At 35.4% G+C, this 288,358-nt stretch overlaps 8 protein-coding genes across 11 annotated transcripts in view; 1 reads left to right on the top strand and 7 right to left on the bottom strand.

Annotated features, from left to right (window-relative positions):
* The window catches only part of LOC136029991 (protein neuralized-like), a gene marked incomplete at its 3' end in the record, with an annotated part of 86,664 nt that extends 34,840 nt beyond the window's left edge, over positions 1-51,824 (bottom strand). Inside the window, 2 exon segments of one of the 4 annotated variants that reach the window (XM_065708578.1) lie at positions 44,845-44,983; positions 51,790-51,824. In XM_065708578.1, coding sequence (XP_065564650.1) covers positions 44,845-44,893 — 49 coding nt within the window. 4 annotated transcript variants of the gene reach the window in all.
* A 24,441-nt stretch (positions 51,825-76,265) lies between these two features.
* On the bottom strand, positions 76,266-125,278 carry LOC136029990 (ATP-dependent RNA helicase DDX19A-like). Its single transcript, XM_065708576.1, has 9 exons — positions 125,136-125,278; positions 115,818-116,023; positions 108,383-108,475; positions 104,078-104,295; positions 98,045-98,222; positions 91,821-92,058; positions 86,748-86,910; positions 81,093-81,284; positions 76,266-76,586 (listed from the first exon to the last, which is right to left on the bottom strand). Exons 1-9 carry the CDS (start codon positions 125,187-125,189, stop codon positions 76,522-76,524), a joined length of 1,407 nt encoding a protein of 468 aa, XP_065564648.1. The 5' UTR covers positions 125,190-125,278; the 3' UTR covers positions 76,266-76,521.
* Positions 125,279-131,109: 5,831 nt separating this feature from the next.
* On the top strand, positions 131,110-219,918 carry LOC136029988 (serine/threonine-protein phosphatase 2A 55 kDa regulatory subunit B delta isoform-like). Its single transcript, XM_065708574.1, has 9 exons — positions 131,110-131,282; positions 142,485-142,553; positions 146,014-146,111; positions 157,316-157,481; positions 162,894-163,009; positions 195,026-195,368; positions 198,506-198,675; positions 202,153-202,368; positions 213,917-219,918. The coding sequence occupies exons 1-9, from the start codon at positions 131,276-131,278 to the stop codon at positions 214,067-214,069; spliced, it is 1,338 nt and encodes a 445-aa protein (XP_065564646.1). The 5' UTR covers positions 131,110-131,275; the 3' UTR covers positions 214,070-219,918.
* Positions 219,919-222,430: 2,512 nt separating this feature from the next.
* Positions 222,431-240,768, bottom strand: LOC136029989 (protein tipE-like). The gene is made up of 2 exons (XM_065708575.1): positions 240,653-240,768; positions 222,431-224,450 (listed from the first exon to the last, which is right to left on the bottom strand). The coding sequence occupies exon 2, from the start codon at positions 224,290-224,292 to the stop codon at positions 223,270-223,272; it is 1,023 nt and encodes a 340-aa protein (XP_065564647.1). The 5' UTR covers positions 224,293-224,450; positions 240,653-240,768; the 3' UTR covers positions 222,431-223,269.
* Positions 240,769-245,458: 4,690 nt separating this feature from the next.
* On the bottom strand, positions 245,459-245,989 carry LOC136030615 (ankyrin repeat, PH and SEC7 domain containing protein secG-like). The gene has a single exon (XM_065709683.1). It carries the CDS (start codon positions 245,987-245,989, stop codon positions 245,459-245,461), a length of 531 nt encoding a protein of 176 aa, XP_065565755.1.
* Positions 245,990-246,171: 182 nt separating this feature from the next.
* LOC136030614 (ankyrin-2-like) lies at positions 246,172-250,792 on the bottom strand. Its single transcript, XM_065709682.1, has 3 exons — positions 250,469-250,792; positions 247,810-248,686; positions 246,172-247,496 (listed from the first exon to the last, which is right to left on the bottom strand). The coding sequence occupies exons 1-3, from the start codon at positions 250,790-250,792 to the stop codon at positions 246,172-246,174; spliced, it is 2,526 nt and encodes an 841-aa protein (XP_065565754.1).
* Positions 250,793-250,852: 60 nt separating this feature from the next.
* Positions 250,853-251,425, bottom strand: LOC136030613 (ankyrin repeat, PH and SEC7 domain containing protein secG-like). Its single transcript, XM_065709680.1, has one exon. The coding sequence runs from the start codon at positions 251,423-251,425 to the stop codon at positions 250,853-250,855; it is 573 nt and encodes a 190-aa protein (XP_065565752.1).
* Positions 251,426-251,528: 103 nt separating this feature from the next.
* Positions 251,529-253,472, bottom strand: LOC136030612 (serine/threonine-protein phosphatase 6 regulatory ankyrin repeat subunit B-like). Its single transcript, XM_065709679.1, has one exon. It carries the CDS (start codon positions 253,470-253,472, stop codon positions 251,529-251,531), a length of 1,944 nt encoding a protein of 647 aa, XP_065565751.1.
* Between the last annotated feature and the right edge of the window lie 34,886 nt (positions 253,473-288,358).

Genomic DNA, 288,358 nt, shown 5'->3' with positions numbered 1-288,358 from the left:
CACCGATCTTGGGTCCACCTAAATTTGACACAACATTAGAAAATAACAAGAAAAAAAACGAACATTATAAAACACTGACACTCGCTGTTATCGCAAGCATATTTAACTTGTTTATTCTAGCTATATCTGAGCTTTGTCTTTTCTATAATTCATCTGTTTGCTTCGATGTGATTTTAAACTGTATGAGTTTTTTCGCTAAAAGCTGTAAAACTTTCTACGATGTAGGTATATTTCAATTAAGTATTTAATATTTAGAGGTGGTTAGGGGTTAGGTTAAGTAGGGTATTTAATATAATGCGTTCTGCGCGGGCTGTTTTCCATAATTCTTTGTCGTAGTTTCCATAGCTTTGTTTCTAATGTTTTATATTATCATCATGTTTTGGTATATTTCATTCGGATTAACCTAACTTCACTTATTGAACGTGTTCCGTTTAACAGAAAAGTACCCATAGTTTTAGCATACTAAGACTACTACTAAATAATACATTATATCACCCTTCAACTTAAATGAGCACCATCCTATTTTGAATCGCTCGTTAAGCCAGCGAAAAACTCTAACAATTCCCTTGAAAAGAGGGTCGAATCCCCTTCATTTCCCTTCTGCTGAGCATCGTTTTGGGAACAATTCATGAGTGCTTTTATTAGAAATGAGTTCCAATGATTTAGAACCATAAAAATGCAAATGACGGCCTTTGTTGAACCATCGACCCATTAGCTGCAATTCAATCTCAAGACGTCCTTTTTCGCTGAGAACTGAATCGTTTCCCCCTAAATACTGATGCAGAGCAAATGAAGTATTAGAAAAAAGACCACCTAAACTCAATTAGCCTAAAAATGTTAAATATTTTAGACGCAACAAAAAAAATACATTCACTAGTCCTAAGATATAAATAAAATAAAATGATGCTAAAAGTACAACTTTACGCTACTAAAAACATACGACATTTAAGGGGGAAAATGAAATGGGGAAAAGTGCAGGGACTCTTACTCCCTCCCCACAAGATAATTTTAGATGAGATTTTTCGATTATACTTGATAGTGAAAGGCTTGTACTCAACTTTGACGACAAAAAAAAAATAAAATCGCAGTCCTTCTAGCAGACGAAATCCCTCGCCAAAAACGGGAATTTGTGTCCTAAATCAAGCTGATGGAGCATAAAGAATTATTTAAGCACCCACAACAATCCACAATGCTGATATCTTATCCTAACTAAAATTTTCGTCGAATAAAAAGCGGAAGAGGGATGTTTTAGGTCTAAATTCCCTCCCCCGTCAAAAAAAATTCCACCGACACCTTTGACTACGATAGGCTTACAGGCCAATGTGGAAGGAGAATTTTGCAAGTTCCAGTCCCTTTCCAGAAATTTTAGCAGATATACCCCCTCCCCCCTGAGCAAGAAGATATATCTCAAATCAAGCAAGAGCACACAATAATTTGAACACCGAAGTTAACTCACACGGGTAATAGCCTATTTACGCTGATAACAAAAACTTTGCCGTAGTAAGGAAAAGGGGAAAAACAGTGTATGAAATAAATGGGATAACAAAATAATCAAACCTAATCCTATTCTTCGTTTAAACTTCTTAAGAACCTTCATAGTTTTACTCGTTTTCTTAACTTCTTTTGGTTGCTCATAAATCTCATTTCCATTTACAAGAAATCCGTCTTTGCATGTTGCCGACCAAGCCCGGCCCGCGTTTACAGGGAGCTGTGAAGTACCATAACTGCACTGATTTCTATTCTGCACCATTGTGCCACTTTCCACAATCATGATATTACTACACAGTCACCTTACCCGATGAATGTCGGATATGAACTGAAAGGCAGATGTTTATTCCAACTGGAAACCTCTTCACCTGCCGCGGTCCACGCGCCTACGTCCGGAAAGACGCCTGTGATTGGCTGATATCCACGCGACAGCTGCATAACTTTATGCCAAAGTCATTGATATTATGAGGGTATGGTTAATAGTTATAAAATGCCAAAAAGTAGCAGCGTGTTTTACGCAAAATTTGACCACTGGATTTTACACCTGAATTACGCTGAGGTGACAGGACCGTCATTTAATTTTCGTTTCTTTTTTCTTGAAAGAACAATGAATAAAATCTTAAAGCTGTTTTCCATTAGCACGTGGGTATACACATCAGAATCCTTTAGGGAGGAAGAGGGGAGTGACGTTTGTTTACTTAATAAATATGTTTTAAGACCAAAACAGTTTAATTTTTGTCTCTTTTAATATGACTTCACCAACCTTGGCGGATTTTTTTTAACTCACTTCGTCTATGAAATGACGTGATGATGCGAAGATCGGTCGAACTCTACCCTACTATGAACCCACAGGAACCCTTTCAATTCTTTAATTGGGGTGAGAAGCATTTCAGAGTTATTCAGACCCCAAAACACTGATTGTCCCTATCTCACCCATGTGCTACCATGCAATAATCCAATCCAGGGGGTTATTCACTTTCCATCATATGGTGTACATCACGGAGCGCCGAGTGTACCATAAAGTTTCACCTTTCATGGCACAGTCCCCGAGATGCTTGGCACAGGTTCATTACAATTGGTATCACTTTCGTAGAGCTCGGTAAGCACCACATTGTGTTCATGATTCTAAAAGTAGACAAACCCTCGCGAAAAACGCTCTTTATGAAAAACCTTGTGAGGAAAAAAATAGACATGTAGGTGAAATTCAGTTTTCAGCTTTGAGAAATACAGTTTTCGTCTTATCCAAGGTTAAACTCCCTATGTCCTTTCGCTCCATTTTATTATGTCGAAGTGAATAATAACGTATCTAACAAAAATTAAGCTTTTTATATGGGGCTCATGAACGTGCCCATCCACGTTCAGGTGTGACTGAAATGCCAGGAAGAATCTGCCCATCCGCGTTCTGCCATTTAAAAGTCAATCTTTCTGAAAAAATGTGGCAAGAAAATGAGCTTTGGTCCAATGCTTTCACATACGCAAAACTTTCATCCTTTAGTATGGGGCTGGTGACCCTTTACGCAGGGTTAAAACTGCTTCTAGTCTATACCAAACAGAATAATTATGGATTCTAAAGAAAAATTTAAGCTTTTTACGTAAGGACTCAAGAGCTTTCGATGTAACTTAGACCTCTGAGTCCGTATCTTCTGCCACCCAATTTACGATTGTGCTTTACCAAGGTTTCAATTTACGTCGAAGTTTCACTTCATTTTTCTAAGTTTCTCCCCAAATGTGACCAATAATACAGACAGGATAAATATTTGTTTTGGGCTTACAGAAATGGAGAAAAAAAGTAAGGTCGTTGACGAGTGATGCTTTTCCCTCTCATGAAAGATGCCGAACGTTGCATAACGACAAAGTCTTTTTTATTGGGCTTTCTATTACTCCTTTTTGTATTCAGGGTTTATTTTTGATAAGTATTCCATTTGAACTGTCATCGTTCAGCTCTGAGTCAAAGTTGAGTTGCCCAACTTCCTCAATTTGGCCATTTGTCAAAAATAATATGACGCAATGATCAAATGAAAAATGGGTGCATTAAATTAAAGATGGTCAGACTAAGTCTTAAAACAATAAATTTAATCGCCAAAATCATAAGCTGAAAAATAGGATTAGACAAGGATCAACAAAGTCTATACGTAGAATTGTAGAGGGGGGATTTTGCCATAAATAGCAAATCGTGCGACTGTTATACAAAATATTGATGAAAATGATTAAGTTTTTGGGCTTGGGAGGAGGATTACAAAAGTCCGTAGTAATTTATTTCGAAGGGTCTACATTTCCAGAGGTGGAAGGGGGAGAAGGGGGGGGGGTATGTATGAAAAAAAAATTGGCAAATTATATGTAAATATATATACACACAAAAAATCAGATAATCTCAAACATCTTAATAGTTCGGGGAGGGGCAGGCTCATATACATTCGCTATACATTCGTACCTACTGATCTTCAATTCCTATCACCTGGGTATATTCCTCAAAGAGACCGTGCACGGGTGAGAATGAATATTGAAATATTTCGACTACTTACTCCGAAAACGTTTTAACTGTGTTTAAAATAGAAGTAAAATAGGTTTCGAATATTTTTTTTTTATATAACAAGTTTCCAAATCCAAATACTTTGCAGTTAAACTAGTGGATTTATTTTGTTTATAGAGGTTACTTTATAAAAAAAAAAAAAAAAAAAAACAACAAGAACACAGTAATAAAATAAATGTGAATACTGCTAAATAACTTAAACCGTTTAAGCCCATTAAAATTAGGAGGTTATTCTTCCAAAATTTTTACCCGGGTCTAATAGTGGCGTCAATTTACGAAAATTAGGGAGTGAAGGCAAATGTAGCTGAACATTCCAATGGGTAGGGGGAAATGGTTTTCTTTGAAAATACCAAAACAAAGACACCTTTCAATGAAAACACCAGAATAAGACCTTTTTTAAATCTATGATGTAGTTGACACCTAACCCTTTTCTAATTGACGCCACTGGTGTCTATAAGGATCCTCGGGAAAATTTCATTAAAAAAAAATTCTTTTGTACACAAAGAGTTCCAATTTGTCGACCAGATTCAAAAACAGATTATAGACTTTACAGACTCATAGGCACTATCTGCCAACGTTGTGAACAATTAAATAAATATATATATATATATATATATATATATATATATATATATATATATATATATATATATATATATATATATATATATATATATATATATATATATATATATACATATATATATATATATATTAAAAGTTAGGGGAAAATTGGGCAAAAACCCTACTCACATGAATGGACTCAAACACATAAGTCGCTTCTTATGCAGCGAAGGTAGGGCCGGAACAGGCAAACACATGGGCTTTTTTTTCTGAGGGTAAAATTGACAGTTTAAATTTCGAGAGAAGAGGATACAGAATGGGACGAATGGGACGAAGAATTGGAGGAAGAAGGGCAGTAATGGAAGCATTAAGCTGTGTAGAACAGCACGCGGTAATAATTTCAAGCTCTGTCCCCAGAGGAAATTCCCCTTAATAACTTAATCTTGTACATATGTCTGATTTATTACTCCAATATTCGACAACAAAGATAGGATGTTTCTTTTTTTAAACTTTCTTTTGGAATTATTTTTAATGCGTCTCAACAAAAACAAAATAATAATAAAAAGAGGTCATATCTTTACCACAACAGGGAAGAAAACTTAAGCCACCTATATATAGTAAACTTGCGAAAAAACAGTAGTAGGGTGACTCATGAGCATGCATATGGGGCCTCATGTACATACCAGGCAAAATGACAGTTTCAAAAATACGAGGGCTTCCCCGAGGAAGAGGAAGGGATAATAATGTAAATTTACGCGTCTAGAACAGTGATATGAAGCTTGCCAATCATCGGATTAACTATCAAAAATACAGGAAGCAGTAATTATTCTCAAGTAGAGAAATGACCTCTTATCCTCCTATACAATTTTTAATGTTTATTGTTTAATTTTTGTCTGCTCAATTTTTAATCGGTATATAAAAGTCTTTTCATTATTTTCATCACAGAGCACCAAAGGATTTACTTGTAAAATATGCTGTAACTTCAAAATTTGTTGTCCTTTTCATTGGCTTAAAATTTCACATGAGAAAAACAATGGTACTGGGTTTGATAAATGTACGGATATTTGTGTTTACAGAAGTAAAAAGAAAAAAAACAACATCATTAGCATACACATTTTTTAATGTGTATTGTTAAATTATTGTATGTTTAATTTTTAATTGCTATATAAAACTCTTCTCTTTATTTCCATCACAGAGCAACAAAGGATTTACTTATAAAATACGCCGTAACTCTATTTTTTGTCGTTTTCATTGGCTTAAAATTTCATATAAAAGAACCAATTAAGTGGAATTACATAAGTTCACTGTTTTAAAACAAATTCATATGATTCAAGTTCCAAGTTTATTATGGATTAAAATCAATCGGGTTTTTATAAAAGTAGGGGTATTTGTGTCTCCAGACGTAAAAAACAACGTTATTGGCACAGAAAAATACATAAAAAAACCAATGGAACCAAATTACACTCCTTAATACAGAAGTATAAGGCAGCAATCTCTCTTGTCTCAAACATTTGTTTTCGAGTAATACATGACAAAACAGAACAATAAAATATGCTATTATACAAACACAAGGTCTGCATTCAAAAAAAGTTGAAAATATTTTGAAGAAGCAGAAGATCCAGAAATGACAAGCAAAGAAGGAAGCAACAGGTTCTTTGAAACTTTACTGTCAAGTCAAAGAGACTTGGGGAGAATCTAGGGAGATTCGTTACCTTAGAAATCATTTTATGACTTTCAGTGTCGACTGACCGTCTCAAAGACAAAGGGCCTATTACCGAATTTCCCCAGCACCACGAAGAACTCTCTAAGCAATTTTGGTGGAAACTGATAGAGGATCTTAAACGTGTCAGCAATTCGAGAAGCTATATAAAGGCTATTTAGAATAAAGAAAAGTTCCAATATTTTACTAACTGTTCGGCAAAGTGCGTTGCGTATATTCAATGTACATAGATCTAGAGCATAAATAGGACGTCCTCGTGTCAGCAAGGTTTTCAATCAAAGCGGGTAACACCACAAAACTCCCAAAGTTGCCAAATTTATTTAAAAGATACTTCCTTTGAGCTGATTTTCAACGTTTTCCAAGCAGGTATACTAGAATATTTTTAGGGACTACCCTTTCCTGAACTTTAGAAAGAAAATTCCGCTCCGTTTAATCGAAAAAACAAAAATCCCACTTTCTAATTTTGTAAGCTTCATTAAATCAGAATATCGCTATCTCCGGCAAAAAAACGGGAGAAGTTAAATGGTTTTTCTGATTTCCGGAAGGTAGGTGCCGGCTTTTAGTTTCCCGTCGTTTATTCAGATATCTTATCCGAACTTTACAAATTATTGCAAGACCGCCAAATCAATTCGAAGTAGTTTGGTCACACAAACTGAAAAACAATATAATGAATGAGACAGGGCGACCCTTTAAGGTTTAAGAAGAGAATTCTTAAGGTGGGCTATTGAATCAAGGGCTGGATGTTTGTCTCTTGGTGAAAAAATAACGTATTTTAGCAGCGTTAGGGAAAAAAGAAGGTCCATATTCATGCGGAATCTGTGGATGTGTTGATTAAATTATGTTCCACTTGATATTGATATTGATGTATTTATTTAACTTTAACAACAATTTAGATATGAAAATCAATATGATTCACCCAAAACCAAACGGTTGACGGGGAGTGAATTAGGTAAAAACTTATACATATAATATCTTTTAAATTCACTATAATAAGAAAAAAAGAGAGAAAAGAACAGAAACAAAAAAATAAATAATAATAATAATAATGCTACAGGGGCAGCAACTACACACCATATCCATGCTGAGGGGTCACATTCACCAACCAACAAAGAATTACAACGTAATTTAAATCAAATCTCCTCCAAAACAAACAAAACTAAAATTCATATTTGCTTGGTAATTTTTCTTTCAAGTTTCCTTTAAAATCACTAAAATTTTCTTTCTTTTTCATAACATTATCCAAATTATTCCATAAATTTATACCCTTTATAATAAAAGAATAAAAACCCCGTGGAACGCCACACGCAATACAATTTTCATCTGAATCCATATTACCAATTTGAACATATCGTTTTCTACAAGACAAAAGAGAACGTAAAAACGAAAGAACTGGGCCCCTAATCCCATAAGTTTCACATTTCATTAGCAGAATATCATGACCGACTGTATCAAAAACCTTTCAGTATCTAAAAATACAGTTGCCACCTTATATCCATTATCTTGCTCAGTAGTGCGATGTTGCCGGAATCCAAATTGCGTAGTAGTATTTTCTGGTGTTCCGGGTACTGATAAATTCTGACCGAAAAGTATTTTTCTAGTATCCTAGACATAATGGGTAAAATCAAAATTAGTCTATAATTTTCAACATCGCTAGTATTCCCTCCTTTATGTATTGGTATAACTTTCGCTGATTTAAAATAACTCGAAAACACTCCCTCTTCTAGACACTGATTAATTAATGAAACAAAAGTTGGAGCGATCACTTCCCAAATTTTTTTATTGCTCTAATTGAAACAATATCAGACCCAGCAACCGAACCTTTCATACCATAAACAATCTTTCGAACCTCAGATTCCTGAAGTGGGAGTAGATTTAAAGAGATTTCCAACTCCTTATGAAGGTAATTTTGAAGCCTGGTCGCCTGATTTGCTTTATAATCAACTCTTTCACTCTCCACCCAACTGTCGAAAAATGGTTAGCAAATTCTTCACAAACTTCTTCTGGATACGTAAGACTGATTCCATCTTAACGGAATATTTCCTGAAGGATTCCACCAGGTGATTGTCCTAAAGCGCTTCTTATCACACTCCATGTTTTCGACGGACTTCCAGATAATTTTTCAAATTCTATTTTAGAATAATCAAAATTGATGTACAAGCAGGAATCATTGAAAGATTTAAGGGATAATATCTTTGGTTGTAGGTATTGTGATGGGGAGTGTAGAGCATTCTAGACCAGGCATTATTTGTATACATTATGGATAAGTTCATTTGTGTGTAATGAATCGTGCTTATTCTTTTTTTGCCTTTGGTACTGTCTTTCTGGTGCTTTTTTTGTTATAAATATTTATTTGTCTAATATCTATCTATATATTGCCCAAGTAAGGAAGGCAGCTTAGCAAGGAAGTATAGCCTTGTGTTTTGGAAATCATAATAGCCTAACACTGTAAAAATGACAATTTGCTCTGTTTTTCTTCCTTTGCCACATCCTTTTTGTTTTGTTACGCTCTGTATAGCTTTTACTTGTTTTTTATTATTTTTCTTTCTTCGATTGTGGATTATTTTACGTTTTAAATCATAACCCCCATCTTTTGTTTGTTAAAAATTGCGTGTTTATTTATCCCCTTATCTTATAAGCTGCTTTCTCAAAATCTGGTATTATTTTCTATATAAAAAATGCACTTTCTAAACGACGCAAGAACTGTTACAATCTATTTTGGTCATTCTTCAAAATACGCAATAAAGAATCAAGAGTGTATTTGAATACCCACATGGTTCCAACCTATAAAGTTTAGAAGAACTTGCTTGTTCATTTACTATCTTGGTCCACCAACCCCAAAGTGAATTTTGAATACGCTCTTGCTAGAAATATTAACAACAACAAAAATGTAGTGTATTTTGTGCGCCCCCCCCCCCCTCCTACTCACCCCGAACTCTGAAAAATTATTTGCAAGTATACATTGGTTTGAGAGATAGTTGCAATAAAAGCTACGGTTGAACTTACTTAAATCCCCCGCACAAATCAGTTAAATTTCCTTCGAAATAAATCTTGGCTCGAAGCCTTGATTAATAGCTTATGATAAAGTCACAGCGCTGAAGGATGGAGGAAAAGTTTGTTTCTAAGTCCTCTTTTCCAAGCAAAAAGGGTAATTCAAGAATAATTATCAGCTAATTTTGCGGTCACTCCCACAGGTGTAGCAATATTCAAAAAACACAAATTTCCAAGTTGTTTTTCACCGGTCTAGTGACTCTAGCACCTACGATCTGTTGTTTCAAGAACATCTGCCGACGTCATGTGCCACGCGACTTGCGTCTAGCCCACCAACAGATAAAGCACCTGGCTCCTTCTACCATATGGAACAATGGAAATTATCCACCCTCACAGGGGGAAAATGAATGAAGTAAGGAAATAAAATCTGCAAAATTTAATTGTTGGGAGTGCTTTCATGTAATTTTAGGTCAAGTAGAAAAATGAGATAGGATTCATTTTGTTACATTTTTACGAATAGGACAAACATTTCAGGGGGGGGGGGGTTCGGACCCTCAACCCTCTCCCCCTAGATACGGCCTTTCTCTTATTATTCCAGTTTATGTGCAACTATTGACTGGTGCATCTATGACTAATTTCCAGTCAAACTTGTAAGATATCAAAAAATTAAAAAATTAAAAATTCAGCCAAATGAACATACATTTAATTTTCACTTGAAGAATACAGTTTAAGAAGTATAATTGAATGTGTCGCAAAAAAACGGTTGTTAATTTTTTCAATGCATCGAAGCTCACCAAAGGACAAAGAATAAATTTGTTAATTAACGTTTCTATGCTTAAATGTTTACAAAATTGAGTAGGCTAACATAAAACTATAACGACTGAAAATAACTACAACAAGTTTCCAGTGACAGGAACCGAGTTACAGGCTTTATAACATAAAAAAAAATCGATTTAATTTACTTAAATATCAACCTTCGCAGTATTATTAGCAACTCAACTTGAATTAAATGTATAAGAGACCTATGGAATTTATTTCATTTAACAAATTGGGATTTTAATATGCGACATTATTATCAGAACTACTTTTTTTTAATCTTTACCCTTTTCAATACTTCTAGTTTGTTTTTATCGCCATATTAAATTATTTTTTGATTAAATGGCATTTAGTTAAAACAAACAGTGTCGGAAAAGATATAAATGTTCCAGGAAAATACAAACAATTACATTTTTTCAAGGCATTAAATCCAATGATCATTGCTCAAAAACACGATTTTCTTTCCTAGAACGTACTCAAGAGAGAGATCTATTTCAACGTCAATCCCATTTCTAAGAAACTAGTTTCAGCTTCGCAAAACCAGCAAGAATTGGGCAGCTATGATTTTCCAGAGATTTTTTACTTTATTTTATTAATTTATTTCGCAAAACCTCACATTCAAGTATCAGGCAAATTCGCAGTTATTCAGTTTTTTCGAGATAAGGGCCTTATGTTTATAAAACCCATGAAAATAAGCGAGTTAAACCACATATGAGGAAAGTAATAACAGATCATACAAATCCGAACATTTGGGGACAGGGCTCAGGACCAACGGCCGCCAACCTGTATGGTACTACTTATATAACAGCGCATTGTGGTACGAAGACGCCTGAGGCCAACACGGGACAAAAATGTGCTAATGTTTTGGCTATAGCACTTCAAGCGTCGTCACTGCTTGGACAAGAAAGTCTTATAACATCTTTACTGCGTTGTAGGCAAGCAGAAATGTTAATCAAGTAATCAAAGCAATCAATGCTCTTTTTTTAATTCTGCGACTAATTTTGCGAATTTGTTCGCAAATATTGTTTAATTTTAACAAAGAATTGTTTACTGTTGACTAAAAATCTGTGACTAATATTGCTACAAAATCTAAATCCAAAAAGCTTGTGCTACCACCACTTAAATCCTCCTAAAGAGTGAAGCGTGATTTGACTTGACTGGAAACTATAAAGAAACGCCAATGACACTAACATTTCTTGGAGTTTGAGGGGGGAGTCACACCACTCATTCAGGGCAGTTTCTATTCGTCTCAAACTTGAGTTCATTGTTCATTGAAATTTCAATTCATTTCAGGTTCCAATTCCTCATCTATAGTAACTTCTATTCTTCTTAAGCTTGATGTTTCAGTGAAAATTTAGTCAAAGTGATCAAAGACTTGAAAGCCCAATTAGAGTAAAGCCAAGACAGAAAGTCTCTATGAGAGACAAAGCTGGCATAGCTTTTTCTGAGTTGTATGAAAATGATTATTTTCACTCTTCATGATAGTCTATTACCTTAGGGCAGGACTAAGGAAGATAGGCATGCAGTAAGGGTAATTCAGATAGCCTATCAGTTCTCTGAGCCATTTAAAGGTAATTGACGACCAAAAAATGATTCAGGCAAATTTTCTCAGGCTCGTAACCTTTAATGGGTAAGACTAAACTTAATGAAATTTATATATTTGAAATCAGCATAATAAGCCGATTCTTTTGATATATCTATTGGAATCAAAATTCTGAATCAAAAGGAGCAACATTAAAAATTAAAAAGAATAGAAATTATTATGTATATGAAGGGGGTCGCTCCCTCCTCCATACCTCGGTCTTTACGTTAAGTTTGAATTTTGTCCCAATTCTTTAAGAATAACTCCTAAAACACAAGGCCCATTTAATTAAAACAATATGAAGCCTTTATAAACGTACTAAATAACTTTAGCGTAAAGAGCGAGGTGTTGAGGAAGGGGCAGCCCCTTTCATATAAGTAATAATTTCTATTCGTTTTAAGTTTCAATGTTGCTCCTTACTTTTAGTTGAAAAAACCTCTTTTTTTTACTTAATTAATGTAATAGCACAAAAGTAGCTAATTTGTTGCAATTACTTTTTAGGATTTGGAAAAATTTAGACGTGAACTGACAGCCCGTTGTAATCAAAGTTGCTATCGAAACATCAATACACTAAACATTTTGGAGGTTATGAACATTTTTAAACTGATAGAAATGATGTTGGATGTTAAAATAAACACGGAACTTAAATAGATGTTGGAAATTTGCTTTTCTTGTCAAATATCTCATGTACAACAATGATACCTAGCTCCGCCATCGACTTGTACCTACTTACCCTTCCTATGTTTTCCGGCAAGTTAACACAATGAAAATACGGGCACGTCTCTGATATGTCTCCACCACAGTTGTGAAATGGCAGAAACTGCTCCGCCGTCAGCATTGGAGATAACAATAACGACTATTTAAAAGTGTATTAATTTTTGAAAGACTCGGATGTAATGTTGGATGTTTCGAATAAAATAGATGTTGTAAACTTGCTTTTCTTATAATACATCTCATGTACAACAATAATATCTAGCTCCGCCATCGACTTGTACCTACTTACCCATCATATGTTTTTCGGTGGGAGTTGAGTTTACTTTGAATTGTTTTAAACTGTTCGTTTCATTGCTAGACGAAAGTGTTGCTTTTTGAGATCACTCTGAATTCGAAAACTGTTGAACTAGTCAGGATTGGCTGTCAATGCCAAAACGATGTTTTTTTAGTTCCTTTATTTATTTATTGTTTGTCTATTAATTTATTTTATAATTAGGTTTTACAGCAATAATAATACAGTCTTCCTTTTCTCCTTCTGCCTTTTTTTTTTTTTTTTTTTGCTGGTCTATATTAATCACTAATTTAGGAAAACAGTCTTCCTTTTCTCCTTCTGTCCTTTTTTTTATGTGTTTGTGCTGTTGCATTGGTGATTTCTCTTTTCATGATATATATATATATATATATATATATATATATATATATATATATATATATATATATATATATATATATATATATATATATATATATATAATGGAGCGTTTTCGTAACCATATTTGCAATCAATACGTAGAAGGTTGAAAAAACGGTTGATACTTTGATAAGAAATTAATGACAAGCAATATTTCCTTCAACGTAACTGGAATCAAAGGCAGGTGACTGATAAATAAGACGGGGTATAATATGCCAATATAAGCTTGCAAAATCAAGCAGGTCATTTAAAAAAGCAGATGCGGGTTTCAGCTGGCATCCAAGTGGCATGTATAACCCCATCAATTTCAAGATTTTATATATCTGATTGTCATCAAAGAGTTTATGGGCAAAAGAAAGTAAACTTGTCAAAATACTTTTCCTGTACTTTGTACATGAGACAAAGTACAGGCTGTTCAGCACAACTCAGCATCGATGTTTTAGTTAAGCCTGCTGGGTCTTTTTTTTCACAGAGACAGGTTAGCAAGCCTGTTACCCAGCCTGGTAAAACTGGGATTAAAATCCGGGCCCCATATTCAAGTGTCTATCCAGAATTTTCATTCAAAAGGAGAAGGGGGATTTTTTCGGCGGGGTAGCAAAAAATAACTTTAAAAAAGCATCCAAATTTGTTTAGTTGCATTTTTGTTACGTTTTTATCAGTCGGATAAGAATTTCGTGGGAGGGTTTAAAACCGGTTAACCCTCCCTGTATAAGGTCTTGCCCGTATTGTCAAGCAGAGATCAATCTACTACGCTGCAACATTTTTGTTACGTTTTTATCAGTCGGATAAGAATTTCGTGGGAGGGTTTAAAACCGGTTAACCCTCCCTGTATAAGGTCTTGCCCGTATTGCCAAGCAGAGATCAATCTACTACGCTGCAACAGCAATAATTTTTTAAGAAAAAAGATTGTAAATAGAGTAACTAAGTTCGGAATTTCCTCCTTTAGATTTGCTCTTCCGCTAAATAACACTAATTGGCTCATTGGCATTGCATGGGCATTGCTTTAAAAATAACTAGGGAACAGGAAAGCCGCATTTGGTAGGATTAGTGGAGCGAGGGGCAAAAGGGGAAATTGCCGCCAAAGATAGGATAAAAATAAATAGTCCTTGAGTAACGTGTATCCAGCAAATTGTCGACAAGCCTAAAAGTTTTATCTGAAATTTTTTGACTTCTAAGACAATAGCCAAAATCGTTTACAAAGCTGTCCTCAAGGAGAAGTACATCAGAGTATTGTAGATTAGGAGGGTAAAAGTGCGGTGGAACATAGGCTGTCCTTCTGATCCAGCTTAGCAAATTGTTTTTGACAATTATCTCAGAAGTATGAAGATGTAAGAAACGACCTGCTAAGCATAATACCAACGAAATGCCATATGCCAGTTACTAGGCTACAAAAAAGCACCTTTTATGTTTTGAAATCGACCAATCGAAAGAAAAATTTAGAGAGTTCTTAAACGTGACCAATGCGACACGACAGAAAACTATGTACAATTAGCCGTACTGAAGTTCATGAAAATATACAAAAGCCCTTGTTAGTAAAAAAAAAATGTATTTTTAACAGCTAAAAGTATTTAAAGATCCTGCAAATAAAGTATGCAGCATTTTGACAACTGAACTACGGGCATAAATTGTCCAATTCTTTATGTAATCATCTCTTTTCAGAAGTTTATTTACCGCTTCTCAAAACTTGGGAGGCGGGTAATGCAATGCTCAAATGACATCTCAATTGCTAAATAAGCATTTGCCTATCGGGATCCCCTTCTTTTTGGCGTTTGTTGAAATTGTGCTGTCCCCTAATAAACCAGTGAGTACATGCCTGTTTCAGCGTAGTATTTACAATGCATAGCGGAGGGAATTCTAAAAAATGGAAATTTCCCCCCTCGTTTTTGGTAAATAGAGATTTACACCCTCCCTCTCTCATGGGCGCGGTAAGGAGGCAAGGGTTGAGACTAACCCCTAGGAAAAATCACCAAAGTTAAGTGTAAGACTAAGCTCTGAAGAAAAAAGGGAAATCCCCCTTGTTAATCGTTTCTCTCTTCCTTAGGAAATATCTCTAGCTATGTCCATGTCTTTCCACCTAACTCAGCGAGCTGGAATAATGGATCAAATTAATTTATCTCGCTAATGTTCTCAAGATACTTAAGAGCTTCAGTTTCCCTCCAAACGATCGGTTTCGTCTACACAGGAATCAATAGAAAATACATCAATTAAATAATCCCTTTGTTTTGTCCTAACGACACCAGCTCAAGGCTGGAGCCCTTGTAAACTGGCAAGACACCGCCGATTATATCTATCGAAATAAGCTACTCTTATACCTATGAGTGAGTGATCTTTAAGCTCATACCTCCTCCAGAACCATGACATTTGTGCAATTCTCCCAGAATTTCGTATACTTTCTACGCTGTACCCTACTTTTCGACGTTTTCGGGGGTTGTGCCTTCCCCCAATAAAAAAATTTTATGTTTTCCAACTTAAACCCCTCTGAATTACCCTTTCTAAAGTGGCTCGAGCCGCTTCAAATGGCGAGACACTACTCCTTACATGTAAGGAAATAAGCTACTCTTCTATGCACGAATGAACAAATGCCATATGGACAACCAATTATTCTCTATCGGGTCATTGTGGTTTGGTCATTACTGCACAAGGTTGAGATAAACAAGTTTACATTGTAATTGGTCAGCTGCCCATCTCTTCAACCCCAAAAGCAGATGGACATAGCCTAGTTTCTCATATATCAACATATCACACAACACTCTTGTCATGCACTCTAGAATGTGCACATCCTCTTACACAATGCCGGGCTTTCCCTATTTCCAACGCGGCCTAAACAACGTGGAATTAAAAGTTTCCATATCGAAAGCAAAACAAATTCTGGGAAACGGTAGGACAAGCACGTAGGTTCGGCTATAAAGAGAAACAGAACTAAAAAAAGAAAAGAAGAAAGATTGACATTACACACAAGGCAATATCCAGGATTTCTTTTAAGAGGGGGGAGGGGGTATAAAATTTTTACAGAACGCGTCAAAAATTTATTTATCTGCATTTTATTAATTTTATAAGGGTCGGGCGAAAATTTCGAAGGGGGGGAGGGGGTCAAACCGGGTACCCACCCCCTGGATACGACTCTGATTACAGGTATCATTGCAGTTACACAGTAAAGGCAACAAGCTGATCACTAGCGCTTTACTGAGAACACACAACGGGATTAGAAGCAGAAAAATCCTTAAGTGGCCTGTATAAACTAGAAGATTAATTCATAAAGCTCTCAATAGTCTTTTGCTGGCCATCGAATCAATAATTATACAATATAATTTAAATTAAACAGTCGATGGGGTATATTATCCTTAGCATCTTTGAGGAGTTGTAGATAAGAGTTAAATATTTATGAAATATCCAACATGAAGTATATAAAGATTTTAGAAACCTGAAGGACGTTGGAAAAATTTAAGATGTGCAGTCAAAACAATTTACTATTATTAATGCAGTTTCACTATCGCTATGCTGCTAAGAATTTTGAATTTTCATAAGAAAATTTATTTTCATTATTTTTATTTCTTGGAATTATTACATTCTAGGAGAACCGGTCACAAGAAAATAAAATCGCACGATTAGTATCACCATAGTCAAAAACCCTAAAAAGGAGAATCACAACCCCCAGCTTGAAGAACAAGGAAAATCACTTTTTTTGGCATGAAAGCACTGACTAGTCTCGGTTTTTTTTCTTTTTTTATTGCCGCTATTGGGGCGCTGGAAACAGATTACCCATCTACAAAAAAATTTCTTTTCCAAGACTCGAACCTGGATTACCAGAATCTCAACGAAGTGTCCTAATCCCTAAACTACCATGTCCGGTTTGACTGTGTTTGTTTTATAGTTTTTGCTGTTCTTGATCACTTGCTTATTATACGCTAGAAATAATATAACCTAAAATTCGAAGTTCAATCACCACTTGACGTACCTTTCAATTATAAATACACAAAACCATGTCGGTATGATCAAGAGCTTTGAGCTGAGCCTTTAAACATCCCTCTACGATGCTGCTGTTGCCAGCTAGCTCCAGTGGTGTAAATTGGAGGGGACGGCCGAGGGCCTGTCCCCCTAGATTTTATTTTTACTCCATCTAGATTCCGGATAAGTATTTTTATTGGAAAATATCCTTTTTTGGTATTTTCATTAAAAAAAAGGTTGTAAAAAAAAAAATAATAAATTTGCCTCCCTATACGATACATGGAGCTTATTAAGGGGACTGGGAGAGGAAGCATACAAGTTTAAACCTCAATTTCAGAGTTTTCGACCATGATTAATATGATGCTACCCTTTTCGCGTTTTCCTCTTCACTCCACAAATGACACCCAAAGGCCAAAGTGCCATTTTTGTGTGCCTTACGGCACTTTTTGATGGCGTTACTGGTCCAATATACGAAAACAAATAGAAACAAAAAACAGCTCTCAAATGAGCCCCTATAAGGCTCTATCTGATGTTCCAGTGCTCCACTAGCGAAGGAAAAAGAAAAGACAAGAGGGACATAAGTGCTTTCCATGCAAAAAGTGGCTTTCCCTGAGGCCCAAGTGAGGTTTGTAATTTTTCTTTGGGGGTTTCTCTGTAATGACAATTATAACAGATTGTTTTTCCTTCAATCTAAAACCACTTTCGAGGGATTTCATCAAGGTCGCATACAGGATTTTTGTTCGGGGAGGGAAGGGGGATCTGCAATAAAAAAAAACGCACCAAAATTTTGTTTATATGCATTTTAGTTATGTTTTTATTATTTGTTCAAAATTTCTGTGGGGCGGGGTTCAAGTTTCAGCCCCCGCCCCCTGGATACGACCTTGGATTCCAGGCTATTTTTCGAAATTCATATAAACTTGTGTTCACAATAACGTTTTAATATTAAGATTAATCGAAATAATAATTACCATTCCTGAATCAGCCACAAAAGGCAATTTTTCTGACTAATGCAGTTTTTTAAACGCGTTTTTAAACTTTTGGTTACTATGTGCCGTGGTTCGCTCTTTAATAGGTTGCAGTCCTCGTTGCCAAACTTCTCTACATTGGTTAAATTTTCTAGGTACTACTGTGTATCAATTTAGGGTAATTTTTATGGTTCCAGAAAATTTTGGATTTGAAGCATCCTTTTCCTTGAAAAGCACCCAAATTCCAATCCGTCTAATTTACAAGCAGAATTTTTACCAATTTTGCACCATTAGCCTATAACGCAATAAAGAGATTCGATTATAATAGTTAAACTTGAGGAACATTCTCTGAAAAGTTCCTAATTTGGAGTCAATTTTAATGCAGATTGCCTCGTACAGACAGGACTATGCCAACAGGTCCTAATTTCTTCATTAAAACTTCCTCTAACGAATTAAAAACCAACTTCGTTAAACGAAACGTGGGCTCTAATTCAAGTTCAAAACAAAGGATATCACATATCCTAAGCACAAAACGATTTCAGTACATTGGAAGTTATGATGTAACAATTTGACTGCGGTAATGCAAATATATTGTGCCCAAATACAACACAATACTCTTCTGGGCTGCACAAGAACCTGGCAATTAGACGACTCAGTTTGATATTAGTCATATTAAGCCGCTAAATTGAAGGGTCTCTATGGCTCCCATGTTCTTTGTGCTACCTCCTTTTAACTTTAAAATAAACTCAAACCTGATCGGAAATTTATGCAAAAACAGTGTCGTTTTTGAACCAAAACAAATAGCACTGAACAGATGAACAAAAACATATAGCAACTTTGTCCTCTTTGGGGCAAAGTCGTAGTTTGGTTCGATTAAATGGCAAAAAAATACCACTTTCCCGTGGCAAAGTCGATTTGGTCACACAAAGAAAACACTAAGCTTTTAATTTCTATTTGAATGACCCCTTTCCTGATTTTCTTGCACTATTCAATAAAATCAACCCTCGGGAAAAACAAATAAATAAATTGGACATGCACCCGTGATCTTTCTTAAGGAAAAACAAGCAAAAATTCCACGTTCTTTGTAGATAGGTGATTAAAACCTCTACTGTAGGATTTAGGGTTCTCTGATATGGGAATCTAATGGTGTGATTTTGACTAAAAACTCTTCACTTTTGGGGGACCCTCTCGTTTTTGAAAATCAGCCAAATTTTCTCAGGCTCCTAGGTACTGATGGGTAATATTAAACTTAATGAATTTTATATATTTGGAATTAGAAACCGATTTTTGCGATGTACTAATTCTTATCAACTTTTTTTCTAGAATTTTGGCTACTATTGCCCGAGTCGCTCCTTACTTATAGTTAATTACTACGAAGTGTTTGAAAACGAAAATGAAAGTAGTCAAAAGGACTAATAACTATGCTTCTGTTGATGCCACGCCAACCCACGGCTTCGGGAAAAGGGATTGTAAACTACGCATTTTACACATTGTTTACAAGCAGGCTTTGTCATCAAACAGTTCGTGGGAAAGAACTGGAGTGACGCAGCTCAATAGTAACCGAAATTCTAAAAAACGGAATTTTGATACCAGTAGATAATATCAAAAGAAATGGCTTATTATGCTGATTCCAAATATATAGGTTTTATTAAGTTGTGTATCACTCACAAAAGGGTACGAGCCAGAAAACATTTGCCTGATTTTTGAAAAAGGGGAGAAACACCTCCTTACAAGTCAAAAAATCTTAATCAAAATCACAGCTCCAATCTTCGAAAATATGGAAGTTTATGGTTTTTTTTGCCAGATAAAGACCACAAATGCGAGTTTGTTTGTTTTCCCCACGGGTGATCGTATGAACCCAGAGGTCCTAGAATATTGAGAAAGGGCTCATTCGAACGGAAATTAGAAATAAAAACGGCCTTTTTTAAGTGACCAAAAAGACCGGAGGGCAACTAAGCCCCCTCCCATGCCTTTTTTCCCAAAGGTGTCCAATGGAAACTTTGAAATAGCCATTTTGTTCAGCATAGTTGAAAGACCCAATAACTATGCCTTTGGAGATAGCATGACCCACCACTACCCCTGGGGAAAAGTCTTTAAGTTATGAAATTTGCCCATTGTTTACGTATAGTATTTGTTATTGGGAAGTATGCATACATTTTTCGGGTGGGAGAGACAAATTTTCGGCTGGGAGGATTTTCTACGGGAGAAATTTTCTATGGGGAGTGAAGTTTCCATGAAGTGAACTTTTCCGGGCAAATTTTTTACTGGGGGAATTTGCCAGAATTCCTATAGGAAATTCTTTTTATATATCTTGCTTTCTCTTTGCCTACTCAATTTTACAGCAGATGTTAAGGGTAATTGTCCAGAGTAAATTTTAAAGGATATTTCCATGGGAGGGGGATTTTTTCGTGGATCTGGAGCCAGATTTCCTGGCATTATTTAAAAAAAGATCAGAAATTAAATTAAGAAAAGTAATAAAGTAACATAAAAACTTAAATTGAACAGAAATTAGAACGTATATGGGGTGTTGAATTTTGTCCCAACTCTTTAAGAACGACTCTTGAAATTCAAGTGTTGTTTAATTTGAACAATGAGGATCTTTTTTAAAAGTACTAAAATACTTTGGTGTGAAGAGCTAGGTGTTGAGGAGGGGAAACACCCCTCATACACGTAATAATTTCTGTTAGTTTTAAGTTTTTATGTTGTTCCTAACTTTCAGTTGAAAAACTTGTTCTTTTTTATTTAATTAGGAAAAAGAAGAATGCTAGATTCTGGGTGTGTCTGAAAAGACTAAGGGTACTAAGGTGAGACTGCGGACGATGTTGAAGAGTATGTTAAACTAAATCAAAAGGCACTATATTCATCCAGTTTATTAAAAAAGGCATAGCTGCAACATCTTAAGAGCGAAAGAGTGTAATATATTGAAAACTTTAGGGCATTCTGAGGAAGATGTCGAGAAGTGTTGAAGGGGGCAACCAGTCCCCCTCTCATGCCCTTTTTAGCAGCCCTACCCCCAAAGACATCCAATTAAAATATTGAAATAATCATCACGTACCAATGGTCTATATGTCAAATATCTATGCCTTCGTGGATGTCATTGGCCTCCACAGCCCCTAGGACAAGGGTTTTAAGTTATGCAAGTTGACCGTTGTTCATATATAACATTAGTTGTTGAGAAAAAGGGGCATATTCGATCCTGAGTCTTTAAAAAAGCTTAGTGTACTAAAATAAAACTTTCAAAAATTTTGAGGTGGATGTAAAACAAAATCAAAACACACTATATGCACAATGGTTGTCAAAAGGGCAAAACAGCAATATCGAAGGAACGGCTGAGGATACAAAGTGGAAACTTCAAGGCACGTTGAGGCAGACATTGAAGAGTGATCGGAAGGCAACCCCCCGCCCTTATCCTTTATATGACTCCCTCTTATAGAAATTTCAAAAATCCTATTTTGTTTAAAATATTTAAAACGTCTAACAATTGTGTCTTAGGGAATGCCATGTATTCAGAGCCTCTGGGGCAAGGAATGCAAATGATGCAATTTGTCCATTTTTACATGCAGGATTTATCACTGGCAAAGGACGGAATGTTTGATCCCGAGTGTGTCCGAGAACGTTAAGGGTATTAAGGTGAAATTTCGGAGAATACTGAACTAAATCAAAGGACAGTATGTGCATCCAAGTTATCAAAAAGGCGCAGAACGAGTAGGGGTATTAATTTGACACTTGCAGGGTCACTACTACTGCGGCTGTAACTGTGACTACAATTGCGATTACTTGGAACTGCTATATCTACATCGACTATTTGTAACTGCAACTAAGACGACTTGCAACAGTGACTACTTGCAACTGTGACTAATTGCGACGTCGACTGCAACTACTTGCGACTGTGACTACGACTGCTACTAGACTATTTGTGGGTGCGACTGCGACTACTTGTGACTCAGACTACAACCGTTCGAGACGGTGAATACTTTTATTTACGACTACTTTCAGGAAAATTTGAGGGGAATATTGAATAAAATCAAAATACCATATGTGCATGCTGGTTGTCAAAAGAACCTATCAGCAATAGCTCAGGGACGACTGAGGTTATTGAGCTAAAATTTTCAGGGCATGTTCAGGAAGAAGTTAGATAGTGACTTGAGGGCAGGCAGCCCCTCCCAACTAGCCCTATATATATTTTCCCTCCCAAACACTGACCACAATTTTGCAAGAATATTCTAATAGCCTAATAACCTAAAATATCTAATAGCCATGCCTCCGAGGATGTCAGCCCCCGGGGAAAAGGGCTGTGAGTTACGCTACTCTCCCATTAATTTACATACAGAATTTATCAGTAGGCAACGCTATAGTGTTGCTCATACCAAAGGGCCATAAGGCTTCAAAGTATTTTTTTTCCAAAGCATTTCATACGAAAGGGGTGGTCGTATAAACTTTGGAGGAAACGCACTCAATTGGAAATCGAATGTTCTAGTGTTCTTTTTAAGAGCTACGAGTGATCAGAGGGCAATAAGCCCCCATACCCCACGCCTTTTTTTCCTCAATTGCCTCCGATCAAAATTTTGAGAGGACAATTGTGTTCAAAATAGTCAAAAGGTCACATGACTATGCCTCCGGGATTAATTATATAAGTTACCCATTATTAACGGATGCCAAACACAATCAAAACACACTATAAGCTACCTGGTTGTCAAAAATAAACATCAGCAATATCTGCGAAATAGCTGATGGTATTAAGTCACAACTTTCAAGATATGTTTAGGTGATGTTGAAGATGGATTGGAGAGCAGCCAGCCTCATCCCTCTTCTTAGGGGATGTCGAACACAAATAAAGCATACTACATGTTTACTGGTTGTCAAAAGGAGAATATCAGCAATATCCAAGGAACGACTGAATAATATTGTTACAGCTTTCAAAGTACGTCGATGGGATGTTGAAGAGAGACTGAAGAGCAACCAGCCCCCTCCTTGTCCTTTTTAGGCGCCGCCTCTGCTCAAAACTGATCTAAATTTAAAAATTGTTACTTTGTTCAAACTTCAAAAGATCTATAGCTATGCCTCGATGGATGCCATACCCCCATACCGATGTCACTACCGATGGAACCCTGGGGCAGGATTGTAAATTATGCAGTTTACCCATTGTTTACATGCAGCATTTCTGATTTTGAGATAGCCCTTAGATAATTTTGATTATTGTACAAAATAGTCATAAGCTCAAATAACTATGCCTCTGGGTCGACAACACCCCCCCCCCCAGCCCCTGAGGCAAGGACTATAAGTTATGCAAGTAGCTCATTGGTAAAATACAAGAGTAGGGAATGTTTGATCCTGGGTGTCCAAAAAGGCTTAGGGTATCAAGGTGAAACCTCTTGCTGGTTGTCAAAAGAGAATATCAGCAACATCTAAGGAACGACTGAGGATATTAAGTTGAAACCTTCAAGGTCTATTGAGGGGATATTGAATAAAATATTGGAGGCCAACCAGTCCCCCCCCCCCTTCTTGCCCTTTTTAAGTGCCCCATCTTCTTAACACTGGTCAAAATTTTGAAATTGTCACATTGTTAAAACTAGTCAAAAGGTGTAATAGCTATGCCTCAAGGGATGCTATGTCCCCCACAGCCTCGGGACAAAGATTATAAATTATACGATTCGCCCATTGTTTACCTGCAGGTTCTATCATTAGGATAAAAGGAAATTATTAGTCCTGGGTGTATCTGAAAAGGCTAAGAATATTAAGGTGAAACTTTTGAGAATGTTGAGGAGTATGTCAAACTGAGTCAAAAGGCACTATGCGCATCCAGTTTGTCAAAAAGTAGAATCTGCAATGTCTTAAGAACGGCTGGGGGTATTAACTTGAAACGTTCAGGACATATTCAGGAGATGTTGAAAAGTGGTTCGAGGGCTGCCAGCCTCCTTCCCAATATCTTTTTGCCACCTTCCCTCGAAAAACATCTGATCAAAATTTTGAAATAGCCATCTTGCCCAAAATAATCAAAAGGTCAAATAACTATGCCTCTGCGGGTGACATAACCCCCACAGCTCCTGGGGAAAGTATTATATGCTATATGATTGGTCCATAGTTTATACATATTGGTTATTGGGAAAAGGGGGGATAGTGGACCGTAAGTCTTCAAAAATGCTAAGGGTATTACGGTAAAACTTTGAGAAAATGATGAGGGGAACGTCAAGCGAAATCAAAACACATCATACGGTTAAGGATATTGTTGAAACTTTAAAGACATGTCCAGAGGGTTCGAAGGCGTTTACCCCATCTCTCGGAAAATATCCCCAGTGGAAAATACCCCCCCCTGAAAATACTCCTGCGGAAAATACCCCCTAGAAAATTGGCTTTTCCGAATTTGATAATTTTATTTGATTTTGTTTTACTATGAGTGAGTTTATGTGTTTGTTTTTTTTTTTGTTTTTTTTTTTTGCTGAGAAGTGAGAAAATTTTACATACCAAAAGTATGTTAAATACTTGGAAAAAAAAACAGCATATCCATTTTTGTTGAAAAGAATTCCATATGAATTTATGCAAATTTTTGACAGTAGCGGTCGTCAAATTAAACACAAAAAAAAGAAAAAAAGATATGGGGGAAAAATTACCAAAATTAAGCTAAAGGCACATGGCCACAAATGTTTAAGAAGCTTTAATCTCCTTGAAAACCAACAAGTTCTTATTGTTTAAGTTTATACTGACAAAAGAGTTGTCAAATTTTACGAGTTAGTTTTTCTTATTTTCCAAGTGTAAAACTATCACAAATCACGTAAATGAACCCTATATATAAATAATAAATAACCCCATATAATAAATTAATGAACCCCAAACGAAACGATCAAAAATTAGAATGAGTAGGGCTGACAACCCCCATGTCTTCTAAAGACCAGAATTTAATTTGCATTTTACTAAGAAAAAGAATAACCGTAGATTGTCAGTTTAATATACATATGCTGGTATTTATTCCTTAAAATCTTAATAATATTTGATTTATTAAAGTTATAAAAGTGAAAAAGCTTAAATTTTTTTCAGTAAAGTACGAATTATGTTCTGGCCTTGGCAAGGCATAGGGGCTTTGAGCCCTACTCTTGTTAATTTCTCCTCTTTTTGAGTTTTACTCAGTTATTTATTGTAATTTCTGTTCGTTTTGGGTTTCATTTATTTACTGATTCCAATTTGCGGTAATTTTACTTTTGGTAGATTGTTTGATTCTACTTTTGCTCATTTTTAGTTTAATGGAGTTCTTTAGTTTTCTTTGAAAAACTTATTTTGTGGAAAGAATATACCCTGAAGGTGTAACGTAATAATGTAAGCCGTTATTGTGATATTTAGGTTTGGTGAAGAGGGGTAGTTGACTTCCATCACTTTTGACTCTTAAAAGGGATCTAGAACTTCCAATTTCAACGAAATAAGTCACCTCTAAAGTTTATACAGCCATACCTTTCATAAGAACCTTAAATGCCCCTGGGGCATAACTTACAACAATCACCCCCAGGCTCTGGTGGTTTATATCAACCCCAAAAGCTTTGTTCTATGATCTTGGCACTATTAAAAAAAGAATTTGGGGAAATGATGGGGGTGGGGAGGTTGCTCTCAAATCACTTTTGATTCTTAAAAAGGGTACTTTAACTTCGAATTTCAAGTCGAATCAGCCCTATTTGAAGTTTATACGATCACCCATTGCATAAAAACATTATATGCCCCAGGGCAAAACAACCCTATCTCCAGTGCACTGGGGAGTTATCTCAGCCCTAGAGGCATTGCTATATATTTGGAACAAAATTGCTATCTCACAATTTCAATCAGATGCGTTTGGTGAAAAGAGGGGTAAGACTCCGCCCTTAACACTGATAGAAATCTTAAAAGCCATTTTATTCAGAATAGTCAAAAAGTCTTATAGCTATGCCACTTTGAGCATTTGTGACTTTAAACTAACTGTGATAGCGAATACTAGCGAATGCGACTGCTTGTGACTCTGACTAAGGCTACTTCCTATTGGGACTATGACTAAGACTGCATGCACCTGCGACTATTTGCAGCTGTTACAACTTGCGACCGTGATAACTTCTGACTATGACTGTTTGCAACTGCAAGTACTTAAGCCTACGAATACTTGCGATTTAGACTATTTGCGATCCTGACAACTTACGACTGCGACTGCGGCGACTTTCGACTGCAAATACGAACGCAACTCGACTGCTTCTACGGCTACTAAAGACGGTGACTACTTGCAACAGCGACTACGATTACTTGCAACTGCAAGTGCGATAACTTAAAGGATATTATGCCGTGTCTACAATATCCCAAGAATGTTTAAATTTTCAGGAAATGCTGAGGGGGAAGTTGAAATAGACCAAAAGACACTCATTAGAATTAATAAATTCGAATCATATATTTTAAAGCATAAGCAAGAAAAATATTCATTTTATCAATCAATAACAATAATTTGGCAACTAAAAACGAGCAAAAATTAATTGAAAAAAAAAATCCGAAAAAGTAGTTTTTACAACACTGAAAAAAAAAATTACAGTGCAATAAAATCTAGAACTGCTGAATTTCTATAAATTAGTGCCATTACACATTAAATATTTAGTTTATGTTCATTAATTATTTCCAGTCATCTTGATAATTATAGTGATTTATTTTTTATTTGTCGTTATTGTTTTGAAAAAATCAAGCACAGTGTTCAAAATACATATAGTTTTTAATAAAACGCAAATGATACAATAGGCTTAGAACTTTTAGGGCCAGGGGAGCAGAAAGAGGGCAGTAGCCAAACTCCTGTTTCTTGCAATTTCTATTCGTTTTATGTTTAACTTGGATATTCAATTTAATTTTTACTCGTTTTAAGATTTATTTATTCATCTATATCAGATCTTGTTATCGTTATGTTTGATATGATAATTTAGTTTAGTTTCTATTTGTTTTTAGCTTCATTTATTCTTTGATAGTATTTTCTGGTCGTTTTGATTCTGAAATATCACAGGACTTTATTTTTGCTGGTTTAGAGTAAGCATCGGCACTGTTTCTGTTTTTGAGAAAAACAGAAACAGAAAAAAACAGTTAGAAAAAAAACAGAACAGAAACAGAAACAGGTCAAACAAAAACAGGTGACCTGTTTCTGTAATCTATTCTGTTTTTTGAAAAAACAGAAAACAGCTGTTTTTTAAAAAAAAACAGCTGTTTTAACAGCTGTTTTTCCTGTTTTTTCCTTACTTCTTCTATTTCTAATAGGAAAGAAAACATCTTCTTGTTAAATCCTTGTAGTCACATACAAAAGATGAGCAACTTCGTGTAATTCAACACACTAGCGTATTTTTAGGGGGGGGGGGGCGAAATTTGTCATAAAATGTGTCCAATCGGGTGATACCAACGCTATATTCCTTTCAAGCTTAAATGTCATTTATAATTGGCAATTTACCCTAGTTGCTCTTAGACCGTTGCTTTAGCGGTAAACCATTGCTCAAAGCATATACCAACACTATATTCACCGCTTAAAGCACGGATGCTTTCAAGCCGAGGCTACTTAGACCGCTGCTTGCTAATATATACCAGACAGACACAGAGTCATCCCATCTAGCTTATGTCCACCGCTTAAGTTAGAGGCTATTTAAACCGTCGCTATAGCGGTAACCCATTGCTCTAAGCAAATACCAACGCTCTATAACGCTCTATGGTTAGACCATTGCTCAAGTGGTAATAACCCTCCGCTACACACATACCAAGGTGTCTAGGTTCACCGCTTAAAGTACGGATGCCTTCAAGCCGTGGCTTGTTGGACCGCTGTTCTAGCGGTAACCCATTGCTCTAAGTAAATACCAACGCTATATTCCTCTTTTATATAGGGTTTCATTGAGCCCATGTTTGCCGCTTAAAGCACGAATCCTTAAAGCCGTCAATGGTTAGACCGTTGCTCAAGCGGTAATAGCCATCCGCTACACATATCAAACAGTTCGTGGTAACGAACTGTAGTAAGGAGCGATCCGGCTCAATAGTAACCAAAACTCTAAAAAATTGAGTTTTGATATCAATAGCTACATCAAAAGAATCGCATTTTAATGCTGATTTTAAATATATAAGTTTCATCAAGTTTAGTCTTATCCATTAAAAGTTACGAGCCTGAGAAAATTTGCCTTATTTAGGAAAATAGGGGGAAACACCCCCTAAAAGTCGTAGGATCTTAACGAAAATGACACCATCAGATTCAGCGTATCAGAGAACCCTATTGTAGAAGTTTCAAGCTCCTATCTAAGAAAATGTGGAATTTTGCATTTTTTGCCAGAAGACAAATCACGGGTGCGTGTTTATTTGTTTGTTTTTTTGTTTTTTTTTTTTCCCAGGGGTCATCGTATCGACCAAGTGGTCCTAGAACGTCACAAGAGGGCTCATTCTAACGGAAATGAAAAGTTCTAGTGCCCTTTTTAAGTGACCAAAAAAATTGGAGGGCATCTAGGCCCCCTCCCACGCCCATTTTTTTCCCAAAGTCAACGGATCAAAATTTTGAGATAGCCATTTTGTTTAGCATAGTCGAAAATCATAATAACTATGTTTTTGGGGAAGACTTACTCCCCCACAGTCCCTGGGGGAGGGGTTGCAAGTTACAAACTTCAACCAGTGTTTACATATAATAATGGTTATTGGGAAGTGTACAGACGTTTTCAGGGGTATTTTTTTGGTTTTGGGGGTAGGGTTGAGGGAGGGGGCTATGTGGGAGGATCTTTCCTTGGAGAAATATGCCATGGGGGAAAAAATTCAATGAAAAGGGCGCAGGACGAATCTGGTCACGTTAGAAAAAAACGTCAAATTAAGAGCTTAATATACAATGCTGGGTGTTCGGATCCTCTCTATTATGGAGTATAATTTGAAAATAACACAACTATACGAGTGATAAAACATATATACCACAACCATAACTCAACTAGCGAAAGAACTGCTAAGAGATAACACAACTATAAAGCGAAAACAGGTGAAAACTAACGGGAAAATAAACGAACTAATAGGTGGAAGGGGCCCAGAGAAAAAATATAATCCTTTTTCAATTTTGAGCCTAACTTCTGCAAAGGATTAATAATGTCAGAAGCCCCGAAATACCGAATTATTTTCTTTTCAAACAGTTCGTGGTAAGGAACTGTAGAAAGGGGCGACCCGGCTCAATAGTAAACGAAACTCTAAAAATCGGAATTTTGATGCTAAAAGATACATCAAAAGAATCGAATTTTTACGCTGATTCTAAATATATAAGTTTCAATTAATTTTGTCTTTGTCATCAAAAGTTATTTGCCCTGAGAAAATTTGCCCTATTTTGGAAAAAAGGGGGAAACATCCCCTAACAGTCATAGAATCTTAACGAAAATCACACTATCGCATTCGGTATATCAGAGAACTCTCTAGCAAAAATTTCAAGCTCCTATCTAAAAAATGTGGAATTTTGTATTTTTTGCCAGAAGGACAAATCACGGGTGCGTGTTTATTTGTTTTTTTTTTTCCCAGGGGTCATCTTATCGACCAAGTGGTCCTAGAATGTCGTGAGAGGGCTCATTGTAACGGAAATGAAAAGTTCCAGTGCCCTTTTTAAGTGACCAAAAAAATTGGAGGGCAAATAGGCCCCCTCCCATGCTCATTTTTTCCAAAAGTCAACAGATTAAAATTTTAAGATAGCCATTTTGTTCAGCATAGTCGAAAACCATAATAACTATGTCTTTGGGAATGACTTACTCCCCCACAATCCCTGAGGGAGGGGCTGCAAGTTACAAACTTTGACCAGTGTTTACATATAGTAATGGTTATTGGGAAGTGTTCAGACGTTTTCATGTTTTTTTTTTGGTTTGAGGGGGTGGGGTTGATGGGAGAGGGCCTTGTGGGAGGATCTTTCCTTTGAGGAATATGTCACGGGGGAAGAAAAATTCAATGAAAAGGGCGCAGGATTTTCTAGCACTACTATAAAAAAAAAACAATGAAAAATAAACATGAAAACGTTTTTTCAAATGAAAGTAAGGAATAGCATTGAAATTTAAAACAAACAGAGATTATTACGCATATGAGGGGTTCTAAAATTACTTTAGCATAAAGAGCGAGGTATTTAGGAGGAGATAAATACCTCGCTCTTTATGCTAAAATATTTTTAGTGATTTCAACTATTTATTCTTCGGCCTATTTGATTCAGGGGTCATTCTTAAAGAATTGGGACAAAACTTACGATTTAGTGTAAAGAGCAAGGTATTAACGAGGGTACAAACCCCCTCGTACACATAATAAAAATATAAGAATATAAAAGTTTGTTACGTAAGTTAATTCTTAAGTTACGTATATTTTTACTAATAAAAGCGTTCGTTGAATATTAAAAGTTCTAGTAGCCTTTTTAAGTAACCGAAAAATTGGAGGGCAGCTAGGCCTCCTTCCCCACCCCTTATTTCTCAAAATGGTCTGATCAAAACTAAGAGAAAGCCATTTAGCCAAAAAAAATTAAGATACTAATTTCATTTCAATAATTTATGTGCGGAGAGCCAAAATCAAACATGCATTAACTCAAAAACGTTCAGAAATTAAATAAAAAAAACTAGTTTTTTTAACTGAAAGTAAGGAGCGACATTAAAACTTAAAACGAACAGAAATTACTCCGTATATGAAATGGGTTGTCCCCTCCGCAGTCCCACGCTCTTTACGCTAAAGTTTTTAATTGTTTTAAAAAGTAGAATTGTGGCAAAGAGTCAAACTTTAGCGTAAAGAGCGAGGGACTGCGGAGGGGACAACCCATTTCATATACGGAGTAATTTCTGTTCGTTTTAAGTTTTAATGTCGCTCCTTACTTTCAGTTAAAAAAACTAGTTTTTTTTATTTAATACCAACAGTAGAGACATTGTCATATGGGGTTCCCATCTAGCCCATGTCCACTGTATAGCGTTCAAGCTTCTCTCTCTTTCTCTATCTCTCTCTTTCGCTCAGATTTACCCCGCCGTGAATTAGCATGAGAGGTTGACTCTAGTTGAGCATTGTGGAGTGACATGCATGAGAGGAAAATTTTCAAGTAGTCAACCCGTAGTCAACGGGTTGACTCTATTTCGGCATTGTCAAGGGACATGCATGCACGGAGAGGTGTAGCATAAAAGGGGGACAGTCACAACGGCAATCAAAGGGGTAAAATTAACCTTGACTGGGTTGCCCACTTAATTGGACAATCGGTCTTAGCTTTTTTCTACAATTGGCCATGACTTTGACTTTTCCCACAACTATTCCCTTTTTGTTGAAATTCAAAAATCAACGGTATCATGGTATCATGCCCGCTAGATGTGCGTTTCGGTACGGTAGGTACGAGTAGGTATCATGCGTTTCGGTATCATGTCCGCTAGATAGCGCGGTATTTGAAAAAAAAAAACAGAAAAAAAACAGAAAACAGATAAAAAAAAAACAGAAACGGAAAAAAACAGATGAAAAAAAAACAGAACAGAAACAGAAACAGGTAAAACAAAAACAGGTAGCCTGTTTCTGTTTTCTGTTCTGTTTTTTGTAAAAACAGAAACAGAAACAGGCAAGAAAAAACAGAAACAGAAACAGAAAACAGAAACAGTGCCGATGCATAGTTTAGAGTTTAATATGGCACTATAGTTTGGGTTTTTCAAACAAAGGCGTTTGGAGGCAACAATGTCTCCGAAGGATTCCATTTGAAAATGGATACCGTAGCTAGAGTTTTTAAACGGAAGAGGTCCAGAGACGACTCTGATTCTAATGCCTTCCTCGAAAAACGGAAATTAAGTGAACTTTGGTTTTTCATACAGATGATAAAAAGACAACTTTGACTCCAATACATTCCGTTTGAAAAATAGGAACCGAAGAAATTGGAGTTTTGAAACAGAATTCTTCCGAGTTGCAAGCAAAAATGCAATTTGTTGGAAAGTAACCCCCCCCCCAAACATACGTCTGAGGGGGGGGGGGATAACGAAGGGAATATCCCTCCCAATTGACACCTCGTGAAGGATGTGCTAGCACCCTTTCCATGTTTTCATTTTATTTCCTTATAAACGGAATTCGTCTGAAAACTCATGTTTTGAATTCTACTAGACCTCTAACTTATAGATTCTAATTTGACTTCACAATACGCTTCCTTTTTGCTTAGAAACAGCTCAAAGAGAACCGCCAACATTAGAAAAGAATATAAGTTACCAATAAAAAGCTGATCAAGGAAACCGAACTGGATCAAATAAATTGTATGAAGCCCCACCAGCGAACTTCTAACGGCGTGTGGCAAATTCACCACTTATATATTTAATCGAATTAGACTCAAAAACAAAAAAGGACATTGTTTTTGTACCGGTTTCTAATTAGGTTAGAGTTTATTTTGAAGTTGAAAGGAAGTAGCACAAAGAACATGGGTCAGCCTGCGATTTAGCGACTTAATATGACTAATGTCGTATTAAGTCGTCTTATTGTCAGGCTCTTGGGCAGCCCAGAAGCTCTGATTCCAGGAACTACAGCATTTTGATTCTGTAGCAATTAGAGAGTTATTACATTAATAATAACAATTGGATACCTAAAATAAGAAAATAAAACGTGATTTTTTTTTCTTCTATTTGCTGTTAAATTTATGACTTGAAACACAATGCATTTGGATTACCGCAGCCAAAATATTACATTATAACTTCCACTTTACTGAAAACGTCATATGCTTAGAACGTAAGACATCCTTTGTTTCGAACTACACGGAGATCCCAAGCTTCATTTTGATTAGTGAAGTTGGTTTTTATTTTGTAATAGGAAGTTTTAACTAGAATATTAGGACCTACTGGCATAGTCCTGTCTGTGCGAAGAAATCGTCATTAATTCTGATCAGGTCCAGGCTAGGAACTTTTCATATGAAGACTGCTGAAAATTGGCTGTTATAATTAATTCTTCAATTGCGGTTATAATGAGCAAAATAAGCAAACATGTCTGCTTGTAAAGTAATTGGATCAGAACACTGGAAAATTTGAAGAAGCTTCTAATTCAAAAGCTTCTGAAACAATAATGATTACCCCAAGCCGATACTTAGTGGTAACAACCAAACTCAACCAATGCAGAGCAGTTCGCCAACAAAGGCTGCAACCTATTAAAGAGCGAACCACGGCCCATTGTAACAAAAGTTTAAAACACGTTTTGAACAAAAAACTTGATGTAATGAGAAAAAATTACTGTTTGCAGTAATTATTATTTCGATTAATCTTAATATTAAAATGTAATGGGGGAAAATAATTTATAAAGATTCCGAAAAGAGCCTAAAACCCCTAAAAATGGCGAGTGATACCCCTTTTTTCATAAAGCTTCAAATTCAAAAGCTTCCGAAACAATAATGATTACCCCAAGCCGATACTCAGTGGTAACAACCAAACTCAACCAATGCAGAGCAGTTCGCCAACAAAGGCTGCAACCTATTAAAGAGCGAACCACAGCCCATTGTAACAAAAGTTTAAAAACACGTTTTGAACAAAAAACTTGATGTAATGAGAAAAAATTACTGTTTGTAGTAATTATTATTTCGATTAATCTTAATATTAAAATGTAATGGGGGAAAATAATTTATAAAGATTCCGAAAAGAGCCTAAAACCCCTAAAAATGGCGAGTGATACCCCTTTTTTCATAAAGCTTCAAATTCAAAAGCTTCCGAAACAATAATGATTACCCCAAGCCGATACTTAGTGGTAACAACCAAACTCAACCAATGCAGAGCAGTTCGCCAACAAAGGCTGCAACCAATTAAAGAACGAACCGCAGCCCATAGTAACCAAAAGTTTAAAAACGTGCTTTGAGAAAAAACTGATGTGGTGATAAAAAAAAATACCATTTGTAGCTGATTCAGGAATGGTAAACATTATTTCGATTAATCAAAATATTAAAATATTATTGGGAAACAATTTTGAGGGAATTTTGAAAAGAGTCTGAAAACAGTCAAAAAATGGGGTCTGATTGAAATGGGAAGTAAAAAAAAAGATTAATAATACGGTATTGGACTATACAGTCCCTACTGACGGTGCTGATCTCCGTTTCTTGGCCCTTCAGTCAGGAAGCGCAATGGGGGGTTGGTGGCCAACCATCCTATGCTTTCGCACACCCTTCCTATTTACCTTCCCCAAATTTCTCCATGTACCCATTTAGCACTGGGTCAACTCTGGCTTACCCTAATGGCACTGACCCCTGTCCCAAGCTAAATAATTGGATACACGAGGATTCGAACCTAGTATACCAAATTATTTGGCTTAGGATGGGGGTCAGTGGCGTGACTCTGTAAGCTCAGCCAGAGTCAACCCAGCTCTATATGGGTACCTGGGGAATTCTGGGGAAGGTATTACGTTGGAATCGCCATTGCCGAGAAACCTAAACGGAAAACCTACAGTCCCCACTTTGAACAACTGGGAAAGCCTCTTTTTTGCATGGAAAACACTGATGTCCCTCTTTTCTTTTCTTTTTTTTCACCAAAAGTGGAGCACTGGAACATTAGATGGTCTCAGAGGGTCTCATTGGATGTGCCATTTGTCTCGCATTAGCCACGTGAATTTTCAGGAACGAATGCACTACCGTGCAGCATTACTTTCTCTGCACATGAAGGGGTGTTGATTGGGAGGGGCACTTGAACCCCCCCCCCTGTCTCGATTAGTTTGCCCAAGCAAATTTAAGATTCTCGGTCAACGATTACGACATTTTCTACAGAGATTAATACGCCAATGGTTGTTTCAACCCTGTCGACGTTTTCTGCGCTTCATAGGGGGATTAGGAGTTGAAACACATCTTTATCAGAATATCATAAATATAAGTGATATTCCTTTGCTTAAGAGAGCAATTTAAAAAATCCTTTATAGTGAGCAAATTTTTTTTTTTTTTTTTTTAAGGGAAGGTGGGGGACGTAAACGATTAGATAAATAATTATAGCCACTCGGGTTATGGGTACAATAGCAAAGTTGAAACCGATTAGTTCTAAAGTTTGTGGTGCAGATTAGGATGTGCAATTTGTATTAATCGTTTTTTGTACTTATTTTGTCTTGAATTATCCTATTGTCTTTTTGTCACCCCCTTGGACAAATTTTTTACTTCTCGGAGTGGCTGTTAATACTGATGCTGTTGTTTGGTATAATATATACATTTCTCTCTAGAAAAAGGCATCAGAATAAGAGTTGTCTCCGAAACCCTTCCGTTTGGAAACATCTGCTATGACACTTTAATTTCCATTTTTCAAACGCAACACTTCGGAGACTTGCTTCGTAAAGCTTGAACTTTTTAGTTTCGATAGTTCAAAAGAAATGCTTAGGAGACTTTGTTGCCTTCAAACGCCTTTTGTTTGAAAAGCTCAAATTTGTAGTTTTGACAGCTCAAAGGAAATGCTTCGGAGACTTAGCTGCCTTCAAACACCTTTGTTTGAAAAGCTCAAACTTTTTTTATTTCCATTTTGAAAAAAAAGGCTATGGACTCTAAGTTGTCTCTCAATACTATCCGTTTGAAAAACTTAAATTTTTACAGTTTTCGATTTTAAACAAAATATTTCAGAGCTGCCTTCAAACGCTTTTTGTTTAAAAGCTGCAGCTTCTATGGTTTTCGCTTTCAAGCAGTTCGTAATAATAAACTGTACGTAAGGAGCTACTAGGGCTAATATTATTCGAAATTCTAAAAAAGGAACTTTGATAAAACAAATTTAATACACCACAAAAATCGGCTTTCTCTTCTAAATCTAAATATATAAAATGTATTAAGTTTAATTTTATCCATAAAAGCAAAGGGCCTGAGAAAATTTCCCTGATTTTCAAAAAACGGGAAACGCCCCCAACGGTAAAGCGTTCTTAATTTAAATCACTTCATTAGATTTGTGGTATCAGAGAACCATACTGCAGAGGTTATTAGCACCTATCTATAAGAATGTGGCGTTTTGCACTTTTTGCAGACGTGTGGCACCAACTATTTGAATGTGTAGCATTAGACTCCGTAAATTTCATATATTTGGACTCAGCATAAAAAGCCAATTCTTTTGGTGTATCTATTGTCAGCAAAATTTCGTTTTCTAAGGTTCTGGTTACTATTGGGCCGAGCCGCTCGTTGCTTACAGTTCGTTACCACGAACCATTTAAAAAAATAGAATTCAGTGTCTATTTTGTTAAGGTTTCAGGAATGACAAGGAGTCAGGAATTTCTAAAACTGAGAAGTGTGATGGGAGTTTTTCACAGCTTGGGTCGATTAAAGCTGCATTCCTTTCTCCTTTTTTTCCAAATTTTTAATTAAAAAAATGAATAGTCTGATGCTCAAATAAAATTTAATTTTGGAAAATAGCAGTAATATTAATTTCTTCTTCACGATCGAAGAGACCAAAGAATATGGGTAATTTATAAATGGAAACCGATCCCAGTGCTCAACAAAAAATCACAAAAAAATCACAAGCGCCATTCACCGTTCGCTGTTTCTTGGCACATTTTGTCGAGGTGACCAATTGTTTTTTTTTCAAAAACTGAGATCAGACGCTGATTAAAACACCAATTTTCCCAATTATACTAACTAAACAAATTTGGCCTTAGTATTACAATAAAAAAACACTAAGAAACACCAATGATAGATGGCGTTGGTGATTTTTCTTGGACAGTAGAGTCACTTTCCACTCTTATAAGTTCAGATAGGAGCGGGGGGGGCTAACTTGCTTGCATATGGTCCTCACGTATGGGTATGTGAGCAGACTCAGCAAGAGGGACTTAATCAGCCCGAGATGCCCGATAAACCCAACTAGATGAGAACCCCTGGACGTGTATATCCTCCAGTTTCTGGTTTACTGCAACTTCTCCTCTGTCATTTCTAGCTCTGATTTATGAATAAACTTATAAGAATCCTGGTTTACATCCCATCGTCCTCCTTGCCATTTCTAACTTCAGATGTAGTGTTCACCAAGAGCTTCAACACCGTTCACCACAGAGGCTACGGAACCCAACACCAAACTCCCACGTCTACATGCATTCCAAAACCAAATTATTCTCCTCCCGCTACAGCCACTATGAACCCAATACACTCAGGGACAACACACAAAGATGAGCTTTTCTCGGTGTTTTCTTGGTCACTGAAGCGATGAGTGAGGAACACAGCTGAGGGTGGAATAACTACTGCGGATGTAAGCCATGAAGAAACCTTTGTCCGAAAATAAGATTAATTTGTCCAAAGCCGCCATAAATAGACGGGCCGAAACCTTAGCTCGCCACTCAGGAGGCTGCTACGTGAGATGGTGAGCAATCCAATCTCGTGTATTCTCAACAAGAACTGGATGGCAAAGTCCAAATATGGAAGCAACTTTGTTTTGTGTGAAGCACTGAACAATCTATCAGCCAAATGACTCTAAATTACTCCGATGTTGGTACCAGGCCATTCCACGATCAAGGGTAATGACATGGCAGATGAAGCAGCCAAGGCCGAGAGATCACTCACAGAGCCCATTGACCAGAACCCATCGTCTTCCTTTTTCATGGCTTCTGGAAAGCGACAGTGAAGAAATGGAGCAGAAGAAGATTGGAACAAAACTGGCATACGAAGGTGGGATGCAATGAGACTAAGCTTGTACTCCCAAAGTTTTATATCGCACTAACTAAAAATATACTACGAATAAGAAGGTCAGAGAGAATAACAGTAACTGAAGCTACAACAGAACGTGTATATTTTTACGCCATTGTAGATCAGTGATCTTTTCCTGTATATATACATAGAGTATCCTATATCTTCTGAGTCTAGTTTCATATCTGTTCTGAGTTGTGTCTAGTATACTTCTGGACTTTGTAAACAAAACCATTTTTGTACTATAGATTTTACGTACTTAGCCTTCCAATGGTTGTTATAGTATGAGCACTATTTGATAAAATAATCCATACCAAGAAAAACAACAATTAAAACGAGGAGTCATTTGACTGAACATTGTCCAACTAGTAGAAGAAACCGGCAGGAATTTTTCCTTGTTTTGAATGTCAAGTTTGAGGATGTTGTGGGGAAAGGAAGAGTTCGACAGTTTGCACAGAATATCGTAAGGGGAGAGGAATCAAATTCATTTAGGGTTCCTCAGCCATAATTAATTTTTTTTAAATAAACGGAGGCAACAGGCCTCTGAGGCCTGAGCCTTGATCCGGAAGATTTTTTAGGTCTAACCCGCAATAAATTACAAATTAATCTGATAAATTATATATACTCTTTGGTAGAAACCATAAACCTTATGCTTACTTACCACCGTATTGCTTAACACCATAACACCGTAACTAACTTACTTAACTTACCCTAACACCATATTGCTAAAACTGATTCAAATCTCGCAATTTTTCTTAACAGTATCGAAAATTGTCCATATTATACATTCAATAGATGACTTCACACATTATTCCATGTATTTAAGGCCTGGTTCCACCGTCCTTATCTTATAAAAAAAAAAGTTTGTTTATATTGGCTCATAAAAAAAAATTACGAACTAAAATTTGTTACTAACAATTCATTGAAACACATTAATTTGGCAGGGATTATAAAAAAAAGGACTTTCGAACGTCACCGAACATTTAAAGGAGCATTTCATTCTTTAAAATAAGCTTTAAAATCGAATTCAAAATTATAAATTTAAAATGCTGTCTGTGGTTATTTATCAAACGAAATGATAGGAGTGTTGAACGTGCGAAGGCTCCTTCGCCCCCCCCCCCCCACCCGAAATCACCATTTTTTAGTTTACTCAATATGTGCATAATATGTGTAAACTACCTCATTTCTACTTATGATAAATTCACATTCCCGAATGAATTCTATTGTGCGTGCTTGGTTTTTCATTTTACGACTGAGTAAAGATTTAAATTTTTTCACTTAGATGGCGTTGTAATATATACAATAAACAGGAAAACGTCCTGGGGATATTATCCCTAAAAGTTTCTCTGTTGACTCCTTCAAAAGAAGGTTCAATGGTCATCTAAAACCTCGTGATGGAGCGATGTAAAAGAATAGCGGCAAATCCATTATTAAAATGTACCTGGCACCGCAAAGTTAGGAATTAAGAAAATAATAAAATATAAATTATATGATTACTCTTCACTGTAATTAATATTTCGCTTAAACTGCTAAGAAACAACGTCAGCATCTCCCGACAGACAAAAGGATGTTAAGACTATTTCTCTTCTAAGTGACTAAACTTAATGCTATATAGTGACTTCAGTTGTCATTGAAGGTATTATACCCCTGATATAATAAAATCTTCTGCTATAAAAAACCCTGATATAATAAAAAGGTGCTTGGGTGAAATGTGGACTATGTTACTGAAATGAGATGATGAGCTAATTATTTAAGAGCCATGGCAAATCAAACAAAATATTCCAAAGTGATTTCTTGTTCTAAAGCCTACTTATGGATGAGTGAAAATCGTTGTGCCATGCCCTCAGAATCATAATAGTGAATGGCCTGGATGTCACAGTCCACAACAACTTCTCTTTTTTGTACCAATCACATCAAAATCAATTGGGTGATATTGAGCCAACTCATTGGATGACTCGATATCGCATTGTTTTAACCAACTCTATAGGGTCTTCAGTAATTTTCTTTTTTTATTTTGTCATGGATGTGGTATTTCTTTTCCCAAAAGCGAACGTAAAAGCGTACAGCTTGCTCCACGATTTGACCCTTCTTCAGAATATAGTTGTTCTGCAATTTTTGATTAGACTACCCCTATCCAAAAGAGGAAACAAGGATGGCGTCAGAGATCCATTCATTGAGATTGATATACAGAAAGAGCATACAGCCTACCACAATTTAAAAAAAAAGGACTGCCACTAATAAAAGATAAAAAGTTGTCAACAATTACTGAAGATACTTTTTTAATTAAATCCAAATCTAAATCTTTAAAAAATAAACTTAAATTGTGATCCTGAATAGAAAATTGTTCCAACAAAAAGCTATAAAAAATCTCATTACCCCCCCCCCCCACTCTTTAAAAACAAACGACCCAAACAATCAAAGGCCCTAGGACACATCAGCTTTTTTCGTTTGTTTTTCTTTTAGTGCGTATTTTTCACTGTATTTTCTCTTTTTTTTCCCTTTTCTTACTCTTTTATAGCACACATACTGTATGAGAGAGGTTACAAAAATATTATATCAAACAGCTCGTGATAACGAACTGTAAGTAGGGAGCAACTCGGCCAATTGTAACCAAAGCTACAAAAAAATAATAAAAATTAAAAAAACAAAGGAATCCGCTTTCTATGCTGATTCCAGATATATAAAATTCATTCAATTTAATGTTATCCATCAAACGCTAAGAGTCTGATAAAATTCGTCTGATTTTTGCAAAAAGGGGTAACCACCCCCAAATTTAAGGAATCTTCATAAAAATTGCACCATAAGATTCAGCATATCAAAGAACCATAGTATAGATGTTTCAAGCTCCCTATCTACAAGAATATGGAATTTTACATTTTTATTTTCCAGGAGAAGGATCATGGATGTATGTTTATTTGTTTTAGTAGTTTTTTCAGGGCTGATCGTATCGAACCAATAGTTCTAGGAGGTCATTAGAGGGCTTGTTTGAAAGAAAATTAAAATTCTAGTATCCTTTAATAGTAACGAAAAAGACTGTGGCACGGGAAAGTAGCGTTTTGTTGCCATTTTGAGGCGCCAAACTGGGATTTTGCTCAAAAGAGGAGCTAGTTGCTATTGATTGAAAACTCTGAGATAAACAGCAAATTTAAAAGTATCAAGAAACTATATGCTAAGCTCCTCAGTTGCAGATGACATAATGCCACACGGTGGCCTATTCGTTCCTGAAAATTGTGTTATCTTGTCAGTACAAGATAAATATGTTCGAATGCGGTGACGCATTCGAACTTAAAAGCTTCCTCCATGATTTTACCTTTCTTCAAAATATACATGTTTTGAATTCCACGATTAGGCTATCCCTCCCTCCTCCCTTTGATGAAACCTTGGACCCAAAAAATACAAAAAGTAGAAATTTGTGTCTCTTTTTGTCACAAAAAAAGAACCCGTATATGTGTTTGTTTTACTTTTTATTTTATTTTTGAGGGGTGAACGTATGGAAGCAGAGGTCCAAAAAGATAAAAAACAGCTCATTCAAAGAAAAATTGAAAGTTCTAGTGTCCCTTTTAAGCAGCCAAAACAATTGTGTCATCGCATAGTTGCTTTTTCTGCCATTTTTTGGCTTCACATTACGATTTTACCTCGAACAAATCTCTCATTTCCCTTCCTTGAGACTAGGCCTTAATAATGGTACTGCGGAGTGACATGCGGGTAGTGATATCTATTCTCTCTTCATTTCCAAGGACATTTTTCGTCTACATATTTATCATTGGTCGTAGGGGCCAGGGCCGGAAGCTAACACTGTTCACTAAAAAGCGACTCAAAATGGTAATATTTCTCTTTTACTACATATATACAATATTCTACTGTATTTAAACGTATGTTTACAATGTTTATATATCAGAGAGCCCTAATGTGGAGGTCGCAACGGCTTCAGCCACGCAGAAGATCGAAAGTTACGCAGAACTTTAATCCGTATAAACAATAACGCCCTTTTTTGTCCACTTGAAATTATATGGTAAAATATTATCAACAACTCATTCAACAAAACTTTTGCTCATCAAAAATATTGACTAATTATTCTATTTTGTCCAAATTATAATTTCAATCTAAAATTGTAATTCTTAAGCAGCAAAAGTGAAGAAGGAAGATCGTGGCTTATGGGGCCAGAACCCCATGTCATATCTTGGTTAGCCCTGGCCAAGATTTGAAAATCGATGAAAATTTAAATTAAAAACCAGGATTTTTCAACTAAAAGTAAGGAGCAACATTAAAACTAACAAGAAATAAGAGCTCATATGGCACTTGTGACGAGGCAAGAAGAGGTAAGAGCCAAGAGCTCATATGGTATGAGCTCTAACAAAATTCTAAGAATGAACAGATTGATTTAAAAGGAAAATCAGAGGCTTAATCGGGATTTAAAATAAGAGCTCTGAGTCACGATGTCAAAATTCATTAAGATCCGATCAAAGCTCGTAAGTTATAAATACCTCATTTTTTATAATTTTTCCTCTTCCATCAGCCGCCCAGACGGTCGAATCTGGGAAAACGACTTTATCAAGTCAATTTGTGCAGCTCCCTGACACGCCTACCAATTTTCATCGTCCTAGCACGTCCAGAAGCACCAAACTCGCCAAATCACTGAACCACTCCCCCCAACTCCCCAAAGAGAGCGAATCCAGTACGGTTACGTCAATCACGTATCTAGAAATACGTATCACGTATTTCTTATTTTATCCACCAAGCTTCATTCCGATTCCTCCACTCTAAGCTTTTTCCAAGATTTCCGATTTCCCCTTCCAACTCCCCCCAATGTCAACAGATCTGGTCGGGATTTGAAATAAGAGCTCTGAGACATGAATTCTTTCTAAATATCAAATTTCATTAAGATCCGGTTACCTATTCTTAAGTTAAAAATACCTCAATTTTTCCAAATTAACACCCCTCAGCTCCTCCAAAGAGAATGGATCCGTTCCGATTATGTCTATCACCTATCTAGAACTTGTGCTTATTCTTCCCATCAAGTTTCATCCCGATCTCTCCACTCTAAGCGTTTTGCAAGATTTCTGTTTCCCTCCACCAGCCCCCTATGTCCCCAGATCCAATTCGAGTCGAAAGTGGAGCATTTGAGACATAAGCTCCTTCTATATATCAAGCTTCATTAAGATCCGATCACCTATTAGTAAGATAAAAATACCCCAATTTTCACGTTTTCCAAGAATTCCGGTTTCCCCCTCCAACTCCTCCCAATATCACAGGATATGCCCCCCCCGCCAACTCCACCAAAGAGAGCGGATCCGATCCGGCTATGTCAGTCACGTATCCTAGACTTTTTTTTATTCTTCCCATCCAGTTTCATCCTGATCTCTCCGCTTTAAGTATTTTCTAAGATTTCTGGTCCCCCCCCACCGACTGCCCCTTCCACCCCCAATGACGCTAGATCCGGTTGAGATTTAAAATAAAGGATCTTAGTTACGACGTCCTTCTAAATACGAAGTTTCATGAAGATCCGATCACTCCTTCGTAAGTTAAAAATACATCATTCCGTTCCAATTATACGGCGGATATATAAATACGGCGCATCCGTTCCAATTATGTCAATCACGTATCTAAGACTTCTTCTAATTTTTCCCACCAAGTTCCGTCCCGGTCCCTCAAACCTAAGCGTTTTCCATGATTTTAGGTTCCCCCCAACTCTCCCCAATGTCACCAGATCCGGTCAAATCCGGTCAATGTCACCAGGTCCGATCAAGAGCTTTGAGACACGATATCCTTCTAAATATCAAATTTCATTGAGATCCGATCACCCATTCGTAAGTTAAAAATACCTCATTTTTTCTAATTTTCCAGAATCAACCCCCCCCCAACTACCCCAAAGAGAGCGGATCCGTTCCAGTTATGTCAATCATGTATCTAGGACTTGTGCTTATTTTTCCCACCAAGTTTCATCCCGATCTCTCCACTCTAAGCTTTTTCCAAGATTTTAGGTTTCCCCCTCCCACCCCCCCCCCCAATATCACCAGATTCAGCCAGGATTTAAAATAAGAGCTATGAGACACGATATCCTTCCAAACATCAAATTTCATTAAGATCTGATCAACCGTTCGTAAGTTAAAAGTACTTCATTTTTTCTATTTTTTCCGAATTAACTGGCCCTCGCTTCACCCCCCCCCCCCCCCCAGATGGTCAAATCGGAAAAAAAGACTATTTCTAATTTAATCTGGTTCGGTCCCTCATACGCCTGCCAAATTTCATCGTCCTAGCTTACCTGAAAGTGCCTAAAGTAGCAAAACCGGGACCGACAGACAGACCAACAGTATTTACGATTGCTATATGTCACTTGGTTGATACCAACGCCATAAAAACGAACAGAAAGTAATCAAAACATGACAGGAGCTCCCCCTCTCTCAACCCCTCGCTTTCTGATCTAAAGTTTGACTACTTGTTCCAAGTATTTAAGAAGGACTGCTGAAACAAAAGAGCCATTGAATTGGAATAAAAAGCTTTTTTAAAGCACTAAAATACTTTAGCATAATGAGCAAAGAGTTGATGAGGACAGGATACTGGTGTACCCTGGGATACTATACTAGTACGCCTGCGTGATACTATTTTCCCTCATGTATGGAAAAGTTTCTGTCTCTTTTACGTTTTAATGTTGCTCCATACTTTCAGCTGAAAAATGTGCATTTTTAATCAGATTATCAGAAGAAAATTTCCATGACGCTGGATTAAACAGATGGTGGCTTAAATTACTAGCTGTCTAGTAATAAAAAGCTGTGACACATGACTGGGCATCATTTCACATAGGGGGAGGGGGAGGAAAAACGTATTTTTTTTAATCAAGGCGGCAATTTTGTTATTCTTCGATTTTTTTCCATAAAAATAACAAAAAAAAATGGATAATAATTCCAAAGAAGGTACTTTCCAGAAAATAGAGGATCAACTGCCCCCTCCCCATCAATTAGCGCTTTGGCGTGACTAATTTTGGCTCTGCTTTTATAAGTTCTAAAATTAAGAGGCAAGTTAAACCTGATGACGATATCATAGTTAAGCAATATTACCATCTGGAACATTGATTTTAAAAAGTAAAAATATCTTACCTTGAACCCCTCCTCTTACAATGAAAAATTAATAGCACCTATACTTCAGTAATTCTGATCTATCCATGATAGCAAATTTATACATTCGTTGCTTAGAAAAATTAGGCTCCCAAAACTGAAGATCTGTCGAGTCAACTAGGCTATTAAAAAATTCTTGATCAAGAACTAAAAGCTATAATTTAGTATAATTAAAATAAAATTTAAACATACCATTATTTAGAAGGAAAGGACTGTCAAGAATAGAAGATCCTTGTCCCATGACTGGTAATACAGACAGCCACTATTCTCTCTACTTCTTGGAACAGAGTGGCAATTAAATGGGATTAAAATTTGAACAGACTTATTGGAGCTGAAATAAAGGCTAGTTAGTGCTTCAGAAAATGAATATAACAGACTGATAAAAGAGTTCTTAAGTTTGTCTCTGAGACAAATACAACATTTAGTGCATTACCTAGTAAAATCAAAAAGCAAATTATAAAAGGCCTAACAAAGGATTGCTGTTGCATTTACTTTATATTTTATTAATACCAAAATACGGTAAGCTTTTTCAAGCTTGTCACACTCAACATTATAAAACAAAAAATTTAGGACAATGCTGACAACATAATACACACATACAAATCTATAAAAAAAATTACACAATATGAAAACATACAGGTCACAAAACAACTAATAAAAAAAAAATTCAAAACGGATTGTGATAAGACCTAGTATGGAAATCTATAGAGGCTAAACTACTTTTGAAAGACTGGTTCATGATAGCCACAACTGTTAGCCCAACGGAAGTCCATTCGAAGTCTTCCACACTCGGCTAGATAAAGAGTTTTGTCCTAATCTTTTCTGTGAACATGGTGGGTATATTTTGTGTTGGTGTTGACGGGTACTACTGCATTCTGTAAAAGTGAAGAAGTGAGTTGGAGTGGTATTATCAATGTTCCTAACAATACCGAATGTATTTATTAGGTTGGCTCTATCAAGTCGGAATTGAAGACTAGGCAACTGTAGTCTCTGCATTCTGTGGTGGCCCTATATGTCTCTGACCTTATTTTTAATTTATGCAAAAGGAAAAAAGTTATCCAGTTCTGAGATACTGAATCCAAATATGAAATCAGTTCGTCTGTATTTGCTATAGGCGTGTTTTTAGAAATATTGCCTTACCATCCACAATTAGGTTTACTGTTAAATCACTATGTAACTTACATAACATATAAAATTACATAACAGCTAGTTCCTGTAATTTTATCTATTTGTAGTATTTTCTTGGAATACTCAGTCAAAACATGAAATCAGTTTTTAAATCAGCTATACTTTCCCAACAATAGGATCATTCCCTATCCCAATCATTAGAAAAAGCTGGACCGCAATGCTGCTCCTTTGGACAACATATAAACAAAGATAAACATAGGCAACATTAGATTTCTCATGGGTAGGCACATGTTTGGCATCAGTATTCACAACCTGGAGAACAGGAAAAGAAATAAGAGGAATTGAACATCTAGGGTATAAGGAAGAATGCAATATTGTTGAAGAAATAAAAAAGAAAAGGGAAAATAATTGGTATGGCTGTAATAATGCAAAAAGAAAAGATAACATTAGTTTCAGAATGGAAAGAAAAACAAAGATAGCATTTATAAGGAGAATCAAGGTAAAGATAAGTTTTATTTGAACAACGCCATAATGTGATGACATTTGATTAGGAAATTTGGCGCTTTGCATTAATATTTCAGTTCCATAGTTTTTTCAATTTTTTCTAATGGGGAAACTATGTGGTCAGCATGAATACAGACTTGCAGCTAAATTAAACTTAGTCTCTTCCTTGTTTTACATATGTTTATTGATTTTTATTTTCTGTAGTATTGAGGAGCTAATTAAGGAGATAATTAAATAATTGCATGCTAGTTTGTGAAAATTTTCCTCTTTTCAGAAAAAAGGAGATAATAAAACATCTAAACTACTACAACTAAAATAATTACTTGCTAGTTTATTTTTCTTGGTTGGTATTGCAACACCAAATAACAGTGCTAGCTTTACATGCAGATAAGGCAAAGATATTCAAAAGCAGAAAGGGGCATTATAAAATTCTGTTAGTTACCTCTCAAAGTCTCAGCAAGGACAATTTTCTCAGAAAGCAAAGTTAATTATGACAAGACAGCTAGAACAAGAACTGAATGTAAAGAATTAAAAGAAATCTTAGAATCTTAGAATGCACATGACTAAAATCATTTGTTTTGGCATCTGCGAAAGTCTTTTGCTGTGTCATATTAAAGCTTAATAATGAAGCTACAGCAAATTATGCAAGCAAGGTCATTGGTAAACCTAATGAGGGATGATACCCCCTTCCTCTGGCTCCAAACATACCCTGGACAAAACAAAGTTTGATTTGCAACTGACAATAAACTTGGTAACTAATATGATTAAATAGCATTAAATAATTAAAAAAAAATCTGGTTGGCATGAATGCAGAGTTGCAGCTAAATTAAATTTAGTTGCTTCCTTTTTCTTGGGACAAATTTCCAAGGAAGTGAAACTAATTATGCCAAGATAGCTAAAACGAGAACTGAATATCAAGAGTAAAAAAAAATCAGCCCCCTCCCTTTCTCCAAGAAGAAAATCCTAGAAATGTTCATGACTAAAATCATTTGATTTGGTATCTGCAGAAGTCTTTTGCTATGTCATATTAAAGTTTAATAATAAAGCTATAGTAAACTATGAAAGCAAGGAGATTAATGAATCTAGTGACGGGTCATACCCCCTCTATCTGGCTCCAAACATGCCATGGACAAAAAAAGTTTGATTAGCAGCTGACAGTAAACTTGGCAACTAGAATGATTAAATAATTTTGAATATTCTTAACACAATTCTGAAACATTCCATGTTTTATACCAAACTTACATGTAACCTGAAACTGGAAAGATAATGAAAGGAACTGTAAGGGCTAACTAAATGAATCATAAACAACAAATGCTTTCTGATGAGAATTTTTAGATAATCCTCAAGTTTGTGACAGAATATTTACAACAATAATAACAACAGGCATTACTTTACATTCTTCTTATAATACAAACACAATTCTTTTGATTTCCATCAATTTTCTGAAAACTCCCTAAGAATTTCATGAAGAACAGCTTAACAGACGTTTGATATTTTCTTGGATATGGCTATTCCACCAGTTGTTAGAAGAAAAACAAAGGTCCTACATCAAATTTCAATCAATATCTTTATGGCCCAAATAAAGAATATAAAAGAGGGAATATTTTTCCTTACCAAGAAGAAAAGAGACCCCCCCCCCCTTTTAAAAATCCTGGATATTTTTTTTTATTATTATTAATACCAAATACGGTAAGCTTTCAAGCTTGTCGCAATAAATATAATAAATAGAAGTTATGACAACATAATACACAACATAATACATAATACAACTGACAACATAGTGCACACATATAAATCGATGAAAATAACGACTACAACAAACACTGACAAATAATACTATAAATTATTTAAAAATGATTTACTTTGAAAATTTGTTTCTGCTAGTCTTGTTTTGAATTTATTTATGTCATCTGTCAGAAATGTTTTAGGTGGAAGGTCATTCCATGGCTTCCACACCCTGCTGTAAAATGAATGTTGGCCTATTTTACTTTTTGAAAGTGAGGGGTACAATTTATGTGGGTGATAACGGGTCCTGTTAGTGTCATTAAATGTGAAGAACTGTGATGTACTTATATTATCAATGCCTTTTATTATACGGAATGTGTTAATAATGTCTGCCCTATCCCTTCAGAATTGAAGACTTGACAATCCTAGCCTGTGCAGTCTATTTTCATATGGCAAATGTTTCAAATAAGGTACAAGCTTAGTTGCTCTTTGCTGTATTTTTTCAACCCTTGCTCTGTCATTTTTATTCAATGGATACCATACTGACGAATTGTATTCAAGTATAGGTCGAACTGTTGATTTATAAATGGCAATGAGTGAATGGAGATTAAACTTACGGAAATTCTGTCTAAGACATAATAGCTGATAGTTTGCCTTACGAGTTACTTCAGAGACATGCTTGTCAAACCTAAGACTAGAATCAAAATGAACACCAAGGTCACGGACATTTTCAACAGGAAAGATTGAATGTCCAGCAAGATGGTATTGGTAACTTTGTTCTACGTTGCCAAAGTAATGGACAACCCTACACTTATTTTCGTTGACAAACATGGAGTTAGCATTACACCGATTGTGCACTGCATCCAAGTCTTTTTGAAGCAACAAAGCTTCATCTGAATTTGTCAAGGAGCGGTAGAGCTTTACATCATCTGCGAACATTTTAATTGTGGAATGGTGGACAACAAGAGGCAAGTCATTGATGAAAAGGCAGAAAAGTACTGGACCAAGGCAACTACCTTGTGGAACGCCATTTAAAACTATCTCAGCAGAGGACAAAGCATCACCTACAATCACTTTCTGCGTCCTGCCTGTTAGATAATCACCAATCCAATTCAACGTTCTGGCACCAAGGTGATATACCTCACACTTTTGAAGTAAAAGCAGAATGGAAATTTTATCAAACGCCTTAGAAAAATCTATATAGATGCAATCAAACCTGAGACCTTCATCTGCCATCCTATGGAAGTCAGTAATTACTTCCATAAGCTGTGTATTACATGAACGTTTTTTATGGAATCTGTGTTGAGATGGATGCCAAAGAAGATTCGATTCGAAATAATTTTGTATTCTCTTGACAATTAGTTTTTCCATAACTCTGGAAAAAATTGAAGTGTTTGATATTGGTCTATAGTTTTTAAATTGCGTTTTGTGTCACTTTTATACAGGGGTTTAATTATTGCTTTTTTCCATGCCAAAGGGCAAGTACCAGACGCCAGACACAGATTATACAAATGTGTCAGTGGTTCAGTGAGTACTGCTGCAAGCTCTTGGATCATATGGTTTGAAAATTCATGAATATCTGGTGATTTATTTGTGTCAAGATGCTTCAAGACCTCAAAAACTTGTTGATCATCAAAGTCAGAATCATCAAAACCTATTGTAAAATTGGTAGAAAAATTAGGATCAATAGGAGTTTCATTGTGAGGTTGTGTAAAAACAGATGAAAAAAGTTTATTAAAATGTTCAGCTTTTTCATTATCATCGTCTATATTTGTCTGTGTTTCAGGGTCAGTGAATGAAGTTGAGGATGGGGACTGTGATGTCTGGTTTTTTCTTAGATATTTCCAAAGCCTTTTTGGGCAACTTTGAGCTGATGCAATGACAGAAGATTCTAGTGCCTCATGATTTGACCGAAGATATGCCACTCATTCAAATCATATCTGTGAGATGGGACAGCAGCAAACCACTTCACTGGATCATCCCCTCTGTTTCAGCCTTTGCAATCATAAATAATACAAGTTCACACCATTGTCCAAAGTTGGTCTAAAAATTACTAGGAATTCAATGGGTAGCTTAAATAAAAGAAAATAGGAGGATTTTATATGCACCAAGAGTGTAGTAGACAAATATGTTTCAGGATGAGCCTACTGTATAAATTCCTACACAGTGATCCTAGATAAGAATTATAAGAATGAATGCCCAAAACTGTTCCAACAAACAAACCAAAATCTAAACTCCCTGTAGGAAAAACAGCAAGAAAAACTAAAAAAGTAAAATCATGCATGTACTCTCTGACTCTTAGCAAAAAACTGCAGACCAAAGTTATATATGAATCAGTTTGATCAATCTCAGTTTGACCAACATTTTCATGAACACAGCCAAAGGTGTGATTAAAATAAATTTTAGAGTCTACTTAATGTGCTACTAGTGCTAGTGTCTTGGTTCTACTACTATCTATTTATGTTTTGGTTAATAAATGAAGGAACATCAAGATAGGTAGAGTTCACACTTTTAGCTAACATTGTCATTTGAAATTACAGTTAATTATTTAAATTAATTGAAATCAAATAGACCTTTCTAACTGATATGATCTATGAGATAGCATCTCCTTCATAGATGTCTAATGGAGCAGAGGCATTAAAAACCATAAAATATAGCTAAATTCAAAGCTGTAACTGCTTTAAAATTCAGTGCTACATTTACATTTCATAGTCATCTATTTCAAATGGATGGATTTATGTTGAATAAGTTTGAAAAACTTAATAATTTTTAAAGATTTGAGTTTTTCTATTTTTCAATGTTGTTTTGTCAACAGTTTATTGATGGACCAAACTTAATTATTACTTCCATCATAATTGCACCCCTTCTAAAATGGGAGCAAATGTGATGGCAGTTTATTTGCCCAGGGCTACATACATTTTTTTTCTTGCTTTTCTTCAAATTAGTTTTATTTATAATTATTGATTAAATATGGATGACAAATAAGCAAAAAAACAAACTGCAAAGGTAATTAAAAACAGTATAATTGCCACAAGACATTCTAGAAAAGTGGAGATGGTTTTTAGATGGTCCTAATTTTACAACAGCATGACACAATGTAAGTGTAAACCCAATTGTCTCTCACTAGAGCCAGCCTAGTGGGAGTAATTTATCATTATAAATACAAAATGTGCTGAATTTATAAAATGTGAGGGTTTGGGTGTTACATAATTTTGCTCAATTGGATGCTGTTTTTTTTTACCCTGCATACTAGTATACAATACTGCATATTTACACTAGCCTAGTAGTAGACTGTTCACTTATATACAGCCTAGCAGTATTAACACTAGATTATACACTAGAAGACTATATTTGTTATTTAACTAGTAGGATATAAGATTTTGTCTTGTTATTGTTTCCTATATATAATATATGCTATTTTCTAATAGTTGTCTTGTGGTACCCCATTGATAAATTGGCTGTAGAGCCTAAGCATAACATGCTATAGCCTACAAAGAGGACTAATTGTTTATCAATAAGGCAAAAAAGATGAAGGTTAAAGTTGTAGAAATGCACATTTATGGATTGTATAATTTAGTATTTATGACTCTTTTGAAGTAGCCTAGGCCTAGTTTTAAGAATTTCTTATTTTCCTTCACATGGTCCTCAGGTCTTAAGAAATACCACAACAAAAATTACAGACCACTACAGGTATTTTATAGTTAATTCTTGGACATGAAATAAATAATTACACAAACTACTCGATATTTTGTCATGTTATTTGATTTCCAGAGAACTTACAAATCATACACACATGCATTTAATTCAAATCCGATAGCTTGCTTTAAACGTAGATAGCAGTGATAGAACGGCGGAAGCCGGGCTGTAGGCCAGAGATCAGGAATCTTGATTCATTTTTGATATTCAAATGCTAAATGTTGAAATATAATTGATTATTGTTGAGGAACTATTTGTATCTCTTGTTTCATATGTGTGAAGCAAAATATTTAGTGATTTTTTAACAAAAGTCGAGCTACACAATGCTCCATTTTCACCGTAATGATGGGCCTCATAATTGATTATTTACGATGTCACTTTAATTAGCTGTCAATTTTAATATGCACCCAAAGGTCAAATAAAGGTTTTTAGCACAAGTTCAGTACGAGTCAACCCATTTCCAAATGGGTACCTGGAGAAATCTGGGGAAGTAAAAAGGAAGTAGTTGCAAAAACAAATGAAGACAGACCCCAAGCACCTTTTGCACTTGCTTGTTGAAGGACCATGAAACAGAGTTCGGCTTCAGTACCATCGGATTGGAAGACGAGGCTAATTATTAAAAAAAAAATTCTGTATAAGGAGTTTTTAAGGAAAAATAAAGAGCTAAGTTAAACTAAGCATGTGTAGGAACAAAATCGCACAGTGTTCAACAGTTCGTGATAAAAAAAAATGCAAACAAGGAGTAACTTGGCCCAATAGTAGCCATAATTCTAAAAACAGAATTTTGACAACAATAGGTAACATCGAGGGAATTCAATTTTTTATTTTGGTTACTAATGTATAATATTTATTATGTTTAATACTACTTATCAAAACCTAATACTGTTGTTTTGTTTTCTTCTCAAGTCCGTATTCTTTTTTGCCCTTTATTCTTTTTTCTTACTTTTTTAAAATGCACTTTCAGCATTAGAAAAGCTCCAAATTTATTACATCAAACAATTCTTGGTAGCAAAGTGTAAGTAAGGAGAGATTCAGCCCAATATTAACCGAAACTTAAAAAACAGAATCTTGATAAAAATCAACACATCTAAAGAATTGGCTTTCTATACTGATTCCAAATATATAAAATTCAATATATTTCATGTTACCCATCAAAAGCTGAAAGGCTGAAAATACTTCCTTATTTTCAATAAAAGGGGGAAATACACCCAAAAAGTAGAGCGATCTTAATGAGAATCAAACGATTCAATTGAGTATATCAGAGAACTCCAAAAAGAAGGTTCCAGATTCCTATCTATAAAAATGTGAAATTTTGCAATTTTTCTTTCGGAGAATTAAAAGTCCCTTTGAATTAAAAGTCCCTTTTTAGAAGACCATAAAGATTGTGCCAGGAGAAAACTCTTGTCTTCTGGTTCAGAGCATTTATTCAGGGTTAAAAGTGAACGGACCCATTTTGAATTAGATACGTTATCAACATTGCCAAACCACATTTGATCATGGCTGCCAACCACTGACGTCCAAAAAGAGTGCAATTCCAGTAAAAAAAAACTTATATTTGCTCAAAAAGAGTGCAAGTCAAAAAATGTGCATGCCCAGGGCTACAAAAGCTTGCGCATTACCTCTGAGGTATAAAAGAGTGTATTTCAAAAGAAAATTGTGCAAGATGTTTATCCGGTTCCTTGCGTTAATTACATTTCCTACGAAGTTACCAACTACTGACGTTCAAAGTGAATGAAAACTAACAACTAAAAAGAGTGATTTTTACTCTTCCGCTTCTCCTCTTTGGTAAAAAAAAGAGTGCATTTCACACGAAAAGTGTGGAAGTTGGCAACCCAGCATCTAATTTGTGCACAGTCTACTGGACCTAAGCTGTTTTAACAAGTGAAATAATTGTGACCAGATAAACGAACATCAGCATTCCATATAATCAATAAATTGAAGAAATCAGGTTTCATAAATAAATAACGGATTACAATTTATGAACTATACTACTAAACAGAAAGATAAGTGATCTTTTCATTATCATCCGGATTAATTACGACTTCTGTTAATTTATCCGAAACCCTACGAGAAATTAATCGAAAATTGAACAGAATAGAAATAGTTTTGTCACAGGTTCAAGATCTTAAAAACGACCTATCTGCTATTTCGTTGTGAATTAAACGACAGAAAAAAAGTTTCTCGGAGGATGCGTCACAATTGAAGAAGGATTACCTAAGTTTGCAAGCTGAAATATCGACTAATAATGTAAAATTGCAAAGACTAGAAAATGAGTAAAAAAATTGTAATTTGGTACTCTATAATTTCGATCCTGCAAAGAGGTTGTTCGTTATGAGAAGACTTAATGAAAGTACTGAACTGACATGTGACAAATTAATGGCTGACAATGATAGATATTAAAGAAATTTTTCGGTTAAAGGCCAAACAAGGCACGTGACCAGTGTTGATAAGTTTACAACCAGTTACATTCGCGACATAATGTTTCGGTTAAGCACAAATCTGAAAAAGGGGGAGGGGTTATTAGTGTTAGTCCTGATTATACATAGCATTAACTGTCTATCCGTAACCGCCTAGAGCCGTTTCTTGAACGTGTTAGAGGAGAAAATAGATAAGCAAGACTAAGAGAGACAGAGTCGGCTGTGATAGTTGAAAGTGCGGCATTGGCCATTTTGGTCGAAAATGAGCTATGTATGTGTCGTGGGTAAATTTAGCTTGAGAAATTCAACAGTACACTCAGAATTTTTTTATCTTGTACCGCTACGAAGATAAAAAATAGGCATACACCATTTTCGGACGTGGACTGTTTAACCAAAAAGAAGACACGCGTAGAGCATACGTCTCTTTTTTGACCCTAGTCCTTTGGACTTTAAGCCCAGAGCTGGGGAATTCATGATAATGTAATGGAACCGTTTGAAAACACCCCTTTGTCAGTCACTGGCCTGGTCATCAAGATATGGCCACGGAAATGAACAACAATGATGATGCAGGAATACAGAAAAATCTGTCCCTAAATTTAAGTGAACTTGAGTTTTTGCCTAATGGAGATATACTTGATTTGGACATGGTTCGCAGCTTGTGTTGTGACGGAAATCCTAAGATACAACACTCAAACAATGGAAAAGACGAGAAAATTGACGTGTTTGAAAATGTATACAGTGATAGTAATGCCAGTATTCAAAATCCAAACTCCTCCAAAGATGAGAAACCGAATGGTTTGCCACCTGTGCCTGCTAAAATGAAATATTTAACGGCTAATTCAGACACTGACGAAGCTTCTAGTTTTAGTTCAGATGAGCAGCCAGTTGAGGAAAGTTGAAGTGAGAGTAGGAAAAGTGAGAAACGATGCAACAGAAAAGGCAAGAGAAAGAAAATAAGTTCAGAACAAAAACAACAGAAAAACATCTGTAGACAAGGAAAATTCCGAGGAGTTGGAACAAAGCCTTAGAGCAAGAAAAATATTCTATAGCAGTTCTTGTGTTCAGAAGTGCAAAAGAGGAAAAGGAAGCAAGAAGGAAAGCAAATATAGACAAAGCCAAATCGAAGAGTCCTTTTCCAGGTAAGAAATACTCGTCTAACTGCAAAAAGAAATATTTCGTCTTATCTATGGAAATGAGGATAGATATCCACCGCGAACACTGGGCTCTGGCCTAAGGCCTAATGCATACATAACCGCTCCTAGAGCCTCTGAATATATCTTGGGGAAAGGTGAAATTGGGGGGTTGTATAACGCCCAAGAAATAGCTCGGTTATAACTATTTCTTACCTCTAAAATCAACTGATAGTTCTAGAACAGAATCATTACATGGAAGGGTCTGCCCAAACATATTTATGTGGATACTGGGATTTAAGAGAACGAAGTGGATTTAGATAATCTGTGAGAAGATTGTCAATGAGTCTTTGACTTTCCCGTTCTACAAGAGACGTGGTAGACAAAGCAACAGCAAAGAGACAGTAAATAAAGAGCTTATAATTATGAACATTAAGTCCTTCAAACAAAGCTAGCCAAATTATCGTCAAAAAAACAGTCCAAGTGTTAGATACTTACCAAGAGAAGTCACTGTTCAGTTCTTGCTCCATGATAAGAAAATTTATCCAAATAAGAAATGCTATCGTGCTTCTTATGCCGGTGTGATGCACAGCTTACAAGTATCATTGAAAATGCCAAAGAGTGATCCGTACGAACTTTGCAACACCATGAAATGAAGAATGAAGAAGGAAATGAACAGCTAAGTGAAAATCACCCTCATGGGGTGGAAAAAAGGGTGTACAGTTTAGATATGCAAAAAGTACTTTTGTTACCCTTTATGCCAAAAATTCAAGGAGTCACACTTCAATTGCCGTCTAGTAGTATTCAACGAGATTTTTTCTACTTTAAAATCAAGAAGAAGTGTGCCCGAGATCGCATATTGCATTGTGTGGCATTAAGTCATCTACGGTGGAATTGGTGATAGTGTGGTCTCAGCCATATACAGTCTAATCCGTGGGCTACGTGAAGTGAAAGAATTTGTTTTGTTGTGTGACAGTTATTACTCGTCCGAAAAAATTGGATTCTTTTTAGTGCACTTGTTTGCATCGTTAATCACATTTGGAGACCCAACACCATCAGCTTAAAATACCTTAACAAGGGCCACACAAATATGACGGCGGACACTATCCATGGCTGCATTGAAAAGAAGATAAGAAGTCAGACCGCTGCTGAGGATTTGAAGGTTCCAGTAACCTGATGCAAAATTGCACGAGAAACACTCGTGTAAAGGTTCTGGACACAACAGGGCTGCGAAAAAGGATTCGGTCGTGCTGAAGAGAATTTTATGGGCTACTTTTCAAAAGAGTCAGAAAGACCTACTCTACAAGTATGATTTTGACGACACTTTACGACGTTTTGATTTCCAGAAACAGAAATCGAAGCACATGAAAGATTAGCCAAAGAACACCAAGGGTCCACGAGAGATTTCAAAAGAAAAAAGAGTTCTGAGAATATTCTCACACTTTTCTGATGAGCAAAAAAAGCAATTTGGCAACTTGCTAGTGAATGAAAGGTTACCTGATCCAACCACATGTTTTGAAGGATGCCAAAATGATAATATTTAAACGATCAAATAAGCTACTTTATTATTTTATTTCTTCTTGTAGATTTAAGTCAAAGTAGCCTAAATACAATTTTACACTAATCTTTCAGTGTTCCAAAGAGATTTTATAATTTATTTTGTTCATTACATTTTATTTTTGTATTATTCGAAGTTCTTTCAAGAAGTTGTGCCAATGATTGAGTTGCTTATCTTTTTTTCCATTGTATTATTTGAATTAAAAAAATTATATTATCTGAAATCCTGGAGTACAAAAAGAGAAAGAAGAAACCACGAATAGCAGTCTCTAGATCTGTAGAAAATCAGTAGTGGTTGAATTTCAAAGTACTTTGATAAAACGATGGTCCTTGGAAAATTGGACCTAGGAAGTAGAATTGGACTTAGGAAGTAGGACTATCTCAAGTCTCTTGCACTTCAAAGGAACAGGAGTCGAAGGCAAATTGTATATCAAAATGAATTTTTGGAGGGAGTTCTACTGACAACGCGAACAAAATAGCCATATTCTTTTAGGTCTTGTGGCACTTCAAAATGAAAGGATGAGGATTATCTTATGGAGCTATAGGGGGCATTATATCTATATTGAATTCACTCGAAATACTTGAATTTAAGTTATACCACTGAAAAGAGCATGAAAAAGTTGGTTTAGAAGATGTTCTATTTATCTTCATTAGTCCCATCCTTCAGAAGACCACAAACAGCAAATTTTTTCTGTTTGTTGGCTCTCTTGAAAAGTTACAACAATGGCACATACCACACACATTCAATTATCACAACCGAACTGGCCCTCTCCCACGTCCATTTATTTCCCAAAAGTTATCTGATCATAATTTTGAGGTAGCCATTTTGTTCAGTATAGTTAAAATATTAAATAACTATGTCCTTAGAGGTAAAACTATCTCCCATAGTCCGTGGGGAGAGGCTCGTAAGTTATGAAATTTGCCCATTGCTTAAGCATAGTATTGTTACTGGGAAGTATGCAGACATTTTTCTGGGGGGGGGGATTTTGTGCTTGGGGTCTATTTCTATCCAAGGAAAATTTTACAATGGGTCGGTTTGACAGATTTCCTACACATAATTCTTTTTAATTGTCTTACATTCTCTTTGTCAACTCAATTTTGCATGTGGAGATGTTCAAAAGGAAATATCTAGGGGCTATTTTCCAAGTGTTTTGATTTACGAAAAAAAAAAATCCATGGAAGGGGGCATTTTCGGAATGATCGAGAAACCGATTAGAGATTAAAGTCTTTCAAATAAAGTATGCTAAGGATAATTTTTCAGTGTGAATTGTCCGCAAAAAATTTTATGGGGAGGGGGATTTTTAACGAGGATGGAACTGTCTGGAGGGAACTTGACGGGGGGAGGGGAGTGTACTTAACATTGGATGACTCTTTCACGGGGGAGTTTCTTGTAAAGGTAGGGGAGTATATTGCATGGTGATTGATCCAGATTTACCTGCACTATTAGAAAAACCAACAGAAATTAAATAAAAAAAAAACAAGTTTTTTTAGCTGAAAGTCAGAAAGAACATTAAAACCCAAAACGAACAGAAATTATTCCGTATATGAAGGGTTCCTCTCCTCAAAACTTTGCTCTTTACGCTAAAGCTGGACTGTTTTTCCAAATTATTCAAGATCGGCTACTGAAACATAGATGTTAATTAGAACAGGAAGCTTTTTTAACAAGTGCTAACAGCATTAGTGTAAAGAGCAAGGCACTGAGGAGGGGGAAACCCTTCATATACGGAATAATTTCTGTTCACTTAGAATTTGAAGGTTGCTCCTTACTTTGACTTAAAGAACAACTTCGTTTTTAATTTATTTTTTTATCAATAAAGACTAAACCTTACATATATTGAGTTTTGGCCTTCTTATTGTGAATGAAAAATGCGCCCACTTTGCACCGATTTTTTCTGACATGTGCCAAATAGGCGAAATGCACCGATTTAAAAAATCAAATAAGCAACCATCTAAATATCCCGCCCAAATGGTGCAGATGCACCCCATCTGGCCACGCTAGTTTATATGAGTTTCGTAGTTTCACATTAAGTCATTTTGTATAAATGTTTTATTTGGATTTTTTTCATTTTCATTATATTTGATGTTAACTGGCCACTTCGAAAATGGCCAGCTAACTGATAAAAAGAAAATAGCCTCTAGTTTTGATCTTTCAAAACGGACACATCTTAGCTAAAAATGACACATTTTTGGATACTCATGGGACTTATTCATTGACCAAAAAGTTGGTAATCCTGATAGACGTACTCAGTATACTAAAGTTTTTACAGCTTATTTGTCTTTTGGTGACTTCAATCTAAGTGGCAGCCCCGCTTGGAGTGCGAAAAAAAAACTATCAAATAGAGGTTAATCCTTCAAAATCTAATCATTCTTTATCAGAGCTCCAATTTAGGGAAGTCAGAATTAGGCAGAATTCACTTTCAAAGCTCTTAAGAAAGTATTAAGGAATCAAACAGTTCGTGGTAGCAAACTGTAAGTAAGGAACGACCCGGCTCATTAGTAACCGAAAATCTAAAAAACGGAATTTGGATATCAATGGATATATCAAAAGGGTTGGCTTTTTAAGCTGATTTCAAATATATAAATTTTATTAGGTTTAGCCCTACCTGTCAATGGTTACGACCCTGAGAAAATGCTCATGATTTTTGAAAAAGGGGGATACACCCCCTAGAATTCAAGTTATCTTAATGAAAATCACGCCATCAAGTTTGGCGTATCAGAGAACCCTACTGTATATGTTTTCAAGCTCCTATCTGCAGAAATATGGAATTTGCATTTTTGAGAAGAAAGATCACGGATGCGTATTCTTTTTTTCCCAGGGGTGATTGTATCGACCCAGTGGTCCTAGAATGTCACAAGGGGACTCACTCGAATGAAAATTGAAACTTCTAGTGCCCTTTTTAAATGAACCAATAAAATTGGAGGGCAACTAGGTTCCCTCCCCCGTCCCCTTTTTCCCAAAATCGTCCGATCAAAATATTGAGATAGCCATTTTGTTCACCACAGTTGAAAGGCCCAATAACTATGCCTTCCCCCTCACCCGCAGCCCCAGGGGAAAGGTCTGAGTTATAAAATTTACCCTTTTTTACGCATAGTATTTGTTATTGGAATTCTTGCTTATATTTTTGTGTTGGGGAGGGGGACAAATTTTCTGCTGGGGGTTTTTCCACGTGGGAATTTTCCATGAGGGGAAAGTTTTCAGGGAGTGAAATTGTCAAAGCAAATTATACACTGCGGGAATTTGCCAGAATTCTTATACAAAATTCTTTTTATATGTCTTGCTTTCTCTTTTCCGTCTCAATTTTACGCGCGGAGCGGTTAAGAGTAATTGTCTAGGGTAAATTTTCACCGGGATTGAATTGTCTAGAGGATGTTCCCGTGGAGACGGGTCTTTCCGTGGAGGCTGGGCCAGATTTCCTGGTATTATTTAAAAAAACAATCAGAAATTAAACTAAAGAAAAACAAGTTTTTTCAACTGAAAGTAAGGAGCAACATTAAAACTTAAAACGAAGTTACGTATATGAATGGGTTGCCCCCTCCTAAGCACCTCGCCCTTTACACTAAAGTTTGAATTTTGTCCCAACTCTTTGAGAATAACTCCTGAAACGCAAGGACCATTCAATTAGAACAATAAGACGCTTTTTCAAAAGCGCTAGAAAACTTTAGCGGAAAGAGAGAGGTGTTGAGGAGGGGGCAAATCCCTTCATATGTTTAATAGTTTTCCTTCGTTCTAAGTTATAATGTTGCTCCTTATTTTTAGTCGTAAAAACCTTCTTTTTACTTAGTTACTGTGGCAACAAACTGTAAGTAAGGAGCGATTTGCCTCAATAGTACCCAAAACTCTAAAAACAGAATTTTGATATCTGCAGGTGGTGAAGGGCTCAATAGTCACTCTTATTGAAAATGAAAGACATTAAAAATGTTTATTGGAAAGGGAATATACAATTATTCCTATTTATGAAATTTAGAATATTTTTAATTTAAGTTTCTGTAAAACACAAAGCTCCTTGTAGAATCTACCCATCGCCCTCTTCTTGGAAATTTTTTCCCAGGAAGAGGTTCGAAGAATGAACTTTCAGTTAGTTCTGGAATTTTACTTTTTTGTTATTATTGTTCCGTTAGATCCTATTTCATTCAAATTCGCATAAAAAAGTTAACTTATAATATTTTAACATTTTTAAGTGTCATTTTCTAAAAAAAAGCTTGTGATTATATAACTTTAACAAAATAGAACTTATCACGAAACAGTAAGTTTGAAACCTCTGTTTCAACCATTTTTTACACACAAAAAAAAACATAGAAAGAAATTATCATTTTCAACGGTCTAAAATGGGCATAAAATTGAATTTGCGGGGAAAGCGGTTATTATGTTCAGGAAGAACATAAAAAAGTACATCGAGCAGTATGTTCACTTTATTCGTAAGTAGATAATATGAACTAATCTATATTTACTCGAATGCATATACAAAATGAATAAGAGAGAAAACGAACAAAAAACAAACTATTAGGAATCAAACCTTGACAAAGTTATATGCGATAGTTTTCCCTGCTACGATAGTGTAATGCTACTACTACTACTAATAACTCACTGCAGCACCAAGCCGGCTGAGACCAACACAGCTACGCACGCTCTTCCTCCAACCTAATCTATTTAAAGCCTCCCTCTTTTACACCCTTCCAGGAAGTTCCCATTTCCTTTAAATCTTTATTTATGACATCCTCCCAACCCAGACAAGGACGACCTGCTTTCCGTGTAGCCCCAGACGGTTGACCAAAAAGGACAATCTTCGGTAATCTGTCATCCTTCATCCGTAGAACATGGCCAAAGCTAGTAATTGTGTTGTTTGTCTAATGGATGAAATATCACAAAGCGGAAAGAAGCCAAGTAATTAACAAAAAGACCATAGTTGATTGTTTAAACTACAGAAACCTGGCAAAGAACAATTATTCAACATAGGTGATGATGATGTTACTGTATACGATAAAGAGTATTAATCTTTCATTTGCTAGTCTAGCAGAAACACGTCGCCACGGAGAAGCGAGTCTTTTTTACATATTAAATGTCAGTGTTTAGTTTCAAACACATGTAAAATACCAAAATTAATATCATATTTTTAAAAGACAACTTTACTTTATGGTTGAAAGGAACAGATATTATCATTTTTAAGATAGAAATTAAAATTAAAATTTAGCTGCTCGAAATTAAAACAGCTAGTATTTCCTGGAGTTTTTCTTTGTAAATCATTTCATGTTAATCAGTAAATTTATATTAGTGTCTCCTATAAGCAAAAAAAAATCCAAATTTTGGTAATTTTTTATACATTTTAGATGCATTAGCCTACCTACCGTTTTATACAAGTGTAATTAGTCATGTATGGTATTTTTTTTTCCGGCTTTTTTTCGTGGCCGTAGATTGTGTTATTTAGTTGAGTCTATGTATAATTTCTATGAAAGCTGATTCAAAAAATAGCGAATCTTGAATTGTATTGAATCCACTACGGAGCAAAACGAAAAACGAAAAGACTTATTAAAACGAAAATTAAAAGTTTTTGTGCCCTGCTTAATTAGGCGTTAGCATCGATTTACGAGTATTTAATGGGGTGAAGTGGGAAAAAATGCAATATTCAATATCTTGGGAGGAAGAATGATTTTAAAAATTCCAAAAAAGCACATTTGACTAATTAAACCGAAAGAAGTACTTTTCAAAGTCAAGGAGAGGGACAACAAAACACAAAGGGAACATATTTTCGCCTCTCAGTGCCTCAGGTAAATACAGAAGAATATTTAGGAGAAAAAGATGTGTTCACCTCTTTTCTTCTTTACTTTCTGGGATTTTTTTCTAAATCAGATTCCCTGTTGTGGCAGAGACAGTTTTGTCTGTTGAATAGAATGTTATATTCATATGCTTACCGACACAGAAGGGGAGATATTTGGAAGGGCCATGAATTCCATGGAAAAATTTGCAAGGGAAGGGGGGGTGACAACAGGTATTTGTTTTTATCAGGTTTTAAATGAGAAGATTTCAAAAAAAAATTATACACGTTTTTAATATATTCTTGTTATCTCGATGGAAGGGGAATCCTCTCAATGTAATTTAGAAGGTTATGCACTTACTGGAAAGTAGAAGATTTAAAATTAAATTTAGAAGTAGGTGTTGGAAGAGGAAATAGTAGTGCTCACTACATTTAAGGGATTCGTGGAGAAACCACTCTTAGCGATTTACTGTGCGCTCATATAATAAGACTTATATATAAGCATAAAACAGTAAATACTGCAGCGATATAGTCATTGACTAGTAATAATATCAATAATTGTTAAAATAAGATTTAAGTCTGAAAAAAAACTCAAGCAAATACGGGATTCAGTAGCATGATAGATTGTCAGGATTCCCCAGATGCTGGAATTATGACAAGCTGGTTTATTTGAGTTAGTTTTGTACTATAAATCTTGCATAAACTACGTTACAACAATTTTCAAAATAAAATAAAAACAAAATGACGTCCTTTTCTTAAGTATGATTATCCACCCCAACCCCTTCTGTCCCTCTCGTTTCGCCAAGTTGATATGCATAATGTAACACGTGTAATAACAAATAACAGTTGTTGCGACGGAAGCTATCAAGTAGGCAGCAAGCCTCAAACCAGACAAACATCTCAATCAGCAGTTATATTTTTGATAATTTGATTTATTTACTACATAATTTCTTACTAAAATTTTTAAAATATGTTGCGTCTTATAATAAATATTTTATGAATTAATATAAAGTGAAATAAAGCATGTTTAAGTACCTACAATTGAATTTGCTTTTGCATAAATCGTTTCTCTGTTCAACAAAACAATTATGAACAAAAAAGAATAAATTCATGAAAATTCGGCTTCAATTTTGAAGAAAACGATAAAAAACACAATTTTGTTGTAATTTTTGGAGAGCTCTGAAATTGAAGGCAAGATAAATCTTGCCTCTATAAATTGGAGCTCTAACAATTTACACATGTTCTAATGTCGAATGTTGTAATATCCCATGGAACCGACTAATATAATGTTGTCACCATCACAGGATCTTGAAGTTCAAGGTTTTCATGCTAGAACCTATAGGGCTGCCTAAATGAAATTTTTGTACTTTGGACAATTTTGATATTTTAATCCCATATCGTTTTTAAACAAAAAGTTGCTATTGGTCTTACAGAACCTTGAATTAAAAGGAAAAAAAATCATTAGCAATTTATTGGCACATTACTATTTGCAATGCTTATTTTCGTGTAGTATTTTTATTTTCGTGTGGGCATACATTATTAAACTAAAATTGAGGAAGAAACAATAATTGCGTAGACATATATAACAGATCAATCACACTGTACAAATCCTTTTTAGAAGTTGTCTTTTAAATACGAGATAATAAGATGAACAAAACATTGATATTTGGGTGACAGAAAGTTTGTGTCCTTTCAAAGTTTGTGTCCGTGAAAGTTTGTTGCCTTTGCCGTGAGAAAGCTATCCTTTTTGCCCCCCCTATTCCCCTGCTACGCTACTGGCTGTTAATTACAAACAGGCTAATTAAAAGAAACACATGGAAACTGTCAAATGAGTCAATTTTCATTTCAAAAAAATCGCTTCATCCTGGCATCGATAACATAAAACGGTAAGGAAACTATGTTTTGTTCTTTATAGTATACTAATTTTTCTCATTATTCAGTCTTTTCACTACAATTTAAGAATTTTGTTTGAAAATGATGCTCTGTTAGTTGTACTAATAGCATGATAATAGCTAAAAGCCTAACGCTTTAAACAAATGTTTAGGACACTAATCGGTAATTTTTGAAGCAAATCATTTAGTAATCGGTAATTTTTTTCCGTTTTAGTATTTAGGTTTTAGGTCGGATAGGTGATATGAGAATCCAGTAAAGAGTTTTCCAGACAAATTTAGCTTCTAGTCTACATTGGGGCTCTGAGCTTTGGGGTTTTGGTAAAACACCTAAGTTGGAAGTAGTTCAGCAAAGATATTTTAAGAGAATTTTAGGCTTGAAGGATTCATTTAGTTTAGTGGTACTGAAAGGAGATTTGGGGTTTTTCGCTTTAAGCGGTGTTAGTTAGAATGGTGAATTTTTGTGAGAAAATAACTAGGCTACCTATTTAGTATACCATAAAGAACAAAACAGAGTTTCCTTCCCGTTTTATGTTATCGATGCCAGGATGAAGCATTTTTTTAGCAACGAAAATTGACTCATTTGACAGTTTCCATGTGTTTCTTTTAATTAGCTTGTTTGTAATTAACAGCCAGTAGCGTAGCAGGGGAATAGGGGGGCAAAAAGGATAGCTTTCTCAGGGCAAAGCCTGTGAAGAGTGCCAAATTGAAGTTTTTTTCAGCATTACAATGATGTTACCTGTGTTTTGTTAATGATAGTGAGGGAGAGGGAAGTATTGTTGCAGGTGGCAGTAAATAGTTAAAACATAGAAGAATCAAGAGAATCTAATAAAAAAACAAACGTCAAAAAATTATTTTCTGAATATAATGCAATAATGATTTTATTAGTACAGTTTTTGCGGCTGAGAGGACACAAACATTCTGTCACCCAAATAGCAATGTTTTGTTCATCTTATTATTTCGTATTTAAAAGACAACTTCTAAAAATGATTTGTACAGTGTTATTTATCTGTTATATATGTCTACGCAATTATTGTCTCTTCCTCAATTTTAGTTTAATAATGTATGCCCACACGAAAATAAAATACTGCACGAAAATAAGCATTGCAAATAATAATGTGCCAATAAATTTCTAATGATTTTTTTTTATTTTTTTTTTAATTCAAGGTTCTGTAAGATCAATCATGGCTGCCAAATTAACACATTTTGTGTCAAAATGACACAATTTGATGTTGCGTGACACAATGACACATTCAGACGAAATGATGACACAATCGACGAAAATGACACATTTTTCAATAAAAAATGACACAATCGACAAAATGACACGTTTTAAAAAAAAATGACACATTTTTTCAAAAAAAATGACTCATTTTTGTCATCTTAGTCTTGATTTTTAAATGGTAATAAAAGAAAAGTAAAATTTCAATTTTCTACCTCCAGAAAAGCTACAAATTAATGGAAGGGAATAGCGCTGCCTAAAGGTGGCAGTGGTATACAAACAGTGCAGAATACAGAACAGATGCCATAACCGTATTTAAAATTTAAACCACGCGAAAAAAACAGCCATAGGCGGAAATTTCAAATCAAAATGCACGCTGAATATATAAACTTAATTAAGTCCTGTGGTGGCACAGTGGATTTGACCTTAGCTTGTTAATACGGGACCCAGAGATCGAATCACGCTGCAGGAATGCACTGCAGGGCCGACGCAAGGACCTTAGTAGTCAAGAAGCGTCGTTAATTCTTAAATAATAAAATATGAACTTAATTGGCTTCTTGATTGAGTATTTGATGTAGCCAACTGGTACGTACTTAATAGTAAAAATTAAACAGCATGCAGTTTACCAAAGCTGTGTGCATAAGCAGCAACTCCCATTTTTAGGAGTACAGGAGGGGTATCCAACCTCGAACAAGATTACAAATTTCCAGAGATGTCTTTCCTTCAGAATAATCCATCTGGCCTAAAAAGGCACCAAAAAATATGACAAAAATACTAGATTGAAGCTGGTTGAATGGCTTACATATTGAGTTAATAAAAAGCTTAGCCGATAAAGCCGATTACGTATAGAGCCGATTACGATTACGACGTCATGCGAAAAGTCTATTTTCAATTTGCTGTCGGAATTGATTGTCCCTAAAACTTTTATAAATGTAAAATTGCCTCGTTGGCCGCCCAGACACAAATTCATAGTGTGTAACATTAATTTAATCGAATGTTTCTATTTCTTTCATGACGTCACAAAAGGTCATAATCCCAAGATAATAGGATAAGGTTAAGTTTACTCCTTTTTGAACTGATTTGGAAAAGATTACATATTCAAAACTCTAAACAAAGATTTTACAATTAAATATGATACCACCTGTAGCAAAGAAATATGACACATTATGGAATCTGAGATGACACAAAAAGCACATTTTCGGAAAAAATATGAAACAGTCCTTAAAAAAAATTGGCAGCCCTGAGATCAATAGCAACTTTTTGTTTAAAAAACTATATGAGATTAAAATATCAAAATTGTCAAAAGTACAAAAATTTCATTTAAGCAGCCCTATAGGTTCTAGCATGAAAACCTTGAACTTTAAGATCCTGTGACGGTGGCAACATTATATGAGTCGGTTCCATGGGATAATACAATATTCGATATTTAAACGTGTGTGATTTGTTAGAGCTCCAATTTAGAGAGGCAGGATTTATCTTTCCTTCAATTTCAGAACTCTCCAAAAATTACAACAGCTGATTTGTTTTGACTATTTTCTTCAAAATTGAAGTTGAATTTTCATGGATTTAATCTTTTTTGTTTATAATTATTTTGTTGAACAGAGAAACAATTTATGCAAAAGCAAATTCGATTGTAGGTACTTAAACATGCTTTATTTCACTTTATATTAATTCATAAAATCTTTATTATAAGACGCAACATATTTTAAAAGTTTTTGTAAGAAATTATGTAGTAAATAAATCATATTGTCAAAAATATAACTGCTGATTGAGATGTTTGTCTGGTTTGAGGCTTGCTGCCTACTTGATAGCTTCCGGCGCAACAACTGTTACTTGTTATTACAGGTGTTACGTTATGCATATCAACTTGGCGAGACAAAAGGGGTTGGGGTGGATAATCATACTTAAGAAAAGGGTGTCGTTTTGTTTTTATTTTATTTTGAAAATTGTTGTAACGCAGTTTATGCAAGATTTATAGGACAAAACTAACTCCAATAGACCAGCTTGTCATAATTCTAGCATCTGGGGAATCCTGACAATCTATCATGCTACTGAATTCCGTGTTTGCTTGAGTTTTTTTTCAGACTTAAATCTTATGTTAACAATTATTGATATTATTACTAGTCAATGACTATATCGTTGCAGTATTTACTGTTTTATGCTTATAGATAAGTCTTATAATATGAGCCCACAGTTAATCGCCAAGAGTGGTTTCTCCACGAATATCTTAAATGTGGCGAGCACTACTATTTCTTCATCCAACACCTATTCCTAAATTTAATTTTCCTCTTCTACTTTCCAGTAAGTACATAAACATAATCTTCTACGGTGTACACAAAAACAAATCTGCAATAAGAAAAGAGCGTCACCACAAGATCATAGACCTATTCCAAAAATGGTCACGTTAATGAATATAAATTGATAATCAATTCCTTTCAAGCCCTCTCCCTCTCTCCCTCTCTTTTAAACCTTCTAAATTACATTGAAGGGATTCCCTCCCCATCGGGATAACAAGAATATATTAAAAACGTGTATACATTTTTTGAAATTTCCTCACTCAAAACCTGATCAAAAAAAAATATCTGTTGTCACGCTCCCCCCCCCTTCCCTTGTAAATTTGTCTGTGGTATTCATGGCCCTTCCAAATTTCTTCCCTTCTGTGTCGGTAAGAATATGAATATAACATTCTATTTAACAGATAAAAATGTCTCTGCCACAACAGGGAATCTGTTCCCCCGTAGCAGCCATATTACAGGTTTAGAAAAAAAATCCCAGAAAGTAAGGAAGAAAAGAAGGGAACACATCTTTTTTCTCCTAAATATTCTTCTGTATTTACCTGAGGCACTGAGAGGCGAAAATTATGTTCCCTTTGTGTTTTGTTGTCCCTCTCCTAGACTTTGAAAAGTACTTCTTTCGTTTTAATTAGTCGAATGTGCTTTTTTGGAATTTTTAAAATCATTCTTCTTCCCAAGATCTTGAAAATTCCATTTCCCCCCCTTCACCCCATTAAATACTCGTAAATCGATGCTAACGTTTAATTAAGCAGGGCACTAAAACTTTTAATTTCCGTTTTAATAAGTCTTTTCGTTTTGCTCCGTAGTGGATTCGATACAATTCAAGATTCACTGTTTTTTGAAAACCGCTTTGATAGAAGTTAGCTGGAGCCTCAACTAAAAAACACTATCTACTGCCACGAAAAAAAAGCCGGAAAAAATACTATACATGACTAATTACACTTGTATAAAACGGTAGGTAGGCTAATGTATGTAAAAGGTAGAAAGAATTATCGAAATTTTGATTTTTGTTTTTGCTTATAGGACACACTACTCTAAATTTACTGATTAAGATGAAATGATTTACAAAGAAAAACTCCAGGAAATACTAGCTGTTTTAATTTAGAGCAGCTTAATTTTGATTTTAATTTCTATCTAAAAAATTATAGCAACTGTTTCTTTCAACCTTTAAAGTAAAGTTGTCTTTTTAAAATCTGACATGAATTTTGGTATTTGACATGTTTTTGAAACTAAACACTGGAATTTAATACGTAAAAAACTCGTTTCTCTGTGGCAACGTGTTTCTGCTAGACTAACAAATGAACATGAATGTTCTTTATCATATACAATAACATCATCACTACCTATGTTGAATAGTTATTCTTTGCTAGGTTTCTGTCGTTGAAACAATCAACTATGGTCTTTTGTTAATTATTTGGCTTCTTTTCACTTTGTGGCAATTCATCCATTAGAAAAACAACACAATTACCAGCTTTATAATTTAGCTACACTATCACAGCAGGGAAAACTATCGCATATAACTTTGTCAAGGTTTGATTCCTTATAGTTTGTTTTTGTTCCTTTTCTCTCTTATTCATTTTGTATATGCATTCGAGTAAATATAGATTAGTTCATATTATCTACCTACGAATAAAGTGAATATACTGCTCGACGTATTTTTTTATGTTCTTCCTGAATGTTATGACCACTTTCCCCGCAAATTCAATTTTATGCCCTTTTTAGACCGTTGAAAATGATAATTTCTTCCTATGGTTTTTGGGTACGAAAAAGGGTTGAAACAGACGTTTCAAACTTACTGTTTCATGATAAGTTTTATTTTGTTAAATTTGTATAATCACAAGCTTTGATTTGTCACAATTATGTGGGATAAAAAATTAAAAATTATTTCTCCGGTTTTCCATCCGCCATGCTTCTTGTGTCGGCTTTGATATTTTTCGACATTTAGCTAAAACGGCAGTTTTTAAGCATCCTATCAGAATAAGAAGAAAAAGTTGCGAAATTGTTTTGACTTTTTTATTCAACTTATTCATAACAAATCAATATTTGTGAATTGTATAACTTTACGACATGGGTCTATAGTGAAATAGTAAGTTTGACATTTAACTATTATATTTATTTTCGATATTAGCTATATATTTTCGAAAAACTACCGTTTTAGCTAAATGTCGAAAAATATCAAAGCCGATTTGATATTTAGAGGCTGTTAACTAGGATGCAAGCCTCAGTAATTAATAAGTAATCAGTAATTAATCAATTTAAAACCTAGCTACGTGTGGGGTTGCTTGGTAGGTATACCTTTCAAACAGATGTGATTGATGGACTTAATATTGACAATAATTGTTTATTGTTTTTTTGTTGTTTTTTTTTGCTTAATTTTGCTTAATTTTTTATGTAAGTTTTTTTTCTCGGTACACGGTTTCATCCTTTTTCTTATTATAGGTTAGCTTGTTATTTTGTTTTTGTTCTTTGCTTTTATTATTTTTTTCTCTTCTATTTTTCGTTAGTAGCACACCCTCGCAAGCGACGCTTTAGGTGTGCTATCGATTGATTTGTCTCTGTTATTTCTTTTGGATAATACATTAATACTACTAATACTACTAAAATTGGAGGTTTTTGTTGTCTGGTTTTAGGCTTACATCCTAACGAACAGCCTCTAAATACAAACTTCGAGAAGCAGGGATTTCGGGGTCAAATATACCCCATGAAGAATTTAGTATGTCATTTCGTTTTCCTTTTGTCTCCTCTACGCTACTATCAATTTTATTTTGTTTTTCAAATAAAAACACATAAAAGGGAGTGTTTTCATTGAAAAAGACTATTTTTGAGTCCTAGGGGGGTCATTAGCCACCACCCCCTTTCTAAATTTGTTTCATTGGGAGAAACAGTTATTTGATTAATCCCAGCTAATACTGATTAAAAAAAAAATATAAACAAAGAGCGACGTTGAAATTTTGAAAGAATGAAAATTGCTACTTCGCAGTTTCTGCGAGATATTTTAAAAATTAGCTTAAATAAGCCGACTCGTGATAATTCTAGCATTTGGGGAATTCTTTCAAACTTGTACATTACTGAAAACTACAATTGCTTGAGTTTTTAAGATTTGAGTTAAACTTAATTCATATAATTACCAGTAAAAGACTACTGTTACAGTATTTATTACAAGTCTCATATATGAGCTTTATTATGTAAGCTTACCCAATTTATTGCTAAGAATCGTTTTATCCAAGGCTCCCTTAAATATCAGGGACACCATTATTTCCTCTCCCAACCTCTAGGCCCACTAGTCATAAACTTAATCCAAAAAGAGTCACAAGAATGAACTAAAATGGGAATTTATTCCTTCATCCTTAGCCCCAACTCCTCTAAGGTAAAGAATACAGCATTAGACTTTACAGTCCCTACCGGTGGTGCTGATCTCCGTTTCTTGGCCCTTCAGCCCGGAAGTGCAATGGGGGGTTGGGGGCCAACCATCCTGCGCTTTCGCACATCCTTCCTGTTTACTTTCCACAGATTTCTCCAGGTACACATTTAGAGCTGGGTCGACTCTGGCTAAGCTTACAGAGCCCCGTCCCAAACTAAACAATTGGGTACACTAGGATTCGAACCCTTGCCCTCTCAGACAAAGGATCCTGAATCCAGCGCACCAGTCCACTCGACCAGTACGGCTTTTTCTAGGCCTCCTGTTATATTAACCTGAATATATTCTATTCCATCCAAGAGAGCAAGAAAATATTTTAAATGCATAAAAATGAAAAATTTTAAATAATCCCATTTAAATCCTGGCAAAAATAATTCTGTGTTTCCAAGTGCCACCCTTCCCTTGTAAATTCCTAAGTGATGATTTATGGCCCTTTTCCATGTTTCCGTTTTTATGTCGGTAAGCATATGAATATTATACTTTTTATAACAGAGAAAAAATATATCAGCCGAAACAGGGTAGCTATCACTCCACAGCAGCAATATTACAGACTTAAAACAACTCCCAGGAAGTAAGAAAAACTAGAGGTAAACTACTTGCGCTTGTCCTCTAAGTATTTTTCTATATTTAACAGAAGAGACAGGATGGGGGAGGCCAGATTCGCTTCTACAGGGGATGAGAGGGTGGGTTGGCTCAGGCGCCGTGTTCTGGGGGTGCCACGGCTGGGGAGTTGCCCACTTGCATCCAAATTTTCACTTTGATTTGGCTTTTGTTACTTACATTTGAGTCAGGAAGGGAGTACTGAGATTAGTTTTTTCCTGGGCATCATCAAACCCGGGAACGGCTCTGGGGGAGGCAAAAGCATACTCACCGTATATTTAGTTGCCTCTCCCTTATATTTGAAAAGTGGCTCTTTGGGGTTAGTTCATCGAAAGGATTTTTTCTTGGTATCTTAATTAAAGGTGTAAAACACATCAAATCTCTCCTTCCCCTTAGATTTTCAGGTCATTTGCCCATCCATCAATTTTTGTGAATCGATGCGACCGATTAATTAAATAGAGCGCCAAAACCTTTAATTTCCGTTTGAATGAGTCAATACTCTTCGCTCTAGGACTATGAATTCGATACAATCTGAGCATACAATCAGAACATTAAAATGAACGGATTATTCATGACTATTTTTCTAAAAATAGTCATTTTATTATTTAAATGTAGCTTGCTGTCTATTAAAAAGACCCTCAACGTCAGTGGTCACCTTCATCGTCAGTGGTCAACCTCATCGTCAGTGGTCACCCTCATCGTCAGTGGTCATCCTCATCGTCAGTGGTCACCCTCATCGTCAGTGGAAGGTACCTTAGGAATTGGCTAAAATCTCACATGTTTATATCGTACCAAACAGGTATAGGATTACGGTATCCTTTATCGCTTAAACAATATCATTTTTATCGGAGGTTCCTACAACTAAAGTTTGAATTCCCAGTTTTTCCTCCTAACCAATTTAAGCAATCAAGTTTCATGTTCCAATCCATGGTGCTTCATGTTTCCTCTACAGGTTTTGTATGTTTTCATACAATATGTTAGTATGCATTAATAAAAAAAAAAAAATGTGAACTGGAAGTAAAAAGCAACATTAAAACTTAAAACGAACAGAAACTATTCCGCATAAGAGGGGCCTGCCCTCCTCAATACCTTGCTCTTCGCTCTAAATTGTTTTAGCACTTTAAGAAAAAATTCTTAATCTAGTTAAACGGACCTTGTGTTTCAGAGCTTGTTCTTAAAGAACTGAGACAAAAACTCCAAACTTAGCGTAAAGGAAGCAGCCCCCCTCACATACGGAACGATTTCTGTTCGTTTAAGCTTAAATGTGCTCTTTACTTTCAGAAGAAAAACTTTAAGTTTTTTTATTTAATTTCTGATCATTTTCCGAATAACGCAGGGAAATAAACCTTCCCTCCATAGACCCCTCCCTCCCTCCCATTCTCGCCGAAAATTCCCTCTCATCCAGAAAAGGTCTTGCAGACAATTACGCCTGAAAAATTCTCCTTAGCATATTTTAATTTTAAAAAAGACTTGTTTTTATTTATTTTTAAATCAATGTTATAACCATGCCTGAAATAACCCCCTTCTTGGATAATTTTTCTTCAAAATCCCTCCCATTGTTTCTCCCGCGGAAAATTCGCTCGTAGGAATTTCTCCCGCGAAAAATTCCCCCTCCCCCCTCCAGGCAAAAAATTCCCCAGACAATTACAGCCCCACTGAAAACTTCTCCAGAACATCTCAATATTTTCAGAAAAATATTCCACGTTTAATTTCATATTGGAACTCTGGAGAATCTTCCCGTGGAAAATATCCCTTGGAAATTTCACCTCCCTACAAAAAAACTTACCTCTTGGAACGTAACCTCAGTCACCCCATAGATAAATCTTTCCTGAAACATGTCAGCATACTTCCAATAACAACTACTAAATGTGAAAAACGGGCAAATTTCAAAGCTTACTGCCCTTTCCCCGTGACTGTAAGGGGGGGGGGATCATGTTATCCCAAGACGTATGGATATTGCATGTTTGAACAACGCTGAAAAAAACAAATTTTTGATTGGACGACTTATGGGAAAAGGGGAGTTGGAGGTAGCTAGTTGCCCTCCATTATTTTTGGTCCCTTAAAGAGACTATTTCCCTTCGAATGGGCCCTCTTCCAACCATCTAAGACCACTGGTTCGATACAACCATCTCTGGGAAAAAAACAACAACAAACAAACAAATAAACACGGATCAATGATCTTTCTTCTAGCAAAAAGTAGAAAAAAAACACACTTTTGAATATGGAAGCTTAAAAAATCCACAGTAGGGTCGCCTGATATGCTAAATCTAATGGTTTGATATTCATTGAGATTCCTTGACTTTTTAAGGCGTCTTTACCCCCTTTTTCAAAAATCGGATAAATATTTTCGGCCTCGTAGCTTTCAATAGGTACCTTCAAACTTAATAACTTATATATATTTGAAATCAGCACAAATAGCCAGTTTTTTTTATGTATCTATTGTTATCGAAATTATGTTTGTTTTTTTCAGTTTCGGTTGCTAATGGGCTGAGTCCTCCTTACTAACAGTTAGTGAATGACTGATGATCATTGGTCTAAACTTTAAAGAAGACAGGGCTAAAAGTGAACTCTAGAAGGAGGTTTCGAATATAGTCTAAAAGTGGTCCCAGGTTTTGACGAATCTCACAGATTTTTTAGTAATTTTCTCACAGGTTTTCAAAACTAGTGGTTGCAATGGAACATAAGAATGAACACAATGAAAAATTGTTTGATAACCCAACTATTTTCGAAAAGTTGATAAATCCTGAAAGAAGATAACTCTGGGGCCAGGTGTCAGCTAAAACACCAACGTCCTTTTAGAAATCAGAAACAAGATAAAGAAATAATACTCATTGTGACACTTTATTTTCCGTAACATTTATCAGTTTCCTACTGAAAAACATTGAATTTTATACCAAGAAGGTATCTCTCCATTCAATTTATTACACCTTTTATCGGTTATCAATTTCTGCGTGTTTATTTGCGATCGCTATTAATATAGATATTATATAAATTAGTAGTTAACCATCAAATATTTGAATTGATTTCACAGAAATCGACCATTGCTGGAAACATGTACAATGATTGCTTAGCTGGAAATGGTAGAAATTGTTCCAATAAATGCTGACTTTAAAAAGAGAAGAAACTCATTCTCCCATTGATATTCCCAATAAAGTTCAAATTGTCTTAGGAGCCAGTTTCCCAGATAAAAACGAACAGGAATTCAAATGAACAATAACGCACAGCTTAAAACCAAAAGAGATTATTACGAACTCATAGTTAGACTTGATTAAGGAAGATATATCTAGATTTTACAACTGAAGCAAACTTAGAAGGATGAGACAGAGTAAAAAAAAGAGTGGAATAACCGTTCCTTTAACCCCCCCCCCCCTCCGAGGTCTAGAGCGTCATTAGCTTTGAGCATACGCTAATGTAGCAATATTTTCCTTAAAAGAACAGATATTTTAGTCGCTTTGACAATCTAGTAAATAAAATCCTTGCAAATACCGACTAAATATTTGTCAGACTCTAAAATAGTCCCAAGAAAACTATTTTATTCAGGAAAATTTAATATTTTACTTTGATTTAAGATTTTCTATCGATTGGGATACCAGATTGTGAAAAATAAACTTACAGTTATTCAATCTATATACAAATAAGAAACAATTTAGAGGCTTATCGCCCTCAACATAATTATTAGCTTCAGAAAATCAGTATATTTTTGCTTCAGTTTCTGAATATGTAAGAATAGGAGATAATTTTTGAAGAAATACGACTCTAGTTATCCCCAAAATATTGTTCTTGCAATATTATGTAAATGTACACTTTGGTGTATTTGAGTGAAGCTCACACTTAGCCACAGCTTCCCTTGAGCCTATAGGCTCTAGAAGACTGCCCGCGCTTAAAACAAAAAAAAAATCAATATTCAATATTATGAATATTATGTAATATACACTTTGGTCTATCTCAGTGGAGCTCAAAGTTATGCATGGCTTTCCTAGAGCCTGTGCGCTCTAGAAGAGAGTCTGTACTGTTTCATAAAGTCTTTTCTAGAGCCTGCAGCTACTCAGAATTCATTTTCTTGAAAGACCAATTCTTAATCCGATGAAACTGTTCAAAACTTCGTTGAGAAAAAGTTTGTGGAACTGACTTATAAATTTGTGGCACTTAAATTAAATTATCCACGGCTTTAACGTAATTACATTAACGTAATAACGTATTACGTTTAACATAATAACGGTTTTAATAACGTAATTGAATTATCTACAGTTCACATCCCTATATTAAAGATGGAAAGTCTATAGTAAACGGCTAAATATATTGATTTTATTAAAAACAGGATTTTTATCTTTCAGTCAGTTTGTAAATACAAAAAAAACTAACAAATTTATTTAAGTGCTAGCGTAGACTCCTCTTCAATTAAGTAAATTAAAGTGAATAACAGAAGAAAAAAACATAGGAAATCGCCATATGCCTAACACTTGTTAAGACAGTAGAACAACAAGAAGTGAGTCCTGGTATTCTACAAAACCAAATTCGTTCAATTAAATATTTGCTGGGTTACTCTTCGGTAAGCCTTTCAACTTCTTCCAAATTATCTGTGTCCAGCTTTGAGATCTTCCGGCCTGAAAAAATGATTAAAATTTATATTAAATGTTTGAAATAAAATTGAATAAAATAAAATAAAATATATAATAAATAAGATAATATAATAAATAAGATAAATAAGTATAATAAAATAAGATAAAATAAAATAAATTAATCTAAAATAAAATTTTTGAATATCTTAAAATTTATATTAAATTAAAATTATATCAAATTTTATTAAATTTGTATTAAATTTATATTAAATTTAATATAATTTTAATTTATATTAAAACTATATTAATTTATATTAAATTTATATTATATGGAATTTTATATTAAATTAAATGTTAAATTTTAATAATATTAAAATTTAGGAAATCTACATTCAATCAACATTATCAAGTTTATTTTAAAAATTCAATATTTGGCTAGGTATATATCAAATAAAGCTACTCATTTTTTGGATTAGTATATGGTTTAATATAAATAGATAATATTTGAACAGAAGCCCATAATCGCTTATTATGGCCTTTAAGCCTCATTCGCCTTTTTCTGTGAGTACATTTGTCCGGTCAAGACTAAAATCAAATTTGAACATTCAAATATTATACAAGATATTATGCGAACGGTGCGTGTATTTCTAACCAGATAAGACTCAACAAATTTTGTCTCAGTAAAGACTTTAGTAGCAACAGGTCAATATCGTAGACTAAGCCATCACAAGATTTTATACTTTTATTCTGCCACTGGTGGAAAAAACTTTGAGGCATCTCTAGAAAGCGCCAAGAGAAGAAACTCATTAGAGAGGAATCACCATTTTTTGAAAAAAAAAGAAAAGAAGAAAAACATAGCAACCAACGCAATCTAACATTACCTGATACATTCCTTAGGTTAATTATAAAATTAAATAGGCATTCTGACTGTAAGCACGAACAATTTTATCTGGAGGTGCATAAAATCTTAAATTTTGGTCATACACTCTTTTACAAATGTGCTAAGAACAACCTTTAGACCCTCAAAAGCCATGAACAGGAAAAAGGATGTCTATAAAGTCCCGCCAGACACCTCAGAGCTCAGTTGCAGTCGTAACACCCTCCTACTGTCGCTAAAGAGATGGCTCCCGATTTTACAAGTCAAAGTCGTATTGCCGTCAAAGGGCATGTCTTGGTCGACCTCTTTTTACAACATCTCCCCCCACTGATATAATCTGTTGAAAGTTGATTTTCTGGCACACAAAGGAAGTGACAAAGGGGCTTTCATCTCTTAAGCTTCAGAAGGCCAGTAGCAAATGGCTACGTTATATCCTGGGCATCCGCCTCTCAGATAGAGTCTCAAACGACGAAGTCAGGAGAAGATGTCAGGATGGCCCACTTGTCTCTGATATTGTTAAGCAGAGGACATCGAGATGGCTTGGCCACACAATGCGCAGACTCAACAGCCAAACAAGCAAAAGATACCTTAAATATCTACCACTACCGGCATGGAAGAAGAGAACAGGAGGCAAAAAAAACGTGGCTCGCGACAGCAAACTAATCTGGAGCCAATTGGAGGGTTCGGAAAATACGGCCACGTTGGAATCGTCAGTGGCTGGAGATTTTAGAGCCTGCCACCCTCGAGCGAAACCTCAAGAAGTAGACATATCGTCATCTTCTGGGAGCCACAATACGGCTTGAACGTGCGACAAGTTGCAATTGTACGGAATTTGTACCAGTTTGACAAAATTGTACCGAATTTTCGACCTAAAGAAAAAGTTTTAAAGATGTACAAGTCGGGAGAAAACGTGCTGAATTTGGTACAATTTTACCACCCATACCATCACTGAATCCACACCCAGAAACTCGTGGAGCGATTCTTAAGGGAAAATACCAGCAACTGAAAATTTTACAACAAACTCGGATATATGCCAAGCAAAAGAAGTAATCTAAAATCGCAAAAATTAGACAAATACTCACTTCAAAGAAGCTAGCATGAAGTATTTCTTTACTTAAGAAAAAAATAGCTTAACTTTTAAAGTTAGCAAAATTCCTAGTTTTTCATGGCTTTTTAGTACACTACATTGTAACACAGTTCCCCTGAGGATGCAATACAGAGAAGGGGGTTGAGTCATCTAAGCACCTAACATGCATGTGGAGCTGAATTTATGCTACCAACCTCAAAAAAAAATATATATATTTTAAGGCCATATTTCCATATATTTCAATTTCTCAGTTATAATACTGAAGAGCGAAACAATTCGCAAAGTAACATCTAACCTTATTTCTAATTTTATTAATTTAACTTTTTCTTAATAGCCATACGTATTGATGCTGTTGGCAAAAAACAAACGAAAGGAACGTCAAAAACTATCCACTATTTGAGTTTATTATGTAGTTTTATAGTATCAGTATTTTTTGGTACACAGTTTCACCCTCCAAGCATTTTTTGCTACACGGTTTCACCCTCCATGGTTTCTTCCTCTAGCATATATTTGCTGTTATTTTTCTTTTTTTTTAGTAGCACACCTTTCGCAAGTGGCGATTTTGGTGTGCTATCGATTGATTTTATTTTTCGTTTCCGATAATAAATTATCATTACTCTCTTGCCTAATCACAATAATTTAATTACGACAATTTCCCACCGTCAAAACTGACAATATTTGTTGTCTTTGAACCAAAGATCGGCCCTAAGGATCCCCATTCCTAGAGACATTAAATAATAGCAGTGAAAAAATATGCTTGGCAAATCTGAGTAATCCTTTCGATAAAATGGTCGTACTCATGGTGAAAGAATGAAATGACGGTGAATATCCATGAGGGAAAAGTACTAAAGCTTCCTTCTCTTAATTTAGTCCATATGAGGTAAGCAGGTACGTAGGAAAGAGATATTTCAGGGAAGAGGGAAGAAGGCTACCTTCCACAAATGTATTTGCCTGATATACGATAAGATACGAATAAATCTATTTTTAAAAATCAAAACTACTTGTCCTAAATTAGATTTTGCCCAGGTATTGCAAAATTTCCTTTTTTTTTCTAGCACCAAGGAACCTAAAAGACTAATAGAAATTGACTAAAACCCAAGATCAATTCTTGACTAAGAGACTGATTCTTGAATCCATGAGGCATATACATACGCAGGAAGGTAATATTTCGGAGAAGAGGAAGAAAACTACCTTCCCACATATGCTTACCTGATACAGGGCATGATGCGGATAAGTCCTAACTACTTTTAACAATCCTGAGTACACGTCATTAATTTTAGTGTTCCCCTCACATAATTTTTTCCCTTGCAAGGATTTCTAGTGATTTTGTACGTTTTTGTCTGCCTAGTTAGAATCTTCCATGAGTTTCTACTTTATGGGATAGAATTGCAAAATTACCTCATTTTCTAAAAAAAAAGGTTGCCGACTTGCGCACTTTTCGTGTGAAATGCACTCTTTTTCTTCATTGTAATTTTCCACTCCAGGGACCGGATTTGCATTCTTTTTGCTCATTATTTGCTCTTTGTAAATAATGTTTAAACTCACCTCTATAGTCAGGATTAAAGTTCAAACTCACTTCTATAGTCAGGATTACATCCTGAATCCAAATTTATCATTCATTTGCACGAGAATAGCCTTCATACAACTCAACAGAACGAATTTATTCCCTGATGTTTCTAGTGTAGAAAATAATCTTTTTTTTTTACATAGGAAGACAGCGAAAACAAATATGTTATTGTTTTAGACTTGCATACGGTCCATTGTGTGTCAGTTGTATTTTAACCTTCATTGTTAATAAGGTGTTACTGAACTTATGATTCCGCAATTTATAATTTAAACACTATGCTTAAAAGAGACTAAGATATTCCATTTCTTACACAAATTGTAACTCGTTTGATTGCTAGTTTTATTATTGATTTATCGAATTAGAATTTACACAGAATTTTGTGTGTTGTTTTGAAGGAAGATAAATCCGTTTTGCTTCTACTTCCTTGAAAAAACTTTACTGTTGATAGTTATAAGCAATCATACACAGAGTGTGGGAGAGTATATTAATACCGTATTGTGGAAGGGTATATTAATACCCGTATATTAATAACGGGTATATTAATACCCGTCCTTCTTCAAAAATCCCACAATTTTCGTGATTTTTTCCGTGGTTCCCAAGGTTATTTGAAATTTTGGCCGCTTCAAAGTCAGTTTCTGAGTACGTTTCTTATTATAGCGGTAATACCTTTGTTGTGCAGTTTCTTTCTTTTCTTTTCTAACGTATATGGCGGTCTCTAGAATTCGTTGCATTCTATTCCTCTTATGAAAAAATTCCGTATATACCGTACTCATACTTCAGCCGTAATTATATTTTTTTCCAGATTTACCAAAGTAGTTTTTAGCCTATTCATACAGCAGTAATTATATTTCTTTTCGGATTTATCAAAATAGTTTTTAAATTATTTAATAACGTTCGACGCGCTAACAGTAACGTAAACAATAATACGTTGAATGGCTAAAAAATAACGTAAACGTTTATATACGTAAACGTTTATAACGTAAGCGGTTATACAAACAGTGACAATGCTTCTAAACTTACCAAAGTGGTTTTCTATTTGTTTAAGAACATTCAATGCCCTAGGTCCATCGACCATATTGATTGCTAGCCCACTTTTCCCAAATCTTCCGGTTCGACCAATTCTATGCAGGTATGTTTCACAATCAGCATTCCCCTCCATGTCAACAGGTAGGTCATAATTGACGACGAGTGTGACTTGCTCAATATCAATTCCTAAAAGAGGTTAGTAGTATATGAACAAGACATACACTGACAGAAAGAAATAAACCCACTTAACCTGCCTTAGGAGAACCATAGTTTCATTTTGAAATATGTAAAGCCTGTTTATATTTTAAATACAATTTTTTTTGTTCCCTTAGGTCCAATTCACAAATATGTTTAGTTTAGACTGCGCAGAGGACACTGGGATTCTTATGATGAAGATGACCCGGGAGGTAGGTGTGCTTGCCATCTTTGTGGTGAGTGTGGGGATGACCTGGAACATTTTCTAAGTAATTTGCTTGTTTAAGTTTTAAATACATTTTTTTTTCAAGTCCAATCCAGATAAAATTTAGGATTTTTTGTCCGAGAGGGCGAGAGGTCGAATCCTAGTGTACCCAATTATTTAGTTTGGGACGGGGGTCAGTGGCAGAAATCTGGAAGCTTAGCCAGAGTCGACTCAGCTCTAAATGGGTACCTGGAGAAATCTGCGGAAGGTAAACAGGGAGGGTGTATGAAAGCACAGGATGGTTGGCCCACAGCCCCGCATTGCAATTCCTGGCCGAAGGGCTAAGAAACTGAGATTAGCACCGCCGGTAGGGACTGTAAAGTCCAATGCCGCAACATTTATCTTTTTTTTTAATCCACATAAATGTTTAGCTAAACATAAATTTCTAGACGTAATCATTATTTTCCAATCATAATTTTCTATCTGTTTTATAAACGGCCTTGATGGTCCAAAGCAATGATGGCTAGAAGAAATATTGAACAGTTAGAACGCAAAATTTCAGTAAAAACAGTGGAAACTACACGCCAAGATTTGGAGATGAAAGTAAGCAGATGGAAAAAAGATAAAAGAATTGCAGTGAGGAGATGAAAAAAGGAAAAAACAAATTCCAGTAAAAACAGTGAAAACTACATGCCGAATAGATTACGAATAATTGAGAATTCCAGCCTGAAACTTTTTTTAATGAAAAAAGAAAGAAATTTTAAAAACAGGAATACACTGAAAACAAATCTAAGAAAATGAATTTTTGTATATAGAAATGCAACGAGTAGAAACGAAATGTTTTAGAATTCACATCCTGAACGCTATTTGCCGAATAAAACCACAAAAGGAAAACCCCTAGAAAAAAACAAAAAACAAGCAAATTTATGTAGCTATAAATGCCAAAAACCGAATTTGAATATTTGAGGACTTGAATCCGAAACTATTTTTAAAAAAAATCTAAGCCTAAACTAAAAAAAAATTCAACTAGGCGGCAAAAAAATGTGAAAAATAACTGGAAATCTCTACTGGGAAAAACATATACAGGGGAAACCCTAAACTTAATGATGAATACTTTCGATAGTCTAACGAATATTTGGGATAGTTCATCGCGCTAGAGATCTTTTTCGTTTTTTTTTTTGTCATTTTCTTCTACCAAAATATTTTTTCGTTAAAAACATTTAAAAACCGAGGATTTTCGAGTAATCGATATGCTGTTAAATACGGCAAAAATAAAATCTTTTCCAAGCGAATATTTGAGAATTTACATCAGAAATTGTTTCAAATGGTAAAAACAAAGGTAAAAACAAATTTGAAAAAAAAAGAATAGAAAAAAAATGTATACTCGAAAAGCTAGACGTACTAGAATAGGAGAATGTTTCCAACGGAAAAACATCCGAGACTATTTTTAGCGGAAAACCATTTTAACAGAATAAAAACGACAAAAAATAAGAAACGAAAGAAAAAAAAACTCTTTACCAGGATGAACAATCCTAAGCGTTCGTCAAGCAATTCTAACTATTCGCCATCAGTCTTTGTGTCGACTAGATACGCTACCAAATACGGCAGAAACCAACTGTCTTCCGTTATGAATACAACCAAAAAAAAACTTCTATATCTAAGCATGGCTGAAAGCAGGATCAAATTACACTATAGTTAGGAGACTCCAAAATATTTGTATAGTATATTATGTAAAATATGTCGTACAATGTTATCTGTATATTTTTCGTACAATCTATACTATAAACCTGTTTAATTGACACAATATAAGAATAAAATGACGAAGAAGGATTGTAGTGAAACTCTAAAGGAGGAATTCTGTGACCAATATTGAACCACTGTTTTCAAATTCACCAAGTAGCGAGTTTGTTAAATAGCTACTTTTCTTCACTACCGCTTGAATAGCACCTATTTCAATGGCACTTCCTTTTGGCCATCCTTGGCCATCAAAATGGTTAGATGAGTTTTACCTGATAACACGTATTATATCCCGACAAAAGATAGATAAAGAAGACATCTAGATATATTGCAGGAGCCACGAAATGAAAGGAAGGTCAAATTGACGATTAAATCCGCAACTAGGAAAACTCAAACATTAGATAAAACTCCCAATATTGCAAACTTTAAGTACTTTTTTAAGAACAGAATCTATGTAAGCAAGCAAGGGTTTATAATTTTTTTTTTTATTTATTGAACTCTTTATCTAATGCTGTCCGAGGCACTAATATCGGTAAGTTTTATTTGTTATTTTAACACCCTTTTTCAGCTGGTTTATGATTACTGCGTTAACGCACTTACTTCCTTGATATGAAGTACTGACGGCTTTTTTTCAGCTTTTTTTTTACGTTTTGTCAGAGCTCTTCTTGGTTTCTATACAAATATACTAATATTATTAGAATAGCCAAACGTATAGCTTTATTATACAATTATATAACGTATTAAATTGTGTACAGAATTTTGTATGTATTACGTATTAAATTTCTCATTTATAATTTACTTTGGGCAAACAAAAGAAAATACGATTTTATTAAAAATTGACGGACAAAAGCCCGAATAGGCCGTTTCCACATATTTGATATAAAAAAAAAACAGCAAAAACAAGAGCTAAGAGCTCATATGGCACTTGTGACGAGGTCGGAAGAGCCGAGAGCTCATATGGTACGAGGTCGGAAGAGCCAAGAGCTCATTTGGACGAGGTCGGAAGAGCCAAGAGCCAAGAGCTCATTTGGCACTTGTGAGAAGGTCAGAACCTAAAGTTAAACTTTATAGCACAAGATCCTTCTAAATATCAAATTTCATTAAGATCTGGTCACCCTTTCGTAAGTTACAAATACCTCAATTTTCAAAATTACCTCCCCCCTCCCAATTCCACCAAAGAGAGCAGATCCGGTCCAGTTATGTCAGTCACGTATCTTAGACAGGTTTCTATTCTTCCCATCCAGTTTCATCCTGATCTCACCGCTTTAAGTATTTTCTAAGATTTCCGGTCCCCCCAACTGCCCCCCCCCAATTACGTTTGATCCGGTTGAGATTTAAAATAAGATATCAGAGTTACGAGGTCCTTCTAAATATGAAGTTTCATGAAGATCCGATCACTCCTTCGTAAGTTAAAAATACGTTATTTTTCTTATTTTTCAGAATTACCCCCCCCCCCCCCCGCAATTGAGCGGATCCGTTCCAATTATGTAAATTACGTATGCAAGACTTTTGCTTATTTTTCCAACCAAGTTTCATCCCAATCCTTCCAATCTAAGGGTTTCCCATCATTTTAGGTCTCCCCACCCCAAACTTCCCCCAATGTCACCAGATCCGGTCAGGATTTAAAATAAGAGCTTTGAGCCACGATATCCTTCTAAAAATCAAATTTCATGGAGATCCAATCACCCATTCGTAAGTTAAAAATACCCCATTTTTTCTAATTTTTCAGAATTAACCCCCCCCCCCCAACTACCCAAAAGAGAGCGGATCCGTTCCGTTTATGTCAATCATCTATCTAGGACTTGTGTTTATTTTTCCCACCATGTTTCATCCCGATCCCTCCACTCTAAGTGTTTTCCAAGTTTTAGGTTTCCCCCTCCCAACTCCCCGCCCCCATCACCAGATCCGGTCGGGATTTAAAATAAGAGCTCTAAGACACGATATCCTTCTAAACATCAAATTTCATTGAGATCCGATCACCCGTTCGTAAGTTGAAAATACCTCATTTTTCTAATTTTTAAGACTTACTCCCCCCCCTCCCAACTACCCCAAAGAGAGCAAATAAGTTCCGATTATGTCAATCATGTATCTGGGACTTGCGCTTATTTTTCCCATCAAGTTTCATCCCGATCCCTCTACTCTAAGTGTTTTCCAAGATTTTAGGTTTCCCCCCTCCAACTCCCCCCAATGTCATCAGACCCAGTCGGGATTTAAAATAAGAGCTCTGAGACACAATATCATTCCAAACATCAAATTTCATTAAGATCCAATCACCCGCTCATAAGTTAAAAATACTTCATTTTTTCTATTTTTCCGAATTAACCGGCCCCTTTCCCCCCCCCCAGATGGTCAAATCGGGAAAAAGACTATTTCTAATTTAATCTGGTCCGGCCCCTGATACGCTTGCCAAATTTCATCGTCCTAGCTTACCTGGAAGTGCCTAAAGTAGCAAAACCGGGACTTTAGGTTTTCCCCCTCCAACTCCCCCCAATGTCATCAGATCCGGTCGGGATTAAAAATAAGAGCTCTAAGACACAATATCATTCCAAACATCAAATTTCATTAAGATCCAAATACCCGCTGATAAGTTAAAAATACTTCATTTTTTCTATTTTTTGCGAATTAACCGGGCCCCCACTCCCCCCCAGATGGTCAAATCGGGAAAACGACTATTTCTAATTTAATCTGGTCCGGTCCCTGATACGCTTGCCAAATTTCATCGTCCTAGCTTACCTGGAAGTGCCTAAAGTAGCAAAACCGGGACCGACAGACAGACCGACAGACAGACCGACAGAATTGGCGACTGCTATATGTCACTTGGTTAATACCAAGTGCCATAAAAAAACAAGCTAATAAAGTGAGAAGGTAAAAACAATAACCCAATAAATGTTAGAAGGCCTAAAACAAAATCCATACAAGATTTGCTAAAGAGGACACTATCACATAATAACGCAGAGTGAATAAGACTACTACTACTAACAACTAACTGCAGCACCAAGCCGTCTAAAACTAACACAGCTGTGTACGCCCTCGTGCACCCCGTTTATTCAAAGCGAAACTGAAAAGTTCCAATGGTACTTGTAAGACATACCCACTTCCTTATATTCTTCTAATATGTTTTTCTGACGCTCAATCGTAATGAAATATACGGAAGCATAAAAATATAATACTTTAGAAACAAATCTGGGCTATATATTTGCACATTAGGGGGAGGTGGGGGTAAAGTATAGCGGGTCTTCAAGCCTAATGTTTTAGGTACAATTATTCTGCATACTATGTGGTAAGAATTGCTTTTTAACTTCACACTGTCCAAACACTTTACCCCCACCCCACCCCCTAATGTGCAAATATATAGCCCAAATTATATATTACGACCTCCTCTAATCCCGTTCAAGGACGAACTACCTTTCGCTATCGCCCTACTTTTCAATAACCATTCATTAAACATTATTTAAACTGTCGTTTGAAAAAATTAATAATAGAAAACAAATAATTAAACAAATCACAAATACCTCTTGCCACGACATTAGTGGTGATCAAAACTTTCTCTTTCTCTTTCCTGAATCTTTCCAATACAGCAATTCTTTGATCGACCTCCAGTTCACCAGTCAACAGCCCAACTGAGTGACCATCACGAGTCAACTTCTCGGCGAGCCACGAGGCTGTTTTCCTTGTCTGAAAAAGAGAGACTGATTAACCTAAGCTTAACTTAAATGAAAAGCCAGAGAAGTAGCTTGGATGACCCCTGCCACTGGTGGGATGTAAAAACAAATGCTGTTTGACAACAACTCTGAGAAAGAAACTAATCCTAATCTTACTTGAAATGACCGACCAGAAAAAACCCCTAGGCCCCAATCGAAAAAAAAAAACTGATTAACCAAACCTTAATTTAAATGGCAATCCACAGAAGAAGCTCGGACAACCAATGCAACTGGTGATATGTAATAAAAAAAATGGTTTTGACAATCAGTCTGAAAACAAGTCTGAGTCTCAAAAACAAGTCAATAAGTCTGAAAACAAGTTTGACAACAAGTCTGAAAAAGACAATAATCCTACACTTATTTGAAATGGCCGACCACAGAAGAAACTCCTAGGCCCCAATCGAAAAAAGAGACTGATTACCCAAAGCTTAACTTAAATGACAGGTCACAGAAGAAGCTTGGCAACCTGATGCCACTGGTAGGATGTAATAGCAAATGATTTTTTACAATAAGTCTGAAAAAGGCGCTAATGCTAAGCTTAATTGAAATGACCGAACAGAAAAGAAACTCCAAAGCCCCAATCGAAAAAAACTGATTAACGAAAGTTTAATTTAAATGACAGGCCATAGAAGAAGCTTGGACAACCAATGCCACTGGTCGGAGGTAATAACAAAAAGTTTTGACAATCAGTCTGAAAAGAAGCCTGAGTCTCAAAAACAAGTCAATAAGTCTGAAAAAAAGTTTGACAACAAGTCTGAAAAAGACACTATTCCTACACTTATTTGAAATGACAGACCACAGAAGAAACTCCTAGGCCCAATCGAAAAAAGAGACTGATAAACCAATGCTTGATTCAAATGACAGACCCCAGAAGAAGCTTGGAGGACTCATCCCGCTGTTCGGCTAAAATAACAAATGGTGTTTGACAATAAGTTTGAAAACAGTGACATTAATACAAGTTTGATTTGAATGACAGGCCACAGATACAGCTGTTAGGACTCGATGCCATTAATGCTGTATTAATATATTATATTGGAAAAAGAGACTGATTAACCTAAGCTTATTTTAAATGATTTGAACTCAGAGCGGAATTCGTCATAGAAGCAGCTGCATTTAACACTGCAAGAAAGACGTTGCATCTGAGGGTTATTACAATATCCCCTTCAATATATTTCTTATTTTTCTTTACCAAGAAAAACCAAATTCTTGGACACTAATCTATTAAATCTACAAAACAAAAGAAGAAAAGAAAATAGAAGAAAAATAAAATGAATATTTCACTTGTGTTCAACATGGCTTCCTCAGCATTGATAAAAAAAGAATCTGAACCATAATTACTTATAAAAGGAAGTAATATAAAGAGAGAAAAAAAGAAGAAAAATGCACAAAGAAAAAAGACAAAAAGAAGAAAATAAAAAGAAAAAACATATTAGTACACACAATAGCTACTCTTTAGTTCTTTATAGAGTGGCTATTGCATATATCAGTTAAGTATATATCTTTGTTTTAGACATCGTAGGCCATATCGGCTAAAGTGTTCTATTTAATCTTCACAAAGTATACGAAGGCAAAAACAGGATACGAAACGATGTGCTAGGGTTTCTTTTCTTCTTGAAAAGAAGAAACAGTATCCTTATATATATATACAACAGGCTGAGAATGAAAAATTAAAGATTAATCACAAACAAAATTTTAATAAGTATACCAGTGATATGGCTTCATTTTGGTTTAGATTACATGTAAGAATTAAAAAATTAAATTAAACTTTTCTTCCTCTTTCGTAATGATGCCATCTGGATCAGCTATGTCAAACTTGCTGCACTGAAGTATAGTTATAGTACGCGTGTACTTTCTAAACTATATAGTGCTCTAGCTCTGCCTCATACGCTGTATATTTCACCACTTTGGGATTCGTTGTCTAAAAAAGAGCAGTTATCCTGAATTCCCGAGTTGTCTAAAACGGAGCAGGATACCCTGAATTCCCGAATTGTCTAAAATGGAGCAGGATATCCTAAATTCCCGAATTGTCTAAAACGGATAAGTTATCCTGAATTCCCAAATTGTCTAAAACGGAGCAGGATATCCTGAATTCACAACAGTTTATCAGTAATTCCCACAAGAAAAACAATGCCTAGATCAAGCGCAAGCCACAGTTGTAATAACATTTCAAGCAATGTGAATGCTAATTGATTTACAAAAGGAGCCCCTTTTTTTCTTTTTTTTTTATTTAGTCGTCAATTTGCATATTAATAGTTCTCATCATTAAATGAGTGAGGCTTTTACTATATTTGAGTACATAAATACCCCCCGCCATGAATATATAGGGTAAAGTAAGAGTTTGTCTGAACCACCGTTGGATGTTCTTGGGGATATTTACCTCTGGGTCCTCCTCATACAAAACAAGATGTTTCCAAAAAAATGAGTTGCATTGGGAGATTAATTAGTGATTAAATAAACAAAACAAGTTTTTTAACTGAAAGTAAGGAGCGACATTAAAACTTAAAAGGAACAGAAATTACTTCGTATATGAAAGGGGCTGCTTCCTCATCAACGCCCCGCTTTTTATGCTAAAGTTTGACTCTTTCTCTCATCTCTTCTTTTTAAAACAGTAAAAAACTTTAGCGTAAAGAGCGGGGCGTTGATGAGGAAGCAGCCCCTTTCATATACGAAGTAATTTCTGTTCCTTTTAAGTTTTAATGTCGCTCCTTACTTTCAGTTAAAAAAAACTTCTTTTTTTATTTAATTTCTGAACGTTTTTGAATCAATGCATGTTTTGATTTTGGCTCTCCGCAGAGGAATAATTAAAACGAAATTTGCATATATTTTTTTTGGCTAAATGGCTTTCTCATAATTTTGATCGAATGATTTTGAGAAAAAAAAGAGCAGGGGAGGAGGCCTAGTTGCCCTCCGATTTTTTGGTTAATTAAAAAGGCAACTAGAACTTTTAATTTTTTACGAATCTTTTTATTAGTAAAAGATATACGTAACTTGTAAATTAGCTTACGTAAAGAACTTTTGTATTCTCATGTTTTTATTACATATATGAGAGGGTTCGCCCCCTCGTCAGTACCTCGCTCTTTACACTAAAGCTTAAATTTTGTCCCAATTCATTCAGAATGACCCCTGAATCACAAAACCCGTAGAATAAATAGTTGAAATTACTAAAAATACTTTAGCGTGAAGAGCGAGGTATTAGGAGGAGGTGAGCCCCTCATATGGGTAATAATTTCTGTTCGTTTTAAGTTTTAATGCTGCTCCTTACTTCAAGCTGAAAAAACTTTTTCATATTTATTTTTTCATTGTTTTTTTTTTTGTTTCTTAAATAATGCTAGTAAATTTTGCGCTCCCTTCATGGAAATTTTCTTCCCCCATGACAAATTCCTTGATGGAAAGCTCCCCCAGCATATCCCCCTCTTCTCAACCCCTCCCCCCAACCAAAAAATCCTCCTGAAAACGCCTGTACACTTCCCAATAACCATTACTATATGTAAGCACTGGTCAAAGTTTGTAACTTGTAGCCCCTCCCACGGGGACTGAGGGGGAGTAAGTCGTCCCCTAAGACATAGTAATAAGGTTTTTTGACTACGCTGGATAAAATGGCTATCTCAGAATTTTGATCCGTCGACTTTGGTAAAATAATTAGCGTGGGAGGGGACCTAGGTGCCCTCTAATTTTTTTGGTCACTTAAAAAGGACACTAGAACTTTTCATTTCCGTTAGAATGAGCCCTCTCGCAACATTCTAGGACAACTGGGTCGATACGATCAACCCTGGAAAAAAAAACAAACAAACAAACAAACAAACAAATAAACACGCATCCGTGATCTGCCTTTGGGCAGAAAATACAAAATTCCACATTTTTGTAGATAGGAGCTTGAAACTTCCACAGTAGGGTTCTCTGATACGCTGAATCTGATGGTGTGATTTTCGTTAAGATTCTATGACTTTTAAGGGGTGCGTCCCCCTATTTTCTGAAATAACGCAAATTTTCTCAGGCTCGTAGCTTTTGATGGGTAAGACTAAACTTGATGAAACTTATATATTTAAAATCAGCATTAAAATTCGATTTTTTTTATGTAGCTATTGGTATCAAAATTCCATTTTTTTAGAGTTTTGGTTACTATTGAGCCGGGTCGCTCCTTACTACAGTTCGTTACCACGAACTGTTTGATGCTTACTTCGGAGGCGTTTGTAATATAAGGTTCTAAACAGGTTTGACTTTAATAGAACATTGATTAAAGGACGAAACCCCTGTTCAGACCCCTATCTTAATAACACAATGTTCTATGCATACCCAACGGGCCGGGAAGACTGCGGGGATCTGATTGCCTTGCATATGTTTGCACATAAATAATTCTCAAGAAAGGAGAATTTTGAAGCTTTTATTTTGGGGATAAAACGGTTGCATCTTCTTCAGGTTTAAACTTCCACTCGGTTTCTCCTCCCTCTTATCCAAATCAGGGCTACAAGTGTAAACCCTTAGCCTTAACATTTGATTTCTAGTGGTTGATAACTTCTACGATATATTTTCTCTCTTTTCCCTCTTCCTTTATTTATGGAATATTTACAGGAAGTAAAAAGACTTAACACGATATTGTCGATATTGTAGAAAGAATTGTTTTCTAGGGACTTTTATTCCTAGAATATTTTTGAAAAAAAAATTCTTGGCCAAAACGTGGATTTTACTTAATCCTATGTCAAAAAAAGTTCTAATTTTACTTTTTTTAAATTCATTCCTTAAATCTAATGCTTCATCTCACGAAGAGTTTATGTTCCGCGTGTAAAAATAAATGAATAAATAATAATAATAATATTTTGTTACTAAATAATAATTTGTTTTGCCACCGGAAAAGAGAAAATCATCAACAAGAAAAATGCAACTTACATGACAAAAAATAATTGCTTGTCCCACTGAAACTGATGAATAAATCATAGCAATAGCTCTGTATTTACTTTCTTGTGAAGGGCAATCAACATAATATTGCTTAATGCTTTCCACAGATTCCTCCTCTCTCTTCAATTTAATAATATAAGGATTTGGAATTATGCACTCAGCAAATTGCATCACATCTTTCTCATATGTAGCTGAAAACAACATCATTTGGCAGGTTTTTGGCAATAGTCTGAAAGATACATGCTGATAATTAAATACCTTAAACAGGTTAATCATCAAAAAACAAATTAATTACACACCAATCGTAAGCGCACACAGGTTCAATTCCAATGGACTGGAGGAAATCTATGAAATATTGAGAATAACTTCGATTTTATTTCTCGAACTACCCTAGGAATGATGTATGGACGGATGGAAGATATATAAACTTATCTATCAACAAGTGAAATGACATGATTTATATACATTCCTAAAAAGAGTTTACGCCACATTTGCCTTTCACTCACTCCGACTATATGTCTTGGCTTTTTCTACAATTAGCCATGGCTATTATAAGGGTCTATACAGATTGACTTGGTAGATCCCTGGAGAAAGAGACAACGAGTCTTCGAACTACTTTGAATGAACTTCGGTCTTTGGCACAAGATCGGTCAAGTTGGAGGTCAACCGCCGCTGCCCTATGCGCCCTCAGGCGTAGCAGGATCTAAGTCAAGTAAGTCTAAGTAAGAAGAATTTTCATTAAAAACCAATGAACAGTAAAGATTTCTTTAGTAGGTCTTTTGGAAAAGTCTAAAAGATAAATATTGACAAATTAAATATCTTAGACAAATTAAAAATCGACAGACAAATTAGTCGTAAGTGTACACGAGTTCAATTCTTATAGAGAGGCAAAAATCAAACCATATTAGTTACTTATATTGAAAGAAAAGTTTTAAAATTTATATCTTACTCTATCCCAGCTACGGACTGCTGATCACAAGAAAGGAAGAAAAGACCGAAATTATAAATGCTTTTTAACGACTCAATTAGCTGCAACAATGAAATTACGAATCTTATACCATGACCACCCAAAGTGAGTTACTTCTCAACTTCAAAATCTCACAAAGAAACGGTTCGGAAAAGCTACAAACGTTAATTTTCCTTGGATTATTTTTTTCATTATTTAAAAATCAATAGACAACAAAGTTTCTTTAATTTATTGAATCGCAAGACAGAACTTGCTATTTGAGGATATAAATAATTCACGTAAACATCACATATAAAGAATAAATACCTAGCGCAGTGTCTCCTAAAGTGCGGAACGCGTACCCCCAGGGATACAAGAACAGTTCGGTGGGGGCGTATGTTGCACTGGAGTTTAGTGGGGATTTATCTCCACCATGCATGAAACAGGATATTGAACGTTGAACAAAATCCGGGAATAGAATTTTTAATCAGAAAACCAATTAATCAGCTGAGAAAATATGGAAGGCGTTGAGTGACGTTTTTAATCAGACAGCATATTTTCCAAATTAATCTTTCATATTTTCAAAGCAGAAAGGGGGGGGGGGTATATATTGATCTAGAGAACGGTAAACGCCATCTATGTCTACAGGGGGCAAGGGGCTTCTGGAACAACCTCCTCCCTTGGGAATCTCATAATCTTTACAATTACCACAATATTTTCCTATAAATGTCATATGATTTACTTTATGTTATTTTTGACCCCCTCCTCAAAAAATCTTGCTTCAGATTCTGATTTATTAACTATTTAAGAAAATGGAATAAATTTCGGAAAAAAAATGTGCGTGTGTCTAATGGATTAGTTGTGGTGGAATTCGGATTATTCAGATATTTGTCAAAATAAACCAGTTTCTGGTGTACACCAGGTCCGCTAATTAATTGCAAATACATTAATTGCAAAATCGGCTAAATTATGCAAAATCTCTCAACGCCTTTCCTGAACCCTTTTCTAACCTTTCCTATTTGAATCCACAAAATTAACAAGAATCTGTTATAATAGGCATGATTCTATTCCTATGCAGCAAATGATTTTACAAAAGATTTTGTTCAAAATTAGTTTTCTGTAGTAGCATATTTTGGTTTTAAACAACAGAATATAAAGCCTCAACTGGAATACTTGCAGCTGCCAAGACTTGTCTTTAGACAAGTCTTGACATCTGTCTTTAGACAAGTCTAGACTTGTCTTTAGACAAGTCTAGACATCTGTCTTTAGACAAGTTCCCCTAAACGACTAGGATTCATATTCGAAATGACGGTTCCAGGTTGGAGAGTTGATGCAAGAACTGTCTAGAAACGAACGTGAATTTTGTTCAAATTCAATTTACCGAGTTAACAAGCAATAAAAAATTTGACAAAGGGCTAAAGATTATTCTCATTGGGCTAAAGGGTTGAATAGTCGATGGGCTGACTACGCTCATTGTTAACGTGCTTAATTATAAGATTAACACTCTTTTGGTATTTTATGGACTCTTATCCTTTTTTTAGGGAACAAATTTATGAGCATATCACCTAAATAGTCAAGTGTGGTACTAAAAACTATGAAACATGAAAAAGAGCAAGGACATGATGCTAACATACAATCGTTCACAAAAGCTGCTTAAAAGTCCTTTCAATACACGAACACGGCAACATTTCTTCTCTGAGCGTGTTGCTAAGCGACTGGAATAGCCTCCAGGTTGAAATGGTTAATTCACCCACAATTATGTCCTTTAAGTACAGACTTGACAAATAATGGAATAACGAGTCACAAAAATATGAGTGGGAGTTTCTGTCCCATTCAACCATCTACTGATGTTAACCTCAATCTTCGCCGTCATTGGCATCCAGCATAATAAATTCAATATGGACCTTAATTATGTACCGGAATGCGAATTAAGGTATCACAGAGTCAGTTGATTTTTGAATTAAGATCAACTTGGTAGACTGTGATGAGAAAGAGCCATGGCTAATCGGAAAAAAGCCTAGACAGATAGTCTCACTGAGAGGCAACTACAATACAGTTTTTGCAGAGAAAAAAAAGCTTTTTAGAAACAAGTCACTTCAAATTTTTGTGAAGTTTTAAGGTCAAAGTGAAGTTTTAAGTTAGTTATAAAAATGAAACGAAAAATTTTACCACAACATCATATTTTCGAGTTGATTATTCTAAAATGAGTTTAAGAATCAATCAGTTTGTGGTAATGAGCTGTAAGTAAGGAGCGAGCTGTAAGCTCGGGTCAATAGTAACCAAAACTCTAAAAAACGGAATTTTGATATCAATAGATACATCAAAGAATCAGCTTATTATGCTGATTCCAAATATATAAAATTCATTAAGTTTGGTGTTACCCATCAAACGCTACGAGCCAGAGAAAATTAGTCTGATTTTTAAATAGGGGGGAAATATCCCAAAAATTCAAGAAACCTACACCATCAGATTCAGCGCACCCGAGAACCCTACTGTAGAAGTTTCAAACTCCTATATGCAAAAATGTGGAATTTTGCTATTTTTGCCAGAAGACAGATCACAGATGTGTCTTTTTTTTTGGGGGGGGGGGGGGTGATCGTATTGGAGAAATGGTCCTAGAAGATCGAGAAAGGGTGCATTCCAACGGAGAGTAAAAGTTCTAGTGTCCTTTTTAAGTGACAAAAAAAGATTGGAGGGCAACTGGCCCCCCTCCCACGCCCATTTATTCCCAAAGTTATCTGATCAAAATTTTGACAAAACCACTTTGTTCCGTATACTTGAAAGATCAAATAACTATTTCGTTAGGAGTAAAATGACCTCCCACAGTCCATGGGGAAAAGCCTTTATATTATGAAATTTGTCTATTGTACACGTATAGTATTTGTTACCAGGAAGTAATCAGACATTTTTCGGGGGGGGGGAGGATTTTGTACTTGGAAGTGGATTTCCCTTGGGAGAATCTTCCTTGAGGAGGATAATGTTTGCGAGAGGGGGTGAATTTTCCAAGGAAAATTTACACTGGGAAGATTTTGACAGAATTTCTATACGAAATTCTTGTTAATTGTCTTACATTATCTTTGCGAACTCAATTTTGTATGTGGAGATATTCTGGGGTAATTATCCAGGGGCTATTTTCCGCATGTTTTGATTTCTGAAAAAAAATCTATGGGAGGGGTATTTCCGGAATGATCGGGAAAACGATTAGAGATTAAATTCTTTTTCAAATGAAAATATGCTAAGGATAATTTTTAAGGCTGAATCGTCCGCAAGAAATTTTACGGGGGGGATCTTCAGGGAAGATGGAAATTTCTGGAGAGAACTTGACGGGGGGTTACTTTACGTTGGATGAAATGTGACGGAGCAGTTTCTCATGAGGGCGAGGGGGGAGGGTATATGTCATGGAGGCTGAGCCATACTTATCTCCATTATTTGAAAAACAAGCGGAAATTAAATATTAAAAAAAAAACAAGTTTTTTCAACTTAAAGTAAAGAGCTGCATTAAAACTCGAAACGAACAGAAAGTATTCCGTATATGAACGGTTTCCCCCTTCTCAGTAACGCTAAATCAAGCTACTTACGCTAAAGTTTGACTGTTTGTCCGAATTTTTGAAGAACGACAACTGAAATACAGGGGCCGTTTAATAGGAAGCATCTTTAAAAGTGCTAAAAGCTTTAGTGTAAAGAGCGAGGGAGAAACCCTCCGCATACGGAATAATTAATATGCAAATTTCGTTCTGACAAAATAAAATCACCAGCGCCATCTAGAATTTGGTGTTTCTTGGCATTTTTTCAGTCAACGCCATGTTACATTTTTTTTCTTTTGTTTGACACTAGCTTCTGCTTTCGCTCTTAATAGACACTTTTTGTTTCAAATCTTTAAATCTTTTTAAAATCTTCCTGATTACTTTATCACCGACTCCCCCCACAAAAAATTCAACGTCACTCCCTCTTCACCTTCCCCTGTCCTTTCCTGCCATAAAAGCAAAACGTTGATGACATAAAAAGAAAGGTTATCTCTGAGATCGAGTCGGTGACTAACTGCATGTATAGGGAACGCAATAGCCCATCCGTTTTATAATACAGGTCTTATGTAAAGTATCATTCAAGTGCAAAAACACTCAAGTCTTAACTTCTTCAAACAATCAGACACTTTATGGACATTGATCCGACAGCAGCCATGAGATTCTCTTTTTAAATTTCTCGCCGGTTTGCTTTAAGACCTTGCTAAAATTACTGAACGGTTCCGATAGAGCCTTAACGCCATAATTTATATGATGTCTTCATGGAATATAAACTTTATCTCATGTGTCTTCAAACCCCTACGTATTATGTGAAATCCAAGAATTCCATCTCACAGTCACTAAATCTTCTCTCCATTGCTCTAATGAAGACCCAAGAGAACTGGTACAATTTTATAAAATAACTGTTCAGTTAATTTTGCCATCAATTTTACAACACACGTGATTTTAACAAATGGAATTTAGCTTACGATTTACTCCCTTTATAGTTCTTTTTTCTTTGCATATTTTTGAGCATACATAGCCATGCATGACTAAGAATCTACATACTTTAATTTCCTCAAATTTTCTAGCGTATTTCGTTTTCCTTACCCAGAGAGCTATCAAGGCCACCAAATCACTCTTATATATTAAAGAAAACATCGGATTCAGCATATTAACAAAGCATAGATATTTCTAGGTCAAAAAGATTTAATAAACTAGGTTCAAAAAGGGACATTTTAGCACAAAACTTTGTATTAAAAACTCTTATTTTCTCTCTTTTTTGCCTTTGAACATTTAGGTTAACATTTTTTTTCAGGCATATAGCTAGGAACATACATATTTTGTGTCTAAAAATGGATAATTAGAAATATGTGTATTTTTAATAAACGATTTTAATGTAGTAATAAGTGTATTTTTAGGGGTACTTTGATAGAATTCGTCTCTTCTTTCCCTTTCTTTCAAGAAATATACTCATCTTATAAATACACTGAACCAGTGGTTTCCAAACCGCGGTAAGCGTATCCCATGGGGGTACGCAAAATTTTTTAGTGGATACGCCGCCAGCCGACAAAAAATAAAACAACTCTTTTAACTCTAAGAGTGGCAATTTTAGTTACATTTTGGCTATAGTTTACTTAGTACCAGTAACTGAGAAGGGGTACCTAAAATGTTTTGTGGATATAAAGGGGTACAGTGTCTAAATAAGTTTGATAACCACTGCAATAAACAACAACAAAAAAGAATATAATAATAAACATGTCACTTACTTATGGATACGAATGCTCTGATCTTGAAGGCCTTGCGTGTCAATCATAATGTCAGCTTCATCCAACACAAATACTTTCATCTTGGACAGGTCAAGACATCTTAACTTAGTTGCCCAGTCAAATACTTTGCCTGGTGTTCCGATTATCACTTGCTCGGTTAATTTCGTTCCTCTGGACACTGAAATAAAGAAAGACCAATAGTTCAGTAGACAACACTGTCCAAAACACCCATGGATAACTGGTTGAAAAGGAGCAAAAAGGTGGCGAGATGTATCACTTTCCAAATAAATACAGTTTAGCTCATGATTCGTACTATAGCTCGCTAAGCTTAAGCTCTGGGAAGAAAGGAGCATAATACAGGTACTTTGTTCATTCTACTATCCAAACCAAAGAGTATGGGAAACTTATAAGAGTGGAAAATGGCGCCAGTATCGACAAAAAAAACATCAACGCCATCTAGCATTTGGCGTTACGGCTTTTTATTAAGCCTTGTAATTTTTTTTCTGTCAGAAACTGAGATGAGACACTTATCGCTATCCTAGTTTGACCAATTACACTAATTAAATTAATTATTCTTATTATTACCCTGAGAAAAATGTCAAGTGTCGACAAACGCTAAATAGCATTAACAGTTTTTTTGGTCAACACTAGCGCTAGTTTCAACTCTTATAAGTTACCCATACTCTTTGATCCCAACTACAACTTTCACCCCTTAAATTTGAATTAGTTGCAAAGAAATAACTAATTGACTTCTAAAGCTTTCTCCTGATGAAAAAAAAAATTCCATATTCCTTTGAAAGAAGTAAACTCAAAGGCCAAACCAGACACTTTGCCTGGTATTCCAATTGTTATCTGTATGGTTAGTCACACAGTAAACTCATTAGGTGGGTTCTATTCCTCTACCACTACTAATAACAATTGACAGCAGTACCTAGCCGCAAAAGACCAACACAGCTGCGCAAGCTTCTTCCCCATCTCAATCTACTCAAAGATTTAGTTTTTACATCCTCCCAAAAAATTGCGATTTCCTTTACATGATTTCTTAAGACCTTTACGACGATTGACAACTTGCACGGGAAACAGGGCCCAGTGGACAACAGGCCCATAACTAAGCATTGGTTCCGGAGAGGACCCAAATACAAAAAACTAAATAAAATAAATAAAACAGCGAAAATCATTAAAGATCCTGATATTTCAGGGGAAAAGGGGGTAAAGGTCTAGAGCATGGGTTATTGAGAAGGAAAATCGCAAAAAAAAATAATTCTTACTTCATAATACACAGAATGATTATAGTTAACACATTTTGGTCACAGATCCACTTTACTTTACCCTCCCCCTCTAATGTGCAAATATATAGTTCAAACTATATATTTTCCGTTCATTGTGCCAATGCATCTCTCCCCAAGACCCGGTTAAAACGAGAGTGAAGGGTGGTGAAATACATGAAAAATATATAATTTGGGCTACATATTTGCAAATTAGGCGGAGGGGGATAAATTATAGCGGAGCTGTCACCAAAATGTATTAGCTAAAATTATTCTGCATATCATGAAGTAAGAATCATTTCTTTTTAACATATTTACTTGTCAGTAGCCCTAGTCTAGACCTTTCCCAAGGAGGGAGACGATCCGGAAGGTTCCACCCTGTGTATGTGCTTGTTCATAATAAAACTGGACGAACTAACTTAGAAGGGGTGGAAATGTATCTGGTAGAAATTTTAAGATTACCATTTGTTGTCCTAGAAACTTCGAATAGAGCTCGTTCGATTGGAAATTGAAAGGTCTAGTGCCCTTTTTAACAGTCGAAAGTGATTGGAGGGCAACTAGCTCCCCTCCCACACCCACCATTTCACTAAGCCTATCCAATCCAAATTTTAGATAGCCATTTTGTTTAACATAATTGAAAGGTGCTGAAATTATGTCTTTGAGGATGACCCCTCCCCCAGAGCCGTCAAGGCAAGGTGGTGATCTTATAACTTTTGAAGGGGGAATATTGGATTGGTAATCAGAAGTTCTAGTGCTCTTTTTAAGATACAGAGTAATCAAAGGATGGATAACCCCTCCCCCATACCTCGTATTTTCCCGAATTGTAGCTAATTTTAATTTTGAGATGGCCATTTGTTGTCATAAAAACTTCAAAACAGGTCATTCCATTGGAAATTGAAAGGGCCAGTGCTCTTTTTAATAGTCAAAAGTGATTGGAGGACAACTAGCCCTTCTCCCACACCCACCATTTCCCCAAACACATCCAATAAAAATTTTGAGAAAGCTATTTTGTTCAACATAATTGAAAGGACCGGAAATTATGTCTTTGAAGATGAACCCCCCCCCCAGCCCTTGGGGCAAGGTAAGTTATGCCCTGGAGGAATATAAGGTATAAATAGACACGGTGATCGTATAAACTTCGGAAGGGGCTAGTTGGATTGGTGGTCAGAAGTTCTAGTGCTCTTTTAAGATTCAGAGTGATCGGAGGGAGGATACCCCCCCCCCCAAAAAAAACTCGTATTTTCCCATGATGTATCTGATAGAAATTGTGAGATGGCCATTTGTTGTCATACAAACTTCGAATAAAGGCTCATTCGATTGGAAATTGAAAGGGCTAGTGCTCTCTTTATTAGTCAAAAGTGATTGGAAGGCGATACGCCTCCTCTGCCCACGCTCGTCAATTCCCAAAACACATCTGAAAATGGCTGTAGATTGTCTGTTTATTAGACAAATGCTAATATATATTCCTCAAAGTTTTAACAATTTATAATTTACTGAAGTTAAAAAACTTAAAACGTTTTTCTTTGCTTGGGTTCTTCAACTATACCATGTTCAGCAAGTATTAAATGGTTGGGTCTCTCTTTTTTCACGTCACTTCCATCTACTTGCTCTGCTATTACGTCTAGCGTGTTGAAAAGTATGCGGGTTGGATACGCGAAAATTTCTCCAAATCGTGGTCGGTATAACCGAAAAGGACTATGCCGTCTTTATTCTAGTTTTTGTGCCCCTGCTGTTTTTTATCTTTCTGGTTTTGCTTTCCTCCTTCGCAAGAAGGATACAAAGAAAATACGCTCAGGATATTTTAAGTATTGCAAGTATTTGCTGCGTCTGTCTCGGTGGTATCGGAATCATACAGTCGTTTCTAAATTTGGCATCGTTGATGCGCCCTCGCGACTGAAACTCGGCAGATGATTGGTATTTTTTACCCTCTTTGGCCATTTTTTGAATTGAGGTAATTCACTTATGTTGTATGTTGTTATGCTGTTATGTTATTTATGTTGTTATGTTTTTTTCTTGTTTTTTTCTTTTTTGTGTGTTTACTCCACAGTTTAATGGATTTTGTGGGTTATAAATAAGTTATTATTATTATTATTTAAATATATCTTGTTTATTTGAATCATACAATAAACAACCGAGTGAAACTAAAAACAAACAGAATTAAAATGAGTAGGGCTGACAAGCCCCACGCCTGCTCAAGACCAGAACATAATTTGCAGTTTACTGAAAACAAAATACATTCAAAATGTTTTACTTTGTTTTAACTTATTTAACATGTTTTTACTAGATGTATGAAGGGGGAAGTCCTCTCCCTTGCACTGCAATTACAGCACGAGTGACTGGTGCCCTATTTAACAGTAACAAGAGATTGGAGGACAAGCAGCCCTTCTCTCAAGCCTATTCATTTTCCATCACAGTCAGTCAAAATTTTGAGACAGCCATTTTGTTCAGCATCGCAGAACGGTCCATCAACTATGTCTTTAGGGATATTAGGCATGTCAACCCCCAACAATTATGCAATTGGCCCATTATGCTTTAAAACTACATGTTGCTTTAAAATAAATCAAAAGGTGTTGTGTTAAATGGTTGCCAATGAGACACCTCAGCAATATATCAAGAACGACTGGAGTTATTAGGTCTAGACTTTTGGGGATACTACTGCAACTTCTTCTGCTCTAACAATTTAAATAAACGAAAAGAGTGTAGGTGTATTCAAGTTGTCAAAGAGCATAGATAGAATCTTTTGGGAATAATATTAAGTTTTGTTTTTCAGGTCAACTTCAGAAGCTATAGAATTAAATTAAAAAAGGACGTTTGTATCAGGATTAGAAATTGTTGGAAAAGTTTTTCCAGCATAAAAATAGCAACCCGTATTATGGACTGCTATTTTTTTTCATGAAAAAGACTATATCAATAAAAAGCAAACAGAAATTAATTAAAAAAAAAATTCCACAATACAAGTTTTTCAAAGAAAAGTAAAGAGCACCATTAAGCCAAGAATGAGCAAAAATAAAGTCAAATAATCTTCCAAGCGAAAAACTACCACAAATCATTATCAATAAATAAATGAAACTCGAAATGAAAAGAAATTACGATAAATAGCCGAGTCAAACTCAAAACGAGCAAAAATTAACACGGGTAGGGCTGATAACCCCTATCCCGTCTCAAGACCAGAACAGAATTTGCACTTTTAAGACAAAATACGTTTGAAATGTTTTCATCGTTTTTACTTTCATAGATAAAAAATTATCCAAAATTTAACGAAGAAATATCAGTATATGTCAATTTAACTGACAATCCACGGTCATCGGTTTGTTTGTTTTGGTCGTCCTGCTCAGTGTCTGATTATCAAGCGGGGTATTTTCTGGAAGACACTGTCCATATTGGTTGGGTCGAAGACAGCAATGGCTACCAATATCATACAAGACAGGTTAGTCCTCTTTGACATATGAAACCCCGACCGTGGGCTGAGAGAAGATCCCTGACGAGCAATTCGATATGGAATTAAGAAGTTCTTTTACTGGTACCAGTCCTGAAGAGCGCTTGCCACTGATGGCTGGCGAGTGGTAGGTGACTCCCCTTCTCTTTTGAAAAACAACTGTTACCTACCCAAGCTAGTCTGAAGCAGACAGATGGGGTTCTGAGGATGGAGGAAACTAACAGTGGACATCTTGACAATACTAAGGAAGTTTCTTTCATAAGACTTCATAAGACTACTAAGGAAGTCACTTTCATAAAGGAAAGCCCTATCCCAAAATACTGCGCATGAGGGGGCGCCAATAGTCCAGAGGCTAATAGTGCTAGGGTTTTTTTTTTGGTATGAAGGCAATGGGTATTGGTTGCCCTATGCTCGAACTTTGTAAGTATCCCTACCACAATAATAACACCAAGTGAGATAATAATATAAGGAGGATTCAGAATGGAATTCAACGGAAGGAGATCTACCTACAAGCATTCATAATTCCAGAATTTATACAAAGGAGGATTTTTTATTTTTTATTTTTTTTTTTTTTTACCAGGAGCGACTGCAATGAACTACAAGACTTAGAAATTGGAAAGGGGCTCAATCAATTGGAGATTTTTAGCTCCAATCCTCATTTTAGCAACGAAAGAAATCATGCAGCTCTACCGTGGCTAAATCACCATTCAGTGGCCCAAAACGGAAAATTATGGCCCCTATACAGCCAAAACACCAACGGGCAAAATTTCTGAAATAGTAAATGATTGAAACACTATATGAAAGTAATTTATCACACGTCTGAATTTCCGGGAACGTCCAGTCAACGGTGGCATATTTCGTCCCTCAGTATATATGTAGTCTCTATAAACAAATATCTTCTTTTTCCATCGACGTCAGAGTACAATATAATAAGGAATTTTATTAAACTTTTGCTGAATAGAGCGGGAGTCGAGTTTGAGTTGGCATACTGAAAATTTTTGGAATCGGTTATAACTTATAAAATCTAGTTAAAACAAACTTTTAAAAAAAGCAGTGGGATCGGAGTTGGAGTTGGTATATTGAAAATACCTGGAATCGGTTATAACCTGTAAAATCTTCTAAAACAAAGCTTCCAAACAGGGTTGTGGGGGTCGGAATCGGAATGTTAGTAAATTTTTGCTGAATAGAGTTGGAGTTGGTACACTGAAAATGTCTGGTGTCGGAGTTGGAGTCGATTATAACTCAACTCTCCAAGTAATGGGTAAGTCTCTTTACGCATTCCATATTGGTACAAGACTTAAATAGGAATAACAGCATAGCAAAAATAATTACCTTCTTCACCACGAACAGCATACCTTATGTCAATATCAGTACAAAATTGGCCTATTTTCTTAACGACCTGTCCTATTTGAAGAGCTAGCTCCAAAGTGGGAGATAAACATAACACTTGCGGGAATTTTTCCGATGGTTCAACTCTGCTTAGCATAGCGATGACAAATGCTGCTGTTTTCCCGGTACCAGATTGAGATTGAGCGATCATATTTTGAGGCCTATACAGAAAAGAGTGATTTATAAGCACATTCCTACTGTCCAAAAAACGTTCACCGCTAAAAAAAAAAAAAAAAAAAAAAAAAAAAAAAAAAAAAAAAAAAAAAAAAAAAAAAAAAAAAAAGCAATTGAAGTTATAAGTTAGCACAATTTCCATATAGTTTCCAAAATATCTGGCACTTCTAGATTGATTGATACTTCTTGATAATTTGGCACTTCTAGATTGATAAAAAAAAATTCCAAAAATATTTTGCATACATGGGAAGTAGACTCCTGACATCCATCCTAGACCAGCCTTTTTTGACAATGGTTGTGCTCCTTCCACTTCACTAGGTTAGGCAACTAGTGATTGATCTTTCACTAGTGAAATTATATTGATCATTCACTAGTGATTGGTCTTTAATGCTACATCAGACGACAAAAGAAATTGTTCTTGGCATAGTGAGATATTTTCATAAGCCGATGCAGTATTGTAAGTACCAAATTGGAATTGAGCAATCATGAGTTTAGGCCTCAATAGAAAAGACTGAATAATAAGCATTTATCCTCAGTCCAAACAGTGTTAACTGCAAAAGATTACTTTGAGTAAATGAAGTTAGAAGTTGCTACAGTTTTCTCATAATTTCCAATTTCCCATCAAAATTACCATATTTTAGCTTTTTTAAGATTTAAATTTTATGTTACGTTAGACGACACGAAGAAATTTTTTCTAAACATAGTGAGTTATCTTCACGAAGATGATGCAGTATTGTAAACACCAAGTTAGAATTAAGCAATAGTATTTTGAATCCAAAACATCCCCCTTGTCCAAACAACGTTTACAGCAAAAAAATCGTTTTGACCAAATGAAGTTGGAAGTTACTACAATTTTCTCATAGTTTACAAAATTTCCATCACAATTAAAACTGTTTGGCTTCTTTTCATATTCGGAACATTGTGAGTTATTTTCACGAAAATGATGAAGTATTGTAAGAACCAAGTTAGAATTGAGCAATCATATTTTGAATCCGGAACGTCCCCCTTGTCCAAACAACATTTACCGCAAAAAAATCGTTTTGACCAAATGAAGTTGGAAGTTACTACAATTTTCTCATAGTTTACAAAATTTCCATCACAATTAAAACTGTTTGGCTTTTTTTCATATTCACCTATTATATTGTTAGAAAAAAGAAGAAATTTTTCTTAACATAGTGAGTTATTTTCATGAAAATGATGAACTATTGTAAGCACCAAGTTCGAATTGAGCAATCATATTTTGAATCCTGAACGTCCCCCTTGTCCAAACAACGTTTACCGCAAAAAAATCGTTTTGACCAAATGAAGTTGGAAGTTACTACAATTTTCTAATAGTTTGCAAAATTTCCATCACAATTAAAACTGTCTGGCTTTTTTTCATATTCACCTATTATATTGTTAGAAAAAAAAGAAATTTTTCTTAACATAGTGAGTTATTTTCATGAAAATGATGAAGTATTGTAAGCACCAAGTTAGAATTGAGCAATCATATTTTGAATCCTGAACGTCCCCCTTGTCCAAACAACGTTTACCACAAAAAAATCGTTTTGACCAAATGAAGTTGGAAGTTACTACAATTTTCTCATAGTTTGCAAAATTTCCATCACAATTAAAACTGTTTGGCTTTTTTTCATATTCACCTATTATATTGTTAGAAAAAAGAAGAAATTTTTCTTAACATAGTGAGTTATTTTCATGAAAATGATGAAGTATTGTAAACACCAAGTCAGAATTGAGCAATCATATTTTGAATCCTGAAGGTCCCCCTTGTCCAAACAACGTTTACCGCAAAAAAATCGTTTTGACCAAATGAAGTTGGAAGTTACTACAATTTTTTCATAGTTTGCAAAATTTCCATCACAATTAAAACTGTTTGGCTTTTTTTCATATTCACCTATTATATTGTTAGAAAAAAAAGAAATTTTTCTTAACATAGTGAGTTATTTTCATGAAAATGATGAAGTATTGTAAGCACCAAGTTAGAATTGAGCAATCATATTTTGAATCCTAACGTCCCCCTTGTCCAAACAACGTTTACCGCAAAAAAATCGTTTTGACCAAATGAAGTTGGAAGTTACTACAATTTTCTAATAGTTTACGAAATTTCCATCGCAATTCAAACTGTTTGGCTTTTTTTCATCACCTATTATGTTGCTAGAAAAAAAGAAAAAATTTCTCTTGAAATAGTGAGCGATTCTTGAAGCAAATACAATACTATTATTTTGTAACTACCAAATTAGGTTTGGAAGATCATGTTTTGAGACCTTAAATCACATTTTTGAAACCTTTGAAGTTTAAAAAGTGAACAACATTCATGTCTCAACTGCCTTAGTCTCATTTATTCCTAAGCAAAAAACTTGTTTTAATCAAGTAAAGTTTAAAGCGATCTTGTTTTTCTCAAAAATTTCAGAACATTAATATAATTTATGATTCTTCAAACCCGCCATTTTTTATGTTAAGAAGTTGAAGTTTTCTTTGAAATACTGACTTTTGCTGTATTTTTTCACAGCCATTTCAAAGTATATACTGTCGTTAAATTTTCCTGACAAATTCTGTCGTTCCGCCATTACCATATTGCAGATCATATTTTGAGGTTTAAATAGGAAAAAGTAAATCAAAGACAAATCCTCACTGTCTTAGCCTTTTAATGCAAAAAAAAAAAACAAGGAAAAAAAATTAGTTTTCTATGGTATTCTCAGATCTTCTAAATTCTTCATTTTTTTCTAGAATTAACCGTTTCAGTTATCTAGCACCGTCATACATTCCATGTTTTTGAACGCTCTTTTTCAACTAAACCTTTTCAGTTATCTAGCACTTACCGTTATACCTATTACATTTTTGAATGGTTGTATTTTTTTTTTAAATTAACCGTTTCGGTTATCTAGAATTTACCGTCATACATATCAAGTTCTTGAACGATCATATCTTTTTTTCCAAATTAACCGTTTCAGTTATCTAGCATTTAACGCCATACATACCATGTTTTTGAATGGTAATTTTTTTTTTTTAATCAACCGTTTCAGTTATCTGGCATTTACCGTCATACATATCAAGTTCTTGAACGATCATATCTTTTTTTTCCAAATTAACCGTTTCAGTTATCTAGCATTTAACGTCATACATACCATGTTTTTGAATGGTCATTTATTTTTAATCAACCATTTCAGTTATCTGGCATTTACCGTCATACATATCAAGTTCTTGAACGATCACATCTTTTTTTTCAAATTAACCGTTTCAGTTATCTAGCATTCAACGTCATAAATACCACGTTTTTGAACGATCATATATTTTTTTCAAATTAACCGTTTTAGTTATCTAGCATCTACCGTGACACATACTATGTTCTTGAACGAATGTATCTTTTTTTCGAATTAACCGTTTCAGACATCTAGCATTTATCTTCATACATACCATGTTTTTGAACGGTCATATCTTTTTTTGAATTATCTGTTTCAATTAACTAGCATCTACCATCATTCATACCAGGTTTTTGAATAATCATATATTTTTCTTTTCTAACTAACCGTTAAGTTATCTAGTATTTACTGTCACAGATACCATGTTTTTGACCGATCATATCTTTTTTTCGAATGAACCGTTCCATTTATCTAGCATCTACCGTCATACATACCAAGTATTTGTCCTCTTTTCCGAATCAACCGTTTCAGTTATTTACCGTTCACCGTCGTACATATCATGTTTTTTAACGATCATATCTTTTTTTTCTAATTAATCATTTTTGTTATCTAACATTAACCATCGTACATACCATGTTTTTGCACGATCACTTCTTTTTTTGATTTAACCATTTCAGCTATCTAGCATTTAACATACCACATTTTTAAACGATCACATCTTTTTTTTCGATATTTCCGTTTCAGTTATATTAATTGGCAAGAGGCTGGTTCAGTTTCCTCAAGCTTTTTTTTTCTCTGCTGCCGAACAGTAAAATGTTGAATACACCTAATAAATTTAGACACGACAAGATAAAAATGACCCATGAAGCCAAGAACTAATAATAAATCACACAAATTAATAAACAATAACGAAAAGTAATAGTAACAAACTTACGGATCAGCAAGCAAAGTAGGCAACGCCGTTTCTTGAATCTTTGATGGGGCATTGTATCCCATGGCATAAACACCTTTTAAAATATTTGGCTTTCTAGAATTAGGATAATTCATACAAATATTATTATAATATTTGTTATATATTTGTAATTATTATTATTATAAATACAAAGTATTTTTTTCTTTTTTTTTACATTTTATAATTATAAAATCTTGAAAAAAAAATAATTAGCATCTTCAGTGGACATATATATATATATATATATATATATATATATATATACCTTTGGGACATCTGGGCACAGTCCAGCCTCAGTGGGGAGAAGAAGAGGATCTAGTACAAGGGATTGTCTGACCTCGACTAAGATTAGTGAGAACTAGTGTTCTAGCTATGCATTTTGACGTTTACAGCCTGATCTCTGTAAGGGATGAAAAAGGTAAGGGCAGGAGGGTGATATATTTTTGTCCCCAGAATATCTACCTGAATGGGTTTCTACCTAGAAGTATTACAACAGTATAATACGTGGAGCAAAACACACATAAAAAAGAAAGGGAAAACAAACAAAGACAAAACAAAAACGAACAAAACAAAAAACAAACAAAAAAGGAGCAACAAACAACTGAAAGCAAAATTGATAGGGTGGTGATGTAAAAAATACGGACGCAAGCTGTGTTTGAAGGTTTATATGCAGTACTTCCAGTTTTACTGTAATATCACGAGCAGGAATTTTCTGACAAGAACCTTTTTTTCAAGGTGGAAGAAAAAACAAAAATTTACAAAATCTGAAATAATTATTCTGCTTTTGTTAATCCAAATTCTTCCAGAAGCAAACAAAATGATAGAATGATCACAGAAAGATGAGTCGAGCTTGGCCGACACACGTCCGTTATAGTTCCCTCTATTAACAACAATATCACTTAAACTTTGCGGAAAGATCAAAGCCAGTAAGACTTTTATCAAAGCGGAGGGTCCCTAAATTCTTGCAATTGCAGCTAAAGCTAATAAAAAAGCTAATTAGAACAGACAAAAATACCCGAGTGATGAAAAAACTGTGTGGTCTTCGTCAAACTTTATTTGAACGTTAAAAAATAATAAAAAAAAACGATATTTAATGACAATAAATGAATACATAGTTGAAATACAGAATGTCCTAAGATTCAAAGGAAAGGGGGATTAGCCTTTGAAGGGAGGGGGGTGCGCCAAAACTTAGCATCGCCCATCTTCTATACTATTATGTCTGCCATGTATTTTAAGAATCGCATTAATTTACACTTTGCAAACATTTTGACCTTCAAAGAGCAAAGTTTGAGGATGGGAGGAAAAAAAATCATTCAAATACAAAGCTGGTTCGTTAATGATAGACACCATTTATTTTCACTTCGACACTAAAGTTAACACTAAAGTTAAAGTTAAACACCAAATTCTTGAGAATCATGAAAAAAAGATTAATCCCATATTTAGCAGTAAGAGGTACAGTTGAGTACAGTAAGAGGTAAGTTGGATTTAAATCAACTCTGGTTTGGAGTAAGTATCCTAATAGTGTATTTTAAAGATTACAGCCGATTTCAGCATGCACGGTAGTAGGCCCTTAAATTATTTTCTTGCATTATAATCTTGTTGTTGGGTTGAAGCTTTTAGGAAATCCGAGTAAACTTCCTAGTTTTGTTGGATGGTTGGAGTTCCTACCCGATCCACCCTATTTGAAGGAAAACAGTTTCTAAATTCTTGTCATTAGAACAAATACCAGAGGAGTTTTTCAAATATTTACGAAACTTGATGAGAAGTTAAGACTAATATCATAGTTTTATCGCTTGGGTTTCGGACCCAATTCAATCTTTTCAAGGAAAGAGGCTACACATTCTTGGAATCAGGGCACTTAGCAGAAGGGGTTAACAGATCTCAGCCAAAGTCGGTCAGAAGTGAGAATAACGACCCTAGTTATAGCGTCTGGGATTGATCCAACCTCTGTTGTGGAGTAGGGATGGGTGGTCTGTAAATTCTTGCCATAAACATTTATATGAGAAGCAAACATCAGATCAAAACTAAACTTAGTAGGGGTAAGAAATACACTCATGATGGCGCATTTTTATCGACCATATCTGATCCAATATTGAAGGAGGAAAAGGAGAGTAATAGTATAAAAACCTCATTTCAGCGGCCTGATATCGAGATGGACTGGCAGAATTCAATCAACGAAATCTTATTAACAGCTACAGATAGGGGGCTTTGACCCCCCCCCCCCCCCCCGAAATGTTTGTCTGACTCGTAAAACGTAACAAAAACGGATATATCCAATTTTTTATGCATTTTTTGTGTAGCCCATCTCCCCACAAAAATAAATTCTAGTGTAAAACACCCTCCGAAAAAAATTCTCATGTAAAATACCCTTGAAAAAAAAACCTGGATACGACCGTGCATGCAATGATAATATATTGTGGTCACTAGTCTCTGTAACTAGCGGTAATTAGCCAAGAAAGCTCAAGTTTTATTCTATTTTATTTATTAATGATTCGCCCTGTCTATTAGTAACTACAACTGAAAAATGCTTGCTGACGACGACAAAAAATATCGAGGGGAGATCAGAGAGCTCATAATTTGTGCTTAGAAGAAGGGAGTAAAATATTTTTCTGCAGTCCTCACTACGTTTTTTTCATTCATATGCATTTCACCTGAGAGGTTCTTTGGCTAGTTGTCAGAAGAAGGTGCAATTTCTATGGCATTTCAAATTATTCCCTTTGGACATCCCATGGACAAATCGAGTTTTTTACAACACAATTAAGTATTTTTTGCAGAAAAGTGCAAAAGTAATGAAGTATTTTTGGATCAATTTTTGGTAAAAAAAAAGTGCAGTTGATTTAGATGTCAGGTTAGTTCTGAATGATTTAGATGGTTTAGACCGAGTGAGCTAGATTGACTGAGTGACTACATTGGCTAGATTATTTAGACTGACTGTGCTAGACTGACTGACTGATGGTTTACCTTTTTTGAACTGAGTTAAAGCCAGCAAATTACAGAGCTTCAATAATATATAATCATGTAATCATACTACATTTAACATAATACATAATACTACACTACATAATATATAATCATACTACATTTTTTAATATAATCATGTAGGAGTTTAAAATTAAAAAAAATATCTATATAATAAAATAAAAGTAGTAATAGTAATAACTGCCACCCACGGGCACTGACAAAAAACATTAAACAAGCACAGTTAAAAACAGGCCAATATGTAGTAGTGCACAAATAAGTATTAGTGCTAGAACAGCATTAAATAAAAAAAAAAAACAAGTTTGTTTTTAAATGAAAGTAAGGAGCGACATTAAAACTTAAAACGAACAGAAATTACTCCGTAAATGAAAAGGGCTTTTCCTCCTCAACGCACCCTCTTTACGCTAAAGTTTGACTCTTTCTCTTAACTCTACTTTTTAAAACAGTAAAAAACTTTAGCGTAAAGAGCGGGGCGTTGAGGAGGAAAAGCCCTTTTCATTTACGGAGTAATTTCTGTTCGTTTTAAGTTTTAATGTCGCTCCATACTTTCATTTAAAAAAAAAACTTGTTTTTTTTTTTTTAATTTCTGGACGTTTTTTAATTCATGCATGTTTTGATCTTGGCTCTCCACACATAAATAATTAAAACGAAATTTGCATATTGATTTTCTTTTTGGCTAAATGGCTTTCTCATAGTTGTAATCGGAAGATTTTGAGAAAAAAGGAGAGAGGGAGGAAGCCTAGTTGCCCTCCAATTTTTTGATTACTTAAAAAGGCAACTAGAACTTTTAATTGTTTTACGAACATTTTCATTAGTAAAAAATACACGTATTTTACGAATTAACTTACGTAACAAACTTCTATATTCGTATATTTTTATTGCGTATATGAGGGAGTTCACCCCTCGTCGAAACCTCGCTCTTTACACTAAAGCTTAAATTCTGTCCCAATTCCTTAAGAATGACCCTCGAATCAAAAAGGCCGTAGAATAAATAGTTGAAATTACTAAAAATACTTTAGCGTAAAGAGAGAGGTATTACGAAGAGGTAAACTCCTCATATGCGCAATAATTTCTGCTCGTTTTAAGTTTTAATGCTGCTCCTGACTTTTAGTAGAAAAAAGCTTCTCATATTTATTTTTTTGTTGTTTTTTTAAATAATGCAAAAAAATCTTCATTGGAAGTCTCTTCCCCCGTGAGAAGTTTTTCCATGGAAAGATCCTTACACGTAACCCCCCTCCACCTCAACTCTCCATCCCAAACCAAAAAAAAAAAAAACCTGAAAACGTCCGTACACTTCCCAGTAACCATTACTATATGTAAACACAGGTCAAAGTTTGTAACTTGCAACCCCTCCCACGGGGACTGCGGGGTAGTAAGTCGTCCCCAAAGACATAGTTATTAGGTTTTTCGAATATGGTGAATAAAATGGCTATCTCAGAATTTTGATCCGGTGACTTTTGGGAAAATATGAGGGTGGGAGGGGGCCTAGGTGCCCTCCAATTTTTTTTGGGTCGCTTAAAAGGGCACTAGAATTTTTAATTTCCGTTAGAATAAGCCCTCCCACGACATTCTAGGACCATTGGGTCGATACGATCACCCCTGGGAAAAAAAAAAAAACAAATAAACACGCATCCGTGATTTGTCTTCTGGCAAAAAATGCAAAATTCCACATTTTTGTAGATAGAAGCTTGAAACTTCTACAATAAGGTTCTCTGATACGCTGAATCTGATGGTATGATTTTCGTTAAGATTGTATGACTTTTAGGGGGTGTTTTCCCCTATTTTCTAAAATGAGGCAAATTTTCTCAGGCTCATAACTTTTGATAGGTAAGACTAATCTTGATGAAAGTTATATATTTAAAATCAGCATTAAAATGCGATTTTTTTTTATATAACCATTGGTATCAAAATTCCATTTTTTAGAGTTTCGGTTACTATTGAGCTGGGTCGCTCCTTACTACAGTTCGTTACCACGAACTGTTTGATAGGTACAAGTACATAAACATACAAAGTAATATATCATAAATCACATCGACCCCTTTCTCCTCTTCCTTTCATCTCCAAAGTTGTTGAAAAAGTAGTGTATTGTAGAGTAACTTCATTTGTATTTACTACTAATATGACTGCGGGAAATTCTCTCATAACTAACCATCATTATGGTTTCCTCTCTTTCTCTACTTTGCATGCACTTTCAGATGCCACGGAGTTCGTGCGAGTTCATCTGGACAATGAATTATGTGTTTTGGGTCTATTTGTTGACTTTTTAAAAGCATTTGATATGGTTGACTGTTCTGTTCTTCTATCTGAACTATCTTTATTTAGAGTGCATTGAATCCCACTAGAAGGGTTAAGGTCTTACCTATCATTGAGATCTCAGTATGTTTTGGTTAATGATACTTCTTGGTCTATTTTATCTGTATTGAAAGGCAGACAAAGCTCTGCCATTATTAACGGTTTCGTTGATGGTCTTCATCCCCATGTGCACCCTGGCCTTTTGACTAACGGCAGTAACTTTTTCATTGCTGCAGTGGACCTACAATCTCCCAATTCCGTTGTTCAAGGTCTTTTTGATAAAGTGAAGGAGTGATTCTGGTCAAATGGTATTACTCTTAACGGCTGGAAGAGCACTGTTGTATATTTCGAGACCCTTATCGTATGTGTAACATACAGGAGACAATCATCCTAACTAATGGTGAAATTTTTTGGTGTGATTCTTGATTGTTTCTTTCTTTAAACCCATTAATACTCACACCCCTTTGCTCATCTTCAGTCTTTGATGTTGCATTAGGCTCACTCATTTCTTCCCCAGATGTTATGCTTTCTTTTTATTATGCTTTTATTTTTCCTTACTTTTCATATTATTGCTCTGTCTGGGGTAGTACTAACAGATCTCTTCTGTTCTCACTTCAAAGAGCCTAAAATAAGGCTGTGAAGGCCAATTTTCTTCTCAAATTTCCTCTATACAGTGATACTGGAATAACTGTGCTGGATCGTTTTCTAAGTAAAAGTAATCTTTATTTAGTGCATTTTGCTTTTCCAGGTACACTTCCACCATCTCTACAGCGTTTTTTTTTTCATGGCTGGGCTTGGGTAGGTACTCTTCTTCTTTGTGTGGTTCTTATTGCAAATTTACCGTACCTAAATGATCATCAACAGCAGATCGGAGTAGTGCAATCAACCCATTCAACTATGGAACTCCATCCCTTCTGATGTCCCTCTATCTCTCTCTGTGAAGCCATTTTCTTGGTGGGTCTTACTGTAATTTTAGTTCAGTAATTTTTATTCCTCCTTTGTCTATTTTCCCCTTTTCACTTTTCCTATTGTTTCCTTTTTCGAGTATGATGCCACTTATTCGATCCGATTTTTACCATTTTCCAGTTGATAATAGGTTATTTCAATTTACTTAGTCATTTTCATGCCAGGTGTCAGTTTGAAGTTTTATAAATGTTTAATAGATCCCACCACAAACTTGCTTCTGGGGACCCAAGTTCTTTTCCACTCGTTTTTGTTTGTGTTATATTTAGTATAAGATAAATGATGATTGATGATAGCTGCAGCACCACACCATCAGAGCCCATATACCTGCACAAGGTGCTGCTCTGTTCTGATCTGTTCAAAGCTTCCCTCTTCACCTCCTCTCAGAGTTCTTTTTTCCTTTAACTCCTTTTTTTTATAGCCTATTCTGAACTCATTTGCAGATAACCTGCTTTTTACTTGGCCCTGGGTGGACAGCCAAAAACATAATTTTGGGCAATCGTCTTTGATTCATAACACATGGCCACGTATTTTAAGCCGTTTTTTCATTATAACCTAGAAAGCAGGATTGTACTATATTTTTCTAAGCTTCTTTTTTTTCTAAGCTTGTTGTTTCCTAAAACTATCCTCAGATATTTCTTTGGAAAAACATATAGTAGTCTTCCTTAAGCTTTCAGAGTGCCCTGGTGCCTTACTTTGAAGACTTACCTTCCTTTTCTTCCAAACTTTTTTTTGCCTGCAGAAAAAAAAGACTTTTGTAAGTCTTGGCTATTCTACCTTTTACACCTTCACCACATTCATCATCTCACTAATACTGCTGCCTAGGTAAGGCAAGCTATTCCCTTGAAAAATAATCAAATTACACCTCTTCCTCCTATCTTATCACTAGTCCAAGAAACTTAGTATTTTCAACAATAATTTTCAGACATAGTTCCAATCCCCCAATATCTTAAAACCTCCAGCAATTCCTTAACTTTGTAAACCTTTGTATCTAGGTACTCAGATCATTTGACTATTCTAAGTTTTAGATAGTTCTACCATTTGTGATTTAACCATTGTGGTTAGAGTGCCACCAGATGCTCAGAATTAAACTTCAGTTTAATCAAACATAATTAATCTGATTAATTATGCTCATAATTAATAGGCAACTACAGAATAATTTTATTTCTGATGAAAAACTTACAGATGTAAAGCTTCAAACGACTTCACCGAATAGAGTGGTGAATTTGGATCTTTCCTCTGAACCTCTATGTCATTTTTAGTACTGACAAGCCCTGTTCTGATAACTTTTTGTAGAAGAGCTTTATCAGCCAATGGTATATTTTCAGTTTCTTCTGGGTCCTCATTCTGTTGACTAGCATTATTAGAATTGATGGTTACATTTTTAACCTGAAATGAAACAAATTATTCAGATTACTGAGGCAGGAAGGAGAGGCATTGATTGCAGAAGGCTTCAGAAGTCAGCATTTCTAGGCTTAAATGCCTGAAATATTATACATTCAAGTGTTTTCTGCAGAAGGTTTTGGAATAGAATTTGGTCTAATTACTTTCATTTTTTTTTACAAAAGGATTACACAATCATCTCTTGCATAGTTGATTCTAAATTGATCTAAAGTTGACTTAAAATAAAAATTTACTAAATACTATAAATGTTTTAGTAAAAACAGGATGTCTTTGCTGGTGATTCTTAGTAAACGCTATTCATAGTAGTTACTAGAAGGTAACAGTGGCATCAATTCATGGAAATTAGGGAGAGGAGATCTTTTCTATAAGAAATATCAAGAGCCCTTTTTCTAATTTTTTTTTCTGAATCTAGGGCGGAAATACCTTAATCTCCTCTCCCCCAATTGATGCCAACGGAAAGTAAAAATTTAAATCTATCTCTGATATTTCAACCCTCCCAGGAAAATTTCTCAAAATTATCTCAGAAATTGATTTGGGTGTTAAATTGGAACTTTCTAATACTACTGGTACTGCTGCGTTTACTACTACTACTATTAATTCTTCTGTCCACTCTCCTCTCCCCCACTTAATGCCAATGGAAGGTAAAACTTTAAATTTATCTCTGATATTTCAACCATCCCAGGAAATTTTAAATCATTTGTGTAGCCCATGATACGTGGATTTTGTTATTTACATAGATCTAACACTTAAATTTTATATTGTTAAAAATAAATTTTTATTGTTCATTTCTAATATGTAACATAAATGAGTGATGGGATAATGCCAAAATTTCCTAATTTCACTGCAAATGTTAGTCACAACTCACAGTGCCTATTCCAATACAATCATTTGGACTTGTGACCAAACTTTATTTCCTATGATAACTGAGGAGAATGACAGGTTTCATTTAATAAAGCAGTGTTTTTGATAATTTTAAGTTTAGTATTTCTTTGTTTTTAGTTTTAGATCCTCCTTTTTCATTTATTTTATTCTATGAACACTATTCAAGCAATAACAACCAGACATTGTGAAAAGGACACTATCAAAACAAAGCTCATGAAATATTTAAAGTAAAATATTAAAAGAACAATTTAAGTTTGGCCAACATTTGCTGGTATAGAATTCTAAAGTGATATAGATAAATATGGAGCAGTTCACATTTATGACCTATGAATAAAATGATCATACCACCCAATGTCTTTTTTTATGCTCCTTTTCGATATAAGTCACTCTTATAGCAAATTCAATTTTAAGCCCTTTTTGGAGCCTTGAAAATGACAACTTTTTAAGTGCCATGTCGATTTTTTCAATAGTTTTTTTTTCATATAGAAAAGGTTTCAAACATTGGTTTCAAACTTACTGTTTCATAACAGATCTATTTTGTAACAGTTATATAACTCATAAACATTGATTAGTCACTATTAAGTTGAATTAAAGAATCAAAACAATTCTGCTTTGTTTTCTTTTTATTCTGTTAGGGTGCTTAAAAACTGTGATTTCAGCTTAATGTCAAAGCCAAGAAAAGAAACGTGACAGATGGAAAAATGGCAAAAAAAATAATCAAGTAGTTAAGTTAGAAATCAAGTTTTTAATCCTTTTTATACCCAAAAACCATAGAAAGAAAGTATAATTTTTAAGGGTTTCACTTGTTTAGATTAGCCAGCCAGTTATCTATTAGATGTCACCTATATATACACTTCAGCCTGAATTAACCAGATAGGCAGCTAACAAGAGAACTTTAAATACTTTATAGAATTAGCTAACTGGTTGGCTATTACTATCACATGTATATACAAACTTCAATTTTTAATATCAAACTAGTCAGCTATCAATAAAGTTTCCAATATACTTGAGGAATTAGCTAACTAGTTGGTTGTTAAGATCTCTCCTATATATACCTTTCAGCCAGATGTAGCCAAATAATTAGCTATCAATACAGTCCCTAATAGCCTATGCAGCAGAATTAGCTAACTAGTTGGCTATCTCATTGTTTACTCTTTGTGTTTTTGAAGGCCCACCAAATTATTATATTCCCGTGATTTGTTAGCTACATTGTTTTTTTCAACAATTCTATCTCCATTATACTAACAAAACTATTACTTGGCTTTCTTAGCTTTAAATTGGGTGACAGAAAAAAAAGCCTTGCTGATTTGAAGACTTATTGCAAGAGAAAGGAATTTTTACAATAATATATTCTTTTTGCTGAATGGAAGAAGACCAGCACAACATCTACTCAATTACTCCCAAACATGCTCTTTGTTTGTAAGAATCTCAAAATATTACCTTAAATCACAGCTTGGGGCAATACAAGGATTTTCCATCCTTGTGATGCTCCAGTGATGAAAAAAAAATTTTTTGGTGTAGATTGTGGCTGTTCATTTAGACTCTTGTGGAGGACTCTGCAGCTTCCCAATTGTAAAGGAGCCATTCCCTATCAAGGTGGGACTTGATTGTGTCAGTTGAAGTTGCAGAAACTGTTTCCTCAGACAGTTAATTCCACAGATTGATGACTGTTTGGCTGAAGAAATGACTTCTATGTCTACTCGCGGGACGCTGCAAGGGGAGCTTCATTGAATGTCCTCTAGTACCAGAATGCAAGGACTGTGCAAAAAGACCGGGAAGGGTATTTTTGGAAAGGATTTTTTTTGGTTAAAACCATATCACCCCCTTTCCTTCAATATTTCAGTGTTGGCAGCTTCAAATGATGTAGTCTTTCTTCATATCGAAATTTATTCATGCTGCTAACCATCTTAGTGGCATGATGCTGGACATCCTCAAGCAACTTCTTATCTTTTTTGAAAAAAAGGAGCTGCCAATAACATTCCGACCTCCAGACGTGGTTGTACAAGTGCCTTATGTAACTTCATAAAAACTCTTGGGGGTTGGCTGGAGATGGTTCTTTTTATGATACCAAGGGATTTATTTGCAGAAGATGAAACAGACTTAGCATGGCTAATAAACTTTAATTGGCGATCAACAATAACCCCAAGATCTCTTTCATCAGAAATAGCAGAAAGCAAGTTATCTTGAAGGAAATACTTATGATGCTTGTTGTGTTTGCCAAAATCGATGACATGGCATTTGTCAACATTAAAAGTAAGGAGCCATATGTTAGCCCACCTTCCTAGACTGTCAAGATCTGTTTGAATTGATTGCTGGTCAGTGGGAGTAGCCACTTTTCCACCTAGTTTTGAGTCATCAGCATAAAGGGTAACAAGGTTTGAAAGAAGGGTGGGTAGATCGTTTACATAGAAGTTGAAAAGTGTCAGTCCAAGAGTAGTGCCCTGGGGCATGCCACTTAATACAGTTGTGGGAGAAGAGAAATGAGGAGTTCCTTTTGAATAAAAACTCTGACACACTGTGATCTTTCAGAGAGCAAGCCCATAATCCACTATACAACACCTTCATTGACACATGCAACCTTCAGTTTGATTATGAGGAATTCATGACAAACCTTGTCGAATGCTTTGGACAGATCAAGAAGAATTATGTTGACAGAAAGACCCTTATCAAGCAGTGTAGTCACTAATTCATATATTTTGATGAGGTTAGTGTCCACAGATCTACCAGATCTGAATCCATGTTGTGATGTGAAGAGGTTGTTATTGACCTCAAGATGTTCAATTAGAGCTTTCTTAACAAATCTCTCAAGCACCTTAACAACTGCAGAAGTGATGCTTATAGGACAGTAATTTTCTGCAGAGTCTTTGTCCCTTTTTATGGATTGGGGTTATATAAGATGTTTTCCAATCATGCAGTAGTTCTTCATTTTGAAGAGATAACCAGAGCAGCATGCACAGGGGGTAACTGAGAACTTTTCAACACTCCTTAAGAAGACGTGGATGAACACCACCTGGTCCCTTTGACTTATTTACATCAAGCTTCCCAAGGGTATTGAAAACCATTACTTCACTTACTGACAGATCAGGCATGGGAAAAAGCACTTCATACAATGGAGGATTTGGTGAGGAGGTACCTGAGTTTTGGGCAAAGGCAGAAGTGAATTGAGCATTTAGAAGGTCAACCTTATCTATTGGAGATGAGCATAGTACACCATGGTCAACAAGATCAGGAATAGTATAATGATTTGGGTTTTTAGCAGACACACATCTCCAGAAAGATTTTGGGTTTAACTTGATATCAGAAGCTAATTTTTCCTTGTAAGCAGATTTCAGTTTTTTGACAGAATCTGTTACATGATTCAGTGTTGCCTTGTAGATTGACAGGGTCTCCTAGTTCCTCTTCTTCATATACCATTTCCAAGCTCCAGATTTCTGGTTAATCAGGTTCTTAACTTCTTTAGTGAGGAATGGAAGTGTTTTAGGCTGTTTTCTAAAAATAACCCTGGAGTGTTTCTTTTCAAGAGCACGGAGAGTTTTTTTTTTTTAATTTAACCACAACTCATTGATTTCACTGGTGATAAGCATTGACCAGTTTGCAAATGAAAGTTCCTGCTGTATTGCCTCATAGTCAGTGAAAGTCTGAGGACGAAATTTAGGTTGAGGACAACTATTTAGGGACAACAGAGACAGAATAACTAGGTGGTCACTGCTAGAAATTGGTGGTAAATAATCGTAAGGAATGAGGGAATATTGTCCATTCTTGTTTTGTTTGAGTAAAACATACATTATCCTTTTTTACTCAATTTTCCCCAATAATTTTTTTAGAGTATGCATATCTCAGCATGATGGATTTGAAGATGAATTTTTGCTGAATTTATTGATTTAAGTACTGGAAGTGGCTTATCAATGGAGATACCACCAGATGCCTCCTTCCCATCAAACAGAAAACCAATTGTAAGTGTACTAGCTTTTATGGCAGGCAATCCTGGCTTGCTAACATTCTTTTACAGCTCTTTTTCCCAGAACCAAATTCTGCTAATTTGTTGACCCCCTATAAAAAAAAATTGCTCAATTTTTTTCTCTATATATAAACTACACTTTTCTATATAGCTCTGTGGTGGACATCTGTCTTATTATTAGCCAAAAAGTCCAAATATTATCTAGAGGTGACAAGATGAAGTGAGATATTCCATATCCCTGACCTCTCCAGCTCAATCATAGTAAAATGATGGGAAAGAGAAGATATAAATTAATTGGCACTTCAAATCAATTACAATTTGCACTTTCCTAAAATAATCACATTTTTTTAATCTTGGCCACTGTTTTTTAACTCCCAATTCCCTAACTCTCACCCCTTTTGCCCAAAATAAAATCTAGCTAACACCCTTGTCCCTACCTCCTCATTAAAAAACATGATATCTTTTTTATGCAGACAATCATACTTTACTAATTTCCTTTCCTTTATATACATAGACTCAATTCAGTAGCCAACTGGTTCACTATTTTATGTTCTTGTGTGTCCTTCAACTGTTTTTCAATTACCAAATGGTTGGCTATTTTTAGGATGTGAACATAAACTGGTTTGATGTAAGCCAAATAGTCTAAATATCATCTGGCAATGATGGGCAGAAAGCAAGATATTCCACACATCCACCTCCCACCCATTCCACCTAATCATAGTAAAATGATGGGAAGGAGAAAATATAAATTAATTGGCCCTTCAAATCCATTATAATTTGCATTGTCCTAAAATGATCACTTTTTTTCTTAATCACTGTCTTCCTCTTTTCTAACTCCTTTTTTCATAACCCTCTTTCTACTCCCTTTTCCTTAAGTCAAGTCCAGTCAACAACCTTGTCCCTACCCCCTCGCCCATTAAAAAGGAATTGTTAGCACTTGCTGGCAGACAATCCTAGTTTGCTAATTTACTTTCCTGTATATACATAGACCCAATTCAGTAACCAACTGGTCTACTATTTTATATTTTTATGTATACTTAAATTGTTTTTCAATAGCTGACCGGTTTGTTACATTTGGGATGTTTATACAGAAAGTGGTTTGATATTAGCCAAGTAGTCTAAATATTATGGGGAGATGATGAGCAAAAAGCAAGATATTCCACATCTCCACCACCAACCCCTCCTGCCCAATTATAGTAAGATGGGAAAGAGAAAATCTAAATTAATTGGCACTTCAAATCAATTATAATTTGCACTCTGCTAAAATAATTCCTGGCCATTTCTTAATCCTGGCCATCTATTCTTTAAACAGCAATTCCCTGACCTTCTTCTTAGCCCCCCCCTTTCCTTCAATAAAGTCAGGCCAACAACCTTGTCCCTACCCCCTCCCCCATTAAAAAAGAACTGTTAGCACTTGTTGGCAGACAAGCCTAGTTTGCTAATTTCCTTTCCAGTATATTTGTAAACCCAATTCAGTAGTCAACTGGTTCACTATTTTATATTTTTGTGTATACTTAAACTGTTTTTCAATAGCAAACTAGTTGGCTATGTTTAGGATATTTATACATAAAGCAGTTTAATATTAGCCAAGTAGTCTAAATATTATGTAGAGATGATGAGCAGAAAGCAAGATGTTCCACATCCCTATCTCTGACCCCTTCCAACCACTCACAGCAAAATGATGGGGAAGAGAAAGTCTAAATTAATTGGCACTTCAAATTACCTTGATACCTGACTAGTTTGCTATTTTAAACCCAAAGTTTATACATACAAGGGATATTAATAGCCAACTAGTTAACTAATTCTATAAAGTATGTACAGTTCTTTTAGTGGCTAATTCAGGCTGAAGTGTATATACATGTGAGATCTAATAACCAACTGGTTGGCTAATCTAGACAAATGTATATAGCTGAGACTTTAACAGCAAACTAGTTAGCTAATTCTACTGTATATTAGAAAATTTATTGATAGCTGACTAGTTGGCTATTTTAAACTAAAGTTTATATATAGACAAAGATATTAATAGCCAACAAGTAAGCTAACTCTTTTAAGTATATACAACTCTCTTATTATATAGCTATCTGGTGGTATCCCTAGCTCCCCTTTTTCAATTTCACAACTTTGCTTTATCCTAATGTATTAAGTTTCAAAGATCTGCAAATACAACCCCTAAATTTAGAAAAAAAAACACTGATATAGCTGAAAATTTTATAAAAAAAAATACAAATTACATTTTCAGAACTAAAACTAAAGAAAAAGAAAGTTAAGGCTGCCTATATTGTTGTTTTGTCAAAATTCCAACAGGTATAGACCTGTCAAGTAGGCAAATTTCTAAGACATAGAAATCAGAAGAGGGTTAACATAGTAGCTTAGCAATACTTTTCAAGAGTGTACTTTTGGCCCTGGATTTAATCCTGAAAGTTTTATTTTCTCAAAATAAAACCCCAAGGTTTAATAGCTGCAGGCTAATTTATAAAAGCATTATCCAAGAAGCTGTCCAAGCTGAATGATCAGCATGATATGTCTAGACAAAAAATCTTACATATACCTAGACTGGGTCAATAATGGCAGGGTTAGAATCCTAGCATTGCCCCCAACCATGGATTGCAGTCCTGGGCAAAGACAGAGAATCAGGATGAAACATATTACTTTTGCTTACTTGCTTGTTATTGCTTCTGTTTATTTGCTTTGGCTTTTGTGCTTCATTTATAGATAGTGGGTCTCCATTAAATGATTATATCTAAACCTGAAGTCTGACAAGGGAATACATTACTTGGTGTCAAATAAACAGCATACTGTGCCCTACAATTAAATGTTCATCAAATAATCTCAAAAGCTCATGGAAGCAGTTTTGCCAACATGCTGAACTGATGTTTACAGGACCTTTATCTGGAAAAAGTGAAAGTGTTCATACTTGTTGATATAGGTTAGAGAAATGGGGCAAGATATATTAAACACATTTTGAATTGCAGAAACAGAATAAAGTGGAAGAATATCTGAAAAAAGATCAGTGAGCTATCTTTTCTCAATTCCATTTTCAAAAACACAATAAAAAAGAAGGAGAGACAATTGAATCATAATATGACATCACTAAAGATATTGGCCCTAGAATGAGATTTTGGAAACAGTTCAGATGAAATGGTGAGAGATAGATTGATGTTTTGAGTGCAGAGTGACAGGATAAAAGAAAGACTGTTAAGTGAAGGTGGAACACTGACACTAGTAAAAGTTATTAAAACAAGTTGAGCAATTGAAACAATAGTGGAGATCAATGCAAAAATTAAAACAAACCAGGTACCACTGCTGTAAAACAAGAAGTGCAAGCCATATACAAACAAAAGGTGTTACAAAAGACACAAGCTGTTACTTCTGTGGAAATGCTTACTCCAATGAACACAAATAGGCTATATTGCAAAAGGGAAAATACATGTCAAATATCAGAAGCCAAACCATCTTGCAAAAGCAAGCAAGTCAATGAAATCAAAGGCTTTTCCACTGAGAATGAAGAAAATAACCAGTAGGCTATCTCACAACAAAGTTAGCACTTACACCAACATATCCAGGAAAGTCTATTTATTTTAACCAGTACCCAGAACAAGACATACACCCAAATGGAGCAGCAATACAGGGTGATGTGGCAATACCTGTTCCAGGTTGTTCTAATGCTGGAATATCTAGCAGTAGCAACAAGGCTGAAACACTAAACATTAGGGAAGAGAAAGAAAGGGAAGTATTGAGTCAAAGAGGTGAGCTCTCTCCTTCCATAGGAATCCTCCCTGAAACTATTACACAAGCACCACCAAAACAGGGAAGAGCCCCTCACTACAGTAAACTTTCCTAACCACCTGTTCACATGAACTTGAGCATAGACTGCAACAATGACAATGACCATCAGCCAGTCTCCCCAAAATATTTCTACATAATAAGGAAGATAAAATATATTGCTTTGGCTTGTTTGCTTCTTATTGCTTTTGTTTATTTGCTTGTTTTGCTTTTGTGCTTCATTTATAAGTAGGCTAGTGGGTCTCCATTAAACGGTTATATTCAAAACTGAAGTCTAATAAGAGACTATTTACACAGGGGACCAGTATATATGCTGCACATACTTTTGGTCCGCATGTGGAAATGTTTATGTGATTGTTCAAAAGCAGTAATTGTCCCTAGGCTAAATGCAGCCTCTAATTTCTAGCCTAACCATTTTTCTGCCACAGAAGAATATAGTCAAAATTTAACTAGCTTGGAAATTTAATTTTTCACCTGTTGAGCAAGTTCTTTCTCTTGTAATTCGGCGGCTTCTCCCCAATCAGCCATTCCTTAAAGAAGCAGTTTCAAATTTACTGGTATGCTGCTGCTACGACATATGTGATGCGACATTGCAATTACTTGCATGAACTCGTATCAAAGCTCGACTAAATGTACGTAGTTAACGCTCTGCCCGAATTATGTAGAAAACTGAAAACAATTAAAAGGATTTTTTATATGTAGTTTACAGAACTTACGAAACTTCTTGTTCTTATTCTTGAGATGTTTCAGCTACATTGTTGTAAATAATTTTGAGCTTCTCATAAGAAAGTTTACATTCTTTGTATATGTTGATTGAACGAAGATTTATGAGAATCAAGAAAGGAAAACAAGTTTTGTCAACTGAAATTAAGAGGAAAGATTAAAACTAAAAACGAACAGAATTTTTTTCCACGTATGAAGTCGCTTCTTCCTCCCTTCCTCAATACCTGCTTCTCACACTAAAGATTCTAGCACTTTCAAAAATGCTTCCTAATTCTAATTAAACGGCCTTGGTGTTTAATCGTTATGTAAAAATTGGGCACAAACAATCAAACTTTAGCGTAAAGAGCAATGTATTGAGTAGGTCCCAAAAGCTATGCTCTATATATGGTTGGGGGATCTATGATGTGTTCAGCCTCCCGACCCTAACCATATATCTTGGCACCTGTCGGACTTCTCCTTCCCTTACCATGTCCTCCAGCCAGGGGCATAGCTCCAGCACTTGTATTTGGGGGGGGGCAAAAGGGTCAAAGTTAAGATTTTCTTCAATTTCTGTTATTGTGTTACTATAAGAAGACGTAGATACGAATCAAATCCGATGCTTTTTTAATACCTTTTTCTTCTTTTTGTTCTACTTTCCATTGATTTTTTAAAGTTGATTCTGGGCCAAAGAGAGAAGTATGGGGCTCTGTCCTTTATTGATTTTATTAGCCTGTTATATCAAAATAAAATTGGTACAATTTTGTTTTTAACAACCTTATAAAGACACATCAAAGTTGAGAACTGGGCAAAGCTATTTTGGTGGAACTGGTTGAGGAAATGAAAGTTTGGCCATCTTGCATCGCTGAGCCTACGGACGCGCTTATTCTGAATCAATAATTAGCACAATTCCTTGCATCCCAGCTGTCTCGATCCTCGGACTACATGTGCATGCGTTCTTCCGTCTGATGGGGTGGAGGGTGTACCAACCAGTTAAAAAGTAAAGATAGCCAGTTCCTTTATCAAACACTAAAAAGAAATGCTACTATTTAGCAGAGACGTTAATCGGTAAATAAAAGGCATTACAGAATACATAAATAAACCATGCACATGCAGCAAACAAACACACATTAAGTAGTGGACTCAGCTTTTATTAAGGCCGTCGGCAATGAGTTGTTGCAGATGACAGTAGTGTACTGTAAACAAGCCTTCGGGTGGGTGATGGTGAGTTTATAGCTTAGCTTTTTTGCCAGCTATACCTCTAACATTAAAGAGCATATCCCCCTTCCACTTCTTCCTACGCCCATCATAGGAGACTAAATCGCGGAATTCAACTATGCACTGTTCCAACAGCCCGGTGAATTGTGTCATTCAGTTGCATGTGAATTGAAAATAACGTCTTAGTAAATCAAAAAGAACACCCTTTAAATAACCGTTGTTGAAACCATACACTGGAAAATAACGACCCCTCTCATTGATCAACAAGAAAAAATCACTTTTTTACATGGGCAGCAGTGATAAGCCCTACTAATTTTTTTTTTCGTTTCTATTGAGGCACTGAAACATCAAAGAGAGCTGTTTAACGACTTATAAAAGATAAAATTTTCCCTGTGCAAAATACTCCCAGAAAAAAGTTCGTCCTCGCCTCCCCACCCGAGAAATGCATGCATACTTCCCAATAACAAATGAAACAGTGGGTAAATTTTATAACTTAAAAACCTCTCCCAAGAAGCTGTAGGGGGTCATTTCATTTCAAAAGACATAGATATTGGGCTTTTCAACTATGCTGAAGAAAAAAGCTATTTCAAAATGTTGATCGGACAATTTTGGGAAAAAATTGGCGTGGGAGGGGGCCTAGTTGCCCTCCGATTTCTTGGTCACTTGAAAAGGGCACTAGTACTTTTTTCCTTTAGAATGAGCCCTCGTTTGAGGTTTAGTCTCTCTGGGTCGATACGACCACCCCTGAAAAAAAAACAAAAACAAAGAAACAAATAAACACGCACCTGTGATCTTTCTTCTGGAAAAAATCATAAAATTCCCCGTTTTTCCAGATACGTGCTTGAAAGCTCTACAGAAGTATTCTCTACAGAAGGGTGCAATATTTATTAAAGTTCTATGACTTCGAGGAGGTCTTTCCCCTTTTTTTTCCAAAAATCAGACAAATTTTCTCTGGCTCGTAGCTTTGATGGGTAAGATTAAACTTAATGAAACTTATATATTCGGAATCAGCATATTAAGCCAATTCGTTTGGTATATCTATTGGTATTAAAATTGTGTTGTTCCAAAGCTACGATTGCTATTTAGCCGGGTCGCTCCTTTCATTTCCTTATCACGAACTCTTTGATTACCCATCAAATTCCACGCAGAGATCATTGGAATATTGATTGTTTTTTCTGCGCTACCAAAAGTATTGTATTTATAAAACTTTATAGTTTTATTATATGTAATTAAACAAATAGAAAAGGTTTTCAAATAAAGTAAGGTGCAAATTTAGAACTTAAACCAAATATAAATTACTCTGTATATAACGGAACTGCCCCCTTTTCAACACCTTGCTCATTGAACAAAAGTTTTTTAGTGCTTTGAAAGATCTTATCTTTCCAAGAGCAAATTTTCTTTTAAAATATGAAGAAAAGCCAAACTTCACAGTAAAGAGTTTGGAGCTAAGGAGGAGACCACCCCCTTCATATAAAAAAATCTGTTCAAATGTGTTCTAAATCTGTTCCTTGCTTTCATTTGAAAAGCTCTTTTTTCATTTAATTTCTGATCGTTTTCCAAATCATACCCAGGCCTAACCAGGATATAATTTGAGATAACGATTTGAGACACATTTTAAAATGTGTAAATCAATGATTGTACGTTGATTAGAACTGCCCTACGTTTAAATTTGCAATAACAATTTTGGATAAAATTGAATATATTTGAAAAATTGGCAGTGAATAGTAATTTTAGTAGAAATTCCTTGTTAATATTACCACTAAAGAATTTTGGTTGGATAAAAAGGACTATTATTGTTAGCATGGATGGGAATTCTGTGAAACTTTTGATCTTCAACATTACTGAAGCCATCACAACCTCTACAAGAGGATATTCTATCACTACAGTACATTACTTACATTACTTTAAATGCATTAAAGTACTTCATACAAATGGAAAAGGAAAAATAACACCATTTAAAATTGCTGAAAACTAAGTTACTAGCAGTATTTGCCATCCAAAGAAGTTTCCTGGCCGAGCTGATGATGACCTGCCTTGCCCTTTCCATCTCTCTACTGGTAGAAATGGAAAGGTAACATTTTAGCTGTATAGAGAAACAACTTAAATTCATTCCTACTCCCGCCCTACCTCTTTCAACATTTCACTGAAACCTCATGAAGAGTAAGCAGTTTGCCCATTAAGATAGTCTTTTTAGGAGTCTATCCTACGCTTAACCTAAAAAATTATTCACCCCCTCTCATTATAGCTGATACGCAATTACAATCACCAAACATAGCGTAATTTTATTAAAAATAAAGTGAATCAACTTGGTTGAATCTGGTACTGCCACCGTGTGGTATTATCTCCTTTGCAACTGGAGAGCCTAAAAAATAGCTATTGTTAATTTTAAATCAATTAGTTTCTCAGAATTTTAAATTGATTGCAAATTCGTCCTCTTTAGTATAAAGTCGTACTTTGGTGCCCTAAGATGGCAGAAAACAAAGCTTTCCTCTGATCTAATCTGTAAGGTCAAGAATCTTTAAATTTACGTTTGAATGAGCTCCCTCCCAATTATCTTGGACCTTCGGTTTGATAAAATCTCCCTTGAAAAAAAAAACAAAAACATGCATCGACGGTGTTTCTTCCGAAAAAAAGCGAAATTCAACACTTTGAAGACAAGATTTTCAGTACGATCTTTTCCTCTTTTGGGGGTGTTTCTCCTTTTTTCGAAAATCAGGCAAATTTTCTCAGATTTTTGGTTTTAGGTGGGTAACAATAAACTGAAAGAATTTTATGTATTTAGAATCAGCATAAAAGGCCAATATTGCCGGTGTAGCATTTGTCATGAGAACTTCCTTTTTAGTTTTGGTGAATATAGGTCCAAATCACTTTTTGCTTCCATTTATTTTTTATCACAAACTACATGGTAACATTCTCTTATGACAAAATTTTTTTGAGCCTGTTCACTTTATTTTGTTGAATAGGACATTGAAAACAAAGACAGTTAATTTGACAGCTGGGTAGTAAGTTTAAATTTTGTTTTTCTTTCGCTATTCTATTCTTTTAATGTCTGGATATATGAGGAATTTGAGTTCGAAGAGGGAATTGTCCTGTTTTGAAAGAGGTACATTTTACATTGGTGTTATTAAATCAAAAACGTGGTATTTATGCACGCAGGATGATTTATGAGTATGTCTACTCCTTCTGTGAACTATTCTAAGGCTTAGAAAATTGCATAAAGACAAGTCTACATCTGTTATAATCGACGGAAGTAATAAATCTTTCTGTAATTTTGGTTGAATTTGATTTTCTTTTAATGATAAATGCATAATAATTAAATATATTATTGATGAAATAAATTTATCCCTTTACAAGGAACCCTTGTCGTTTCAATTTATTGTATTTTGTTTCATGTTGCATGTAATTCAATTGCTCTTTTTATTTGAGAGTTTTTTCCTAAGAGTATTTACAACTAAACTTATTCCTACTAAGCATTTCCTGAAATATATTTCCTATCACCCAACCAACACTTGACAGGATCCGGTACCCTTGACAGGATCAGACATTCTACCAATTTCAATGACAAATCCTGCATGATAAAAAGAGCAGATTTCATAACCTACATCCCTTGCCCCTGGGGTTATAAAGGGTGGGGCATGGCATTCCCAGAGACACAATTATTATAACTTCTGGCTATTTAGAGGAAAATTAACTTTTCAAAATTTTGACTATTTTGAAGAGGTTGGGCATTTAAAAGGACAAGGAGAGTTGCTTATTGCCCCTTGATCATTCTTTAACATACCCCTTAACATTCCCGAAAGTTTCAACTTAATAGGCGATTCCTGAGATATTGCTTATACGTCTTTTCGCCAACAAACTACTACTGTACGTTACATTGATAAGATTTTAAAGAACAAGAAATTTGCCCCTGTCTTAGACTCTGAAAAAAAAAAACAACTCACCCGCTATAGAATTTTCGTAAATTGACGCCACTACCTTTTTTTACATGCTTTTACTTCAACACAAATCCTAGCTCTTTGTTTCTTTAGGAAGAAATGTATGTATATGGCTCATTTCTGAATAGACGAAAGAGTAATTATTGAACTTCAAGGCTTCACATAACTAATAATTTGTAAAGGACTATTTGAAAATTTTCACAATTTTTCTGTCGCTGGCTAATTTTATCTTACTAACTGAAAAAAAGTTAAACTTTTTTCGACTGTCATAAAGACAACAATTTCATGGTATTAAAACAGCTTATTAAGTTTGTGGACACCTTTTTTGAACTTTATTGATGCCATGTGAAACCCGCTTTGCAAAAAGTATCAGACTCATTGAACCCTTGATTCAAGCTAATAATGTTGCCAACAGCTGATTAATGCTTAGATTCTCTATCTTCCGCCACAGACACAATATGTTTGTAAGATAAACACACTGTATTGACCTACATTTTGTCTGTGGGTGCTATTGATTTTGATTTCTCCAGACCATAATCGCAAGAAAAGAGAACTAGGGACGCAGCCTATTAAAGGACTTTATTACATCATTTTAATCACGTATCATCGTTGTCATCATTATTTTGTTTTGAAAAATACGAAGGATTGTTAAAAGCAAAAATAATTTATCTTGTTAGATCGTTTCAAGATTCTTTCTTTTCAATGAAATTCTCAATATTGGTGCTTGTAGCCCAGAAATTGAACCGCACTTGATTGTGTGAGATGGCAGGTAGGTGCTTAACTGTCCTCATGCTCATCCTAATTTAGGGTAGCCTATATCCAACCTAAGGCATATTTTGTGACTATCATAATTGAATTTTACTAGGCTAGTATGTGATCATCATCAATGAATTTCCCTAGGCTAGTATGCAAGGGTAACTTTTGTAGAATTTTAAATATAAAAAAGCTCCAAGGTTATAGCAAGCCAGTCAAACTAACAATCTACACCAAAGGCAATTCAAGATTAGGTACCTACTGCAAAGTGTGTGTCTGAGATGTCACTGTTCAAATATTGTGAACAAACATTTTTGCTTGGTGAATAGCCTATCAAATATTTTGAAAGTTATGTTACTATTAAATCACATAAATGACCCAAGACAAGCTTAATGCTGACACACATTCTCAACCAAACTACTGCTATAATGAATCTGGAATAAATTTACATGCTAGCTTCCAGCCATTGCTTGCTGTAAATAATAAATTGCTTTTATTTACTCATTTTATTCAAGAAAACAGCCTAAACTTATGCATTTCTTTAAGCATTGTAATGTTAACAATACTCTAGCTAATGGCAACCTTACTTCTATTAAATAAATTTTGGTACAATGATATCACAGTTTGTATATATCACTTTCTACACATTACATAGCCTAATTAGGGTAAAATTCTAGTTAATTGACTTCTTGCTATCTTGGAAAAGGGTTTAGGTTAGGAAAATGAAACTTTCAGGGATGGGTCTACAGGCTAAAATATGTCCTAGGAAGGTATTTTATAGTACCCACCTCCACTCTTTCTCCCTCTAGAGGGCCCTGAATTTTGCCTACATGACTGGTCTATACCTAATGAAATTTTGACAAAACAACATTTTACCTTAACTTTCAGTTACTTTTCTTTGCTTTTAGTTCTGAAAAATGCAATTTCTGTTATTCAAGTAGAATTTTGAAATGGAATTGAGTAAAGTTATGAAGCTGAAAACAATTTGGTTGTATTTCAGTTAAGCAGAAGGTCTATTTTGCAAGGTTTCACTTTGATAACATTTGATATCATTATCACTTTGATAATGATATCATATTTTAAAGGTCAGGGCCCTCTAGATGGAGAAGGAGTAGAGGTAGTTGCTTCAAAATAACTTCCCAGGATGCATGGGATCTTCATGAAACTTCATATTTAGAAGGACCTGGTAACTCAGATCTTTTATTTTAAATCTCAAACAGATCCAGCATCATTGGGGGGTGGGGTGGGATCTCTTAGAAAATACTGAAAGCAGAGAGATCAGGATGAAACTGGATAGGAAGAATAAAAACAAGTTTAAGATACATGACTGACATAACCAGACCAGATCCACTCTTTGGTGGAGTTTGGGGAGGGGGGTAATTTAGAAAAATGAGGTATTTGTAACTTACAAAAGGGTGACCAGATCTTAATGAAATTTGATATTTAGAAGGAATTCATGTCTCAGAGCTTGTATTTCAATTCCTGACCAGATCTATTGACATTAGGGGGAGTTAGAGGAGGAAGTTGGAAATCTTGAAAAAACACTTAGAGTGGAGGAATTGGGATGAAGCTTGGTGGATAGAATACGCAAATGTCCTTGATACATGATTGACAGAACCATACTAGATTTCTTTTCTTTGGGGAGTTGGGGGGAGGAGTCCAGTGATTTGGCAAGTTTGGTGCTTCTGGACATGCTAGGACAATGAAAATTGGTAGGAGTGTCAGGGAGCTGCACAAATTGACTTGATATTTGACCCTGGGGGGTTAAAGGGAGAAGAAAAATTAGAAAAAATTAGGTATTTATAACATAGAAGTGGGTGATCTGATCTTAATGAATTTTGATATTTAGAATGACTCAGAGCTCTTATTTTAAATTCTAACTGGCATTAAGCCTCTTATTTTCCTTTTAAATCAATCTATTGATTCTTAGAATTTTGCTTGAGCTCATACCATATGAGCTCTTGGCCCTTAGCTCTTCTTGCCTTGTCACAAGTCCCATATGAGCTCTTAGCTATTGTTATTAAAATTATTTTTCTGTAGTCAAAACTATCTTCATTAGTGATGAAGTGATGGCTATATCAGGGGCTGTTTGGGGGGGGGTGTCTCATTTTCAGGGTAAAATTATTCTACTGAAAGAGGGGCATAATTCATTAAGCACTCTTTTGTAACCAGAAAGTCATGTGTGGTTACAAAACTTTTTAAATCCCTTGTCTGTCCCCACCTTGAGTTTGGCTTGACTTTGGCCTTTCCCCAAAATAAAATGGATACAAGAGCCCTTGAAAGTCTCCAAAGGAGAGCAACCAAACTGGTCTGTGGCTTAAATAATGCCCCTTACCAGGATTGCCAAAGGTATCTGAGACTTCCAACCCTCACATATTGAAGATATAGAGAAGATGTGGTCATGGCATGCAAAATTTTCAAATCTGGTCACCTGAACCAGGTCAGATCTTCACCCCTCCCTGGCTACTAATTCAAGACGTCACAGTCTAAAGCTTCACCTGCCTGGATGTTGGAGAAGGGAATGATGTGGCTTCTTTTCCATTTTGGGGGGTCCCCCTCTGGAATAGCCTATCTGAGTCTACCATCCAAGCTGAGACTCTCCACTCCTTCAAGGCTGGAGTCAACAGGGACTGGGAGAGGGCTAAGTGGAGGCTGGACTGGGAAGCTAAGCCAACATAATTACATCACTCACCAACAGGAGGATCTACCACCTTATCTTGCTGGCAAATGTTATTTAAGGCAATAAAATAGTGAATCTAATTCTACTAGCCTACTATTTTATTGAGATGTTTTATTCAGAAGAACTTTTAACAAAAAGTTGAGATAAGTGAATGAAACTTAAATGTAAACTCCCCCTGGAAGGGATTTTTAAAGCATCCACCCCACTCCTTCTCCTTCCAAAGGGCAATGACCATTTATAACTTAACTATAATGTTTCCAACATTTTGATTTAGTCATTCTTTGTAGTCCAAACCTTCTTATTAAGAATGGAATTTCAAGACCTGTTGGTAACAGTGACCATGTTATACTTATTTGAGAGCTATGTTTTTCCAGTACACAACCTTTTTCTAAACAACAAACATATACTGATTGCAAACTAGTGTCTGAAAAACTTTCCAAAATCAGTTAACTTGATTAACTTATTATTGATAACATTGAAGAAACATTAAAGATAAAATTTTGCATGTTCAAAGTCTTGTACCAGAATTATTTCAGGCAAAACAGGCTAAAATCATTGAAATCAGTAGAATAATTAATGATAACAACAAACATGGAAATATTTTGGAAAAAAGAAACCCCAGAAAATTATCAAGTTTTCAAACCTTTTTGTAACCAGGCAGCTAAGCTAATCAAGAGCAGAGGAGAAAGTTTAGAGAAAAGTCAGTAAAGGATGTTAAAGATAATCAAAAAAACTTTCTGGTATTTTTCTTCTCAAAAATTTTCTGCAGTTGATAATCAATCACTGACATCCTGGTGGTGCCATTCTAACAAACCTGCTAATGAAGGTCAACACTCAAAATTTATTTCTCATTGTTGGCACTGACTTATAATGTGGTCTACCTTAACCAGGGTCCATGCCTTGTTATTTTCTTCAAGGGTTGTCAACAGTTGGAATAAACTTTCTGAAGGTATGTTTACTGCTGACTGTTGGCATTTTCAAACAGTTGCTGGATGCTGAGTGGTCTTCCAGTGAGTGGAAAATAGACTGGGGAGCTACTGGTCATGGTCACTAAATAACACTAAACAGTTTATCAATCATTCAACCTCTGGAGCTAAGATTGCTCCAAGCTATAATTTAAGACAGTGTCTCCTTCCAAAGAGCCATATCTCTAGGATTTTCCCTGTGTAAGTCAGCTATATGTCACTAGTTTTCTGAGGCATTGCTCATATGAAGTTCATTTCAGGTTTTTTTTTCTGTTTGTCACAGTGCCAACTACAATATTTACCTTAAATTGCAGCTTGGAGCAATTACCTTAATTACCTTAATTTGCACTTCGGAGCAAATTAAGATCTGTAGATCTGTTGAATGCTCCTGAGTTGAGTCGGTGATGTCTCATAGCAGGTATGAGCAGGACGGAATGTCCCACTCATACTTCCAGTCTTTCGTGGCCCACTCTTTATCCAGTGCCTTCTTGAATGCTTCGGGGGTGGGGGCTGAGACAGTTGCTTCACACAGTTCATTCCAGGGGTTGACGACTCTGTTGGTGAAGAAACTTTTTCTGGCCCTGGTTCTGACTGACTGCTTGAACAGCTTCTTTGAGTGTCCTCTGGTGCACTGTGGGGGGCCTGGGTGGATGGGCAGGATCTTGGCATATGATGAGTTCAGCAATTTGCGGGTCATCATCATATCGCTACGGTTGCGCCTGTACACGAGGGTAGGGAGGTTGAGAGCCCGTAAACGATCTTGATAAGGTTTGTCTCCAAGGTTTGTGATGGCCTTGGTTGCTCTCCTCTGGACTCCCTCAATTAGCCTGACATCTCCTTTGTATGTTGGGAAGGCAGCGCACATGCCAAAATCCAAAACGGGTCTGACTAGTGCCTTGTAAAGTTTCAGGAAAACTAGTGGGGATCTGCTGGTAACTGTTCTTTTGATCAGACCTAAGTTTAGCAATCTAAGGATTGCTCTTTGTAGAGCTCCAGAGTTGACACTTTGAGATATATTCAGGATTCTTGAATGACCAGGTCACTATGCTGATCCATTGCTTCCCAGTTGAGTATACATTCCCTTGAGGACTACTCAGCATCCAGTCTTTGTTTGAAGTCCACAGATTCAGCAGTAACAGTTTCTTCAGAGTTTATTTCAACTGTTGACAATTCTTGAGGAAAAGAATTGAGTGTGTACTCTGGATCGGGTAGGCTGCTTAGCAAATTTCAATTGATGACCTCTAGTTCTTGAGTTGGGACCAACAGTGGGAAATAATGCTGGAAAGGAAATACTTGAAAATTGCTGATAAGGGAATCAAATGACACCCGTCTTTTTTATTATTATTTTCCCTTTAGAAGACCCCATAGACTAGACTTTCACCTTATAATTCTGAAATTAGGATAAATCTGTGGTAACTATCTAGGAGAAAAATCAGATAGGAAAAAAGACATAGCATTCAACTCTCTATTGCTCTTTACAAATAAAGAAAACATAGTTTTTTTTCCTTGGTTACATATCTATTGTAGCCCATGTTAAACCTTCTTCTAATTGTGCTTGTTTTGGTAGTAATTAGATAAAAATCAAGGAAATATACCATTGGATCCTGCATTTACTGCCATTCCAGTTGTGCCCCTCCCCTTGTGAGAATAGATATAGCTGTAGTCTATATGAAAAGTATGTTTTTTCTCAAATCGGTGATAGGAATTTAAACTAACTGTTGATGAGAAAAGAGCACACAAAGTGGCAAACCCACAGTAACAAATGGCACATTTTTTTTTCAGTTTGATTTCTTCTTTTTTTAGAATTTCACTGCTCTTGCAATTATATACCAGCCCTTCTCCCTTCCTTCTAATGCCTGGATGCAGCCCTGAGCTATATAAAAAAATTACAGGTTTCGTTTATTTGTACTTTTTGAAGATTACTTCTCACCAGCAGTTTCTTTATAATGTAAATCTGGAAAAGTTTCCATATGGCCTGGGCTATATCCAGACATTAGGCTGGGGTGTGTTGGAATTACTGGGTATAGAATTAGGAATTGAATAGGACAATATTTCTGCTAAATAATTTATAGTTAACACAATACATTTGCCAAAATTTTTGTTTGTAGATCAGGCAAAAGGCCCCAGGTTTTGCTCTAAAGAAATAGACAAGCTTACTACTTGTGAAGTTTTAAAAAAAAAGACTTTCAATTTTATTTGTTGCATAAGTCTGTGTTCTATTTTAATCAGATTTTTCTCAATTCAGTATTGCTATTGAGCTTGTACAATGTTTTCTGTTTGAAAAAGTTATTAGAAAAATACATTAGGGAACAACTGGCCTAGGGTTCAAGTATTTCATCTCTTATCTGAACTTCGATGAATTTGACAGTGAAGCTTATTAATAGACCTAAAGCACAAATAAGACTCAAGAAAAGTGTTTTGAGTCTCAAATCTCTGACAAATTGTGCTTCATAAATTTTTCCAGAATCTTGAATAATGTCTCTAGGGCAAAAAATCCTATTTGACTTAAAATCCTACTCAAATCATTAAGTGTTCATTTGCAGAATATACAGTTCAAAGAAAGTGGTAATCAGACCAAGACAAAAAAAAATATCTAGGTTAGAAACAGAACCTTGGGAATTAGGAAGGAGTAAAGATGACTGCTGAATATTACTTTTCTAGGTTATTAGTTATGTCCTGTGAGACCTTTCTAGATAATGAGCTTTTAGTGATCTTGGAAAGTTGTTGAGTTAGGTGAATGAATCTTTCAGGAATAGATCCAGAGTATAAATTATGTCCTGGGAGGGTGTTTTCTCATACATCTATGGTAAGTTCTGACAGTATTACAACATCAATGGTAAGGTTTTTCAACCTTATACCTCCACTTCTATGTAACTTCAAAGAGTGTAAAATCTATCCTAGTTTAAGTTTTGCTTTTTTATTTAAAAAAAGGATGAAAATACAACCTAATTCTTGTCTTCTTGTCAGTATTACTCTAATAAATGTTTTCTTATAGCCACCTTTTAATGAATTTGTGTGTCCTTCTTTATTCCTTAAATTATTTGAAGTTTTAACTTATCCATCCATTTTCCCTCAAATATATATATATATATATATATATATATATATATATATACATGTGTATATACATGTATGATATATAATAAGTAATAAATGCAAAGCATGCTTTAGTGGTCCAAGACCAATTCCTGCTTATTCTGATGCTTAGGCCTTCTGAGTCTTGAAAAATATTTTTAAAAGAAGTTTATATGTAATTCTCTGTACATAAATTCTTCCATTAATTTCTTTTTTATAATTTGAAGTAATTCTGCTCAAATCAATAATACCATGTATAAATGTTAGATTTTTCAGACTAGGAATTTGGCTTCCACAAAAAAATTCTACCATGTTATAAATACAACGCAAATCCTGTCAATTTTACCTAACTTAGATGTTAAAAGGGGTCTAGACATTCAAGGTTGGAACTCCCACCTTCCTGCCTCCAGGGCAAGGGCGGTAAGCTATGCAATTTGCCAATTGTCCAACAGTTAATGGTAACAACTGTAAGTAATGACCTGCACAACTCAATAGTAACCAAAGCTCTAAAAGCATAATTTTTTAATATCAATGGATACATCAAAAGAATCTGCTTATCTGGTTCCAAATATACAAGATTCATCAAGGTTAGTGTTACCCATCAAAAGTTCTGAGTCTGAGAAAATTTCACTGATTTTTGAAATAGGGGGGAAACTCTGAAGTTCAAGGAATCTTAATGAAAATCACATCATCAGATTCAATGTACCAGAGAACCCTACTGTAGAAGCTTCAAGCTCCTATATACAAATATGTGGAATTTTGCTATTTTTGCCAGGAGAAAGATCATGGATACATGTTCATTTGTTTTTTATTTGTTAGTTTTGTTTTCCCCAGAGGTGATTTTATCAAAACAATGGTCCTAGAAGATTCAGAGAGGGTGCATTCAAACAGAAATTAAAAGTTCTAGTGACCTAACTAGTTACTTCTAGTTTTAAAGGCACCAGAAAGATTGTGGAGCCCATCTCACACCCCTGTTTCCCCAAAGTTGTTGAGTCAAAATTTTGAGATTGCCATTTTCTTCAGTATAGTTGAAAGATCAACTAACTATGTCTTTAGGGTTAGAATGACCCCCACAGTCCATGGGGAGAGGCATGCAAGTTATGAAACTTGCCCATTGTTTATATATAGTATTTGTTATAGGGAAGAATATATACATTTTTAGGGAGGGGGATTTTTTGCTTGGGGAGGATTTCCATAGGGAGAATCTTTCTTGGTAAGAGAAATTTCTGGGGGGTAAATATTCCAGTGGAAATTTTATGCTGGAGGGATTTGATGGAATTCATATATAAAATTCTTTTTAGATGTCTTATATTCTCTTCATCAACTTAATTTTGCATGAGGATATGTTCTAGGGACTATTTTCCACGTGTTTTGATTTCCAGGGGGAAATGTCCATGTAGGAGTGCATTTCTGGAGTGACCAAGAAACCAATTAAAAATTATAAGTCTATTTCAAATTAAAGCTTGCTAAGGAGAATTTTTCAGGCTGAATTGTTTTGAAGAAATTTTATGGGAGGGGGATTTTCAGCAAGGATGGAACTATCTGAAGGGAATTTGACGGGGTAGGGGATGCACTTTATGTTGGATGAAATCTGTGAAAGCCGTGAGGGGGGTATATTTCATGGAGGGTAAGCCAGATTCACCAGTATTATTTGAAAAACCGTCAGAAATGAAATATAAAAAAACAAGTTTCTTTTTAACCGAGAGTAAGGAGCAACATTTAAATTCAAAACAATCAGAAATTATTCTGTATGTGAATTGTTACCCCCTTCTCTATACCTCTTTATGCCAAAGTTTGACTGTTTGTCCCAGTTTTGTAAGAATAGCTACTGAAACAAGGGCCATTTAATTAGAATAGGAAGCTTTTTTAAGTGCCAACGGCTTTAGTGTAGAGAGCAAGGTATTGAGGAGGGGCCACCCTTCATATATGGAATAATTTTCTGTTTGGTTTGAGTTTTAATGTTGCTCTGTACTTTCATCTAAAATGTTTATATTTTATTTAATTAACATAAAGTTTTTAGAAAGCGCGATTTTATAAACATTGAAGGAGGGTAGATGCATCAAAGGATGCATTTTAATGCTAAGACATCCCAACTCTCATTGAGGGTTCAGGTAAGTACAGAATAAGTTCTAAGGAAAGTGGGGGTGGAGTTAGAAATCGATATTCAGTCCCTCTTGATATCTGGTCTATGGTGTTATTTTGAAAGCAAAGAGCAACATTAACCCCTAAATTAGGACAATTTATTCTGTTCAGGGGGGTGCCTGTTCCTCATTCCCATCCTCCCCCTTATGGTTGTAGAAACTTTGTACAATGCTCATTTGGTCAGAAATTGACAATTCTAGTCCTTTTTTTTATATATTTAAAATCATTGGAGAGCAACCAGCCCCTGTCTCAAAACTGTTTTTGTTATCTGGTACGTTTGTTACCCCTTAGGATATCTGATCAAAATTATTAGGTACCTATTTTGTACTGTCTCTGTGGCTGCTAAATTTGGCGTAAGGGAGAATTTTCCAGGGGTTGGGGTGGGATATGCTGGTTCCTGCTAAAGAAGTGTCTGATATAATAATATAAAAAAAACTTTTTGGCTATTGAAAAAGGTCATGTAGCTGTGGTAATTCAAAAAGAAGTATGTCACACAACATATGGTATCAAACAGTTCGTGGTAACGAACTGTAGTAAGGAGCAACCCGGCTCAATAGTAACAAAAACTCTAAAAAATTGAATTTTGATATCAATAGCTAGATCAAAAGAATCGCATTTTAATGCTGATTTTAAATATATAAGTTTCATTAAGTTTAGTCTTAACCATCAAAAGTTACGAGCCTGAGAAAATTTGCCTTATCTAAGAAAATAGGGGAAAACACCCCCTAAAAGTCTTAGGATCTTAACGAAAATAACACCATCAGATTCAGCGTATCAGAGAACCCTACTGTAGAAGTTTCAATCTCCTATTTACAAAAATGTGGAATTTTGTATTTTTTGCCAGAAGATAAATCACGGGTGCGTGTTTATTTGTTTGTTTGTTTTTTGTTTTTTTTTTCCAGGGGACATCGTATCGACCAAGTGGTCCTAGAATGTCGCAAGAGGGCTCATTCTAATGGAAATGAAAAGTTCTAGTGCCCTTTTTAAGTACCAAAAAAATTGGAGGGCATCTAGGCCCCCTCCCACGCTCATTTTTTCCCAAAGTCAACGGATCAAAATTTTGAGATAGCCATTTTGTTCGGCATTGTCGAAAACCATTATAACTATGTCTTTGGGGATGACTTACTCCCCCACAATCCCTGGGGGAAGGGCTGCAAGTTACAAACTTTGACCAGTGTTTACATATAGTAATGGTTATTGGGAAGTGTACAGACGTTTTCAGGGGGATTTTATTTTGTTTGGGGTGGGGGTGAGGAGAGGGGGCTATGTTGGAGGATCTTTCCTTGGAGGAATCTGTCATGGGGGAAGAAAAATTCAATGAAAAGGGCGCAGGATTTTCTAGCATTACTATAAGAAAACAATGAAAAATAAACATGAAAACTTTTTTCAAATGAAAGGAAGGAGTAGCATTGAAACTTAAAACGAACAGATATTATTACGAATATGAGGGGTTCTAATAATACTTTTGCATAAAGAGCGAGGTATTTAGGAGGAGATAAATACCTCGCTCTTTATGCTGAAGTATTTTTAGTAGTTTCAACTATTTATTCTACAGCCTTTCTGATTCAGGGGTCATTCTTAAAGAATTGGGACAAAACTTACGATTTAGTGTAAAGAGCGAGGTATTAACGAGGGTACCAACCCCCTAGTATACATAATAAAAATATATGGTTATGAAAGTTTGTTACGTAAGTTAATTCTTAAGTTACGTATATTTTTTACTAATAAAAACGTTCGTTAAAATTTAAAATTTCTAGTTGCCTTTTTAAGTAACCGAAAAATTGGAGGGCAACTAGGCCTCCTTCTCCACCCCTTATTTCTCAAAATCGTCTGATCAAAACTAAGAGAAAGCCATTTAGCCAAAAAAAGAATTAATATACAAATTTCATTTTAATAATTCATGTGCGGAGAGCCAAAACCAATCATGCATTAATTCAAAAACGTTCAGAAATTAAATAAAAAAAACTTATTTCTTTAGCTGAAAGTAAGGAGCAACATTAAAACTTAAAACGAACAGAAATTACTCCGTATATGAAATGGGTTGTCCCCTCTGCAATCCCTCACTCTTTACGCTAAAGTTTGACTCTTTGCCACAATTCTACTTTTTAAAACAATTAAAAGCTTTAGCGTAAAGAGCGAGGGATTGCAGAGGGGACAACCTATTTCATATACGGAGTAATTTATACTCCGTATATATATATATATATATATATATATATATATATATATATATATATATATATATATATATATATATATATATATATATTAGTCTTGAATTATTGAAGGCCGTTTATTTTGGTGTGTTATTTTAGTGGTTTTTAGTTGCCAAGTATGATAATCTTGTTATTTTTAGTTAATGGAAACGAGATACAATGGTGCTTCTCTCAAGTGAAAGGATCCTTAGATGATGAAGTGACTGATGGTAAGAATTTGTATAATTTATGAAGGATGTGAAAATTATATTTATGTTATTCCACTTATTTGTTTACTGAATTTCTATTGTTTAATTCGTGTTTAATTTAGAATAATTGGTAGTTATATTTTCTGGCAAGTCCATTTTTTCACCTCAAGAGTTAACACAATACACATAAGATTTTTTTTTAGAATCAGGGGTCTTCTTATGGCACTTGGTATTTACCAAGTGATATATAGCAATCATAAATTATGTTGGTCTGTCATTCTGTCTGTTGATCCTGGTTTTGCTAGTTTAGGTACTTCCAGATAAGCAAGGATGATGAAATTTGGCAGGCGTATCAGGGACCAGACAAGATTAAATTAGAAATAGTCGTTTCCCCGATTCGCCCATCTGGGGGAAGTGGGGGATGGTTAATTCGGAAAATAAGAAAAAATCATTTTTAACTTACGTACGGGTGATCGGATCTTAATGGAATTTGATATTTAGATAGACCTCGTAACTCAGATCTCTTGTTTTAAATTCCGACCGGACCACGTGTCATTGGGGAGAGTTGGGGGGGACTGTAAATCCTGGAAAAGGCTTAGATTGAAGAGATCAGGATGAAACTTGGTGGGAAGAATAAGCACAAGTCCAAGATACGTGACTGACATAAACAGACCGGTTCCGCTCTCCTTGGGGAATTTGGGGGGGGGGGTGTTAAATCAGAAAAATTAGAAAAAATTGATGTATTTTTAACTTAAGAACATGTGACCAGATCTTAATGGAATTTGACATTTAGAAAGAGCTCTTATTTTAAATTCTGACCAGACCTGGTGACATTGGGGGGAGTTGGATGGGGAAACCAGAAATCTTGCAAAAAGGCTTAGAGTGGAGAGATTGGGATGAAACTTGGTGGGTAGAATAAGCAAATGTCATAGATACGTGATAGACATAATCGGACTGGATCCGCTCTCTTTGGGGGAGCTAGGAGGGGGAGGGGGTCCAGTGCTTTGGCGAGTTTGGTGCTTCTGGATGTGCTAGGATGATGAAAATTGGTAGGTATGTCAGGGACCTGTACAAATTGACTTGATAAAGTCATTTTCCCCGATTTGACCATCTGGAAGGCTGAATGGAGAGGAAAAATTAGAAAAAAGTGAGGTATTTTTAACTTAAGAGTGCGTGATCGGATCCTAATGAATTTTGATATTTAGAAGAACCTTGTGTATCAGAGCTCTAATTTTCAATCCCGACCGGCATTAAGCTTCTGATTTTCCTTTTAAATTAATCTATTGTTTCTTAGAATTTTGCTAGAGCTCATGCCATATGAACTCTTGGCTCTTCCGACCTTGTCACAAGTGCAGTGTTCGGACTCGCCTATAAATTCCAATAAATTCCTATATTTTAATGCACCCCTATAAAATGCCTATATTTTGGCTAAAATCCTATTATTCCTATATTTTCGGCTGAAGAGCACTAAGAACATTGCTCATGATTTGCAATTTTCTGTCTTTTGGTGTAGAATGATAATTAATCACAACTGTTGAGCTGTTTGAACTTAACTAATGCTTTGTGTTGGGCTTAGTAAGCTGCTTCTGCCTGGGCTATGCTGTTGTGTTGACTTAGTAGCCTATGTTTTGTTTTTTGTCATGTTGGGCCTGTCCGAAATGAGCGAAGATCAATATGTAGGCTAGCAGTCTCTGCTTAATGAGACAGGAGTTCTTGCGACTTATGTGTTTCCTGGCTGAACGCTGGCTGACTGATGCGAATACGGCCCAGTTATTCAAATGGGCCATTCTAAGATAGTTGCTAATCGAGGGAAGTATAATAGACGTGCACTGGGTAGGCTATATGCTACATTCCCTGATCAATCTGTCCTTTATCTATCTGGTCTTTATCCCCTTCTAAAGAAAAATGATGTTAATCAGATTCGGACTTTTTATTTCAGATAATGTAAATTTTTACTTTATCTCCCCCCTTGGTATTAAAATACCAAGAAAAATGATATTTTAAATCAGTATCGATAGACTTTTACAAATTTACTCTGCCCGCTAGCTTACTTACAGAGACGGTTTTAGGGGGGGCGAACGAGGCACTAGCCCTAGGCGTAGAAATGTTAGGGGCATAAAATTTCAAATAAATAAGTAAGAAAAGTCAGACTTAAAGAAATGGAAAATTTTGTTAATAAATGAAAATCTTGTTGAATTTTGGCCTGAAAATTTTGCGGTAGACAGAGATGGGGGGGGGAGGGTAATCAAGATTTGGTTCTGGGTGTAATAGAGGTCAGAACCTCCTCTGCTTACTGTCAATTAAAATAAGAAAGGGTTTAATTCTTTTTAATACAAATTTGAAAAAAAAATCATTTTTTATCTGCGACTCTGGTTGCAAATGTTGTGGTCATGTAGAATATGGAATTGTTTCCATGAGTATATGAGACCCAAATTTGATATATTTTCTCTACCAAGAAATTATCAAGAAATAGTTTTTGATAAATCACTAAAAATGCTAATTTCTGATGTTGTTTTATGTGGATGTATAGTTTCAATGGAATAATCGAATCCTCTGTTCACACGTAAAACTAGGGCCCAGAATTAGACTATAACAAGTCCAACAGCAATGTGACTCAGGGAAAATGTTTCTTCTAGGCTTTTGTTATCAAAGCATACAGAATTAAACCGAGATGTAGTATTTTTAAATTATCAATGAGAGGACTGGTTGGACGTGAGCTAATTTTCTCTTTTTGCCTGTTACGGTTATGACCTAATTTGGTGACGAGGGGGGGGGCAGAGAGCTCCTTAAATTCTTTACATCGTGATATATACAGAAAATATAGTCATAGGTTGCTATAGGACCATATTTGATTGCCATAGGACCTAATTTGGTGACGAGGGGGAGGAAGAGAGCTCCTTAAATTCTTTACACCATCATGAAATATACAGAATTGTATGTTAGATGCCAACCAAACATGGTGTAAAGCAAGGGATGAGCCTATAGCTCTTTTGTTAGACCCCTTTCTTGTAAAAATCTTGATGCCTTATGTGACTTAAAGATTAGGTTGTTTATAGCGTAATTGTCCCCCCTCCCGCCTTAGATTTTGAAAGCATCTTTTTTTGATATTTTCGTTGAAAAAGCCCTTGGTATTTCATTGAAATAATAAAAAAATAGCAGTCCCCCCATAAAATTTGAACGCATTTTGCTCCTCCCCCCATTTTCGTAAGTTTATGTTACTGTAAATGGTAACTTCTAGGTGTATGATGAGTTGCAAAGAGACAAGTAAAATCTGAAAAGGCCTAAATTTTGAAAAAAGAAATAAGAAGAGTTACATAACACTTTTAGTTTCTTAAATAATAAAAATAAAATAAACATAACACATTTGGGCATAATAATTTAGTATGGCATTGCTTTTGGGGATGAGGTTGTCAAGTGATATTTTGGGGGTCATCAGTCCTATATTTGGTATGCCTAACATAATTTTTCTATTCTTTTCTAGCTGATATTATATCTTGTGTGGAATTCAATCATGATGGTGAACTTTTAGCAACAGGAGACAAAGGAGGCCGAGTTGTCATATTTCAGAGGGATCAAAGTGTAAGTACGTTAAATTAATTCGTATTAAAACTTAGGGAGGTAGCAAAATAAATTAGGGAGGAGGTAGCGAAAGAATTTTTTTCAGGGGGGGGGGGGTTAAATTTTTTGCTTCCTTCTTCAAGACTAGTAAACCTGTCAAAGAAAGAATATTTTTTACAAGCAGTTGTCTTTTTGCCTTCATTTTATGATCAATTGATGAGTTTGAGAAATATTAGGCGGTGGGGGTCATATAAGGATATTGGTGTTTTTTTTTGTGTCATCAAAATTCAACTTTAATAGGAAAAAAACCTGCCTGGAATAAAGAAAATTTTCGAGAAAGTTTACTCTTCCAAGTTGTGCAATTATTTACAAATAATTTTTATGTTAAGTTAATAGTGATTTGCCATATCAGTGTAATCCAAATGTATGTATATATCAGGCAATTATGACAGTGGTTTGGCTCACTCATTGTGATTTGAGCCCTAGGGACCAAGTATGACTAATTTGTTTTTTACATTTTCGAGGTTATCCCCCCCTCCCACACATTTACACACAGAATACAACGTTTGGTTGTCTGATCGGCAATCCTTGTATCTTCCTTCTATTTCTGCTTTCTTTTTCTTCTTGTATTTGTCTTTGCTTTTTATAGGTAGCATGAACAATATATTATTAATCTGAGTTACTTCAGGGATGGGAAATATTTTAATGTTAGATTAATTGATGTTTTTGATTAATTAAAGAGTTTTTTTTTGATAAATTGTGGCATTAAAGATTTGTCAGGAGATTCCAGCATCTTTATTTAAGTAGGTCTGATTATATCAAAGATTAAATCTTGTAGTCAATATTTTGTCACTTCCTTTGATAAAAATGAGCTGAAATTTTGCATACGTATAGATTTCCCAGGGCTTGAGACTAAATGATAAAAAACTACATTAAGATAGTGTCAGTAATATAAATTGTCACTGTTGCGCCAAAAGGTGGTCTGGCATTTTTGCAAATAAAGAAAAAAATTCACATGGGGTACAGTGCATGGTTTGGGGCAACATATCCAATGTTCCCCGTTTTTTCTCTCCAGGTACCCATTTGGAGCCGGGTCGACTCTGACTGAACTTGCTGGGTCACACCACAGACCCCTGTTCTGAACCAAATAATCAGTGACGTCAAGACCTGTATCCATGCCCTGTCATACTTCTGATATATTTGCTTTAAAACTGTCCGCTAAGCTGTTATGAAAGAAATCAGCTGGCTGCACAATTTAGCCTCCATTACATTTTGATCCTCCGTTTTGAGAAGGGCTTAGCCACCATTTGACAATCATATCAGATTTGCGAAAACTTACGTCATATGGGTAATACAGAGGCAAGGCCGTATCCGGGAGGCTGCTGGGTTTGAACCCTATCCCAGAAATTTTGGTCCGACTCGAAAAAACGTAACGGAATACATACAAACATACCCTTGAAACATTTCCTGAAGTTTATTTTGTATTTTACCCCCCCCCCCCCCCTCCACACACACACAAAATACCCCCTCCCGAACAAAAATCTTGGCGTCACGCCCTTGGATAGAGACGGTAGTCAGCGTTGTCACATTTTTTTGGACGTACCTGCTTGATGGCAATTTAAGTCTAATGAATCATATAAAGACTGTTTTATTCTGCAGGGGTCTGAGGAAATATGGCCCCCACGAGGAAACATGGAAAAAATATTTTCGGGGTGGGGAAATCTAAAGAAAAGGATATTATTTGAAAATTTGTACAAAAGCGCCAGAAATTGTGGAAGATTTACTTTTTTTTGCAAGTCTCTGATAATCATAATTTAGAAACTTTGAAACTGATTTTACTACAAGCTGACAATCAAGATTAAAATAATAAATCATGCATGATATTTTTTTAATGTCAATAGCTTAAGAACTCTTTTCTCGGGTCAGTTTAGAAATCCCCTTTCACTGTTAATCCAGTCTTGTGCGTCTTGCTATTCAATAATAGTAGTGTGCGCTCTTATAACCTTTTCGAATGTTTAATAAAGCAAGAAATTAATCGTTTGGGAGCTGTAATATTTCTCGATCTTGAATCACTTAATATTCTTTCAACTGGATGTTTCGCTCTTTCTTAGCACCATGGTTTTCATGTTTTTCCAAATCTCATTGTTCCAGTACCCCCCCCTGCCCCACCTCTACTGTTAGCCCCTCTTAGTTGATTTTTGATATAATGGCTACAACAATATCTGCAGCTTAGTAAATATTGTGCCACAACCTATTTGACATGGAGTGGGAACTATTATCCATGTTAAACTTATAAGTAAAGATCAGTGACGAAATTAAATTTAAAGTAATTTCATTTAAGAGCCTCGAAAACTGTCTTTTTAATGTTAGTTGCAAAACTAGAGATAAATTGATGAAACCTATGAGTATAACCTCCTGGTTTCAATTCCGAAGGACAGAGGGTATTGAGTCTTTGTGGTGTCAGGAGGCCTTATTCCTAAAAGGGTGACATTTTAGGACATCATTATCCAACTTCTCGTGAGAACTCCTTCTTATCTGGTCTTTCAGATTTCTAAATCTTTTTGTATTGATAAATGCTCATTTATTAATTATTTTGTTTGTTACAGTGGCCCCCCACTAAAAAAATTAAAACAAACGTGCTAAATTGTTCAGCGGTGTTAAACCTTTGTTACGCATAATTAAGATTCTAGCGTAAAGGTCAAACTAGTCAGAAATTTTTAACTGGTTCAGTGTCTATAAAAAGCTCTTGAAGTAGGCTTGATTATGACTAGTTTCGAGGTCAGCAAAATTTGATTAAGGATTTTTTTTTCACTTTGAAATGGTGACAGGTTTCCCCAGATTCCCTTGGGAAATTTCGCCTATGAGTGAAATATTACCCATTACTGATATAACTGATTGACAATGACACAATTTTAACCTAAAGATTAGCGTTTTTTGTAGCATTTCGGTCTGGTCAATGTATGAATAAATTAGTAAAATTGCCTTCAGTGTTAAAATTTTGCAATTTAAAATTCAAATTATAGGCACTTTTCTGAATTATTTTTATTTGGAAGTCATTTATTCAATGGGTACAATTAATTAGATAGTTGTACTTGAGCTCTTTACCTTAACAAATGATTTCACATTGTTAGTTTGAGTTGAAATTTGATCTAGAGAAAGATGGAGTTCCTATATTTTTCGAATAAGTAAGTTTTACTTTTCTACATATTGTAACCAGATATATATATATATATATATATATATATATATATATATATATATATATATATATATATATATATATATATATATATATATATATATATATATATATATCGAGTCTACATGCAGGGCTGTCACCCTTGATAATTTGTCACTAGTTTTAACAGCTTCCATCCCTATCGACATGGTTTACACAAATAATGGGGTTTGAATCTAGTTTTTATGGCTATAATTAAAGAAAATTAATGTTCATGTGAAATTTAGGGATGAGCTGTTGCCGGAAAACGTGCTTTGGGGAGATCTAGCTGGAGGGAAACAAAAAGCGAGGTATCCTCGAATGAGGTGGGAAAAGGTCGAAATTTAAAGCAAGCAGACAGGGACTGTAGGCTAATAATAGGGGGCTAAGAATGAAACTAGGAATAGAGTAAGATGGAGAAGGAGCATGTGTAGCTGTGTTGGTATTAGAGGTCTTGGTTTTTGGTTTTCTTGTAGAGATTTGTTTGAAACATCCTTTGCTTTCTAGTTAGTGCTTTTTGGTCATTAGTTTACCTATCGTTACTAACAAAACAAAGGGGTAAATTTAACATTTCCATTGGTAGCAATTGACAAACTTAGGCGCGGGGGGGGGGCAATTTAAATGAGGCTGAAAGATGGCTCTTTTGTTGTCAGTAGTCTTGTACTGTCCAACAAATTTCGAATTCAAAATCATTTATGTGAGAGGAGAAAAAAGGAACCGAAAGGTTCCTTTTTTCTAGACATAAACAATGTCTAGGTAATCTGAGAAATAATTTCTGTCTAATTTAGTATTTTTTTTATTTAATTTTCGTGTTTTACCATATTCATAGCTTGGCCCACGACTTTAGCTAGTAGGTTTTTGGAGATTTCAAAGAAGAGAACCAGATCATTCTTTGATCCCAAGGATGGGAAGGTAAAGCTGTCATTCTTCCTCTGGACAATGACGTATCTTGCTTTTGTTTAAATGTCATATCGGTTTTTAATGAATTTTGATTTGTCCCATGATTATGTACGTCATTCGTCTTTGATAATTTTTTTTTGGCAAATGAATTTGGATTTGTTTCCAAATCTCGACTGGCTATTTTGTTGTTGATTTTCCAAATTTTGTTTCAAGTCGAATAGTTTTTAATTATTAAATGCAATATTCTCTTAAAAATAGATTATGGAATTTGGAAATGCTCCAAAAATTTGAGGAAAAGAATTCACTTTTCTTATATATTAAAAGTTGTGATCTCATTTTTGTTGTAATCTGTGAAGCCATACAACAGCTATTTGTCTTGCACCATTCGAGATTGCACCAGATCTATAAGAGCTGAATTTATGAAACTATATGTTAATTAGGGATAAATATGAAATAAAAGATGTATTTTAGGATTTTCATTTTTGGGATTTTGGTTTTAATCGTTTTCAAAATGTTTTCCGAGGCGAAGCCAGTGAAAATGGCTGCTGTTATGCCATACCATTATTTTGATGAATTTAGTACAATTTATAGAGATTTTTTTCATATAGACGAAGCCGTTCCTAGGTTTGGTGTTGCCCAGGGCAAAATCAATTACAATGCTCCTCTCCCGACACGTGTATGAGCAAAAAAGCCGCATCTCAATGAAAAACTTGATCACAGTAGGGAACCCTCAAGCCGCTGTTCCGTCCCCCAACCACTGAACCCAGGGCAGCTGTCCTTGTTGCCCTCCCTCTTTTAATGGCTCTTCCTATAGGTGATTAGAAGCAAGAAAACGTAAGATCGAGTAGACTATCATTAGCCAGAATAAAAGAAAAGTACCCTTCATGTTTCTAAAGCAACAAAATAATTATGCTACTTTTGAATCTCTGCTACATCTCTGTTTTATAAAAGAAAAGATTGGTTAGAATAACTTCATTTAATACTACTACTACTAACAACTCGACACAGCACCAAGCCACCTGAGGAAAATTCCAATTTCCCTTAAATCCTTCTTTATCACTTCCTCTCACCCCAACCGCGGACGACCTGCTTTCCGTTTAGCTCTAGACTGCTGTCATTCTTCATCCGCGGAATATGCCCTAGCTATCTCGACCCTTCTCTCATTATAGCCCTAGAATGAGGGATTGAACCACATTTTTCGTACTGCCTACCGTTTGAAATACGGTCAGTTAGACGCATGCCCAAAACAATCCGTTGGTAATTTCTCTGGAACACATATCTTCATCTGCTTTTCGGAGCGCCCATGCTTTAGAAGCATATTTGATAACTACCATCACTGAAGCATTCAAAATTTCTAATCTTGGTTTGCAGGCTTATCTTCCTATTCTTCCAAACTTTTTTTTAACTGAGAAAAAACATCATGAGCCTTGGCTATTCTACTTTTAACATGTTCAATGCTCCCAAGTCTTTACTAAAAATACTACCAAGATAAGTAAAGCTGTCAACCTGATCAATCTTTTTATTACCCAACGTCACCTTTTCACCTTCATTTATTCCTAGTCTTAGTGACTTGTCTTCTTAACATTAATTTTCAAACTTATTCTAGCACCCAGAAATCACAAAACCTCTAAAAGTTCATTCACTTTTGCTCACACTTTAATCTAGGATGCTTAAGTCATCAGCATAATCAAAGTTTACGGCAGTTTTTCCTCGCCATTTGATTCTATGTTCTCTCATTGCCTGTCCTGTGCTCCTTAAGAAGTACATCAAAAACTCTTCTGTTAATAGAATCGAACTCTTGCTCATAATCTATAAAACTGAGGATCGAAGGTGTTTTTAATAATAGGAGTCTTGGGAGGTTCATTAATGGCTCTCTTTGAAGTCTAGCAATCTCTATATAATATAAGATAAAGCTTGTTAGGATAAGTTTAGTTGTAGGTCTTAAAATATCCAACCATGGCCATACCCACTAGGCCCAGGCCTACGGGCACAAAGTGCCAGGGGTGCAATAAATTACCACAGAGTGATATTTTTTTTCTTAACAAAAACTGAACTGATGCAATATAAGTGTCATGTGCACTCCGCCGCCATGCTGCCGATTCACAGAAAAGTGATTTAGAACAACACAAGAATTCAGTAATTCCTGTTCAGGGGCTTGATGCGTTCCTCCTTAAAAAATAATCCTCCTATCCCTTGCTCTTGTACATTTACGGCACAAAATTTTGAATTTCATTCATTTTCGTTTTCGCAAATGTATGTTCGATGATGAAAAGGGATATTCTTTTGGTCTGTACATTCTCGCATGAGTGGGCCACATACGAGTATATTTATTACTCATTTATGCCCGCGGGAAGGTCTGAGTCAAGAGTCTTTAAACGCTCTTTCAGGGCGACCACTGAAAAAGAGGTGCAGAAGAATAGAAAGGCATGATTTGCTGTTGCTTGCCCACGATCATGGTTTCCATGGGAGGCTACGCGACAGTAATTGTTTGTAAATCTTCTGTGACTAGCAAAGTAAGTTGAATATGCGAGGCTCCTTTAAAAGGTGTAACTCGATTCAGACTAGGCTGTGCAGATCAAGAAGTTGCCCACCTGAGAACTGCTAAGCAAAGACAAATCTGATGAAATTTAATCTATGTCTTTTATCACCGTGATTTTACGATTTTCGTTTACAGTTTGACGTCTCTGCCATCATTTCATTGTTGTTGTTTTTTTTTCTCTATCTTTTTGTTAGATACCTTTGCATTAATTTTGTCTCGATTACCTGTTATTATATACGAAAATCATTGTATGTAATCTTCAATATTAATTTAAAAATTACCAACATTTTTCTTCTTTGAATATCCTCTTGCATTTGGTCTAGATCTTAGTTATCTGCAATCTTTTACGTGTGGGGTACTTGTAAATATCTTATCTATGAATTCTCCTCAAAATTGTGTCAAGTCAAAATTTCTGATAGGGCCATTTATAAAAAAACCTGCGACTTTTGCCTGAGTACTACTGAAGGCGACCTCTAAATAAGAAGGGCATGTCTCTTAGCAAATTTTATTCAGGTTCAGCAATTGCAGTTGGATATACTCAAAATCATAGACTCAGTTCAGGGGAGGTGATATGAAAGCAATTGTTGGAAAATAAACTGTGATTTGCAAAGTTAGCTGGATTTGCGAAGCACCATTTAAATGGTGTAATTATATTCAAATTAGTGCCCTGGTCAAGACTTTGCAGAAGCCGTAATTGGAAACGCCCCTAGAAGAAAAAATCTCCTGACAGTCTAATTGTATTTGTATATTGAATTGGCTCTCGAATTATTGGGTTGATATTTGCTCATTGATGTTATTTGGAATAAATTCTATCATTGTTTTTAAATTGTTCCAGTTCACCAAAATGTAAAGGGGTATAAAATGTATTTCTCAGAATCAAGACCACTTCCCTTCAAATATCTTATTGATTTCTGCTTTAAATCTCGTTACTTTTTGGATGTAGGGGGACTCCTTTGCTAATTTGATTATGCACGTTAGTCACGTTTTTTATGGCACTAGGTATTAACCAAGTGACATATAACAATCGCAAATTCTGTAGGTGGTCTGTCTGTCTGTCGATCACGATTTTGCTACTTTAGGCACTTCCAGGTAAGCTAGGACGATGAAATTTGGCAGACGTATCAGGGACCGGACGAGATTAAATTAAAAATAGTCGTTTTCCCGATTTGACCATCTGGGGGGGGGGGTGTAGGCCCGTCAATTCGGAAAAAATAGAAAAATTGAAGTATTTTAACTTACGAACGGTTGATCAGATCTTAATGAAATTTGATGTTTGGAAGGATATTATGTCTCAGAGCTGTTATTTTAAATCCCGACCGGGTCTGTTGACATGGAGGGGGAGTTGGGAGGGGGAAAACTAAAATCTTGGAAAACGCTTAGAGTGGAGGGACGGGATGAAACTTTTTGGGAAAAATAAGCACAAGTCCTAGATACATGATTGACTTAACCGGAATGGATCCGCTCTCTTTAGGGTAGTTGGGGGGGTGGTGGTTAATTCTGAAAACTTCGAAAAAAATGACGTATTTTTAACTTACGAATGGGTGATCTGATCTCAATGAAATTTGAAATTTAGAAGGATATCGTGTCTCAGAGCTCTTATTTTAAATCCCGACTGGATCTGGTGGCATTGGAGGGAGTTGGGAGGGGGGAACATAAAATCTTGGAAAACACTTAGAGTGGAGGAATCGGGATGAAACTTGGTGGGAAAAAACAAGCATAAGTCCTAGATACATGATTGACATAACGGGATGGATCCGCTCTCTTTGGGGTAGTTGGGGGGGGTAATTCTGAAAAGTTAGAAAAATGAGGTATTTTTAACTTACGAACGGGTGATTGGATCTCAATGAATTTTGATTTTTAGAAGGATATCGTGTCTCCCAATCCCGGCCGGATCTGGTGACATTGGGGGGAGTTTGGGGTGTGGGAACCTAGAATCATGGAAAACGCTTAGATTTGAGGGATCGGGATGAAACTTAGCGGGAAAAATAAGCAGAAGTCTTAGATACGTAATTTACATAATTAGAACGGATCCGCTCTATTAGGGGGGGGGGGGTTAATTCTGAAAAAATAGAAAAAATGACGTATTTTTAACTTACGAAGGAGTGATCGAATCTTCATGAAATTTCATATTTAGAAGGACCCCGTAACTCAGATCTTTTATTTTAAATCTCAACCGGATCTAGCGTAAGTGGGGGGACCGGAAGTCTTAAAAAATATTTCGATCTTAAAAAATACTTAAAAAGAAACTGGATGGGAAGAATAAAAAACTGTCCGGACCAGAAATAAAATAAAAACCGGACCAGATCTGCTCTCTTTGGTGGAGTTGGGGGGGGGGTAATTTTGAAAATTGAGGTATTTGTAACTTACGAAAGGGTGACCAGATTTTAATAAAATTTGATATTTAGAAGGATCTTGTGCTTTAAAGCTCTAATTTAAAGCAAAGACAAGCCTCATGAATTTTTATCTATGTCTTTATCACCTTGATTTTACAAACTTTAATTTCAATTAGACGTCTGCCAAAGTTTTCTTTGTGCTATTATTATTTCTTAAGTATATGGAAATCACTGCTTCTGGGATTGTTTGAATGATTTGGAATTGATTTATATCACTCATCTTTGAACTTTTCATTGTTGTTATTTGCTCTCTGTCTTTGTCAGATACCTTTGCATTAATTTTATTTCAATTTTAATAACTATACCAGTTATTATATGCGAAAATCACTGTATGTGATCTTCTAAATAATAAAAAAATAATCAAAATAGTTTTGCTTCGAATATTCTGTTGCTTTTTTTTCTATGTCTTGTTGAAAATGTTGCATAAGCTCAGTCACAATGCCATCTATGAATGTGGATAGTATTCCGTACCCTCTACAATCCCTTGCATGTGAGGTACTTTTGAGTACCTTATCTTTCAAGTCTGCTCAAAGCAGTGTTTAAGTTAATAGTCAAATTTCCTACTGAGTCACCTGTCAAAAACCTGTGAGTTTTGCCTGACTACTTAATTTTATTTGTATATTTGATTGAAATTCAAACTATTTTGGTTAATATTAGCTTGATTATGTTACTTAGAATGAAGTGTTCCATCGTTTTTCAGTTGTGCCAATTTATGAAAATAAAAGGAATGGGGAGTGGGAAATGTATATTTCGAAAACAAAGTCTCTCCTCTTCGAGTATCCTTTTGCTTTCCGCTGTAAATATTGTTGCGTTTTGGGTGACAGGGGATAGTTTTCTTAGCTAATTTAATTATATGCTATCAGTATATAACTTTATACTGTATATACAGTATATACTTTGAAGTTGTCGTCATTGTTACACTATGTTTATTGTTGTATTTTCTCGATTTTTTGTAGGGGGTCCTATATTTTTTTTTCTTGAAGTCTAGCCATCTCTGTATAATATAAGAAAAATCTTGTTATGATAAGTTTAGTTGTAGGTCTTAAAATATCCAACCATGGCCGGGTCCATTTTAACAAATATACCCACTAGGCCCAGGCCTAGGGGCACCGAGTGCCATAGGTGCAATAAATTGTCACAGTGATTTTCTTTTCTAAAAAAACTGAACTGATGTGATTTATCGTCGAAGTGTCGTTTGCACTCCACCGCCTTGCCGTGGAGTGCAATCACTTTTCACAGAAAAGTGATTTAGAACAACACAGGAATTCAGTAACCGTTTATGAACTGTCAGTTTTCTCCCAAGAATGGCAGCTGAGAGTTCGGTATCACCTCTCTCTTTCTTTAATTTTGGCTCATTAGTTGTGTTCTGTTCAGTGCTTCCACTATCCCCGAATTGTCGTGGATTTCTCCGAAAGTCTCGCAAAAACGGAGCGGCCAAAACGCTTGGGCCTAGAAGCTCCAAAGTTTTAAATCCAGCCCTAACCATAGCCGTCTTTAAGCTCAAAATAGGGTTCAAGTTCAAGTTTTTATTTCAACATTCACAAATAAATAAATAAAATACAACACTTTCGCGCTGGGGAAAACCTATGAGGGTTTGTATTCGCGGTTGTCTTAAAATCTTCAGTTTTGCTGAAACCGAGTAGCCTAGTTTATTTATATAGATTCATTAAGCTTTTTTTATAATTTGTGGAGTATCAATCAAGTTCCATCTAGCGTTCGTGAAAAAAAAAAAACTTGGAAAAAATGCGGTGACTGAATTGGCCAAGCTCATGTGTCGTTCGTCTGCCTATCAAAACATCTCCGAAATTTATGCATGCATTTGTAAAAGACATTGATAATGATTTTTCTGGGGGGGGGGGTAGGGATAAAATTTATCAAAACAGGCAATTTGTAGACATTTAAAAAAATTAATTAATAAATTCATTAAATTTAGTTAAATGAATTTTGATAGTTTTGACATTTTTGTGCTTGCGTATTTGGAACAAAAAAACTTATTGTTTGTGGCCATTCCTCTTTTGTTCATTTGATTAAGGGTGAAGTATATCAAACTAAATTTAATGAAGCATCTTTTTCTGTTGATGAATCTTGTTAGCGTGTTTATCAAACGGGGTTTTCTGTTTGTGTGCATAATTCCATTTCAATTAATATTAATTTACTCCCTGTTTTTTTTTTTCAGAGTAGAGGCTCTTTTCCGAGAAGAACAGATTATAATGTTTATTCTACTTTTCAAAGTCATGAACCTGAATTTGACTACCTTAAGTCCTTGGAAATAGAAGAAAAGATTAACAAGATAAGATGGTTACAAAGAAAAAATCCTGCTCATTTCCTTTTGTCTACCAACGGTAAGATACGCATTCAAATAATTATATTTACCTTTTAATTTTTTTTGTGGCCTGTTTTGGATTGCCATAACTTTATTTGGTCTTGAATCTGTTTGATTAATTGCGTTGAAAGATTCTAAAATCAACTATATTGTACAACTAGGATCCTGAACTACCGTCTGTTTCTTTCCTCACCCTTAATTTTTTTTTGTAAATAAGTTTGTATCGGCTTTGCTATTCAAGTTGGCCCTTTTTTCCTTGCTATTAAAATTCATTTTTTTCCCTAGTCTTCATTTTTATTTGTGGGAAATAAGTCTTTATTAGCCTTGCTATTAAAGTTGCCACTTTTGCTTTGCTATTAAAATTGACTATTTTTTTCACTAACATTCATCTTTATTTGTTGGAAATAAGTTATTCTTGGTCTTTCTATTAAAATTGAGCCTTTTCCCCTTGCTATTCAAAAGGGCCTTTTCCCTTACTATTAAAATTTTTAATTATTAAATAAGTTTTTATTAAATAAGTTTTTATTGGACTTACTTTTAAAATTGGAGACATGAGTTAAGTATTAAAATTGGCGCATTTTCCTCGCTATTAAAATTGGTCCCTTTTTTATTGGAAATGAGTTTTTGTTGGCCTTGCTATTGGAATTGTCCATTTTTCACTGAACTTTATTTTAATTTGTTGAGAAATAAGTTTTTATTGGCTTTGCTATTAAAAGGACCTTTTTCCTTGCTATTAAATTTGCCTTCTTTTTTTTTTTTTTTTACTGGCATTCCTTTTTATTTATTGCGTCTTGTTTTAATCACCTAGATCTAGAATAAATAGAAGTACCCAATTATAAATTGGTTTTTTGAAATATTATGTGGCCTTTGGCTGGCTAGGAGGAGGGTGGGGAGGGGTGGTTAAGCCTTAAACTGTGTTTTAGGTCACAAATTAGTTTAGTGAAAACCAAAGTCACTTTGAGAGAAGTCCATATTTTACTTACCTTGGAATCTAGCGGTCTATTATGTTGTTCTTTTTGAAAATTGCGTGCTTTTGGGGTACAGAATATGAAACGAGATATGTAAAGTTGACGTATTGTTCTTTATATTATGGTGGACCGTCTTCAGTATTGGGTTTTCAATGTAGTTGTTTTTATGGCACTTGGTATTTACCAAGTGACATATAGCAATCGCAATTTCTTTCGGTCTGTTGGTCCCGGTTTTGCTAGTTCGGGTACTTCCAGATAAGCTAAGACGATGAAAGTTGGCAGGCGTATCAGGGACCAGACTTGATTAAAGTAGAAATAATCACTTCCCCGATTCGATTATCTGGGGGAGGGGGAGTGGAGGGACGGTTAATTCGGAAAAATTGGAAAAGATGAGGCATTTTTAACTTACGAACGGGGGATGGGAAACCGGAAATATTGGAAGACGCGTATAGTGGAGAGACCTGGATGAAACTTGGTGGAAAGAATAAGCACAAGTCCCAGATACGTGATTGAAATAACCGGACCGTATCTGCTCTCTTTGGGGGAGTTGGGTGGGGGGGATTTTCAGTACTTTGGCGAGTTTGGTGCTTCTGAACGTGCTAGGACGACGAAAATTGGTAGGTGTGTCTGGGACATGCACAAATTAACTTAATAATAGTTGTTTCTTCGATTTGACCATCTGGGGGGGGGGGCTGGAGGGATGGGAAATCGTGAAAATTGAGGTATCTTTATCTTACGAATGGGTGATTGGATCTTAATGAAATGGATTTTATGTCTCAGGTGCTCCAATTTCAATTCAAATCAGATCCAGGAACATGGGGGGTGGAGGAGGGAAAGGGAAATCTTGGAAACCAGAAATCTTGGAAAACGCTTAAAGTGGAGAGATCGGGATGCAACTTGACGGGAAGAATAAACACAAGTTCTAGGTACGTGATTGACATAACTGGGCCGGATTTGCTCTCGTTGGGGAGTTGGGGAGGATTTCCAGTGCTTTGGCGAGTTCGGTGCTTCTGGATGTGCTAGGACGATGAAAATTGGTAGACGTTTCAGGGACCTGCACAAATTGACTTGATAACAATCGTTCCCCCGATTTGACCATCTGGGGGGGGGGAATCGAAAAAATAAGATATTTTTAACTTACGAGTGGGTGAGCGGATCTTAATGAAAATTGATAATTAGAAGGACCTGGTGTCTCAGAGCTCTTATTTTAAATCCCGATCGTATACAGTGATATTGGGGGGAGCTGGAGGGGGGAACAGGAAATCTTGGAAAACACAGAGTGGAGAGATCGGGATGAAACTTGGTGGAAAGAATAAGTACTAGATACGTGATTGATCTAAACTGACTGAATCTGCTCTCTTTGGGGGAGTTGGAGAGGGGGGTTAATTCGGGAAAAAATAGAAAAATTGAGGTATTTTTAACTTACGAACGGATGACAGGATCTTAGTGAAATTCGATATTTAGAAGGAAATCATATCTCAATGACCTTTTTTTAAATCCCGACCAGACCTGGTGGCATTGGGCGGAGTTGGAGGGGGAAACCGGAAATCTTGGAAAACGCTTAGAAAGGAGAGATCGGGATGAAACTTGGTGGGAGGAATAATCACATTTCGTAGATGCTTGATTAACGTTATCGGACTGGATCTGCTCTCCTTGTGGGAGTTAAAGGGATGTCCAGTGCTTTGGCGAGTTCGGTGCTTCTTGACGTGCTAGGACGATGAAGATTTATAGGCGTGTCAGGCACCTGCACAAATTGACTTGATAACAGTCGTTTTCCCCGATTTGACCATCTGGGGGGCTGAAGGGAGAGGAAAAATTAGGTATTTTTATCTTACGAATGGGTGATCGTATCTTAATGAATTTTGATATTTAGAAGGACATCGTGTCTCAGAGCTCTTATTTTAAATCCCAACCAGCATTAAGCCTCTGATTTTCCTTTTAAATCAATCTATTGATTCTTAGAATTTTGCTAGAGCTCATGCCATATGAGCTATTGGCTCTTCCGACCTCGTCAAGTGCCATATGAGCTCTTAGCTCTTGTTTTTTAAGCAACGAGCATCGGAAGATGTTTACTTCTATATTCTGTATGAGGAAGCGTGACTTCTTGTTTAATATGTTAGATTCCACGTTTATAACAGCTCCTTGACCTGTAAAGATTGTAACATTATTGGGATGTCCACACCTTATGTTATAATGTGAAATCCGAATGATTTCCATGTAATAGATGGTATTTTTTCACAATAAGGGAAGCGTTTCCTTGAATTTAGAGACAGAAGGAAAATTGTCAGCTATACTAGGCAAATATATAGATTATAGAGTAGGGGCCTTCGATGACCTTATTTTTTATATAAATTTTATTTTTTTTAACCTGTCCCATCCCCCATGAAATAAATGCCTACATACGTGACTAGTAGCTTTTCCTATCGAAGTAGCTTTTCCTATCGATTTTAACCTGTCCCATCCCCCATGAAATAAATGCCTACATACGTGACTAGTAGCTTTTCCTATCGAAGTGTGACAGTCATGCATTTTGTGAAGATTGAGGCCATTTTTTCGGGTCGTAAACTCACCATAAGAATAATTTCAGGTGGGAAGGAGTGAGTGAGGATTTTTGCAGAAATTGATTTCAGGGGTATGGCACCTGAGATCAAAATTTATTCAGGGTTCGATATTATAACGCATTTTATCCCACCCCGAAAAAAAATGTCTGATTCTCCTTACCTCTCAAAGTTCGGTTATTTGGACCCATGGTGAAATAACACATACGCCTCTTCTTAAATGAGGAAAAATCTAATAGTAAGTAAACTGAATTTATTATGAATAATGCCATCTAAAGCAATTATACTTGAGGACCTCTGGGCTTGATCCTCCTTAATACTCAGGCTTTTACATTATTTCTATACAAATCGCCTATTTCTTGCTATTCGGTCAACCCCTTTCCCCCTCACTGTAAATTTTTCATGCTTCTCTTCCTGATATTTTTAGAGAATGCATGCTAGTGGCTAGATATAAAATACTTGCTAAACATCAATCACATGCCTATGCAACAGGGGATCATTGACCGCCTGGTTTATTATGGGTATCCATTTCCTTGTTTTCTACCAGAAAATACTTTTCTAGTTAAGCCTCATCTGTTGCTAGAAAATTGGAAACTGTAATCTAATCATTTAAAATAAATAATTCACTGGTGAAACATTGTACAGTATTTATCTCCTCTTTCTTGTCGCCATAAGGAATTGTTTACAACTTCTGCAAAACAGCGGTAATAGTTTTGAATTGTGTTCTTTCTTTTTTTCGTTTATTGCATAGCGTTATTTCGTCGTTTGTTTTATATTCTTTATGTTTTTCAGTTATTTATTTTAGCTTTTCTCTCTTTCCGTTGTTAAAGGCTTCCGGATGTGAAGCTGAAATATCTGTAGTTTATTTTTCACTGGCTTAATTAAAAAAATCTTGTTGATTGAAAGTTAGGTAGCCTATATTGTTCAATTCATTTGTTAGCTATTGCAGGCATAACATTTTAGGATTTAGATTGTTTTTTTTTTTTTACTAATGAGGACAAAATATCAGTCCAGAACCCAATATCTTAATCAATCTGCTTGGTCCAACATCTAGAAAGCGTTTACTTTGCAACACAGTCATTGAAGTTAGATTTCAAGGCTTTTATTAACTAATAAAAACTTGAAAGAATTTTCAAAAACATTCATAATTTTTTGTTAAAAGAACATTATGAAGATTGCTTTTAAGACCCAGCCCATCGAGACAGAAGTCCGTAGAAGTCAGCAAAACCAGACATAAGTCCAAACTGATTCCTATACGTGCACAGACAAACCGATATTGTAATTCATTTGTGCCTTTTTTTACGTCTATGTTTAACAGTGCATGATTTTTGTTTCTATTGTTTTTGCAACTGCAAATTAGCCAAGAGCTATGAAAGTTGTTTAATAAACTGTTCTCTCTCTCTCTCTCTCTCTCTCTCTCTCTCTCTCTCTCTCTCTCTCTCTCTCTCTCTCTCTCTCTCTCTCTCTCTCCTCTCTCTCTCTCTCTCTCTCTCTCTCTCTCTCTCTCTCTCCCCTCTCTCCCCCTCCCTCTCCCTCTTAAATCGTAGACTTATCTATTTAAAGAAATATTGACACAACTAAAAGAATGTGACGATTTTTTTTCTTGTTCTTCTTTGGTTGGGCTGTGTTGCACTTTCAATAGCGCTTGCAGTTTCGAATCGTTATTTCTGTAGTTTATCACTAGTAGTTTTGAGTGCTATGGGTTTCTTTTCTTGTCTATTTCCTCTTCTCTTAACTGTTTCTTCTCTTATCTTTTTTCGTTTTCTTATCTTTTCCTCTCTTATTTGGTTTATATCCAATTTTTTTTATCAACTAAAAATTTCTTAGAAGCACCATGGTTAGAAAATAATGGCAATACGTGAAAATAGTGATTTGTTTATAAATACTGATATGGTTTTCTTTTAGATAAAACAATAAAGTTGTGGAAAGTTTCAGAAAGGGATAGAAGAGCCGAGGGATACAATCTCCAAGACGAAAATGGAATACCAAAGGATCCGTCACTTGGAGTAGCCTCTTTGCGCGTTAGTATTAGATGTTTTATTCAGGTTTTTATTTTTGTTTTTCAACCTTGCTTTCTAAATATCTTTCTATGGACCTAGAGATACAAAGTATGGAGAAATAAGGTAAGAAACCAGCTAGTTTAAAATGCAAGAAAAAATAACATCCTTTCCCAGTATTAGGTTGGTTAAAAGGTTTATACCCCAATTAAATTGGTCAACCTATACAGTGGTTGATCCTCTAGATGATGTGTTAACTCATGCGTGGACATCCTTACCCATGATAAAAATGCCTTTGACTTTTGGCCTTCCCTTGAACAAATCACAATTTTGAAAGTTATAAGCCCTTGCTGTAAATAAAAAAATATTTAGTGTCTTCAAAACTTTCTATAGTAAGAGATGAGAAGAATTGTAATATTAGAATCGAGCTTTCGTAGAATTGGAACTTCCATTGGCCCTATTTGGACCATAAAAGTTTTATTTTTGATCAGAATGGTTTAAATTCAGTAGTTTTTCTGCTGAATGCTTCCGAAAATCCCTTTGAATGCTTAAGGACGGTGGAACTTTTAATTTCTGTTTGAATGGGCTTTCTGCCGATATTCGACAACCACTACTTAGTTATGATCACCCTTGGGAAAAAACTGCAAATAAATTGTGTGTCTTGCGTATTGATTGTATCTGGGCTTTTTCGTTATTTGTTGTTTTTTTTGCCCAGGCCCGAAGTAGCTTTTGCTGCAATAAATATCTATCTATCTATCTATGGAATTAGTCAAAATCACCACTTCGTATATCATGTAGGATTTTGCTCTAAAACTTGTTGCGTTTTTCGGTGGTGGTGGTGGTGATTGGGGGGGGGGTCTCTTGCTACTTTAACTGTGTATGTCCAGTCACAGTTCTACCTATTAAAGGAGATACTGTTTCCTGCCCTCTGCAGGATGTCTTTCGTGTAATTGTTAGACATTGTTTGACCTGTTATACTACGTCTTCTTAAAATTTTGTCACCATATCTTTTCCATTTCTGCTATTACGAGCGAAAATTTTGAATTTTATTTGTCTGTGTTTAAGCAAATGCATGTTCGATGATGAAAAGGGATACTGTCTTCGGTCTGCACAATCTCGCATAAGTGGGCTACATACGAGTATTCTATATTACTCATTTATGCCCGCGGGAAGGTCTGAGTCAAGAGTCTTAAAACGCTCTATCAGGGCGGCCACTGAAAAAGAGGTGCAGAAGAATAGAAAGGCATGATTTGCTGTTTGCTTGCCCACGATCATGGTATCCATGGGAGGCTACGCGACAGTAATTGTTTGTAAATCTTCTGTGACGAGCAAAGTAAGTTGAATTTGCGAGGCTCCTTTAAAAGGCGTAACTCGATTCAGACTAGGCTGTGCAGATCAAGAAGTCACCCACCTGAGGACTGCTAAGCAAAGCCATATCTAATGGAATTTAATTTTTGGTCCTTTCACCTTGACTTAACAATATTTGGTTTTAGTTAGACTTCTTTGCCCAAGTTTTGTTGTATTATTTCTTAAGTATGTGAAAATCGCTGGTTTTTTGGTTGTTTTGATGAATTCAAATCGATCGAAATCACTCATCTTTGAATATTTCGATTTTCGCTCTTATCATTTTGTTCGTGGCATCTATGAATGAGGATATTATTTCCTACCTTTTACAATCTTTTGCATGTGGGGTTTTTGTGCGTGTCTCATCTGTTAACTCGGCTCAAAGAACTGTTTAATTAAGTAGACAAACTTTCTTCTAGGGTGAGCTGTCGAAAACTTGTGAGTTTGTTTGACAGTTCTGTGAAAGCTATCATTTCTTCATTTCCAATCTTCAATCCCATCAGAAAAATTTCTCTTCTATGTGTAGAGTGAAGAAGGTCTCCTTTTGAATTTATCGAGGGTAAAATAGATTCTTTACTGGTGACAAGGGCTAGTGTTTCCCAGTCTATCATCTCATGGGCCCACTAAATTGGTGTTTTATAACTTCTATGTGTCCACGAGAGTGTCTTAGTCATGAGTCTTGAAATGCACTATGAGAGTGACCTTTTAATAAGAATAACAAGTCTTGTAGCAAAGTTTATTTATTCTATGCAGTTGCCCTTCCATATACCCGAAATCCCGGACTTAGTTCGTGGGAGGTGATATGAAAGCAATTGTTGGAAAATAAACTGTCATTGGCAAAGTTAGCTGGATTTGCGAGCCGCCTTTAATTGTGTTTAATTTCATTCAGATTCGTTTATGCAGATCAAAAACTTGCAGAAAACATTTTTTTGCTCCCTATGTTTTCTCTTGATAATTTGACATAAATTTTGCCTTGATTATTATTACTCTGCTTATTAAAGTATACAAAAGTCACTACGTGAGATTCTGCATAACTTAGAAACAATCAATTTGTGTTATCATTTTATATAATTTTGTGCTTTATCTAAATCTTGTCCTCTTTGTTTTACTGTTGTTTTCCTACACTTTCTGGTGTAAATGTTGTTGCTTCTTTGGGTGGCAGGGGGTGGTTTCTTTACTAATTTAATTATGTGCTCTTAATCACAATTTTTATAAGAGACCATTACCTTAAAAAAAAACCCGCGTATCTTCTTCTTTTGTGTATTTACGGCATCAAATTATGAATCTCTTCAGTCTTTGTTTATGTAAACGAATGTTCTGTGATGAAAAGGGGCATTATTTTTGGTCTGTACAATCTTGCATGAGTGGGCCACATACGGGTATTTTTCATTACTCATCTGTGCCCGCGGGAAGGTCTGAGTCAAGAGTCTTTAAACGCTCTATCAGGGCGGCCACTGAAAAAGAGGTGCAGAAGAATAGAAAGGCATGATTTGCTGTTGCTTGCCCACGATCATGGGATCCATGGGAGGCTACGCGACAGCAATTGTTTGTAAATCTTCTGTGACTAGCAAAGTAAGTTGAATATGCGAGGCTCCTTTAAAAGGTGTAACTCGATTCAGACTAGGCTGTGCAGATCGAGAAGTTGCCCACCTGAGGACTTCTAAGCAAAGACAAATCTGATAAGATTCAATCAATGTCTTTATTTCCTTGATTTTACTTTATATTTTTTTTCTATTACCTCTTAATTATATGGAAATCATTCATTTTGAGGTTTGTTTTACGGATCAATCGAAATTATTCATGTTTAAACGTTTCATTTTTTTTGCTCCTATGTTTTTTTCGATAATTTGCCAATAATTTTGCCTTGATTATTATTACTCTGCTTATTAAAGTACACGAAAGTCACTACGTGAGTTTCTGAATAATATTTTGTTTTATCGTTTGATACCATTTTGTGCTTTTTCTAAATCTTGTTCTTTTTTGTTTTTTTTTTGTTTATTTTTTCTTGACTGCAGTGGTTGAGGGTATGTCGTCGCTAATTTTCTCTGCTGGAAATCTTCTACATTCATAGTAACAGTGGTATCTATAAATGAGGATAGTAGTTTATACCCAGTTCAATCTTTTGCATGTGGGGTATTTGGGGTTCTTATGGGTGTCGTATCTTTAATTCCGTCTAAGGAAGTTTTCAAGTCAATATCTTTCTACTCATGAAAACCTACTGAAAACCTACTCATGAGTGGCTCATGAAAACCTATGAGTTTTTACGCAAATCTGTCAAAATCATCACTCATTTAAATGCCAATAAGTCTTGAACCCCGCAAGATAATTTTTTTCTATACGTAGGGGCCTAAGAAATGCCTTTTTTAATTTTCTATACGTAAAATTTTGTATTTGAGAAGGGACTTTGTAGTATCATCTGTAAATTTCTCACATGAGCAGACCGCCTTCTATTTTTTTTTCACTTCTTTATATCCGCGGAGGTTTCTGAGCCAAGAGTGCTGAAATGTTCTGCGAAGGCGACCTCTAAATAAGAAGTGTATTGCTCGTAGCAAATTTTATTCATGTTTCGCAATTGCTGTTGCAAATACTCAAAATCATAGACTCAGTTGAGGGGTTTGTTGGAAAATAAACTGTGACTTCCAAAGTTGCTGGATTCATTCAACTAGTGTAATTTTGTTCAAATGAGTCCCTAGATCAGGATCATACAGACACCATAATTGGGAACACCCCTAGAAATAAATTGCCCAACAATTTAATCGTATTTGTATATTTTATTGAATCTCAAACTATTGTGTTGATCTTTGCTCATTGATGTTATTTGGAATAGATTGTATCATTGTTTTTAAATTGTTCCAGTTCACCAAAATGTAAATGGGTTATAAAATATGTTTTTCCGAATCGAGATCACTCCCCTTCGAATATATTATTGATTCTGCTCTAAATTTTGTTACATTTTGGATGGGGAGGGGGGCTTTTTTGCCAATCTGATCATGCACGTCAGGCATTTTTTTTTTTCAGGGGCTTGGTGCATTCCCGCTTAAAAAATAATCCTCCTATTCCCTACTTTTGTACAGTTCCGGCATAAAATTTTGAATTTCATTCATTTTTGTTTTCGCAAATGCATGTTCAATGATGAAAAGGGATATTGCTTTGGTCTGTACATTCTCGCATGAGTGGGCCACCTACGAGTATTCTTTATTGCTTATTTATGCCCGCGGGAAGGTCTGAGTCAAGAGTCTTAAAACGCTCTATCAGGGCGGCCACTGAAAAAGAGGTGCAGAAGAATAGAAAGGCATGGTTTGCTCTTTGCTTGCCCACGATCATGGGATCCATGGGAGGCTACGCGACAGTAATTGTTTGTAAATCTTCTGTGACTAGCAAATTAAGTTGAATATGCGAGGCTCCTTTAAAAGGCGTAACTCGATTCAGACTAGTCTGTGCAGATCAAGGAGTTGCCCACCTGAGAACTGCTAAGCAAAGACAAACCTGATGAAATTTAACCTGTATTTTATTACAGCGATTTTACGATTTTTGTTTACAATTTTACGTCTCTGCCAGAGTTTTATGTTTGTTATTATTGCTTCTTAATTATATGGATATTACTGCTTTTGGGATTGTTTGAACGAATTTAAATCGATTTAAGTCACTCATCTTTCAATATTTCATTGTTGTTGTTTTTTCGCCCTATCTTTTTGTTGTGCCAATTCATAAAAATAGAGGGGCTTGGTGTATTTTATTCATAAAAATAGAGGGGGCTTAATGTATTTTATTCATGAAAATAGAGGGGACAGTATATTTTTCCGAAACAGAATCACTCCGCGTCGAGTAGGGGAGACTGGGGTAATGGCGTTCACCTAAGGTAAAATGAGAATAAAAATAGCATAAACATAAAATTCAAACGAAATAATGTTAAATCGCTGACATAGTATATTTTACCTATTGTATACTTAAATTGAGTCTTAGACAAGCTTACCTATTGGTATTTTGAATGATTTTGCAAAAGCAGCTTTGACCGGTATCACCCCCTATCATAGGGTAATGGCAGTCGCTAAGGTCATGTTCTACTAAATGGCTGTAAATTAAGAAATATGAGAAATTTCAAAGACAAAAACATGTTAAACTTAAATCGTTATATTTTTATTGTTACATAATTCCGTATTTAGGAAATTACAAAAATGTAATTGAAAGCATGGACATAATTAGAAGCCAAACACTTGAAAAAACATCTTTCCATACAAAAAATGGCTCACAAAATTTAAGCGCCAATATATTTAACTCATGAGCTTTAAGAACTTTAAGTCAATTTCACTTTCTGGAGCACATGTCACTTAAACACGCGTCAGGAGTGTCCCATCCAGAACATTCTTGATGTGCCCATAATGCACAAGAGGTGGACCGATACCATACCTCTCCATCCTTCTATGTGTCTTCGCAATAGAAATAAATTTCTTTACCCTTTTTCTCAAACAAAGCTCACTTTTTTATTCGTCTTCACAAACGCTTTCCTCATCAATCGATTCGCTCTTTTTTTTTTTCTTAAAGCAGAATTTTCATCGCTGTTGAAGTCAAGATCTGAGAATGTTGCTTTTGTCTCGCTCCTTTTCTTGGTTCATCAGCCCAACTACTGCATCCAGGTAGAGGAGAAATCTCTTGTATAGACACATCAATTTCTGTGTTAGGCTGAATATAAACTTTTTCAAGTTAGGCCGAGGATTCCAAGTTTTGTTCAGTCATGACTTCGTATTGGTCTACTTTTGTGATGACTTCATTTGCATTAGATTTCAAGTAATCTTCCACACAATCAGGCGTTAACTCTTGATTCTTCTGGAGGATGTCCTCTACCACAAAATGCTCATATTTGAAAACTCCTTGATTAAGAGGATGGATCCCAGTGTTTTTGAACCCACTTGTTGCTTTTGCAATCGTAGCAACTAGTGAATAGGTCTTATTGAATAGCTCTGCTACATCGTAAGGCGTAAATTTTACTATGTTCCTAGTTTTCATGAGCCTTCAAGGGTGAGTAAAATACTACATTCAGAGGCTGAAGCCTATGTGATGTATGGGGTGGCAAGCGACACGATAACAATTCCTTTCTCTCTACAAAAATCATAAGCTTCAGCTGAGCAATGACTGGAATGGTTGCCCAGAATAAAAAGCATTTTGTTGTTATTACTAGCATGAATAAACTGAGCAAAGTGTTTTAACCAAATAACGAACAGTTCTTCATTGATCCAGCCTGTCTTAGAGCATGAGTAAACTGATCCAGGTGGTCCGTTTTTTCTAAGAGCGGGGACATACGAGATCAAGGAAAAATGAACATTGGTGAAGCATAAACCCTCCCGAACTCATTGCACACACAACTGTAATGTTTTTGCTCCTTTCCCAAATTGTAATAAGACCCACACGCTTTTGGCCCCGTTCTGCCAGTATTAGACCAGGGTCCTGCACAGTACTTCCTCTTTATCAAACCCCATGGCTCTTCCGATGCCTGTGGCTTCGGGTTTGCGCACACTAATTTTGTTTCTGTCCATGAACCCCTACATCCAATCCAGGCCAGCCATTTTTGTTTCTTGATCGAATCTATGACCCAACTGGTTTTTTCTGCATATTGAAATGCAATTTTCCATAATTTTAGTGCAGTGATGCCGTAGAAAACCTTCGACAAAGTTTTTACGTGGTCAGCTAGAGCTGCTTCGTGTGGAGGGAAGACACACTCCCTGCCTAAGCTTGGATCAGAATCAATCCCACTCTTCATTCGTTCTTGCAACGGGCTGAATGGTATTTTGAACTGATCTGCAGCTTTGCGAATCGATAATCCTCTAGTAATGGCTGCTTTTGCTTTCCTTAAGTCCTCTGCAGTCCATTTGTCTTTATATGTTTTCTATATTTATTTTCTCGGTCTCTGAAATATAGAAAAAAAAATTATATGAAAAATATTGGCACTAATGGGGCAATGCCGGTCGCGACTGCTGTTACCCCAAGTGTGGTGACCACCATTACCCCAACCGCATGGTCATTATTTTATCGGCTAAAAATGAAAATATAAGTGCTTAAACCTTAATAAAATGCTACAAGATACAACAATATGGCTTACCTTGTTATTGCGAGGTAAGTCTCGTTTCGTGAAATGCAAACAGAAAGAGATGATAGTGGATTAATCTGTCTTATAAGGTGAAACGTAAAAACAGTCTTTCTTGCACAACAGACAAACTAAAACTGGCAAGATGGCGAGCGCTCCACTAGTACTTCCATAAACTTTCTTGAAATGGCAGATACAATCGGTATGAATCTGCGTTATCGACTTTACGAGAAATCATGGTGACCGGCATTACCCACTGGCCGCCATTACCCCAGTCTCCCCTATCCTATATTCTCTGGTGTAAATGTTGCTTTTTTGCGTGGCGGGGTGTGGATTTGCTGTTGCTTGCCCACGATCATGGGATCCATGGGAGGCTACGCGACAGTAATTGTTTGTAAATCTTCTGTGACTAGCAAAGTAAGTTGAATATACGAGGCTCCTTTAAAAGGCGTAACTCGATTACGACTGGTCTATGCAGATCAAGAAGTTTCTCACCTGAGAATTGCTAAGCAAAGACAAACCTTATAAAATTTAGTCTATGTCTTATCACTGTGATTTTACGATTTTTTTTTATTGTTTTTGTTATTATTACCATTTAGTTTATGGAAATCGCTGATTTTGAGGTTATTTTGATGAATTGAAATCGGTCAAGATTAATCATCTTGGAATATTTTTTTGCTTCCTGTTTGTTCGATAATTTTGCATAAATTTTGCCTTGATTATTATTTCTGCTTATTATAGTATACTAAAATCCCCATATGAGCTCCTGCATAACTTAGAAACCATCCATTTGTTTGATAATTTTATGTCATTATGATTTGGGTCTAAATCTGGTTCTAATCTAACTTACTGGGTTGATATTTGCTCATTGATGTTATTTGGAGTAGATTGTATCATTGTTTTTAAGTTGTTCCAGATCACCAAAATGTAGGGGGTATAAAATGTATTTTTCAGAATCAAGATCACTCCCCTTAGAATATCTTATTGATTTCTCCTCTAAATCTTATTGCTTTTTGGATGGAGGGGGGCTCCTTGGCCAATTTGATTATGCACGTCAGTCATGTTTTTTCAAGGGCTTGATGCGTTCCTCCTTAAGAAATAATCCTTTTATCCCTGCTTTTGTACAGTTCCGGCATAAAATTTTGAATTTCATTCATTTTCGTTTTTGCAAATGCATGTTCAATGATGAAAAGGGGTACTAATTTGGTCTGTACATTCTCGCATTAGTGGGCCACATTCGAGTATATTTATTACTCATTTATGCCCGCGGGAAGGTCTGAGTCAAGAGTCTTAAAACGCTCTATCAGGGCGGCCACTGAAAAAGAGGTGCAGAAGAATAGAAAGACGCGATTTGCTGTTGCTTGCCCACGATCATGGGATCCATGGGAGGCTACGCTACAGTAATTGTTTGTAAATCTTCTGTAACTAGCAAAGTAAGTTGAATATGCGAGGCTCCTTTAAAAGGCGTAACTCGATTCAGACTAGGCTGTGCAGATCAAGAAGTTTCCTACCTGAGGACTGCTAAGCAAAGACAAACCTGATGAAATCTAATCTGTCTTTTATCACCGTGATTTTGCGATTTTTGTTTACAATTAGACGTCTCTGACAAACTTCTGTTTTTGTTATTATTGCTTCTTAATTATATGGATATCATTGCTTTTGGGATTGTTTGATTGAATTGAAATCGATTTAAGTCACTCATCTTTCAACGTTTCATTGTTGTTTTTTATTGTTTTTTCTCTATCTTTTTGTTGTGCCAATTCATAAAAATAAAGGCGGCTTAATGTGTTTTATTCATGAAAATAGAGGGGGCTATATATTTTCCCGAAACAAAATCACTCCGCATCGAGAATCCTATACTTTCTGGTGTAAACGTTGTTGTTTTTTTTGGGTGGCAGGGGGTGGATTTGCTGTTGCTTGCCCACGATCATGAGATCCATGGGGGGCTACGCGACCGTAATTGTTTGTAAATCTTCTGTAACTAGCAAAGTAAGTTGAATATGCGAAGCTCCTTTAAAAGGCGTAATTCGATTCAGACTAGGCTGTTCAAATCAAGAAGTTGCCGACCGGAGAACTGCTAAGCAAAGGCAAATCTGATGAGATTTAATCAATGGTTTTATCACCTTAATTTTACAATTTTTGTTTTGCTTTGTTTTATTACCTCTTAATTTATGGAAATCCCTGATTTTGAGGTTGTTTTGATGAATTGGAATCGATTAAAATTACTCATCTTTGAATATTTTTTTTGGCTCTATTTCTTGTTCGATAATTGTGCATAAATGTTGCTCTGATTATTATTTTTCTTCGTATTATAGTATACAAAAATCACCCTGTGAGCTCCAGCATAACTTAGAAACCATCAATTTGTGGTTATCATTTTATGTCATTATGTGTTGGGTCTAAATCTGGTTCTAATCTAACTTACTGGGGTGACATTTTCTCATTGATATTATTCGCTATAGTTTATATCATTGTTTTTAAGTTGTTCCAGTTCACCAAAATGTAAAGGATTGTTAAACGTAATTTTCAGAATCAAGACCATTCCCCTTCGAATATCTTATTGATTCTGCTCTAAATTTTGTTGCTTTTTGGATTGGGAGGGGCGCTCTTTTGCTATTTTGATTATGCACGTCAGTTATGTTTTTTCAGGGGTTTGTTGCGTTCCTCCTTAAAAAATAATCCTCCTATCCCCTGCTTTTGTACTGTTCCGGCCCAAAATTTTGAATTTCATTCATTTTCGTTTTCGCAAATGCATGTTCAATGATGAAAAGGGATATTGTTTTGGTCTGTACATTCTCCCATGAGTGGGCGATATACGAGTTCTCTTTTTTACTCATTTTTGCCCGCGGGAAGGTCTGAGTCAAGAGTCTTAAAATGCTCTATCAGGGCGGCCACTGAAAAAGAGGTGCAGAAGAATAGAAAGACACGATTTGCTGTTGCTTGCCCACGATCATGCGATCCATGGGAGGCTACGCGACAGTAATTGTTTGTAAATCTTCTGTGACTAGCAAATTAAGTTGAATATGCGAGGCTCCTTTAAAAGGCGTAACTCGATTCAGACTAGGCGGTGCAGATCAAGAAGTTGCCCACCTGAGGACTGCTATTATTATATTGTTCAATTCAGACAAACTTTCTTCTAGGGTGAGCTGTCAAAAACTTGTGAGTTTGTTTGACAATTCTGTGAAAGCTATCATTTCTTCATTTCCAATCTTCAATCCCGTAAGAAAAATTTCTCTTCTATTTGTAGAGTGAAGAAGGTTTCCTTTTGAATTTATCGAGGGTAAAATAGATTCTTTACTGGTGACATGGGCTAGTGTTTCCTAGTCTCTATGATCTCACACGGGCCTACTAAATTGGTGTTTATAACTTCTATGTGTCCACGAGAGTGTCTTAGTCATGAGTCCTGCAATGCACTATGAGAGTGACCTTTTAATAAGAATAACAAGTCTTGTAGCAAAGTTTATTTATTCTATGCAGTTGCCGTTCCATATACCCGAAATCCCGGACTTAGTTCGTGGGAGGTGATATGAAAGCAATTGTTGGAAAATAAACTGTCATCGGCAAAGTTAGCTTGATTTGCGAGCCGCCTTTCAAATTGTGTTTAATTTCATTCAGATTCGTTTATGCAGATCAAAAACTTGGGGTTCTTATGAATGTCTTATCTTTTAATTCCGTCTAAGGAAGTTTTCAAGTCAATAACCTTCTACTCATGAAAACCTACTGAAAACCTACTCATGAGTGGCTCATGAAAACCTATGAGTTTTTATACAAATCTGTCAAAATCATCACTCATTTAAATGCCAATAGGTCTTGAACCCCGCAAGATAATTCCAGATCACCAAAATGTAGGGGGTATAAAACGTATTTTTCAGAATCAAGATCAATCGCCTTCGAATATCTTATTGATTTCTCCTCTAAATCTTATTGCTTTTTCGATGGAGGGAGGCTCCTTTGCTAATTTGATTATGCACGTAAGTCATGTTTTTTCAGGGGCTTGATGCGTTCCTTCTTAAGAAATAATCCTTTTATCCCTGCTTTTGTACAGTTCCGGCACAAAATTTTGAATTTCATTCATTTTCGTTTTTGCAAATGCATGTTCAATGATGAAAAGGGGTACTGTATTGGTCTGTACATTCTCGCATGAGTGGGCCACATTCGAGTATATTTATTACTTATTTATGCCCGCGGGAAGGTCTGAGTCAAGAGTCTTAAAACGCTCTATCAGGGCGGCCACTGAAAAAGAGGTGCAGAAGAATAGAAAGACACGATTCGCTGTTGTTTGCCCACGATCATGGGATCCATGGGAGGCTGCGCGACAGTAATTGTTTGTAAATCTTCTGTAACTAGCAAAGTAAGTTGAATATGCGAGGCTCCTTTAAAAGGCGTAACTCGATTCAGACTAGGCTGTGCAGATCAAGAAGTTTCCTACCTGAGGACTGCTAAGCAAAGACAAACCTGATGAAATTTAATCTGTCTTTTATCACTTTGACTTTGCGATTTTTGTTTGCAATTTGACGTCTCTAACAAACTTCTGTTTTTGTTTTTATTCCTTCTTAATTATATGGATATCACTGTTTTTGGGTTTGTTTGAATGAATTGAAATCGATTTAAGTCCGAAACAAAATCACTCCGCATCGAGAATCCTATACTTTCTGGTGTAAACGTTGTTGGTTTTTTGGGGGGCAGGGGGTGGATTTGCTGTTGCTTGCCCACGATCATGAGATCCATGGGGGACTACGCGACCATAAATGTTTGTAAATCTTCTGTGACTAGCAGAGTAAGTTGAATATGCGAAGCTCCTTTAAAAGGCGTAATTCGATTCAGACTAGGCTGCTCAAATCAAGAAGTTGCCGACCGGAGGACTGCTAAGCAAAGGCAAATCTGATAAGATTTAATAAATGGTTTTATCACCTTAATTTTACAATTTTGTTTTGCTTTTGTTATTATTACCTCTTAATTTATGGAAATCCCTGATTTTGAGGTTGTTTTGATGAATTGAAATCGATCACAATTTCTCATCTTTGAACATTTTTTTGGCTCTATTTCTTGTTCGATAATTGTACATAAATGTTGCTCTGATTATTATTTTCCTTCTTTTTATAGTATACAAAAATCACCCTGTGAGCTCCAGCATAACTCCAGCATAACACCATCAATTTGTGTTATCATTTTATGTCATTATGTGTTGGGTCTAAATCTGGTTCTAATCTAACTTACTGTGGTGACATTTTCTCATTGATATTATTCGCAATAGTTTGTATCATTGTTTTTAAGTTGTTCCTGTTCACCAAAATTTAAAGGATTGTTAAACGTAATTTTCAGAATCAAGACCATTCCCCTTCGAATATCTTATTGATTCTGCTCTAAATTTTGTTGCTTTTTGGATGGGGGGGGGGGGGTGCTCTTTTGCTAATTTAATTATGCACGTCAGTTATGTTTTTCAGGGGTTTGATGCGTTCCTCCTTAAAAAATAATCCTCCTATCCCCTGCTTTTGTACTGTTCCGGCCAAAATTTTGAATTTCATTCATTTTCGTTTTCGCAAATGCATGTTCGATGATGAAAAGGGATATTGTTTTGGTCTGTACATTCTCGCATGAGTGGGCGACATACAAGTTCTCTTTTTTACTCATTTATGCCCGCAGGAAGGTCTGAGTCAAGAGTCTTAAATGCTCTATCAGGGCGGCCACTGAAAAAGAGGTGCAGAAGAATAGAAAGACACGATTTGCTGTTGCTTGCCCACGATCATGCGATCCATGGGAGGCTACGCGACAGTAATTGTTTGTAAATCTTCTGTGACTAGCAAATTAAGTTGAATTTGCGAGGTTCCTTTAAAAGGCGTAACTCGATTCAGACTAGGCTGTGCAAATCAAGAAGTTGCCCACCTGAGGACTGCTATTATTATATTGTTCAATTCAGACAAACCTTCTTCTAGGGTGAGCTGTCGAAAACTTGTGAGTTTGTTTGACAATTCTGTGAAAGCTATCATTTCTTCAATTCCAATCTTCAATCCCGTAAGAAAAATTTCTCTTCTATGTGTAGAGTGAAGAAGGTCTCCTTTTGAATTTATCGAGGGTAAAATAGATTCTTTACTGGTGACAAGGGCTAGTGTTTCCTAGTATCTATGATCTCATATGGGCCCACTAAATTGGTGTTTATCACTTCTATGTGTCCACGAGAATGTCTTAGTCATGAGTCCTGCAATGCACTATGAGAGTGACCTTTTAATGAGAATAACAAGTCTTGTAGCAAAGTTTATTTCCAAGTCACTACGTGAGATTCTGCATAACTTAGAAACAATCAATTTGTGTTATCATTTTATATAATTTTGTGCTTTATCTAAATCTTGTCCTCTTTGTTTTTATGTTGTTTTCCTACACTTTCTTGTGTAAATGTTGTTGCTTTTTTGGCGGCAGGGGCTGGTTTCTTTACTAATTTAATTATGTGCTCTTAATCACAATTTTTATAAGAGGCCATCACCTTAAAAAAAATCCCCATATCTTCTTCTTTTGTGTATTTACGGCATCAAATAATGAATCTCTTCAGTCTTTGTTTATGTAAACGAATGTTCTGTGATGAAAAGGGGTATTATTTTTGGTCTGTACAATCTTGCATGAGTGGGCCACATACGGGTATTTTTCGTTACTCATCTGTGCCCGCGGGAAGGTCTGAGTCAAGAGTCTTTAAACGCTCTATCAGGGCGGCCTCTGAAAAAGAGGTGCAGAAGAATAGAAAGGCATGATTTGCTGTTGCTTGCCCACGATCATGGGATCCATGGGAGGCTACGCGACAGTAATTGTTTGTAAATCTTCTGTGACTAGCAAAGTAAGTTGAATATGCGAGGCTCCTTTAAAAGGTGTAACTCGATTCAGACTAGGCTGTGCAGATCGAGAAGTTGCCCACCTGAGGACTTCTAAGCAAAGACAAATCTGATAAGATTCAATCAATGTCTTTATTTCGTTGATTTTACTATTTATTTTTTTCTATTACCTCTTAATTATATGGAAATCATTCATTTTGAGGTTTGTTTTACGGATCAATCGAAATTATTCATGCTTAAACATTTCGTGTTTTTTTTTGCTCCTATGTTTTTTTTTTCGATAATTTGCCAATAATTTTGCCTTGATTATTATTACTCTGCTTATTAAAGTACACGAAAGTCACTACTTGAGTTTCTGAATAACTTATAAACAATCAATTTGTATTATCATTTGATACCATTTTGTGCTTTTTCTAAATCTTGTTCTTTTTTGTTTTTTGTTTTTTTTTTCTTGACTGCAGTGGTTGAGGGTATGTCGTCGCTAATTTTCTCTGCTGAAAACCTTCTGCATTAACAGTAACAGTGGTATCTATAAATGAGGATAGTAGTTTATACCCAGTTCAATCTCTTGCATGTGGGGTATTTGGGGTTCTTATGAGTGTCTTATCTTTTAATTCCGTCTAAGGAAGTTTTCAAGTCAATAACCTTCTACTCATGAAAACCTACTCATGAGTGGCTAATGAAAACCTATGAGTTTTTATACAAATCTGTGAAAATCATCACTCATTTAAATGCCAATAAGTCTTGAACCCCGCAAGATATTTTTTTTCTATACGTAGGGGCCTAAGAAATGCCCTTTTAATTTTCTATACGTAAGGGGGTAAAGTGAAATTTTGTATTTGAGAAGGGACTTTGTAGTATCATCTGTAAAATCTCACGTAATCAGACCGCATTCTAGTATTTTTTCACTTCCTTATATCCGTGGAGGTTTCTGAGCCAAGAGTGCTGAAATGTTCTGCGAAGGCGACCTCTTAATAAGAAGTGTATTGCTCGTAGCAAATTTTATTCATGTTTAGCAATTGCTGTTGCATATACTAAAAATCATAGACTCAGTTGAGGGGAGATGATTTGAAAGCAATTGTTGGAAAATAAACTGTGACCTAATTTGCAAAGTTAGCTGGATTTGCGAAGCACCATTCAATTGGTGTAATTTTGTTCAAATGAGTCCCTAGATCAGGATCATACAGACACCATAATTGGGAACACCCTTAGAAATAAATTGCCCAACAATTTAATCGTATTTGTATATTTTATTGAATCTCAAACTATTGTGTTGATCTTTACTGATTGATGTTATTCGGAATAGATTGTATCATTGTTTTTAAATGGTTCCAGTTCACCAAAATGTAAATGGGGTATAAAATATATTTGTCCGAGTCGAGACCACTCCCCTTCGAATATATTATTGATTCTGCTCTAAATTTTGTTACATTTGGATGGGGAGGGGGGCTCTTTTGCCAATTTGATTATGCACGTCTATCATTTTTTTAGGGGATTGGTGCATTCCTGCTTAAAAAATAATCCTCCTATCCTCTACTTTTGTACAGTTCCGGGACAAAATTTTGAATATCATTCATTTTCGTTTTCGCAAATGCATGTTCAATGATGAAAAGGGATATTGCTTTGGTCTGTACATTCTCGCATGAGTGGGCCACATACGAGTATATTTATTACTCATTTATGCCCGCGGGAAGGTCTGAGTCAAGAGTCTTAAAACGCTCTATCAGGGCGGCCACTGAAAAAGAGGTGCAGAAGAATAGAAAGGCATGATTTGCTGTTTGCTTGCCCACGATCATGGGATCCATGGGAGGCTACGCGACAGTAATTGTTTGTAAATCTTCTGTGACTAGCAAATTAAGTTGAATATGCGAGGCTCCTTTAAAAGGCGTAACTCGATTCAGACTAGACGGTGCAGATCAAGAAGTTGCCCACCTGAGAACTGCTAATCAAAGACAAACCTGATGAAATTTAATCTATGTCTTTAATTACCGCGATTTTACGATTTTTGTTTACAATTTGACGTCTCTGCCAAAGTTTTGTGTTTGTTATTATTGCTTCTTAATTATATTGATTTTACTGCTTTTGGGATTGTTTGAATGAATTTAAATCGATTTAAGTCACTCATCTTTCAGCATCTCATTGTTGTTGCTTTTTCGCCCTATCTTTTTATTGTGCCAATTCATAAAAATAGGAGGGGGCTTAATGTATTTTATTCATGAAAATAGAGGGGACTATGTATTTTTTCGAAACAAAATTACTCCGCGTCGAGTATCCTATTCTCTGGTGTAAATGTTGTTGCTTTTTTGCGTGGCAGGGTGTGGATTTGCTGTTGCTTGCCCGCGATCATGAGATCCATGTGAGGCTACGCGGCCGTAATGTAAATCTTCTGTGACTAGCAAAGTAAGTTGAATATGCAAGGTTCCTTTAAAAGGCGTAATTCGATTCAGACTGGTCTATGCAGATCAAGAAGTTGCCCACCTGAGAATTGCTAAGCAAAGACAAACCTGATAAAATTTAGTCTATGTCTTATCACCGTGATTTTACGATTTTTGTATTGTTTTTGTTATTATTACCATTTAGTTTGTGGAAATCGCTGATTTTGAGGTTATTTTGATGAATTGAAATCGGTCAAGATTAATCATCTTGGAATATTTTTTTGCTTCCTGTTTGTAAGATAATTTTGCATAAATTTTGCCTTGATTATTATTTCTGCTTATTGTAGTATACTAAAATCCCCATATGAGCTCCTGCATAACTTAGAAACCATCCATTTGTTTGATAATTTTATGTCATTATGTGTTGGGTCTAAATCTGGTTCTAATCTAACTTACTGGGTTGATATCTGCTCATTGATTTTATTTGGAGTAGATTGTATCATTGTTTTTAAGTTGTTCCAGATCACCAAAATGTAGGGGGTATAAAATGTATATTTCTGAATCAAGATCACTCCCCTTCGAATATCTTATTGATTTCTCCTCTAAATCTTATTGCTTTTTGGGTAGAGGGGGGCTCCTTGGCTAATTTGATTATGCACGTCAGTCATGTTCCTTTTCAGGGGCTTGATGCGTTCCTTCTTAAGAAATAACCCTCCTATCCCTGCTTTTGTACAGTTCCGGCACAAAATTTTGAATTTCATTCATTTTCATTTTTGCAAATGCATGTTCAATGATGAAAAGGGATACTCTTTTGGTCTGTACATTCTCGCATGAGTGGGCCACATTCGAGTATATTTATTACTCATTTATGCCCGCGGGAAGGTCTGAGTCAAGAGTCTTAAAACGCTCTATCAGGGCGGCCACTGAAAAAGAGGTGCAGAAGAATAGAAAGACACGATTTGCTGTTGCTTGCCCACGATCATGGGATACATGGGAGGCAACGCGACAGTAATTGATTGTAAATCTTCTGTGACTAGAAAATTAAGTTGAATTTGCGAGGCTCCTTTAAAAGGCGTAACTCGATTCAGACTAGTCTGTGCAGATCAAGAAGTTGCCCACCTGAGAACTGCTAAGCAAAGATAAACCTGATGAAATTTATTCTATGTCTTTTATCACCTTGATTTTACAAAAAAAAAAAAAAAAAAAAAAAATCAATTAGATGTCTGGCAAAGTTTTCTTTTTGTTATTATTATTTCTTAAGTATATGGAAATCACTGCTTTTGGGACTGTTTGAATAATTGAAATTGATTTAAGTCACTCGTCTTTGAACTTTTCACTGTTGTTATTTGCTCTCTGTCTTTTTGTTTGATACCTTTGCATTAATTTTATCTCAATTTTAATTGCTGTACCTGTTATTGTATGCGATGATCACTCTAAGTGATCTTTTAAATAATTAAAAAATAATCAAAATTTTTCTTCTTCGAATATCATGTTGCATTTTTTTTATGTCTTGTTGAAAATATTGCATAAGCTCAGTCACAATGCCATCTATGAATGTGGATAGTATTCCGTACCCTCTACAATCTCTTGCATGCGAGGTACTTTTGAGTTCCTTATCTTTCAAGTCTGCTCAAAGCAGTGTTCAAGTTAATAGTTAAACTTTATACTATTGTCCCCTGTCGAAGTTGCCCACCTGAGGACTTCTAAGCAAAGACAAATCTGATAAGATTCAATCAATGTCTTTATTTCCTTGATTTTACTATATATTTTTTTTCTGTTACTTCTTAATTAAATGGAAATTATACATTTTGAGGTTTGTTTTACGGATCAATCGAAATTATTCAATAATTTTGCCTTGATTATTATTACTCTGTTTATTAAAGTACACGAAAGTCACTACGTGAGTTTCTGAATAACTTGTAAACAATTAATTTGTATTATCATTTCATACCATTTTGTGCTTTTTCTAAATCTTGTTCTTTTTTGTTTTTTGTTTATTTTTTCTTGACTGCGGTGGTTGAGGGTATTTCGTCGCTAATTTTCTCTGCTGAAAACCTTCTGCATTCACAGTAACAGTGGTATCTATAAATGAGGATAGTAGTTTATACCCAATTCAATCTCTTGCAGGTGGGGTATTTGGGGTTCTTATGAGTGTCTTATCTTTTAATTCCGTCTAAGGAAGTTTTCAAGTCAATAACCTTCTACTCATGAAAACCTACTGAAAACCTACTCATGAGTGGCTCATGAAAACCTATGAGTTTTTATATAAATCTGTCAAAATCATCACTCATTTAAATGCCAATACGTCTTGAACCCCGCAAGATAATTCCAGATCACCAAAATGTAGGGGGTATAAAATGTATTTTTCAGAATCAAGATCACTCCCCTTCGAATATCTTATTGATTTCTCCTCTAAATCTTATTGCTTTTTCGATGGAGGGGGGCTCCTTTGCTAATTTGATTATGCACGTCAGTCATGTTTTTTCAGGGGCTTGATGCGTTCCTTCTTAAGAAATAATCCTTTTATCCCTGCTTTTGTACAGTTCCGGCACAAAATTTTGAATTTCATTCATTTTCGTTTTTGCAAATGCATGTTCAATGATGAAAAGGGGTACTGTATTGGTCTGTACATTCTCGCATGAGTGGGCCACATTCGAGTATATTTATTACTTATTTATGCCCGCGGGAAGGTCTGAGTCAAGAGTCTTAAAACGCTCTATCAGGGCGGCCACTGAAAAAGAGGTGCAGAAGAATAGAAAGACACGATTTGCTGTTGCTTGCCCACGATCATGGTATCCATGGGAGGCTACGCGACAGTAATTGTTTGTAAATCTTCTGTAACTAGCAAAGTAAGTTGAATATGCGAGGCTCCTTTAAAAGGCGTAACTCGATTCAGACTAGGCTGTGCAGATCAAGAAGTTTCCTACCTGAGGACTGCTAAGCAAAGACAAACCTGATGAAATTTAATCTGTCTTTTATCACTTTGACTTTGCGATTTTTGTTTGCAATTTGACGTCTCTAACAAACTTCTGTTTTTGTTTTTATTCCTTCTTAATTATATGGATATCACTGCTTTTGGGATTGTTTGAATGAATTGAAATCGATTTAAGTCACTCATCTTTCAACGTTGCATTGTTGTTTTTTCTTGTTTTTTCTCTATCTTTTTGTTGTGCCAATTCATAAAAATAAAGGCGGCTTAATGTGTTTTATTCATGAAAATAGAGGGGGCTATATATTTTTCCGAAACAAAATCACTCCGCATCGAGAATCCTATACTTTCTGGTGTAAACGTTGTTGGTTTTTTGGGGGGCAGGGGGTGGATTTGCTGTTGCTTGCCCACGATCATGAGATCCATGGGGGGCTACGCGACCGTAATTGTTTGTAAATCTTCTGTAACTAGCAAAGTAAGTTGAATATGCGAAGCTCCTTTAAAAGGCGTAATTCGATTCAGACTAGGCTGCTCAAATCAAGAAGTTGCCGACCGGAGGACTGCTAAGCAAAGGCAAATCTGATTAGATTTAATCAGTGGTTTTATCACCTTAATTTTACAATTTTTGTTTTGCTTTTGTTATTATTACCTCTTAATTTATGGAAATCCCTGATTTTGAGGTTGTTTTGATGAATTGAAATCGATCACAATTTCTCATCTTTGAACATTTTTTTGGCTCTATTTCTTGTTCGATAATTGTACATAAATGTTGCTCTGATTATTATTTTCCTTCTTTTTATAGTATACAAAAATCACCCTGTGAGCTCCAGCATAACTTAGAAACCATCAATTTGTGTTATCATTTTATGTCATTATGTGTTGGGTCTAAATCTGGTTCTAATCTAACTTACTGGGGTGACATTTTCTCATTGATATTATTCGCAATAGTTTGTATCATTGTTTTTAAGTTGTTCCAGTTCACCAAAATGTAAAGGATTGTTAAACGTAATTTTCAGAATCAAGACCATTCCCCTTCGAATATCTTATTGATTCTGCTCTAAATTTTGTTGCTTTTTGGATTGGGGGGGGGATGCTCTTTTGCTAATTTAATTATGCACGTCAGTTATGTTTTTCAGGGGTTTGATGCGTTCCTCCTTAAAAAATAATCCTCCTATCCCCTGCTTTTGTACTGTTCCGACCAAAATTTTGAATTTCATTCATTTTCGTTTTCGCAAATGCATGTTCGATGATGAAAAGGGATATTGTTTTGGTCTGTACATTCTCGCATGAGTGGGCGACATACAAGTTCTCTTTTTTACTCATTTATGCCCGCGGGAAGGTCTGAGTCAAGAGTCTTAAAACGCTCTATCAGGGCGGCCACTGAAAAAGAGGTGCAGAAGAATAGAAAGACACGATTTGCTGTTGCTTGCCCACGATCATGGGATACATGGGAGGCAACGCGACAGTAATTGATTGTAAATCTTTTGTGACTAGCAAATTAAGTTGAATTTGCGAGGCTCCTTTAAAAGGCGTAACTCGATTCAGACTAGGCTGTGCAGATCAAGAAGTTGCCCACCTGAGAACTGCTAAGCAAAGATAAACCTGATGAAATTTATTCTATATCTTTTATCAACTTGATTTTACAAAAAAAAAAAATCAATTAGATGTCTGGCAAAGTTTTCTTTTTGTTATTATTATTTCTTAAGTATATGGAAATCACTGCTTTTGGGACTGTTTGAATAATTGAAATTGATTTAAGTCACTCGTCTTTGAACTTTTCATTGTTGTTATTTGCTCTCTGTCTTTTTGTTTGATACCTTTGCATTAATTTTATCTCAATTTTAATTGCTGTACCTGTTATTGTATGCGATGATCACTCTAAGTGATCTTTTAAATAATTAAAAAATAATCAAAATTTTTCTTCTTCGAATATCATGTTGCATTTTTTTTATGTCTTGTTGAAAATATTGCATAAGCTCAGTCACAATGCCATCTATGAATGAGGATAGTATTCCGTACCCTCTACAATCTCTTGCATGCGAGGTACTTGTGAGTTCCTTATCTTTCAAGTCTGCTCAAATACTGTTCAAGTTAATAGTTAAACTTTCTACTATTGTCCCATGTCAAAAACCTGCGAGTTTTGCCTGACTACTTAATTGTAATTGTATATTTAATTAAAACTATTTTGGTGGATATTAGCTTGATTGTGTTATTTAGAATAGAATGTGCCTTCATTTTTCAGTAGTGCCAATTTACGAAAATGGAAGGGGTGGGGAGTGGGAAATATATTTTTCAGAAACAAAGTCACTCCACTTCCATTATCCTATTGCTTTCCTCTGTAAATATTGTTTGTTTTTGTGTGACTGGGGGGGGATTACTCGGCTAATTTAATTATGGTCTCAGAAGTAATTTTTATAAGAGGCTTGAAGCACTCCTTAAAAAAATTGTCCCCATATATCCTGCTCTTGTGCATGTAGATTAAATAATTAATCTCTTCGGTTTATGTTTATACAAACGTATGTCTGATGATGAAAAAGGGTTTTGTTTGGTTTGTATAATCTCGCACGATTGGGCCACATACGAGCATTTTTTATTGCTCATTTATGCCCGCGGGAAGGTCTGAGTCAAGAGTCTTAGAAGTCTCTATCAGGGTGCCACTGAAAAAGAGCCACTTAAAAAATGGTCTTCATATCCTCTGCTTTTGTACAGTTACGGCACCAAATTTTGTATTTCATCTGTTTGCGTTAATGCAAATGTATATTCGATGATGAAAAGGGATACTGTCTTCGGTCTGCACAATCTCGCATGAGTGGGTCACATACGAGTACTTTTATTGCTCATTAATGCCCGCGGGAAGGTCTGAGTCCAGAGTCTTAAACGTTCTATCAGGGCGGCCACTGAAAAAGAGGTGCAGAAGAATAGAAAGGCATGATTTGCTGTTGCTCGCCCACGATCATGGGATCCATGGGAGGCTACGCGACAGTAATTGTTTGTAAATCTTCTGTGACTAGCAAAGTAAGTTGAATATGCGAGGCTCCTTTAAAAGGTGTAACTCGATTCAGACTAGGCTGTGCAGATCGAGAAGTTGCCCACCTGAGGACTTCTAAGCAAAGACAAATCTGATAAGATTCAATCAATGTCTTTATTTCCTTGATTTTAATTTATATTTTTTCTATTACCTCTTAATTATATGGAAATCATTCATTTTGAGGTTTGTTTTACGGATCAATCGAAATTATTCATGTTTAAACGTTTCATTTTTTTTGCTCCTATGTTTTTTTCGATAATTAACTCGTAACTCGATTCAGACTAGGCTGTGCAGATCAAGAAGTTTCCTACCTGAGGACTGCTAGACAAAGACAAATCTAATGAAATTCAATGTATTTCTTTATCATCTTGATTCACAATATTCGTTTGAATTAGACGCTGTGTAGATCTGATCACCTGAGGACTGCTAAGCAAAGACGAATCTAGGTGAAATTTAATGCGTGTCTTATCACCTTGATTCTATGATTTTTGTTTGTTTTTGTTATTATTTTTTCTTAAACATATGGAAATCGCTGATTTTGAGATTGTTTTGATGAATTGAAATCGATCAAGATTGCTCATCTTTGAACGTTTTTTGCTCTATCTTTTTGTTCAATAATTTGGCATAAGCTTTGTCTTGATTATTGTTACTCTGCTTATTGTAGTATGCAAAAATCCCTATATTAGCTTCTGTATTATTAAGAAAAACCTTAAATGTGTGTTATCATATGATATCATTTTGGGTTTGTCTTAAATCTTTTTTTTTCTCTCTGGGCCGCGGTGATTAGGGGTATGACCTCACTATTTTTCATTGCTGAAAATGTTTCGCATGCTCAATCACAATGTCATCTATGAATGGGGTAGTATTTTATACCCTGTACAATTTTTTGCATCTGGGGTACCTGGGGTATTTATGAGTGTCTTATTTCTAACTTTTTCTAAGGAAGTGCTCAAGTCAACAGTCTTACTTTCTACTAAGGTGGTCCCTTAAAACCTATGAATGTTTATACAAGCCTGAAAATTATCACTCATTTAAATGGTAATAAGTCTTAAATCCCATAAGATATTTTGTTTCTATATATAGTGGGTCTATATAGTGGTATTTAAGAGTTTCTTATATCTAACTTTGTTTAAGGAAGTGTTCAAGTCAACAGTCTTACTTTCTACTAAGGCGGCCCCTTAAACATATGAATGTTTATTGTCTGATAAATCTGTTAGTAATGTTATAATGTTGAATTAGTCGATACGTAATGTTATTAGTCTGAAAATTATCACTCATTTAGATGGCAATCGCTCTTAAATCCCATAGATATTTATTTTTTTGTTTCTATATATAGTGGGTCAAGAAGGTATCTTGAATTTATCTTCGGTTAATTAATAACTTTTAGCGGTGTGAACGTACTTTGTTGCCTGAAGGTATTGCTCAACTTGTCGGCCGTATTAGTTTTGGAAATCCGTATTGTTGGGTAGAGACGAAGGTTGAGATGTAATGTTCATGTAACTTGCAGAGGGAACATTACCTTTAGACCAGCAGACTAGTAGTCGTTGCCCAACTTGGAGAGTGAACATAACCCTTAAACTAGCAGATTAGTAATTTTGCACAACTTACTAAGGGCACGTAAGCCCGAAACTAGCAGATTAGTGTTTTTGCGCAACCTGCTGAGAGAACATAAACCTTAAAGTAGCAGATTAATATTTGCGCAACTGGCTGGTAGAACATAAACCTTAAACTAGCAGATTAGCAACTTGCTGAGGGAACATAAACCTTAAACATGTAGATTAGTAATTTTGCACAACTTGCTCAGGACCTTAAACTGGCAGATTAGTGTTAAGAATTCGAAGCTAATGCAACATTGATACAAGTGTCTTGTCCTATCGGTGATAAATTGTCTCAAGATTATTAGGCTTGTCTGAAGATTATAAATTTCAGAGAGAACGAGAACATAAACCTTAATTACAAACAATCAGCTTCAAAATAAAATTTAAGTATTATCTTATTCTTGTATGTAGTGCTAGATGGCCTTGGCGTTAATAAGTATATATTGGCATCGGCATTGCTAAGTATATATTGCACTGCATTTCAGTGACGTGCTATTTGCCTCTCTCTAATATCCTATTGCAAGCATCACAACACGTCGTTATTGAACAACAATGATAACTTAAAAAATAATAATTCAACGTATCACAAAAATGATTATTCAAACTTCCGAAGTTCCTTGTCGAAGAACAATATATACATATGTGTATATAATATAATATGCCGGTTTAGAAAAGTTTGAAAGTAGTTTTTGTTAAGACCAGATAAAATTTTAATTGTTATGTGATTATTTTGAACTTAGAAAGTTTTAGAATCATTTTCGCAGTTTTTAACACGTGGAATACTTCTAGCCACCATCTGAAAAGAGTTATCTGCCTATTTATATTGATTATAGAGATTGCAGATTAGTGATACATTAATTTTTTTTTTTTAATGTCATTTAACTAATTCCTTGAGGATTCGTGTCATTAGGAGTGCTTCTTTCAGTGGCATATGTAAAATTGTTATTGTTATATGAGAATTATTTTAATAGTATTTAATAGTGAGTTATGTTAATATTTTTTGTCCCTACTAATCCTGCCTTTTCTGATTTTGGGAAGGTGGTTTCGCTTGGGGACTACAGAAATTGTGGAAACATTTTTAGGTGATTGCTTACTATTTGCAACTTATAATTGTTTCTAAATACATTTTTAAGAATGCTCTTCTAAGTCAGTGGCAACCGATCTGGGTGCATAGAATTTCTGCCATGGATTTTAGAAAGGGGTTTTTACGATCCTTTAATGTGTTACATTTCTAAAATGATATTTTAGTAGATACCTAAAGTGCAGATCCAGAAATGTGCTGGAAACACTGTTTTATATTTTCAATTTAAGATCCTTTTTGCATGTTTTCTGTATCAAAGAGTACGAGTAAAGTATAAGAGCAAAATTGACGCTAGTGTCAACAAAAAAGGTAAAATTTCTGCATTTGAGCTTAATGAAAGTATTTAAATCAATGAAAATCAGCTACCTTTGAACATTTCGTCATCTTTACCATTGTTGTGTTTTCTTGATATTTTTTAGTGGGTCCTTTATTAGTATTTTTTTAGCGGGTCCTTTATTATTATTATTTTTTTTTATGGAAAAATAACATACAGGTCCAATCACATGTCAATGTGCCAGTTAGATAATTTGCCCCCCTGTGTGCAATTAAATAAAAAAGGATGTTTTTTTTTTCAAACGAAAGTAAAGGGTGAAATGAAAATCTAAATCGAATAGAAATTAATCCGTATATGAGGATGCAATACCTCTCCTCAGCCCATGCTATTTACGTTATTGTTTTATGGTACACTTGTACTTAAGAAGTCTTCATAATTGATTATTATTACTCTGCTTATTAAGTATACGAAAGTTACTACGTGAGTTTTTGCATAACGTAGAATCAATCAATTTTTGTTGTCATTTGATATCTTTTTGTGTTTTTTCTAAATCTTGCTGTTTTTTTTTTTTTTTTTTTTTTTTTTTTTTTTTTTTTTTTTTTTTTTTTTTTTTTTTTACCGCGGTGATAGGGTGTGTCCTCGCTAATTTTCTCTGCTGAAAATGTTCTTCACGCTCAGTAACAGTGGCATCTATGAATGAGGATAGTATTTAAAACCCAGTTAAAACTTTTGTTGCATATGGGGTACTTGGGATTCTTATGAGTGTCTTATCTCTTAACTTCGTCTAAAGAAGTGTCCAACTCAATAACTTTTTACTAGGGTGGCCCGTGAAAACCTTTGAGTTTTGATACAAATCTGTGAAAATTATCACTCATTCAAATGCCAATAAGTTTTAAATCCTGCGAGATAATTTTTTTTCTATGTTGTAGAAGTACTTGTTCTATAGTACCTAGACGTGTCTTTTTGAATTTATTTTTGGTAAAGTGAAATTTTGTTTGTGTGAAGGGACTTTGTAGCACGATCCGTAAAATCACACAAGAACAGACCACATTCTAGTATTTTTCCACTTCTTTATATCCGCGGTTGTTTCTGAGCCAAGAGTTCTAAAATGTTTTGTGAAGGCGACCTCTAAATAAGAAGTGTATGTCTCGTAGCAAATTTTATTCATGTTTTGCAATTGCTGTTCCATATACTCAAAATCATAGACTCAGTTCAGGGGAGGTGATATGAAAGCAATTGTTGGAAAATAAACTGTGATTTGCAAAGTTAGCTGGATTTGCGAAGCACCATTTAAATGGTGTAATTATATTCAAATTAGTCCCCAGATACAAGACCTTGCAGAAGCCGTAATTGGAAACGCCCCTTCAAGAAAAAAAATGCCTTACAATCTAATTACATTTGTATATTGAATTGGCTCTCGAATTATTGGGTTGATATATGCTCATTGATGTTATTTTGAATAAGTTCTATCATTGTTTTTAAATTGCTCCAATTCACCAAAACGTAAAAGTGTATAAAATGTATTTTTCAGAATCAAGATCACTCCCCTTCGAATATCTTATTGATTTCTCCTATAAATTTTATTGCTTTTTGGATGGAGGGGGGCTCCTTTGATAATTTGATTATGCACGTCAGTCGTGTTTTTTTTTCAGGGGCTTGATGCGTTTCTCCTTAAGAAATGATCCTCCTATCATTTTTGTGCTTTGTGTAGTTACGGCAAAACTTTTGAATTTCATTTATTTTAGTTTACGCAAATGCATGTTCGATGATGAAAAGGGATATTGTCTTCTTTCTGTACAATCTCGCATGAGCGGGCCACATACGAGTATATTTATTACTCATTTATGCCCGCGGGAAGGTCTGAGTCAAGAGTCTTAAAATGCTCTATCAGAGCGACCACTGAAAATGAGGTGCAGAAGAATAGAAAGGCATGATTTGCTGTTGCTTGCCCACGATCATGGGATCCATGGGAGGCTACGCGACAGTAATTGTTTGTAAATCTTCTGTGACTAGCAAAGTAAGTTGAATATGCGAGGCTCCTTTAAAAGGCGTAACTCGATTCAGACTAGGCTGTGCAGATCAAGAAGTTGCCCACCTGAGAACTGCTAAGCAAAGACAAACCTGATGAAATTTAATCTATGTCTTTATCATCTTGATTTTACAATTTTTGTTTTCAATTAGATGTCTGCCAAAGTTTTCTTTTTGTTATTATTGTTTCTTTAGTATATGGATAGCACTGCTTTTGGGATTGTTTGAATGATTTGGAATTGATTTAAATCGCTCATCTTTAAACTTTTCATAGTCATTATTTGCTCTTTGTCTTTTTGTTAGATACCTTGCATTAATTTTATCTCAATTTTTGTTATTATACCTGTTATTGTATGCGAAAATCGCTGTATGTGATCTTCTAAGTAATTAAAAAAGATAATCAAAATATTTTTGCTTCGAATATCCTGTTGTTTTTTTTTCTATATGTCTTGTTGAAAATATTCCATAAGCTCAGTCACAATGCCATCTATGAATGAGGATAGTATTCCGTACCCTCTGCAATCTCTTGCATGCGAAGTACTTGTGAGTTCCTTATCTTTCAAGTCTTCTCAGAGTAGTGTTCAAGTTAATAGTAACTTTCTACTAGGATCATTTATCAAAACCTGCGAGTTTTGCTTTCGTTTTTCAGTAGTGCCAATTTACGAAAATTGAAGGGATGGGGAGTGGGAAATATATTTTTCAGAAAAAAAGTCACTCCACTTCCAGTATCCTATTGCTTTCCACTGTAAATATTGTTGTTTTGTGTGACCGGGGGGGGGGGGGCTTACTTGGCTAATTTAATTATGGTTTCAGTAGCAATTCTTATAAGAGACTTGAAGCACTCCATCGCCTTAATAAGATTGTCCCCATTTTTCCTGCTTTGTTCGTATATGGCATCAAATAATTAATCTCTTCAGTTTATGTTTATGCAAACGTATGTTTGATGATTTAAAGGGTTATTGTTTTGGTCTGTATAATTTCGCATGAGTGGGCCACATATAAATATTTTTTATTACCCATTTATGCCCGAGGGACGGTGTGAGTCGAGAGTCTTAAAACGCTCTATCAGGGCGGCCAGTGAAAAAGAGGTTCAGAAGAATAGAATGTTATGATTTGCTGTTGTTTGCCCACGATCATGGAATCCATGGGAGGCTGCGTAGCACGAATTGTCTGTAAATCTTCTGTGACTAGCAAAATAAGTGTAATATGCGAGGCTCCTTTAAAAGGCGTAACTCGATTTAGAATAGGCTGTGTAGATCAAGTAGTTGCCGAGCTGAGGACTGCTAAGCAAAGACATCTGATAATAATTAATCAATGTTTTTCACCTTGATTTTTCGATTTTTTTTTTTTTTTTTTTAGATTCTAAGTTTCACTTTTATAGACTTAGAAAGGTGTCAAAGCTCATTGAAGTTTAGTGCCTTTGCTGGGGGAGGGAGAGGAAGTCGTTCTTGAATTCACAGTTGCTACTAGTTCAGTCACAATGCCATCTATGAATGAGGATAGTATTCCCTACCCTCTACTATCTCTTGCATGTAGGGTACTTGTGAGTATCTTATGTCACATTTTCTGCCCTCCCAATATTAGTTTCTACTAGTTATGAGTATGACTACTGGATTTATGGATATTTGAGTATTTACTGGAATTCCTGTTCGTTTAGGGTTTCATTTATTTGTTTGTGGTTATGTGGTAGTTTTACGTCTGAAAAATCGCTTGACTCTATTTTGCTTATTTTTTGGTTTAATTTAGCTCTAATTTTCTCTGAAAAACTTATCTTGTGAAACAAGTTTTCTGATTAATTACTGTTCGTTTTTTAGTGACATAGTTTTTTCATTTGTAAAGAAACTATTATTTTAAATCTTTTCGTTTTTTGATCTTTCAAATTATCGAAAAAAAAGACGAGAAAAAACGGAATGTTCAATGATTAGCAATTTTGGTCGGTTTCAATACATCAAAACAAAATGGGGACAACTCTTTTTTTTAAGGTGGAAGGCTTCGTGTTTTTTGCCTTCTATCTTTTTGTTCGATAATTCGGCATAAACTTTGCCTTGGTTATAATTACTCTTCTTATTATAGTATATGAAAATCACTTTGTGAGCCTCGGCATAATTTCGAAAACATCAGTTTGTGTTTTCATGTGATATCATTTTGTGTTTGGTCCATGTTCCTTTTTTTATTTTTTATTTCTTGGCCATGTTGGTTTGGGGTGCTGAGTCACAAAGGTCACTTCTATGTATCGTAGCAAAGTTCACTTTTCACAATTGCTGCTGCATATACCCAAAATCTAGACTAAGTTCATGGGAGATGATTTTAATAGTGTTTGTCCCTACTAATCCTGCCTTTTCTGATTTTGGGAAGGTGGTTTCGCTTGGGGACTACAGAAATTGTGGAAACATTTTTAGGTGATTGCTTACTATTTGCAACTTACAATTGTTTCTAAATACATTTTTAAGAATGCTCTTCTAAGTCAGTGGCAACCGATCTGGGGTGCATAGAATTTCTGCCATGGATTTTAGAAAGGGGTTTTTACGATCCTTTAATGTGTTACATTTCTAAAATGATATTTTAGTAGAGACTTAAAGTGCAGATCCAGAAATGCGCTGGAAACCCTGTTTTATATTTCCACTTTAAGATCTTTTTTGCATGTTTTCTGAATCAAAGAGTACGAGTGAAGTATAAGAGCAGAATTGGCGCTAGTGTCAGCAAAAAAGGTAAAAATTTCTGCATTTGAGCTTAATGATAGTATTTAAATCAATGAAAATCAGCAACCTTTGAACATGTTGTCATTTTTACATTGTATATTATATTTTCTTGATTTTTTTTTATGAAAAAATAACATACGGGTCCAATCACATGTGCTAGTTAGATAATTTGTCCCCGTGTCTGCAATTAAATATAAAAGGATGTTTTTTTTTTTTTCAAACGGAACTAAAGGATGAAATGAAAACCTAAAACGAACAGATATTAATCCGTATATGAGGACAGGATGCCTCTCCTCAGTCCCTGCTATTTACTTTAATGTTTTACGGTGCACTTGTACTTAAGAAGTCCTTCGTAAATTGAGGGTGGGGGGAGGAAACAAGTCAAGCTTCAGAGAAAATAAGTCTAACTTTAGCAAAAAGAGTGGGGAGTTGAAGAGGGTGGGGGTATCTTCCTCATTTATTTGTGTGTTTACATATTTGAGTATTTATACATTTGAAAATTACTATGTCACGTCAGAAACAAAGTATAATCAGAGTCTCCAAGATTTTCAGTGCTACCTTCGGCTGGAATTTTTTCGGCAGTTAATATTCAAAAAACTAGGTAACATAGCATGTTCTGGGATTATTTATAACTGAAATATATGGGCTATCGCGTGAATCGACATTTCAGGTTGGAAGACCTTTTTTGGAAAATACTTGTCAAAAGATGCAGTATTGTAGTCGTCAAAGACCCCTACATGAAACTCTTAGTTGAGGATCTTAAAAAATGCTTCAGCAGGGTACCCATGAAAAACGGTGTAGATGAATAATAAGACAATTGTCAAGCGGGTGTTGTACTTGTGTGACCCTGGGTCAAGGACCTGTCTACAGAAGGCAAAGCGTCAGCAATTGTTTTTAACTCATCCTGTCCTAAGCTAAGTAAGCAGATAATGCGAGGCATCTTTAAAAGATGCTGCGCGATTCAGGCTTGGCTTTGAAGATTGACAGGTACCCCCCCCCTCAGAACTCAAAAAGAGGAATCTCACAAAAAAAAATTATCGGTGCTCCTGCATTCGCGGTATGGTAGAATAATTTGCAAGAAGAAAAGATACCTGAATTAACATCCCTAAATAAAATAATTTTGATCTGGATCACAGGAACATTAATGAATAAGGATAGTGTTTCCTTCCGTGTACAATCTCTTGCACATGGACATCTGTTTCCTTTCCTGTACAATCCCTTACACGTGGACATCTGTTTCCTTTCCTGTACAATCCCTTACACGTGGACATCTGTTTCCTTTCCTGTACAATCCCTTACACGTGGACATCTGTTTCCTTTCCTGTACAATCCCTTACACGTGGACATCTGTTTCCTTTCCTGTACAATCCCTTACACGTGGACATCTGTTTCCTTCCGTGTACAATCTCTTGCACGTGGACATCTGTTTCCTTTCCTGTACAATCCCTTACACGTGGACATTTATGAGTGTCATATCACTATATCACTTATTTCTGCCAAATAAGTGTTTGAATCAAGAGCCCTCAAATGCTCTGGACCAGGACGACTGTAAAAAAAGTGAAAATTTCTGCATTTGTGCTTAATGATAGTATTTAGAATTAGCTACCTTTGAACATGTCGTTATTTTTCACTGTATGTTATTGTATTTTCTTGTTTTTTGGAGTCGGTCCTTTATTAATCTTTTTCTTTTTTTAATGGGAAAATAACATGTAGGTCCAACCACATGTCATGTGTGAGTTAAATAATTTGTCTATGTATGGAATTAATCTAATTTCCCTTTGTTTAAGGTTCCTGTGTTGAAGCCTATGGAGTTAATGGTGGAAGCATCTCCGCGACGTGTTTATCCTAATGCTCATACGTATCATATAAACAGTATATCAGTGAATTCTGATCAAGAGACATATTTATCTGCGGACGATTTAAGAGTTAATTTATGGCATTTAGATATTACTGATCAGAGTTTTAATATAGTTGACATTAAGCCAGCCAATATGGAAGAATTAACTGAAGTCATAACTGCTGCCGAATTTCATCCAACTGATTGTTCTCATTTTGTATATAGTTCTTCTAAAGGGGTTATTCGACTCTGCGACATGAGACAGTCGGCTCTCTGTGATAAACATGCAAAATGTAAGTATGGTCATCTTATGTTTGCTTGTTTCTTCGCGTTAACAAATAATGGTGTAATCAATGATAACATTTTACTAATACAGTCCGTTGATTTTGAATTAAAATCTAGTAGTTGTAGGCATCAAGCCATGGCTAATTGTAGAAAAAGCCAGGACAGATAGTCCTGGTGGGAGGCAAATCTGGCATAAGCCCTTTTTAGGATTGTATGAAAGTAATTTCATTTCGCTTGTTAATAGATAAGTCTATCATCCATCCGTCCATACATCATTCCTAGGGCTGCAAGTCCCCTGGACTTGCAGGCGGACGGCGAGACGTATAGTTTTCCTAGTATTCGCATCTAAATATAAACTACGTATACATAAAGTAACATTTATAAACACCATAATATATACATAGAGTTGCATTTAAGAATAAACTTTCTTAACCAATAGCCGAATCGTGTAAATTCAGTTTTGATGTTTCTGAGATTTTAGCATTAGCAACTAAATACATTCAAATCAATGTGTAATTTTGTATGACGATGGCTATGGCTGTGATTTTCATATATTTTATATGTTTAGTGCTTTTTTATGACAAGAACTGCCACTGATCGGCGTGACCGTGTAAGGTGTTCGAAAATAATCGTTTTGTTATTACATAAAAAAAAAACACCAAAAAATCGATAACAGTGACTAATATTTTAGTTGCATAAAAGTTGATAGGTTTGTCATCTGAACGGTTCAAGTTCGTTTCACCGTCATTTTGTGTCACCAGTAGTGTCAGTATTAGTTAAAGAAAGATTAACATTTGTTTCTTAGGTAAAAAAAAAATTTTGATGGACTTAAAAAGCAAAGATAAAAAATAAAAACGAACAAAAATTATTGCTACGAAACATATACGCGAAACTTATACGCGAAACTTGCTCAGATAAACTAACTTCTATGCTTTCGAATCTTTAAGAACTACCGCTTTACTGAAAATACAAAACAGACAAAAAATTTCCTTCAAAGACTTATAGGAGTCTCAACTGTCTTTCACCTTCATTGGCCATCATATTGATAACTTTCAGCATACCATATCAAGATAGGCTAGTTTTTTAGCATTGATTAGGCCTTTCTTTTTCTGATTAACTCATAATCGTCAAGTGCTTCGGTCAATAAGACCCCAAAGCACTATAAAAAAAGGAAAAAAGTGTAAATGACGCTCTAACGTTTTGAAGGTTTTTATTTATTTTTGTGGGAGAAGGGGGGTTGGAGTCTACTCACAGTCGTGTTAAATTCTGTTTGTTTCAAGTTTGACGTTATTATATACTTAATTTTTGTTCATTTCAAGATTCATCTGTCCATCCAATGCAGTGTTGATTATCTTTATATTTAATTTGATTGTTTATTAAACTATATTTTTTTTTCTTTATCGACTGAGACTGATCTTCTTCCATTGATTTTACGTTACACATTACCATCAGTCATTTGCCCTGAAAACATCGAGAAGGGGTGTCCCCCTTCCCTATTTCCGATGGCCCTGTCAACAACTAATGTGTATGGTACCAGTTAACCCCCTGCGATCAAGAACACACCCACTAAGCGTATATCAGAAGGTTTTCCCGTCTGATTACTCGTATGGACTACGTGACTTTTCAGGAGCAACTGCGCAACTGTGTAGCATTACTTCCTCTGTAATGTGAAAGGTCAAATTATAGTTTCTTGATACTTTTAAATCGATTGGCTGTCTTGGAATTTTTAATCGACAGCAACTGGTGTCTTTATGAGGCAAAATCGTAGTTTGGTTCCACAAAATAGCAGAGAATCCCACTTTCAGATGGTATGTTCTTGCAGTAACTTTAAAAGGGCTCAAGAACTTTTAATCTTTGCCCGATAGAGTCCTTTTCCGGTTTTTTAGGACCTTTGGTCCGATGCAATAACACATGAAAAAAAAATTAAAACGAACTCGCATTCGTGATATTTCCTCTGGAAAAACAAGAGTAAATTTCCTCGTTCTTGTAGATGGGAGCTTGAACACTCCATATAAGGGTTGAATTATATTCTAAATCTAGAGTTATGATTTTCATTGAAAATACTTGCCTTTTTGGGGGTGTTTTTCCAACTTTTCCGAAATCAGGAATATTTTCCAGGGCTCTTAGCGTTTGTTATGGGACGTTTAACTTAATTAACTTTTAGGATTTGAGTTCATAGTGCTGCTATTCTGTTTTATAGAGTTTCTGTTTTCTGGTTTATAGAAATTCTGTTTTTTAGTGTTTCTTTTACTGTTGAGCTGAGTCGTACAGATTACCAAAGATTGTCCTTTTTGGCCAACCGTCTGGGGCTATCCGGAAAGCAGATGGTCCTTGTCTGGGTTGGAAGGATGTCATAAATAAAGATTTAAAGGAAATGGGAACTTTCTGGGAGGGTGTAAAGAGGGAGGCTTTAAATAGATTAGATTGGAGGAGGAGCGTGCGTAGCTGTGTTGGCCTCAGGCGGCTTGGTGCTGCAGTGAGTTATTAGAAGAAGCAGAAGTTCCTTACTAACAGTTTGTTACCTCGAACTGTTTGATACTAATTTAGCAAAAATGCATGCCCACCCCCAAACACAACAGCATGTATGTCAGCACAGTAAAACCTATAGCGAATATTTGAATGTAGTAATTTTACCGTTCAAATTACTCATGTCTCTTAAATTCTGTCTAAAAGAACTTCTTGAAATTAAGTGATGTATGGTTCAATGATGAAAATGGACACAGAATCTTGATCTGCACAATCTCGCATGAGCGGGCCACGCACGAGTGTTTTTCACTCTTCAATGCCCGCGGGAAGGTCTGAGTCAAGAGTCTTAAAACTCCCTATCAGGGTGACCCCTGGATAAGAGGTGCAGAGTAGAAGCAAGGCATGTTGTGTCGCACAGTTGTTGTTGCTTTTACCCAGGATCATGGACTTGGTCTACCCAAGTCTAAAGGAGGAAATGCAGCAACAACTTTTGAAAGCCTACTGTGACTTGCTAAGTTAGTTTAATTTGCGAGGCATCTTCATTATAAAGGTGTAACTCGATTCAGACTAGTCTGTGCAGATCAAGAGCTTGTCCAGCTGAGAACTGTGAACAGCAAGAGAAATCTTAAAATTGCAATTTGTACTATATGTTATTTTTAAATTGTTTAATGTTTTATAGTATTTGAGGAACCAGAAGATCCAGCAAGCCGGAGCTTCTTCTCAGAAATCATTTCTAGCATCTCAGACGTAAAATTTTCGAAATCTGGCCGTTACATGATCTCAAGAGATTATCTCTCCGTGAAAGTTTGGGACTTGCATATGGAATCAAAGCCTGTTGAAACATACTTTGTAAGTTTTTTTCTTTTATTTGTCTCAGACATATTGACACGATAATGATTATCTTGACAATTAGAGACATGCTGAAAATATTTTGAGTCTTCAGATGCCATTAAGCTTTTGTGCCAAAAAATTGTCTTTGTGCACAGTAGCTTTTCCAAAGCAACTACGTATGCCAATTTAATATGATAATACCGAAGCTGCTGAAATATGCATGGTTTCAAATCAAGCAGATTTAAGGAATACAAATTTTATTTTAAATCTTTTTTTAAAGTTGTTAGTTACTACCCTCCTGTAACTGGGTTGCACGATCTTGCATAGTCCACGACACTGTCGTACTCGCTGGTGACCGAAAATGTTCTAATATGACCTGCTATAAAGGAACGATCGAGTAAAAATTTAAATAAAACATCAAATGAAATATGTTGGAAAGCAACCTTCATCAATTCTACTTTCTCGTTATTTGGAGACTCAAAATGCCTTCAATTGTCACCATTTGGAGACCCAAACTACATTCAGCTTGTCTTCATTAGCAAGCAATAGTTAATAAAGACTATTGTGGGTTAGTTCCAGTGGTAAATTTATACTTTGCTACTCATTGACTATCATATGTGGTAAGGCTCCACTGTTTTGTCACCATTTGGAGACCCAAACTACATTCAGCTCGTCTTCATTAGCAAGCAATAGTTATTAAAGACTATTGTGGGTTAGTTTCAGTGGTAAATCTATCCTTTGCTTCTCATTGACTATCATATGTGGTAAGGCCTCACTGTTTTGTCACCATTTGGAGACCCAAACTATATTCAGCTCGTCTTCATTAGCAAGCAATAGTTAATAAAGACTATTGTGGGTTAGTTTCAGTGGTAAATCTATCCTTTGCTTCTCATTGACTATCATATGTGGTAAGGCCTCACTGTTTTGTCACCATTTGGAGACCCAAACTACATTCAGCTCGTCTTCATTAGCAAGAAATAGTTAATAAAGACTATTGTGGGTTAGTTTCAGTGGTAATTCTATCCTTTGCTTCTCATTGACTATCATATGTGGTAAGGCCTCACTGTTTTGTCACCATTTGGAGACCCAAAATGCATTCAGCGTGCCTTCAATTGCAGGCAATGATTAATAAAGGCTGCTGTGGGTTAGTTCCAGTGATAAATTTATATTTCGCTTCTCATTGACTGTATCTTATGTTGTCGGACCTCACTATTTTCATTATATTTCAACATTGTAGAAAAAAGCCAAGACAGATTGTTCAATTAGTGGGCAGCCCAGTCAAGGGTTAATTTTATCTCTTTGATTGCCGTTGTTACTGTCTGCCATTTATGCTACACCTTTCCGTGCATGTGTGTCCCTTCACAAATGCCGACCTAGAGTCGTACCTGTTGGAGGTTCTCGCTGGGGAACACACGCAGGTGGACTACGGGTTGACTTACTTGAAAATTTTCCTCTCATGGCTATCACTCGACAATGCTGAACTAGAGTCAACCCTCTCATGCTAATTCACGGTGGGGTTGGGTTCAACCTGTTGGAGGTTCTCTCTCGGGTTAATTCACGGTCGAGGAAGGGGGAAGCAGTATATTGACAAATTTGGCAATCTATTTACAACTGATTACCCCCCCCCCCCAAAGAAATGAATATGAATGAATGGAAATAATAGTCCCATTCAAGGCCTACAAGGGCCTCCTGCAATCTGCCTCGACTCTTATGCAAGTGAACTTGCAATTATAAGCCAGTGATGAATAAGGACTGCTGTGGGTTAGTTCCAGCCGTTAAATTTAGGTTTTGTCTCTGGCAGAATTTATCACATATGGTTCAGGTAAATGGAAAAGGTTTATTGCGTTTTTCAAAAATTAGTTAAAGGTGTAAATATTTGTCAGCTGTACAGATCGTTTTTATTGTTGTAACCCTCCCCCCCCCCCCCAAGCATAAATTGAAGGTAGTCATCTCCCCAAAACCCTTGTAAGAAAGGAATTTCTTTGCTTTATTGTCTCGTTTTATCAGTAAACATTACCTATCAACAACTATTCGTTTATTCATGCTTATGTTTTTTGTTTTTTTGTTTTTTTGGGGGGGGGGTCTTTTTTGTACTTGTATAAAATATCGCTCGCTCCTACTTTCTAGGACTGTAATGAAAGAAAGTTTAAGATGTCTCGGCCATGTTTTATGGAAGAAGGATGTGCCAAAAATCATGTTTATGCCATCTTATGCCGGACGGAAACAGGTCGTCTCCTAATGGGGTGGGAGGATGTCTTGAGGAAGGATTTGAGTTAGAATTTCATGGGAGGGGATGAAGCTTTTAACAGATTAGTATGAATGAGCAGTGTGTATAGCTCTTTTGGGCTCGGGTGGTTCAGTACTGCAATGAGTTTTTAACTGTATACATCTCTAGTTGTACATTATTTTTTTTTAATTTATATTTAATAAATAAAATGAAATGAATGCAAATATGTAAACAGTTTGCTAATCGACTCTTGTATATACCCCCCCCCCCCTTGGTTGAGAAGCAAATATAAATTTGATCTGTATTTACAGTTCAAGATGCACAGAGCCATTTTCACCACGTTTTGCTTAACTTGTTTTTTCAGTCAACTACCTATTGGTATCTAATTTTAAAATGTGCATCATGTTATACTTTTAGAGTTTATTTTGAAGTATGTATATCAAAAGTATTCTGCAGAATCGAAAAATTTGTTTTCCCTCTTCTAAGTCCATTTGTAAAATGTGTTTTATTTTTTTTCGAAAGTATTTATATCTTATAGGAAGTAGGAGAAATTTGTCAGGACAAATAAGGTTTCAGTACATTTAGCGAAAAGACATCAGACATGATTTTATGCTATTTACAAAACCAAATCCCCGTCCGTCAGTTTTTTTCTCATTTTACAGTTTTTTTTCAATGTGACTCCTCCTATAAATTATTCTCCCTATTAAAAGATGGAAAGATGGGAAAAACTGACTTTCAAAATCCATCTTTGACAGTGTACAAGAGGTTTTACAAAAAAGTTCGTTCTTTTTGGACCGTGCAAATATAAATTGAGTTCGCTTAAGTTGGAAAAAATATCCGCTAAATGAGTGAGCTTGAGAATGAATTTGTTGTCTAGTAGATGTTTAAAATATTCAGTTTTACATTTACAGTTTCATTTTACAATTTCTTTGTTTCCATTTTACAGTTTTTTTTCTCATGTGACTCCTCTTATAAATTATTCTCCCCATTAAAAGATAAAAACATAAATAGTGCTTTCTTGTAAAATCCATCTTTGACTGAGTAAGAGGTAACATGAAAAGTAATTCTTTAAAACAGTTCTGCGACTCGCAAAGTTTGTCTGATGTGTGAGACACCTTTATGAAGGTGTAAACCGATTCAATTTGGTATATTTAGGGATAATGCCATTAATGCTTCTTGGCCTGGCCTTGATGCTATGACCCCTTTGAAAGTTATTGTTATCTACTGTACCATAATAAGGGACTTTTGTAGCAATTTTTCACTTTTAGGTTCACGAGTACCTGCGATCGAAGTTGTGTGCCCTATATGAGAATGACTGTATATTTGACAAGTTTGAATGCTGTTGGGGAAATAATGACCAGGCTATACTCACTGGGTCCTACAATAATTTTTTTCGCATGTTTGATCGAACTACTGCCAAGGACGTGACCCTGGAGGCCACAAGGGAAATAGCGCGACCGCGAACAGTCCTCAAACCTAAAAAGGTAATTTACAAAGCATCTTCCCATCGAGTTTCTCTGTTTTTCTCTCTCCTTTCCCCCTTGTTCTTCCTCTATTATCCCTTCTTTTACTAGTTTAAAAATATACGAGTAAATTATTTAAATTAAGGGGCTTAGTTTGTCGATTAATCTATTCACTGGAACCCATAGAAGTATAAAGTAATGAAGGACGAATTAAAATAAGTGAACTATGTAAGTTGTCATATATTTTAAGTATGTGCGGTTATAGAGTTAATCAAATTGGCGGCTTTTAATATTCATTGGTATTTAGTTCATCAATATTCTAAAATTATGTAATATTCATTGGTATTTTTAAACGGAATTAGTTATTGAGGAGTTCAAAAACGCCAGGTTTTTTGACATTACAAACAATTGAAAATTTCTTCGTCGAATACTGTTACTACTTGCAGTTTGATCAGCTTTTCTAGATACTTTTATTGTGTTTATATTTAAACTAAATCTAAAATCAATAAGATATTTGTTGATTTCAATGCCCTTCGCAAAGATGATATTTAAATTCCAGGTTTCAAGCTTCTGTAGCTGTTGCTTACGTTTTATAGATGTGATGTATGTTTTGCAGATGTAGCTTATGAAATAAAAACTAGTTTCTGGAAAAATTAAATGTAAATTTCATGAGACTCGATAATATGATATTTGTCCTATAGATGGCATTTAAGCCCCCGGATCCAAGCTTTTGCTGATGTTGTTTCATTTTTCATCTATCAGTAATTATATTTATTTATTTTTTTGAAGAAAGGCCGCTTTAAGTTACTTAAAAAAGAAAGACAGCCTTAATTTTCTTCCTGGAAAGTTAAATTTTCTACGATTGATAATCATATGCTTTCCCAGATGTTTCAAAATTTTGTCAATTGTTTGTTTTGTAATGGGTTGGAGAGTTTTCACGAGTGTTTTAGTTTTATTTGCTATATCAATAAATCTCTGTCTGTCTGTACGCATCAAAATATGTTTAAATATAATGCTCAAAAGTCCAGGTCTAAACTCCAACTAGATGCGGCTATGCTATTTCTTCATCAGTCCTTTAGCTCATCATCTCAGGTCACTTTAAAAACAACAATAAAATATTGTTAAACGCTATATTGTCTTTAATTATCTTTTGGGTTTTCGCGGTTTGATAATGTGATCATATAGCTAAGGAAGTTTGAATATCTTAGATAAGTAGAAAATGAGGAATTCCATATTTGCAGTAAAATGAAAATCGTCAATTTTTTCTGGCTTGTGGTCTGTGGCCTTTTTTTTTTAAAGCAAGGATTGGTAGTTTGTGCACACCTTTGCACGAGGGGGGGGGGGCTTATTCAACTTTATCCGTCTAGTGAATTTCATTTTTGAATCCACTTCTTTTTTTATTATTTTTTTATAATTAAAAGAGACCAGGTCGACAGTTTTTGAAAAAGGGAGTATTTTTTTTTGGGAGGGGGGGAAGGCAAGGTTAGATAATTTTTAACAAAAGTTAGTAGTAACACCATGATTCTCGTTCGGTGAATACGTAAATTAGACCATTAGGAATTTTGGCACAACTTGCTGTGGGACATAACCTTAAACTAGTAGATTAATAATTTTTGCTTAACTTGGAGATCGTATGTAACCCTTAAACTAGCAAATCAGTAATTTTACGTTCAGTTTCATGTGTAAAATTCTTTATGTTATATGAGAAGTTGTTTTAATAGGTTTTGTCCCTACTAATCCTGCCTTTTCTGATTTTTGGAAGGTGGTTTCGCTTGGGGACTATAGAAATTATGGAAACATTTTTAGTTGATTGCTTACTATTTGTAATTTACAATTGTTTCTAAATACATTTTTAAGAATGCTCTTCTAAGTCAGTGGCAAATGATCTGGGGTGTAAAGACTTTCTTTCATTGATTTTAGAAAGGGTTTTATATGATCATCTAATGTGTTACATTTCTAAAATGATATTTTAGTAGATACATAAAGCGCAGATCCAAGAAAAGTGCTGGAAACCTTGTTTTATATTTCCACTTTAAGACCCTTTTTGCATTTTGTTCGTGTCAAAGAGTACAGGGAACTTAAAAGCAAGAAGTGGCGCTTGTTTCAACAACAACAAAAAACTGTCGACACCATCTAGCATCTGGCGAAACTTGGTATTTTATCAAGCATTGTAATCATTTTTCTGTCAGGAATTGAGATCAGAGACTTATTGCTACTCTAATCTAACTAATTGCAATAATTAAATTAATTTTTATTATGAGATAATTTTTATAATGACATAAGTGTCAAATGTCGCCAAATGGTAAATTCTGAGTTCTGGGTTCTTTGTTTAACAATAAATTTCATAAAACAAAAATTACTTCAAGACAATCTCCCCCATAAGGCTCCATGGCCGGGAAAGAGCAAGAAAAAAAAATACCAACGCAAAAAATATATAAACAAGTTCTAGTCGCCCACCTTAATAATCCGCAAAAATGACAAGCTAGGTAGGGGGTAGCACATGATTTCACCAACTCAATTAAATATCCAACTCAATCCAGAGACATCAACTCCAAAGGGTACTGAAAATAAATTATTTACTAGCTAGAAAATCTCTAACATAATTTTTGACCATACCAAACGAGTGGCAGGTTCGTGCAAAGTCTGGGAGCGTGTTCCAGATCCTGTTGCAAGCTGTCAGAGGGTCGAAGTCAGACCTCACTGATGGAGTATGAAGAATCTGTAAATTGTTGGGAGTGCGGAGATGATAAGTCGATTGATCAGAAACAAAAGATATATTATTACATAGGACAGCAGGAAGATGGCCGTGCAACTGTAAAAAAAGAAAGAAGTACAAGAAAGACAATAGAGAGCTCTAAATTCAAGCAAGGGTTTAAGTGAAGATCGGTTAGTTTCCTGGATATGAGTCCTTGTTTTTTCATAAGGTTTGGAAGGGGCATCAGAAACGAGGAAAAAGCTGACATCCAAATAACGGAACAATATGAAACATAAGACTGAACAAGGCGACACTAGCGCTAGTTTCCGCTTTTTTAAGTTACCTATACTCCTTGGTCTGTATGTTAACATATGCATACAAACCATAGCGCTTGTGTTGCTTTTGCGTAATGGCTCTTTCTCTTCAGTAATTCCTGAAACCCTCAATTATAGATTAGTCTTTCGTTATACGAGATGAATGTGTATCTCGACAATTTTGTTCAAATTCAGATAACTTGTTACGTTTTTTTTGTTTCTTTTTTTGTTTTGTTTTTTTTAGCTGTTTTTCCATTATTATTATACCGGTTTTATGTTATGAGGCATAAAATGTGTCACTGAGGGGCGTTTTTAAGCATCATTTACATGATTGTTAACATAAACCTTAAAATTATAATAGTAGTTTCTGTCCCTACTAATCCTAGATTTTCATGTTTTGTAAAGTTGGTTTCGTTTGGGGACGACACACATTATGGGAAGATTTTTTATTTGATTGTATACTATTTGCACTTGTTAATCGTTTCTGAGGACATTTAAATAAAAATGTTTTCAAACAGTGGCCTGGGGTGAAAGAAAAGTTTTCTTGGAGTGATTTTATAATCCGATTTTGTGATATCATCTAATATGTTACGTTACTGAAAGTGACGTTATAGCAGAAATCAAATTGTAAATGGAGGGTAGAAGAGCTGAAAAATCCCCACTTTATAATTTTTGTATTTTATAATTATTATAATTTTTTATAATTTTATAAATAAAAATTTATAATTTTTGCAAACAAGATTGACTAGTGTCAAAATTTTATTAATGAGGAACTTACGCATCGATTGCTTGAGGTATTAACGATTCTTTCAGGGGCGCCGATTGAGGTGAGGGGGACAGGGGAGATAATTAACCCCCCTCCCCTCCTTCGACTTTGAGAAATACATTTTTATTTCTAATTCATAGCTATTTTCAATTTATTATGGCTAACTGGACCTTTTGCCTCCCACCTCAACTCCTATATTCTCATATATTGGCGCCACTGGGTTTAGGTATAATAAAATTGAAGTATGTCTGTAAAATTATTTAATATTTGCTATCCTTACTGGTCCAGGTTCAGTGAATTGATGTGTCGAACGATGTTATACTTATTCTTTTATGTATATAGTATTATTGACACAATTGTAAACATGAACTGTGGAGTAGAATTGCTGTTCCTGCTATCCTGCCTTTTCTTTTTTTGTGTGAAGATGGTTTCGCTTTGGGACTACATAAATTATAGAAATATTTTTTGGTTGATTGCTTATTATTTGCAATTTATAATCATTTCTAGATACATTAATTTTTTTTTGTTAAATCAGTCATTCCCATCTGGGGTACGAGAAAGGTTTTTTATTTTAATTTTGGAAAAGATTCTATACAATCAGATAATATCTTGCATTCCAAAAAATATTGTTTTAGTAGTATTCTTGAAGCCTGTTCAAAAAGAAATTCGGACCCGGAAAAGTATTGGGAACCCCACTGTTCTAGATAGCCGCATGGAAGCAAGATTTTGACTTCGATTTTATTTGTGATAGATTTTTAGGATTATGAACATAAGATCTTTCACAAAAAATAATAAAAAGTAAAAAAAAGTTGACTAGTATGTTGAAAAATGTGACTAAGGAAGAGTGTATAAACCTAAAATGTGTTTTTGAATTAAAAAAAAAAACAACTTGAAAATATTCCGCTTTTTAAAAAGAAATTCCTGTTGTTGCTTTAGGAGGACTCCATTTTTGTTGGTATGAGTAAACTTACAAACTTTTTTCGTAGTAGTAGTAAGTGGAGAATTTGCAAAGTGTTTGGTTATTTAATATATTTGTGTCAAGGGTGTTATCAAGGTCTTGATTACTCAAGAGTGCCTATATAATTCCTGAGAAACACCCTTGTGTCAAATGCTTGTTGAAACGGTCAATGCTTAGCTATTCATTTTTTTTTTTTTTTTTTTTTTTTTTTTTTTTTTTTTTTTTTTTTTTTTTTTTTTTTTTTTTTTTTTTTTTTTTTAGAAGTTCTGTGATTTTAGATATAAATATGTCACTAATGGTTGTTCCTTTTTTGCAACATCTACTTAACTGTTATTATAAACTGACTTACGTTATTACTGACTGTTATTACAGTTATTACTGACTTGAATTAAAATCAAGTTACCATCAAGCCATGACCAATTGGAGGTGGGAGGCAAAGATGACATAAGCCTTTTTCAGGATTTTATAAAAATGATGTCATTTTCACTTGTTGATAGATAGTCTATCTTCCATTTATCCTTGGGCAGAAGTAAGGTAGATGGTCACAGAACTAAAGGAATGAATTATACTATATAATCATAAAACTGTTATTATGAACTATATTACTTGTTCCTGTCCCTACTAATCCTGCCTTTTCTCATCTTGGGAAGGTGGTTTCGCTTGGGGAGTACAGAAATTACAGAAAGATTATTCATTGATTGCTCATTATTTGCAATTGATAACCATTTCTAGATACATTAATTAAAAAAAATAATAAAAAAAAAAAAAAAAATCCCAACATGGAACTCTGGTTAGTGATTCCTCACCTGGGTTACAAGAAATGATTTTTGGACAACTGTTTAAATGATTATATAATAATTTTTAATTATAATAATAATTTTATAATGATTTTATAATATGTTGCGTTCCTCAAAATGGCATTTTAGTAGTAATTGTGCAGCCTATTCTAAAGGAAATGTGGACCGGGAAAAGTATTTGGGACCCCACTGTTCTAGGTCGTCACCTGGAAATAAGATCGAGATTTTCTTGTTTACAGTAACTTTCTTGTTTTGGCCTGGTTTTAAGACTGAACCTTTGATCTTTCATAAAATTTTTAGGAAAAAAGAAGTGTAGAAAGTAGATTAGTGTGTTAAAAATTTAACTAATGAGGAGTATAGTATATTTAACGCACAAAAAAACAGCCACGAAAAAAAGGAGAACAACATACAAATACAGTTAAAGGATTTAATTGATGTATACGATTAAAGTACAGAAAACCATTCAAAAACACTAATACAGACGAACAAACAAAGTTATCACATAACACCCTCACGATGGGTTAAACCCACACGAATAAACTGCACCAGATTCATAATACTAATAAAACACCCATTTCCGAACCATTTTTCCACCCGAGATTCATCCCTTTCATGTACTCCAAAAATTTCTTTCTGAAGACCCTTTGCCCTTCACACTTCCTCGTAAAAAGCAATAAATTTTCCTCTCACTTTCCCCAACTCGGGCAACCGTAAGGACCTCAGATATATAAATAACGTTCAAGTGTATTTTGAAAAATTAAGCTTGAAAATATCATACTCTCTTTTAAAAGAAATTCCTTGTGTTGTTTTTGGATGACTCCATTCTTTGTACTTGGTATGCGCAGCATTTGAAACTTTTCTTGTAATAGTAATAGTTGATGAACATGTTGCATAATATTTATGGTTATTAAACGTTTTTGTGTGAACACATTAAAAATGTTCTTCTAAATTGGAGATCAAATACAACGTAGAGACAATAGGGAAAATTTCAAGACAGTGGAAATTATTTCTGTAGATATTTCGGCCCTATGTCCAAGGGCCGTCTTCAGCACAATACAAGAATAAGAGAGAAACTATATATATATATATATATATATATATATATATATATATATATATATATATATATATATATATATATATATATATATATATATATATATATATATATATATATATATATATATATATATATATATATATATATATATATATATATATATAAAAGAACTTACATCAAATTGTGAGGATTAAAACTGAATAATTAAAAACACTTTTTAAAACTTTTTTTTAAAAATAGCCCTAGCATCCTTACTTCAACGAAGTTCAACCAGGACTGGCGAAAGGAATGAAATGAGAATATAAGCTCATTCAAACTGAAGAGAATAAAATGATTAGATGCAATTTCTTAAAGCTAATCTTGCTTGTTTAGCAGCCTGTCTCAAAGGCCTTTTCGCAGTTGGTTCAGTACTATTATAAATGGGTTTAGTAAAATATTTTGTTAGATCATTTTTAATTAAGTTTGAGTATAAAGAATTTAGTGAGTATTCCCCCAAGTCCCTGTTCAAAGAAATATTATTATTTATTTTGAGATTAATTTCGATTGATTCTCGAACCACCTGTTTTATTCCCAAATCATTACTAATGAGTGAAGAGTTTTCAAAAAGTATCATGTGGGACGGATTATTAAATATATGCCAACCTAAAGCAGAATCAAAGGAGTTGTTGGAACTATTATAAATTAAGGCCTTTTCTATGTCATTTTTATGCTGTTGTAACTGTTTGTCTAGATTCTGATGGGTCCTGCCGACATAGTATTTTCCGCAATCACATGGTATTTGATAGACCCCTCTTTGGCGAGTAACTGGGGTCTTATCTTTACCCGAGTTTAAGAAATTGATGATTTTAAAATTATTAGTAAAAATTACGTACAGATTATTTTTTGTGCAAATATTTTTTAATTTTGTTGTGATCTTTGGGATATATGGAAGATAGACAATATTTGAGGGCTTATCAGTAGCCTCACATTGTGAAGTATCTTCTTCGATTTTACAAGAATGTCTTTTTATTCTATGGTTAATTATTTTATTGACAAAAGGAATGGGGTATCCATTACCAAAAAGAATATCTCTGATAAAGTTTATTTCTGCATTTATATATGAATTGGAGCAAATATTCAGGGCACGATCAATGAGGGAAGTTACAACTGCTATTTTAACTTGTGGGGGGTGATTTGAATTAAAGTGAGTCTCGATCAAGTGGTAATTTTCTTCTATTTTGTTTTTTAATAATTCCTCTGAAATAGTTACATCTATATTTGTATACATTGAAACAATGTCGAAACTACTAACTATTGTGTTTTCTGAAATACTTGTGTTGCTAAGTTTTTTAACCAAATCTGCCGAGTTACGAATATAGGAATTTTGAGAATACAATAAAGGTTTGAAAGCTGTACAAAGCCATTTTCCAATATTGGCAGCGGGGGCTTTAGTACAAGCTACGATAGGTCTTAAGGGAATACCTTGTTTATGTATTTTTGGTAAACCGTAGAGTTTAGGACAGAAACTACCACGGGGAAAAAATTTATTGTATAGTTGTGGGGTGATTTTACCATTTTGTTTTAGCTGCTTTAATGCATTTATAATATTATTAGTGAACTGATCAGTAGGATCATGAGTTATTGTTTGATATGTAATTGTGTCATTTAAATGCGAAAGAATTTTGTTGTCATAGTCTGTCGTATTCATGACAACAAGTGAATTGCTTTTGTCTGCTTTAGTTATTATAATAGAAGGATCTTTTCGGAGATTAGATAGTATTTTTATGTCATGCAAATTTTCCGGTGTGGAATTGGTAGGAGGCTTAAACTTTTTTGGCTGTTATAGAGGATATTTATAAGACCAGATCTAACTTCATCCAGGTTAGAGACAGAAGGATAGTGTTTATGCAAAGCGGACTCTAGAGAGGAAACTATATCTGCCACAGGAACCTGTTTCGGTAGAAAAGAAAATTTTGGACCTTTTTCTAGTGTTTCGATTTCCTGGGGTTCCAATGTTTTAGAAGAGAGGTTAACGATAGCAGGTCCAGGAGTGAATCTTGGAGAATAAATAGGGTTTCTCATCGAAGATTCGTTTCGTAAGCCTTCCAATTTTTTATAGAGGCGTTCCTTGGACAGGCGAAAATCGTGGCTAAACAAATTCCTTTCTAATCTAACAACTTGAGCAAAATCAACGGTGGACAGGTTTTCCAGCAAAAAAGTTTCCAACGATTTTCTCTCTGAAGAAATATGTCGTTTCTGTTGTTTGTCCTTAATAATATGGACTAGGGTTTTTAACTGTAGTGTATGGGCAAATTGCCCTTCTTTCCGGGTATTTAAATGTAATTTATATCTTAAAGACTTGGGAATAAGGTTTTCATTTCTACAGGATTCTAAAAAATTTAGTTGATTGATAATATTAGCATGTTTTTTACCTAGACTAATAAAATAAAAGATATCATAGGTCAGCTGCTCCCCATAAGCTAGACAAAAATAGCGACGAAGACCACACTGCCTTTCCATAGCAAACAAATACAACGTAGAGACAATAGGGAAAATTTCAAGACAGTGGAAATTATTTCTGTGGATATTGTCTCTACGTTGTATTTGTTTGTTATGGAAAGGCGGTGTGGTCTTCGTCGCTATTTTCGTCTAGCTTAATTGGAGATCCAAATTTATTTGTATTTCCTTTCAGGTTTTAATATTTTGGGTTCCTTGCGTTTTTTTTTTTACTCCGACTTCATTTCTGCATTATTGCCGGTTATAAATAAACTAACTTGATTACTTGCTTGGTACATGAAAGGATTTTGAGGAAGGGATTTTTAGAGAGGATTTTTGTACTATCACCTTATATATTGCATTTTCAATAGTAGTCTTATAGTAAAAATCTCACAACCTATTCTTGGGGGTTAGTTACCATCGGATCACTTCTGATTCTTATAACGGAATTAGAACTTTCAATTTCTAGTCATTTGAGTCCCCTCCGAAGTTTATATGACAACAGTTTCTATAAAAAACTATTTGCCCCAGGGGTATAAGTTACAACCCTTCCCCGGGGTCCTGGGGGTGGGGTATGTCGACCCCTAAGTTTTGTTATCTGATCGTTGGACTATTTCAAACAAACTGGCTATCTCAAGATGTTGATCGGATGCATTTGGGGGAAAGAGGGTGTGTGTACGGGGGGGGCAGACACCCTACGATCACTTTTGACTAAAAAAACACCCCTTACGTAAAAACCCTTATATGCCCTTGGGCATAACTTACAATACTTGCCTTCGGGCTCTGGTGGGTGGTGTCGACCCCAGAGTTTTTGTTATCTGATGTTTGAAATATTGTTTTTAAAAAAGTCTCAAGATTTTTATCCGGTGGGTTTGGAGGGAAAGGGGGGGGGGGTTAATTGCCGTCGTATCTCTTTTGACTCTTAAAAAGTGAAGTAGAACTTTCAGTTTCCAATCAAATGAGCCCTCTGAACTTGATTCAAACATCCCTTCCATAAACACCATATATGCCCCCAGATCATGACTTACGGTGACTGCCCCCTGGCCCTGGGGGGGGGGGTGTTGACACCAGAGTTCTTATTATCTAACCTTCTAACAATTTTTAGCTAAATGGCTGTCTCAAAATTTTTTCTGATGCATTTGGGGTAAAAGGCGAGGGGTAGGGGTTTGCTAGTTGCCCTCCGATTTCTTATGACTCTTAAAAAGTGAACTAGAACTTTCACTTTCCAAACATATGAGCCCTCTCTGAAGTATATGCGAGCATCCCTTCCTTCCACAAGAATTATATATGCCCCCAGGGCACAACTTACAATGTCTGCCGTGGGTCCTGTGGGGCTATGTCGACACCGGAGTTTTTTTTATCTGACCTTTGAATTTTTTTTAAAAAAAAGTCCATATCAAAATTTTTATCTGATGCATTTGTGGAAAAAGGGCCTGGGAGGGGCTAGCTGCCCTTTGATCACTTTTGACTCTTAAAAAGTGAACTAGAACTTTCAATTTCCAATCAAATGAGCCCTCTCTGAAGTTCTTACGAGCATCCCTTCCATAAAAACCATATATGCCCCCAGAGTATTACTACAACGCCTGCCCCTGGGCCCTGGGCTGTGCTAGGACGATGAAAATTGATAGGTGTGTCAGGGAGCTGTACAGTTTGACTTGATAAAGTCGTTTTCCCAGATTCGACCATCTGGGGGGCTAAAGGGAGAGGAAAAATTAGAAAAAATTAGGGATTTATAACTTACGAGCGGGTGATCGGATCTTATTGAATTTTGATATTTAGAATGACATCGTGACTCAGAGCTCTTATTTTAAATCCTGACCGGCATTAAGCCTTTTATTTTCCTTTTAAATCAATCTATTGATTCATAGAATTTTGTTAGAGCTCATACCATATGATTTCTTGGCTCTTACCTCTTCTTGCCTCGTCACAAGTGCCATATGAGCTCTTAGCTCTTGTTATTTTTGGGGTGTGACAGGTTTCATCTGAAATTGAAGTATTGGAATTTCAAATTTATTCTGATTGGGGATACCTGGCGAAACTGTATTAGTGGCGTTGCTAGATGGGGGTAAGGGGGTACAAATTTCAACTAGGCTACAGTATGTGTTTAGAATTCATTTAGAGAAAGTTTTTTTTTTAATCCTCAGGGTATATTTTTTTTTGTGGAGGGTGATATTGCATACGAGTGCTGAAAAACCTATCTAAGCCTCCGTTTACTTATTTCTATCCAAAATGTTATTTCAAAGACAGGTGTCGGACTGAGAAAATATATGGTGTGACTTTAAGGCGTGAAGTGATCATTTATGGTGAAGGAATATGACGTGTATGGTGTGAACCAGTAATTTAAGCTTACCCCAGTGAACTCTCCTCGTTCTTTTTATCCAAGAGCATAAATAGAAAAAAAATGACGTGAATATCTTTAGGGCCGTGTCCTGGGAGGCGGGTTTATATCCAGCGAAAATTATGCGATGTTTCCATACCCCAAATTTAGTTTATTTTCATTTTAGCTATGCACCACCGGGAAGAGGAGAAAAGACGAGATCAGCTCCGATAATTTGGATTACAATAAGAAGATATTACATACTGCTTGGCACCCTAGCGAGAACATAATAGCAGTGGCGGCTACCAACAATTTGTATTTGTTTCAAGATCGATTGTGAAAAAGGGCATGAAGATATATAGGCTATGAACTGTAGATAGTGCTCGATGCTCAAAATGCGTGGGGTGATACTACATAAAATCTATTTTGGAAATAGGAAGTTCTTCCTATTGGGACGATATTTGTGGAAGGAATTGTCCAGGGGCCCTAATGCATCTACCATGTTTTTGTTGCGCATACCTAGTTTTTGGCTCTGGTGGGTGGTCTATGGCAGTAATGGAAATGTGAGAAAGGTTTCTAGAATGTTTTAACCCTATAAAAAGTATATATAATTATAGAAAAGGGACGGAAACCTGTGAACTATTTAATTTGTGAAACTCGAACTTGCCGTAACTTTTGTAATTTTCTTATAGTTTCATACAGGCGTTGACGTTTTCAGGGTAGGGAGGCTTGTTATCTTTTTTCCTAAAAAAAAAAAAAAATCAGGATAAGTCTGAAAACCTTGCTATAAAAGAATAAAATTATATTTGTATTGTGTAGTTTATAGTACATCCTTTGAACAGGCAATTTTTGTTAAATTTAAATCAATTTTACCTCTCGGAGAAGTGAATTTTTTCGCTCTGGTTTGAAACTGAAGTGAATTGAATATTCGTCCAAATAATAAGATATTTTACCGGCTGATGGGAAATCCGGTTACCTAATTGAAATTTGGCTCCTGCCGGTAACCAGTCTTTTTAAAGAGATAATTTTTCACTTAAAGTGCGTTTGGCATATGAATTTTGCGTTATACTTATAGACAAAAATAATAATAAAGTAAACGATAATAAGAAGATACCAGTCGACGAAAATCCCGTTGCCAAAGTGAATTTTGGCTCCTGCCGGAAACCAGTCTCTTAAAGAGAAAATTTTTTCCTTGAACTACACAAGTGCGTTATGCATATGAATTGTGCATTATATATATAGTCAAATAATAATAATAAAGAAAACTAAAAAAAAAAAAAATACCAGGCGACAGGAAATCGAGCTGCCAAAGTGAAATTCGGCTCCTACCGATAACCAGTCTCCAATTAATAGTAATAAAGAAAACAAAAATACAAAAAATACCAGGCGACGGGAAATCCGATTACTAAAGGAAAATTCAACTTCTGCCAGAAATTGGCTCTTTTTAAGACACATTTCCCTTTGATTGTCACTAGTTCGTAATACATATGAAATAAATATATACAAATATATGACTATGTAAGAACGAAATGAGTATAATATTGCAGAATTACATAGTATAGGAAGCACACCTGATAAGTTTCAAATTGAAGTGACACTGTCATAAAACCCGTGAGAGCATTGACTTCTAACTGTTTTATATGTGAATAGATGACGATATTCGCTAATTGTATTTATAGTCACTGGTGATTGCTTATTTCTCTGACTTGTACTTTCCTCAAAGGCTATATGAATAAGTGATCGGTGGTATTTTACTCAGTTCCTTCAAAGGTAGAAAAAAGTATAGATAAACGCAACTCATATTTCATGGATACGGGAGGGGATAAGAACCTTTTTTATGCATAATAGGGTGCTTGAATGCAAAAAATAGTATGTTTTGTTAAGATTTCAGCAACTGCGCGTTATAACTTTGAGGTTGGGTTGTAGGAACATTATGAGACTGCTCTTGGGCGGATTGGTATTGGGATCTGAAATTTGAAGGAACGACGTCTCTTTCCTTCTGTCAATTCCAAAAACATAAACAAAAACAAGAAAGAGACAGGAATAGATAGAATAGATTTTTTTTTATTCTGGTTTAGCAAGCTTACTCTATCAAGTAATTATTAAGTTTTTTTAAGACTAAGGTAATATTGTACATTTTCATTGTAGAAAATCATTGTTAAATTCTGTTTTTGCTCAAGTTCTATCTTATCTATTAAATTATTTTTCAGTTTCTAAATGTTCGGCTTTGCTGTAAAAGCCCCAGCCACGATTGGTTTAATAATGAATAATAATGCATGTATAACATTATTATGTTATCCTGTCAACAGGGACTTACTATATGGGAGGGTTTCCTTCTGGGGCGGGCGCTTCTTTCTCAAATTATCAAGACTTTAAATAATTTGTTACAATTAACCTCTTTCTGGGGTAGAAAGGGCTCGTAACTCGAGTTCTTCAGAGAAACAAAACAGTGAAAGAGTATTTGCAATACATTCTAAGATTAGGAATGTCCTAATTTAGGCAGTCTTTATTATGTCGTCTTTTCTAACCTCCAAAAAATGAAAATAAATAATATCTAATGGGATAACTTGAAAGAAAATATATTACTGAAATTTTCTGGTCTGAAAAAAAAAAGATCTAGATAGGTTGTGAGTTTGAGAAAATTCGTTTAAAGTTTGAATTTTGAAAAAACATTTTTCATGGGAATGACGTCACATTAATCTAGTTTCTATTGCACTTCAAAGAGCAAATTATATCATTTTCAAGGGATGGGCTCGTTTTCAGTATCTATGACGCACGCGAAATTTATTCAAGAAGACGAACTATCCGATCTTAACGATCCAAACAGCATTCCATGTATTATTGGAACATCTGATATTGAACTTTATTTGGAACAAAATTCATCGTCTTATTATATCGCCAGTTTAGTAGAGACGTAGCTTCGTCTTTTTTTTTTGTCTTTTTTTTGTCTTCCTTGTTAAAATCGCTTTTCTTAATCCACAAAATGGCCAGACGATGAAGTTTCCAAAAAAAAAGATTTCTTGTAAAAATTGTAATTTGTGTTGGATTCATCTAGTATATTGCAAGGCGATTGGTGAACCCTCTTAATCCAAGTTACGACACACCCCTTTCTTACGATTCTATGTCAGATTTCATCCGTTTTATGTTACGTATTTGTGATTGTTGGTGTATCAGGAGCATTGAAATAACAAGAAAGGCATTCGTTGGAAATTTCGAAAAAAAAGTATCGTAGAACATAATTGTTTTGGGCTTTTGCTCAGTCTATGTTTGTGTTAAGTGGGTACATCTGGCTTATGAGATATGAAAAATTCGTCTTTTCTTTTCGTCTATTTTGTATCTGGAAGAAAAGCAACTGCGGGAACTCTCAGGGTAAATATTTCATTCATAGTAATTATAAACGGCTTACGTTTTATACGAATATGATTTTGCGAGTGGTATAAAACGATCTTTGTCTTATTGAACAGCTAAAATGCCCCGAAATCATCTTTTGTGTTGCAAAGAGGTAAATTGCAAATTCTTCTAGTCTGACAGAACTAAACCAATGCTAAAAAGGAAAAGCTGAGCTTTAATTTAATCTAAAGCTGTGAAAGATCTTCGTATCTACCAAAGCAGGTTATTTGTCCTCGCATTTAACATTTAATTATGACGTCAGCAACCAGAAGGGTTAATACCCTTAAAGAACGTGGACCTTTAAGTTTAACGGGGACTTTTAAGAGGACTTAACGTCCTCTGTTTTATTTTAATAAAAAATAAAATTTCAAATACAAAATTATATTTATTCAAAGTTTTGCTTCTGTGAAGATTTTGAGCCCAGGGAACGTATCTCCTCTGCCCCCCCTCCAACAAAAAATAAACTACCCGTTGTATTATGTTTCTTTTTTTGTTATGTCTTCTGGTTGAAGACCAGCACACGTGGGTCGTTTTTGGATCGAAATTGTTTTATTAGCGTTGCTCAAATACCGGAAATTGAACACCGTCAAAATCCTTTACATTAGGGATAAATAAATTAACATAATGTGAGTTGGTCATATGCCGCGAGTTTGTCTGTCAAAGGGCCATTGTTTTTGTGAATCTTGGATATACAACAAAAGAGAAGAGAATTCAAAGAAAGAAAACAAAAGGAACAATATGAGAAACTAAGCTCTTGGTGTATAGTAAAGAGTAATCAAGTTTCATTAATTACGCGGAGGTCGTCTTAAACAAAAAATTGTTGGACTTCTCAGCAAGTTTAAGAAACGATAAGAAAGAAGTAATGTATCCGAAAGGCCATCCGCCTAAAAGTAATTCCTAAGACAACAAATGATTAGGTAGATATGTGTTTTCTCGGTTAAAGCACGGTTGAATAAAATAGCAAACATAGAAGTGGGAAGAAATACCAGGTGGTTGGAGTAGGGTAATTCAAATGGCGTGTTGTGACATTTTCGTTAAATGTTACATCACGTTAAAGCTTCGTTGAATAAGTTACTGTGAGGCTGAAAAGCTCCAAATTCAAGCGGTTTCGAAATGAGACACTTTCAATCGAAGAGTCAAATGAGATTTTTGTAAACATGCTGATGGTGGTCGATAATGTTTTGTAACTTGGCTTTGCATACTCAATTTGTATTAGTGTGCTTACTTGAATTGGCTTGAACGTGCTTATTTGATTCGAGAAAATTTCATGGAACCGAAATGTTGAGAGATTAATGTCTGTAAATCTTGACTGTGGTGGTTGAGATAGCCCAAGGGGGGAGGGAGTACAATTACACAGTGATAATTCGTTTTATTGTATCTATAATAAACCTATATAATCTGGTGAATAATTAATAAATTAGTAATTTTTTATTATATCTAGAAATCTATATATTTATTATATCTACCTACATCTATTAGGGGAGAATGTGTTTCTTCAGATTTGTTCTTAAGTTTTTGATTTTGTAAGAATGTTCATTTATTACCGAGTAAGAATATTATTGCCTGCTCCTATCTTTAGGGATTGACACTGATATTAATATTGAATAAATTTGAGGATTGCGGTTATATCATTGGTTTTTATGAGAGTATAACTTTTCTATTAGTAGTCAGCACTTGTAATGTCTGCTTGAAGTTTTGTAAAAGCAGCAAAAAAAAAGTTGATATAATTGTCACAGTTAAAACTCATCTTGCCCTTCCCCATCCTTAAAACGCCAATATATTTTATTGTAATCGTTTCAAGACTTAGTGAATTATATGAACTAGGCAAATTCTTAAGAAATTCAAATCTAGGAAATCTTAGGAGATTCAAATCTTGGAAATTAAGACAAATTCTTAATAGGAATTAAGAATTTGATACCATGGTTCACACTGTCTCTAGAAAATTAACCTTTCTTATGGTATCTTCTTATTGGTTGTAAAGTCAAATGCTTTTGTGGGGTCATTGATTCTGTCCAGAATCGTGGATAAGAATAAGTCGGTAATTTTACTGAGCAATTCCCCCCCCCCCAAAAAAAAAAATCTAAACATTATATTGTTCTTAATTGAGCTTCCTTGACTTTTTTTTTTACCAATAGTGAAGATATGCATTGATATCGTAGTCTGCACAAGATCAAGTCATTTCGACTTGTTTTTCTTGCTTCTTTAGGGTCTGAGTCAAAATTCCTTTAACTTTTTTTTTTAGACTGCCTCGGAAAAGTAGGTGTTGAGCAATAGTTCGGCAAGTTATAGTGCAGAATGACTTTTGCATGGGCCCACTGTTTGAAAGTACAGTCGGTCTTGCAGTGCGTTTTATTTGAGAAGAACCGCTGTGAAGATGTAGCTCAATTCAGACTAGTCTGTGCAGTTCAAGAGCCTACCTAGCTGGAAACAATCTAAACCATCTTGAATGTTCACTTATTGGTAAGGGCGTCAATCGGGGGAAGGGACATTTACCATCTCCTCCCCCCCACTAGAATGAAAAAAATTTACAATTTTTTGATGTTTTCATTGAAACATGGCTTTTTGGTATCTGTGAATTGACGCCAATGTTCGTTGGATTTTTAATGATTCAATTGTTTTTGCATTTTTTTGCAACTACCCAAGGAATTAACTGGGGAAGTAGATTTTTTTACCTACATTAATGTTATGTTATAGCCTTTAGGAAATTAAAGTCAGATCTTGATTTTCGTAACAGTCTGTATAAGCATAAATGTTATTGTAAATCTTCTTTTTTTATACGAATATACTTGTAAAATGCGATTTTGTTTTTACTTTTTTTTTTTTTTTTTTTTTTTTCGTTAAGGGTTTTAGAGTTGGTAGTTCAGATGCAAAAATTCAAAAACTCTTTGTTACAGATACCGATGAAAAGCAGCAAAGAAAATACTTTGCAGGTTTTATTTGCAAGTACCAAGGCACCGATTTTCGCTCCGTGAAAAGGAGGACGGGTTTCTTTTTTTGTTTGTAAAAAACAATTGCAAAACAGTTTTAGCTTCATTTATTTTATTCAGCAAGTCTTCTTGCATGTTCCGGCCAACTGATTATTCTATACTATCGATAATTAAGTTGTCATTTGCTTTCTACAAAATTTAGCACAGCACATTCATCTGCAGCAATATTTATCATAACTATTCTAAGTAATTTGTCGTCATTCACATAATTTTTTCCTAAATTCAAGGCCCTATAACAATTTCCCAAATTCGTGGCCTAACAAGATTGTTTTTTTTTACACCAGGAAATAGTATTGTGTATGGGCGCCCATAAGCTGAATTTTAGGGGGGGGGAGGTTTACCTGGTCTAATCGGCACTTTCAATGCTGTATGATAGAGATCTCAAAACAAAAATATCATAGGTAGCGCAATTGCGCTGCCTAAGTAAAGAGCGATGTGGGCACAATGTATTATTTGTTTATGTTCTTTTAGACCAGGGTACTTCTTATAGAAAGAAATGTCGTAGAAACTTCAAAAAGAGCTCATTCATTTAGAAATTGAGAGGGCCAATGCCCTTTTTAACATTCAAAAGTGATTAGAGGACATCCAGCCTTCCCCCCTCCACGTCAATCATTTTCCCATACACATCGAATAAAAATTTTAAAATAGCTATTTTGCTCAATGTAGTTTAAAGGTCTGGAAATTATGACTGAGGATGACAACCCTCAGGACAGGGGCTGTAAACTATGACCTGGGGGCATGTTAGATTTTTTTTTATAAAAAGGGTGATCATATAAACCTCGGAGGGGGCTAATTGGATTCGTAAAAAGAAGTTCCTGTGGTCAACCAGCCCCCCTCTCCTACACCAATCATTTGCCCAAACATTTTTTTCTTTTGTCAAGAACTGAAATTAAGTACTTATTATTAGTACTAATCTAATTTTACCAATTACACAAACTAAATTAATTCTTCTTATTAAGTTTCGGGTGTTGCCAAGCGCTAGATGGCGTTGAGAGTTTTCTCTTGTCAATACTCACGCCAGTTTCCACTCTTATAAGTTACTCGTACTGTTCGTTCTAGAAGTGAAAATGATCTTTGAGGAGTGTTAATTATTTGTTATTACCTCATCCCTGAAACGTTTCAGCCCCTTTGTATGCAAATTCAGAAACAACAAATTCAGCCCCTTGTATGCTCATAATGTATTGTAATTACGGTGTGAGTGTGTCCCCTTTTGTATTTATAATGATTTTTGTTTGCATTAAAAATCACTTACAGAAGGAGACAAATAATAAACATTAAATAATGGTAATTGCTTCTGAAACGCATCTTGAATCTTTTGGTCAATTGAGAATGATTGAATATGCTAAGTTTTGATATCACCATGCTTGTTATTAATTTTTTTTTCGCTTATGCTGAAATAATTTTTCTGAAAGATTCGGCACCTTAAAAATCATTTTGCAAGCCTCACTGTCGGCTGACCATCTCAAAAACTACGTGTCTGTTAGTGAATTCTAACAGGAACTTTTTTTTTTTTTTAAGCTATTGAGAATTTGTGGTTTGGTTTGACTACGAAATTCGATTGAAAAGAAATTGAAATAGTGTCGGCAAGGTTTTCAATCAAAGTGTGTACCAAGCATCATAGGGAACCCCAAAGACATAGAATTGATCAAATGACAACGGTTTTTTTGGCGTTTTTCGAGCTAGAATAATTTTAGGGACCACCCTTTCCTAAACTTTAAGAAGGAAATTCTGTCCCATTTAATTGAAAAAGCTCTCTTATCCCAGATTTGTAAGCTATGGCAATACTACCTAATCAATTTTAAATAATTTGGCCGAAAAAACTAAAATAATTTGAATTGGACGAGACAGGTTGATCCGTTTAATGTATCGACGTACCGAAACCCTTACCGTAAATTGCCAGTTCTTTTGGTTTTCTTGAAATTTTCTGTTAAATAATAGCAACAACCAATGGATAGTCGCAATGATCAAATTGTCTTTCCATAATTTGATTAGAAATTAAAGTTGTTTTTTACTTGGAATTTTTTTAATACAGACATTGAATATAAAAATATTGTAAGCATAAAAAATAAACTTCTTTTCAATGCTATTATCTCTAAATTCCCCAAAAAAGTAAAAACAAAAGTTCCTTCAAGGCTTATGGTAAAAGGGGGGTAGCGATCATATTATATAACTATTCCAAGTACGATTTTTTCCAAAAAAGTAAAAACAAATTAACCTATAAAATGTAAAAACAAAGGTTTTCTGCAACTGAAAACTTAGGAAAACAAAAGTTTTCGTAATGAACTGATTGTTTATATATTGTTTAGAAAGAAAAGGACCCTTTTTCGTGCCCAATCTGTATACACATAAGTGAGGATGTGCTTGGGGGTTTAAACCCCCTCCCCACTGGATACGGCCTTAGTTGTAGGAAATCCGATAAAACGGTTGATAATTGTGAATGGAAGCGAGTGGTTGTGGGGAGGGAGGCTCCCTCGCGTAAGTATAGACCATATTGATAGTTGCAGGAAATTATAGGTTAGTTTTTACTTAAAAGTGTCTATGTTGTTAAAATACTTAATTATCCGAGGGACCTTTTTCGAAATGAAAATCATATCGTATATTAACGATGCTCTAAACTTAGCTTTTTCATTTAAATTCTGTCAAATTATGTGTGTTATCTTATGAATCAATTTTTTAGATCTGTTTTCAGTTTGACTCCCCTCCTACAAAAAAGCCTCTGGTTTTTATATAGGTGTATTCAATTTTTGTCACAACATACTACCGAACATAATAAATAACCATAAGGATACATACGATTATTCTTAATGTTTACTTATTTTGTTATAAAACGTGTCAAAAACTGGTAATATGATCTACTTCCTTGCACAGTAAAGGTAATATGCAGTTGTGAAAAGTCCTATGCTCTCCGTCGAAAATTTTTGGCACAGATCTAAAACCACACAAACTTCATGACCCTGCCCTCGCGGACACAATAACAAATGTTTCCGATAAAAACCAAAAAACAACTGAGACTATGGTTCTGACATATATGATTCTGCTGACGTATTGCTCTGACGATCCGTCAAATTGTCTAATTACCCGCTATGAAATATGAGTCGTGTTTGGAGAAACATTTCGCGACTGTATATTAGCTTTACTGTGACTTCTTTGACATATCAGTTCACTATCTATTCACACCATTTGATGTCAAACCAACATTTTGCTTTTCTTCACAAAATGCGTCAGGTACAACACCAATTGCCTCGTAGATCCTGTCTTTCCGCCAAAAACATGACTTTGGAAAATGTTTAGCGATTAAATAAGCACTCGAAAGCAGAGCAGTTAATCCCGGTGTAACAAGACACACATAAATATTAAACAACGCGTTTCTTTCACTAAAAGTAGTTACCGCATAAGTTGGGTCTCTTTGCGAAACGTAACACGGATAGGCTGATCCTACAAATGATGAAAATGAGTAAAATACACTACAATTTACGGTTGGTGGGTATCCGCAACCTTTAACGTTTGGTAGAAGAAGAAAATTTGTATAATTCCACGCAACTGTTTCAGTAATACTCCATTTTTCAATCTTGATGGGTACTTGGGTCGTTGATGATACTTGTTTAGTTTTGTAACTCCGTCGTTCTTCGTGACGACCTCGTCCTCTTTGTTTCATTGCAGTAGGTTGTTGATCGGCACTTCGTTTACCCCTTACTTCAAAAACAAGTTCCCCAAAATTGAAAGGATTTTTCGTAGTTGCACTAGTAGGTAATAGTAAAACGTTATATAGTGGGGCTAGACTACTATTGAAATCATGCCAACTTTTTAAGGACACATTAACATAAATTTGTTTACACTTGTAAAGCTCGACAGTGCAGGCCTGACGACATGATGCCTTAATGCATGGGTTGTTTATTCCAAAGCCGCTCAGTGTTTCTACTCGTGATGTGACACAGGTGACTGGTTCTGGCACGAAATTGGCTAGTAGGGATGTTACGGCTGGCTCACCCCATATTGGAGTTAATATGGCTAAAAGCACAATACTGACTGAAAGCAAAAATGTCGCCAGACCTGTTGCAAAATAGTTCGCAATTATTCTTGGGGTCAGCTTTTGTTCTAAGTGTGGTGGTCTTTTGCGTGGTGGCAAGAGGGCGAGAAGAGTGGCCAAGGGAACCTCGGCCTCTTCCTTCTCGCCTCTTGCCATCATAATGTAGAGAGGAGTTGCGTGGTTAATTTTTGCAGGTTTAAATTACGCTGACTAAAGAAAACAGGCTAACTTTCTTGTTGGGCTCAGGACTTCATGGATAAAATTACAAATGAAACTGCTCCAAGATTTATGCATCATTGACATATGCACTCTTTTCCCTGAAAATATGAAAATTATTTTCCTAATTGTTTATTAGCCAGATTGCAAATTAAATCTGTTTCTTATATAGTGGCTTAGTTCTGTATAAAAAATATGCGTAAAACTTAAAATTTACTCAGGTAAAATTTATATCTTTGGTTTTATACTTTATAGAGAAACTCAAAAATTAATTATTTTCTAAAAATCTTAAAAGTCAAAAAACACATTAGGTAAGTATACCTCTTAGTTTACAATTCTTCGAAAATAAAAACGAGCCGTTTGATTCTACACACACTGGTGCAAACTTTTAATCCAAATTATGACACTTAAAAGTCAAAGTCAAACTTAACGGTACTTAACAACATAAACTTAACGACACTTAAAAGGTACAGAAGTCAAAATAGGTGTGTCTCCCATGTCCTAACAAAGTCTTGTTGAAAAAGATGTTAACAAGGAGTTATGAGAATGTTGTTACTAGCAATTGTTAATGAAGGTTTCAGACAAAAAATTCTTGGAAGAAATTTCCCATCATTTTGACTGCGAAATAAAAAAGGATAATAAAATTGGCCAATTTCCTCATTTAAGGGATTACTTTAGACGACCCTCCCACTACAGTTTTGTATAGCATATACACTTGCTTTAAAATGTTGTTTTAAATATTTCTTCACATTTGAAAGTTTTATTGTTAAACTCCCTACCTTATTAATACATTTCCATGAATTATTAGTAAACAATTGGCGTGCAGTTTTATTTTCAAGAGCGAACCAAAAATTGTTAGTAACAATTGGGACGGCAGAATCAGGCCCTAGATAACAGCGTTAAAAAACACAATGATTCATTTCGAACGAAAACTTACCGTCTTTAAGGGATTTTAGGCTGTTTTTCGAATACCAATAGGTTTGGTCTCACTTTAAAATTTTACTATTAAGACTAATCAAAATAATAGTTACAAAATAATTCCTGAATAAACTGCAACTGGCAATTTCCTTTCACCGGACTGTTTCTGTGCAATTTCCTTTCACCGGACTGTTTCTGTTTGCTATGGGTTGTGGAATATCTTTTACTAAGTTGCATATACCACTGTAACCTTGGTTACATATTTGTAGTTATTTGAAATTTGCAGAAGTCTCCTCGTATTTTCTAAACTTCGCTTACTTTCTTGAAAAGGTTAAGGAAAGTTCAACTGTTTTCCGACAGCTGTAAAGTTGACCAGGTCATGTGAAAATAAATTTGAAAAATCGAGTTTAGCTAGTAATATTTTTCCCAATGCACAAATAACCGAATAAAACAAGAGCTAAGAGCTTATATGGCACTTGTGACGAAGTCGGAAAAGCCAAGAGCTCATATGGTATGAGCTCTAGCAAAATTTTAAAAATCAATAGATTGCTTCAAAAGGAAAATTAGAGGCTTAATGCCGGTCGGGATTTAAAATAGGAGCTCTGAGTCACGAGGTCCTTCTAAATATCAAAATTCATTAAGATCCGATCACCCACTCGTAAGTTAAAAATACCTCGTTTTTTCTAATTCTTCAGAATTAACCCTCCCCCTAACTCTCCCAAAGAGAGCGGATCCGTTCCGGTTATGTCAATCACGTATCTAGGACTTGTTCTTATTTTTCCCACCAAGTTTCATCCCGATCCCTCCACTCTAAGCGTTTTCCAAGATTTTAGGTTTCCCCACCCTAACTCCCCCCAATGTCACCTGATCCGGTCGGGATTTAAAATACGAGCTTTGAGACATGATATCCTTCCAAACATCAAATTTCATTCAGATCCGATCACCCGCTCATAAGTTAAAAATACCTCCTTTTTTCTAATTTTCTGATTTAAACCGTCCCACCACTCCCCCCCCCCAGATGGTCAAATCGGGGAAACGACGATTTCCAATTTAATTCTGTCTGGTTTCTGATACGCCTGCCAAATTTCATCATCCTAGCTTACCTGGAAGTGCCTAAAGTAGCAAAACCGGGACAGACCGACAGAATTTGCGATCGCTATATGTCACTTGGTAGATACCAAGTTCCATAAAAACTAAAAATTTCCAAATCAGACTTGGTTAAACAAAGTGTAGAACAACGGGACAATGGCTGCCAAGAATTGTATGGAGGAAGTGTGCCAAGCGTGGTAGAAATGTTCCAAGCGGGGAGCTTGAAACATTTACCAAGTGTTCCAAGCGTGGTAGAAATGTTCCAAGCGGGGAAATTGAAACATTTACCAATTGTGCCAAGGAGCTCGGAGCTTGGAAGTGTGCCAAGCGCGAAAGAACTGTACAAAGAGTTATTAAACTGTGTAGCACACGAAAAGTTGTATGATGTCCACCAGGTTGCGTGAAGTGGCCAATCCTAATATTTCTTTGATCGAGTTTCTTTGGATAATACGGTGCTGCCTTTCAATCATTTTTCACTCATAAAAGAGCCATAAACCATTAGTTTCCAGTTGATTGATTCTAAGACAACCCCTTTCATGTGAAGTTGTTATTAAAACATATAGCATTATTCAATCTAGTTCCTTCCTCGATTTAGCCTGTTTTAGAAAATTCCACTCAATACTCTTAGGCTCAGCGCCCACGGGGCAACTGTTTTGAGACTAGGATTGCTAGCCGATTGGGCACGCAACTGTTTTGTGAGCAGGGCCTTGAAGTGGAGTGGGGGCCCACCCAAGAGGCAATCCAGTTGAGATTGGTTTCCAAACAGTCTAAAACCGTATAAGCCTCCAGCCGTGGTCACAGTTGCGTTGCAAAGTATTGTCCCACACATTTTTAGAAGCTACCGCGTTGATATTGTCCAATTCTCAATATATTAGACCAGGAATTAAACGTGAAATTCGTAGGAGAAGCATGAAGAGCTGTACAACTATGGACTTTCTGTAAAAACTGAAAAATGCGACATTCTGTAGGATGCAATAAATTTTCTATCTGTTTAAGACAGTTCTTTTGCTACTGAGAATAGACCAAACTTTGCATTCTTTTCCAAGTAGGGATAGACTCAATACTCCCTCTGGACCTTATAAAACCTACGGTACTCACAGTAATCAATTAAGTCTTCCTCGTTGAAACTCAGCATAGTAAACCACACTGCACTGCTAAATTAGATAAACACAACTTATTCACAACCACTCGCGTCCGTGGACGGAAACAGGTTTCATTATAGTTGTAAACTGGTCGCTAACCAGTTGCAGATGAGACTATTTTCCAACCGTTATCTAGAAACGGTTGCCCCGTGTGTGCTGGGCCTTAGATGTCTCTTGGATTTTGCACAAGCCTGTTTTTATATTATGAAAGGTGTATTTAAACAATAAGCAATTTACGTTATTCATAGCCTTTGGAGTGTCATGCCTTCACTGAAGGCTTACTTGCTAAGCTTTTGAACTAATTTTGAACTAACGAAATGTTTTTAGTTTATCAGCCTTGGCCAGGTCACATTCGTCAGGATTGCCATGTACATTGATTGGCGTTTCAATAAAAGTTATGTATCCTGTGACGATCTTTTCCAAATTGAGAGTAAAATAGCAAGAGATATGGATTTTGCCTGGTTGGATACCTAGCTCTTTACGCTAAAGTTTGACTCTTTGTCCCAGTTCTACTTTTTAAAACAATAAAAAATTTTAGTGTAAAGAGCGGGATGTTGAGGAGGGGACAACCCTTCTCATATATGGAATAATTTCTATTCGTTTTAAATTTTAAAATCGCTCCTTATTTGCAGTTAAAAAAAATTGTGTTTTTATTTAATTTATTAAAGCTTGAGTCTAAAGGGTTAGATTTAGCGTGACCACAATTTCAAAAGGCACCACGAGTAATTTGTCAGAGCTCAAATTTCTCAGAGAGTATCTGATCAGAGTCAGATATGTCTAAACCTCATTTTCAGAGCTCTCCAGAAATTATTATCAGTCAATGCTACTTAACAGCTTCTTCATAGCTGGCGTAGCATTCTCTTAAATGTTTTTTTTTTCAAAAAACTTAGTGGAAAAAAAACTATTCATAAAAACACATTTCCGACCGTAAATAATTAAATTTACTTTATTGCACGTGTAGGTTATCCAAAAAAGCTTTATTATTGCCCACAGCACATCTTAAGAGCTTTTATAAGAAATTTTATGCTACTTTACTGATTTTGTCGGAAAATTAACTGTTAATTGATACACATACTGTCTCAATTTTATCCTCTGGTAAATTGGTAAAATTGGATAGGTAAAGTTGGTAAATCTTTTACCAACTGTTATTTGCCACTGCAGCTATTAAATGTGTTCAGGTTATGCTTATAAACTTGAAACAGAAGGGGCAAGGGGGAGGGGAAAACCTACTTTTAAAAATTTAGGTTAGCATTTCATTTTTATTTATCTTGAAATTGTCGTATCGCAGTTTATGCAAGATTTATTGGAAAAATTAACTCTGTTAGACCGACATGTGATTATTTATTATTATTATTCAAAAAAGAACAACACATAACACCAATAATAATAAAGATCCTAGAAGCGAACTTGTTAAGGACCAAAACAACAACAAAAATTGAAAATGAAGAAGAGAGAGAAAAAAAGAAAAGAGAAAACATGGGTAATTAAAGCAAATTGAATAAACATTTAGAGAAATATAATATCAAAATTTTAGTACATTGTTATATAGCGTCCAAAAACTTGTGGATAGCTCGACACTGGAGGGTATTAAATTCCATTGAAGTATAAATATATAAATTGGGGATCGCTGGGCGGAACTAGAGATACACTTGGGGACAATGAAGGAACGGTTGGATGAACGGAGACAGTGGCCTTCAGAATTATTACTATTAAAATAAGATAATAAGTGGAGAGGAAGATTTTTATGGTAAGCGGAGTATGCATGGGATGGATTTAATTTTTTGATGATTTGTTCAAAAGGGATAATACCAAAATCGGAGTACAAGTCCTTGGTGGGATATAGTCGTGGCAACCGAAAAACTGCTTTGACGGAACGGTTTTGAGCAGATTTTAATTTTTTGGTAACTGAAGGGTATGTACTGCCCCAAACAGATCCGCAGCATGAGATATATGGGTAAATAAAAGAATAATAAAGGGTGACAAGGATATCGGGAGGAAGAAAATAATTCACACGATTAATCATACTTACCTGTCGCAAAATTATGGCTCTGATATAGGACACATGTGTTGCAAATGATAGGCAGGAGTCTATGTGGACATCAAGAAACTTGGCAACTTCGACCTGCGGGAGGAGATTGGTAGAATATTTTAGGCCAAGTGCTGGCTGAGCTTCGTTTTTTTGTAAGGGGTTCGAAATAATACCACCTGACTTTTCTTGCTGTTAATGGTCATGCAGTTAACGAGACACCACTCCTGTACTCTATTCAGAAGGGTTTGAGTAGAGGTGACGACGGATGGTAAATTAGGACCGGTGATGAAAAAGTTGCTATTGTCAGCAAAAAGTACTGGGTGCACTGATGGACCCAGGTCCGTAACCAAATCATTAATATAAAGGAGAAAAAGTATTGGACCAAGAACAGAGCCCTGTGGGACGCCCCTCCGGACAGGTAGGGGATGTGAAGTCACCCCGCCCAGACTCACACTCTGTACTCTACCAGAGAGATAAGAGCCGAACCATGAGAAAAAAAACTCCACGAATCCCTAGGTTATTGAGTTTACTTAATAAAATACTGTGATCAACCATGTCAAAGGCCTTAGAAAAGTCCAGAAATAAGCCCAATACAGTATTTTTAAGGCCAAGTTGGGAACGTATAAACTGTGTGGCGTCTATTTGTGCATGAGCAGTTGAAAATTTGGCACGGAAGCCATATTGATGAAGAGAACTCAACGAATCTGATGAATTATTCCCAAATACAAAGGGAGAAAGACGTCGGAATATAATTCTCTCGAGCACTTTAGATATAACTGGGAGAAGTGAGATTGGACGATAATTGCTTATCTCAGACGGATCGCTTCTTTTATGAATCGGGATAACAATTGCTGATTTAAATATTTCTGGGAAGACTCCATTGGTCATAGACAGGTTTGCTATGTGCACAATGGGTTCACAAATATAGGAAGATACGGTCCTAAGAAGCTTATTACTTATGCCAAAGAAGTCAGGTGTACTACTATTAGAGAGAAATTCGATAACTTGAAGCACCTCTTTGCGATAAGTTGGAGGGAAAAACATGGAGCTGGGATTCTTGCTAGGGTGTACTGACTGGGAGAAGGAGCAGGAGCAGGAGTTAGCATTTGGAATATTAGTGAAATAATTATAAAAAGCATCCGGTACTGAGATTGGGTCAATTAATCTGCCACTGATGTCCCTAAGGTTAATAGGTACAGATCTTGAATTCCTTATTTTTAAAGAATTTCATTTATTGTAGACCAAATTTTTTGCAAGTTCCCTTTGTAGTGAGAGATTTTTGAATAATAATAATAATTTTTCTTTGCTTCCCGGATGAGTTTGGCATATACATTTTTGTATTATTTATAATTAGTCAGGTCAATGACGCTACCGGTTTTGCAAGCTAACTTATATAGGTCGATATGAAGAGATTATCAGGCTATTGGACATCCAGGGGCGTATATGGGTAGTTTTTAGGTTTGATTTACGAACTGGAAAGGCTGAACTGATAAGATCACTCAATCCCTGTGTATAACTATTTGTGGCTGAATTAACATCCTGACAATACACAATCTTGGACCAGTCGAAGGATTTCAAACAATCCGTGAACCGGTTCATATTCACAGTATTATATATTCTATTATACGTAGGGGTATTAGTTCTAAGGGGTTGAGTTGCTGATAGGGAGGGTAAGGAAAGATAGATTGAGAAGTGATCTGACAGGTCAGAAAATATTATTTTGGAGGACAGGTGGTTTCCCAGGGAAGTGGATACAAAAATGTTGTCAATTAAAGTAGCGGTAGACCTCATAGGATCAACTCTAATAGGAAAAAGGATTGTGGGAAGAAGACCACTTGAGGTAAATGTTTCAAAGAAGGTATCACAATCATTATTATTGCTGACATTTAATAAATTACAATTGAAGTCCCCAAAAACTATTGCCTTCTTTTGTGGTAAATTAATAAAACTAGAAAAATCATCAAACAGATTACAAAAGAAAGGTGTCGGAAATGAGGGTTGTTTATAAAATAACGAAAAAATAGAAGAATTCTCGTCTACACTTATGTCGACGATTACTGAATAAATGCATCTATTATTTATAGGTTGCGAGAACAAGAATTCACAGTCTAATAGTCTGGTGAATTTCAGACTTGACCGGATGTAAAGAGAAATGCCGAAAGAGGACTTGGTTAATTTTCTTTCAATATGAATAGCTTGAAAGCCAGTGAGGGAAAATTCATTAGTATCATCATTTTCTGAAAGCCACATCTCCGTTATTCCAATTACGTCGAAAGGGCAGTAACCATTTGTTAAAATTAAATCTTTAAAATTACCCAAAGTATCCCGTATGCTTCTGATGTTAAAGCAAATTACATTAAGTTTGGTCTCTTCCATTAGCTTTGGTTTCACATTGCTTTGAGGAATTCTGACAAACTAGCAGGTTATTGAAAACCAAGTTTGTTTGAGTTTAATTTTATGTTAAAGTTATTAATTTCATAATCGGTAAAAGACTATTGCTACGGTATTTATTACATGAACATTATATATTAGTATTATATTTTTCATTGGCTACCCAAGGATTTTTTTATTCTGAGATATTTTTTTTTCTGGTGTGTGCCCGATTTCTACAGCCTATTGTACATAGCAAAACGCCATGTAGACTACAGAGTTTGTAGACAAGCAAGGTAGCAAGGTACGCATTAGGAAGTTCTACCTTGACAAGCAAGGTAGAACTTCCTTATGCGTAGCACGACTTTTGCCATACTTTGTATACTTCTGTCACGCATCGCAGACTTCTGCCACCAATAGCATGCGCCACCTCTTGTGTTTAATTTCTAAAGGTACCACCCACACTTTTTTCAAGCGTACTGCACTTTCAGTGAAGTGCTAGTTTTCGCTATGCTACATAAACAGCGAAACAACAAATGTTGCTCGTTTTAAATTTCAACATTACTCATAAATTCAATCAAAAAATCGTTTTAATAAATCTTTTTTAATAAATGCTAGCTCTTTAAATATTCGCCTTCTTTTGATAATTTAGCACTACAAACTTTGAATGATCACTTGTATGACCATCCCTCTCTGAAAAAGTAAGAAATTTCATGTCTTGTCGATACAGGTATTAGAGTTCAATACTCAATTCAATACAGGTATTAGAGTATTAGGTATTATGTTTTAGGGTATTGTACAAGTATTAGGTATTAGAGTTCAGTACAGGTATTAGAGTTCATACTCAATTCAAATACATAGTTTCTGTGAAGACCATTTCCCCTTTGAAGTTCAATTTCAATTTTCAAAGTTTTGCAAATGTTAATTCGCTAATAGATTTTAATAAGCAACATTAAAAAGAATGCACTTTGTATATCAGCAAAAATGCCGAATTTTTTGCTGCATATGTTTTATTCAAAGATAAAGTTTTTAGAGTTTGCGCTTTATTTATAGGAATTGTTTTTTACTTACAGTTTATTGCCGAGAATTATTCTATCCAAGGCTATCTTAAATTTTAGTGTCAACATTATTCCCTCTTCCACATAATGGATATTACCAAATTCAGGGGGGGGGAGCATTTTTTATCAAGGAAAATATTATAAAATGCCCTTTCAATAAAATAACCCGACCGAGGTATTTTTCAAAATTTACGCGAGAAGGGAACCAAATATGTGAGAAGCAACCTCTTCCTTCCCCGACACTGTTTCTTCAGGCAAATATCGAAGAATATTTAGAAGAATAGGAAAAAATCAACTTCTGATTTTCTTTACTTCCTGGGAGTATTTTTGGAAAAGAACCTGTAATATTGACGCTGCGGTGTAATAGCTTCTGTGTTTTGGCAGATATATTTTCCTCTATTATTTAAAATATCACATCCATGGGCCTACCGGCATAAGCGGTGATACCTTCACAAGGGCATGGACAACCACAACGAATTTTCCAGGGAAAAAAGATGCGAGTGGTAAAAGAGAATGGTTTTTATCAGGATCTAGTTGACATATTTCTAATTTTTCTTTTAAATACATCTTGGATGCTTTCTTGCTCTCCAAGGGGGAAGAGGATGCCTTTGGGTTAATTAAGAAGGAGGTTCAGAATAGTTGAGGGAGGTAAATCTCTAATTTTGATTCATCCCTTGGACGATTTTCGGAATAAGTCTACAATTTTGTAGACGCATCAAATAAATATGCATCCGTGTGTATTTTTTCCCATCTGTCTTCTGGGAAAAAATACAAAATTCCACATCTTTGTAGATAGGAGCTCGAAACTTCTACAATAGGGTTTTCTGATACGCTGAATCTGATGGTGTGATTTTCGCTAAGATTCTACGACTTTTAGGGGGTGTTTCCTCCTATTTTCTAAAATAAGGCAAATTTTCTTAGGCTCGTAACTTTTGATGGGTAAGACTAAACTTGATGAAACTTGTATATTTAAAATCAGCATTAAAATGCGATTCTTTAGACGGAACTATTGGTACCAAAATTCCGTTTTTTAGAGTTTCGGTTACTATTGAGCCGGGTCGCTCTTTGCTACAATTCGTTACCACGAACTGTTTGATTCAGAAAAGGAAAAAGATTGTTCTAGCTTACTTAGCATTAATGCTGCAAAGAGTAACTATTTTCTGTTTAATTGGACTTTTATATCTCCAAATCTTCCCGGTGAAATAGCAATGAATGGTTCTTTACTAAAGCGGGTTTAGAAAGTGCGGTACTTAGGGTTTATTCTCGATCAGAACCTCAGCTGGAGAAGACACACTGATGTGGTTGCGTTTAAGGCGGCGCGTGGCCTTTGGGAATTTAAGAGGTTTTCATCATTTTTTACCTTTTCGTATTTTAGTTCTTTTATATCATTCTTTGAATGCACTGTATATAAATTATGGATACATGATTTCGACTTGAAATTTTATATGCAATTTTAAACGAGTACAGATTCAGCAAAATAAAGTATTGAGGTTATTTGGTAAGTATGATGCAGGCCTTTTTAAGTACAGATTCGATTTTTAGGAAACTTGGAGTTTGAATTTGGGTCAGATTGGAAGTTGTCAGATTGGTATTTTTGTGTTTCAGACTTTGAATGGTTTCGTGCATGATTCTTTTTTAAAATTTTTTTTTTCGGTTTAACTCATTTTATCACGGATTTGCTACGAGAAATGCTTGAGACCTGGTAAGTGAGCCAAAAAGTACGGTTCGTTCTAGCCATGTGGCAAGGTACACGGGTACGGTGGTTTGGGATACCTCTCATTTTGGCATTAGGGGTAATGTATTTTCTTGGTTTCAATCTTATTTGAATAATAGGTTAATTTCTGTCAATCCACAATTTAATTTCTGTCAATCACAAGTGAATTTTGGCGTCCCTCAGGGACCAGTTTTAGGGCCAGTACTATTTTTGATTTATATAAATGATCTTTTTTACGCAGTAAAAAAGCAGAAACCTATTCATTGCTGTGGCTGTGTCATCCTAAACCTTCCCTTGCCCATAGTGTCAGCTATAATTCGCCATCTTCTGATGTCCTTGTTTCTTTTGCTGATGATAGCACACTCGGCACTTCGGGGAATTGTGAATCCGAGCTTCGATTAAACTTGGAATACTTGTTTGAGAGAGTAGTTTCATGGCTTGATGCTAATTTCCTTGCCCTAAATTATTCAAAATCCAATTTTTTGATATTTTCGCATGTTTCTCAGATCTATCCCAAGTTATCAGAAATTTATCAACCAAATGGGATAATTCACAGATCTAAAGATCGATATGTTCGTTTTTTGGGCATTCTTGTTGATGAAAACTTGTCTTTTAAGCGTCACATTGATTTGATTAAAATGAAGATATGCTGGAGTCTCGGTATTTTAAGGAAACTCAAACATATTTTCCCTGGATCAATTTTGGAAATCCTTTTTCACTCCTTGATCCGATCTTACGTTTCCTACTATCCAATAGTATGGATGTCAACCTTTCCTTCACTGTTAAAACCACTGGAAACTAACCGTTCAAGAGTTATCCCATTACTTGATCTCGAGTCACTGTATATTCTTTCGTGTGCATGTTTTACTTTTTTCTCAGCTTCATGGTGACCTCCCCCGTCCCCGAAGTGTTCAGCCATCTTTCACCTCTGATCAGAATAATTATAAGCTTCGCAATACCGAAAATCATATTCAAGTTCCTTTTACTCCTTGTGTAGGGTCAGACTTTAACCCTTTAATTGCGAGTTATACTGTATGGAATAAGTTGCCCGAATCAGCTCGAAGGTGCCACTCATTCGGTTTGTTCAAAAAAATTATTAAAAATTCATTGGCTTCTTAGGAATTATTTTATCTATTTTGTGTATATGCGTGTATGTATGCATATAAATTTCCTTATTATTTCATTAGAGTCTATTTTATCTACAGATCTACATAATTAATTTAGTCTATTCAATCTATTAGTGTATTTAGTTTTGTTTTCTATAGTTTTTTTTTATTTTATTTATTATTTCCTTTCTTCTCCTTTTTGCTCTTCTCTCTGTGAGTAAGTGATTATTTTTTCTCTCTCTCTCTCTGAGTAAATGGCTCGTTCATTTTCCCCTTTTTTACAGGCCAAAGAGCCTTTGGGGAAATAGTAAAATGTAATATTGTATATGTGTAATAAATCTTATCTTATCTTCCAGACTCAATTCGGAAAGCGGAAACTGTTCATGCTATTGACTTACGAATAAAGTGAACAAACCAATCGATGCCTTTTATGCTCTTTCCAAATATAATAATCACTTTTGTCGCAAATGAATTTTACCCCTAACCCTATATATGCCAATTCAGGGTATATACTTGTTCTTAAGGGGGTGGGGTAAAGTTTTATCTTACCTCTCATTTGCATCAGAAATTAACTTTACACCCTCCCCCTAATGTGCAAAAATATACCCTGAATTGGTATATACAGGGGTGGGGGTAAAATTCATTTATGGAAAAAGCGATTGGTATATTTGGAAAGAGCGTAAAAAGGCATCGAGTAGTATATTCACTTTATTCCTAAGTCAATAATATGAACAGCGAAATATTTTTCAGCGGAAGCGTGCCGTGATTCAAAAGCTGGTTAAAGAAGCATCTCCTTGTGGGCGGTTGGTGAGTCTTGGGTTGGAGGACGAGATAAGACAAATCAAGTAATTTGGGTTTTCAAATTCCCGAACGTCGGTATTTTCCAAGTAGGTGATACTAATGATCTAAAGTTAAACTCCCTTTGCAGTTCCCTCAATTTAAAACAGATGGTAAAAATATCAACAACCGAAGAAAATTCTACCCCTGGTTTGATTTGCAAGAATATGCACGCTTTTTACAGCCCACCTGTTCCTTTGCCCCCGTCAGGGGGAAGCTACCATTTTTGTTTATTAATGAAGTCTCTCTCCAACTTTAATCATACTTTTTCTGTTACTAAAGTCTCTCATCGCCCAATTTTCAATGATAATCTCTTTGAATTTGGATCTTGGATTACTAATGAAAACTGGCTAGCTCTCAAGGGTAAAAATGACGTTAATGTTCAAGTCTTTTACTTCCAAACCGTACATTACTAGGAAATTGAAAAAGCTAATTAGAATTATTAACTCAATGCTATTGCAGTGGACTTGCAAAAGGCTTTTGATTTAATTAACCACAATACCTTGGTAGAAAAACTATCCAATGACTTTCTTGTTAACCCCTATTTAATTGGAATAATTGCGGCTTTCGTTTTTAATGGAACGCAAGTCATCAAATGCCGGAACGTATATTCTGGTCTCTAATGGCCCGCCAGGGAACCCTCTTCGGCCCAAATTTATTTCTTGCAATGATATACAACCTTGCTGTCGATTCCCCGGATAGATAGAATTTGTTGATGATCTAACTGTCTTAGAACCATGTTTCAAAAATTTAAAAAGTAGCCCAATGGACATTTTGGAATCGATATCAGACAAAGCTGTTACGAATGATATTAGAGTCAACCCTTTAAAGTCAACTGTTTTAACTATTAATTTCCTTAAAATTCCCCCTTCTTTCTCCTGCCCAATCCCCCTGAAATGTCTTTCACCGCTGTGAAATTACTGGGTGTTACCATCTCATGAGACTTAAGATGGGATTGCCATATTAATGAAATTCTAAAATGTGCAAATGTCACATTTCTCCTCCTTAAACTCCTTAAAAAATTTGAATGTCCTAAATTGTATTGTTTGAGGAGTTTCCCCTCATTTGCACGCCCAATCATCGAGTACGCCTGTCCTTTTTGACATCCTGCTTCTCCATTGAATTGTCAGACAGAATAGAGGCTGTCGAAAAAATCTGCCTAAGAAGTATCTTTAATGAGGGAAGTACCTTACATTTCCCTTCTTCGAAGAGGCAACCTAGTTACCCTTAAGAAAAGGAGAGCGAAATTTCCTTGCGTTTCGCCATCAATACCCTTCACAACCCTCGGACAACTACCTTTTTCCCTAGTCAATATTCAATTCTTCGACCCCGCCTCGCGTGTTCTGCTTAATCAAAAATTCCCCTCTTCGCCACAATAAAAGTTTCCACTGAAAGATATAGAAAAACTTTCATCCCTTACATAGTTGACATATTCAGCCAGTGAATCTCCTCACCGCTCCACCCTGATCTCCCTTTTCACCTTATATTTTTACTGTTCTTTTTGCAATATTCGAGCTTTCTATTTGTTCGAATAACTAAATTGTTTTTGTTTAATTATTTTATTCCCTTTTTAATTTTACAAGTTTTTCTTTGTTTTGACATTTTACTGATTCAGCATTGACCTTTTACTTTTTGAGTTTTAATTGTTTTTGACATTTTCACTTATTTGACATGACCCTTTTATAATTATTTCGTTGTTGTTTGTTTTCTGTTTTTCTTTTGTTTTATTGACGCTAAAGTGCGAGTTCGGCCCATTTTGTCTTGTGATAGCCGTTTTTTAGCAACAAGTCTTATCATAAGCCGACATGAATCATTTTTAGCAAATTTGTTGAATCCTGAATGGGTGAAATTCCATGTTAACACCGAACACCATTATGGGAAGATCCTTTATAGGAGGACAACTGCATCAGGACGTAAGATACAGATCTATGGACATTTGGCTTTGCAAAGGGATGCCTCGAACCTGTCGGGGTACCCACAAGACAGGGGACCATGCGGTCAATTCTATACCCACTTAAGGGGTGGCGCCCCTCGAGAAAATTACAGCCTAGTAAACAATGCGCAACACTCACACAGGATTCTGATTAATAGACAATTCTTCTGGGCTTAGTCTGTTTTGTGGGTGTTTTCGGGCTGAAAAACCCCTTCCTAGTTAATTTATCTACTATGTGTCACCTCCCCGTAGTAGCATAACATCTGTAGGCATTGAAATGTATTGAATCGGAGGTAATAGGCTTTAGATTGTCTCTGGAGTATTTCGGCTTTTATTGATAGAAGAGCATCACCAAGCGCTGACATTTTGTTGAGACCAAAATGGGTCTATGGATCACAAGAGGCCTCCGATCAACTTGGGCTCCCAGGGACATCTTGCTGTTCGGTCCTAAACTGGTATAAGCACTTCGTTGTGGACCCGAACATGTGTTTTGGTTCCCTTCCTGCACTAGTTCTGAGGCCATTGATTTTCCTGATGCCAAAATAATTTAAATGATTTAAGAATATGAAAATTGCAACTGGAAATGTTACGACGTTAAAAATGACAATCATGTCGACATTTTAACTGAAGATTCAAACACTTCGGAGTAGACTTATCAAGAGTTTCAGAAATTCACATTCCAGGGTAAGAAACATGAAATTAGGTGGCAAAAAATTCTTATACTCAGGCAGGAAGTATGGGGAACATAAACAGGGAGTAGGGCTCACGATGAATAAAGAAGCTGCGAAGTCCTGTTTAGATTGGGAAGGTATTAATAATATAATATTAATCGATCATTCTATGACTAAAGAGCGAAGCATAGGGGTCTGTAGTAGTATATTCCCCTGTAGAACCGACTGACGGAGAAAGTGGTGAATCAGATGAATTTTACTTAAGGTTATAGGAACAAATAGACAGGATTCCAGGTAGAAATATGGTGCTTTTATAAAAAGATTTAATCCCCAGGTCGGTAGAAATGGGGAAAGATGCTATCCTAGGCAAAGCATATTTGGTAGTTGCAATAATTGCAAATAAATTCTATTACTTATAACATATTTTTACATAAATCTATGTAAACCAAAGTCAATAACTAAATTCCATAAGCGTTCATTAGAAATGGGGGCAATTCTCCTGGAGAAAACATTCAAAAACCAAAGTTTAAAAACTAAACTTGAAAGGATAAGTAAGGGATACTAAATAACATGTTATTTATAGTAATCCGTAGAAATTCTAGATTATAATGTTTAGAAGAACACTATAAAGATATAAACTTCCTTATTTTGAAAATTAAAGTGCTTGAAATAGCTAAAAAATTATCTTGAGGATTATCCAAAAAATCCTTAGTTTTAGTGTATATGAAATAACCCAAGGCTATGGAGTAAAAGTCGTGTAGTCAGATTGTTTGTAAATTGTGGTGAATGGAGTCGGAATCGGTGTTATAAAAATATAGCGCAATCGGTGTTATAATTGTTACAAAAATATAGCGAATCGGTGTTATAAAAAATAAAGCTCGGATAAAAAATCCGAGCTTTAGCCGGAGTTATGGAAATACACAAAGGGTGGAGTCAAGAAAAAATATTCTGAAATACTACTAAAAGGTGGCAATAGGTAATTTCGAAGACCGCACTGCCTTTCCATGACGATAAATATAAGTTCGAATAAAGATAATTCCTTTTATTTGATAGTGACAATAACATTCACCAAATATACTGAATATTTTGTGAATGTTATTATCACTGTCTAATAAAAGGTTTTATCCCTATTCGAACATGTATTTATCCTCAAAGGGACAGTAATAAACCAAAATACTATTGCAGGCTAAGTATTGACTACAATTAGCCTTCAATATTAATTTTTTGCATTCCTCTAATTAATATCAATTTCTTTCATTAATTTTTGCAGTAAATTAGCAGAAGAGTTCGGAGTTGAAGTTCTTATTTCTAAAAAGAAAAAGCTAGGAGTCCGAATTGGAGTAATTATGTTTAAAGTTCCAGGAGTCAGTGTCAGAATTGGAGCCGGTGGTAAAGTGGACTGACTCCACAGCCTTGAAATAAACAAGCGTACTTACATTCTATTTATGTAACATGTACACAGACTTCAGCAAACCCGAAGGACTCATAGGCAGTGAGCAGTCTTTGGTATACTAAAGACTACAAGCCAGGGAAGTTTTCATTAAGAAAATTGTCGTCCGATCCTCAAATAGACTGACACTGGCATCACGATAGTCTCATTAAAAACACAGAACTTAGAAGAAGACAATAGTAGTTGCTAGGCATCTCTAGCGCACAAGAAACCAAACATTGTTACTTATTAATAAAACAACTTCAGTCCAAAATAAGAATGACATACACATTAATCGATTTGGTCAAAACGCAAAGGAATAAAAAAAAAACTTTACAACATCTTCTGTATCCAATTTTAATGTTTTTCTCAACTCTACACCTTTTTTACCCCTTTCAACCCCCCTATGTTCCTTAGTTTGCTGGTTTATGTATTTTTTTTTGAAAAATATTTCGATCTTCAACTCGCTTTTCAAGTTTTTGTCAACTTGTTTTTTGTGTTATGTAGTTGTTGTTGTTGTTTTTTTTTAATCGGCCTTAATTGAAAACATTTATTTTTCTTTTGCGAGCTATGTGTTTTTTACTATTTCTATACTGATTTTTTTTTAAATTCCAGGTATACATATATATATATATATATATATATATATATATATATATATATATATATATATATATATATATATATATATATATATATATATATATATATACATACACATACACATACACACACATATATATACATATATATATATATATATATATATATATATATATATATATATATATATATATATATATATATATATATATATATATATATATATATATATATATATATATATATAAATATATATATATATATATATATATATATATATATATATATATATATATATATATATATATATATATATATATATATATATATATATATATATATATATATATATATATTCCAAGCCATTTAGATTTTTTGGTATCCTAGCAATAGTTATATGATGATAAAATGATTAAAAAGGGCATTGAACTATTGTAAATGGTGTTTTTATTGCGGCTAAGAAAATTTGACCGAACCAATGAAATGTAAAAGTAGATAAATAAAGAGGTTCATTTATGATTTTAATTTGAATCCACCATTGTCTGGTTGGAAATATAGCGTGCATTTTCGGGATGTTTTACCATATGCTGAACGTAGAGCTTGCTTCAAACGTATTTTAGAATAGAAGTGGTCAAATTGTAAAACATTTTAATTAGTCAATTAATCAACTAGCGTAATTAATCAAACAATCTATAATTGGAATTAGTCAAATGAAAAAAAAATTTGATGCCAGATCACAAAAAAGCTTTTGTCACTTTTTAAAGATTTATCCTTATTTTTAGTATATTTACATTAGTACATCTAGTACAGTGGGTTTGATAGCTTAAATCCAATGTTCAAAGACGCAGATCCCGTATACAGATTAGATAAAAAAACAAGTTTTTTCAACGGAAAGTAAGGAGCGACATTAAAACTTAAAACAAACAGAAATTACTTCGTATATAAAGGGGCTGCTCCCTCATCAACGCCCTGCTCTTTACGCTAAAGTTTGACTCTTTCTCTTAACTCTACTTTTTAAAACAGTAAAAAAAACAGTTTTTTTTAATAAAACCTACAAATCTAAGCTTTTTTTAATAAAAGGATAAACTAATACTACTACTACTACTAAGAACTCACTGCAGCACCAGACCGCCACAGCTACGCACGATCCAACTCCATCCCAGCCTATTAAAAGTTTTCCTCTTTACACACTCCCAATAATTTTTAGTTTCTCTTAAATCGTTCCTCACAGCCTCCTCCCACCTTTTCCCGGGATGACCTGCTTTTTGCTTTGCAATCGACGACTGAATAAAAAGAACGATTTTCGGCTATATATCATCCATCACCTGCAGAACATGTTCTATCGATCTGAATCTTTCTCTCATTATAGCCCCAGAAAGCGGCATAGAATCACCTTTTTCGCACAGCATACTGATTGAAATACGGTCAGACAGGTTCCCAGAATAATCTGTAGATACGTCCTCTGGAAAACATCAAACAAATCCCCCTCCGTCCTTTGGAGCGCCAAAACTTCAGAACCACAACTTTACTCATTTCCAGTTTAAGTAAGTCAAGTCTTCTTAATTGTGTTGCGAGAGCAACACTTTGGTTTTGTCCCGTTTTTTTTTTGTTTTTTTTTTCCTATGCCGCCAATCTCAGCTTATTCCTGGAAACTGGTAAGGGTCTAGCCTGTGCGGTTTTTACGGAAAGTGTGGACCTCAGGCTGGATTGATGAATATGACATTACATTTTGGAAAGCTCTGTAGCTGCCAAGAATTGTATGGAGCAAGTGTGCCAAGCGTGGTAGAAATGTTCCAAGTGGGGAGCTGGAAACATTTACCAAATGTGCCAAGGAGCTTGGAGCTTGGAAGTGTGCCAAGCGCGAAAGAACTGTACTAAGAGTTATAAAACTGTGTAGCACACGAAACGTTCCATGATGTACACGAGGTTGCGTGAAGTGGCCAATCCTAATATTTCTTTGATCGAGTTTCTTTGGATAATACGATGCTGCCTTTTAATCATTTTTCACTCATAAAAGAGCCATAAACCATTAGTTTCCAGTTGATTGATTCTAAGACAACCCCTTTCATGTAAAGTTGTTATTAAAACATATAGCATTTTTCAATCTAGTTCCTTCCTCGATTTAGGCTCAGCTTTTTTGCTGAAAAAGTTTGAAAAGTTTTCAAACTTTTTTGAGACTAGGATTGCTAGCCGATTGGGCACGCAACTGTTTTGTGACCATGGCCTTGAAGTGGAGTGGGGGCCCGCCCAAGAGGCAATCCAGATGAGATTGGTTTCCAAAGAGTGTAAAACCGTATAAGCCTCCAGCCGTGGTCACAGTTGCGTTGCAAAGTATTGTCCCACACATTTTTAGAAGCTACCGCGTTGATATTGTCCAATTAATTTGGCTCTCAATATATTAGACCAGGAATTAAACGTGAAATTCGTAGGAGAAGCATGAAGAGCTGTACAACTATGGACTTTCTGTAAAAACTGAAAAATGCGACATTCTGTAGGATGCAATAAATTTTCTATCTGTTTAAGACAGCTCTTTTGCTGCTGAGAATAGACGAAACTTTGCATTCTTTTCCAAGAAGGGATAGACTCAATACTCCCTCTGGACCTTATAAAACCTACGGTACTCACAGTAATCAATTAAGTCTTTCTCATCGAAACTCAGCATAGTAAACCACACTGCACTGCTAAATTAGATAAACACAACTTATTCACAACTACTCGCTTCCGTGAACGGAAGCAGGTTTCATTATGAGACTATTTGAGAAAAAGCAGATGAGACAATTGCAGATGAGACAAAGGCAGCACCCTTTGAAATCAATAGCTGACAAATATCTAGATTTTTAGTCGCAACAGTATTATGTAAAGGTGTTTTTTTCACAGAATCTGTGGATTCTATAGCAGCACCCATAGAAATCAATAAGTGACATATATTTAGATTTCCAGTTTCAGCAGCTATATGTAAACATGTTTCATTCCAAGAATTTATGGCATCTATTGCAGCACCCTTTGAAATCAATAGCATAAAAATATTTAAATTTCCAGTCTTAACAGCTCAATGTAAAGGTGTTTTTCCTTCAGAATCTATGGCATCTATTTCAGCACCATTTGAAATTAATAGCTGACAAATATCTAGGTTTTTAGTCTTAACAGCTATATGTAAAGGCGTTTGTTTAAAAGAATTTAAAGCATCTACTTTAGCACCCTTGGAAATTAGTACTAGACAAATATCTTTATTTTTGGTCTCAACAGCTGTATGCAAAGGCGTTTCATTCAACGAACCTACACTATCTATTGTAGCACCCTTTGAAATTAGTAGCTGACAAATTTCTGAATTCCCTTTCTCAACAGCTCTATGTAAAGGTGTTTTTTTCTCAGAATCTATGTCATCTATTGTTGCACCCTCAGAAATTAATAGCTGACAAATATCTTGATTGTTTATCTCAACAGCTGTATGTAAAAGTGATTCACCCAGAGAATCTACGTTATCTATTGTAGCACCTTTTGAAATTAGTAGCTGACAAATTTCTGAATTGTCATTCGCAACAGCTCTATGTAAAGGTGATTTTTTCTCAGAATCTATGGCGTCTATTGTTGCACCCTCAGAAATTAATAGCCGACATAGATTTAGCTTTCCATAGATTATATTTTTTTTTGGGGGGGGGTTCAAGGTATGTTTTTTTCACAGAATCTGTGGCATCTATAACAGCACCCATAGAAATCAATAAGTGACATATATCTAGATTTCCAGTTTCAGCAGCTATATGTAAACATGTTTCATTCCAAGAATTTATGGCATCTATTGCAGCACCCTTTGAAATCAATAGCATAAAAATATTTAAATTTCCAGTCTTAACAGCTCAATGTAAAGGTGTTTTTCCTTCAGAATCTATGGCATCTATTTCAGCACCATTTGAAATTAATAGCTGACAAATATCTAGGTTTTTAGTCTTAACAGCTATATGTAAAGGCGTTTGTTTAAAAGAATTTAAAGCATCTACTTTAGCACCCTTGGAAATTAGTACTAGACAAATATCTTTATTTTTGGTCTCAACAGCTGTATGCAAAGGCGTTTCATTCAACGAACCTTCACTATCTATTGTAGCACCCTTTGAAATTCGTAGTTGACAAATTTCTGAATTCCCATTCGCAACAGCGTTATGTAAAGGTGTTTTTTTCTCAGAATCTAGGGCATCTATTGTTGCACCCTCAGAAATTAATAGCTGACAAATATCGTGATTGTTTGTCTCAACAGCTGTGTAAGAAAAGGTGATTCACCCAAAGAATCTACGTTATCTATTGTAGCACCTTTTGAAATTAGTAGCTGACAAATTTCTGAATTCCCTTTCACAACAGCTCTATGTAAAGGAGTTTTTTTCTCAGAATCTATGGCATCTATTGTTGCACCCTCAGAAATTAATAGCTGACAAATATCTTGATTATTTATCTTAACAGCTGTATGTAAAGGTGATTCACCCAAAGAATCTACGTTATCTACTGTACCACCTTTTGAAATTAGTAGCTGACAAATTTCTGAATTCCCTTTCACAACAGCTCTATGTAAAGGTGTTTTTTTCTCAGAATCTATGGCATCTATTGTTGCACCCCCAGAAATTAATAGCTGACATATATTTAGATTTCCATTCGTAACAGCTATATGTAAAGGTGTTTCTTTCCTAGAATTTATGGCATCTATTGCAGTACCCTTTGAAATCAATAGCTGACACATATCTAAATATCCTTTCATAACAGCTGTATGTAGAGGTGTTCTATTACAAATATCTATGGTATCTATTGTAGCACCTTTTGAAATTAATAGCTGCCAAATATATAGATTTTCAGTCTTAACAGCTATGTGTAAAGGCGTTTGTTTAAAACAATTTATGGCATCGACTTTAGCACCCTTTGAAATTAGTAGTTGACAAGTATCTATATCCTGGTTGAAGGAGCTATTTGTAAAGGATTTCTACCTCCATTATCTTTGACATCCTTTGTAGTACCATTTGAAATCAAAATTTTTCTAAGATTGGTAGGTACAACATTTTTACCTTGGTCCTCTTCGTTACGTGAACGTTTATTTTGCGTTGATATCTTCGGCACATTATCAATTGTAGTACCCTTTGAAATTAGTAGCTGACAAGTTTCTGAATTCCAATTCGCAACAGCTCTATGTAAAGCTGTCTTTTTCTCAGAATCTGTGGCATCTATTGTTGCACCCTTAGAAATTAATAGCTGACATATATTTAGATTTTCGTTTCTAACAGCTAAATGTAAAGGTGTTTCTTTCCTAGAATTTATGGCATCTATCGCAGCACCCTTTGAAATCAATAGCTGACACATGTCTAGATATCCTGCCATAACAGCTATATGTAAAGGTGTTTCTTTCCTAAAATTTATGGCATCTATTGCAGCACCCTTTAAAATCAATAGCTGACACATATGTAGATATCCTTTCATAGCAGCTGTATGTAGAGGTGTTCTCTTACAACTATTTATAGTATCTAATGTAGCACCTTTTTTAATCAATTGATGATAAATATGTAGATTTCCAGTCGCAATCGCATTATGTAAAGGAGTTCTTTTCTCAGAATCTATGGCATCTATTGTTGCACCCTTGGAAATTAATAGCTGGCATATATTTAGATTTCCATTCGTAACAGCTATATGTAAAGGTGTTTCTTTCCTAGAATTTATGGCATCTATTGCATCACCCTTTGAAAGCCATATCTGACAAATATCTAGATTTTCAGTCGCAACAGCATTGTGTAAAGGTGTTTTTTTCACAGAATCTGTGGCATCTATAGCAGCACCCATAGAAATCAATAAGTGACATATATTTAGATTTCCAGTTTCAGCAGCTATATGTAAACATATTTCATTCCAAGAATTTATGGCATCTATTGCAGCACCCTTTGAAATCAATAGCATAAAAATATTTAGATTTCCAGTCTTAACAGCTCTATGTAAAGGTGTTTTTCCTTCATAATCTATGGCATCTATTTCAGCACCATTTGAAATTAATAGCTGACAAATATCTAGATTTTCAGTCTTAACTGCTATATGCAAAGGTTTTTGTTTAAAACAATTTATGGCATCTACTTTAGCACCTTTTGAAATTAATAGTTGGAAAGTATCTATATCTCTGGTCGCAGCAGCTACATGTAAAGATGTTTCTTTCCTAGAATTTATAGCATCTATTGCAGCACCCTTAGAAATTAATAGCTGACAAATATCTAGATTTTTAGTCTTAACAGCTAAATGTAAAGGCGTTTGTTTAAAAGAATTTAAAGCATCTAAACTAGCAGCCTTGGAATTAGTACTAGACAAATATCTTTATTTTTTGTCTCAACAGCTGTATGCAAAGGCGTTTCATTCAACGAACCTACACTATCTATTGTAGTACCCTTTGAAATTAGTAGTTGACAAGTATCTGTATCTCTGGTCGCAGGAGCTATTTATAAAGGAGTTCTACCTCCTTTATCTTTGACATCTCTTGTAGTCTCAGAACGTATTTAGTACCATTTTAAATCAAAATTTTTCTAAGATTGGTAGGCACAATATTTTTACCTTGGTCCTCTTCGTTACGTGAACGTTTATTTTGCGTTGATATCTTCGGCATATTATCTATTGTAGTACCCTTTGAAATTAGTAGCTGAAAAGTTTCTGAATTCCAATTCGCAACAGCTCTATGTAAAGGTGTCTTTTTCTCAGAATCTGTGGCATCTATTTTTGCACCCTTAGAAATTAATAGCTGATATATATTTAGATTTTCGTTTCTAACAGCTAAATGTAAAGGTGTTTCTTTCCTAGAATTTATGGCATCTATCGCAGCACCCTTTGAAATCAATAGCTGACATATATCTAGATATCCTGCCATAACAGCTTTATGTAGTGGTGTTATATTATAAATATCTATGGAATCTATTTTAGTACCTTTTGAAATTAATAGCTGACACAAATCTAAGTTTTGAGTCTCAACAGCTATATGTAAAGGCGTTTGTTTAAAATTATTTATGGCATCTGCTTTAGCACCCTTCGATATTAGTAGTTGACAAGTATCTATATCTCTGGTCTTAGCAGCTATATGTAAAGGTGTTTCTTTCCAAGAATTTATGGCATCTATTGCAGCACCCTTTGAAATTAATAGCTGAGAAATATCTTGATTGTTTATCTCAACAGCTGTATGTAAAGGTGATTCACCCACAGAATCTACGTTATCAATTGTAGCACCTTTTGAAATTAGTAGCTGACTAATTTTTGAATTCCCATTCGCAACAGCTATAGATAAAGGTGTTTTTTTCTCAGAATCTATGGCATCTATTGTTGCACCCTCAGAAATTAATAGCTGACATAGATTTAGATTTCTATTTGTAGCAGCTATATGTAAAGGTGTTTCTTTCCTAAAATTTATGGCATCTATTGCAGCACCCAATAAAATCAATAGCTAACACATATCATATGTAGATTTCCAGTCGCAACAGCATTATGTAAAGGTGTTTTTTTCTCAGAATCTATGACATCTATTCTTGCACCCTTAGAAATTAATAGCTGAAATATATTTAATATTCCTTTCGTAACAGCTATAAGTAAAGATTTTTCTTTCCTAGAATTTATGGCATATACTGCAGCACCCATTGAAATCGATAGGTGACAGGAATCTAGATATCCTTTCATAACAGCTGTATTTAGCGTTTCACCCAAAGAATCTACGTTATCTATTGTAGCACCCTTTGAAATTAATAGCTGACAAAATTCTGAATTCCAATTCGCAACAGTTCTGTAAAGGTTTTTTTCTCAGAATCTACGGGATCTATTTTTGCACCCTTATAAATTAATAGGTGACATATATTTAGATTTCCATTCGTAACAGCTAAATGTAAAAGAGTTTTTTTCCTAGAATTTTTGGCATCTATTGCAGCACCCTTTGAAATTAATAGCTGACACATAGCTAAATATCCTTTCATAACAGCTGTATGTAGAGGTGTTCTATTACAAATATCTATGGTACCTATTGTAGCACCTTTTGAAATGAATAGCTGACAAATATATAGATTTTCAGTCTTAACAGCTATGTGTAAAGGCGTTTGTTTAAAACAATTTATGGCATCGACTTTAGCACCCTTTGAAATTTGTAGTTGACAAGTATCTATATCCTGGTCGCAGGAGCTATTTGTAAAGGAGTTCTACCTCCATTATCTTTGACATCTCTTGTAGTACCATTTTAAATCAAAATTTTTCATAGATTAGTAGTTACAACATTTTTACCTTGGTCCTCTTCGTTACGTGAACGTTTATTTTGCGTTGATATCTTCGGCACATTATCTATTGTAGGACCATTTGAAATTAGTAGCTGACAAAATTCTGAATTCCAATTCGCAACAGTTCTGTAAGGTTTTTTTTTCTCAGAATCTACGGCATCTATTTTTGCACCCTTATAAATTAATAGGTGACATATATTTAGATTTCCATTCGTAACAGCTATATGTAAAAGAGTTTTTTTCCTAGAATTTTTGGCATCTATTGCATCACCCTTTGAAATTAATAGCTGACACATAGCTATATATCCTTTCATAACAGCTGTATGTAGAGGTGTTCTATTACAAATATCTATGGTACCTATTGTAGCACCTTTTGAAATGAATAGCTGACAAATATATAGATTTTCAGTCTTAACAGCTATGTGTAAAGGCGTTTGTTTAAAACAATTTATGGCATCGACTTTAGCACCCTTTGAAATTTGTAGTTGACAAGTATCTATATCCTGGTTGCAGGAGCTATTTGTAAAGGAGTTCTACCTCCATTATCTTTGACATCTTTTGTAGTACCATTTTAAATCAAAATTTTTCAAAGATTAGTAGTTACAACATTTTTACCTTGGTCCTCTTCGTTACGTGAACGTTTATTTTGCGTTGATATCTTCGGCACATTATCTAATGTTGGACCATTTGAAATTAGTAGCTGACAAAATTCTGAATTCCAATTCGCAACAGTTCTGTAAGGTTTTTTTTCTCAGAATCTACGGCATCTATTTTTGCACCCTTATAAATTAATAGGTGACATATATTTAGATTTCCATTCGTAACAGCTATATGTAAAAGAGTTTTTTTCCTAGAATTTTTGGCATCTATTGCAGCACCTTTTGAAATTAATAGCTGACATTATCTAGATTTTCAGTCTTAACAGCTATATGTAAAGGTGTTTGTTTAAAAATATATATGACATCTACTCTAGCACCTTTTGAAATTAGTTGTCGACAAATGTTTTGATTTTTGGTCTCAGTAGCAGTATGCAAAGGCGTTTCACCCAAAGCATCCACGTTATCTTTAATAGCACCCTTTGAAATTAGTAGCTGACAAGTTTCAGAATTCCAATTCATAGAAGCTCTATATAAACGTGTTTTTGTTTCAGAATCTATGGCATCTATTGTTGAACCCTTTGAAATTAGTAGGTGACAAGGATCAATATCTCTGGTCGCAGCAGCTATATGTAAAGGCGCTCTAAATCCATTATCTTTGACATCTTTTGTAGCATCATTTGAAATCAAAAACATTCGAAGCCTGGTAGGTACAACATTTTTACCTTGGTCCTCTCCATTACGTGATCGTCTATTTTAAGTTAATATCTTCGGTACGTTATCTATTGTAGCACCCTTTGAAATTAGTAGCTGAAAAATTTCTGAATTCCAATTCGCAACAGCTCTATGTAAAGGTGTTTTTTTCTCTGAATCTATGGCATCTATTGTTGCACCCTTAGAAATTAATGGATGACATCTATTTAGATTTCCATTCGTAACGGCTATATGTAAAGGTGTTTCTTTCCTAAAATTTATGGCATCTATTGCAGCACCCATTGAAATCAATAGCTGACACATATCTAGATATCCTTTCATAATAGCTGTATATAGCGTTTCAATCAAAGAATCTACGTTATCTATTGTAGCACCATTTGAAATTACTAGCTGACAAATTTCTAAATTCAAATTTGCAATAGCTCTATGTAATGGTTCTTTTTTCTCAGAATCTATGGCGTCTATTGTTGCACCCTTAAAAATTAATAGCTGACATATATCTAGATTTGTATTCGTAACAGCTATATGTAAACGTGGTTCTTTCCTAGAATTTTTGGCATCTATTGCAGCACCCTTTAAAATCAATAGCTGACACATATGTAGATATCCTTTCATAATAGCTTTATATAGCGTTTCGCTCAAAGAATCTACGTTATCTATTGTAGCACCCTTTGAAATTAGTAGCTGACAAATTTCTAAATTCCAATTCGCAACTGCTCTATGTAAGAGTTTTTTTTTTCTCAGAATCTATGGCATCTATTGTTGCACCCTTAGAAATTAATAGCTTATATATATTTACATTTCCATTCGTAAAGGCTATTTTTAAAGGTGTTTCTTTCCTAGAATTTATGACATCTATTGCAGCACCCTTTGAAATCAATAGCTGACAAATATCAACATTTCCTCTCGCAACAGCATTATGTAAGGGTGTTTTTTTCACATAATCTCTGGCATCTATTGCAGCACCCTTAGAAATCAATAGTCGACATATATTTAGATTTTCAGTTTCAGTAGCTATATGTAAATATGTTTTATTCTCAGAATTTATGGCATTTATTGCAGCACACTTTGAAATCAATAACTGACAAATACTTTCCATTCCCAATAGATTTCCATTCCCAATAGCTATATGTAAAGGTGTTTCTTTCATAGAATTTTTTATATCTATTGCAGCACCGTTTGAAACCAACAACTGACAAATACTTTGATTTCCATTCGCAACGGCTATATGTAAAGGTGTTTCTTTCCTAAAATCTATGGCATCTATTGCAGCACCCTTTAAAATCAATAGCTGACACATATGTAGATATCCTTTCATAGCAGCTGTATGAAGAGGTGTTCTCTTACAACTATCTTTAGTATCTATTGTAGCACCTGTTTTTATCAATTGATGATAAATATGTAGATTTCCAGTCGCAACCGCATTATGTAAAGGAGTTCTTTTCTCAGAATCTATGGCATCTATTGTTGCACCCTTGGAAATTAATAGCTGACATATATTTAGATTTCCATTCGTAACGGCTATATGTAAAGGTGTTTCTTTCCTAGAATTTATGGCATCTATTGCAGCACCCTTTGAAATCAATAGCTGACAAATATCTAGATTTTCAGTCGCAACAGCATTGTGTAAAGGTGTTTTTTTCACAGAATCTGTGGCATCTATAGCAGCACCCATAGAAAGCAATAAGTGACATACATTTAGATTTCCAGTTTCAGCAGCTATATGTAAACATGTTTCATTCCAAGAATTTATGGCATCTATTGCAGCACCCTTTGAAATCAATAGCATAAAAATATTTAGATTTCCAGTCTTAACAGCTCTATGTAAAGGTGTTTTTCCTTCAGAATCTATGGCATCTATTTCAGCACCATTTGAAATTAATAGCTGACAAATATCTAGGTTTTTAGTCTTAACAGCTATATGTAAAGGCGTTTGTTTAAAAGAATTTAAAGCATCTACTTTAGCACCCTTGGAAATTAGTACTAGACAAATATCTTTATTTTTGGTCTCAACAGCTGTATGCAAAGGCGTTTCACCCAAAGAATCTACGTTATCTATTGTAGCTCCTTTTGAAATTAGTTGCTGACAAATTTCTGAATTCCTATTCTCAACAGCTCTATGTAAAGGTGTTTTTTTCTCAGAATCTATGGCATCTATTGTTGCACCCTCAGAAATTAATAGCTGACAAATATCTTGATTGTTTATCTCAACAGCTGTATGTAAAGGTGATTCACCCAAAGAATCTACGTTATCTATTGTAGCACCTTTTGAAATTAGTAGCTGACAAATTTCTGAATTGCCATTCGCAACCGCATTATGTAAAGGAGTTCTTTTCTCAGAATCTATGGCATCTATTGTTGCACCCTTAGAAATTAATAGCTGACATAGATTTAGATTTCCATTCGTAGCAACTATATGTAAAGGTGTTTCTTTACTAGAATTTATGGCATCTACTTTAGCACCCTTCGAAATTAGTAGTTGACAAGCTTCTATATCTCTGGTCGCAACAGCTATGTGTAAAGGCGTTCTACCTCCATTATCTTTGACATCTCTGTTAGCACCATTTGAAATCAAAATTTTTCGAAGCTTGGTTGGGACAACATTTTTACCTTGGTCCTCTTCGTTACGTGGACGTTTATTTTGCGTCGACATCTTCGGCATGGTTCTCAGTAATAAATTGAGGTAACCTTGCTTAAGCGTCTATTTATATTGTTGCCTTACGTCATAGCAAATGACGTCATTTTGGTAATCAAGGATATTCAACGTCCTATTGTTTTTAAGTTTTAATGTAACTTTTTTCATGATTTTTAAACATGTGAAGTCATTTTTAAGTTATTTCATATTGTAGATACATCTTCTGTCAAAAATATATCACAGAGAGAAGAAGCTAGGACGAAACCCATTTGAAATTGAAGTCATCACTTAGTTTTAATAGAACACCATATATAGTTGTATTCTACGATTATGATGTCATTCTTGATAAAGGCAAAAAAACTTATACGGTATTTTTGATACTGTATACTGTGATACTGTATATGACAAAAAAAAAATCATTTTTATTTCAAATATTATGCTTGGGGACTTACAAAAGATATGTTAATATCTTTTAAAATGTACTCTAAAACAGGTCTCTATGATGTTCCTGTGCCCTACTAATAGCGGAGATGGAAAATAAATAGAAAAAAGAGGACAAGTCAGTGCTACCCATGCAATAAATGATTTATCATGAAGTTCTAGCCAGAGGACTGTAAGTTCCACGGATAAAATTTTCAGCCATGGTGGATTCAATCGTATGCTTTTCATTTTTATTCGGCATTTTTTTTTTGGGGGGGGGGGGTTCAAGGTATGTTTAAGCTCGTTTTCTGGTTTTTGGTTACTATGGACGTTGTTTCACCATTTACTGGGCTACATCAACTGCTGTAACTATGAAATTCCCAGTAAGTTTCAACTTATTGCCCTAATTTGTTCCTACAATATTTTTTAATCTCATTCTGACAGTCTTCATCTACATAGTCTATTGTGATTTAATTTAGTGTCTCCCTCAGAAATCTTGAAGGTATTTCCTTAATTACATTGCCATTTTTGAAGACCCAGAATCTTTATATCAAATACATTTTCCCATTGCTATTTGAATTTGTCTGATCTGATCCACTAAAGATACAATTTTTTTCAAAAAATTGTATTTTGCATCAAATATTATGTTTTGCTTGAGTTGAGATGTTCAAATCGGGACTGTGTCAGAAATTTCTCCCCGCGTTGAAAGGACTATCGTATTCCAGTTGCAACATCTTTTCCACAATAATAATAATTTAGATTGATTTGTTGCTTACTGATACGCATAAAATTGTTATTTCTCAGTATGCTCAATATGCCATTGCGTGTGTTCGTCTCTATGGTTGTCCAGATTTATTTATTATATTTACTTGTAATCCATTTTGGGACGAGATACAGCAACTTTTACTTCCTCTACAATTGCCGTTTCATAGACATGACATTACGGCCCGTGACTTCCGGCAAAAGTTGAAATCACTGATCAATTTCATAATAAAACTTAAAGTGTTTGGGCCAGTGTGGTGCTGGTTGTACTCAGTGGAATGGAAAAAGTGAGGATTGCCACACGCACATAAAATAATATGGCTATATAATAAAACTGCTTCTAATGAAATTGACGATGTGATTCCCGCTGAAATACCTGATGTATATGTCGATAGGGGCTTACATCACATTGTGCTAAGAAAATATGATACATAGACCTGAATACTAGAACTGAATTAAGATTCACCATAAATTGATATACGAATATTAGATAAAGTGCGGTGTTCACACACCGTCAGTGAGGTCTGACTTCAGCCCTCTGACAGCTTGCAATAGGATCTGGAACACGCTCCAAGAGTTCGTACGAAGCTGCCACTCGTTTGGTATGTTCAAAAATTATGTTAGAGATTTTCTAGCTAGTAAATAATTTTGTTTGTTTGTTTTTTTGTTGTTTTTTGTCACTTTATTTTATATTCCGGTTTCCCCTGGAGTTGATGTCTCTGGATTGAGTTGGATATTCAATTGAGTTGGTGAAATCATGTGCTTATTTTTTTTTTTTTGGTATTTTTTTCTCCCCTGTTCTTTCCCGGCCATGGAGCCTTATGGAGGAGATTGTCTTGAAGCACTTTTTTGTTTATGGATTTTATTGTTAAATAAAGAACTCAGAACTCAGTACTCAGCAATATCCTCGACTTTTAGTACCTAATGCAATTACCGGCAGTGATTACCGGCCCTTTATATAGAAGGTCTACCAAAGAAGGCGGAAAATCAGCAATCATAAAGTCACGTAACCGTTACATCAAAGTAGATAACTCATTGGTCGTTTCATATTCACCTTTATTATCGAAAACATACAATGCACACATAAACATGGAATATCGTAATTCCTTAAAGACAATCAAATACATATGTAAATACGTCAACAAAGGCAGCGACATGGCAGTTTTTGGCTTGCAGTCTGAAATCAGTGATATCGGTGAAGCCGTACAATATCAGGCCTGGAGATATATAAGCAGTAATAAGGCTCTGTGGTGTATTCTTTCATTTCTGATTAATGAACGAAGTTCATCTGTTGTTCACTTAGCAATACATTTACAGAATGGTCAACTTGTTTATTTTTTGGAATCCAATATGCAACAAAGAGCCCTGAATCCACCGGATACAACGTTAATTGCTTTCCTTATGCTATGTCAAAATGATTCTTTTGCAAAAAACTGCTGTATTTTGAAGTGCCAACACATTACGCATGGAAAGCTAATAAAATATCATTTGAACGTGGAAAACGGGGTGAGTCAGTCGACGGCCAGCCTAACATCTTCAAAGAATCCACGATAGGAGGAATCTACACCATTCACCCCAATCAAGATGAATCTTCTTTCTCTGCCTGCTTTTGGATAATGTACCCGGCCCGACGTCCTTTGAGCATTTGAAAATTGTAAACGGGACTATGCATGGCACTCATTTTAGTGCATGTCAAGCTCTGAATTTATTGGAGAACGACTAACACTGGAATAGTTGCATCAATAACGCGTGCAAAACGTCAACTCCAAGTCAAATTCGTGCATTGTTTGGAATCATATTGACAACTTGCTCTCCTTCATCTCCTACAGAGTTATGTGAGAAATACAAATCACAAATGGCCGAGGATATACTCAAGCAAATATGGTTAGAGAGGTCAGATTAGAACTTGGACTTCACAACATAAATTTATAACTGCACTTCAAATATAATTGAATATTTGTGCCTATCTATGGCATACAAAATTCTCAAGCACTTGGGAATGCCTTCATCTAATCGTACTGTTGTTATTTCTACATGTGTAGAATTGGATCGTGAACACAGTTACAATATGATTGATATTTTACCGTATGTACAAACAATTATAAGTTAACGTCTGAACAAAAATGCATTTACGATCAGATAATGCATGCGTCATCCGGAATAGCCGCAACGATGCTGCCTGGAAGGAGAACTGCTCATTCCGCTTTGAAATTGCCTCTGAATATGCAATCTACAGAAACTCTAACTTGTAATATTTCCAAATCATCAGGGATGGGTAGAAAATTGCAGCAGTGCGAACTTACTGTTTGGGACGAGGGCTCAGTGGTGCAATAAAATCGCTCGATGCTCTCCAGCGATCATTGCGAGATTTACGAGGAAATTCTAAGCCCTTTAACAGCACATTCATATTTCTTGCGGGAGATTTCAGGCAAACATTACCTATTATTCCTTGATCGACACCTGCGGATGAAGTGAATGCTTGCCTGAATAATTCTTATTTATGGAAACTCGTAAAAACATTGAAATTAGCTATAAATATACGTGTCTGATTGCAAAATAACCACTCTGGTGAAATATTTTCCGATCAATTGCTGGCAGTTGGAAACAGAAAGCTCCAAGTTGACTCAATTTCAGGACACATACAACTGCCTCCTGAAGACTGTAATTAGTGACGTCAAAAACTGATTTGATGGATAAGGTATTTCCGAATATTCTAACCAATTATATAAATCATAAGTGCCTAAGTGAACAAGCGATTCTAGCGACCAAGAAAAAGACGTCCGCGAAATCAACAATATTATTCTGACGAAGATTCGAGACCAGGCAATCATTTACAATTTAGTCGACAAAGTTCTGGAATCAAATGATGTGATTAACTATCCATCAGAAATTTTAAATTCCCCGGATCTCCCAGGGTTTCCACCGCACGTACTACAACTGAAAATTGGCGTACCAATAATACTGTTGCGAAATATTAAACCACCAAAGCTTTGAAACGGCACAAGACTGGCCGTCAAAGAACAATTGAAAACGTAATAGAGACAATAATCTTGACAGGACCTTCCGAGGGTGAGGCTGTTCTTATTCCTCGCATTCCCATGATTTCAACGGATCTACCTTTTCAATTTAAAGAATGCAATTCCCAATTTGATTAGTGCATTCAGTTTGATAGTGCATTCTAAAACTAAAAGCATTATTTGGGTGTCGGAAAGTATAGAAATGATTTTAAGAGTAGAGCACAATTTTAAGACTATTTCTTAGAAATGTTGTCTTTTTTTCTTTTTCTTGGGTAAAATAATTCCTGAGACATGTCACTTTTAAAATTTGAAGGATTGGTAACTATGGTCTTCGATCGTTGTTGATGCAATGTGTTGCTGATGCAGCAGTGTGTTTGACAAAGCCAACTGGAATTTGCTGTGGCGCTTAACGGTGCTCTTGCAACACGAATCTAAATTTACTTACAAACTAGTAATTTTTTTTCTGTATATTTGATTCATGCAAAACTTCATGTGATGGAGCCTGCCAATGTGTTGTACCGCTTCACAAAATGTTTGTAACGCAAGCCTAGTTTTATAAACACACTAACAATTTGTAGTTCTCTGCATTTTGCCCCTGGGAGGGGCACTCACTCCTTTGAAGGCGGGGGGGGGTGAGTTCAGGAAGTGTTGTTGAGTTCAGGAGCCACTAGGTGGCTTTCAGAAATATGGCTTCAAGTGGGACAAATTGTGGCTTGACTCGATCGATCGCAAGTAGAGGACAGATCACTTTAGCAAAACTGGTCAAGGAGCTTCTAGATGCCAATTTGTTCTGAATAGCCTGTGCCTCGTCTTAAGTAAGTAATTAAGTACGTAGTAAAATTTTTCATTATATTAATTTGTTTTTGCTTCTCACATTCACGCATTTGATTGGTAGCCCTAGAGAGCTAAGTACATTTGGCACTCACCTTATAACTGAGAGTTTTATTATAATTATGTGTGCAATATTAAGAGTTATTATATGTACCATTATCTTTGTATTATGTTTCTTGCTATGTCCATTTTTTGTTTTTGTTATGTTATTGTATCATCAGGGGTTATTGTTGTTTGTGTTATTGCTACGTGTGCAAGTGTTGATTTGTTTATTTCCACTGCCTGAAGTTGTTGCCGCCAACATTTAGTAGCTAATGGTTGAATACAATTATTCATGTTGAGAAACCATGTAGCATACGATAAAAAAAAGACAAAAAAAAGAAAGAAAAACACATTCTCATGTAAAACATGAAATTTCGCATTGGCTTGGAAATTCAATTTTTCTTTAATTAGTGCTACCTGAAATATTGGTTTTCATTTTTTGTTCGTAATCACAGTTGTCCCTTATTACAATCGTATTACTTTTATGAGCTCAATTGATAATTAGGTCTTTTTTTAACTACGTCTTTTAGCATTTTAAAGTTATTTTTGTTTTCATTTTTAATTTTTTCTATTATTGAGAGCGTTAAGCTGTCTTATAATTTTGGCCCTAAGATGTTAATAGAAGTAGTACTAGATGGAAAGCAGAATTTAGACCCTTAAAAATCTAAAATAATGATAATAGAATTTAAAATTTAAATATATAAAAATAATCTAAAACTAAAGACAATAAAAACAAGAGCTAAGAGCTCATATGGCACTTGTGACGAGGCGAGAAGAGCTAAGAGCCAAGAGATTATATGGTATGAGCTCTAACAAAATTCTATGAATCAATAGATTGATTTAAAAAGGAAAATGAGAGGCTTAATGCCGGTCAGGATTCAAAATAAGAGCTCTGAGTCACGATGTTCTTCTATATATCAAAATTCATTAACATCCGATCACCCACTCGTAAGTTATAAATGCCTCATTTTTTTTCTAGTTTTTCCTCTCCCTTTAGCCCCCCAGATGGTCGAAACTGGGAAAACGACTATATCAAGTCAAATTGTGCACCTCCCTGACGCACTTACCAATTTTCATCGTCCTAGCACGTCCAGAAGCACCAAACTCACCAAATCACTGAACCCCTCACCCCAACTCCTCCAAAGAGAGCGAATCCAGTACGATTCTGTCAATCACGTATCAAGGACATTTGTTTATTCTATTCACCAAGCTTCATCCCGTTTCCTCCACTCCAAGTGTTTTTCCAAGATTTCCCCCTCCAACTCCCCCCAATGTCAAAATATCTGGTCGGGATTTGAAATAAGAGCTCTGAGACATGAATTCCTTTTAAAAATCAAATTTTATTAAGATCCGATCATCTATTCGTAAGATAAAAATACCCAAATTTTCACATTTTTCAAGAATTCCGGTTTCCCGCTCCAACTCCCCCCAATGTCAAAGGATTTGGTCGGAATTTAAAATTAGAACTTTAAAGCACAAGATCCTTCTAAATATCAAATTTCATTAAGATCTGGTCACCCTTTCGTAAGTGACAAATACCTTAATTTTCAAAATTACCCCCCCCCCCCCCCAATTCCACCAAAGAGAACAGATCCGGTCCGGTTATGTCAGTCACGTATCTTAGACAGGTTTCTATTCTTCCCATCCAGTTTCATCCAGATCTCACCGCTTTAAGTATTTTCTAAGATTTCCGTTTCTCCCAACTGCCCCCCCCCCAATTACGCTTGATCCGGTTGAGATTTAAAATAAAAGATCTGAGTTACGAGGTCCTTCTAAATATGAAGTTTCATGAAGATCCGATCACTCCTTCGTAAGTTAAAAGTGCGTAATTTTTTCTTATTTTTCAGAATTAACCCCCCCTCCCAATAGAGCGGATCCGTTCCAATTATGTAAATCACGTATGTAAGACTTCTGCTTATTTTTCCCACCTAATTTCATCCCGATCCCTCCAATCTAATCGTTTTCCATGATTTTAGGTTCCCCCACCCCAAACTTCCCCCAATGTCACCAGATCCGGTCAGGATTTAAAATAAGAGCTTTGAGACACGATATCCTTCTAAATATCAAATTTGATTGAGATCTGATCACCCGTTCGTAAGTTAAAAATACCTCTTTTTTTCTAATTTTTCAGAATTAACCACTCCCCCAAACTACCCCAAAGAGAGTGGATCCGTTCCGGTTATGTCAATCATGTATCTAGGACTTGTGCTTATTTTTCCCACTAAGTTTCATCCTGATCCCTCCACTCTAAGTGTTTTCCAAGTTTTGGGTTTCCCCCTCCCCCCTCCCCCCTCCCAATGTCATCAGATCCGGTCGGAATTTAAAATAAGAGCTCTAAGATACGATATCCTTATAAATATCAAATTTCATTGAGATTCGATCACCCGTTCGTAAGTTAAAAATACCTCATTTTTTCTAATTTTTCAGAATTAAACCCCCCCCCCCCCCCAACCGCCCCAAAGAGGGCGGATCTGTTCTGTTTATGTCTATCATGTATCTAGGACTTGTGTTTATTTTTCCCACCAAGTTTCATCCCAGTCCCTCCACTCTAAGTGTTTTCCAAGTTTTAGGTTTCCCCCTCCCAACTCCCCTCCCCAATGTCACCAGATCAAGTCAGAATTTAAATTTCATTGAGATCCGATAACCCATTCGTAAGTTGAAAATACCTCATTTTTTCTAATTTTTCATAAATGCCCCCCCCCCAACTAGCCCAAAAAGAGCGGATCCGTTCCAGTTATGTAAGTCATGTATCTAGGACGTGTGCTTAATATTCCCACCAAGTTTCATCCCGATCCCTCCACTCTAAGTTTTATCCAAGTTTTAGGTTTCCCCCTCCCAACTCCCCCCCCCCAATGTCACTAGATATGGTCGAGATTGAAAATAAGAGCTTTAAGACACCATATCCTTCTAAATATCAAATTTAATTGAGATCCGATCACCCGTTCGTAAGTTAAAAATACCTCATTTTTTTTATTTTTCAGAATTACCCCAAAACCCCCAACCGCCCCAAAGAGAGTGGATCCGTTCAGGTTATGTCAATCATGTATCTAGGACTTGTGCTTATTTTTTCCACCAAGTTTCATCCTGATCCCCCCACTCTGCGTTTTCCAAGATTTTAGGTTTCCCCACCCCAACTCCCCCCAATGTCACCAGATCCTGTTGGGATTTAGAATAACAGTTCTGAAATACGATATCCCTCTAAACATCAAATTTCATTAAGATCTGATCAATTGTTCGTAAGTAAAAAATACTTCAATTTTTTTTTCCGAATTAACCAGCCCCTCACCCCCCCCCCCCCCAGATGGTCAAATTGGGAAACGACTATTTTTAATTTAAGCTTGTCCCGTCCCTGATACGCCTGCCAAATTTCATCGTCCTAGCTTACCTGGAAGTGCCTAAAGTAGCAAAACCGGGACCGACAGACCGACAGAATTGGCGATTGCTATATGTCACTTGGTTAATACCAAGTGCCATAAAAAGAAACAAACCAATGTCAACATATATATAATTAATAATACTGTGATTGAACGCCTCAAAAACACACAAAAGCAACTGGATAAAAGATAAGAAAAGGAATATGAACGCCTCGTTTGCACACCTTGCAACTTTTAAGGAATATTTGACAAAGTATGACAGCTTCAATCCTTCTTACTAAATTTATTTAATCATAGAACATAAACGATTCCAAGTTTTTCATTTTCCATTTATGTTCTAAAAAGCGAATTTTTGTGAATGAAACAAAAATACTACTACTTAACTAGTTTTGAGCGCTTAAGAACTTGTCTAAATAATTTTCTTTCATTTATCAAGAAACCTGATAATACAAAAAATATACAAGACATTAAATTAATACTGTTATTTTCCATTCTTTAATAAACAATTTAGTTTTTCTTTTACCTGATTTACGTCTTAATTATACAACATATTATTGGAATTTTCTGCTTTATTATTTAATGTAAAGAGTTGAAATTTCTGTTGCCTCTCAAGAATAAAAATTTTATATTCTCGCTTAAATTACACAATATAGTCAGAGCGCCAGATTCTGTATCTCGCTTATTTCGATTAAAATCCATGCTGGAAGGTACAAAAATGTTAAGGGTGGATCCCATGGTAGTCGACTATCCTGAAAACGAATATCGTAGGGCGCATGTTCGCCGTTGGGGCGTTTCTGAGATATAGGCCAAAAACAACAAATTTGGCCAATAATGGGGCTCAACAATTCTAATTTTTTTTACAGATTAGATTAGTCAAATCCAGCGTACTCTTACATCAATAGAAAGAAGAGACTTGGGGCTACATGAATGATTTTTTTGTAAGAAAAATAAAAAAAATAGTACACTTTTTAGTGTACTTTTAGTACACTTATTATAACGAATTTCGCTGCCATCAGTAATGGTTTCCTGCAAGCAGTCAACGTATCCACAAAGACATTGAAACATCACGAAGACAATCAGTCGACGACGACGCGATTACAACTTTCGCAAGATATAGTTCGAGACATTTTCACTACATGTGGCAATCAGTTCAGCAGAGTGGACTTCGACCTGGTGAATATTGTGACTTCAGAAGTTGTGGACGACGAGAAGATTGTTTTTTGATATTACTTGCGTAGCCACAAAAGAAAAAGAGGTGGTTGAGGACTTTCTATGCAACAGGAAAGACGATGTGAAATAGGTTTCACTCCGAACTTTCTCTTCAGAGAGAAAAACTCAGAAAGTGAAGGGTGTCCCTAGAACCGATCTCCTGAGCTCTGAAGCAACAGCCTTGAAGAGAATCATTACTGCTCAGTTGAGCTACGGTGAAGAAAAGGAGAAAGCAGTTGCAAAGATCCTCACAAAAGAGATTCTTCTTTTCCTTCCATCCATTTTTTTAATATCTTCCGCAACAATCAAGGACGGGAGAACAAAGCTGTGCCGTTGAATTTGCTAAGAAAAAAAGGAGGACTTGCAGCTTGGCCGGCTACTTTAAAATCCAAAGAAACAACATCAGCTACAGTACACATCATTAACCTAATGTGCAAGATGAGGTCATATCGGCCTGTCAGGTTTGAAGCAGTAAAATCCTTCGCGGAAAGATTGCTTCTATCGTTGCTGAATGATCTTCCAGTGGGTATTCCTGAAGTCCACATTGTTGCAGATTGGTACGACGGGCTGTTTGGGAAGCTCACGGACACCGGAGAGTCGATCTCCTTGAAATCAGCATGCAGACTCCAAACGAAGGAAAGGGAAAAACCTACAGATATCCGCTCCTAGCACAATTGAAGAATGGGATGTCGTAAGAGCCATATTCACTACATGGATAATCTTGTCGTCGGTACAAGCTCAGCCGAGCATTTCAGATCCACTCCTCCATGGATGGAAAATTGCTGAAGGGGAAGTAGATGCGGTCGTCTCAAGCTATAAAGAAGCATCAAGCCTGGAAGCTTACTGTAGATGCGAAAGCGAAAGATGCAGGAAAGACTGTAGCTGCTCAAAAATGAAAGGATGCTACAGCTGATGCTCCTGTCGAGGAACGAGGAGGGCGTGCAGGGAGTCTGACCTTGCCCCATCTGAATTCTCGGAAGAAGAAAATGAGGAATATTTTTGAAAGTTTTATTTGATACCTTTTACTTTTAATTATAGCAGGTCCCAAATCATTTACTATTACCCAATTTTACGGGCAGGCCGAGTAAGACAACTCCAGTGCGCCGACTGAATCTATCTGTGAAGCAGAATTCTTTCATGTAGCAAATATCTCAGTCGTATCAGTGGCAAATCAGGTCCCAAAAAAGGTAATTGCAGACGCCTTAGTACACCAGAAAACATATTCGTCTATTCTAAAAAAACACTTTTTAGTCAACATTTTTTTAAAATCTATTTTTATTTTTAAATAAAAGTAAAAAAATTTAAACAGTTATGAAGTTTGAAGTATTCCTACTCTTTGAAGAAACACAAAATTACGTCCCTTTTCAAGACACGGCTAGTGATCATTTCAGTGACACTACAAAAAAAAACTGCAGACCTTTTAAAAATAAAAATAGTTTATATTTTTTTAGCTCAAATTGTACGAAATTGAATAAACTTTCTTTTAGAATATGAAAAAAAGTTTGTTACCTTGAAGAAATTTCGAGTTTTTAGCCTTTCTTTGAGATATTTGTCGAATTTTACAGCACTTATTTTGAAACTGCAGTAAATAGAGAAAAAACAGTTTATTTTTTTTAGTTAAAAATCATATTTTTGTAGATCTAGATCTTTTTTTTCGATTGATATAACATTACACCGGATTCATCAACCTAAAAACTCACAAAAAAATCCTGAATTGTCACACTTAGTTATAGGCTAAATTTAGCCTTTTTGGCCTATATCTCAGAAACGCCCCAACGGCGAACATGCGCCCTACGATATTCGTTTTTAGCATGGTCGACTACCCTAAGATCCGTCCTCAGCATTTTTGTACCTTCCAGCATGGGTGGTTGCACGATACAGATTCTGGCGCTCTGACTAATAGTAGTCCAATTCCCCAACCGTTGACACCCGTAATTCCAACATAGGGTGCAGGCCCCACCTGTGGGGCATGGCAGTACTTTGGTTGGTAGTGGGCAGAACGAGCAACCTTCGGCTGTCTATACTTTAGAGCCTTAAATTTGAAAAAAAAAAATGTCATGTGAACGACGTCATATTCAAATGCATATAAAGAGCAAAAAAAAATACATGACAGTATTAGAATGACGTTATACATTGTATAAAAGGTATTGTATTCAAATAGTATTTTTCACTCAGCATAGAATATCCCTAGAGGACGTAAATAATGACCTTTTAAGCTTCCTTCAAGTGAATACACGCAAAATTTCGAATTACAAAATGTATGTATCATGAGAGGGCATCAGAATGTCGGCCCAAAATCGATTGGAACCACTGGTTTACACAAACAGCCAAAATACTACCAAATGCCCAATTTTACCCCTTTTTTACCCGTTTCATCTCGCTTTCCACTTCTCATATGTAATGGTTTTGAAACTTGAATACTAGGTTGATCTTTATCTATAATAAAAATTACATCTTTTTCTATTTGATTTTCAATTTATAAATATTATAATAATTTTAGTTATTTAATGGATTATTCATAACCTCAACTATACAACGCTAGGGCGCACCCAGAAAAATCAGGAAAACCAGAATTCAAGTCGAATTCTTCAAAAACTTGCTGCATAGTTGCCACATTTGGATCTAAGTCCTTCCAAGCGTTAGGGTCATTTTCTTGCCACTCTTGGACATACCTAAAAAAAATATGCAAAATCACTCTTTTCAGACATTACTGATACGGTCCACGGACCATGATACAAATCTAAAACATTCAAAATTAATTATGTATCTCTTATATTATCAATAGTAAGTCAAATAGATAGATAGTTATAGATTGTAATCACTTTTTCCGCTGTCATCTGGTGGAGTTCTACAAAGACGATGGAAGTGATCCTTTTTCATTAGACTGTGTAACCAAATCCAGACAACGAAAAATGGCAGAAAATTTAAATTTAAAAGAAAACATGACAGTATTTGGAATATAGTCCTGTGGTGGCGCAGTGGGTTTGACCTTAGCTTGGTAATATTGGACCCAGAGATCGAATCATGCTGCAGTAATGCACTGCAGGGCCGACGAAGGGACCTTAGTAGTTAAGAAGCGTCGTTAATCTGATACAATACAAAAATTGGAATAGATAGATAGATAGATAGGTGTATTTCAAAAACCCATGGGCCATATACGCACAAAAATATAAATAAATAACAAACAAGCAAGGAAATTAACAACAGTACGAATTACATACACGCACAAAAAAACAGAATTCAACGCAAAAAGTGCCTAATCTAACAATAAAAGAAAATAGTCATATAAAACTTTTTCTTCTTATTAAGGATTTATCTATATATACTCCAACTCGAAATATTGTGGTTGGGTTACTATTTTGTAGAATACCCGGAAGCATCAAATTAATCCCATGCAAATAAATTTCCCGTAAATCCAAGAGCACCGGGCATTCCCGAAGAAAATGATCCAAGTCTTCATCATCATCATTACAAAGGGGACAAACATACCACCTATCAGGACCAACTATCATTTTATTTTTGTTGAAAGTGTTTTGCCTGTTCTGGATTGGAAGACAATTCGCCCTAAGCTGAATCCAACGACGTAGAATCATAGCCGGTAAATTAAATTTAAAATAGTAATTGGAATATAGTCCTGTGGTGGCGCAGTGGATTTGACCTTAGTTTGGTAATACGGGACCCAGAGATCGAATCATGCTGCAGGAATGCACTGCAGGGCCGACGCAGGGACCTTAGTAGTCAAGAAGCGTCGTTAATCTGATACAATACAATACAATAATTGGAATATACAGTAGAGAGAGTGTTAAAAAGTGTACCTTCTTAGGTATATCTGAAAAAGAAGCTTGATTGACATATAATTGTATGATTTTCCAAAGATAATTTTTGAATCTCAAGCTCAAACGGATGAAGAGAACAGTTTCCCGCGGTTTTCTTTATTTTCTGAGTCTTCGGTAGTCTCAACACCAAATTATGGTTATCCGTGCTCTTTTTGGTCATCCGATCATTCAGGATCTTGGAATCGGAAAAACCACAGAAAACCACTATTATTAAAAGAAAACCCTCGTTTGGCCATGGTAAAAAAAAAACACAATTCAAAATCATTACACACAAAAAAAATAACTACACATAGTACATAAAATTAATAAAACAAGAAGATTCAAAAACAAATACAACAGGATGCATAATACGATACTGCTAACTCACATAATTACACATAATGTCGCACTCATAATAGATAAATAGATATTAAATGTTTTAAAGCCACATGGGCCACGGCTACAAAAAAGAAAACAATAAACAAAGAAAACAACTCGCATACATTGAACAACACTTCCTGAACTCAACCCCCCGCCTCCCAAGGAGTGAGTGCCCCTCCCAGGGTTAAAATGTAGAGAACTACAAATTATTACTGTGTTTATAAAACTAGGCTTGCGTCAGAAAAGTTTTGTGAAGCGGTACAACACATTGGTAGGCTCCATCACATGAAGTTTTGCAGGAATCAAATATACAGAAAATAAAATTTACTAGTTTGTAAGTAAATTTAGATTCGTGTTGCAAGAGCACCGTTAAGCGCCACAGCAAATTCCAGTTGGCTTTGTCAAACACACTGCTGCATCAGCAACACATTGCATAAACAGCGATCGAAGACCATAGTTACCAATCCTTCAAACTTTAAAAGTGACATGTCTCAGGAATTATTTTACCCAAGAAAAAGAAAAAAAAGACAATATTTCTAAGAAATAGTCTTAAAATTGTGCTCTACTCTTAAAATCATTTCTATACTTTCTGACACCCAAATAATGCTTTTAGTTTTAGAATGCACCTTGTTGTCCCAGAAGAGGAGTAAGCTTTGCAATTCTTACTTATAAGTCACTCTTAGTAATCGATTATATATATTCAAACAGTGAAATTTTAAAGTTTGCTAGCATCTAGACTGTACATTTCAATGGTATAGAATTGTATGTTTAACTCCTCCCCATTGAGCGAAGATATTCTCTCCCCCCCACCAAAAAAATACTACTAATTATTTACTCTTTGTAATAGATGAAAAATACCAAAAAAATGAAATTTTCAAGCTTGCTAGCACCCGAACCGTAAAGTACAATGGTATCAAATTCCTTGTCTAACTCCACCTCCTTGGACGTGGATACCCTTTGTACCAAATTTCAAGTGAACCCAGACACTTAAAAGGTATGTAGACACAGTGTAAAAAGGTATTTAGGGCTCAGAAGTGACAAAAATACGTAAAAATCTATCTGTTCTTTCCTCTTGGCCCAAGTTTACTCAAACCATGGGTTTCAAGCAAATTGGCGGTTGTAGAAAAGATACGATGGGAAATCAAATTCATTCCAACCTAGCAACTTGCCCTACAAAATTTAAAACATATTAAAGGAGAAAAAAATGTCTGGCTGCCTCTGCTTAAAAACAGGCACGGTTATTGGTGGGGCCTACGGCCCACTATAGTTCTTCAATCATTTCGAATGAAAATGATCATGTTGATAGTATTCAAAAAAGATGCAACATAACTATCTGTTTCCCTAAAAAAGTCGGCTGGGTGAAAGGCAGAATGATCTTAGATGGACCATAGATCCATTTTATCCACTTAAGAATATATATTTAAAATCCTAATGCGACTCAACTTAAAACAAAGGACAGAATCTGTACCTTCTATATACGTTATTTGGGTTCAAAAAAGGTGCAACATAACAATCTCCTTCCCTGAGAAAGTTGGCCGTGTGACAGGCAGGGTGATCTTAGATTTACCATAGATCCGTTCTGTCCGCTTAAGAGTATATATTTAAAATCCTTATGCAACTCAACTTAGAACAAAGGAAAGAATATCTACCTTCTGAAACAAGAGCTAAAAGCTCATATGGCACTTGTGACGAGGCGAGAAGAGCTAAGAGCCAAGAGATCACATGGTATGAGCTCTAACAAAATTCTATGAATCAATAGATTGATTTAAAAAGTAAAAAAAGAGGCTTAATGCCGGTCAGGATTTAAAATAAGAGCTCTGAGGCACTATGTCCTTCTAAATATCAAAATTCATTAAGATCCGATCACCCACTCGTAAGTTATAAATACCAAAAATTTTTCTAATTTTTCCTCTCCCTTTAGCTCCCCAGATGGTCGAATCTGGGAAAACGACTTTATCAAGTCAAATTGTGCAGCTCCCTGACACGCCTATCAATTTTCATCGTCCTAGCACGCCCAGAAGCACCAAACTTACCAAATCACTGAACACCTCCCCCAACTCCCCCAAAGAGAGTGAATCCAGTACGATTCTATCAATCACGTATCAAGGACATTTGTTTATTCTAGCCACCAAGCTTCACCCCGATTCTTACACTCCAAGTGTTTTTCCAAGATTTCCCCCTCCAACTCCCCCCAAATGTCAAACGATCTGGTCAGGATTTGAAATAAGAGCTCTGATACATAAATTCTTTCTAAAAATCAAATTTCATTAAGATCCGATCATCTATTCGTAAGATAAAAATACCCCAATTTTCACGTTTTCCAAGAATTCCAGTTTCCCCCTCCAACTCCCCCCACGTCACAGGATCTGGTCGGAATTTAAAATAAGAACTTTAAAGCACAAGATCCTTCTAAATATCAAATTTCATTAAGATCTGGTCACCCTTTCGTAAGTTACAAATACCTCAATTTTCAAAATTACCCTCCCTCCAATTCCACCAAAGAGAGCAGATCCGGTCCGGTTATTTCAGTCGCATATCTTAGACAGGTTTTTATTCTTCCCATCCAGTTTCATCCTGATCTAACCGCTTTAAGTATTTTCTAAGATTTCCGCCCCCCCCCCAAATGCCCCGCCCCCCTAATTACGCTTGATCCGATTGAGATTTAAAATAAGAGATCTGAGTTACGAGGTCTTTCTAAATATGAAGTTTCATGAAGATCCAATCACTCCTTCGTAAGTTAAAAATACGTCATTTTTTCTTATTTTTCTGAATTAACCCCCCCCCCCCCAATTGATCGGATCCGTTCCACTTATGTAAATCATGTATGTAAGATCCCGATCCCTCCAATCTAAGCGTTTTCCATGATTTTGGGTTCCCCCACCCCTAACTTCCCCCAACGTCACCAGATCCAGTTAGGATTTAAAAATAAGAGCTTTGTGACACGATATCCTTCTAAATATCAATTTCCAATACAACGGCTTGAAAGAAAAAGACTATCAAAACAAGTGCAGTGAAAAACCTTTTGATTGGACCAGACAGATCAAATGACAGGATTAATACATTGCACTTGGAGTTGAACTTCTGGCGGTTAGTGTTCAGTCAAATCTGGCACGTTTATAAAAATACAGGGTTATTCTGAAACATGTCGGAATGGTGGGGAAAATATTGAAAATAGAAAAATGAACTTTGGATTGGCTTTAAAACAGATAAAAGGTAATAAAGTAGTTCATTCTCTGATTCAATAAGTAAAAACCTTAGCAAAAAAAACTCAAATTTAAAAGTAAGGAGTCAAGTGAGTCAGTTTCAGACTTTTTTAATAAAAGAAATCAAAGCTCAATAAAAAGGAGCAGCAAAAATCCATAGTTTTAGCAGCTAGCTTCTCGTCGCTGGCTCTCAGCGTGCTGAAAGAAAAGAAGAGTATGAAAATGTAGTATTGATTCACACTTAGATGACATGTCTCGCCCTTGGCACCTTTACAAGGAAACTGCCTCAAGTTTTCAAGTTAAATTTCAGACACGCTATGAAAATGTATGGCATCTATATCCTTTGGCTGGTTTTCACTCAAGCAAGCCGCATGCTGTGTAATCAATTCAGATGGTCGGTAAAACTCCCTACAAATATATATTATAAAATCACGGGCCTGCAGCAAGCCCGCTGATTCAGACGCATTCCATACGGCTGGTCAAACTACAGAATGAATGAATGAATGATTGAATGAACTTTATTATCCGTAAAAGTATAAAAAAAAGTACGGAGTATTATAAATAAACAAAAACAAAGATGATAAACAGCAAGAAAAAAAAATTTAAACTAACAAAAGACAACATGGACTAATTAACCAGTATCAATATGGAAAAAAGGCTGCAGAGGGTCTTAAACGTGAATAAAGTAGATAGTCTTTTTGCATAAATCATCACTGGAAGATCGAATCCAAGAAGGCATATCTATTAAACCATAATCGAGCAATTATTTTTCTGTTTTGGTGCTATCTAGGAAGCCGGAGGAGGAATTTGTAATATCTGAAACGTAGAGTATGGTGACTTTTCTTACAAAACAGATGAGCCATGCCTGATAAAAACAAAAGCACAGGGGCGCAATAAGCGTTATAAATCATGCACAAACCGTTGCGGTTGTAACGGTTTTTATTTGGGGATATTTTTCCGTAAGCGACGCGTAGGTTTTTCACGGCTTGATTCACTAGGGATGAAAAGGTAGGGAAAAGTGTTGGACCGAAACACAGACCAAACCAACTAACTAAAGAAGAGCATGGCAGAACTGGAGTCCCAGCAACGAATGGAGCGACCGCATAAGGGCTATTAAAACAAATAAACTCGCATTTAGACGCAATAACTGACAGTCCAATCTTAGATAGGTCATTGGTTAATATAGTAAAGTTGGAAAGCAATCCACGGCGAGTCCGGGCAACAAGAAGAACGTCGTCTGCATATGCAATAGAAGACAAACCAATATTACCGTAAGAAACAGAACTTTTAAGGGGACGCAGGCACTGCAAGCACACATTTAAATATACTAGAAGACAATACGGCAGAAATTGCAACCTATCTGTTTCTAGCAGCAGTTTTCACACCATGAAGTGGTAAATCAGATATATCCGATTTAGAATATTGATCTGATCCGATCTGAATATTGATCTGATCTGATCTGAATATTATATTCAGTCAAATATTATTATATCAGTCAAAATACTGATCTGAATATTATAAGAATCAATAGATTAATTTAAAAGAAAAATCAGAGCCTTAATGCCGGTCGGCATTTAAAATAAGAGCTCTGAGACACAAGGTCCTTTTAAATATCAAAATTCATTAAGATCCGATCACCCACTCACACGTTAAAAATCCCTCATTTTACTAATTTTATCTCTCCCTTCAGCCCCGCCCCCCACAGGTGGTTGAATCAGGGAAATCAACTTTATCAAGTCAATTTGTGCAGGTTCCTGACATGCCCACCAATTTTCATTGTCCTAGCACGTCCAGAAGTACCGAACTCGCCAAAGCACTGGAGCCCCCTAACTACCCCAAAGAGAGTAGATCCAGTCCGGTTTCGTCAATCACGTTGACATTTGCTTATTCTACCCACCAGGTTTCATCCCGATCTCTCTACTCCAAGATTTTTCCAAGGTTTCCGGTTTCCCCCTCCAACTCTCCCCCAATGTCACTAGAACTGGTCGGGGTTTAAAATAAAAGATCTGAGACATGAGCTCTTTCTTAATATCAAATTCAAAAATACCTCACGAACGGTCACCCGCTCGTAAGTTAAAAATACCTCAATTTTTGTAATTTTTTCGAATTAACATCCCCTCCAACTCCCCCAAAGAGAACGAATCCATTTTGGTTATGTCAATCACGTATCTAGGACTTGTGCTTATTCTTCCCACCAAGTTTTATCCTGATCACTCCACTCGAAGTGTTTTCCAAGATTTCCTGCCCCCCCCCCAAATCCCCACAATGACACTGGATCCGGTCAGGATTTAAAACATGAGATCTGAGTTACGAGGTCCTTCTAAATATGAAATTTCATCCGACCAAATTCAAGATCTGATCACTCCTTCGTAAGTTAAAAATACCTCATTTTTCTAATTTTTCAGAATTAACCCTCCCCCCAACTCCAAAAAGAGAGTGAATTCATTCTGTTTATATCAATCACGTATCTAGGACTTGTGCTTATTTTTCCCACTAAATTTCATCCCGATCCCTCCACTCTAAGCGTTTTCCAAGATTTTAGGTTTCCCCCTCCTATGTGACTTGATCCGGTCGGAATTTAAAATAAGAGCTCTGAGACATGATATCCTTCTAAATATCGAATTTAATTAAGATCTGATCTAATTTTTCCAAATGAACCGTCCTCCCACTCCCCCCCAGATGGTAGAATCGGGGAAACAACTATTTCAAATTTAATCTGGTCTGGTCCCTGATACGCCTACCAAATTTCATCGTCCTAGCTTATCTGGAAGTGCCTAAACTAGCAAGACCGGGACTGACAGACCGATAGACCGACAGAATTTGCCATCACTGTATGTCACTCGGTAGATACCAAGTGCCATACAAAGTAATTTTTCTCTGAGGATGGAATATTAGGTTGAAGGTTGGGTTCGGTATAACTTATTTTGGAAAAGGGTTATTTCCAGGCTTTGAGCAATCCATGAGTGGAAGTAGTTATAGACCCTACTAAACTGAAGGAAAACTCGACTTTCTTAAAACTTTAAACCCCTCCCCCTCGCCCTGTTTTAGATAGGTCTTGTGATATCAGAGATCGATATGAGCCCTGATCCTAGTCATCTTTGGCCTAGCTTTCGTTTGGATCCATTGCTCCATTCGCAAGTTATACTAAATTAAACCAAAAGCTTGCCTTTTTTTCAGCACTTAAAACCCACTCCCCCTCGTTCTATTTGGGCTAGGATTTTCATCTCAAAACTTGATGCCTGTTACGGTCTTAGGCACCTTTGGTTCAATCTTCACTGAGATCCATCAAATTCTCGCAAGTTACACTGAACTAAATGAAAAACTCAACTTTTTTTTAGCACTTAAAGCCCCTCCCCCTAATTAAGCTAGGGTCTTCATCTCCAAACATTATGTGTCTTATGGTTTTGGCATCTTTGCTTGATTTTCATTGAGATCCATTAATTCATTCGCAAGTTAAACTGAGTCAAACAAAAAACTCAACTTTTTTAGCTCTTAAAGCCCCATCCCCTCGCCCTAATTAAGCTTGGGTCTCCATCCCAGAACTCAATGCATATCATGCTCTGAGACATCTTCATTCAATTTTCATCGAAATTCATCTCTCCATTTGCAAGTTACAGTGAATTAAATGAAAAACTCGAAATTTTTTAACACTTTAAGCCCCATTACCCTAATTAGGCTCAATTTCAATCCAAGTAGTTCAATTTTAATACAAATCTGACTGGTGGTTCTCCCGCTATTCTTGATTCCACAGACGGGCGGACAGACAGACAAATCTCAAAAACCTATCTTGATGGACATTTTCCACTATCCAAACATGTGATGATGCCTGGATGATGATATGCTATTCTTTTCCTTTTTTTGAGTCCAATGAGCCAACATGGCTACCTAAGACGTTGCAAAATCCGTCCGTCCGTCCGTCTGTGTAATCACGTATAGGGGGAGAACCGCTGGTTGGATTTGGATGAAAATTTTGATGGCCAGATTTGGTGCAAAGGATCATTAGACACATCAAGTTGAAAGATGAAGACCCTAGCTCAAATAAAACAGGGGGGAGAGGGTTTTACTTTCTAAAAACAATTTTTCGTTTAATTCAGAGTAACTTGCGACTGGAGTGATGGATCTGAATCCATCCAAAGAGGTCTAAGACCATGACATATATCAAGTTTTGAGATCAAGACCCTAGCTCAAATTTAACAAGGGGGAGTGGGTTTTAATTCCTTAAAAAATCTAAGTTTTCTGTTTAATTTAGGATAGCTTGCAAATGGAGTAACGGATCCGAATGAAAACTAGACCAAAGAACCTAGATCACGGCTCATATCAAGTTCTGGTATCACAAACCCTATCTCAAATAGGGCGAGGGGGAGAGGGTTTGAATTCTTAAGAAAGTTGAGTTTTTCTTTAATTTAGTAGGGCCTATAGCTTATGAATGGAGTGACAAATCTGAAGTCAGATTCGTCTGAATGCCTGAAATTGCTGGAACAAATTTGACAAAATACCACTGCATTGGATCCAGCTAGAATTCCCTAGACTTGTTTATTGACGACAACATTTAGATGGGCAAAGATTCATAGCTTCTGTAGTTTTACCAATAGTATGGTCCTGAAGATGATGAAATGATGGAAATCTGGTTCAGTTGACGAGATGACAAAACTTAAACACTAATGTCAGAAATATAAGCCCAAATGGACTACAGTATGCAACATTTAGCACAAAACAAGGGATATTAGCTGTGAACTGTGAAATAATTTCAATTTTCTTTGTTATATAACTTCAAACAAAAATTAAACCAAGTGTTAATAATACTATAATTTTTTTTCGTCAAAAACAAATACCTTATTTCATATCCAAAATAGGGAATGGAACTATATCTGAGTTTACTCTAAATCTAAAGGGTTATGTTTTCTTGTACATTGCCAAAGCACAGATACACAAAAGCTATATCTGAGTTTCCTCTAAATCTAAAGGGTGATGTTTTCTTGTACATTGCCAAAGCACACACACACAAAATTTTCGTGTCAAAGGTAAAGTATTTGAAAAACAAGTACATTAAAAGTATCTTAAGTAATAAGTATTTCGTAATCTTACTTAAGTATCAAGTAATAAGTACACCCTAAAGTTTTTACTTAAGTACAAGTACAAGTAATGGAAAATTTTACTTAAGTAGTACTTCAAGTAAAAGTAAAGTGACAGCACTGGACATAACCTTAAACTAGTAGATTAATAATTTTTTGCTTAAATTGGAGATCGTATGTAGCCCTTAAACTAGCAAATTAGTAATTTTTGCGCAATTTATTAAGGGAACTTAAACCTTGAACTAGCTAATCAGTAATTTTAAGTTCAGTTTCATGTGTAAATTTTTTTTATGTTATATGAGAAGTTGTTTTAATAGTGTTTGTCCCTACTAATCCTGCCTTTTCTGATTTTGGGAAGGTGGTTTCGCTTGGGGACTATAGAAATTATGGAAACATTTTCAGGTGATTGCTTACTATTTGCAATTTACAATTGTTTCTAAATACATTTTTAGGAATGCTCTTCTATGTCAGTGGCAAAAGATCTGGGGTGCAAAGACTTTCTTTCAATGATTTTAGAAAGGGTTTTATACGATCATCTAATATGTTACATTTCTAAAATGATATTTTAGTAGATACATAAAGCGCAGATCCAAGAAAAGTGCTGGAAACCTTGTTTTATATTTCTACTTTAAGATCCTTTTTGCATGTTGTCCGTGTCAAAGAGTACAGGGAACTTAAACAAGAAGTAGCGCTAGTTTCAACAACAACAACAAAAAACTGTCGACACCATCTAGCATCTGGCGAAACTTGGTATCTTATCAAGCATTGTAATCATTTTCCTGTCAGGAATTGAGATCAGAGACTTATTGCTACTCTAATTTTACTAATTGCACTAATTAAATTAATTTTTATTATAATAGATAAGTATCAAGTGTCGCCAAATGCTAAATTCTGAGTTCTGGGTTCTTTATTTAACAATAAATTTCATGAACTAAGAATTCCTTCAAGACAATCTCCCCCATACGGGAAATCCGATAACTAAAGGACAATTCAACTTCTGCCAGAAATTGGCTCTTTTTAAGACACATTTCCCTTTGACTGTCACTAGTGCGCAATGCATATGAAATAAATATATACAAATATATGACTATGTAAGAACGAAATGAGTGTAATATTGCAGAATTACATATTATAGGAAGCACACCTGATAAGTTTCAAATTGAAGTGACACTGTCATAAAACCCATGAGAGCATTGACTTCTAACTGTTTTATATGTGAATAGATGACGATATTCGCTAATTGTATTTATAGTCACTGGTGATTGCTTATTTCTCTGACTTGTACTTTCCTCAAAGGCTATATGAATAAGTGATCGGTGGTATTTTACTCAGTTCCTTCAAAGGTAGAAAAAAGTATAGATAAACGCAACTCATATTTCATGGATACGGGGGGGGGGGTAAGAACCTTTTTTTAGGCATAATAGGGTGCTTGAATGCAAAAAATAGTATGTTTTGTTAAGATTTCAGCAACTGCGCGTTATAACTTTGAGGTTGGGTTGTAGGAACATTATGAGACTGCTCTTGGGTGGATTGGTATTGGGATCTGAAATTTGAAGGAACGACGTCTCTTTCCTTCTGTCAATTCCAAAAACATAATCAGAAACAAGAAAGAAACAGGAATAGATAGAATAGATTTTTTTTTATTCTGGTTTAGCAAGCTTACTCTATCAAGTAATTATTAAGTTTTTTTTTAAGACTAATGTAATATTGTACATTTTCATTGTAGAAAATCATTGTTTAATTCTGTTTTTGTTCAAGCTCTATCTTATCTATTAAATTATTTTTCAGTTTCTAAATGTTCGGCTTTGCTGTAAAAGCACGAGCCATGATTGGTTTAATAATGAATAATAATGCATAATAATGCGCAGGGACTAACTGTATGGGAGAGATTCCTTTTGGGTCGGGTACTTCTTTCTCAAATTATCAAGATTTTAAATAATTTGTTACAATTAACCTCTTTCTGGGGTAGAAAGGGCTCGTAACTCGAGCTCTTCAGAGAAACAAAACAGTGGAATATTTGCAATACATTCTAAGATCAGGGATGTCCTCATTTAGACAGTCTTTATTATGTCGTCTTTTCTAAGCTCGAAAAAAAATGGATATAAATTATATATAATGGGATAAATTGAAAGAAAATATATTACTGAGATTTTCTGATCTGAAAAAAAATCTAGATAGGTCGCGAGTTTGGGAAAATTCGTTTAGAGCCTGAATTTTGGAAAAACACTTTTCATGAGAATGACGTCACATTCATCTAATTTCATATTGCAGTTCTAAGAGCAAATTATATCATTTTCAAGGATGGACTCGTTTTCAGTATCTTTGACGCACGCGAAATTTATTCAAGATGAACTTTCCCATCTAAACGATCCGAACAGCATTCCATGTATTGTTGGAACATCTGATATCGAACTTTATTTGGAGCAAAATTTATCGTCTTATTATATCCTAAGTTAAGTACGGACGTAGCTGCGTCGTTTTTTTTTGTCTTCCTTGTTAAAATCGCTTTTTTTTTTAATCAACAAAATGGCCAGACGATAAAGTTTCTAAAAAAAAAAAAAAAAAAGATTTCTTGTATAAATTGCAATTTGTGTTACATTCATCTAGTATATTGAAAGGCGATTGGTGAACCCTCTCGATTCGAGTTACTATGAAACACATTTCTTACAATTTAATGTTAGATTTCGTCGGTTTTCTGTTACGTATTTGTGATTGGTGGTGTATCAGGAGCATTGAAATAACAAGAAAAACATCCGTTGGGAATTTCGAAAAAAAAGTATCTTAGAACATAATTGTTTTTGGCTTTTGCTCAGTCCTTGTTTGTGTTTAGTGGGTACATCTGGCTTACGATATATGAAAAATTCATCTTTTGTTTTCGTCTGTTTGGTATCTGGAAGAAAAGCAACTGTGGGAACTCTCAGGGTAAATATTTCATTCATAGTAATTATAAACGGCTTACGTTTTATACGAATATGATTTTGCGAGTGGTAGAGTATTATTTTAGTCCGTAGTTTTATAGTCTTATTTAGTCCGTTTAAATATAGTCTTATTTAAACGGCTAAAATCCTCTGAAATCATCTTTTGTGTTGCAAAGAGGTAAATTGCCAATTCTTCTAGCCTGACAGAACTAAACCAATGCTAAAAAGGAAAAGCTGAGCTTTAATTTAATCTGAAGCTGTGAAAGATCTTCTTATCTACCAAAGCAGGTTATTTGTCCTCGACATATAACATTCAATTATGACGTCAGCGACCAGAAGGGCTAATACCCTTAAAGAACGTGGACAACGTTCTTTAAGTTTGACGGGGACTTTTAAGAGGATTTAACGTCCTCTATTTTATTTTAATAAAAAATAAAATTTCAAATACAAAATATTATTTATTAAAAGTTTTGCTTCTGTGAAGATTTTGAGCCCAGGGTAAGTATCTCCTCTGCCCCCCCCCCAAAAAAAATAACTTTCTGTTGTATAATGTTTCTTTTTTTTGTCATGTCTTCTGGTTGAAGACCAGCACGCATGGGTTGTTTTTGAATCGAAATTGTTTTATTAGCATTGCTCAAATACCTGAAATTGAACTCAGTCAAAATCCTTTAGATTAGGGATAAAGAAATTAACATAATGTGAGTTGGTCATATGCCGCGAGGTTGTCTGTCAGGTTGTTTGTCAAAGGGCCATTGTTTTTGTGAATCTTGGATATATAACAAAAGAGAAGAGAATTCGAAGAAAGAAAACGAAAGGAGCAATCTGAGAAACCAAGCTCTTGGTGTATAGTAAAGAGTAATCAAGTTTCGTTTATTACGCGGAAGTCGTCTTGAACAAAAAATTGTTGGACTTCTCAGCAAGTTTAAGAAACGATAAGAAAGAAGTAATGCATCCGAAAGGCCATCCGCCTAAAAGTAATTCCTAAGACAACAAATGATTAGGTAGATACGTGTTTTCTCGGTCAAAGCATGGTTGAATAAAATTCCAAACATAGTGGTGGGGAAAAAGACCAGGTGGTTTGGGTTGGCTAATTCAAATGCTATGTTGTGATATTTTCGTTAAATGTTACATCACGTTAAAGCTTGGTTGAATAAGTTACTGTGAGGCTGAAAAACTTCAAATTCAAGCGGTTTCGAAATGAGAAACTTTCAATCTAAGAGTCACACGAGATTTTTGTAAACATGCTGATAGTGATCGATAATGTTTTGTAACTTGGCTTTACATACTCAATTTGTATTTGTGTGCTTACTTGAATGTGCTTATTTGATCGGAGAAAATTTCGTGCAAGCAAAATGTTGAGAGATTAATGTCTGTAAAGCTTGACTTTGGAGGTTGAGATAGCCCAAGGGGGGAGGGAGTACAATTACACAGTTATAATTCGTTTTATTGTATCTATAATAGACCTATATAATATAGTGAATCATTAATAAATTAGTAAATTTGTATTATATCTAGAAATCAATATATTTATTATATTTACATCTATTAGGGGAGAATGTGTTTCTTCAGATTTGTTGATTTTGTAAGAATGTTCATTTATTACCGAGTATGAATATTATTGCCCTGCTCCTATCTTTAGGGGTTGACACTGATATTAATATTAAACAAATTTGAGGATTGCGGTTATATCATTGGTTTTTATGAGAGTATAACTTTTCTATTAGGAGTCAGTACTTGTAATGTCTGCTTGAACTTCTGTAAAAGTAGCCAAAAAAGTTGATATAATTGTAACAATTAAAACTTGTCTTGCCCTTCCTCATCCTTAAAACGCCAAAATATTTTATTGTAACCGTCTCAAGACTTCGTGAATTGTAATGAACATGGAATTAAGAAATTGGCACTATGGTTCACATTGTCTTTAGGAAGGTATCTTTTTATTGGTTGCAAAGTCAAACGCTTTTATGGGGTCATTGATTTTGCCCAGAACCACGGATAAGAATAAGTCGGTAAGTTCACTGAGCAATTTCCCCCCAAAAATCTTAAAATCGATAATTTCTATTTTTATATTGTTCTTAACTGAACGTCCTTGTCAAGTTATAGTGCGGAACGACTTTTGCATGTGCTTACTGTTTGAAACTACAGTTTGTCTTGCAGTGCGTTTTATTTGAGAAGAATCGCTGTGAAGGTTTAACTCAATTCAGGCTAGTCTGTGCAGTTCAAGAGCTTACCTAGCTGGAAACAATCTGAACCATCTTGAATGTTCACTTGTTGATAAGGGTGCCAATCGGGGGAAGGGGTATTTACCATTCATCCCCCCACTAGAATGAAAAAATACCCTTTTTGGTGTTTTCATTTAAACATGTCTTTTTGGTATCTGTTTGAATTGACGCCAATGTTCGTTGGATTTTTAATGGTTCAATTGTTTTCCCATTTTTTTACAACTACCCAAGGAATTAACTGGGGAAATAGATTTTTTTTTTTTTTTACCTACATTAATGTTATGTTATAGCCTTTAGGAAATTAAAGTCAGATCTTGATTTTCGTAACAGTCTGTATAAGCATAAATGTTATTGTAAATCTTTTCTTATTTTTACGAATATACTTGTAAAAAGCGATTTTGTTTTTACTTTTTTTTTGCAAGTACCAAGGCACCGATTTTTGCTCCGTGAAAAGGAGGACGGTTTTTTTTTATTTGTAAAAAAAACAACTGCAAGACATTTTTAGCTTCATTTATTTTATTCAGCAAGTCTTCTTGCATGTTCTGGCCAACTGATTATTCTGTACTATCAATAATTAAGTTAAGTTGTCATTTGCTTTCTAAAAAATTTAACACAACACATTCATCTGCAACAATATTTATTATAACTATTCTGGGTGATTTATCGTCATTCACATGGATTTTTTCTTAAATTCAAGGCCCTATAAGAATTTCCTAAAGTCGTGGCTTAAACAAGATTTTTTTTTTTTTTTTTTTTTTACACCAGGAAATGGTATTGTGCATGGGCGCGCATGTGCTGAATTTTAGGGGGGTTTAAAACAAAATTATTATAAGTAGCGCAATAGCGATGTGGGCACAAAGTATTATTTGTTTATGTTTTTTAGACCAGCGCACTTCTTATAAAAAGAAATATTGTAGAAACTTCAAAAAGAGCTCATTCAATTGGAAATTGAGAGGGTCAATGCCCTTTGTAACATTCAAAAGTGATTAGAGGACAACCAGCCCCCCCACGCCAATCATTTTCCCATACACATCGAATAAAAATTTTGAGATAGCTATTTTGTTTGGTGTAGTTTAAAGGTCTGAAAATTATGACTTGAGGATGACAACCCTCAGGACAGGGGCTGTAAGCTATACCCTGGGGGCATGTAAGGTTTTTTTTTATAAAAAGGGTGATCATATAAACCTCGGTGGGGGCTAATTGGATTCGTAAAAAGAAGTTCCTGTGGTCAACCAGCCACCCCCCCTCTCCTACACCAATCATTTGCCCAAACGTTTTTTTTTGTCAAGAACTGAAATTAAGTGCTTATTAGTAGTACTAATCTAATTTTACCAATTGCACTAACTAAATTAATTCTTCTTATTAAGTTTCGGGTGTTGCCAAGCGCTAGATGGCGTTGAGAGTTTTCTCTTGTCGATACTCGAGCCAGTTTCCACTCTTATAAGTTGCTCATACTCTTCGTTCTAGAAGTGAAAATTATCTTTGAGGAGTGTTAATTATTTGTTATTACCTCATCCCTGAAACGTTTCAGCCCCTTTGTATGCAAATTCAGAAACAACAAATTCAGCCCCTTGTATGCTCATAATGTATTGTAATTACGGTGTGAGTTGTGTCCCCTTTTGTATTTATAATGATTTTTGTTTGCATTAAAAATCACTTACAGAAGGAGACAAATAATAAACATTAAATAATGGTAATTGCTTCTGAAACACATCTTGAATCTTTTTGTCAATTGAGAATGATTGAATATGCTAAGTTTTGATATCACCATGCTTGTTATTAATTTTTTTTCGCTTATGCTGAAATAATTTTTCTGAAAGATTCGGCACCTTAAAAATCATTTTGCAAGCCTCACTGTCGGCTGACCATCTCAAAAACTACGTGTCTGTTAGTGAATTCTAACAGGAACTGTTTTTTTTTTTTTTTTTTTTTTTTGAGCTATTGAGAATTTGTGGTTTGGTTTGACTACGAAATTCGATTGAAAAGAAATTGAAATAGTGTCGGCAAGGTTTTCAATCAAAGTGAGTACCAAGCTTCATAGGGAACCCCAAAGACATAGAATTGATCAAATGACAACGGTTTTTTGGCGTTTTTCGAGCAAGAATAATTTTATCGACGTACCGAAACCCTTACCGTAAATCGCCAGTTCTTTCGGTTTTCTTGAAATTTTCTGTTAAGTAATAGCAACAACCAATGGATAGTCGCAATGATCAAATTGTTTTTCCATAATTTGATTTGAAATCATAGTTGTTATTTACTTGAAATTTTTTTAATGCAGACATTGAACATAAAAATATTGTAAGCATAAGAAATAAACTTCTTTTCAATGCTATTATCTCTAAATTCCCCCAAAAAGTAAAAACAAAAGTTCCTGCAAGGCTTATGGTAAAAGGGGGGTGGCGATCATATTATATAACTATTCCAAGTACGATTTTTTCCAAAAAAGTAAAAACAACTTAACCTATAAAAATAAAAACAAAGGTTTTCTGCAACTGAAAACTTAGGAAAACAAAAGTTTTCGTAATGAACTGATTGTTTATATATTGTTTAGAAAGAAAAGGACCCTTTTTCGTGCCCAATCTGTATACACATAAGTGAGGATGTGCTTGGGGGTTTAAACCCCCTCCCCACTGGATACGGCCTTAGTTGTAGGAAATCTGATAAAAACGGTTGATAATTGTGAATGGAAGCGAGTGGTTGTGGGGAGGGAGGCTCCCCCGCGTAAGTATAGACCATATTGATAGTTGCAGGAAATTATAGGTTAGTTTTTATTTAAAAGTGTCTATGTTGTTAAAATACTTATTTATCCGAGGGACCTTTTTCGAAATGAAAATCATATCGTATATTGACGATGCTCTAAACTTAGTTTTTTCATTTAAATTCTGTCAAATTATGTGTATTATCTTATGAATCAATTTTTTAGATCTGTTTTCAGTTTGACTCCCCTCCTACAAAAAAAGCCTCTGGTTTTTATATAGGTGTATTCAATTTTTGTCACAACATACTACCGAACATAATAAATAACCGTAAGGATACATACGATTATTCTTAATGTTTACTTATTTTGTTATAAAACGTGTCAAAAACTGGTAATATGATCTACTTCCTTGCACAGTAAAGGTAATATGCAGTTGTGAAAAGTCCTATGCTCTCCGTCGAAAATTTTTGGCACAGATCTAAAACCACACAAACTTCATGACCCTGCCCTCGCGGACACAATAACAAATGTTTCCGATAAAAACCAAAAAACAACTGAGACTATGGTTATGACATATATGATTCTGCTGACGTATTGCTCTGACGATCCGTCAAATTGTCTAATTACCCGCTATGAAATATGCGTCATGTTTGGAGAAACATTTCGCGACTGTATATTAGCCTTACTGTGACTTCTTTGACATATCAGTTCACTATCTATTCACACCATTTGATGTCAAACCAACATTTTGCTTTTCTTCACAAAATGCGTCAGGTACAACACCAATTGCCTCGTAGATCCTGTCTTTCCGCCAAAAACATGACTTTGGAAAATGTTTAGCGATTAAATAAGCACTCGAAAGCAGAGCAGTTACTCCCGGTGTAACTAGACACACATAAATATTAAACAAAGCATTTCTTTCACTAAAAGTAGTTACCGCATAAGTTGGGTCTCTTTGCGAAACGTAACACGGATAGGCTGATCCAACAAATGATGAAAATGAGTAAAATACACTACAATTTACGGTTGGTGGGTATCTGCAACCTTTAACGTTTGGTAGAAGAAGAAAATTTGTATAATTCCACGTAACTGTTTCAGTAATACTCCATTTTTCAATCTTGATGGGTACTTGGGTCGTTGATGATACTTGTTTAGTTTTGTAACTCCGTCGTTCTTCGTGACGACCTCGTCCTCTTTGTTTCATTGCAGTAGGTTGTTGATCAGCACTTCGCTTACCCCTTACTTCAAAAACAAGTTCCACAAAATTGAAAGGATTTTTCGTAGTTGCACTAGTAGATAATAGTAAAACGTTATATAGTGGGGTTAGACTACTATTGAAATCATGCCAACTTTTTAAGGACACATTAACATAAATTTGTTTACACTTGTAAAGCTCGACAGTGCAGGCCTGACGACATGAAGCCTTAATGCATGGGTTGTTTATTCCAAAGCCGCTCAGTGTTTCTACTCGTGATGTGACACAGGTGACTGGTTCTATATATATTTTTAACTACGTAAAACTTGCGAATGTACAACATTCTTGGCTGTCCCATTGTCTGTGCATATAAATTGATTGTCAGGTTTACCGACTCTTGAACATGCAACATATAATTGTCCATGGGAAAAACAATCTGAGTTCAGATCTATACCTCATTATTCTTATGATTGCCCTTGAGCTTTGTTGATGGTGATTGCTAATCGAACATTCCCTGTGTCCCTGTCGTCATTTATATATCCCCCTGTGCCCCCCGGCGTCCCCGTTGTTGTTGTTTCCCTGTGTCCCGGTCGTCATTTGTGTCCCGGTGTCCCAGTTTGTAATTTCTCTTTGAGTGTCGCGGTCGTAATTTATATTCCCTGTGTCGCGGTGTCCCGGTCGTCATTTTTGTCTCGGTCGTCATTTGTGTCCCAGTGTCCCAGTCTGTAATTTCTCTTTGAGCGTCCCAGTCGTCATTTATATTCCCTGTGTCCCGGTGTTCCGGTCGTCATTTGTGTCCCGGTGTCCCGGTCTGTGATTTATCTTTGAGTGTCCCGGTCGTCATTTATGTCTCCCGGTGGTTATTTGTGTCCCACTGTTCCAGTCTGTAATTTCTCTTTGAGTGTCCCGGTCGTCGTTTATATTCCCTGTGTCCCGGTTTTTAGTTTTCTTTTTCTCCATTATTTTTCAGTTTTTTTCCTTTTTTTAGTTTTTTTTTCTTTTTCAGTTTTTAGTTTTTTTAGTTTTTTTTATTAGTTTTTAGTTTGTTTTTTTCTTTTTAGTTTTTTTGTAGTTTTTACCTTTTTATTTAGCTTTTTTTAGTTTTTTTCTTTTTTAGTTTTTTGTTTTTTACCTTTTTTTAAATTTTTTAGTTTTTTAGCTTTTTTAGTTTTTTTAGTATATTCTTATTAGTTTTTCTTGTAGTTTTTACCTTTTTTAGTTTTTTTCTTCTGTGCGGCTACCACAGCCACTCTTACGTCAGTTGTAAATGGTTATACGTTACCCTGCGATAATTAAACATATTACCTTTAAATTTTTTAAATGTATTTAAAATAAATTCAGAAGGGCTCCCAATTTAACTTTACCTCTACATAAGGAGTTGGATATAAATTCTCATTATTTTTATGGCTAAGAGGTAATGCTCTGCAAGAATTTGTATGGGTTAATTTTGATCACTTGGACCATTAACTGAATTATAGTTGATTTCATAAAATATTTAGATACATTTTTGTCCCCAATTTGTTCGAATGTTCTGAAAAGAATACTAAAGGTCTCAACTAAAGCTAGAGGCACAGCTTCATAACTACAGCTGGCTTCAGTGTAGTCAAGTAAAGTACCGTACTGTAGCAGCACAGCTTAGATACCAATATACAGTTATGAAAACTCGATTTATTTTTGGGACACAGTGCGTGGTAGCGATGCTAGCGGCTGGAGACAGGAAACTGGTATTGGTATTAGTTTGAGATAATTCAGAACAGTAATCATTAGAGGTTCGATGCTGTTTGTTGAAGATGAGGATATCCAACTTCAATCAAACCAGCAATTCAAAAATTAGTTTCATTCATAACCTTGCAAAAGAATCGCACTTATGAACTGTTCGAACAGCCTAGCTTTACTTATTATAATTTTTATACAAAGACTATACTATGACTATAAGACTATACATGTTTCAGATAAGGCAAGGCGATTGAGAATACAGCCAATATTAAAACATTCTTTTATCAAGAAGGAATATCAGAAGGTGTTAGAGTAATTTGAACTGTATTAATATTATCGGAAGTCACTGATAGGCCATTCTTAATTAGCAAAAACCTTCCAGAAGGGCAGTTTGACAGCCTGGAAATAGCAAATCTTGTCCTATGGCTATAAATTCAGTCCAACACTTGTCATATAGCGTAATTAGTTAGATTGAGGGACTCAAGTGACTGAACTACTTTTAAAAGCAAGTAAATTTGGAAAAAACCCCTAACCTGCTTTATTATATTAGAAAGTTTTCGAGTTTCATAAATGAAATTCTGCTGGATACAGCAAGGTTTAATAATTTAAGCCTTAAAGTCTGCATTGAAAAGAGCTTCTGGAGTTTTCTTCTCGTCTCCATCCCTTAAACTTGGAAATCTTTTATGTTACCAAACTCTTCTTTGTAGTGATTCTTACTCTCGTGTAAATTTTGGATTTTAGGCTCGACTATTTCTACTTTTTAAGCAACTATAGTCAGGCAGTCAAGAGCTTTTTTTGTCATAGAATCAAAAAACCTAAAGCTAATCCAAAAAATTAAAATATAAAAAAAAACAATTTTTGATATTTTTTTTGGGATTTCAAAAAAAGAAGTTTGTAGGGTGGTGTCAAATTTAGGCGTCACACTTAAGGTGTAGAATCTAAAAATAATTAACAAAAGCTATTTAGTTAAATTTTCACAGCGCCTTTTACCAATAAATCAATCTGTTGGTTCCCGAATACAACTATACTTCTGATAAATTTATACATCTTCATAACCTAGACGGCTCGGCAATGGGAGGCGATACGAGGAAGTCAATAGAAGGAGGTAAATTCAAGTTTTTGTAGAAAACAATCATCAACGCTGGAAGTTTAGCATTGAAATTTATTATTGAGATAAGTAAGCATTTATGATTATTTTAAAGCAGTTTTCAGAAGTTTTCAGAAATACACTTAGGGTGTAGAATCTAAAAATACATAACAAAAGCTATTTAATTAAATTTTCACAGCACCTTTTACCAATAAACAATCTGTTGGTTCCCGAATGCAACTATACTTCTGATGAATTTCTATATCTTCATAACCTAGACGGTGCTATATGCTTCGAACCTACTTTACATAAGTCCCTCTTTTTCTCTGGCAATATGGTATAAATGAAACGAAGTTCTCAAGTCACTTTTTCTTAAGTACAGTATCAAAAATAGTATATATCTATAAATCAGAAATATTGTCGATTGTAAAGTACTCTTTTTCTGACCTAAGCGGACTCCGTCAGAATTTGTACGGAAGTTGTGATCTTAGATATTTTATGACGTTGTCTAAGCGAAATTTCTGAAAATCCACGGTAGGTCCTTCGGAACCCCCCCCCCCCCCCAAAAAAAAATCATCTAAGCAATTCTAACCCCCTGAAAATATTCCCCGAACAATTCCCCTGAAACATCTCCACGGGTAAAATTAAGTCGGCAAACAGAAAGTAAGACAAAAAAAAGGATTTCGTAGAGGAACTCTGGCAAAATCCTCCAGTGTAAGATTTTCTTTGGAAATTTCACCCCCCCCCCTGAAACTTCCCTCTCTAAAAAATATTCTTTTTGCGGAAAGTCCCACTCCCCCCCCCACCAGAAGATCACCCATTCAAAAAAAATCTGCATATATAATTATAATTTCTGTTCGTTTTAAGTTTTAGTGTCACTCCTTACTTGCAGTTAAAAAAAAACTTTTTTTTAATTTAATTTCTGAACATTTTAGAATTAATGCATGTTTTGAT

This window comes from Artemia franciscana, chromosome 8 (genome assembly GCF_032884065.1).
Source record: "Artemia franciscana chromosome 8, ASM3288406v1, whole genome shotgun sequence".
Lineage (NCBI taxonomy): Eukaryota > Metazoa > Arthropoda > Branchiopoda > Anostraca > Artemiidae > Artemia > Artemia franciscana.
The sequence above is the reverse complement of the archived record's forward strand: the minus strand, read 5'-3'. Positions and strand labels throughout refer to the sequence as shown.

Bases quoted from the DNA above. Each gene is read 5' to 3' on its own strand.
- LOC136029990 (XM_065708576.1), bottom strand. From the start codon at position 125,189: ATGGCTGATTGGGGAGAAGCCGCCGAATTACAAGAGAAAGAACTTGCT. The intron at 108,476-115,817 runs GTAAGTTTTTCA...TCCTAATTCTAG, and splicing joins TCGTTTGAAGCTTTACATCT to AAAGCCAAATATTTTAAAAG. The intron at 98,223-104,077 runs GTAATTATTTTT...TCTTTATTTCAG, and splicing joins TGCTGTTCGTGGTGAAGAAG to TGTCCAGAGGAACGAAATTA.
- LOC136030614 (XM_065709682.1), bottom strand. From the start codon at position 250,792: ATGTTTTTGATTTCAAATGATGCTACAAAAGATGTCAAAGATAATGGA. The intron at 248,687-250,468 runs GTAGATGTCATA...GATATGTGTTAG, and splicing joins TAATTTCAAAAGGTGCTAGA to CTATTGATTTTATTGGGTGC. The intron at 247,497-247,809 runs GTAAAAATATTG...CTTTACATTTAG, and splicing joins ACGTAACGAAGAGGACCAAG to CTGTTAAGACTAAAAATCTA.
- LOC136029989 (XM_065708575.1), bottom strand. From the start codon at position 224,292: ATGATGGCAAGAGGCGAGAAGGAAGAGGCCGAGGTTCCCTTGGCCACT.
- LOC136030613 (XM_065709680.1), bottom strand. From the start codon at position 251,425: ATGAAAGGATATCTACATATGTGTCAGCTATTGATTTTAAAGGGTGCT.
- LOC136030615 (XM_065709683.1), bottom strand. From the start codon at position 245,989: ATGAAAGGATATTTAGATATGTGTCAGCTATTGATTTCAAAGGGTACT.
- LOC136029988 (XM_065708574.1), top strand. The intron at 157,482-162,893 runs GTAAGATACGCA...GTTTTCTTTTAG, and splicing joins TTTCCTTTTGTCTACCAACG to ATAAAACAATAAAGTTGTGG. The intron at 195,369-198,505 runs GTAAGTATGGTC...AATGTTTTATAG, and splicing joins CTGTGATAAACATGCAAAAT to TATTTGAGGAACCAGAAGAT.
- LOC136030612 (XM_065709679.1), bottom strand. From the start codon at position 253,472: ATGCCGAAGATGTCGACGCAAAATAAACGTCCACGTAACGAAGAGGAC.